We start from the raw sequence: 245,060 nt of genomic DNA, 5'->3' as shown, positions 1-245,060 counted from the left end.
GGCCTTTCTTGGGAGGCTCATGCTGCAACTGAGAAGAGGCAGGGCCTGTGCGCCCCGGGATGATCCTGACCTGCCCTGGTTGGGAACATCCATTCATTCTTGGGACAAGATGTGGCATGGTAGAAGAAGCATTAGACTAGGATTTAGAGTATTTAAGCTCAAATATACACTCCACCAGTCATCCACTAAGAAATCTTGGCAGGTCCCAGACTTCAAACTAATTTTCTAACTTATGCAAATGGTACAAATGGACAAATAAAATCCCTGCCTTACAGTTTCCTGGGTGGGGGGCCAGGTGGGTGAGTCGGAAGTCCTCGGGCATCACATCCGGCTTTCCTGGGTCCCTGCTCAGGCCCAGTTGTCTGGTTGCTGATGCAGGGGACACAGGTGCCAGGCTCAGAGGCTGGGGAGCACCTGGTTAGTGGGAGCTGGAGGGAATGCGGTTGGCTGTTGGTGGCCAGATGACTTTTCCAGGCAAACAGAAACACTCAGCTGACCACTGGGAGGAGACGGTACGGGGAGGTGGGGCTCGGGTCTCTTATGCCTATCATCGCAGAGAGAAGGGAGCAGAGTGGTTAGGGTAGAGGAGGAAGAATTAGGGAAAGGCTGGAGAGAGGAGCAGACAGCACAGCAAATTCCAAAGAAGCCGTCCGCCTGGCCAGCATGACTCACCACGACCTGCCCTCTCCCAACCTTTCCTGGGACAAATTATCCAACCTCAGGGAACCCCAGTTTCCTCACTGGTCAAATGGTGAGACTAATACCTGCACTGGCAGAGTCATCATGAGGATTAGAGGCACCGGGCACAGCTCAATAAATCCTACATATTCCTATTGGTATTACTGGTTTTCACTGATCCTGACCTATGCAGTGCTAACCTACCCACCCACCAAGTCCTTTATCCATGTTCTGTGTTGCTAAACCATATCTCCTCATTCTACCCTTGTGCATGATGATACCCTAGAGAGAATTTCATTCAGTCAACCGATTTCGTAGGTGGGCATCTGAGCTCCATGGGCAACAGTTGGATGCTATTCTTACATTATCATTTTCTGGCAACCCAATCTAAAGTCACACACAGACACTTCCTAGCACGTCATCATGGTCTAATTATTTGCATTGGATTTGTGTGTGTGGTCTATTTATTTTGCATCTCCTTGCACTTGAATGTCAGCTTTGTGATAGCTGGAAATTTCCTTCTTTATCCTCATGTCTCCAGCATCTAGAACACTGCCGGGCACATAGCAGGGCCACAGAAGTGTCCTAGGAATAAATGGATGGTAATCAATGAATGGTGAGGGGGCATTTTATCGGTTATGGTTGACAGCTTTGTGACCTTGCACAAGCTGTTTTTCTAAGCCTTCGTTTCTTCTGAGGTGAATTGGGGACAATACCTAGAGACACAGCACGAACTCAGGCATCTCCAAGAGGCCTCAGGGAAACGCCTCAAGTTATCAGATTTCTGCAAATTCACCATGGTCTGGCTTTTAGCCTTAAAAATGAAATCTTCTTGGTACCTGAGAATTGAACTGGGGGATGACTCACACCTACTATTCTTACAAGAGACTGATATATAACCCAGACACGATAATTTACTAATTTTTGCTATGAAAAATAGAATTATTAAGAAAAATCAGAGTTCAAATCTGTTTGGCCAGTTTTCTGGAAGCCAAATTATATTCAGAAGGCTTCCAGGGCATTAAGAACGGGAAAAAGGGAAATCACGAGGTGACTGATGTAAATATTTGTTATTTCTGGCATCTGGCTTTGAGAGTTATGCATGTATTTCCAAAATAAGGAGTGGTGGACAGGTGGGGTCTGTGGGTCCGGGCATCCTTATCCTTGAGGGGGCCAATGGGCTATGCTTTTGATACTTTGAGCTTTACTCTTAGGCTTTCATAGTTGATCATCATCCCCTTATGACAGACAGAGCCTGCCTTGGAGCTTGCTAGCTTTAGTTTTCTCTCTGAACATATTTTTCCATCCTCTTCTGGTTTGCTGAGGACTCCCTCCCTGATTCTAGGTGGTTATAGAAGAGTTGTCAGTTAGATTGCACTTCCCTTTGCCCTCCCCCCTGCCCATCACTTCCGGGTTGAGCATATGAGCAACTCAGCCTCCCAGGCCACCATGGTGACTCGGGGATATACACGTGACCTGAGGAGGGCAATCAGCATCTTCAAGAGGTTGACATCTGGACGTTGGGAGGTGGTAGATGTTTTGTAAATCTGACTACCACAATAACCCCTCCCATCCCACATGCCCCTTTGTGATGTGACTTAGGTGCCTCTCATCGAGAAGTGGAGTCTATTTCCCCTCCCTTTGAATTTGGGCTACTTCCATGACTTGGTTTGATCAGTTGAAGAGATGTTGTCTGGGTCCCAAGCCTCAGACTCTAGAGGTCTTACAGGCTCTGTTCTCATTCCCTTGGAACCCTGTCATTTGAGCAAACCAGGCGGGAACCTCTTTGAGATCGAAACACTTCACGCAGAGAGAGACCGTGTAGAGAGAGAGAGGCCCAAAGATCTCAACTGTTCTAGCCATCCCAGTTGAAGCCCATGATGTGTGAATGGCCATCTGAGACCAAACAGCCTCCAGTTGACACCACCTGACCACAGATGCCTGACTGAATCCAGAGGACACCTCATGGACCCCAAGAACTTGCCTAGCTGACCCACAGAACTGTGAGCAGAAAAATGGCTGATCTTTTAAACCACTGAGTTTTGGAGTGTTCCATTCCATGGCAATAGATAACTGATACATTAGGAAAGAGAAGTAATTTCCCCACTGGGTGGCCAAGCTGAGAAGGTGCAAGCCTGAGGCTACTGGAGGCTGCCATATTGAGGAACTCAAGGAGAGAAAGCCAAGCAGAGATCAGTGGAACCAAGAGATAATGGAGACAGAGTTGGAACCGTGAATGCTATTATTTGAGCCCCTGAATCCAACCAAGATTTAAGCCAGTTGCCTTACTAGACTTTCTAATTATGCAAATAGAAAACTCCCTTCTTTAACTTTTAAGCTAGTATGAGTTAAGATTCTGTCGCCTGCATCTCTAAGAGTCCTAACTGATGGGCATTCATTTTCTGAGTGTGTTCTATGCAATTAGGTTTCAGCCAAATTTCATGGACCTGGTGATTTCTGCTATCTTTAAACTTAGTTCCTATATCTGTCAAAATTCCCTGATTTCAAAAAATTGCCTTATTTACAATTAATTTATTCATTCAGCAGCTCTTTATTTAGCACTTACTGTGTGCAAGGAACTGTGGTAACTGCTGGAGATTTAGCAGATGATATGACATATCCATGGTCTTCAATCTCCAGTCCAGGTTATTTAATTAGAATTGTGTTAAGTTTCAAGAAGGAAAAGAAAAATACGAAAATGTAAACAACCTACCCCATAGTCTTATTGTGAGAACCAAAGGGGATAACATGGGTGAAAACACCTAACATAGTTCCAGCACAAAAATATTTACTTTTATTTTCACTCATGGTATGAAACCATCAGCCCATTTCTGAAATATCTGCTCCCATCACTAAAAATACCTTCATTTAGAGGTTCTTTTCTGCTTCTAGATGTGACGTGGAATGCAGCATTCTCAATTTGCCAATGGTGGGGCAGCGAGTAGCTGAGAAGCGCCTGCTCTAAATTCAAGAGGCAGACAGTCATGGAACTGCTGGAGGTTTGGGCTTCCAACACGCTTCTGAAATACTGCCTTTGTCTTCACCACCCACTCTTCCTGCTGAGAACACAAGTTCTCTTTTTCCTTTGCCTTTATTGCTTCCAAGCTCTAGTTCTTGGCTGAGACAAACTGCAGTCCCCAAATGCTGTGATTTAATGAGAGGAAATTTACTTGACTTAATGTACAAATTTGCCAGGGGAAGTGATTCTGATAAGGATAATTACAGCCACAGCTTAGTGTAAATTACAGCAAATATCTCAAACTGTGAGAAGCTGCCGAGTCCCTGTCACTCAACGTGACCTCCATCCTTTCGGGTTCACTACCAGCTAATGAATGTTCAGCGGAAGTGAAATGAGAAGAAGCCTGATTATAATGGTCTGACCTCCCAGAGTCCCACCATCTATTCAGATAAGAAATAGTGTCAGAATAGGGGGTTTCCTGCCTAAGCCTGTTCAGTCTTAGATGGAAGGTCCCAGGTATAGTTAGGAAGTGGCATCAGTATCACACTCTAGAAATCTGTGATTTTTCACAGTCTAGACCCAAACTACCAACTGGCCTGATCTCCCATTCTCACCCTAATATCCACCGTATTTGGGGCCACACCAACAGTTTGCTATTCTCTGACTATGTCATTTAGTTGTTCATTCCCTTGTTACTGGGCTTTTTGTCTTGACTTCCTCCTCCTCCTCTTCTCAGTCTAATGGAATCCTAATCCTCCTCTGAGATGCAGCTCACATGCTACCACTCAGAAGCATCTGTCCTAATCACCCCAAGCCACAGCCATTCTCGTCTCAGGAGTCCCGTCAATCCTCCTCATATCTTTATCATGGCATTTATTTGTTCAGTAAATATGTAATAAGCACTTACCAGGGACATGAGGTCCTGAGATGAATCACTCATTTTCTTGTGGGATCTTAGAGTCTAGTAGGGAAGACATTCAAGTAAAAAAAAAAAGATCACCACAATTCTAACGCAGTGACAAATCCCTCAATAAAGGTGAACACAGGCTTCTGTGGGAATCAAAAGGAAAGAACCCAGCCAAGAGTGGGAAATCATAGAAAGAGTTCTAGAGGCAGGGGTGCCTCAGCATAGTCTTTAAGGATGAGTAGAAGTTATCCAGGTGAAGAGAAGGCGAAAGACCTTCTATCTGGAGGGACCACTAGCCTTGTGCTGATTATCACTAGGTTGTTTTCCTCAACATCTTCTAAATCTCTTGAAGGAAGAGATTGGTTTCATCCACTTTTGTATCCCCATTACCTAGGAGAGGTGTATAGTGAGTGCTCAACAAATGATTGCAGGATGAATGAACTAGACTTTACTCCAGAGAATGTTAATTCTGTTCTTGTTTGGGGAATGGGCTCTAAGTAGTGCTACATAACTCAGTGAATAATGTGAAGATGTAACCCAAAATAATGGGTCTGCATCAGCTATCTATACATGGTTTAACAAACCATGCAAAAACTTGGCAGTTTAAAGCAACAATAGCTTATTATTTCTTGTGATTCTGTGAATCGGTTGGATGGTTCTTCTGCTAGTTTCTCCTAGACTCACTCAGAGAGCTACATTCAGCTGAGGGGTGGGTCCCTGGATATGGGCTTGGTGGGGACAATGGAGCTAAGTGGAGATCCCTTTATGTGTCTCTCATCCTCAAAGAGGCTAGACTGGGCTTCCTCACATGATGACATTAGCATTCTAAGAGGGGAAGCCCTAGACTACAAGTGTTTATCAGGCTTCTGCTTGTGTCACATTTTCTGATGTCTCAGTGGCCAAAGAAATTTGCATGGCCAAGTCCAGACTCAATGTGGTAGGAGATTACACAAGGGTGTGCTTACCAGGGGGTGTAATTCACCAGGGCCATTAATGCTACAATCCACCACAGGTCAGTGGGTGTCAGCTTGTCACAGTGGAAGGGATTAATATACGGGTATGGTACACCCAGGTAAGGATACATGTCCGAAGCATTGTTCTGGAGACAAGGGGCTGGGGCCAAATTTCTGAGGTCCTGCAGTGCAGTGATGGGAGCACTAAAAGTGCCTGGACTTAGAGTTGGAATAACAGGGTTTGGATCAAATAAAATGAATCCAATAATATTATTTACAGATTATCTCTAGCATCAAAGACAATAATGTGAAAGTATTTTGCAAACTTGAACAGAAGAGAAATTAGTATAGTTAGGCAGAAAACCCAGGTCAGCACCACAGACAGCTCCAACAGAGCGGCTGTAACTAGACAATCCTGGAATGTGAATCCACGGTCCCTTAACCTGGAGGCACCCATGCTCTGGAGAAACAACTTGCTGAGTGTCTAAAGAATTTGATTTGCTTCATATACTCTCATTTGCCTGAGGCTCTTTCCTGTCACAACCTGCATGAATTGAATTTGGGTTTAGTCATGAGTAAGAGAAACCAAAAATAAGAGAAGCTTAAACAAGATAGAAGTTTTGACTCTCACCAGCAAAGGCCACTGCTGTGCAGTTCAGGGCTGTTATGGCAGCTCTGCTCCAGGAAGTCCAGACCCAGAATCCTTACTGCTCACTGCCCTGCACCCTTAGGGTGTGGCCTTCAGCTTCATGGTCTAAGGTGGGTGGCCAGTGCTTCTGTCACTACATCTACTTCCTTTCATTTGCTTCTCCTTCCAACAAAGTCAATTTCTCTGGGCCTACTATGTACCAGAAAGAGACTAGAAGGTGTTCCATGTGTAAAATTAAAAGTCAGTGCTATTGGGATTCTGAGGAGGAGAGGAAGAGAGAAGTTTTTCCAAATGTCTGTGAGGAGAAGCAGCCAAGATGTGTAATCTAAGTAATGGCTAGTCTGGGTTGGGACAGTGTTTGAATCATGTAAAATGAGTCCAGCAATATTTACTTATTTTATTTTATTTTATTTTATTTTTGAGGAAGATTAGCCCTGAGCTAACAACTGCCAATCTTCCTCTTTTTGCTGAGGAAGACTGGCCCTGAGCTAACATCCGTGCCCATCTTCCTCTATTTTATACGTGGGATGCCTCCCACAGCATGGCTCTTGCCAGGCAGTGCCATGTCTGCACCTGGGATCTAAACCGGTGAACCCTGGGCTGCTGAGAAGCAGAATGTGTGAACTTAACCACTGTACCACCGGGCTGGCCCAAGCAATATTCACTTCAAAATGAAAGGTGAATGTAAAAAGATTTTCTTCTCAGATTCCAATGAATCATCTTGTGCACTGAGGACTCATTTCTCACTGTGGAGACAACTGCTCTAGGCTATTTGTAGTAATTTCCTATGGCTGCTGTAACAAATGACCACAAACTTAGCACCTTAAAACAACATAAATTTTGGGGGCTGGCCCAGTGGCGTAGTCGTTAAGTTTGTGCACTCCACTTTGGTGGCCCAGGGTTCACTGGTTGGGATCCTAGTCACAGACCTACACACTGCTCATCAAGCCATGCTGTGGTGGCATCCCACACAGAAGGACTAGAAGGACTTACAACTAGGATATACAACTATGTACTGGGGTTTGGGGGAGAAAAAAAAAGAGGAAGGTTGGCAACAGATGTTAGCTTAGGGCCAATCTTCCTCAACAAAAAGCATAACTTTAAAACAAAAAAACACAAATTTATTGTCTTATGGTTCTGGAGGTCAGAAGTCATAAAACCAATATGTTGGCTGGGTCGCATCCTTTTGGGGTCTGAAGGGAGAATCAGTTTCCTTTCCTTTTCCAGCTTCTAGAGGCAGCCTGTACTCCTTGGTTCATGACTCCTTCCTCCATCTTCAAGGCCAGCAGTGGAGCATCTTCAAATCTGTCTGTCTGTCTTTCTCCCTCTCTCTCCTCTGCTTCTGTCATCACATCTCCTCCTCTGACTCTGACTCTCCCGCCTCCCTCTTATAAGGACTATTGTGATTACATTGGGCTTACCTGAACAATCCATGTTAATTTCCCCGTCTCAAGATCCTTACCTTAATCACACCAGCAAAGTCTCTTTTGCCATGTAAGGTAATACATTCGCAGGTTCTGGGGATAAGTCCCTGGACATCTTTGGGGGCCATTTTTCTGCCTATTACACTACCATTTATTCATTTAACCAATATTTATTGTACACCTACTATGTGCCAGTTACCATGTTAGCTGGATGCAGTGTAGAGTCAAACAGACATGGCTTCTTCCCTCCTGGAGAAGTTCTTCATTTTCTAGATTAGCACCAGCTGATAATCCCCAGAGCAGGTGAACATATGCAATAATATCAGAGAATGTTTCATACGCATAAAACATAGACGGAAACACATTCACTCACTTACATAATCACTTCAGTACAAGTCTCCTTGTGACTGTAAATGTTTAGGATGAAATGCCCACCCTGTGTTCTCTTTTTGAGTGAGCAAACCCTCATTATAAGGAAAACATCCTTAACCCTCAGTGCAAACACCTCTAACTCAGTCTCAGTAGATGATAAAAAGCAGAGATTTTTTTTTTTTTAATTAATGTTATGATAGATTACAACCTTGTGAGATTTCAGTTGTACATTTTTGTTAGTCATGTTGTGGGTACACCACTTCCCCCTCCGTACCCTCCCCCCACCCCCCCTTTTCCCTGGTAACCACCGATCAGATCTCCTTCTCAATATACTAATTTCCACCTATGAGTGGAGTCATATAGAGTTCGTCTTTCTCTGACTGACTTATTTCGCTTAACATAATGCCCTCGAGGTCCATCCACGTTGTTGTGAATGGGCGAATTTCGTCAAAAAGCAGAGATTTTTGTTCCACTAAATCCTGTGCTTCTTGATAATCCCAGCTCCCTAATCTTTCGAGGGTCCATGGGTGACTCTAGCCAGTGCTATAAGAGCAGCAGTCCACCTCTGCTGGGGGAAGCCAAGCATGACCAACATCTGACTTTCCCTGTCCCTCCTTGCTTGCTGGTGATTGGCTGGACAACTGCAGCACATTAGTGGATTGACCAATGAATATCTGGCTAGGGACTAATCTGAGGGCCGCCTTCTGGTGCTGCATTACTTACAAAGTTTCCCACATTGTGGGACTAGCTGGGGTTGAGAATGATAGGCTCATGTGCCATCTCATTCGCAGAGGCCCAGCACCTTGAGTTCCCTTTCCTGTCTGCACTCCAGAGATGGAAGCCAGATCATGGATGATTCTAGCTGTTCCAAGAAGGTATCCTTTGCAAGACTTTCTTCTCCATCTGACACTGTGTTTGTAGCCAGCCATTATCTTTTTCTTCCTGAGTCTCTTCAACAGGAACTTATTCTCTTCCATCATCCTTTTTACTTACTTCTCCCCCAAGGGGGGAGGACTGGTTTTCTTGGATTGGGGAGATAGGGAACTGACATTCATTGGTTCAAGTTTTATGATTGGGTTCAGTATATGGGTTTAAAGCTGTGCGTATTGTCAAAGATAAATTGTACCAGACAGAGTTAAACAGGCAAGAAAAACATTAAGACTATTGCAATAGGGGTTAATACTATTGAATGTGGGGCAGAGATTGAGCTGAACTCAAATATGAGAGGCAGCTGGGGATTTAGAGCCAACAGGCAGGGCGAGGGAGTCACTGGATGGAAATTACTGAGAGGGACTTGGTTAGGTATCAAGAGCGGGGAAAAGAGGAGCTTGACTGGATATCACAGAGCGCGGAGGGATGGGGGAGAGGAACTTGATTAGATGTCAAAAGTTGAAGTATTCTCACTAAACTAGCTTAGCAGGATTCTTGCTAAAACTGAGGTCAGCAGGCCAAGGACAAGGCTTAGTCAAGAAGCGTGCTCAGAAGGGCATGACTAAAGTTCGGCCAAGGAGGGGAATCCTCATCAGTATCACTGTTTTCTCTGCACCTCAGGAATCGATTTGCCACACAACGTACACACACCCTGCTCCTCCATGTGTGAATGTCCTGGCCCCTTGAGTGTGTGTGAGAAACAATGTATGAGTGTGTGGGGCTGGAGGTTGGTGAAAAGCCCGTGGGCCGTGGTGCATACATTCAGCTCAGGGGTTCAATATTAGGAAACACGCCTAAGATGTTTTCTCCAGTACAGCTTCAGCTGGTAACAGAGACAATATTTTGATCAGCATTCCAGAGTGGCAGTTCCTGTTTTTAATTCCCACCAGCGATGCATGGGAGTTCCTTTTGCTCCACATACTTGCCAGTACTTGGTATTGTTCATTCTTTCACTTGTTTTTCTCTGTTATTTGGATTGGGTAATTTCTATTGATCTCTCTGTAAATTCACTGACCTTTTCCTCTGTCATCTCCATTCTACCACTGATGATGTAAGGTTAATTTTGAATTTCAGTTATTGCATTTTTCAAGTCTAAAGTTTCAATTTTTAGAAACGGTTTTCATTCCTTTGCTGAGAACTTCTATCTTTCCATTCATTTCAAGAGTGTTTTCCCTTACTTCATGGAGCATGACTATAAGAGTTACTTTAAAGTAGATATTATATCCGGGTCATTTGGGGGTTGGCCCCTGTTGATTGTTATTTTCATTGAGAGTTGTTGAGGTTTTCCTAGCCCTTCATATGTCAAGTAACTTTGAGTTGTAGCTTGGACAGTTTGAACATTATACTATGACGCTCTATGTCCTATTGAAAATTTCCAGGCAATTTTTTTAAAGCAGGCAACCAATCTGGTTATGCCCAGGCTGCAAGTCCTGACCCACATTCTGTGGACTCTGTTTCCAATTTCAGTTTAGTTTCCAAAGTCTTTGCAGTGCTAATTGTGTCCACCCTGTGTGTGCGACACCCAGGGGCCAGCCTGGGCCCGTGTGGTGGTCTAACTTACAGGCAGTTCTCAAAGGTTTTGCTATATTACTTCCAGTCAGCTTCATGCATGTGGCACTCTGGGGTGAGCCCAGGACTTCACGTGCAGATTTAAGGTGTCACTCTTTTTAGTTGTCTCCTCACTGTGATTTCCTCTACAATCTCCAATTTCCAGTTGTCACCTCTCCTGGTATTTTGGCTGGAAATCTAAGGCTTTCGCCTCCCCATTGTGCTACACTTTCACATCTGGGTTTGCATCTGGGGCAAAACATTGACAGAAAAAAAGGGAGAAAAGAGTAACAGGCAGTCCCTCACACTCTTCAGTCCACAGCGGCCCATTTTGCCAGTTCCTCTCATCAGAGAGAAGAGTTTTTCTTAGATGTTTAGATGTCTGTGTGATCACCATTGCTGCCACCATCCTAGGAGTTCAGCTTCATGACTTGAGCTTGTCTCAGTGCAAAAAATGGGGGGAGTGGCAGTTTACTCTTTTAAGGTGACCCTCCCCGACCCCATGCATTCTTTTCCCCATAGAGTCACCCCTTCTGTCCCTCTGGCCAGATAGGGAGGGTTTCTCTGGGAGCTTTTTCTGTCAGTGCTCATTGTGCAGTTCTGGGAATTGGCCTGTCCTGGAGCATAAGTCAGGAGATACGGGAAGAAAAAATGCAGAAAACTCACTGCCATATTGGTTGTTCTTCGGGTTTTGATTTCCCTCCTCAATATGCCTGCTGTCATTTGTTCTTCAGAGTCTTCGTATATTTGTATCATGTATTCTGTCCTGGGTTTTTTAGTTATAATCAGTGGGAGAAATAGGGTGGAGTGTGCTTATTTCAACCGAGCCAGAATCAGAAGCTGGAAGAGTTACTTTTCTTTCAGTGAAGCTGAAAAGAGGAAACGTCAACTTCCATAGCTTGGGAATGAAAGGATAGGGACAATAGTAAGACTAGGGCCTAATCCCTAATCCCTGGGCAGGAACTGGAACAGGAGGCCTGCTAATTTGAGTAGAGAGTCCTTTAGGGCCATGAACGGGTACAGGACACTATCAGTGGTTAGTACCATTCAGAAAGCACCAGAGCCTGTGCAGCAGGGCCCACGGAGATGTCTGTCCTTCTGACTCACCACTCTCCATCATCTTTCAGCATCTGAAACACAGCTCTTTCCATGGAGATTCACTGCAGTGGATATTAGAGCATGGACAAAGGCTTCGGAATTGATTTAATGGAAAGTGAAAAAAATAGGAGATAAAGGACAAGATAGTTGTAAACTGCGTTTTACGTATTCTGTGATTATAACAGGTTAAATAATGGGCCAGAAATGGACAGAGATGTGTAAAATTTGAAACGATAGTGTCAGAGAAATTGAAGCATACGAAATTATGAGTGTCTTATTATTTTTTAAAAATTTACTTAATGTTGTTCTAACTTTTCAAATGTAGTAACGTACAATTCCAGTCCTATTGCCTGATGGTCATGTCGTTTCCCCTTCCACTTCTGTACTTATTTGGGAAAGCTTTCTTGATTCTCCTCTCTCACCCCAACCTCAGACTAGGTGGCCCTGTTACATGTTCCTATAACGCCATGTCCCCCCGGCCCCGGCACTGATTTCACTTTCTCGTTAATGCTTCTTTGATGTTCACTCTTCTGTGGTGGACACGAGCTAAGGCAGCCAAGGGCAGTGGACTTTTGCTCACTGCTGTATCCCCAGTGCCCACCTCATACCTGGTCCATGGTAGGCACCTAGTAAATATTTAGTGACTAAATACTCAAGTCTGCAAATGAAAGAGAACACTCAAAAGCTCCTATTTCTTTTTATACTTTATTTGGCCTTTTTGGTCTCAGGTACTTCTTGTACTCACATTTCACTTTCTCACCATATTGACAAACACTGTCCAAATTTTTCAGCCAAACCAAAGCTGGATGCTATGGTGTACTGAACTGGCAATCAACCAAAGGAGAAGACCAGTGATGAAAAAATATTCAGTAGGAGAGGAAAATCAGAACTCAGATTTTGGCACGGCTGCCTTTGTCCAGAATGGTCAGAAAAAAACGAAGGGATTCCAGTGGGGTTGCTAGGTCCAGAGCCTTTCCCCTCCCCTCTGGCTCCACTCCTACTGCGACATGCTAAATTCAAACACACAGGTGCTAATTCACATGCCCTTTCATCTACATATGGGCACTTACGTTTGTTTCATTCTGGAGGCAAGTGTAGGGTATCACCCAACCCACAAGGCAGGCATTATCACGGCACGCTGCAAGTTGTTCCAACCCAAACAACCCTAGCACATAAGGGTTGGAAGAGTCCTTAAACATATCTACTCCTAGCAACTTCTTCCAACATTGACACAGATTTCCCTAACAACAACAGTCAAGACAAGCAATCACTCAACCTTTGCTTGAGCACTTTGAGTAATGGAGAACTCACTGTCTGTGATGGTTAATTTTGCGTGTTAACTTGACTGGGTCATGGGTGCAAACAGTGAAAGGGAGTTACTGTGCCGGCTGGGGCGAGTGATCCTAACTACCAAGGGGAAATTGGCTGCTACACCACAATGGCGGGAAGGGAGAGTGTGTCTGGAACACAGGAGATCCCTTTGGGCGTCTCTCAGTATCACCATGCCCTGTGATTAAAGGCAATGGAAAACTACAACAATCTAATTCAGGCAGGCCTACTAATGGCCCAGACCCTTCAAGAATCGTTTCGGTCACTCCACCAGGTAAAGAACCATGACCAGCTGAGGTGCTTGCTGAAGGCAAAAGGAACGCAGAGTGGCTAGTGGAAGAAGGTGTTTATCAACACCAGCTATGACCACATGACCACTTATAGAAATGAGGACTGTAATTGTCCTGAGGATTTCCTCCTTATTTTGTTATGAATACTTTGTTTATCTGTTTGTCTATCTAACAATATCTTTGTTTTCTTTCCTCTTTTATTCCCTTACCATGTAACACAAGATGTGTTGATTTTAGGTCATAAAATTCAAGTTTGTTAATTTTGCATCATAGTACTTAAGTTATGGGATATCAAGGAGAAGAGAACCTCACTCAAGGACTTTATCTCCTTTTGGGGGAAGGGGCTAATATGTTTTCAGTTGTAGGCAGGATAGTTGTATCACGTTAGGTGGAGTTACGACCTCATTATTGTCTTTATTTGAAGATTAAGTATGATTTAAGGAGATGTATATAGGTGCCAAGTCGACAAGGGGTGGACTTGTGACGCTTAATTTTATGTGCCAACTTGACTGGACCATGGGATGTCCAGACAGCTGGTTAAACACCACTTTGGGGCAGGTCTGTGAGGGTTCCTGTGGATGAGATTAGCATTTGAATTTGTAGACTGAGTAAAGCAGATTGCTCTCTGCAATGTGGGTGGGCCTCATCCAACCCGTTGAGGGCCTGAAGAGAAAACTGGCAGAGGAGGGAAGATTTGCCCTCAGCCTGCCCGCTTGAGCTGGGACATCGCTTTTCTTTTGCCCTGCGACTGGAACTTACACCATCAGGCTCCTGGTTCTCAGGCCTTTGGACCTGGACAAGAGCTCACACCACTGGGTCTCCTGATTCTCAGGCCTCCAGCCTTCCTGCATCTCCAGCATGCAGATGGCAGATTGTGGGCCTTCTCAGCCTCCATAATCACATGAGCCAATTCCTCACAACAAATTATACATATTCTTTTCCTCTGGAGAACCACAATACACTATCTTTCGCATAAATCTCCTCCATGATTGGCAAACATGGGGTGCCTCTGTGACATTCCCACTCTTGCACCTGTGGCAGACATCACCAATCAGTCACAATGTGCTTCCTCTCCAAGTCTAGGTTTAGCTTCAGAGCTTAATACTCTTATTCTTAATATTGTTTTTTCAAATGATCAGAGTTTGATTTGCAGTCCCTGGCCCTGCTCCTGGAAAGTGACTTCATACCTCTGCCTCTCCAGGTTTTCCACATATTGACCCGCTCTATGCCTTTTACGACACATCTGATACTCTGATGTGAAGATGTTGTGGGGCTGGAGGTCTTGAGCCCCACGGGCACATAGCCCGGGAAAGGCAGAACCTGGAGGACGGTGGGTTGGTTTCAGGCCCTCCTGAGCCTGAGATCCAAAAGGCAGAGCCAAAGATTGGAAACAGGCATTTATTAGGAGATGGGGGAGTCTCCCCACTGAATTCTGAAACCTTCATCCAGGACCAAAGCCAGGGGTCCACTGAGGCTTCAGGATCCAGGTCAAGGGCAGCTCAAGGCTACTTATGAGAAGGGCTGAGACTAGGGTTCAGCCTGTGAGTTCCAGTCCGTCAGGCCTTCGGTCAAGCCATACTGTTCTCCTTCGAGAAAGCATTCAAATTCTATTTCTCCAATTTCATTTTGAAGCCATAGGCCAAGTCATGAAGAAGGCAGGTGACCTATACAGAAGAATGTTGGGTCTGCCAAAACATGGGGTAATTCTTTCCAGCTTCCTGAAAGCCCAAATGGTTGCAGGGTTAGATTAGCAAAGGCTTATTTTTAAACACTTAAAAATGTTAAATTCAGAGGAAATCTTTGGTTTCCTGAAGCGGTGCGATCATCCATCTACACAACCCCGTTTTTGACGTAGCTGTCCAGGGTGGAGGAGTCCGGTTCAGGCTTCCCAATCATCTTGTCGTCAGTTACAGCTAAGTCGATCTTCTCCTCTGGTGGGAATGCCTTGTTCCTTTTGGCGAATGCCTGGCTGATTTCTGCATAGGTTCTGTTTTTGGTCTCAGGGAGGACGAAATAGAAATAGACAGCACCTGTGAGGCAGATTGCAGCAAAGACCAGGAAACAGTAGGTGTCCAGACTTTTCTGTGGAAAGGCAGAGATAAAAAACATCAAATAGACAGTCACAAACCCGGCTGCAAAATCATTTCTGGATAGATTTTTTTTTTATAGATCCCAATTCATGTATCAATATTCCTGGATAAAACACCACATGTGTGATGCTGCATCCATAGGCAAATGTGCCTTATAAACGTCTAGATAAGATGCTCTCACAGGAGGCAGGAATAAATCAACTTCAAACCCTGGCAAAGATGAGGAAATGGCAGTCTTTATTTTTCTTGAAAACTAGGCATATAAGAATTAATCCTGAAAGCAAAATGTAATACTTGCTGAACATTATCTTAAGTTCATATTTACCATTAACCACATTCTCCTTCTCCCCCACAATATACACTTGAGAAAAGTATGTCAAAAGGGGAGCGAAATTCCCTAGTTCAAAAGAAAATTATGGAGCATAGACTAGGCCAAGATAATACCATTTTTCCTACTACGCAAAAGATACTCACTAACTGACACTCGGATATAGCCGTGTACAAATAAGAGACATGAAAGAAGAGAAACGTAGAATGCAATCACTCTGTTTCATGTGTCCTGATTACGACACCTAATGCCTGGACTAGAATGACTGCCAACTGCACTAGACCTTGAGCTTCTCAGTGACTCAGGCAGCAGCTATGGGGCCTCGCACAGAGCCTGGCAGTTGCTCACTAAATGTTTGTTAAATAGAAGACTTTACGGCTTCCAGTCGTTAGGACTGCGGCTTTTTCACACAACAAATGTCTGTTGATTCAAAGATAAGGTGACCCTGTTTTTGAATGATACTTTACAGGAAGCAATATCTTGACTTCAGTCAATTCCATGCTATTCTTTGATTTGACATTTATTTTTGGAGTATAACATAGTACTTAAGAGCTTGATGTCTGCATCACATCTCAGATCCACCATTCACTGAATCTGAGGCTCTTTGGGCGTCAGTTTCCATAGCGGCAAAATGAGGATAATAATGGTACTTATGGGGTTGTTGGAAGGATTAAGCGGGATACTACCTTTAAAGCCCATAGAACAGTTCTGGATGTAGTAAATGTCCCACACCTGGGAGATCTTAGCTCTGAGGGTAGGTACCTTCCCCTTGTCCACAGATTCCATGAGCAGCACAGAGAAGGCAGAGTGTGGGCTCTGCAGTCAGTTGGGTAAGTTTCAAATCCTGGCTCCATTATTTACATGCTGTGCCAACACTTAAGATGTGCCATTTTGGGACAGAACTTGAATCCACTGATTGAAGTTTCCTCATTTCTGCCACAGTGATACAGACCACATATCGTTTGGGAGATTAAATGAGATATGTCCAACATGGCATTCAATATCCCCATTGCATGCTGAATGGGCATCTGACTTATCAAGTCCCAAAGGGAGCCTCAGAAACTGCTCCTGCTCTGGTCTTCCCCATCTCGGCTGATGGCACCTCCATCCTTCTATTTGCTTAGGCCAACCAAACACTCAGAGGCAGAGCTGGCCCCTCTTTCTCTCTCCCATCCACATCTTATCAATCAGGAAGTCATGTTGGCTGTGTCTTGAAATATATTCTGGATCCTAGTGCTTGTCACCACTTCTACTGCTACCATTTTGGGGCAAGCCACCATCATTTCTTGCTCAGATTATTGCAATAGCTTTTCAACTTATTTCCCTACTTCTCCCCTGCCCCTTAAGATTCTTCTCAAGAGAGAAGCCGGAGTGATCCTGCTAAGCCAAAGGACAGGGCAGGAGCTGTTATTTTTCTTGTGTTACCAGAACCCAAAAGAGTGCTTGACACATAGGAGGCACTCAACAAATGTTTATTGAATGCATGAGTGAACTGAGGCTCAGAGAGGCTCCCTCCCCACCCAGGCTGCACCTGCAGCTGTCTGGGACTTCTCTGCCACCTTCAGGGCTGCCACCTGCTTGGCTTCCTTTCCCAAGACTCGATCAGTGGCACTAGGATTTTTCTCACAATTTCATGGAACTGCGTTAAGAACCCTGTGGCTATTACAGTCATCCTGGGAAAGGACACTTGCCCCCCTCAGGAGTTTCAGGGGGCAAAGGTATGGGGAGGCCAGGTGAGAGGGCCCGCCTCCTGGGCACAGGCTCCTCCCCACTGGCCCCAGATGAAAAGTCCAGCTGGCTCTCCTTCCCCTTCAGTGACCACTCTTATGGAGGGATGGAGCCTGCAGCAGACACACACTCATACAGGTAGAATTCCAGAATTCTAGAATTCCATAATCCTGGAACCGGCTCTGCAGACACGTGCTCCTGAATAAGGGGTGTTGGTGAGGCCGGCTTATGAAGTGAGAGGAGAGAAGGAACTCCTCAAAGTGAGCATCTTTTATAAGTGTGCTCATTCCTGCAATGGGGAAACAGGCCCATTTGGTCCCTCTTTACAGAGGAGGAAATCAAGGTAGAGGGGGTCATGCTGCTTGCCCAGGGTCACACTGCTAGGACGAGCGGGGCTGGAATAGGGTTTGGGCTGGGGGACAGGAAGGGCCAGCCTAATGCTGACAGTGGCACTGATTATTGATCTCTCAGTCAGCTGGGACCGTTGACTGGTTTAACGTTGGCACCAGCCCTGTGGCACTGCTCCTATCTTACAGACGAGGAGACTGAGGGGGGAAGTTGTCAGTCCAGCGCTTTTGGCCCGAGAGGCAAAGCTGATTCAAGTCTGGCAGTCTAAGCCCAGAGCAATGTGTGTCACACTGTGCTCATGGCTCAGAAAGTAAGGACGGGAGAGAGGACAAGGAGACACCTGGCTGAAGAATCAACGGGGGAAAAACCCTCAGGCCACGCCAAGCCCCGATGTTCAAACAGAAGGTCCTGCCAGCGCTGGAGCAGGGCTGAGAGCACTGCATGGATGCAGGGAGCCACATGGCTGGGAGCTGGAATTCACTGTGTGCCTGACAGCCAAGGGACATTTGCTAGTATCTGACCTAAATGATTCCATGCCGGCAATCATGCAACAACCTGGCATTACTGCAAGTACGTGATTGCATATAATCTGGGAAGAGAAATGCACTTATGAAGCACCTCCTGAGTGCCAGCAATATTACAGACATTATCTCATCTGACGCCCACAGCCCACACTGTGATACAGCCATGTTTATTTCCATTAAAAAAAAAAAAAGAAATTGAGGATTAGAGAGGTTCTGAAACAGGTCCAAGGCCACGAAGGGATAAATGAGTCAGGACTCACACTGAAGTCGGCCTGACGGGGAGCTCGCCCTCTCTCCATTATTTATCACGCCTCCCTCGCTGTTGTGTGTGAGCGCTGGGGAGTGAAAGGGTACTGGGATCCTACAGTGTCCCCGCCCGCAGCTGGGAAGTAGGTCTTCTTAACCTCCTCTCCCAGGTGAGGAAATGGAGGTCAGAAGAGGTGAGGGATTGGCCTGCAGTCAGCCAGCTGGTGACGGCTGCCCCTGGATTTGAACCCAGGTCGGCCTGACCCGGAGGTCTCTGTCTCTCTCTGTCTGCCTTCCTTGGGCAACTTCATTAGATGCAATCTGTCCGGCAAAATGCCGGGCACAGAGAATGTCCTTTTTTCCTGTCTCCTCCTTTACCTCAAAACAGCTCAGAATCCGCTTTGTGCCCCGCTGCTCCTGAGAGGTTACTCCACCACGCCTGAGTTACTGCCGGTGTGGGAGGGTCTGTCCGGTGCCCCCTGAGCGAGGAGTTGAGAGGCAGCCTGTCTGCAGTGGGAAGCACGCTGCCGAAGAATCGACAGACCTCCATTCCAGACCCCACTCCACCAAATACCCAGCCCCTCCCGTGACCCCAGGAAGCGCCCACAGCCCGTCTGGGCCTTATTTTCCCTGTTCATAAAACAGACTTAACCACATTCAAGGTTTTCCGTAAAACACTTTCACATTCATAAAGCTTAGTCCATAAGTGAGAAAATCGATAAAGCCGGCTACTTGAAACTCAGAGCGTCTATTCCTCAAAAGGCACCATCAAGAGAGTACAAGAGCCACAGACGGAGGGAAGGTGTTGTGACACACAGCTAAGAATGAATACCCAAATTAACAAGACAACTCTTAGGAGCCCATAAGAAAAAGATGGCCTGACAGATAAAAGGGCGGAGGGGATGAACACACGTTTCACGGAAGAGCAAATACAAATAGCAAACACGCTGATGGAAAGCTGCTCGTTGTTCTTAGCAATTCAGGATAGCACAAGTTAAAACTGTAATGTATACCGTTTCACACCTATCAGGTGAGCAAAAATGTAAAAAGCCCAACGATGCAACACGAAGTGTTGATGAGCAATACGAATTCTCATACCTGTGGGTGACACCGTAAAGAGCTGTAATGACTTTGGAGAACACCTTGGCACTACCGAGTCCAGGGGAAGTTGTGCGTGCTATGACCCAGCAATGACACTCCGGGTACGTATGTTCCAGAGCAATGCCGTTTGAATTGAAATTAATTAAAAGTTCAGTTCCTCAGCTGCACGAGCCACATTTGGGGCGCTCAACAGTCCCGCCCGGCTAGTGGCTTCCTCACTGCACGGTGGACAACCAGCACTCCCGTCGGCACAGAAGCTCTTGCACGCTGTCCTGGGATGTTCACGGTAACACTGTTTGTAGAGCGAGCAAATGGGAAATGACTCACATGCTCACCGGAAGGGGAAGGGATAAATAAATCGGGGTCCACGCAGACAAAGGACTACCACAGAGCAGTGAGAACCAATGGCCCATAGCTACGCATCTCAACACGGATGGCGCTCAAGAAGACATGAAGAGTAAAGAACAAGGCCCAGAAAAATACCTTCACGATGATTTTCTCTATATAAACACAAAAAGCAGACAAAGCGAAACACTAGATTGTTCAGGGGAGCATCAATATGAGTGTGAAACTGTAAAGAAAACCAAGAGAATGATTAGTACAGAATCCTTGCTCTGGTTCCCTGGGGTCAGGGCGAGGCCCCCCGGGCCTTCCAAAGGCTTAGGCTGGCTGAGGAGGTACACTGATTACCTTCCTACTATTTTTATATAGCATGTATTCTATAATTACAAGAATAAAATTATTCTTTTTGTATAGATGATGCATTTCATACTCTTTTGCATATAACGTATTTCATAATTATAATAAAAATTTACATGTGTATATACCATGTATTACAGTATATATGAAAGAGCCTGAAATCAAGCAGGAATTCACTCCTGGTGAACAAGTATTGAATGGAATTTTACCAAGAAGAAAGCTATAAGGCTGGGGGCAAATATAAAACTTCAATTTGAAAAAATCCCCCAGGCCACAGGGCTCACCCTGCAAGTGGTTTAGCTGTGGAACAGTCTAGAGGGCGGAGGCAGGCAGCTGGCCCTCTGATCCCCCAGGACCCCAGAGGGAAGGGAAGTAGGAGAGACAGCCTAGTACCTCATCAGGTGTAGGTGCTGGGCCCTCTCACCCGGCGAACACCCCTTCTCCATCTTACATAAAAGCTATTGGCTAGAGTTACTCTACTTCTCTAAACATACCTTCTGTGTTATTAGAAATGGTCATTAAAATGTTCATATTCTCTGATACAGAGAAAAAAATTTCTTTTGAGAATGCACTATACTGCCAAATAATGCTAAAAATATAAGGCAATTTTGCCAAAGTGCTATTTTTAGGAAAAAGGTCCTTGATATTAAAGAGAAATCTCAGCTTTCTTCTACTCCCGTTTATCAGAATCATGTGAAAACGCAGCAGCTCTTTAAAGCCAGCAACTTCCTCAAATGAGGAGAGCAGACGCACAGCACGTTGCTGGAACGATGCTGTGCGCTTTGACAAAGGAGCGCCTGCATCCCTTTCCAGATCAGCTGCGTAGACGTGCGGGGCACCGGCGCCGCCTGGAAGTCTACCCACAAAAAGCCACGCGCTCCAGAGGTAACAAAATTATAACCCTATGTAATTCTGGGTTAAATTTAGAAGTAGCCATTCAACCGGACTATCAACAGGAGAAAGCGTTCTGAGTTAGAGTGAGTAATCCTTGCAGTAGGGGCCACGCCCCTGGGAGAACTGACCTCGTCGACCTCCTTGCAGCAGGCAGCACACGTTCCCGTCAGCACTGACGATCTCGAACACGGTACCGGGTTATTCACGGTGACGCTTTATACAGCAAGCAAACGAGAAGACTCGGATGCTCACGGAAAGAGCAAGGGTGGCCTCTTCCACGCTCTTGGAGGGAAAGAGGCTCTCTCGCCCTCTCCTTATAAGGCCGCTAGTCCTACTGGATTAAGACCCCATCCTTACGACCTCACTTAACCCTAATTACCCCTAAAAGCCCCATCTCCAAATATGGTCACGTTGGAGACTCAAAAAGTATCCTGTTCTATACTGAGAAAACTCTTTCATCCTCCACGCTAGGTCCAAGCGTGTCTTCTCCGTGAGACCTTTACACGCACAAACCTCTCCTGAGCACGTCCCATGTTTTCGAGTTGGCCGCATCCCAACTGTGATCTCCTTGAGATTGGGGGCACACGTCACTCCTCTCTGGGTCCCAAGAACCCACCACAGTGTCTGGCACAGACTTTCTTTTTTTCTTTTTAAGGTATATTTTTTGGTGAGGAAGATTGGCCCTGAGCTAACATCTGTTGTCAATCTTCCTCTTCGTTTTTTTTCTCCCCAAAGCCCCAGTATGTAGTTGTATATCCTAGTTGCAGGTCATTCTAGTCCCTCTATGTGGGATGCTGTCACACCCTGACTTGATGAGCGGTGTAAGTCCATGCCACCAAAGCAGAGCACGTGAACTTAACCACTTGGCCACGGGCCAGCCCTCAGTCTGTTTTCTTACATGAGTTAACTGTAGCATGTGGAGAACAGCGCCTGGCACCCAGCATTACGTAAGTGTTGGCTCCTCTGCCTGTCTGTGCACAGGGTAGATGACAGCGTTTGAGGCTCGACTATGCCAGCTGAAAACCTGATCGTCACCCGGGACGACTCCTGTCCCCCCAGCGGTCGTGTGGGATCCAGCCACCAAGTCCTGGGCTGTTTCTTTCCTTATACAGGTCCCTAGTCTAGCCTCCCTTGGCACCTCCACTCTGGAAGTCTAGCCCAGGGCTCAGCAAACTTTTTCTACAAAGGGCCATTCGGTCTCTGTCAGGACCACTGGACTCTGCCCTCGCCGTGGGAAGGCAACTGAAGATGACAATACATAAATGAATGTGCATGACGGTGTTCCAATAAAACTTTATTTAAAAACATAATCCAGGTGGTGGGCCAGAGTTTGTTGACCTCTGCCTCACCCAAGGGACCACTGCCTCTCACCTTATTAACTGGTGTCCCCCACCCAGGGGGCCTCTCCTCATTCTGTTCTTCACAGTGCACCTGAAGAGTCTTTCAGAAACAAACCTTGGGGGGCTGGCCCAGGGGCGTAGTGGTTAAGTTTCAGGCAGTCCACTTTCGCGCCCTGGGTGTGGGGATTTGTATCCTGGCCCTGATCTACACCACTGGTCAAGCCATGCTGTGGCAGTGACTCACATACAAGGTAGAGGAGGATTGGCATGGATGTTAGCTTGGGGCCAATCTTCCTCAAGCAAGAAGAAGAAGATTGGCAACAGGTGTTAGCTCAGGGCCAGTCCTACTAACAAAAAAACCCACACAAACCAAAACAACATCCCTTGGTCATGCCAGCCCTCTGCTTAAAACTCCTCAGTCTCCTCCCGTTGCTCTTGGGATGAAGACCAACGTCCTTAGCTTGCCCTGAAAATTGATGAGGTCTCCTCCTCTCCACCAATCCTGCTCCCTGTGCTTCCTTCACATGGGCTCTTCCTCCTTCCCACCTCCCACCATGCTTCCTGCTGACTCAGGGCGTCTGCACTTGCTGTTCCCTCTTTCCCCGACTTTTCACTTCCTCAACTCCTGTCGTCTTTCTGATCTCTGCTCTCGTTCTCCAGGCAGTCTGCCCTGCACCCAGGCCCGGGCCCTCGATCATCATTTCTCCTAGTTCTGTCCACCTTCCTTCCATCTTGCAGAGTTAGGTGTGTGACTGCTTGATCAGTGACGGTCTCCTGCTGGACTGTGCTCTCAGGAGGGCAGCCGGTCATGTCTGGTTTTGCCCATCGCTGTGGCCCGGTGCATGGATGATAGCAGGTGGTCCATGGAGATTTACGGAACAAATGAATCAATCTGTCTCTAAGTTTCCCTCCTGTTATGAACTGCGTTGTGTCCCCCCAAATTGACATGGAGAAGCCCTAATCTCCAATGTGACCATATTTGAAGACGGGGCTTTTAGGAGCTAATTAAGGTTAAATCAGGTCATAAGGATGGTCCTAATCTAACAGGACTAGTGGCCTTCTAAGAAGAGGAAGAGAGAGAGTGTCTTTCCCTCCAAGTGCACACCTCGAGGAAAGGCCACGTGAGGCCACAATGCAAAGGGCCACCTGCAAGCCAGGAAGAGGGCTCACGCCAGCAACCACCCCTGCTGCCATCTTGACCTCGCACTTCCGGCCTCCAGAACTGGGAGAAAATAAATTTCTGTTGTTTAAGCCCCCAGTCTATGACATTTTGTTAGGGCAATCTGAGCAGACCAAAATACCTCTAGCTCCAACAGTCTATCATTTTATTACTGCATAATTGCAAAACCTGGATCTAGGCTGTGAAATAAAGGATATGCGGTTGAAACAGGCAAATTCAAATACTTTGCTATTGGAATGGACAAGTCAAGAAGAAAGGATATTTGAAATGATTAGTCTCTACAACAGACATGTGAGGAGGAGGTGGGCCAGCCTTTGGCCTGGGCTCTCCTGGGAGCACTGCCAATATTCCTAATACTCATGTTCGTCCTCAGCCATATTTGTTGGGGATTCCGGGCCCAATACTGGGCGAAGTTCTCTGTACTCAGAGGAGTTTAGCAGCTTGCCCAGGGCCTCCTGTCTGGTTAGTGTTAGGCTGCAAATCCAAAGTCTATGATCTTAAGCACTTGGCAAACTGGCTCCGGGTGGCCAGGCTTTGGCATTGTGGCGCACCCAGTAAGTTATTACACATACGTCCAGGCAGGTTCCCTAGGCCACAGCTGGCTGATGGTGGGTGGTAAGCTTTCTGGGTCCTCACGTCTGAAAACGCCTTCTCCCCTCTCTTATCCGTGAAGGTACTGATTTCTAATTTCAGAATATTTTCCTCTCAAGACTGAAGACAGTACTCCTTACCCTCCAGGTAGAGTCTCGCTCAGCAGAAGTGTGATGTCATCTGACTGTCATTTCTTTTCAGGTTGTCTGCCTTTTCCCTATGGAACTTCTAGGGTTTTCTTTTTAACTCCAGTGCTCTTAAATTGCACGTCACTGTCTGGAAAGGCATCCTTTGCAGCCGATTTGCAGAGCGTGAGGTGGGCCCGTTCATGCAGAGGACTCGTCTTTCCGCAGGTCTGGGAATTTTGCCTCTATTCCTTCTCTGGCCACTCCTGGTGATGCGCCCTAACCAGTCCCCTGCTCCCTGTGCCCTGGGGCTACTTCCACCTTACTCAGCCGTCCTGTTCTGGATGCGTTTGGGGCCAGATTCCCTCCATCAGTTCACCCCATCCACCCTCTGGAGATGTACTCACAATTATGGGTACAACCATGACACCCCTCCTTGTTTTCTAGCAGGTGGAACATTTCTCTTTATTTTGAGTATATCTAGGATGTGGGTGGATGGGGCGTGCAGGCTGGTGTGTTCACCTGCGTTTCAATAGACACCTGCCCTGAAGGACGAGAGGTGCGGAGGCTGCAGCCGTGTGGGACTCCAGCTGACGGAGGAAGGACTGTCCAGTAGGTGCAAGATGCCTCTCTGAGAACCTGACAAAAAGCTATGAATCCCCTCCTCCACAAAAAGGAGAAGCTCATACGCTTGGCATTTTCAACACTTTTTCTGGCGTGAGGGCATTTCATGATCTTGCTGAAGTTCGCCCATAGGCCCTCTGGTGTCCACAGGCCCCAGGTTATACAACCTGGCTTGGGTGGTAAGTTCCATGATGGCGGGATCCGCGTCATCTGCTCTCCATTGTACCCCCAGCCCTAGACAGTGCCTGGCTCACTGGAAGCATTTTCTTAATAAAGTACGTTGAATGAGCGGACAAATGAACGAAATGAGAGGACTTTTATGGAGATGCATGAGGTACAAAAGGCGGTCCAAGTTAGAGTCTCATGATGTGACAAAAACATAATTTTGCTTAGTTTCCGCCTCCAGGCACAGAACAGGAACACTGGCTCATTGGTGATTCACACCAAAATCCTGGAGGAGTCAGTGCCAGGACCCCTACTTAAGAAGTGACGGGAAGGCAGGTGCCTCACACATGTAAGTCGGATTCTGCAAAGAGCTTTAAAAGGTGAGGCTGCTGCACTTTACCAGCAAAGTAGACTTGAAACATTAGGATGTTTCTGGCGGAAGGTGGAAGAGAGCAGAGATCCTAGTGACAACTTACATCTCCCGTGTGCTCTGTGGCTCCCAAGTCACTGTCATATGTACACTTAAGACTTTGTTGGGGCTGCCCAAGAATCTTTGTGGCAGACACAGCCCCGTGGCTGCCTGGTGACATTTCAACTCAGTATGCCCTGCTGGAAGCCACATTTGACAACTCTGCCCACATCTCTCGCAGCCTCCCCCTCTCCCTGGCAAGGCTGCCCTTCCTCCACCTGTCCTTGGAATGGCGCTGCCATCCTCCCACTCGCCCAAGACCGACACCTGCAACCACCTTTGACGAATTCCTCCCTCTCTGCCTATCTTTGCTACTAAGTCCTGATAACTTTCCCTTGAAACATATTTTTCTTGTAAGACACACAATTTTTTTAAGCAAGATAAAACTTACATGTAATAAGCTGCACAGATCTTAAGTGTCCAGTTCAATGAGTTTGGAGAAAAGTATATCCCTGTGTAACTAACCCCTCTAACGAGATGTAGAACATTTCCCCCACTCCAGAAAGTTCTTTACGCCATTTTCTGGTCAATGCTCTCCCGAACATACAGAGAATTAACCAGTGTTTTGGTTTCTATCATCTTAGCATCCATTTTTCCTGCCTCTACACTAAATCTGGTTCCTACCGGGCAGCCAAAGAGTTCTTTTAAAAGTGCAAAATGGATCATGTTCTAAATCACGCAGTGGCTTCCAACAGTCCTTCAGATGAATCCCGAATGCCTCTCATGCCCTCAGTGCCTTGGGGGCTGTGACCTCAGCCTCCCCGTGCTCCCTCAGAATGACCCGCAATCCTCTCAGTCCCTCGGATGCCTGCTCATGCCCACCCAGGGCTCCTGCCAGCATCTTCCTTCTCCCTTCCGGGCATCACCTCCCTCCGCACCTTACTTCCTCAATCTCAGCTTGAAAGGTCCCTGCACTGGTCAGCCCCATTAGGCCCCCCATTTCACGTCCTGCTGTGAAGCGCAGACTACACCTGTCCCATGATGGGCACGTCTGTTCTTTCTGAAATGTTAGGGCAGAACTCTGCCCCCGCTGTTCACTGCCCGGCCTCCAGGGCCCAGCGTGATGCTGGCGCCGGAAGAGGTCGAGTAAGCGAAAGCCATTCCTTCCTGCCTTCAGACTGAGGAGCATCACCTGGACCGCCCGAGAGGCGAGGGGCAGTGGTTTGCCTTAGATCCCGCCCTCCTAGATCAGCTCTCCCCATCGCTTTGCATAGGCATTTGGGATATGACTCAATATTTTTCACGTTGAAAAGAATCATTTTCTCTTTTCCAGACTTAATTGAACTCAAACGGAATTTTATAACTCTGGTGGAATCAAGCAGACATGCACTGCATGCAATTTTCTCCAAAGCAGGAAATATTGGTGCTAATGGCAGACGTCGAGTCGTGTGCAGGCCTTTACAATGAACCACCCAAGGGACACGCTGATGCTGACCACGGCAAAGGCCCAGAGGAGGAGGCAGCCTGTGACTGAGGGCAGAGACAGAGCATGACACTAATCTCCCCAGGGGTCAGGGCGGCCCACCCCACCCCACCTCATATGTAGGACATTTTGCAGGAGGGGGCAGGGTGGTCGGAGAGAGGGGGAAGGACAGGGAGAAGGCAAGCTTCTAGGGGCAACTTGTCCCGGATGGCTCAGCTAGGACGGGGTGGGTAGGCTTCTGGCACTTTCCATGAATTGCTCTTTCAGTCTTGCCTCCTCTTCCCAAGTGACCCTAGGATGGCATGGCAGGAAGCGACCTTTCCAGTACTAATACAGATCATGACAGCAACCGTTCCTGAATGTCCACGGACAGACATTGAGCTCAAGTCTTGATTTCATTTCCAATTCTTTCGAGATCCCAGCTGCAAAACTGGGGCCAATTCTCTTGTTTCACAGACATGAAAATTACGGCTCAAAGAGCAAGTCAAGTCAGAGGACGTTTGAGCAGCCTGGCCTTCACCTAATTGCTGAGGGCATCGCCAGGACTCAAGGCCAGGTACTCTGACCCCGAAGTCTCCGCGGTTTCTCAGACTGTGTCTCATTTGTATCTGAAATAGTGCCTGACAAATGAGGACAACCAGAACAACAACCAACCACAGCAGCTCCTGTTTATCAAGCTCCTCTGTCCTGGAGACGGGCGAGCGTCTCAGGTCCTGCCCCAGGCGGGGAGGTCCCGGATGCAGAGCCTGAGACAGGGGGTGAGGGCAAGGCGCTTCGTCGGGAGATGATCCATGGCACACTGGTGGGGAGGAACTGAGATGGGGGAAGGGTGGCCAACTGTCCTGGGTTCCCTGGGACCAAGGGGTTTTCTGGGATGTGGGACTTACAGGGACAGTCCTGGGCAAACTGGGATGACCTGGTCACTCTAGACAGGGAAGGTGTTGTGGGCTGAATTGTGCCCCCCAGACGATTTGTTGCAGTCCTAACCCCAGTACCTGTGAATGTGGTATTGTTTGGAAATGGTCCCTGTAGGTGTAATCAAGCTAGCGTGAGGTCATACTGGATTGTGGTGGGCCTTAAATCCAATCGCTGGTGTCCTTATAAAAAGAGACATGGAGAAGCACACACACAGGGAAGGTCAGGTGACGACGAGGCAGAGAGTGCAGCGATGCAGCTATAGGCCGAGGGACACTGAGAGCCACGGCAAGCTGAGAGGAGGCCAGGGAACAGCTCGCTCCCTCACAGCCTGCAGAAGCCTTGCTGACATCTTCATTTTGTCCTTCTAGCTTTCAGAACCCTGAGAGGAGAAGTTTCTACTGTTTTAAGCCACCAAGTTTGTGGGACTTTGTTATGGCAGCTAGGAAACTAAGACCGAAGGGGAAGTGTCCAACTGGGACTCAGTGCTTCTTCTGGGGACCTGCGGGAGACGTGGACCACGCAGCAGAGTTGCCCCCACACACACGAGGAGGGGAAGTTGGCGCATATCCTCCAACTGCACTGGCTGTGGCCACCCCAACACTTCTGCCTGCTCCTCCCACAGGCTGAGGACAAGCCCAACGCAGGGAGGCCCGGGGCTGCCAACGGGCTGTTACAGACACTGTTTGTAGCACTGTCAGCACCGTCTCTAGACGACGGTGAGGCTGAGGGGACATGGGCGGGGCATCAGCGGCATCTGTCACAGAGCCTTTGCTCATTTTAATCCTTATTGCAACCCGAGGAGGGGACAACAGTAATTGCTAGTGCTTCTGTGGCACTGCCGCTGTGCCAGTACTGTCAGCCCTTCACCCGTGTGAACTCCCTCAGCCCTCGTGCAAGCGGCGGGGTGGAGCTCTCCCTGGGTCTGTGCTCAGACAGGGTCAGGGTCTAGCACACAGCCAGTGGAGGGGGCTGCTCCCAGTGCCCTCAGAACCACAACAGCCTCATTCTCCAGGGGTGACGGAGAGTTAAGGATTTCCCTGTGTGAACCTCTCGAGGCTCGGAGAGCTTCAGGAGCCGGCCTGGGGCCCCACTGCCAGTGAGTGTGATACCCTCCAGGTTTGATTCATGCCATTGTCCAGAGCCAAGCAGGCTCCGGTATTTTTTTCTGAGGAGGAAGTCCAGGCTCCTCGCAGTCTCTGTTTGGGATTGCGATACACGTGCCGCTGACACACTTTGGAACGAGTGAAAGGATCAAGATGCTTGAGCAGTTCCATTGGTTGGCTGTTACAGGCTGAATTGTGCCCCTCCCAGATTCGTATGCTGAAGTCCTAACCCCCCTGGACCTCAGAGTGGGACTGTATTTGGAGTTAGGGTCTCTCAAGAGGTAACTAAGGTAAAGTGAGGTCACTAGGGTGGACCCTCATCTGATGTGGCCGGAGTCCTCACAAGAAGAGGAGATTAGGACACAGACATACACAGAAGGAAGACCCTGTGAGGACGCAGGGAGAAGACAGCCATTTGCAAGCAAAAGAGAGAAGGCTCAGAACAAGTCAACCTTGCCAAGGCCTCTATCTCAGACTTCGAGCTACCAGAATTGTGAGGAAACAAATTTCTAAGTCTCCCATGGTGTGGTAGTTTGTTATGACGAACCCAAAATGAATACAATGGCTCTCGATCGTGGCTGCGATGGCTTCCAGAGGGGCTGCAGAATGGAAAGAGCTCATTCATAGAGTCTACAGCAAGCCGAAGCTGCTCCCACAGGAGGGTCCGACAGGGGTGGGAGATGTGAGTCAGAACCTCTAAGTTACTCGTTTCTCTAACACACTCATCAGCGCCAAGGGCAGCCCCGGGAGCCTGGCCCTCTGCCTTGGCAAGCTCCCATCCAGAAAGGAAAGGATTCATCGCTGCCTTCCCTGGCTTGGGTCAGGAGGCTGACATTGCACAAAATCAAAATGTGGCCACTCGACTGGTGTCTCTATCAGCGTGTCCAGCAAGGCCGTTCCGCTCGCATCTATAGTCACACATTCAGCGTTTCCTGAACGGGCCCTGAAAACCCAGGGACCCTGGAGATGCCCCAACTCGCAGGACCTCTGCTTCGAGAGGGAATTTGTTTTAAAAATGCCCCAAAATTTCCTTAAAAATGGGCATAAGGAAATGCTCATAATATCATATCAGGTGAGAAAAGCAAAAAACAAAACTAAAAAATTGGTTCCAATTTTTATAAATATGAAAAATTACATATATTTGGAAGAAAAGAAGGAAGCAGCATCATTAACCCATTAACACATATTTTTGTAGTTTCTACAGTGAACCTGAATCATTTATAATTAGAATTTCCTCATAACTTTACAGGAAAAAAGGAGGAGGAGGCAGAAGAAAGGAAGAGGAGGAGGAGGAGGAAGGAAAAAAAGAGGAAGGAGACAGCTCAGTGACTGTCCCTTCGGAGAACTGCTCTTCTGTTCCAGACTCTTAAAGGGACCCGCTCAGCCAGCTTCAAATACTGGCTGAGTGAATGAACCCTCAGAGCCACACTCCCGAGAAAACGTACATAAAACATCAGGTCTGGGGCTTGGCACAAAACACAAAAAGATGCTCAGCGAAACACTGATATTATTGGGACAATGTCATTACTGTCACGCGGGTGTTACTGGAGTGCTCCAGGGGGCAAGGCTGGGTGGCTGATCTGTCTCCAGTCTCCACCTCCAGCCTTCCCCAGCTGGTCAGTGGGAGAAGCGCCAAGGCTGTTCCTCAGTTACCATGTCCTGAGGCTTCAACTTACTTAGCTATTTTCCTCCCACTCCCTCTCTTTCAGCCCCCGTCCCCACTGCACTCCGACCCCAAGTGCACAGGGTCGAGTTAAGCATATTCCTCACCTCTTGACATACTGTCAGTACTGGACTGTGCAATGTTCCTCTCTTATTTGTATCTGTTCATTTGTTTCTCCTCTTTTAATCTTCAACCTCTACTCTATTCTTTTTGCCCTGCAATGCTCTCACCCCAACTCTGGACAAACTCATGTTTAAGTATTTGATAAATGTTCTTCAATCAACCTATATTTCTTGTCTGTCTGTCTATCTATCTGTCTATCCATCTATCTATCTATCTATCTATCATCTATCTATCTATCTATCTATCTATCTATCTATCTATCTATCTATCTACCTACCTACCTACCTACCTACCTACCTACCTATCTATCTATCTGGATGCATATCTACCTATCTATCCATCTATCTGCCCATCTATCTACATCCATCTACATCTATCTATCTATCTATCTATCTATCTATCTATCATCTTTCTTCTCTTCTTCATCATCATCATCATCTATCATCTGTCTTTGTGAAAATCTGCAGTGCTGTTTTAAATTTATGGAAGTAGTATTGCGCTACAGATGTCACTCTGTGCTTGACTTCCTCAGCACTGGGTTTAGGTTTGTATTCACTGCTGCTGAAGGTGCTTCTCACTGCAGCGCACCTATTTCGCAGTGTGCACCTTCTTGCTCTATGTATGTGTTCCTCAAAGGATGGCTACCAGGTTACCTCTCACTCCTCACTGCCACAAACAGTGCCGTAGTTAGTATTCTTGTGCAGCCCATCTCATGGACCTGGGCAAAAATTTCTCTGGGATATCTAACTAGGGGTGGAATTTGGGGTCATGGGGTATACGGATGCTTAATTTGATTAATTGCCAACAGACTGTTCCACTGGTGCAGGAGGGCTCCCAACTCCCTGCATCTTTGGTAACACGTGGTACTCTGTAAATTTCTAATTTTGATAATTGTGCAAATACACAGAGCTGTGTTATTGTTTTCATTTGCTGTTCTTTGATTTAAACTATTTTACAGCATCTCTTCCTCTGCATGTTACCATTTAGGGTTCTCGTTCTGGGAAGCGCACTGTCTTCTTCTTGACCCACTTTCCTAGCAGGACTCCTGTCTTTTCATTGTTGGCTGACAGGAGCTCCTTGATATTCTAGGCACTAATCCTGATCAATTTAGAGGTTCCCCATGGCTCCTCTCAGTCCTTGTCTGCGGCACCCTTGACCTTGCCGTCCCTCACTGGGTGGAAACCCTTCATTTTGAGATCACTGAATCCATCCCTTCTCTCCTCATCATTTGGCCTTTTAGGGTCTTGTCTTTCCCCAGCCTGGTCATGATGATCCCTTCCTTTTTATCTTCCATTGGATTTTCAGTTTTACTTTCACATTTGATTCTTGGAACCGTGTTAGACATTTTACCTATTCACTGCCCCCTCTTTTTTTTTTAAGTTTGAAAGTTTTTGCTTACACAAGGGTTCGATGGGCGAAAATATTAAAAAACTACTGACCTATAAAATACCCTTTCTATGAATAGGAAGGAAGCAGAGACTCAACATTTTTTTGACGCTGTACTGCTGAACTTTTGAACTGTGAGGCCTGTGTCACACCCGTGGACATCCTTCCTGGGAACAGACTGACAATCAATTAGCACTTCCATGACTTGAGACAACTGAGCAAGGAAGGGAACGAGCTGGCTGAAAGGGGCAGGCTGTAGGCGGAAAGAAGGCCTGGCTATCAAATGGCCCTCACATGGGCCTTCTCTGGCGACTAAAATCCTCGTTTCCCCTCCTGATGACGCCCACGGCCTTGTTTAAACTGCAGAAATCTTTCTGTGGACCAGTCCAGAGGTATCTGTGCCATGAGCTCAACTTTGAAGGCAGCAGTGCTGATCAGCTGATGCTGGACCATATCTGTAGGAGAGGCAGACCATCCTCATGAGCTGCCCTGATGGCAGGGTCATTGTCACCAGCTTAGCTGTCTGCCCAGCGAGGGCTTGCGTCTTGGCCCAGGTGCTGCCTCCTGCAAGCTCCCCCACCCCACTCAGCAAAGTGGATTTACTCTGTGCCTGACTGACCCCTCCCCTTGGCCATCGTCCTAATCCAAGCCTGAGCGCCATTTCTCCTGCAGATGACAGAAAATGCCAGCCCCCAGGTCTCCCTGCCCACAGTCTGCCTTCTCCAATCCAGCCTCCAGGCAGCCAGAAGGGTCTTCCTGAAACACAAATCTGATCACTCATTCCACTGCTTGGCCCCCTTCACTGTTTCCTAAACATCTGCATCGGGGGTTCTCAACTCTGCTGACATGGCAGGATCATCTGGAGCACTTTAAAAAATACTGATAATTCTACCCTCCTCTCTCATTGATTCAGAATCTTGGTGATGGGGGTGGCAGGTCCCAGGCATTAATCACTCACTGATCTTAAACTCCTCAGGTGGATCTCGTGCCCTTCCAGGGCTGAGCACCTCTCATCCACAGGATCAAGTGCAAGTCCCCTAGCGGAGCACTCAAGGTCCAGGGGGGCCCGTCCAACAGTCATGGAACAAACACCAAACACCTAACATTAAAGCCAGACAGGTGATTACTATTTGTAGTTAGCAAGTAATGAGTCAGGACATGAATGTCCAGCCTGTCCCCTGCTCCTAGGCATGTCGGGCTCCTCTGTAATCTGCTGGAGCCCCTCCACCTCCAAGCTGGCACTGCATGACGCCTCCTGTGGCTCTCAGGACCATGCTGTGCTCAGCTGGGGGGTGGGGGGTGGGGCAGTAGTCAGGGACTCAGCAGCACATCTGCCTGGCTTCTGGGTATCCCCTATCATGTGTCCAAGTTCTGCTTCCAAAATGCACCCTTACTTCCTGTAGTCAGCTGCATAACGGCCCCCAAAGATATCCCGGTGCTGATATCCTGTGACCGTCAACTTAGATGGCAAAGAGACTGTGCAGATGTGATGAAGTTAAGATCTTGCAATGGGGAGATTATCCTGGTGGACCTTAGATGCAGTCACAATTGTCCTTAAAAGAGGGAGCAGCGACACAGAAGGTGACGGCCATGTGACCACTGCAGCAATGGGCCCACTGAAGCACGATCTATGCTGCTGGCTCTGCAGACAGAGGAAGAGGGAAGGGGCCAGCAGCCAAGCAAGGCGGGGAAGGCGGCTCTGGAAGCCGAGAAAGGCAAGGAGACGGACGCTCCTCTGGAGCCTCGGCAGGCAGCGTGGCCTCACTCACACATTGCCTTTAGCCCAGGGAGACGGATTTTGAACTTCTGGCCTCCAGAACTGCAGGAGCATAAACTTCCGTGGTTTTCACCCACTCAGTTGGTGGTAGTTTGTTACAGAAGCCCTAGCAACGCATGCACTCCCCACTCCTCAGTTCCGTGGTTCCACCTTGCTGTCTCCAGCCCCCTTAGACCCCGAGGTCCCACTTCCCAAAGCTCATCTGCCAGCCAGCACCTCTGTCATCTCTGCCGTGGCCTGTCCCCTGCTGTGACCCATCCAGTATAATAGTGCTTTTCAAGTATCACACAACTTAGTCTCACAGTAGCCTCTGAGTAGGCTGGCATTATCTTCCACCTCCACATGAGGAACAGAGGTCCGGAGAAATCCAAGGTCACACAGCTTATCAGGAGCAGAGGAGACACTCAGGCCCTCTGACTATAAGCCTGAACCCTCAACCACTGTTTCCACGTTTATTAAGCGCTACAACAGAGCCCGAAACCCATCGCTGTCCTGCTGTGCAGTGAGGTGGAGGATCTACAGGTAACTGGCTTGGCCTCCTCGGTCAGCACCGGAGAAGCACCAGGCCCTTTGCTGGGTCTCTTCCCGGGGGGAGGCGGGAGCCCAGGAGCAGGAGTGACGATAAAGGTCTGCTCTGCAGGCTGCGCAGAACCAACCCGCATCTAAAGCTGGGGAGAGCTGGCCAGCCATCGCCGTTCCATGGGCTTGCTGTGGGATTCCTCGGGTCAGCAAGGGGGACAGATTCTCTCACCCTGATCAGCGGCCTCCACCCTAAATAGCCTACCCCAAATAATTCTGCCCCAAACAATGTGCTTAAGAAATTTCATACAAACAAATCCACAATCATTTAGAGCCCTACAGAGAGTCATTTTCATGGTTGGATTAGCACCTCTCACCCTCTACATGGGAGACACCGGTCAAGATTTGTGACTCTCTTGGGGCCACTGTATAGTGTCGTGGTTAAGAATGCACAGCCTGGAGCTGCATGGGTTCCAATCTCATCTCTACCACTTGTTAGCTGGGCAACCCTGGGTAAGTGACTTAACCTTCCTGTGCATTTGTTTCTCCATCTGTGAAATGGGGCTCTAATGGCACCTACCTCACAAATGAATTACAATAAGTGCATGGAATAGAAGCGGGTAGACAGTGACCCTGGGCCAAGCTCACTCAGAGGGGCCCATGCTCTGGATCACTTCCCTCCTCCGGGCCTCAGTTTTGTGATTTGTAAAATGGAAATAATTGTCCACAGGGCTGTTGGATGAAGAAAACGGATATGACTTGTCTTGGGCTGGGCTCCCCAGAAGCAGATGAGACTGTGCCCCCCGTGTGTACAGCTTATGGAGTGCTGCCCCCTGTGGGGCATCGTACAGCTGAGACATGTGGGGCTGGGCCACATCTGTGACTTGTCCACAGTCATTTAGCGATTAACACACAGGTTCAGGATGCGAGCCGAAGTCCTCTGGTCTCAACGCCATTCTCGCCCAGCACTTGGGGCAAAACGGAAGGGAGTCATGAATATGTGAACACAGGTGTGGCAGGTTGAGTAAGGGCCCCCCACAGATATCAGGTGCTATGCCCTGGGACCTCTAATTGTTACCTTATATGGTAAAGTCGTGGAACGCCCTTCTCCTCCAGTACGGGGCTAAGTTCCACTCACGCTGCAGAGCGGAGCTCCTCGCCTCTCTGAGAGGCCTCCTGGGCCGACTCCTGCGGTTGTGACCACTGCCTCTGCTGAGAGCTGCTACAGTCCTGCGCACACGGTGTTGGAGGACTTCTCCCACTCTGCCTGGCACGACCACCCCTCGGGTTCATGTCTGTCCTCTCTCCCACAGCCCACCACCACCCTGGCTCAGAGCCCTGGAGGGCCGTGCAGGCTGGTCATCAGTGTGTCCCCACACCTCGCACAGTGCTTGGCAGGTTGTACATACTGGAAGGGTTCCTGGAACGAATGAATGAGTGAATATTTGCATTTTGAAATCTAAATGGTTTTTGGCTGGAGGCCCAGACAGACTTGTATTTGACTGTCGGTCCTGCCCTTCCGTAGCTGTGCAATCTTGGCCCCCTCATGACACTCAGTGTAATCTCCTAGTCAATGTGATCAGGTGTGTCCCACATCCCCCTGTGGGTCCCTAGCAGACATTAGCTCCCACCCAGCCATTCACTGGGTCAAGGAAGGCCTTGTGCTACAAAGCTGGACTCAGTGGAGCTCAGTGCCTGGCCTGCACGCTCCGGCCGCCTCGTTTGGGAGACAGAGCAGTTCCCACTCATGGACTCATTGCCTCGGCCCGTACAAGGGAGCGCGCTCTAAGGATGGGATTTGTAACAATGGAATCGCCCCTCCTCCAGCCACAGAGACCCCTGTTTCCAGAAAGTCCAGGCGAAGGCCTGATGGCCGCCTGGCAGAGATGCAGTAAAGGGGTTCCCATGTTCACTGGGGTTCCCTTCCCACACTGAGACCCACCCCGCCCTCGGTTCCTCCTTCTCACAGCCCCTTCTTTCTCAAGTGGTCCCACCAGCTTTCCACGACTGTGCTACTGGCCCAGCGTGTTCCTGCAGGGGGATCTGTGGTTGGAATTGCTCCCTGGTTCCTCCAGACCACCCGCCCAGGTCCCTGATGTGGCTGCAGACATTGCCAGGCAAGGTCAAGGTCAAGGTCAAGGTCAGGTGAGGTGGTCTCTCTTTGACGTGGGAGCAGGAGCCATGTCTCTCTCCAGCTCTAGCCCCGAAATGCCAAAGGCAGTGATGAGCTCTGAGCCTCCCAGGGAATAGATCAGAGCCTGCCTTCCAGGCCTTCCCCAGCCACTCGTCTTTCTTTGCCACCCCTGCGCTTCTCCTTGCATTGTCCCAAACCCAAAATCCAAGCCTGTAAGTAGTGGTGGTCACGCCCCTCCCGTGATACCTGTGCCCCTGACACGTCTGGGAGGAAACAGCTGGTCTGACATTGTAAGACGGGCATGCAGACTTGTGCCATTTGTGCATGGTGGGACCTCAGTTCTGCGGGTGAGTGGCATCCCCCCCAGGCCCTGAGCCCTGAAACTGGGCCGAGCCCTCTCGGGGCTCATTCCCCTGCCCCAGGCCAGGCCCTGAGCGGGCCCAGGGGCTGACTTTCTTTATGAAATCTGGCACATTGGATCACACGTTAGGTTGCACTTTCAACCACAGTGACAGTCTCAGCTCACTTGGGTTCTCCTCCGGGGCCCTCGCAGGAGGGACACTGCAACCACTCAGAGTCCTGGTCCCACTTTGCCCTCAGACACTCCAGCACATCACAGCATGGTGACCCAGGCAGAGCAGTGACCCCAGAAACCTCTCAGGCTCCTGGAGCTTCCAGCCAGTGGGGTGCCCGGCTGGAAGAGCCAGTTAGAATGAAGGTGATCCGCACAACACGTCGTCAAGGCCATCAGAAATCGGGTCATTGTGAAAGGAGTTCGAAACACACAAAAGCCATGTGGATAGAGAAAAGGGCACAAGTCCATGCTGTGACCATGTTCCCCCTCTCGCCAACTACGGGGCCTCGGGCGAGTCTCCCAGCCCACTGAGCCGGACCTTCTGCCTCTGAAGGCAGACCACATGGCCGTCACCAGGAAGGACGCAAACTTTCTGACCCGTCCCCTTCGGGACACATGGCAGTTTGCATTCCCCACAGGTAGGGAATTTGCCTGCTGGTGACACATGTCACTGGCCACGTTCCCCGCACCTGCCACAGGGGCAGCTGTTGCAGAGGGAAGAGGCCCTGGCAGCCAGCATCCCTGAGTTGGGAAGCTCTGGGGCAGAATCTCTAATCCCCCACAGTGAACACCCAGCAGGAGTGAGACATGGTCCTGGGGGTTTAAAGCCACTGAGACTGGGGGGCTGTTTCTTCCTGCAGCAAACCCCAGCCCATCCTGACCCACAGGTGGGGGTAATAAGACCTTCCGTGTAGTGGCACGGCCGCACGTGTGACCTGGCACATAGTGAATGCTCAGTCGGGGTCACTGTGCCCCCACCCTTTCCTTGACAAGTAGTCCAGCTGCGTCGGCTGAGCTAGCATGCATTTCATGGAACTAAGCATAGGCCTGGGCCCAGACACATGAGTCTGAGAAAGCATCTCAGGGAAGACACAGCCTTGCATCTCCATCCGAGAGGAGCTGGGGGTGGGCTGTGATTTGCCAAACAGGCATAACGTGAAGGAAAGGGTCTGACGGATCCCATCTCGGCTGGAGGCCTTTCTGATGTATGTGTGTGTTGTTTGTATTTTTTAAGATAAGCTAACTACTCAAACCCAGTTCAAATGGACTTTTGGGATGGGGTCCCCTTCTGATAACTGAGGGCTCCTTTTGCCCTTGTCAAGGTGAGGATGAGAGACTGGGGCCCAGCCCTGATGCTGTCTATCCCAGTGGGGGCACCTTGGGAAGTCCCTGCATCTCTCAGCTCCAGTCTCCTGGTCCGTGAGAGGCAGAATGAGGGCACCCAGGAGGGCGCGCCTTCCCTGACCGCCCCTTCTAAAGCAGCACGTCCGCCTCTGTCACTTCCCTTTTCAGTTCCAGGACTGAAAAGGAACACAGACTTTTGTTCCCACCCTATCCCCACTGCCTGACACAGTGCCCGGCACGCGGCAGGGACTCAGTAAGTGCGTGCTGACTTAAGGAGCAGGCGAATGAACGGATTGTTTACCTACACAAAAACAACTTGTACCCAATTCCAGAGTTAGCATTTTCCTGTCAATCACTGTCACCCTTGGGACAAGCACCCCATTAGCTGTGGTTATGATGACGACAATGAGGATATTAAACACGTGGCAGGGTCACAGTGTACACTGGAACTCATATGGACTTTGTCTAACACAGCGACAAGCACATTGCAAAAATGAGGAGTAGGTTGTGGGTTGAGATTCTAACCTAGGTTTCCTTGCATACCCGCAGTAACGGGAAGCCCACTCCTTCCGAGGCAGCCCTTAGCATGGAGGGGCAGCTCCTGGAAGGTGCGGGAGGAGAGAGAGAGGATGAAAGGTCTGGGCCAAGCACACTTCCCCCTTGCTTAGGACAACGGCGTGGGTTTGCAGCTGGGAGAGCATCAGCCTCTGCTCTGTGAGCCGCCTGTCACTCAGGGGGCTGCGGATCAGAGGGGCTCCCAGGGGCAGGCGCCCTGTCAGTCATACCTGAATGAACGGGAAGAGCAGCCCGACAGCAAAGTTGGAGAGCCAGTTGACGGTGCCCGCGACGATGAAGGCAGCCGGCCGCTGGGACTGCTGGAAGAACTCGCCAGTGAGGATGAACGGGATGCCGCCTGCGACGAGAGCCAGGGTGTGGAATTAATCCCCCTGAGAGGGCCAGGCTGCCAGCATCCTTCTCCACCTGCCAGGCCTTCGACCCGCCCCCGTGGCAGGGAGCACCTTCCGGGAAGAGCCGGCTTTCCTGCGTGAGTGCCGGCTTCGGGAGTGGGAGCTGGAGCTACAGCCCTTACCTCCTAAAGGGATGAAGATAATTTCTCTGACCTGGCCCATCCAAAGGAGAGATTCATCAACCTCTCAGCTCTCCAAATGCCTTTGAAATCGAGTACTAGGTGTACAACTTTGACTTACGAGGCCACTGACATTTACTGAATATATAGTGTTAAGAATGTTTGTAATTTAATCTTCAGAATAACTGAGTCAGGCAGGAATTGGCTGCCATATTCCCTGGGTGAGAAAACTGAAGCCCAGAGAGGTTATTTGATTTACCCAGGGTCACCCAGCTCATGAGTAGCAGAGCCAGAACTCAGGCTTGGGGCTCTGACCTCCGAATCTCAGCGTTTCTCTGCTAGTCCCTGCTTGAGAGAGGAGGAGAGCCCCTGCCCAGCTGGATGTCCTTTTGTCCTTCTTCTCTCCCCTCAATTGGATGTGCGGTGACCCCAGTCCCTGAGTCGCCCTGGCAGTGGAGCATGTGTTACTCAGTGGAAGCGTCACTGGCATTGGGGCCGGACAATTCTCTATTTTGAGAGGCCGTTTTGTGCATTTGCAGGATGCTTATCACCCCTCGCTTCCTGGTGCCAGAAGTGCTCCTAGTTGCCATGGCGACCCAGACTGCTTCCACAGGTTTCCACATGACCTCCACATACCACACCTGGCTGAGAATCTGAGGTCTGCACCCCCCTCTTCCTGAATGTCCCAATCAATGAGAGTTGAGTTGGGTCCTGGGCCCAGACTCAGGACCTGTGGCTCAGCATGACCACTAGGGTCCTGTATGCAGCCCCATCCCAACCTGAGGCCCTCTTCTGCCCATCACATCTCCTTCCAGGCACTCCACAGACAAGACAGGGCAGGCAGCGGAAGGGAAATCCCTAAGGGACCTTCACCAAACTCTAGGGGACAATGAATGGTTTGGAAACCAGGAGGCTGGAGCCCTTCCTTCCATCGACACTCCATGGTTAACGACTGTGCTAGGGCTCGTCCCACAGTGGTGGATGAGAGTGACAATGTCCCTGCCTTCAAGGGACTCCCTCGTCTGGTAGGAGAGAAAAGATGACTCATTTATTAAAAAAGAAGTGAGTGAATGAATAAATAATTACAACAGGCGATGAGCACTCTGGAGGGAATGCACAGGACAACGGGGGAGGGTCTGTGTGAGTAGGGGTCTGGGGGGGCTCTTTGGGGAGGTGATAGCTGAGATGTGATTTGAAGGAGGAGATGCAGCTTGTGAAGATTTGGGGAAGATCGTGCTGGGTGGAGGGAGGGGAGGGCAGAGGCCCTGAAGGGTGAAAGGGATTGGGTCAAGGTCTAGAGCAGAGGCCAAGCTATCTGGATGCCTGAGGGACGGTTGGGAGGGATGGGGTGAGGTGGCGAAGGTGAGCAGGGCCAGTTAGGTAGTCTGTTGTAGATCAAGAGAGGGGTTTGCTAACGAAGAAAACCAACGAGGGGTTTCAAGCAGGGGTTTATGTGGTCAATTTGCATTTCGCAGACATCACTGTGCTTGCAGAAAGGACTGGAGGGTGTAGGAGTGGATGCAGGAGGCTGTTGGGCAGTGCAAGGAGGAGGCAATGGCCGTCTAGAGCGCCCGGATGGTGGTAGTATGGACGGAAGGAAGGGGCTGAATTCAGAAACTCTCCATCCCACAGAGGCAACGCTTTCATTGTGAGCAGTGCACACAACCCCAACACTCATCAGCAAGTCCACCCAAGCAACCTAAGGTCACAGAGCCAGGACCAGCTCAAGCCTGCGTCTGTCCCCAGCACTCATCGTTATCACCTCACCATGCTGCCAGCAGGCCTAAGACTCCGACACGTCAAAAATGCCTCAGAATGGCGCACCCCCTCACTCCCCACGAGACTGTGAGCCCTCCAGGACAGGCAGCATCTCCATCCGCCTGGCATCTTTGACAGAGTGTAGATACTCGATCAATATTTACGTACTTGAATTAAATGCTCAAAATTTGATTTTGAAGAGATTTGGTATGTTGTTGACCACACAGAAAGTGGACTCTCCATATCTTAAAGCTATCTATCAAAATGTGCGAGAACAACGGTTACACATCGAAATGTGCTAAAACCAGACTGTAGGTCTATAGAGCGTGTGACATTTCATTGTCAGAAAGTGTTTGTGTCACGCACCCATCTGGTCCTGCCTCCAACACCGCTGGGAACCTTGCAGCATCTCCTAGGGGGTCAGCTCACGGCTATTCTGAAGCCTGGATGGGATTGAGGGCTGGGGTTTCACTTCCCTCGACTTCCCTAGGTGTGTTTGGAAGCAGCTGCGGATAACTTCCGGTGCTGGTACCTCAGCCTACGATGGACAGAATGTGGACAAACCTGCCTCCCCGCATGCACACCTCTTTGTTGCTTCAGGGCTGGGACCATGACTTGTTTACTGCTTCTGGCCCCTGCTCCCAGCACAGCACCTGGGACACACATACGAGGCGCTCTGTCAAGGTCTGCAGGATCGATGGAAGAGCGGTCAAGACACCATGGAGTTCAGGGTACATCGACATCAAAGCCCCTGTCTCCTTCCTTCCCTGGGCCTTCAGGCCACCCCCTGAGGGCAAAGATAAGCAACCAAGAGGAGCTTGCACAGCCCCTTGTGCCGAGGGGTTTTCATTCCCATTATCTCCCTTGAAGCTAACAACCAGAACAGGTGGTGAACCATGCTGGGCTGGCACTTGGGCTCTGATGTCAGTAGGAACAGGCTTAAGTCCTGGCTCCAGCAAACCTCGCTAGAGTTCAGGTCTGTCACCTGTGAAGTGATGACAGTAGGGACTTGCTACTGGGGGTGTTTCTGAGGATTAAATGAACTACTGTATGCAAACACTTAGTATAAGTGTGGCACATGAGAGGCAGTCAGTAAGGGTTAGCTACTATAATAATAAGTTAAAACTCCTCTGCATTATTCCCCCCATTTTATAATGAGCTAGTTGAAGCTCAGAGAAGGGGAGTGACATGCCAAAGGTCTCTTAGCCAGGAATGATGATGATGAATGATGATGGTGATGATGATACTTGTGATGATGATGATGATGGCAGAAATGACGATGATGGTGGTAACGATGATAGTAGAGATGATAATGGTGCTGCTGCGGCTGCTGATGGTGGCGATGGTAGCTAAGTGGAAGGCACTGTGAAAAGCACTTTACATACCTTATTTCATTTAATTATCACTGTTTTGTGGCAGTTACTACTATTATTTTTCCCATTTAACATATAAAGAAACCGAGGTCTAAGAAAGTTGAGTAATTTCCTCAAGATCACATGACCAGTGGGATGCCAACTCAAGGCTGGGTGACTCCCAAGGGTGAGTCTTAATTGCTCCATTGCGGTGCAAACGAGTCTAAGACAACATCCTTTAAAACACGTGAAAGAAACTTAGCAGTCTTCATGGTTTCACCCCAACGCTCTCCCAAATCCTGGAGTTCATTTCTCTCTCTTTTGTCTGAAGGCACTGGTGACCTGATTTCCTGAGTCTCTCATGGTCTGTTTCTTTAAATCCAGGGTAAAATGAGAAAGAATGGGTGTTGATATGGAAACAGAATGGATTTCTGGTAGGTCCTAGATTTTTGTTTTGTTTTTCAAAATGAAAATAGTTTTATTATTTATTTCTGATTGTTTGTATCATGAGTAATATTTGCCCATTTTAAACAATTAAAGAAAGCATACATTACAGAAAGGCATAAAAAGCAAACAAAAGTCATCCCTAAACCTTCCATCTGGTATGATCTCCATCTGTATCTGACACTTGGCCTTGACATTGAATGCTGCTATAAAGAAGCCTAGAGCTAGTCTAATATTTCTCCTTTAGGTGATTGGTTTTTTCTACCTAAAGCCCTGAAGAAATCTTTCCTTATCCTTGAAGTTATTAGCTTGACTATTCATTAACTGTGATGGATCAGCTATGTTGCTCTCCCTGTAACAATCTTTCTTGGAACACAGTGTGTTGTTTGAACTATAGATCCACTCTTTTTTTTTTTTTTTGCTGGGAAAGATTTGCCCTGAGCTAACATCTGTTGCCAATCTTTCTCTCGTTTTTTTTTTTCCTCCCCAAACCCCCAGTACTTAGTTGTATATTCTAGTTGTAAGTCCTTCTATTTCTTCTAGGTGAGCCATGACCACAGCATGGCTATTGACAGATGAATGGTGTGGTTCCACAACCAGGATCAGAACCCAGGCCACCGAAGTGGTGACAGTGTTGAAACTTAACCACTAGGCCATCACGGCTGGCTCGAGATCTACTCTTCATTCACTTCCTACATTGTTCTTGAAAATGACTTCTGTTCTATGTGTTGGCTTCTGTACTTCAGAGACACTTATTATCCTTATGTTGGATCAACTTTGTCTCTCTTCTGTATCTATCATCTCTTGAATGACTGTATTCTCTTGTTTTCTGTATAGATTTCGCACGCTCTGGGCAATTTTTCCCTTCTTTCTTTTTTCCCTCCCTTATTTTCTTCCTCCTTTTAGTGCCCCGTGTTAGTGCATTCCCTATGGCCGTTCGTCTACGTCTTTCCTATACATAGAGTGAGCTGCTCCATCCAGATTTCCATGTGCTCCATACGGTAGGTGATTCAACTTCGACACCTTTTCTTCTTATCTTCTTTTGTATTGTCTTGTCTTTCAAGTCCCAGTTTGCAATGGGAACACTGTCTTTCAGTAACTTTTCTATCAAAGATGGGGGTGGGGTGTGAAGGAAGCTGGTTAGGGCTGTGGGCAGCCGTTTCTGGAGGATCTGGGCTCTGCTCTCTCTCCTCTGAGATTTTGTGCAGTGACATGCACCAGCACCCACTCCACGAGGTCAGGAGTATATTCTACTTCTGCGGGCTTCAATTGGTGTCCTCAAATTAGGACAAAGTCTTGGGAGATGAGAAGCCCCAGGGCCTTGGCAAGGGCTGCTGTGCGGAAGGCATCTTTTTAATCTTCCCCCAGGATCGCTGACTCACCTCCTCACTCTATTTCCCCCACAAATCAGGGATGTCAGTGAGAGTTCTTAGGGGTTTCTTTGAATCCCCTTTTCTGGTCAGTGCTGTGGCTGAAGAGTGGAGACAGAATATACTGTAGTAGAATTATCCTTCATTGGCTGCCAGTTTTCAGTTCTGGCATGTTTCCTTGTTTGGTTGCTGCTGGCCATTTTTTTTCCACGTAAAGGTTTGTTTGTTTGTTATTATTGGCTTTTTAAAAGAACTTTTTATTTGTAGCTCATTTTCTTGGGTATTTGTGGGAGGGAGATTCTGGAACAAGGTTATCCATGACCATATTTACCCAAGATCCCTTGGTAATTTGTCTTTTAAAGGTGAGGTATTCCTGTTTCTGGTGGTAGATGTGTAGGTGCTGCTCATCTTAAAACGACACGCTTCAATATAAAGGACAGCTGGAGATACCCCTTCTTGTAAGGGATCTTGACAAGGGAACGCCTTCCTTAAAATTCTCCAGTTTGAGGCCCTCTATTTTGTGGACACTTTTTGTTTACAAAAAGATTTTGCATGCCTTATCTCACTGAATCTTTCTTCACGACCAAAGTATGAGTTACGAATTGTGCCTACAGATTAGGAAACCGAGGCTCTGGAAGATGAAGAGCCTCAGCCGTGTTATGAGTCCCACTTGCAAGAGTTAGGACACTGTTGACTCTTCTGACTCCAAATCCGGCGTTCTTTTGGCTGTGCCTCCGTTCAAAAGGACAGAAGATGGTGACGGATTCGTGCTGCTGTTTCCTCTGTAGCCAACATGCCTCACACGGGGCTCGCTTCATACCACAGTACTCAACTTCGATTGCCTAAGAGCACAATACAGCCTAAACTTTGAAAGTAAGCCCCAAATGGTTACGTCTCTTGGTCAACATATCTCATTATCTTATTTGGTTCTCATTTGTTATTTTATTTGGCTACTTATTCTGGATTCCCCCAGAAGCAGACCCCGACAAGTAGTGTATGGGAGAATTGATCCCAGGACACACTGGTAAGCGTGTGGGTAGCTGAAGGAAGTGAATAAAAGGTGTGTTATCAGCAAGTTACCACTGTGGACCACAAGGGCTTAATCCATTTGGGACCCTTGGGAAACTATACAGAAAACACATCTCAGAGTCATCCGACCTGGGGAGCAAGGGAGCTGGGCATTTATCCGCCAGGCCTGTAGCCATCGGTGGAGGGCTGCTCCTTGGGCAGCACTTCTGGCAGCCATGATAATGGGCCAAGTGGGCTGTGGCTCAGACAGGAAGGTGCACCTGGTGGCAGTTGTAGGTCTGACGGGGACGCAGTGAAAGGGAGCAGCAGGGGGTTTGGGGAGGGGCATATGAGTCTCTGCCACCGTCGTCTGTTCTTTAAGTGTTAGACTTCCCGGTGACCGCTGCGGTAATGGGCCTCTAAGATAAGGTATCTTAGAGCCTACTTTAGTATTTGCCTCAGGAGTGGGAGCATAACACCATGGTTAAGATCATGGGATGGGGTATAACACTATGGTTAGAGCATGGATGGGGTGTAACACTATGGTTAGAGCATGGATGGGGTATAACACTGTGGTTAGAGCATGGATGGGGTGTAACACTATGGTTAGAGCATGGATGGGGTATAACACTGTGGTTAGAGCATGGATGGGGTATAACACTGTGGTCAGAGCATGGGTGGGGTGTAACACTGTGGTCAGAGCATGGATGGGGTGTAACACTGTGGTCAGAGCATGGATGGGGTGTAACACTGTGGTCAGAGCATGGGTGGGGTGTAACACTGCGGTCAGAGCATGATGGGGTGTAACACCATGGTTAATCTGTTCTGTGGCTCAGCTGTTGTCAACAACCAAGCTGTCTGGGACAGCGGCGCCCCCTGGTGTCTACCGCGAGGAACCACCTGACACCTGTTCTCTTCCGGCAACCTCCTTTCTTTCTGCTCAAGGAGATAAACCTGATTTAAATCCCCAGCTACTTCTTCGCTATGTGCCCACAGGAAAGTTATGTCTATGGTCCTCAATTTTCTCATCTATGAAATGAACATAACAATAGTTCCTACCTCAACATTGTTTTGAGGATTAAATGAAACAAGCTTAGCGATGTGAGCCTGGGGGACCCCTCAGACAGCTCTGTTATCTTTGCTCCCCACAAGCTCCCCGGCACCCGGCCTTCAGCCCCTCCCTCCTTTTCTGTTTTCTGACTCCTGCCAGGTACCTGAGTAAAACATCCAATTTTATTTCATTTTTGCATAAAAGAAATAAAAAGCAACTGTCCAAACTTTTCTATAATTCATTTTACTAAAATTCCTCTAAGGGAACAACTATCATCAATTTCAGAAGTCCTTTAAAATGCCTAAAGCCTCTTACTAATCTCCACAAGCATGTCCATATGTTACTTTGTCCTCGAATAAGCACCAGCTTTTAAAAATAGCTTTTAAAAAATTTTAAATTAAATACAATCATTTTGAAGGGGCGCTGTCCGCTCGGAAGCTCCTCACCTCGGAGGACGCCTGTTCAGCCAGACAGGGAAAAGGCAGGTCTGTCCTCTGGTCTCTGAGAGGAGCTTGGACACCCACCTCCCCAGGTCTGTGCTTCCAGCTAGGGAAGGATGGGAGATGGGGCAGGTGGTCCCCAGTGACCCCTTGCAGACGCTCATCCTGTCCTGACTCTCAGTGGGCACCTCTGGCTCCACGGATGAGAAGGTGGGACGCTTGGGTCCTTCTCTAAGCCTCAGTTTCCCCACCTCTAATTCAGGTGAGCTATTTGAAATCTTGGTAAAGCTGGTTATAGCACTTGCTTGGCACACAGTAAATTATCACCATGCTGAGGCGGCTGGGACCTCCAGCTTCAGAGTCAGATAAACCACACTTGCAGCCTGTGTGACCACAGGCAGGTCGTATGGACGGCTCTCAGTGTTCTCGTCTATAGAGAAATGGGAGGGAGGCTTCTCTAGGAGGGGCGTGAGACTCGAGCATGCATTTAACCAGACAGAAGAAGGACGTCCCTTTGCCACCATGAGTCCTTCCATGGGTGGAATCATCATCTTTTTATTTCTTTATTCTTTTGCTCGTTTATCGTGCTCTTTGATGGCAGGTAACTTGGTTCTTTTGCTCGCTGTTGCTTTCCCTGTAGCAAATCGTGTCCCTTAATACACGTTTGGGCTCCATAGACATTTGCTGAATGGATGAATGACTAGGAAACGACGGCAATTACACAGGCCTTTAAGGGTGAGTGGCACTTCATTATGTGGTCAAAGGAGTGCTACACGGGAGCGGGTACCTGCTTGGTGGGAACTCAGGTTGAGACGGGGGAGTGGGGCAGCACAGGCATTGTCTGGAGAAGTTGCTGGGCGGATCCTAGAGTGCCTACACCGCCATGCAGGGTGTTAGGAGTCTGTAGGTGGGAGATGCAGCAGGCCAGCTGAAGGGTTTCAGCAGGAGAGCGCTGCCATCAGATCGGGGATTTGGAGAGTGGTCCCTGATGCGGAGTGGAGCAGGGGTCAGCAGAGGAAGGGTGGGGAGGCGGACAGGGACACTGGCTAGGGGACAGTAATTAAGAACGTGAGAAAAAATAGGAAAAATGTGTGAGAAAAAGCACTTCATGCATCTCAGTGTCATTAACAACCATCCTCTGGGGTCCGCCTTGAAGTTGCACAGGATCCATCACGTGACTCCGTTAAATTCCTCCCAGATTCGGCTTCACCGAAACATAAAGTGATTCCGCTTCTTGACTACCAATCAGGATGATCGACAGACTTCATTCCCATGGCATTTCTCTAATGTGGCCTTTTAAGCAGCATCCTCAGGTCTGAACGTCTCCATCCTAGAGATCCTAGGGGAGAGGCTGTTTCTGAGGAGTCCGGGAGCAAACGAGCCACGTAGAGGCCAAAACGACTCTGCTAATTCTAGTTAAAAACGAGGAGCTGCCACATCCTGCTGAGTGTGGACAGCTAATTCATAGGTAAAAAACGCAATTAAAATCCATCAGGGGAAAGCCACAGGGATGTGTTCCGTTTAACGGGTTGACCACACTCAGAGGACCTGCTCCTAAGCTTGGTCGGCGTCTGCATTTCAATAAAGACAGAGGTCAGGGGTCTTGGTAGTAAGTTCTCACGGCACACTTTGACATTCTTCCTTTGGGATGAGCACTCGGGGGGGTGTTAAAACAGACGAGCCAGGGTGACTGGACAGGGAAGGGTCTTGGGTGTGGGTGCTGCCTGGAATAAGGTCAAGGACCCTGGGGACACAGTGCATTACAGTGACTCGAGGCAGTTGTACCTCAGCCTGGGCGTTGGTTTTCCCATACGTGGAATGAATGGGTTTGTTTATTCATTCAGTGAACACGAATTACTGAGTGTCTGCTTGGGCTGGCGCTGGGCTGGGCAGTGAGGACACAGCCCCGGGCAGCCACGGTCCCTGGTATCCTCAGTCCTGCGGGGTCATGGTGTTCTCTGCTCGTCCCTGGAATGCTGAAGCAGATGCGGTTAGGGCCTGTCCTGATTCCATGGTCCTCCTGTGAGTCTCAGCGCAGCTGGCCCCGCCTGCCTCCAGCACCCGTGCAGAGGGCTTTGTCCGGCTTCTGCAAGCCAGGGGGATGGAGAGTTGACACCTTTTTCCTCCAGGACTGACCACAGGGAGCTGGCGTAAGTACTTCCTCGGGGATGACTCTGAGAGGTGTCCTTCCTCCCATTTTCAGATTCTCTGGCAGGATTCTGCTTGGGTTCCCACGACAGTAACTTGTTCCATTCAGCACCTTCTTATGGCTGCCTTCTCTTTCCACCTCACGTGCCTGCTCCCCTGCCGGGGATTTCTGGAGTCATCCCCTGAATAAGCTGCTTCCTTTGGGCCCTTGTCTTAGGGTCTCTTTCTGGGGAAACCCATCCAAGTTTTTCAAAGTCCTGCTCTGCCCAAGACTGAAGTCCCCAGCAGCCTGTCCTTCTCTGAACTCTTATTGATCTATAATCTAGACTGCAGGGGCATCCAGGGTGACCAACTCGATCCAGCTTAACAAATGGAACGTCCCGCATCTCAGAAATCCCTAGGGCTGTGGTTCATCCCAGTGCTATCTCAACCTGATTACTTCTTGATTGCTTAAAAGGGGTCATTGAGCACATGAGACAGGGGAAAGAGAAGATACCAGGTCGTAAGCATTTTCAGAGAGACTGAATCCATCTACACAAAGAAGGACGGAGCAGAAGGAGAAGAGAGAGCCGGGGAAAGCACAGGGCTTAGAACGAGAGGGAGATCCGGAAGCCCAGAGTGGGCAGGAGCTGAGCTTTGCAGCAACTCAATCCCTTAGCGATGCTGACATCCAGAGAAACAGAAAACGAAGTTTCCAGCAAACTCTGCTGCATGCTGCGAATGGCCTCTTCATGACCGGCTGTGGGAGAATTTAAATTGCTCATTCTTTTTGGATATCGGACTGATATTTCTGTAAATGAGACTCTACCAAGGCTGGCTGATGGCGGGTGGGGGTGGGGTGGGGGGTGGGGTGCATTTTCAGGTTTATCAGTTTTCCTTTGCATTCTCTTCTTTCATTCTCCCAGAAGTCCTGGAGGGTGGCAATGTCATGCCCATTTTATGGATAGGTGGGGAGACCATATGGTTCATTTTCCAAATGTGGACATCTTCAGAGAGTCAGAGGGTCACATCAGGATATCAGGTACAATGAGACTGTCCCAGGCAAACGACCAATGAGGGAATGAGGCCCGGGTCAGAACTCTTAGCTAAGGTCCCACAGCTGGTACGTCAGTGGCAGAGATGGGATTCAAGTCCAGGTCTACTGGACTTTCCATGGAATCTTCTCTGTCAAGGTGCACCTCTTCAATAAGATGATAGCCACCATGTGCTGAGCACCTGCATTATCACCGCCCAGGCAGAGTTATAGTGATGGATTCTAAGGTGCCTATGACTCTTTTGAGGTAGGTGGGATTATCCCCACTTTACAGACGGAGAGACTGAGGCACAGAAAGGTGACTTTCCCAAGGTCATCTGCCTAATATGTGGCAGAGACAGGATTCCTCACACGGTCTCCTCACCACCCCAGCTGTGAGGCCGAGTGAGGGAGCACAGAGAAGGAAGCCCACGCACAGATGATTAAAACAGAAGACCAGAGAGCTCCCGAATAGATCACAGGCCACAAAGTTGAAGCACTCTGTGCCCACAGGACCTCATCGGGCCTTCAGACGTTTTCTGACTTCTCTTGAGAGCCTCTCATATGGTGAGGTGAGCTTATTTTTCTTTTCCAGGTGTCTTCCTCAAAGGTGCACTGCCCACAGCTCTGGCTGCTGCAGGAGATGTTAACGCTGAGATAAAAGCAGCTCCTGGTGGAAGGCAGGGAGCACTCTCTTTGCAGAACGAGTGGCCGGGCTGTGTGTTCATCCCGGGGTTGGCTGTGACAGGCTGAGCCATTTCCGGATCAAAGGGCTGAACCCCTCGGGCTCCACTCAGCCCTGGCTCCTGAGCGTGGGGAGCAGAAACCTTCCTGCTGAGTGGGACGACAGCTGTTCCGCTGGCCCATTTCCACAGCCTGTTCTTTCTGCCACGTGAAGTTCCAGCCTTGTCTCAAAGGGCAAAGCCACTGAGCCCGCAGCAAAGGGGGACAGCCTGCGGCTCCCAACGGCACCTGGCCCGTACCAGGTGGTCTCCTGGCGTGGAATCCCTTCCCTTTCCTTCTCCTCCACCCCTGTCTGCCTGGAAAACTCCTTCTCACCTTTTAAAACTCACCGCACATCACTACCTTTCCTCCCAGGCTTCTGGCTCCTTCCTCTGTGCGCCCACAGCCCCAGCCCCCTGACGGATGCCACCTGTCGTCCCCAAGGATCAATGAACAACAAAGCAACAGGCCTGGCCCAGACGAGGTGCTCAGTGAGGGGGTGTGGAGTGAAGGGAGGCGATGCACGAATCAGTGCCTGAACAAATGCATGAGAGTATCTAGAAAAGAATAAAGGATGGAGCCAATGGCCGAAGGAGCAGTGGGAGGAATAGTAAACGATGAGCCGAAACCCTCCTTCCCCAGCACAGGGCTGGATTTGAACCTGGCCTCAAGCCCCTCACTCGTTTTGCATCTTTAGCAATCATACTGTAAGCCTCCCCCAGCAGAATGTCCCTTCTTGGGCTACGCCCCTCCCAGCTAGGGCTGGACTCCAGGTCAACCTGGCTCCTTTCTATGGGATCCCATCAACAAAGTTCCTTGCATACCTCAAGTGATGGGGAACTCACTCTTTGTGAAAGAAAGAGTCAGGTTATTCAGTGCAGCTCAGATTTGAATCTTGGTCATCCCCCAAGCTGTGGCTCAGAGGTCACCTCCCTGGGAAGTCCTCCTTGAGGGCCGGCCTGTGCACCTGGGGAGCTTCCAGCTGACCCCGAGCTTCCCTCTTGAGCACCGAATTACACACAGGGTCTTTGCACTGCCTGTTCCCTCTGCCTGGATCCCTCTTTTCCAGGTATCTGCATGGCTGCCTCCCTCTCATCTCTCAGGTCTCCGCTCCGTCACCACCTCCCCACAGAGGCCATCCCTGGCCGCCCGGTCCTCCTCTACTCTCCCTCCGCCCATTTTGCACGCCCTTCCTCCAGGGCACTCGTCACTGCCTTACATCCTATTGTGAGGTGTTTCCTGTAAGCCTCCTTGAGGGCAGATACGTTGTCTATTTTGTTCCATGTGCTGCCCCAATTTCTAGAACACTCTCTAGCACTCTCTGGCACAGAGTATAAGAGCTCTATAAATATTGGCAAATGGATGAATGAATGAACCAACCATTTCCCCACTAGATGAGTCTTATTCATGTTTGTATCCCTGGGGCCTAGGGTGGAGCCAGGCGCATAGCAGGTGATTATGAACGATTGCAAACATAAACGCAGCTCTCACATTCTGAGGACAGACCAAATCCCTCTTCTGCCTCAGACTTTCAATAGCTTCCCACTGCACTGAAAATAAAATCTTAAGTCTTACCAAGAAGTTACGAGATCCTCCATCATCAGGCCCCTGCTATCCCTCCGACTTCATCTCTTTCTCTTGCTAACAACACTCCAGCCATGCCTGAACCTTTCAAGCAAGTCCCTGCCTCAGGACCTTTGCACATTCTTCCCCTAGATCCTCCCAGGGCTCTTCCTTCTTAGTATCCAAGTCTTGCCTCCAGTACTAGGTCCTCCCAGAGCCTGCTCCCGTCCACCCTCACTAAAGCAGCCTTTCCCTCCATCACTCCAGCCCCTCAGCCTATTTATTCCTTCTTAGCCCCTGTCACTAACCTTAAAGGATTTATCAGTTTACTGGTCAGGGTTCTGTAACTCTGCATTTGTGGTGGGGCAGCTCGGGGTCTGAGGTCACCTTGAGATGTAAGGTCCAAGAGGAAAGACCACATCGCTGAGTCATTCACCAGGGTCCCTCCTGTGCTGGGTCAACATAGGAACTGCCTGATAAGCACTTTTTTTTTTTTTTTTTAAAGATTTTATTTTTTCCTTTTTCTCCCCAAAGCCCTCCGGTACATAGTTGTGTATTCCTCGTTGTGGGTCCTTCTAGTTGTGGCATGTGGGACGCCGCCTCAGCGTGGTTTGATGAGCAGTGCCATGTCCGCGCCCAGGATTCGAACCAACCAAACACTGGGCCGCCTGCAGCGGAGCGCGCGAACTCAACCACTCGGCCACGGGGCCAGCCCCTGCCTGATAAGCACTTTTAAATGAACAAGTGCACTCCCTGTCAACCTCACTCACCCAGCTCCTCTCACTGTGCTCGACAGTCACGCCCCCAGAGTTGGCAGGTCCCCCGCTGGTCTGTAATTATCAGTCTGAGTGGCTGTCTTCTTAATTAGATTATGAACTCCGCAAGGACGGAAAACGCCTCTGACTCCGTTTCTGCATCCCCAGTATGAGGTGCAGTGGCTGCACGTAATGGGCATTCAAAATCTTTTGTTGAAGGAATTAATTTGGGACATAACTGAGAATAAGTAAAAGAGGGAAAAAATGTGCTGTCGACAGCCAGCATAGACTTTGGAAAATGCCTGCACTGAAGCTCACGCTTTTTTTCTCAAAAAGAGAGGTCCCCCGTAGGCTCTTTCAAGACCTAATTCTAACAAGCCTGGTTCTGAATTTCCAGCCCTGTTTTATTTAACTGGAGAAGTTGGGTGCGCACAGGGGACCCGCAGGGGAGGCAGCACGTCCACGGGACCGGATCCTTCCAGACCGTCTGAGAAATGAGGCTGCACGGCGGGGAGCCTTTCTGTGGGAGGCGGCCCCCGGCTCAGGAAAACAACCCCAACGACGTGCAGTTCGATGCCCTCTCAGAACCAGCTCTCCCCATGAAGGCTCGTTTGATTTGGTGAAGGCTCAAGTCTCCGACCGTGGCCTTGGGAGACGCGGAGCACCTGAGGGGACTCCCCCGCAGACAGGCTTCAACTGACGAGGTGTGAGCCATCGGGGTCAGCTTTCTTAAGCATAGGAGGCTGACCCGCCGTTTAGGGAAATCCTTCTGACAGCCTCCATTTCATCTCTTGAGTGCTTTTAGGAGTCAGCACTTTATTAGCCACTTTACAGGTATTTCTTTTAAACGGACACCAACTCTGCAAGTTATGCATCATTGTCACGTTACAGCCGGACCGGCTCAGAGAGCTGAGCTAGCCTGCCCAAGGTCACACAGCTGTTAAGCGGGGCCCTGACAGATGGAAGAGCACAAAGCCCGCAGTTTCTCGACTACGCCAAGATGCCCAGGGGAAGCATAAAAGGGAGGAAATGCCATTTCATATTCTTGGTTTTCTTCTTCCTTTCATGCAAACTTAGAGCATAAAGGATGTTGTGAGAGAAAAAATAACATGTCCCCAGAGAAGTCCCCATCCTAGTCCCCAGAGCTGTGAACACGCTCCCTTTGCTGGCAAAGGCACTGCGCAGATGGGCCTAAGTTAAGGATCTCATACGTGACACAGTGGACACTTGATAAAAAACACTGTTATTTAGATATGAGGAAAGAGAAGGGGAGGTGAGGAAGAGGAGGAAGACAGACAGACAGACGGACATACACACACACACACACACACACACACACACACACACACACGAGACTGACTTGCCCAAAATCTCACAGTGAGAAAGGGGTGGAGGAGCCAGGTGGGCTTGAGTCGTGAGCCTGTGGTTATTCCAAAACACGAAGTAATGACAGCGGCTCCCAATGAGGGGTGGTTCTGTCACCAGGGGACATTTGGCAATGTCTGGAGACATTTTTGGTCATCCAAACTAAAGGAGCTGCTAACCAGGTGTGTTGCTCAACATGGCGCAATGCACAGGACAGTCTGCACAACCAAGGGTTATCCAGCCCCAAATGCCAACAGTGCCGAGGTTGAGAAACCCTGTTCTAGAATTTTCTCCCACAAGTCATGTAAAGGCATCATTAAATTACCACTTTGCTCATGATCTTGGCAGGCTTTTGAAAAAATCAAATTTCTATAAGACTATTTGTCATTTCCTTCTAGAACTGTGAATTTATAATTTGTGTTGTTACAAAACATATTTAAATCCGCCTTCATAAAGACAGGCAGGCAAGGAAGGAAATGGAACTCACCAAGCACCGTCTGTGTGCCGGGTGCCGTGTGTAACGCTCAACAGTCCTCACTCATGACAACCCTCAAGGTGGAGGCTGTCAGTCTCAAGCTAAGTGACTGTGCAAGGATGTCACAAGCTGTCAGAGGGGTTGCCTGGTCTGACCCCAAGCGGATACCTCTCCCTTAGTGCCATGTGGCAGGGCAAGTTCCCTGCTCCCTTTCTAGGACACGAAGGAGGGAAATGCGTGGGAGCTGGTTCCACAAGTGACACTCTTTGAAGATCTACCGCCACTGGCAACGAGACAGCCCGGGGTCCCTGCAGTAACGCTGGTTTGCAGGAAGCTGGCCCCAGGGCCCATGATTTGCCGTCTTGGCAAACAGAGCGTTTCAAAGCATATGGTTCTTGGATGAAAGGAAATGAGGCATGGCCAGCGCCTCGTCTGGGACCCCTCTGCTCCAGCGACTGATGTCAAGGGAGTGGGGAGGCACGTGTGGCACGGGGGAACGGCCCCAGGCCTTGTTCTGATACTAACTGTTATAGGTGTGGCCAATTACTTACTCTCTGAGCCCCAGCTTGCTCATCTGTAAGATGGGTACACTGATCCAATAGGGTGGTGGGTGTGAAAGTGGCTGGTAAACTCTAAAGACTTGATTATTATTATTGGAGTGGTGTTATTATTACTAAAACAACTACAGCTACTGTTGCTACCATTATGACTTGCCTCAGAGCAGCTCTCTGAGATGTTAGGGGTGCCTCCTCCAGTCTGCTATCCCCACAGCAGCCAAAGCGCTCATTTGAGAGAGAAATCAGATTAAGTCAGACCTCAGATGAAACCCCCAACAGCTACACGAAGCGCGCTTGCAGCCTCCACCCCACCCCGACTTGCCCCCAAGAACTCCCTCCTATTGATTCCTCAAGATCCAGACACTGCGTGTGCTCCTTTTCGATGCCTCCCTGACCCTCTTCAGTGGAGGTGACCACCTCTTACCTTGTATGCACACTGCGATTCGTCAATATTCACATTGCATGGATAATGGGATAATGTTAATGTGGAAGCTTCATCTGGACTCTGGACCAAGAAATGACAGAGGTGGAAACTCCAAAGTTGGCTGCCAGGTCACCACATGCGGTATGCACGGGGAAGGCCAGCAAGGACCGGTTCACAGCTCTCGAGCCCTTCGCGCATTCTGAGATTAGAAATGGGGGAGAAAGTGGAGACGGAGGGAGGATTTGTGTGGCAATGGGGGGTACTGCAGAGTCGTGAGCCCCTCCCTGGCCCACCACAGGAGAGAGGTGGGCTGCTCCTTACTTACCTCATCTCGCAACCCCTGGAGTGTGTGAATATTACTTTATATGGCAAAAGACATGGTGAAGTTAAGGGTCCTGAGAGAGGATGCTTCTCCTGGATTATCAGTGTGGGTCCTAAAGGTGATCACATGTATCCTTAAGAGACAGAGGCAGGATTTCGGGGACAGACACAGGAGAAGGCAATGTGAAGATGGGGCAGAGACTGGAGTGATGTGGCTACGAGTCAAGGAATGCCAGCAGCCACCAGAAGCTTGGAGAGAGGCATGGAACAGACTCTCCCCCAGGGCCTCTGGAGGAGAGTGGCCCGCCAAAACCTTGATTTCAGACCTTGGGTCTCCAGGACCGTGAGAGATACATTTCTGTTGTTTCAAGCCACCAGTTTGTGGTCCTTTGTTACAGCAGCCAAGTAACACTCAGACAGAGAATCACGCTCTCCCCATCTCAGTGGTTGCAAGGAACAATGAAGTGACAATTCCCCTGCCAGCGTCCCGCAGTCATAGCTGGGAGGAAGACGTTGCTGGTGGAAACCACGGAAAAGCCCCAGGAGCTGGGCCCTTGTCACTGGCACCAGGGACTGCAGGACCAGCGTTTCTAAACCTTTCCACGTTTCTGTTGAAAATCCAGGCTCATGCACAGAAACCCCGAAGGGCTTAAATTCTTCCTCTGAACAGTGTTTGCTTAGGATTGCTTTGGAGGGACGATCCTTTCTGGAAAGGCCTTGGCAGAAAATTGTAAAGACCACTGCCATATTTTCCCATCTGTGTTTCAGAAGATAAGCTCACTAATTAACTCTGCCTTAGGCTGTGGGAAAGAGATAAGTGAGAAAGCTAAGCATCTGGAAACGTGTGGGAGAATGGCAGGCAAGATAAGATCTCAGTCGGGTGGATGTGGGTTCAGATCCTCGCTGGGCTGTCTACACTCCGTGTGACGTGGGCAGGGCAGGCTCCCTGGAGCCCAGGCATCCTTACGGATAGGGCATCTCCTTTGCAGGGCGCTGCGAGGATCAGGGTGAATGTGGCAGGGCACCTGGCGCTGAGGACAATATTCGGCTCAGCTTAAGGAAGACAACATTCCTGTTAAAAGCTCTCCTTGGTCTGCTTGAAGCAGCGGAATGGGCACCACACGCTTGGCGAGCAGCCTGCCACCCATCGGTTTGGTGTTAAGTGTTAGATGATGGAAATGTCATTCTCAAAGCCCACCGGCCCTGCGTCTACAGCTGCTGGGGGAAGGCAATATTTTCCGGCCACTTCATCGAGTTTCCTAGGGCTGCTGTAACAAGTCACCCCAAACTAGGAACTTAAACCAACAGAAGTCTCTTCTCCCACAGTTCTGGAGGCCAGAAATCCAGGTGTGGGCAGCGGTAGTTCTCCGGAGGCCGTGAGGGGGGAACCGGCCCACGTCTCTCTCCTAACCTCCGGCGTTGCCGGTCACCCTCGGCGTTCCCTGATTGTGGCCAGGTCACTCCAGGCTCTGCCACCTCCGTCTTCACGTCGCCTTCCCCTCTGCCTGTGTCTCTGGGTCCTCTCCTCGTCTTATAAGCACATCAGTCACTGGATTTAGGACCACCCTAAATCCAGGATGATTTCTTCTTGAGATCCTTAACTAACGACACTACAAAGACGTTCTTTCTCCACAAGGCCACATTCTGAGGTTCTGAGTGGACACACTCTTCGAGGTCACTGTTCACCCCACTACAGTAGCTAAGAGCACAAACACTGCCATCCCACCGACTTCAGGAGCACCTGCTCTGAATGGCTACAGGAGTCATACCCTCCTCGAGGCTCAGCTCCCTTATGGTCAAAACGGGAATAGACTATCGGCCTGGTGGGGCTGGGGTGACGGCTGCGTGGGACAGCTTGAGGGACATACCCAGCACAGACCCTGAAATGCCCGCCAGATGCGCGATGGTTCACACTGTCACCGTCACCTCGACTTTGTGGCCCTGAGGGTCTGTGCAGCAGAAGGGAATGGCCAGTGCTCTGCTTGGCCAGCCCACCTAGGTGCTGGTCTCTAGGCAGCCATGGAGCTCGCCACTAAGCCTGGAGGCTTCCTCAAACGGGGACGTGGTTTGGGCTGGGCTGGCTGCTTAGGAATCATCCAGAAAAAGTGTTAAAATGCCATTCCTGTTGCCTACCCAGAGGCCTGGGCGGGGGGTGGCAGGTATGTTGGACCATGGAAGGGGGTCCTGAAGCACAGCCACTCAGCTGGAGAAGCCCTGATCTGGCTCAGCCCCTCATTTCGCTGATGGGGAAACCGAGACCCAGGAAGGGACAACGACTTGCCCAAATCAGTGCAGATTTTGGCAAAGTCGCAGTGAGATTCCAAGAGCATCCACTGACTGCCTCTCTCGAGCCCCATCCCTCCCTGTGGGTTCCTTGGAGCAGTGGGGTGTGCTGTCTGCTTGTCCTTGCCCCGAATTAGGGCTCAGAGAAGTGACTAATGAAGGTCACATGGTCGGCTAAAGGTCAATTCACCAAAAGACAAAGACATAAAATGCGTGGGGATCAGCAGAGCGTGGGCCGGCAGAGCAAGACTGCCACGTGGACCCACAGACTTGGGAGCGATAATAAATGGGCGTTGTTTAATCCACTAGGTCTGGGGTCTGTGTTACACAGTGATAGCTAGCTGATACAAATTCCTTATCGACCCGTCTGAATTCACTCTTACTAGGCCTTCCCATCTTCCATATTTTACCTCCACTTTAGTCCCCACACTGCAGACACTTTAAAGGCCAGTCTGATAAGGTCACATTGCGGCCTCAAACACTTCAGTGGCTGCCTACCTCCACGAGGACAAAGTCTAGTGACTCCGGCCCGCAGGGGCCGTGATGGTCTGGCGGTGCCTGCCCTGCATCTTGACCTGCCTGCAGCCCTGCTCCTCCCACGTCCCCTCCTCCTGCTGTACTGAGCGTCCTTGGGCCCATGAGCAGGCCGGCTCTCTGACTCCTGTCCCCTCCCCACACGTGCTTCCTCTCCTTTTCAGCTGGCCACCTCCAGGGCCAAATGGCACTGCTGCAAATTAAAAATGTGCCCCTTTGTCAAATAAAAACATCTCATAAATCAGTATGTTCCTGTACAACCTGGACGATCACTCCCCGTGTCCCAGGCCGGCTTAGCCGGGGGAGCCCTCCAGATGCGCAGCAGGCGCAGCCCTGAGGGTGCACATGCGTGCCCACACAGTTGTCTGCTCACCCCAGCCAGGAGGCCAGGGCACACCCTTGCTCCATGCCCTCCCCCCAGAGTGAGGCAAGCAGGCCAGATTTGGAGTCGGGCAGGGGATGGGAATCAGGCCTCTGAGAGTGGGCAAGGGCACACACGTGTGGGTGTGCATGTGCGTGAACCATGGTGTGTGGGCACACTTCCCTGGGTGTGTGCACAGCTGTGTTTGCCTGTGGGTGGATGTCAAGGTCGTGCAGCCCTGTTGTATTAGAACCTGGCTGGGAGGCCTCCAACCTCCACAGGTGCCCATATTCTCATATGCCAGTGTCTGTCTAACAAGGGGATGAGGCATCTTCAGACATGGCCCCTTGTGCAGTGCACACCCTGAGAACCCATACTTGGTGGCACTGCTCTCGCCAGCTCAACATTCAGGAATCTGTTTAACTTTTACCTCCTCTGGGTAACCTGACCCCCTACTCACCTGAATAAGTGTCTGGTCTGTTCTCCCACATGCCCAGGACCTGCCTTATCTCAGTGGCCTATTGTAGATCTTAAAACTCAGGCTCTGGAGTCACACGAACCTGAACTGGAATCCTGACTCCACTGCTCAACAGCTGTGTGACTTTTGGTAAAGCACTTGACTTCTCTGAGCTTCAACTTTCTATCTGCCCTCCTCCCCCAATGACGGTTAATTACTTCCTCTTCTTTTTCCTTCCTTGGGGACTGCCTCTAATCCTGGGCTCTGAGCTCCTGGTTGGGACGTTTCTTATTCCTCTTTGTGCTCCTAGGGAGCAAGGCTCTACTCTTATTGACTTATTGCAGCTATATCTTTATCTACGTCGTGCATTCTCAACTGGGATGAAAATTAGTTCTTCGGGGTGGAAGTGGCGGAAAAAAACCACGAAATATCCCAGTGGTTTGTGGAGCTTCAAACCTCAGTCTTATCTGACACAATCTCGTTTCTTAATATTTAATTTCTCTTGTTAGGGAGGAATTAATTTTAATTAAAATGAGCGTGCCCGGTGCATACTCAGGCCTGAGGGGGTGGTGGCAGCCTCCCGCTGTTCCTATCCCTATCCTCAGGTATCTCCATCTTTTCTATTGACTCTCTCCAGCCTGGCCACATCTCTGGAAATAGGCCATTCCTGCAACTCCCTTTGAAATCCCAGCTGACAGTACCTTCCTGCTGGACTCGACCTGATTCCAAATTCATGCACAGGTTAGAGTCACAGGGTGGTTTAGAAAGGTCATCTCTTCGTTCTCTCCCCAAGGCCCAGGTGGGAATGGATGTGGAGCTGGGGTCTCCTGCTTTAGATGGGGACGACTAAGAATTCACGCCAGCAACACGGGATTCAGTCTCGCTTTCTGTATAAATTCCTCTTAGATGCAGGGATGTGTCCTGAGCAATGACGCTGCAGTTCTTTTTAAACCTGCGATTGTGAGACATTCCCATTTAACTGCCCTTAAACAATTTTTCCAGAATTAGGACCATGCACTGATTTGGTGTCAGGGTACAGCTCTTGATTTATAGCCCTAGTTATTTTAACGTATATATACCCATTTCTTCTACCCTATAATTTCTGCTTGGTCAAGAAGGTTAGAAATTAATTTACTTGTTATTCTGCTTTGCACATAGTTTCTTAACTTCTGAGTTGAAACAAGTCATCTGATTTGACCCCCATCTAAGCTCTGGGCTACTTAATGCCACTGGGTGGAGGCCAGGGCCATGGATAGGGTTCTCTGTCATTCGTTCACTCATTCATTCATTCAACAAGCAGAACTGTCCTGAGTGCCTGCAACTGTCAGGCACTGTGCTGGGCTCATGACTCGGAGACCAGTGTATTGCTGGCAGAGCCTGGCCTCCCGCCCTGACCCCTGGCCTGGCAGTTGAGGCCCTGCTGTCTGCTGACCAACCGCCCCACTGGGGCAGTACAGGCTGGTGAATGGGTTCTCCCAGCAGGCCTGGTGTACCGCCTATCCCATGGCATAGGGTTCGTAGGCAGACACAGCTAGACACAGCGCCAGCCACCATCCCCAGCTGAAAGGCCACGGATCCAACCTTGGAGAGAATTACAGGGATAACACTGAACGATGCTGGACAAATACCAGGCATTCCACAGACATTGGTCTCTTCCTCTTTCTGTCCCCACCTCCTGCAAATCCACGGAGCGACAATCACTCATTTTCAGCTGTCTCCCGCGGGCTCCTGCAGGGCAGGAGTGGATGTTTTCTAGCTCCTTTTCCCTAGACTTGGTGGGTGTGGGGGCAGCATTCTGGTAACACGGAGCAAGCATTTGATTTTGACTCTTTATTTCACTTGACTCTCCTCCTAGGTCTGCTGGGCACGGCCTCAACCCTCTGGGCCTCACCTCTCAGGGCGGGCCCACCATTCTGTGCATTCTGAGAGCCTGGCTGGCATTCCACACTGTCTGTGGGAGGCGGTCCCCCTCAGGGACAACCTTAGCCAGGGGCCAGGCAGTGGAGGGCTCCAGCCCCTTCCTCCACCCCTCAGTTGACCACTGCGGCCAGTGCCTCGAGGGCGCCACAGGGCCAGGCCGTATGAGGACCAAGTGTCCATACTGGACATCTAACCCTGCAGCTGCACCAGGTGGGGGTGGGGACACTGCCTCGTTTGCCCTTTATCTCCAGTCCCTCCCAGAGTCTGGCATTGTGGTATAATAAAAAAAATAAATTTAGTCTTTGTGCCCATTCCTGGCACAGAGCACGGAGCTCCTAAAACCCTTGGAGTTTCCAGGTGATATGAATGTCCCTTGTTGTTCACGATGCGTCCCTTTCCACCACCCGGGTTCATGCCAGCATGGTGACTCGAGGTGCGCCCTCAGATGGTTCCAGGGGAGGCGCTGGCCTCCCTCAGAGGGTTGGAACTTCCAGCGCGACCTCCCAACCTCCAGGGAGGGGCGAGGGGCTGGATGTTGAGGTCCAATGGTGGACTCAATGATGCTACACAACGAAAGCTCCACAGAAACCCTGAAATGGCGGGGCTGGGGGACACACTGAGCGGCTGGGAAGGTGGTACAGCTGGAGAGGGCACGGAAGCTCTGCGCCCATTGCCCCATACCTTGCCCTGTGCATCTCATCCATTTGTCTGCTCTTGAGTTGTACCCTTGATAACAAGCTGAAACCATAAGGAAAGCATGTTCCTAAGCTCTGAGAGTCATTCTAGCCAATTATTAAACCTGAGGGGGATGGGTCTTGGTAGCCCCTGAATTTGTAGTTGGCAGGGCAGAAATGCAGTCACCCGGGGACCCCACTCGTGGCTGGTGTCTGAAGTGGGGGCAGTCTTGTAGGACTGAACCCTTAACTTGTGGGGTCTGTGCTCACTGTGGGTAGATGGTGTCAGAATTTAATTGAATGGCTGGACACCCAGCTGGTGTTAGAGAACTGGAGAACTCGTGTGGAACAGTGACACACTTGGTGTCATCAAAAGCCACACATTTGGTGTCAGAAGTGGTGTCAGTACACCCCACACATCACACAGTGGGGACTCAAGGAGTGTTGAGTGAACGCGTGCAAAATACAACCCTTTACAGAGTGCTAACCAGTTGTCAGGCTCTGGGTTTGGTGCCTGGAATACAGAAGTGGTGGAAACAAGGTCCCCGCTCCTGAAACATCCCCAGATCTTAGGAGAAACTGAGCAACACGGCCACTGTAATACGGGGTGGAGAGGGCGGCCCTGGCAGCAAAGCTACGAGCCATGGGAGCACAGAGGAGGGGTTGTCTAGTTTTAAGGAAGGTTCTGGATCCAGCGTGAGCTGACTTTTTAAAGATGAGAAGCCGTTCCTCAAATGGAAGGAAAAGGTGGTGTCCTAAGCTGGGGAACAGGTGTGCAAAGGCTGGGATCATGCGAGCAGGAGTGGCAATGGGGCAGCTCCATGTGGCTGGAAAGCTGGGAGAATGTGTGCTGTGGGGACGGGGAGAGAGGGGGCAGGCGGGACGGGCAGAGATCCCAGAGGTCCCCTCAAACGTTAGTTCACTCGGGTAGTCTTTCCAGATTAAATCAACGTGATAGAGGAGTTCGTTTTTCAGGCTGGGCACGTGTTCACAGGGCCCAGGGTGCATCCCCCATCAGGATTGCGCTCACCTTCTGGGCACTCGGATCCTAACGTGCACCTTTCTAAGAGCAGGGACGGTACTCCATCTAATTGGACAGACTGTGGTGCCTCTGTCCTTCCCACCGGCACGTAAACTGCGCTTAGACAGCTTCACTCAGCGCCCGGCACATCGTCAGTGCCTACGAAGAGTTCCCAAACTCTAACTGACACGCTTTGGTGATGATCTCCTTTTTGCAAAGAGAAAGCTCTTTTATGGGGCCTCGTTCATTACGTGGCTCTGCCACCGCCCTGGGGTTATGCACACAAATAAAATACATAGCAGGAAACAGCCCTCCCCTGTTTTCTTTCTCTCCCTTCACGTAATTTCAACTCCCTGTCAAGTCCTCTTGCGCTGATTTGCTCGGCCCAGAAGCGGCCTCGGGCAGAGTCACGCTTTCTCTCCCGGGAGGACAGCCTTTTCATTTCATCATGGACGGGCAGCCTCTCAGCCATTTATCCTCCAGCATCTCCGAGCCACACTTTCCCAGGCGGCTCCTCTTAGGATCTGCTCCTTCCTGTCCGCTTAAGGGGTATGAGATGGTTTCGAAACCCAAACGGCAGCTTCCCCAAGACGGGTAATGTCTCTGGGCGGCTTAAGCTGTGTGCGGCCAATGTGAGTTCAAGTGCAGCTTCTAACCCTGTCAATCTCGGCTGCAGCAGTTGCCGGTGAGCAAGGTCCAGCTGTGGGGTGACCACAGGGGTCTGGGGAGCAGAGGGGAGGGACCGACAGCCAATCTGGGACTGGGCAGCTGGAGCAGACATAGCCGGAGAGCTCGGAATCTAACGTGCTGGAAACTCACCAGGCTCCACAACGGGGGGAGGCGTGTTTGTCAACCCTGGGAGTGGAGCCGCATCATCGCAAGGAGGGCGAGGGCTGGGCAAAAAGCACAGCGGGCAAAGCTTTGTGGTTTTGGCCAGGAAAGCCCTTCAGCCTGTGTGGAGATGAGTCCAATTTAGCTTACGTGTGTCAGTGGACAGGGGGAAAGATTTCCCTTGAGACAGGATGTCAACATCATTGTTCTCCCTGGGAAAACAGCTGTCATGGGAAAAGATAACTGGAAAAGTCCTAAAATGACACCATGCAACATAGAGCTTCCCCTCAGGGGCCTGCCCGCATCACAGGGCCCACGTCCAGGGGTCTCTTTGTGGGGTGGCCCGCCCAGGTGACAGGCCCTCGTCCGGGTCCTTGTTTCCTGCAGCCTGTGTTTCCCACTATAGCAGCCCCTGGCTGGTGTCTCTGCCTCTGGTTTGTTCTCTCCCAGCTGCCTCCCAGACCCAGTCTTCTCACTGCAGATCTGCCCTGTGAAGTCCACCCTTAAAACCCCCCCAGCAGACCTGTCTGGAGCTCAGAATAAAATCGCAAATCCTTAACGCAACACCCCAGGGCCCCTGGATCTGCGTCCAGGGCGTCTCTCCGACTTGTCCTCTGCGCCATGTCCCGCCCTGAGCTCTGGGCAGTACTCGTCCCTGGGCTGCACCCCAGAGACTCCAACTGAGCTGGCGTCGGGGGAGGCCTCAACATCAGCCTTGCTGTAGTGCTTGAAGCCAACAGGTGGCTATAATATACTCAGCCAGGGTTGAAAACCTCGCTCCAGCCCAGGGGGTTCTCAAATTTGCCCGCACATTGGAATCACGTGGGAGTGTTAGAAAATGGAGAAGCTGGTCCCACCCCCAGACTGTGACTCAGTTCGCCTTGATACAGCCTGGGCATCAACATTTTTAAAGGCTTCCCAGGTGACTCAGCTGCTCTGGCCCCAGCGGTTTATTTGTGGCCCCTCTGACATTAACTTCTTTTTACATTCTGACGTTTTTGCTGGCTGCTCCTGCTCTGTGGAAATCCTTCTTTCCCTACCTCACAAGCTAGCTCACTCTCTTTTCTCTCAAATATCAGAATTGGGGGATCACAGCAGGGGTCAGCAAACTTCTGTAAAAGGTCAGCTAGAAAATATATTAGGCTTTTCAGGCCACACGTGGTCTGTGTCACACATTCTTCTTTTTTTCTCTTTAAAATGCAAAACCCGTTCTTTGCTTATGGGTCATACGAAACAGGCCATGAGCTAGCTTTGGCCCACAGGTTATAGTTTGCTGACCCCTGGACTATAGAGTTGTCTGTTTTGTTAGGTAGTGAGTTCCCCATCAATGGAAGCCATCAAGTCACAGTTGAAGAAATTCCTGGCAGAGAAACCACAGATGGGACTTAAGATTCCAATGCGTAACTGGACTAGAAAAGGTCTATGTCCTTTTACAAACTTGGGCTGCCTTAGTTCTAATTCATTACAGCTCCTGCGCACATTTCCTCATCTGCTAAATGATTTCTGAGGTCCCCTCCAGCTCTGAAATTGTTTCCATGTTCTGTTGTGCCTCAGTTCATTTTGAAGCTCTGCATGTGTCAGCACGGCCTTCATTTCATTGCTAAGTGCCATGATTTAGGTGTCCGTGAGTTGAAGAGACAAAGATGAACCACCGCTCCTGACTTCTGTGTGCAATTTCTGAAGCAGGAGCAGCTGGAGACCATGCAAATCAAAACGCTCTGAATTCACCTTCAGCCAAGGAGGTCTGACGACTAGACACGAATGGCAAAATTACATCTTTCCGTGTAGACACAAACAGGACTGATTTATGATGATCAGAGTAGACCCAGCCTCGGGAGATAAAAACAGAAGCTTCCCCTCCTGTCCCAAATCCTCTGGGTCAGCTGGCCTTGCAGGTCAATTTCAAAATGGGCCTAATTCCACTCAATTTTTAGCAAACAGCCAATGAGCACTGACCATGTGCACAGATGAGAGCTAAGACTGCAGGTCCTAGAACAAGATGGTGTAGATTCAAAGCCAGCACTTGCCTCTTAGCTGTGTGACTTGGGGAAAATTACTTAATCGATCTGTGCTTTGGTTTTTTCATCTATAAAATGGGAATAAAATTAATCTGGGAAGGAAATGTTTCGCAACTGATCTGTAACTCATCTTCTATCATCTGGGACAGGGAGAGAGGGGAAAAAAATGACCTGGTCCATTCTGCTTGTAAACTTGCTAATCCAACTCATAATTTACTAGCAAAGAGACAAGAGAGAGTCCTAGTGTATAAAATGGTTTTAGTGGGCTATACCTGGTCTACTTAGATTGGAATGCACAGCTCTGGGGATAGCCCACTGGAAAATGGCAGTGTCAGCTATGTGATGATCAAAGTAGAAAATGGAGACTTTCGTGGACAAGATAGTTGCCGTGTGTACGTGACGCCCTGCGTGTTTTTCTTAGAGCCCTCATAAATTCCACCTGGACCACAGTGCGCCCTAGCACGGCAAGGAAGAACCTAGGCTTCAGACTTCACCTGTGTCTTGCAATGCCCAGGATCCTGTGAATTATTAGTAAAGTTTGATTGAGTGAAACCTCTGATTTTTGTGATTTTATTTTGCCAATGACTGTGTTATCTCATATTCACAGTATTTTTATGAGAATTAAAGCACTTAGAACAGAACCTGGCACACAGTAAGTGCTCAATATATGCTACTATTATCAGAGGCCTGGTGTAAGGACCAGATTAGGGACAGAGGGAACATGCTGTGAAAAGCTCAGTGCAGGGCATGGATGTGAATTCCTATCCTTTGCATTGGGGAAAAGAGCACAGGATATTAAAGATCGGAGTTCAAATCTTGACTCCAGCTCTCACTAGCTGTGTCGTGTTAGGGGACCTTGTAACCTCTCTGGGCTTCAGTTTCCTCACTCGTCAATGGGAGCAGTTAATCCTCACTTCAAGACAATTGTGGAGGAGGGGTGATGTGTAAGGCACCCAGTGCAGGATGGTGCCAGGGGAGACCTAAGCCACTGCCTCTGGCATTAACCAAATCACTTTTGGGGTGCCATCCCTTGTCTCCCTCTTAGAAGAGCTCAAGCTGTGAGAGTGCCTGCCCTGGCTGCTTCTCTGAGTTCTCTGGTCATAATTAAACCATCCGCAAGTCCGTGCCTAGAAGGTCTCAAGCCAGCCCTGGGCACTTCGGGGGAAGCTGGTGTTTCAAGCACAGACCCTGCTCAGAGCAGAGCTGGCTAGTTATGATCCACTTCCACAGTATAGAGCTGTTGCTGGTCAGTGGCTGCCCACGAGGGCCTCCATTCCCCAGCCCTCTTTGCATCTAGGTCCGGCCACGTGATTGTCCTCACCATTGGAATACGAGCAGAAGGGATGGTGTTACTCCGGGTCAAGACTCTTAAGAAGCATCCTCCACATTTGTTTTCCCCTTCTGCCTATCTGATGCAGTGGACAAGGAGGTCCCAGGGGCGGCTGGAGCCACAACACAGAAGGAGCCTGGGTCTAGGCCACCACTTACCAGGGACACCGAGGATGCACACACGAGTGAGCAGGTAGTTTCTCCCGTGGTAAGCCATTGCTGTTTTGGGGTGTATTTGCTAGGCAGCTAGCATTGCTCTGACTGACGCACTGTTGTCACCATGACTCAGAATTCCGACTCCACACACGAGACACTCAAAGGACATCGCTCAGGAGTATATTAAGGATCGTCTGTCTTGGTCAGTGGCCTTGGGACTGTTTTTAAGTTAGTAAGGTTGGGTTAGAAGCTATGAGACCGCTTTTTTTTTGGTGCACGATTAAGGAATTGTTAGACCCTATAGTAAATGCACAGTACATTGTCATATGGATGGAAGAGTGGCTGAAGATACATGATGACAAATACACACTCTTCAATTTTGACTTTGAGGTTTAAAAAATCTGGTTCAATTTCTCAAAATCGCTTGAGAAATTGATTTGCATAGAATTAACATTATTTTTGTTCTTTCTCTAATAAAAAATTTTGACATTAGCTTAACTCATCCCTTTACTACACGCCATTGGCTAATGTCACCTGCAGTATTTTCGCTGACACCATGCAACCCAGCTGCCTCCTCCCCAGGAGTTTCAGGGATATGCAGAACAGGGTCCTGCTGTCTCCACCCCCTCTCTCCCCTGAGGCTTCATTTTGAGAACCGTTGCTGCCCGCTCCGGCTCCACTCTTACACCCATTCACAAGAGCACACGTCTTCCCTGCCCAGCTCTTTCCTCAGCTGTTTCATTCAATCTTTAACACACATTTCTGGAGCACTTCATGTCCTCAGCACAGCTCTAGGTTCTCAGGATAAGATTATGAACCACAAACAAGGTCCTTTCATGGAGCTTATTTTCTAGTTGGGCGAGACACATTAAGGTAGACATTAGCAGACTATAGCCCAACAGCCAAATCTGGCCCTCCACTTGCTTTTATAAATAAAGTTTTATTGGAACACAGCCATGTCTATTCATATGTTCATTTACACATTGTCTACATTGTCTATGGCTGTGCTTACACTATCACCACAGAGCCATATAGTTGCAACAGAGGCTGTGTGACCTACAATAATATGTACTGTCTGCCCCTTTACAGGAAAAGTTTGCCAATCCCTGCATTAAACAAATGAGTATGTAGGAAACAGATGAGCCAGTGAGAGGTGCTATGAAGGCAGTAAACCAGGATGATGTGAGAGACAGCATGTGTGTGTGTATACGTGTGTGTCCATATATGTGTACATGTGTGTGCATGTGTGCGTGCTGATTTTACATTAAGTGGTCAGGAGCGGCCTCGCTGGGCAGGTGACATCTGAGATTTCCACAGCAGCCTAGAAGCCCCGTGACAGCAGAACCTGCCTGTCTCTGGGTTTGCTCCCCAACATTCCCAGGCCTAGCACAGGACCACTGGCCTCACGCCTCCAGGGGCACCGATGTGAATGGTGCCTATGGAGTGGGTGGTTTGGGGGCCCTGGAGGACTAAACACAAGTACTCCTTGAATCTGCTTACACTGCATATGTTCTCCTTGTCCGTTCTCCTGTCACTTTGCCACCCCGCCTGGGAGGTGCCGCCTGCTTCCTCCAGCCATCTGACTATCATCACAGCACCGCGTGGGTGTGTATGCACAGACAGGTGCATGCCTGATGCCCTCCGTCGATTATTCCAAGGCCCACTCCATCATCTCATTAACATCCTGATGTCCCACACGGGGACAAATGCTTTTCATCTGTCACAAATGTGATAGGACATGGAACATGATGACCCCACGAAAATCAGCAATGCAAAGGGAGAAACAGAAGTTCCAGTCTACTTGTTCTGATGGAAACTTCGTGCTGCTCCCATCAACACAGAAACCAAAGCAAAGAGGAACCACGGCAACACCTCACAGAGGGATCTGTGGCACTGTCGGGCCTGCCCTGGACCACTTTCTCAGTCCACCACAGCCACCCATGTGGGCCCCTGAGGGCACAGACTCAGAGCCAGGGATGGCAGGGCCCTCAGTCTCATCCATCTTGGCCATTTTACAGATGGGGAAACCGAGGCTCAAGAAGACGAGTGGACTTTCCCACCAACCATGGCTAGGAAATGGCAGAGCTAGGGCTGGAGGTGAGTCCCGGGGAAACTGAGGCTCAGAATACTCCAGAGTCCACACTCGTGCAGAAACATTGTCAGGCGGTGTTCGGGGCTGGAAGTCAGGCAGCTCCATCACTGCTCGCTCTGTGCAAGCCACTTCCCATCTCCACCTTCTCTAGAGCTGTCCCGAGCCTCGAATGAGTTAGTGTGCATCAAGCGCTGGGCTGAGCACAGTACACAGGCAGTGATCACTAAGTCTCAGACACTAAATTATTATTATTATCGTATCTTCCACATTAAACTGTAACGTCTCCGTGGGCACAGACTGTAACACAATTATCTTCGATTCATCCCAAACTACTGTATCTGGCTTACAGCTTTCACAACAGTTAATTGCTGCTGTGCTGTTGATGTTATTAATGCATCTTTGGGTGTGCGCATCACCCACCATCTGCTGGGCGGAAATGAAGGCAGTCACTGCATTTAAATGGGTGTGGAACTCTCTTCCCTCTCCATTCCCAGCGGGCCTCTCCCTCCCTGGGCCCCAAGCTCCCCATCTGGACAACAAGCACCCCCCACCGTGGTGGTGCCGTGAGCCCCTGGGCCAGCCAGAGTGGAAGCAGGGGTGCCTTACCTGGGCCGCTGCAGAAGGAGGCAATGATGGCCAGAATGCACACGATGCTCAGGTAAGGGACCCAGGGGGCGTGGTCCTGTGAGAGGACAGCGACATGGGCAGGTGAGGAGGCAGCAGTGCATCGAGGACCTGGCTTCCCACCCCAGCTCCTCCTCCATTCATCTGTGTCACTTTACAGGTCTGAGCCCAAGTTTCAGTGTCCATAAAATGGGGCTAATGATAGCCCCTAAGCCATTCCATCCGCGTGTTTTACAGATGTGAAGATGAAATGAGATGGTCCCCGGCACACAGTAAGTGGTAAGTAAATACACAACTAACACTGATGGGGTCTTAGTCTGAAGCAGACAAGATGAGCAGTTTTTATAGGCATGATGACATTAAAAAATTTCTCTTCATTATCACTATTATTATGCAAAACACCATATTTCTACAGCTGCCATCCTGACAAGGTATGAGGTGAGTTAGCTCATGTCATTAAATATGCTTGGAGGGGCTGTCACTTGTCTGGCGGGGGTGGATGAGACAGCTTGGTGCTGGGTATGGAAAATGTTTAGGGAATTGTCCCCGCTCTAGCTGACTGGATGGTTGATAATTAGAACATGGTGTCACCAGTGCTGGGACACGGTGAGCACATGTGGAGGTGCCAGGGACCCCAAACCCAGTCTAGAGAGATTCAGGGATGGAAGGAGCCTGCGCTCACCTTCGAAGGCTGAGCCGGAGTCAGTGGAGAGGAAAAGGAAAGGAAAGGAGTTCCAGGAGAGCGTTCTGTGTGGGCAAGGGCGTGAGGTACAGGAACACGGCCCAGGGGTGGCCACAAACACTCAGAGTGGAGGGCAAGCGGAAGGGAGGGGAGAGAGAGAGCGGCCCTTCCCTGTCCAGGTCCATCAGCTCTTGCTGGGAGGGTCTGGGGTTGAGAGGAGAGATGCAGGTTTTTGTACATTGCATGGCTCACTGCTGCACTAAGTCATTCATTTATCCATCCATCCACCCACCCATCCATCCATCCACCCACCCATCCATCCACCCACCCACCCATCCATCCATCCCACCATCCATCCATCCACCCATCCATCCATCCACCCATCCATCCACCCACCCACCCATCCATCCATCCCACCATCCATCCACCCACCCATCCATCCATCCACCCAGCCATCCATCCATCCCACCATCCATCCATCCACCCATCCATCCATCCACGCATCCACCCACCCATCCATCCATCCATCCATCCATTCATTTGGCAGATGGCTCAGAGTTCCCCCTGGATGCCATGCACTGGGCTGAGAGGTGGGGATGCAGAAATGATACAGCCCTGGCCCTCGCTCCCACAGTTCACTGTCTATAGGGAAAGAAAGATGAGTCAACAGTGAAAGTCAATGCTTAGTGATAAGTGATAGTGCAGGGTTGCCCCTCGGGGTCCCTGGGAACAGAGAGGAGGGCGCCTCACTCAGACATGCGGCTATGGGAAGGGTTTCCAGAGGAAGAGGTATGCAACAGGTATCTAGGGCCTGCTGAGTCCAGAAAGCACAGAAGCCAGCTGAGCTCTGGGGGGAGGAAAGGGCCAGGCTCTCTAAGGGGCTGCTTGGGAGCAGGGCGGAGCTCTGAAACCTCGTGCAGCAAGGCCTGGAGGGGGCTCCCATGCTCCAGGCAGCCCTTCCACACACTGACACAAGTTGCAAAAAGATGCCCCAGAACATGGCCCAGTTGCCTTCCTCAGGACCTCTGAGGACTTGGCTCGGTCAGCCCAAGGAGCCTGCAAGGGCGCCTGTGCAGGACACCCGTGGTCTGGCCGTTGGGAAGAAAAGTCTCTGCCAGCACATCACCCACAAGGGAGAGGGTTCCATCTCCCACCCGGTCAGTACGCCCAGCAGTCCCTCCTTTCTGAAGGACGAGCTATGGTCCAGCAGACACGACCAGGCTAGTACTGCCTTTTCTGGAGACGTCTGGCACATTGAGACGCGTGATGTCTAAGGCAGATGATCAAACGGGCAGCTTTCCATTTAGGGATTCATTTTTGAAAACTGCAAAGATTTACTGGCCCTTGAGACCTAGCCTCATGCTCCCTTTAGCGCGGAGTGGGGCTCGAGGTACTGAGTAGGTGCTCAATTAATGCAGGTAGCCCCGAACCGTACGGGTAGCAGAGGGGAGCCCCAAGATCCTGGGCTCTCATCCCAGCTCTGCCATTTACTGGCTGTGCAGCCTTGGGCAGCATATTCATTTATATTGATGCCACACTTTCTCATCTCCATAAAAAGAAAAAGCAGCTCTTTGATAAGAATTAGGTACAGCACTGTCCGACCCCAAACATCGAGCGCTTGTTTGTTCCAGGCACTGTTCCAAGTACTTGAAGTGCATTTTCTCAAGTCCTCACAACACCCCCGGATCTGGGGACAACTGTCCCATTTCAAAGATGGGGCCTGAGGAGCAGAGAGGTTAAGTGACTTGCCAAAGGCTTCACAGCGAGTGAGTGGGAAAGCCAAGATTCACATCCAGGCAGTCTGGCTCCCGAGCCCCTGCTGGTCCCACCAGCCAATGACGTGACAGTCATGCAATTGCCTCATGTGGCAGTGCTAGGCGCTCCATGCGGGAACATGACAGCTGGAAGAGGCGTCTTAGGAGTCGTCTACTGAAATGTCCTCTATTCCATAGATGGGTAAACTGAAGCTCAGAGAGGGGACACATCTTGCCCAATGTCACACAGCTCATTTGTGGCAGTGACAGGACCAGAAGCCAGGTCTCTCGTCTCCCGGTCCAAGGACCCTTTACTAAACCCTCCTCTCCTCCAGGGCGCCCTGCAGCTTCAGCGCTGAGAGGCCCCTTGGGAGCGCCACATTGCAAGCCTTGTCTGTAGAGAGTGTGCACTTCCCAAGCCGGGGGCCCCAGAGTGGTGACACCGGAAGCCAGCTCCACACCGACCTCCCTCTGGGGCCACAGATACATCCACTCACCTGCAGTGTCAGCGTGGCGGTGAGGATCCCAAAGAAGAGGGTCATCAGCCCAAAGCCGCCGATGAGGAGGGGTCTCCGGCCCAGGCGCTCGATGACCAAGCCCTAGGTCAGGGTCAGAGAGAGACGGTCATTATTCACTTCAGCAGCAAGCGGAGGGGGCCGCGGTGCTGGGAACGGCCCTGGTGGGCGGCTAAAGGCAGGCTTTGACCTGGATTCAGCCCCACCACCTTCTCCCCAGCTACAGCCAGGGAGGCAGTGATCTTTATGAGAAAGGAAGAAAGGGCGTGAGAAGAAGGTCACAATTCTTGAGCACCTACTGGGTGTCGATACATTCACTTTTCCTCCTAATCTTCCTCCTTAGGGGGTTGGGCAGGGGGCCTATCTGCCAGGGAGTCTGGAAAAGGAGAGCCTACCTCGGAGCCAGCCTGCCGTGGAAGGCGAGGCTGCCGTTCCTCTAGGCCCCCAGGGCGTGGGCTTCACGGGGACAGGCTCCCGAGGCGCGGGGCGCAGAGGCAGGAGCGGGCAGAGAAGGGTCTGCTTTTCCTGCTCTGCCCGTGCCTGGGAGCGCCAGCTTCATCCTGGGGTGTGACACCAGGAGGCCACGCCACTGCAGCCCCTGAAGCCATGTCCCTTTACTGAGATTGACCGTCTCAGTGTGACCGGCACGGGCCAAGGCCCGGGCACACAGTGACACTCTTACTAGGCAGGATGTTCCAGGATGTTCTGTCCTTTCTTCGGAACGTGCAGAACTTGGATACCCTGCGTCTGCTGAGTTAACCCTTCACTACACATGGGGATAATAACCTTCACCTCGCAAGAGACAGAATTTTGTATTCTGACACATAACAGAATGGATAGAAGGAAACTTTTATTATTTATTCTCCAAAAAAAAAAAAAAAAAATACCTGTATCCCAGCCTCCTGTATATGATTCCACAGCTTCACACATTCTTCCTGTCCTTAGGCCAATCCAGCCCTTTCCATTGGTAAACGCCCTGTTTAAAGCGCCTCCTCCAAGAAGCCCTCCGTCCTGGCCAATCCCACAGGAAGCTCCCTTCAGCAGACAGACACTCGCAAGCAATCTCTCATGGTTACTTTTTTCTTAAAGAAATATGGCATGATTTTTGTAAAACTAATATATGCTCACTGTGAATTCAAGCAGTGCAGAAAAGCACAAGAACCAAATGAAAAGATCTGAGATTGACACGTGTCGCACTGTTCCACTGAGATTACTATGTACCTGTTACTGACTTCAGGGATTTCAGCTTTTTCTTTTTTTATTCTGTTTGTTTTAGTTTCTTCAAAGGCACCCCGAGCGGTGTCAGAGTCAGAAAGAGTGCCCCAAACACAAACCAATGGCGAACCCTTGTCTTACACCGTGATGCCGACTGTCAAGCACTTTCGGGGGATCTGGCTGTTTCGTTTCCCTAAATTCTCTGATGAACCAGTAACCTGAGTCAACGTAAAGCTCCCTGATTTGGAAACCCTCTCTAAAGCTGGTCCAGGGAGATACCAAGGAAACAGCCGTGCAAGAGAGAGAAGAGAGCAATGCCACCCTCTCCATCCTCGTGGGAAGCAGTATCCGTCTGAGGCTCCTTTCTTCCTCCCGCCTCCTTTGAGTCCTGTTCAAGGGCAGCCTGTTGGAAGGGATCCAAGCAAACATGGTGCTTCCTCTCAGTGTTAAATCACGGGTGAGGACGTTAACTCAGGGAGGACAGCTGCCTCTGAGGGCTACTGACGTCAGCCGGGATGGACTGTCAGCCTCTTGATGCTCCCAGGAAAGCCCCCCTGGGGATTCCTGAGCCATGGGGTCATTCATCCAGCCAGTGACCACTTACCCAGCACCTAGTGCCCACCCCACAGTGCTAGGACCTCTGGTGGGATAATTATAGTCAAATATTTTTTTGGTTAGGATTTAAAAATCAACTTTCTTGATGTGTAGTTAGATTCAATAGAAAGCATTCATTTAAATGTACAGTTTGGTGTGTTTTGACAAATTTATAGACCCATAAAACCATGACCCCATCAAGTTATAGAACATTTCTATCACTCCAAAGTCTCCTTGAGCCCCTTTCCCCAGCCCCAAGCAACTACTGACACCCTTCCGTCACCATAGACTAGATTTGTCTAGATAAGATTGGAGTTCCATACTGGAGATCACTATGCTTTGAGAGTCATCCCTTTTTGAGATCTCATCACCATTTGAGATCAATGGTTCATTCCTTTTTAGTGCTTAGCAATAGTCCATTGAATGGATATACCACAATCTGTTTCTCCATTCATCAGCTGATGGACATTTGGGCTGTTGCCAATTTGGGCTCTTACGAATAAAGCTGTTGTGAACATCAGTGTTCAAATCTCTGTGTACATGTGTGCTTTGATTTCTCTTGGGTGAAACTTATGAGAAGAATGGCTGTTATAGTAAAAATTTTATAAGAAACTGTCAAACTGTTTTCCAAAGGGTTGTACCGTGTTCAGTCCCCACCAGCAGCATGTGAGAGTTCCAGCTGCTCCACATCTTCATCAATGCTTGGTATTATCAGTCACTTTAACGTTAATCTCCCTTATGGTGAATAGTAGTATTGCTTTGTGGCTTTTAGTTTTAACTTCCCTGATGACTAACGGTGTTGGGCATCTTCTCATTTGTTTGTTGACTTTTTTGAGATCTTCTTTTGGAAAGGGACTTTTCAAGGCTTTTGCTCCTTTTCAAGTGGGTTGTTGGTCTCCTTATTGTTGAGTTCTAAGAGTTCTTTACATATTCTGGATTCAAGTCCCCTGTGAGATGTGTACTTTGTGAATATTCCCCAGTCTGTAGCTTGCCTTTCCATTTCCTTAACAATGTCTTCTAAATAGTCACAGATTTTCATTTCAATGAAATCCAATTGACGAATTTTAAAAAATGGTTCACACTTTTTGTGTCCCATCTGAGAAATCTTTGTTCACCCCAAGGTTGCAAAGACATCCTCCTATGTCCCCTTCTAGAAGTTTTTATAATTTTAGCTTCTATGTTTCAGTCTATGGTCCATTGGAGTTAATTTTTGTGTATGAAATGAGATAGCATTGTCTTTTATTTTTCCCATGTGAATGTCTGGTTCTTATAGCTCCATGTTGTAAAGACTACTTTTCCCCACAACTTACTGTGGCACCTTTTGTCTTTGTGAACTCTACTCTGTTCCATTGATCTGTACCGCTATCTTTAAGCCAAAACCATGCTGTCTTGATTACTGTGTAGTGCACATTGTTATAACACTTACTATGTACCAGGCACGGTTCTAGACGCTTTACATATGTTCATAATTTAACCCTCATAACATCTGTATGGGGTAATGCTATTATCATCCCGTTACATCCAGAAATTGAGGCTCAGAGAGGGGTAGCAGTCTGCCCAAGGTCGCACAGTGGCAGAGCCAGCATTCAAATCCAGGCAGCCTGGTTCCAGAGTCTTGCTCTTACTCCTGCACTTCCCTGACTCTCCTCACTGTCAGTGAGACAAGTGCACAAACAGATTTACCAAGAGGATATACACACTGTCCTGGAGCTTTCCTCCTTCCTGTGTGTGAGGCCCCGGCACTGGGGTACAGGGGAGACAACGACAGGAGTCCTCGCCCTTGGGGAGTGTTGGGGATTCAATTGTGTCCTCCCCAAAGAAGATACGTCAGAGTCCTAAGCCCCTGTACCCCAGGATGTGACTTTATTTGGAAATGGGGTCTTTACAGAGGTACTCGAGTTCAAACGAGGCCATCAGGGTGGGCCCTGATCCAACAGGACTGGTGTCCTTATAAAATGGGGACATTTGGACACGGCAGGTGTGCACAGGGGTAGAATGCCCGTGAAGACGGAGGCAGATGTCAGGGTGATGCTTCTATAAGCGAGAGCAACAAAGATGCCAGCAAAGGCCCAGAGGCTGGGAGTGAGGCAGGAAACAGATTGTCCCTCAGGGCCTCAGAAGGAATCCGCCCTCGGACAGCTTGCTCCCGGCCCTCTCCCTCCAGAATGGTGAAACGGTAAACTGCAGTGTGCCAGCCACGCCATCTGCGATACTCTGCCAGGCAGCCCAGCAAACCAACGCAGGGAGCTCGCGCCTGATGGAGTCTGTGAAATGACTGAACCCAGGGAGAGAGAAGGAAGACGCGCGGGGAGGGAAAAGAGTCTAAAATTCCATTTATTTCAAATGTGACTCAATCAAAGCTTCCACCTTTGACTTAATGTGCCTTTACAGCATTTTACATGTGTTACTTTATATGAATTTTATGGGTCCATCTCCATCTATGTCGTGTTCAATGTTTAAATCCATGTACACAGGGCAGGGAGCACCCAGCGCTCCACAGAATTCCCAACACTTCAGGGGCGCAGAGCCCTGTAAGAGTTCATCCCCACAAGATCAGGGAAGGCACCCTGCTCTTTCTGTCCTATTCCAACTGGGGCCTCTCCTCGTTCTGCTGATTCCCATGAACTCGCCTGGCTTGACTGGCTGCTCATGAGCATGTGGGCCATGCGGGCTGACTGTGTGCAGGGCTCCAGAAGGAGGAAGCGCTGTGGGCGGGGGCTCAGCCTCCCTCGGAACATCAGACGTGGCTGCCCCTGGGCACAGGGCATGGCGCCTAGCCAAAGGCAGGGGGCTCTGTGTAGCTGGCAGATGCTCCTGCCCTCCACCAGCTTTAATTGAGTCTTACTCAATTAGTAGCTACGCACTGGCTGCTTGTTATGGGCCAGTGCCTGGCCTAGCAGAACAAGGAAGATCAGGGTCTGCAGAGATACAGTATGATATCTGCCACTGTCATTTCTTTAAACCTACTGTGTGTGTGTGTGCGTCTCTCTCTCTCTCTCTCTCTCTCTCACACACACACACACACACACAATCTGAACGCTGCTGCAAGATGCCACCCAGCTTGGGGCCAGCACCCTGGAATCCCAAACGGCTGCCCTTGATCTTGACACTTAGGGGATGGTGGGGTCTTTGAGAAGCCCTTGCCACACCAGCAATTAGTGCCTCTCCAGGCGGAAGCTGGATTACTGCCAAAGCTTCAGCTATAGAAGGATGGGAGAAAGGAACTTGAATGCTCTCATTATGGCTCTCTCGGCAGAGAAAAGCAAGCAAAGGCAGATGGCAGGAGAACGTCCTATTTCGGCATGACTTCTAACTGCTTGTACTTCTGTTTTAAACATCCAAGCGCGAGTCTTTGCTTTCACAAGTCTCTGTCTGAAAAGCAGAGACCTCGGAAAGCTGTGGTTATCTGCAAGTTAATGGAGTTTTAAAGTCTGTATTCAGAAGACAGGGTCTCAGGAACAATTTTCTACTTGGAATAGGCACTCTCTAAACTTAAAATTGAAAACTGTTTATTGAAACATAAACTTTGTCCAGAAATGTCTGTTTAAAAGATGAACGTGTGAGAGACTTGTATATCTGTTTGGGCCAAAGGTATAAGAAATGAAAAAAGTTATTTTCTAAATGATTATCATTCCAAGGTGGTCCATGATGCCCAGGTATAACAAATTAAATGGTCTTGAGACATTTCAACAAAAGTGCAAAATCAGACATGGACGGGGCCAGCCAGAACAGAAGGAAAGGTGCCAGGAGCCCAGGCTTTTCCAAGTTCTCAAGTCCTGGGGAAAATTTTTCCTTTTGGGTTGCTTTAGAATTGGCTTGAAGCCATAGCTTCTGTAGCTTCTAAGGGTAATACGCCCCCCACTCTCCTGCCCCTCTTGAGAAGGAAAAGGTGGTTTTTAAGAGGTTTATGATCATAAGTCTAAACCATTCTCGATTTGGGGCAGGTGGAAAAAAATTCAGCTCTTAAAGAAAAGGAGTTGAGAAAGCTGGGTGGCCAGCTGACAGGAATCAGTGCTCCAACATCAGGAGCACGGAGTGGAGGGAGCCTGGTGGCAGAGGGGAGAGGGTGGTGGGAGCAGCTGCCGTCTCCACCTGACCCCCAGGGGCCATGTCCCCACCTTCCTTTGATGGCAGCAGCTGGGGGGACCAGCCGAGGCACAGGGGAGCCAAGGAAGCCACCAGAGATGAAGAGGAAATCAGGAGACATTTGGAGGGAAATAAAGCATTGGGAGCACAGCACAGGAGCCCGAGGGCGGGCCTCAGGGGACGGACGTGTGGTGCATCCTTGGCCAAACTCAGAAATAGAACCACAGGATCAAAAGGTGTTTTCAGAGTTGAAACTGGAAAGCCACATGTAAAAGAATGAAAACTGACCATTCTTTTTCACCATTCACCAAAATAAACTCAAAATGGATCAAAGACGTAAAGGTGAGACCTGAAACCATAAAGCTTCTAGAAGAAAACATAGGCAGTACACTCTTTGACATCAGTATTACAAGGATCTTTTCAGACACCATGTCTTCTCAGAGAAGGGAAACAATAGAAAGAATAAATAAATGGGACTTCATCAGACTAAAGAGCTTCTTCAAGGCAAAGGAAAACAGGATTGAAACAAAAAAACAACCCACTAACTGGGAAAAAATATTTGCAAGTCATACATCTGACAAAGGGTTAATATCCATAATATATAAAGAACTCACACAACCCAACAACAAAAAATCAAACAACCCAATCAAAAAATGGGCTGGAGACATGAACAGACATTTCTCTAAAGAAGATATACTGATGGCCAATAGGCACATGAAAAGATGCTCATCATCGCTGATCATCAGGGAAATGCAAATCAAAACTACACTAAGATATCACCTTACACCCATTAGAATGACAAAAATAACCAAAACAAATAGTAACAAATGTTGGAGAGGTTGTGGAGAAAAAGGAACCCTCATACGTTGTTGGTGGGAATGCAAACTGGTGCAGCCACGATGGAAAACAGTATGGAGATTTCTCAAAAAATTAAAAATAGAACTACCATACGACCCAGCTATCCCACTACTGGGTATCTATCCAAAGAGCTTGAAGTCAGCAATTCCAAAAGTCCCATGCACCCCTATGTTCATTGCAGCATTATTTACAATAGCCAAGACATGGAAGCAACCTAAGTGCCCATCAACTGATGAGTAGATAAAGAAGATATGATATATATATACAATGGAATACTACTCAGCCGTAAAAAAGAACAAAATCTTCCCATTCGCAACAACATGGATGGACCCTGAGGGAATTATGTTAAGTGAAATAAGCCAGATAGAGAAGGACAATCTCTGTATGACTCCACTCATATGAGGAATTTAAACATGCAGACAGAGAGAACAGATTTGTGGCTACTGGGGGAAAGGTGGGATGGGGGGGTGGGTAAAAAGGTGAAGGGGTGCACCTACAACACGACTGACAAACAATAATGTACAACTGAAATTTCACAGGATTGAATCTATCATTAACTCAATAAAAATTAAATTAAAAAAAAAAAGGTATTTTCAGAGTTGAGGGTGGGTGGGAACAGGGCCTCCAGGGAAATGGGCTTCCAGGGAGAAACCGCCTGTCGGCTGGGGGTGTGGGGCCTGCCTCTGCGTCCCCCCTCCCTACCCCCCTCCCATAAGGATGAGCCCTCAGAACCAGGACAGTCCTTATCTCTCTGCACGCTTCCGACCAAGATAATGGATTACACAAGCGCTTCTCTAAGGACCATGTTAGCACCCAAGAGGAAAAGCTGCTTAGTCTGAATCGTAATTTCTCAGCTCTGGTGGGTGTTGCCGGCTTGGACGGAGCCCCTGGCAGCCGTTCACGCCCCACCCCCCAAGAGCTTGGGGCCCAAGGGAGAAACCTGGTGCCACTTTTGCTTGATGTGGTTCCCTCCCTCCGCGAAGTTCCTGTAAGCTTTGTCAGACAAACTGGGGACTTCCTCTAACACGTGAGTGGAGGTGGGGGGTTGTTTCTTCCAGCGACTCTGCGGCCCATAGAAATGCGGCAGAATCGGTATTTATCAACGGGAAGGTTTCCCGGGCGGAGGAGGATTCGCTGCGCTCGGTGGTCTGATGCCAGCGTCAGAGCACACGCGGTCCGATGAGTCCCTGGGGAAATCGGCCTCTTTTCGAGGCTCCTAACCGTCTCCCTGTGTCTACCCTGTCCTCCCCCCTGACACCTATTCTCTTTACAGTGGCCGGAGGGATCTGTTTTACACCTGACACGGACTCTGCTTTCCACACCCTGGGCCCAGCCCTCCAGCCCCGCCCGCCCCCCACGACCGGCCTCCCCGTGGTCCCTCAAACCGCTGCGCATGCTCTTGCCTGTGTGGGGCCTGCTCTGGACATCCTCTGTTCACCTCTCCAGAGCCACCCTGTGCCCTGCTCTGTGTCCTGGAGGAGGACCCAGAGGACCAGATCAACAGGCCCCATTGCACTCTGCCTCTGGGTGGTGTCAGCAAACGAGGCCCCAGTAAGAAGTCAGAAGGAGGAAAGAAGAGAATGGACTGGGGTGTGGGTCCCCTGGCTGCCCCCCTACAGGCACATATGGCTGGCTGTGTCCCTCTACTGAAGGTCCCCGCTCCTGATGGGTGGCCTACCCACGCTACAGACCCACCCACGCCTGTGTTCCTCTGCCTTCTGACTACTCACTTTCGCCGTGCCTCTCTCTCCTGCTGGGACCTGGCTGATGCAGGCCTTCCTTCTAGCTGCTCCCTCGCCCAAAACGTTCTTCTGGTCATCTGGGTAGACAACTCCCTCATCCCTTGGGCCTGACCACAATATTTAACACAGCGACCCGCCCCACCTCTCGATCCCCCTTTCTCTGCTTCTCTGATCCTCAGAGCATCCTTCACCGTCTAACCCACCACACTGTTCCCTCGCTCATGTTACTGTTCACTGTCCCGCCACGAGGAGCCTGCCTTCTCCTGGGCAGGGACTTTGTCTCCTTTCTCCCCTGCTGCATCCCACACACCTAGTGCCGTGCCCGGCACAGAGCAGGGGACCAGCCAGCACTTGCTGAGTGTTGAAGGAATAAACACTCCGGCCCCAGTTTCACCTTCTACGTTTTGGGGAGGCAGCCGGGCATCTTCAGATTTTTCCATAACATATGTTGGGTTCTCTCCTGGAAGATTAGTAACCAATAATAATTGTATTAGTTTGCTAGGGCTGCATAGCACAAACTAGTGGCTTTCTTATTTCAATTTCGAATTTCTCAATTCAAATTTCAATAGAAATTTCTTCCCTCACAATTCTGGAGGCCAGAAGTCTGGGATGAAGGTGTTGCCAGGGCCATGCTCGCTCTGAAGGCGCAGGGAAGCACCTGCTCCAGGCATCTCTCCCAGCTTCCGGGAGTCCTAGGCTTTTGCAGCACACCTTCAGAATTCCCATGGTGTTCTCTCTGGGCGCATGTCTGCATGTGTCCCCTTTGTATCAGGCCATCAGTCATGCTGGGTTAGCAGTCCACTCCACTCCAGGATGACCTCATCTTAACTAATTACATCCGCAATGACCCTGTCTCCAAATCAGGCCATGTTCTGAGGTGATGGGGGTGAGAACATCAACATATGAATGTCGTGGGGACACAATTCAGCCCATAACAGTAATTAACATTGAGTACCAGCTCTGTGTGAAGCCCTGTGCATTACTGCACAATTCTCAGGATCACACCTGTTGAAGTATCGATCAGTCATTATCCCCACTTTTCCTAAGACAAAATGGGGGCTCAGAAAGGTTAAGTAACTGGCCTGAGGTCACCCAGCTAGTCAGCGCAGGGCCAGGAGACCACAGAGCCCACACAGTCCACCATTCTGCCTCATTGCCTCTTCCACTCTCTCCCGTAACACGTGACCGATGCAGGGGCTCGAGATGCGGCCGTGAACTCTCAAGCCTTTGATTCTGAAATTGTGGACTCCACTGGGAAGCAGAGGCGACTGGAGGTGGCAGAAACCATGGGATTTTTTTACTTCAACTCTAGGCATAGTCGCTTCCTGACAGCTACAAAAACTCACTGCGAGGAGGAAGGAGCGAGAGTGACGTGAATTCCGTTTCCCCTGATTTGGAAAAGCACAGAGTCTCTGCTCCTCGACGGAATAAGCCTCGTGCTCCACAAGCCGCTGCCCCACGTGGCCCAGATGCTCAGGCTCCCACGGCCCGAATGACCCTCAGTGGAAGTTCACTCCTCAGAGAGTTAATGCTGCACCAAGAAAATCAACTTGGAAAACCAGCTGTTCTGCAAGGTGGCAATTATTGACGGCCGCCCATGCTGACGAGCAATGCTGTGAGCCAAAATGACCTGCAGAACAAATGAAAAAACGTGCCTTTCCCCTCTCCATTTTATGAGGCCCCAAAGCCATTTTAACAGACTGTCAAAATAGGCTTCTCGGTAAGAAGAAAGGAAAAAGTTGGAAAGTCCTTTTTGACAGGCAATTACCTCGCAGAGTTGGGTGAAACAGTATCTATATTTTTGGAAACAAGGTAACAGAAGCTTTGTAAAGGCCAGGGATTTACTGAACACTGACCCCGGCAGGAAGGGCACAGGCACCTTCATGCACTCTGAGTTTCGTTTCCACTATACTGGAAGGTAGTGAATTGGCTTCCTGAGGCTGCTGTAATAGATTACCACAAATTTACTGGCTTAAAGAAACACATATTTATTCTCCCACAGTTCTGGAGGCCAGAAGTCTAAAATTGGTCTCATGAGCAAAAGTCAGTTGTTGGCAGGGCTGTGTTCCTGCTGGAAGCTGCAGGAGGGAATCCATCCGCCTTTACCAGCGTCTGGAGGCTGCCTGCATTCCTGGGCTTGTGGCCCCGTCCCCCGTCTTCAAATCCAACAATTGCCTCCCTCCAGCCTCTGCTTCGGTCAGTACATCTCCTTCTCTGACTCTCTCTTGTGATTTTTCTTGGGCCACCCGGATAATCCAGGATAACCTCCCCATCTCAGGAACCTTAACTGACTCATGTCTGCAAAGCCCCTTTTACCATATGAGGTAACAGTTTCATCCTGCCAGGAATTAGGCCACGGACATTTTGGAGGGCCAGTATTCTGCCTACCACAGGTGGGCATGGTTTTGTCCATTTTACAGACAAGCAAATAAATTCAGAGATGTTGGACAATTTTCCCAAGACCCCTCAGCTGGTAAATGGGTGACTAGGATTTGAGTTCAGAGCCACCAGGCTCTAACGCCAAAACTCTTTCTCCCCCAGCACGTTGTTCCACTCCCAGTCTCATGTTGAATCAACATCATGGTTTTCCAGGGATTGGGGTAAATGCTACCATTTTAAGGACTGTTTCCAATGGACTCTTCTGCATCCCAGCTCTTTGAGAAGATACACTAGGAAGGAGAGCAGGTGACCAGGGACCATGCCCACAGTGTGCCAGGGGCCGGGGACAGGCTGTCCAATGCACTTCACTTCCCTTCACCTGCCTAATTCCTGCTGGCCCTTTAGCTCTTGGCTTCCTGGGCTCCTCCTCCAGGAAGCCCTCTCAGAAGAGCTCATCCCAGGGTTGTACACGGTACACGTCTGTTTCCGAGTCTGTCTTTCTCTCTAGACCATGGCAACGTCACTGGTGACCTCCAGCATGAGCATGATGTGGGTGCCCAAGAGTTGCTTGTGGAACGGAGGAAGGCATGAATGAGTGGATCCACCGCCAGACTAGGAAGCCCGCACTCCCCCGCGGTGGGCCCACATGGGGATTCCCGCCCCTCTGGAATGTACATGATCCCAATGACCGTGATCCACCATGATCCCGACCTGAAGGAGCAGCAGGCAGACTCCGCAGAGGCTGTGACCCTGGTCCTGATTTAGAAGGCCCTCTTAGAGGGCACAGTCACTGACTCCCCTTCCTGGGGTCAGCACTTCCAAGAAACACTTTGTCAAATATTGTCAGCTTTTAATGAAGATAGTCTGCCAGGCAGAGAGAGGAGGCCGGGGGTCGGGGCTCCTGGAGTTGGGGAGGCCGAGGTTAGAAGCGCCACCGCTCCCTCTGCCTGCTCCTCTTCCGAAGGGGGACGATGACCGACCCCTCAGGAGTGGGGTGAGCCTTCATGACACCCATGTCAAGCACTCAGGGTCTTGGGGAGCAGTGGGGGCTCCCCCACTTCCTCAGGCTCTGACTCCACTGGCTGTGTGTCCTGGGCAAGTCACTTCTCTGGGACTTACCTCAACTGTAAAAGACTGTGGAATAAATCCTCTGAAATCGTGCTCTCTGCCAGGACACCCGCACAGTCCCACAGCCTAACTTACAATGGCGGTCAGCGGACCCCACCAGTGGAGGAAGGACAGTCCACAGCCAGCGAGAGCACAGCCCTTGCCGGGCACTGCTCACATCACAAAATGTGTCCTCACTCGTTCAACCCTCACCCTGCAGCAGTGGTCTCCTTATTACAGCAACAGGGAAATCGAGTCACAGGGCTGTTGAGTAATTTACCCCTGGCCACCCGGCTCAAAGGGGACGGAGCTGGGATCAGAATCCAGGCCGTGCAGCTCAGCTGTCCAGGCTCTGAGCCGAGATGCTCAACAAGCCCCACCTCGCAGACAACAGTCAAGGACACCGCTGGGCAGCCAAGTTTTGAAGAAGGATAGTGTGAATTCAGAGAGCCGAGGACCTGCGTACTTTTCCGTATGTATGTTACACTTTAATAAAAAATTTACTGAAATGACAAATAAGGAAAGGGAAAATAATTCTGACATAAAGTTATGCTAACCAAAGCAGGATGAAAATGAGTACATGGAATAGGATTCTTGCTGTGAAAGAATAAAACATACATGTACGCAGAGCAAAGACAAAGGGAGCTTTGGCCAAACTTCCCCGAGTAGCATGATCCGGGAATTTCTTCTTCGTTTCTTTCTACTTTTCTGAATGTTACAAATTTACCCTAATGAGCTCATGTTGATTTCTTATAACAACAAAAAAAATACTTTACCAAAAAACAAACTCTGTAATTTTCCCATCATTTTCATGCCACGCCGACTCTGCCTTTCTGTTGATCAATGCAAAACAACTAATCACGACTGGATAGGGTCTGCACCTTGAGACAAGAATTTTGTGAAATCTCCAGATGGTGAACCATTGACATATTTTCCCTCTGACAAGAAACACTGCAGCGGAAGGGGAAGGAGACAACGTCGGTCCCCCGCATGTTTTATGGCATCCATTTTTAAAAGCGTCTTGTTAGCAGACCCCATTAAGAGCAAGGAGTGACATAAAGCGTTCTGTTGAAAATGGGTCAGAAAAGCCACTGGAAGCCTCTGCGGGTTTGCACCAGTATCCATCCTGTTAGTACAAAGCAGCGAGCAAGAGCGGAAAGAAATGAGCCCATCCCTCAAGGTCAGGGAACGCTACTCTGACCCAACCCTCTTCTCTTTCCTTTGGAAAAGAACCCCATCGTGTACTTTGTACCCAAAATGTGAGGCACAGACTGCACACCCACAAGGTAGAAGAGACATGAACATCCCATCAAGAGAGAAACTGAAGCTCAGAGAGGTTGAGAGCATTGTCCAACATCACACAGCCAACAAGTTCCAGAGCCAAGATTCAAATCCAGTTTGGTCTGATTCCAAAACTGTGCAATTTCTGCTAGATTCTGAAGTCCCCTAACTCCCCCGCCCCAAATGTTTATTTTGCATATTGGAGGTCGAGAAGGAGGGATGAGCTCCATGTCTTCTTTTGGACATTTTTGCTTATTGTTAAAGTCACGCTGTCTATCACACCGATCAACTGGAACGTCCTTTCTCCTTTGCTTTGTCTTGCAAACTCCTACATGGGGTTTGGGGTGGGAAGATGACAGCTAGTGGTTCTGAAACGGTTTTAAAGTCATGTCAACAGACATTAGGCTCATGGGGACTCTGATCTGCACTCCCGGGGGATGCGGCCCCCCGCACAGGGTGCTCATCACATTGCATCATTTGTGACTAGGGGAGAGTTCAAAGGAGGGACCCAGCTGTTAAAAGGAAGACACAGGGAAGTAAAATATAAATAAGAATATGCTCTAGATGGGTGAAACGTCAGTGATGGACTTCACGATAAACTCCTAAAATTCAGACGCCTGCCCAGTGATGGAGGGCAGGCTCCTTTAAAGGCGAGCCTGTTTGTTGCCTGTGCGTCCGTGTGTCACCCCACTGCCGCCCCCCACCTCCCCTGTGCTGTTGACCCCCCTGCGATGTTCTCAGGAACGACACTCAGTTTACTCACAGAGAAGACCGCGGCCAAAATCTCGATGCCGCCCGTGCTCAGGGTGATGTACGGGATCTTTTCCGGAGGGATCCCAGCTTTTCCAAAGATACTGTTGGTGTAGAACCAGATCTATAACGCAGGAAAGGAAGAGAAGGAGGAGGGTCAGGAAAAGGCATCCATTTCCTAAACTAAATTCAGGTACAAGGTGGTCTCTGAGAGTCACTGCTAAATCCGCGGTCGCAAGGTGGAGCTGTGTGGCGTGGCCCACTACTTGTTTTCTCCCTTCTCCCACATTTTCCCGTTCTTCATTACTAATAAAACTCCTACAGTACTGGGAGTGACGTGTGCTCTGCAAAATGTGGCAATGAAATACAAACAGAAGTGGTGGTGGGGCTTCCACAAAGTCTCCTTAAAACGAGCTCTTCATCAAGAAGGTGTGATCCCATTTTTCTACCCTTTCTGCTGTCTGCTGTCAGGATGGTGAATGTGATGGCTGGAGCTTCAGCAGCTCTCTTGGATCACTAGGTGACCACAAGACAGCACTGCTGCTGACACCCATGGTAACTCTGTGAGAATTAGAAAAGGTCCCTGCTCCACAAGACACTTTGTCATCCACTGGAAAACTGCCATAATAAATCTACAATGGATACAATGTGCATGATGCTCTTGAGAGTTGTGCAATGCACAACCTGCATGATATACAGAGAGCACCTGCTGTAGGATGGAAGCCACCTGCTCAGAAGCTGGAACAGGCAGTTAGAAGAAGCCTGTATTCTTACTCACTAGAGTGATTCTTTAATTTATTATCCAAACCTGGGCACTTTCAAGAGTGTTAATAATTATTCCAGGACAACAGGACTAAACAGGGACTGCCCTGGACCAAGCAGGAAGTGTGGCCCTGGGGCTGCTCTGCCAGCCTCCCAGTTCCCCTCACGGGAGAGAGAAAACTATTTTCATTTAGGTCACTGTTGAAATCCCTGCCACATGAGGCCAAACCTGACCCTAACAGCCACTCGCAGGGCATCACCATCACGGCTGTGGAGTCCTGAGCCCCGGCTCCATCCAGGTCTGGCTGCAGGGCCTCCGTTCACCCCACCTGCTGGGATTCCTTGTCCTCTGGTGTCGGGACCTGGGTAAGAACTGCCACTGCTCATTATTTACTTAAAGTCTTGGATCAATAGGCTGGACACAAATCACTTGTTTTCTTGCAATCCCAGCCATTTCCTCAGAAAGCAAGAGCTTGCTGAATGATAGGAAAGCATGCTGTTCTTATATATGTAGTCTGACGGGAGACCCACTGCCTCGAAGGGCCTCGGAAGCATCATAAACGGGTCATTATTACGCGGAAACGTCCGAGCTCGCGGCTCGTGCCCGTGGGCTGACTGTGGCTGGGAGCGCTCTTCCCACGTGGCTCTTACTGCCTTTCAGGAGAAAGCTCTTGTGTCTACAAATTTGTCTTGTCACCAGCATTTGTCAGCAAAGTTTGTCCTGCGCTGGGGGAGAACATCTAATCTAGGACCTCCTTGGATCTACAGGTGATTTATTTTGTAGGGAGGCGAGTAATTATTTGTAAAGTGATGGGCGTCCTACAGACTCCAGCGCGACGGCTGCTGGGACGGCTCCGAGCCCGCGCGCACCGACGCGGCTGTCGGCAAACACGGGTTTTACCGTCCACACACAGCAAAGGCCCTCCTGTCCTGCGTCTGCCTCTCACCTGAGTGAGCTGAGAAAATAGAATCTTAGACTCCATCTTTGCTGTCGCATCCAGAGAGTAAAGCAGTGGCTTCTGATAAATTCATTGATTCCTACAGCTCTCAGGGCTGTGACAGAAGCTAAAATTATTCCAAAAAGCCTCAGTCTGAACTCAATTTGTTTATATATGTATATATAATAATATATATTTTATATATAAAATATATATTATTTTTGCTTATGTATTATTTAATATAATATATAATTATTTAATATAATATTATTATATATATGTTTATTATATATAATATATAAATATATATATTATTTAATATAATATATATATTTTGCTTATATATTTTTTTTGCTTGAGGAAGATTTGCCCTGAGCTAACATCTGTGCCAATCTTCCTCTATTTTGTATGTGGGATGCCACCACAGCATGGCTGACGAGTGGAGGAGGTCCACACCTGGGATCAGCACCCCCAGACCTGGGCCACCCAAGCGGAGTGCACTTAACCACTAGGCCATCGGGCCAGCCCCATAATCTGCCCCCTTTTGAAGGTAATTGTGGTCCCCAGCACATCTTCAGGGATGGATCAGAGGAGCTTAAATGCCTTTCTTAATCTTCATCCCAATTCATTGATTCCAATAGCCCAGGGTCTCTGCAGGCCCTTTCCATGGCCCAGGCTGCCCAGCCGCCACCTGTGCACACGTGGCCCTGACGTCTGTGTTATGCCCAGCCTCGGTGCGGAGCCCCACGCCCTGACCTGCTCATGTTCCAGAGGCTTCACAGCCTCTGCTCCTCCCCTGGAAGCTGCACTCCGGCTTCAAGCGTGGTGCTCCCTCCCAGTTCCTCGCATCCCCTCCACCCCTCTTCCTCCCTGCTTTCAATTCTCTCCGTAGCAAGGCTGCCTTGGGCACACCTGAAGGGTTTAAAGGTTAGTGAAGAGTCATCGAGCCTAAAATTACACGCTCCTCAGGGATAGTTATGAAAGCAGCTCTGCAGTCATCTCACACTTAAAAGCATTTACCCAGCCGTGGGCAGAAATTGGCCCTTCAGACCCTCTCCCCGAGTCCAGAGCTTGCAGGGAGGACCTGCTGGGCTGGCCCTGTCCCCAGGGGGAAGGCCTGTCCATCACACAAACTGCCAGTCTCATTCTCTTGCCTCTGTGAAGCCATTTCCGACTCCCGGCATCATCGTACAGAGCAGGAAGGCAACCGCCTCGGCCTCTGCTCCCGCTGAGGTTTATTAGATGCGGCAGTTTGAGGGCGGCGGACAGCCGAAGCACCAGGAAATCTGGAGTGTGTCCCGCGGGGCCCTGGCCATGGAGCGTGCTCTGCGTTGACCTTGTCCGAGACACAACGGGGCTCTCGACCGTCTCCTCCCCCGGAGGCGGAGGATGGAGAGGAAGGAGCAGCAGTTCTGGAGGGCTGCCCACCCGACCCCACCCCACCCCCAGCACTGCCTCTCGTGAGCTGGGGGCCTGTGACTTATCGGCTTTGAGCATCCGTTCTCTAAAAGAAAGCGAGACTACTCTGTCTCTCAGGGTTGTTGTAAAAATTTTTCAAATGATGAGGTAAAACATCCTTTATACAGCTGGTGCATAATGAACGGTGAGTGTCATTCTAGAAGATTTCCCTCTCTCTGCGGAGACGCGGATGCTCCTTGGTAAAGAACACGGACAGTCGCGCACGGGCCGGGGAGGAAGCGCGTCTGCATTAGCTTCTCAGAGGCCGGCTCCTCCTTCTAGGGTGGGCCTTGAGGGACCTGCAGCGGGCAGCTGGGAGGGGGGCAAGGGAGAGGGTTTGGGCCTTCTCCACTCCCCGCCTCTAACGCCCTGAAGCCCTCGTTCTCAGCTCACCACACAGTGCTTTGGAGACAAAGCATAAAGTGCATAACCGTTTTCCACCCTCAGCAGCTTGCGAAGGTGCCACTGCCGGAGGGTCAGCGAGACCACATGCAGCCGGTAACGCCCCAGCGGTGGGGACCTGGCTGTCGGCCTCCTGGGCCTGGCTCTTCCCACTGCCGCACAGGCTGGGCTGCGGCTGTGAGCCCAGCACACCGACCTGAGATTCCTCTTCTCTCCGTTGCTCCACCTCGCGTCCCATACATGCCCATGGCCTTGACTGCACGGCCTTCGACTGAGAAATGCCTTCCAAACTCTCTCTGGCTGAGCTTCAGGAGCAACAGAACACCTGATCTCCCTTTGCCCAGAACCAGGTGACAGGGACAGAGAGTATGACTTGGTACCCGCTTGCAGGATGTGGTGAGCAGCACAGTGGTTCCCCCAAAGACGTCCACGGCCTCACCCCAGGAACCCATGAAAGCACTGCATTACATGGCAGCAGGGACTTTGGGCAAGTCAAGGGTCTTGAGATCGGCAGGTATCCTGGGTTACCCAGGTGAGCTAGAAATGTAATCACAGGGGTCCTTATAGGAGGCAGGTAGGAGGGTCAGGGGTCAGAGGTCAGAGAGAGAAGATGTAAGGATGGAAGCGGAGGTCAGAGGGAGAGGGGGAGTTGTAAACACAGAGGTGGTGCCCACAAACGGACGGTGGGGCACAGGCCCTATTCTGAAGTATAGAAGACAGGAAAGCTTATCATTTATTAAACACTGTGTCCCAGGAAATGTGCCCACGCTTCCTCCACTGTCAGGCGGGGACCTGCTTTCCCTTCACTTCCTGTTGCCATTTGGGGAACACGCCTCTCTCTCAGCCCAAGGGACAAGGGACCACATAAGGGATAAGGGATAAGGCCTTCGGAAGGAGGAGCTTTGTGTGCTCACTGGCGCCCCTGCTGGGCTCTCTGTGCACCTGCCTCCCGCAGGAAGCTCGTGTCCCCTCTGCTCTCTCCATGCAGGGAGGGACCTGCCCGGGGCGGGTGGGCCTTGGGTCCCTTCCTTCTGTTGCGGCTGGGTCTGGGACGGCGCCTCAAATCTGGGAGTGCAGAATTAACCACAATTTCTGAAGTCACATCCTCTAATCCAGGCCCACTCAGCATACAGCTGACATTTTTCTCTCCGCCTATCTGATTCCTGTGTCCATCTCTAACCTGCTCTGAATTTCAGAGGAGAGGAAAGGGAGCTCACATATCGTACCTCCCCAGACCCATCACCTACATGACCTAATTTCATCCTCACCACAGCCCAGTGAGGTCGATATCGTTGCCCCCATTTAACAGACGAGAAAACGGAGGCTGGGCCAGGTGAGGGCTGGGATGTCAGCTCAGGTCACTCCAGTCCTTTCTGCTGCCTCTGGGGGAGAGGGCATCTGATTTCCCTCCTAAGATGGAATGAGGCGGGTGTTAAATCGGGTGGAGTCACTCTGGGAGGTGGATGGAGCAGAGGGCATCAGGGGAAAGGAAAATGATGGACCCCTGAAGAAGAGCAAGACCTTCTCCCCTGAGGGAGGGGCCCCACGCTTCTGACAGCGCCTCAAAGCCTGCACCCTGGTCCTCGGCGGAGCGGCCTCATCCACCACCCCAAGCACACGTCACCCCTCATTCTCATCAGGCCTCGCTTCGACCCGGCAACGGAGGTGCAGGGTGAGCTGACTCTCCCTGCCTTGCTCAGCGGGACCAGCGGAGGCCTCGATTCAGCGGCATGCCCCCCCCAAACCAGGACCCACAAACCACTCGGGGGCCCTCTTCAGGGCTAGCTGGGCTTGTGACTCAGCCCCTAACGTGGCTGATTTCCCAGGTCAGGCAACTTCAAATCTAAAGTCCCCTTTTTGTGAGCTGCTATTGTTTGGAAAGGTGGGAGGCTGTGAGAGGACAGAACAGGTGGTCTCCTGGCTGTCGCCACTAGTGGTGAAGACCTGGACTCGGGCCTCAGCCTCCCGACCTCGCCTCACATCCTGAAAGTGAGCATGAAGAGCTGGATGGCGGATCCAGGGTGCCCGACTCTTGGTGCTCCATGAAGGGCTCCCTTCTCTGCCCCTTGCTCTTTGATGTCATGAAAATCCAGAAAGATAGAAAGTAAGCCCGCAAATGTTGAGTGAGAAAATCCCAGCTTTTAACAACTTTTCTAGGCGTGCTGGATTCCTCGGTCTTTCTGCTCCTCTCATAGGTAAGAACACAGCCACACCCTGCACAGCCCTTCCCCTCTGTACCCCACTCCTTGCCTCCTTTGAGTCATGTCCCCATTTTACGTCTTAGTGATTGAGGTCAGAGGGTTAAGTGCCAGAGGGTTACATGGGTGGGAGGTTGGAGGACGTGGGCTGGACCCCAGGCCGCCTTGTGGTCCCAGGGCAGCCCTCTTTCTACAAGATGATAGCTAAGATTATCCAGCACCACCTATGTGGCTGGCGCTGTGCTGAGAGCTTTAGACGCATCCTTTCATCCACCCTCACCACCATCATATGAGGTGGGTACCACCTCACTGCTGGGGAAACTGAGGCACGGAGCCGTTATGGCAACTTGCCCCGTAACTCGCAAGTTCAATGCTGGGAGTTGAACACACACAGCTGACTCCAGGACTTGTGCTCCGGACCACGACTCTAGGGCGGCCACACGGACGGTCTCCATTCAGCATCCTCTCCATCCGCGAGGACACAGCAGGTTCCTTCAGTGAGATGTCTTGGTTATTAGGGAAACAGAACATTTTTAGTTCTTCATTTGAGTTAGGAAGTGATTTGGGGAGGAACTTCAAAACGAAAGCTATCTATAATGCTTCCGAACTTGCGATTAGAAGTTTTGTGCAAAACACGATTTGGGCTGCAGAATTCCTAACAATGGTTTGACAGATGAGATGGATCTTCATGCAGTTCCAGGCCAGCAAAGGGGGAAGGTGTCATGTTCTGCCACAAGCCTGTCTAAGGTTTTCTTGTCTCCCCCCAACCCTTCCGTTCAACTGTCTATGGAGTGGTCTGCTAGGCGCTGGGGTTCAGTGGGAACAATATGCACGTCCTCATCCTCATAGCCCAGGTCTAGCAGGGAAGGGAGGCGTCACGCGACAACTAGTAAAGGACTCGAGGGACACACCAGCGACCCAGGGACGCTGTGATGCTGGTGCACCCAGCACGTGGACAAAAACTGGCAGCAGACAAACGCGTCTGAGCATCCATAACAGACGTTCCCAGGCCCACACGGCTCACTCACAGCCTGCACCCTGCTCCACTCTTGTTTGATAGCTATTTCTAACAAGCTTGGGTGTCTTGGTTCCCAACCAAGACTGCATGTCTGAGCAGCCGAGTTTGAAAATGTGTGGCATCGAGGGAGAAGAAAACAATGCTGATCACGGCAAGCGGGGAGGGAGATCGAGCACAAGCCCGGAAGTTACCATCTGTGAACTAGTCCATGCACATAGCTTCACATAGTCCAGCTGTGCAAACTGAGTATTAGTATCATCCCCATTTTTCATAACAGGAGACTGAGGCCCAGAGAAGTCAGGATGATTGGCTTCCTCTGTTCAGAAGGAAAGAATCCAGGGGAAGGAAGGGCAGTCTGAAGTCAGTAAGTACCACCATAATTCCAGAAGATTCAGGAAGGTTCAAGAAAACTGTGCTTCCCTGTACAGGCTTTGACAATTGGTACTGATCCAATTATCAACCCCAGGACTGGTAGAAACAGCGCTTCCCTACCCGCTTGTTCTTCTCACTTCCTACTCCTTCTTTCCTCAAACGTCCAGGGGCCTGCCATGTGTCCTGCACGGCTCTGGGAGCTACAGACACAGGGCCATGAGACGGGGCCTGCATTCCTGAGGATGGTCAGTGAGGGGAGCAGCATCCGGGGTGTGGGAGCCGCTGTGGCCCAGGGAAGGGACGGACTCTGCGACGAGCAAGCTCCTGCTCGCGGGGGAGAGATTGAACGTTTGCGTGAAAGCCCTGTTTTCATGCAGAGGACAAAGTGCTCAAGAGGAAGGCAGCTGGGTCGATCAGTCATTTTAAGTGACAGGTCTAATTTTAGAGAAGGGAATTTGAAAGCTATTGTCAGAAGAGGAAGAAAACAATCCAACACTGAAAATGAATTTAGAAACAACCAAATATTGTTAAATCCAACTTAAGTTGATTTCTAAAGTATGTGAAAACCACTCATTGACGCTTCAGCCAAAACTCACGGAGCAATATGTGATGTGTGTTTAATACAGTGATTCTCAACCCAGGGCAAGCTGGCGTGCCTAGAGACGCTTTTCGCTGTCACAACTGGCGGGGTGGGCTATGTCATCTAGTGGGGGGAGGCCAGGGATGCTGCAAAACATCCTACAGTGCACAGGACGGCCCCCAGGACAGAGAAGTTTCCAGCCCCAAATGAGCATGATGCTGAGCCTGAAAAACACTGGTTTGGGACAAGGCACCTGAGTCTTAGAGATGGGCTGGCCAAGCCCAGCAGGGCACCTGGTGCCAGGGGGTGTGGGTCTGACAGCACAGGCACCGCTTGCTCTGACCTTGAGGAAGTCCTTGGCCCTCAGAAGCCTCAGTTTCTTCATCTAGAAAATGGGGACAGCACCACCTACCCTGCAGGACATTTGGGGCCAGAAGAAGGTGGTGCATGGCGAGATGCCTAGCAAATTTACAACTGTCTCAAACTATAGGCCATGTACCCCAAAATAATTTCTGGTAAAACCGAGGCCACAAAGCAAGTTTTAAAGCTTTTCACCTGTGTCAGACAGCTCTCTTGCGTGGTCTCATGAATTATTTGGATTAAAAGGCGGTGGTGCAGAGGTAGAGCCTGGACTGAACCACGGGACAGCTGCACTGTGATGCTGGCATTTGCCACAACCAGTGTTTGTCCCTTCCTGTGTAAAACAGAAAACATAAGACGTGTCCCATTGGCTCCCTAGGGATAGCCAGGGGATACAGCCCAGTGACACACATGGGGATGCTCTGAGGGGGTGTTGGGGGAACCTCCCAGCTTGGGGCTTAAGCATCCAGACCTCCTGGCCAAATGGCTGGGGCTCAAATCCCTTTTCCACCATTCCTAGCTGTGTGACCTTGGGCAAGTCTCTCAAGGTCTCTGTGCCTAGCCATGGTGCCTGATTCATAGGGCTGCCATGGGGACAGATCCTGGCTCAAGCTAAGCCCTAAATAAGTGTGTGCTTGATTATTATTACAGCCGAGGAGACAGAGGCTGGCTGAGGGAAAGCGACTGGCCCAGGTTTCTCACTGAACATCTGCGGTCACGGCGAGACAGGAAGCCAGGCCTCCGGATCTTGTTCCAGAGCCTTTTGCTCTGTGTCAAGTTAAGCACGCCAAGCTGGAAGTACTACTCCTTTAAGTACTCTTGACTTAAAGATTAAAAATAATCCTCAACAAACTAAGAATAGAAAGAAATTACCTCAACATAATAAAGGCCACACATGATAAGCCCACAGCTAACATCATACTCAACGGGGAAAAACTAAAAGCTTTTCCTCTAAGATCAGGAACAGGGGAAAGCTACTCCGTGTTCATGAACAGGAAGACTTCATACGGTTAGAAGGTCCGTACTATCCACAGCAATCTACGGATTCAAGGCCATCCCGACCAAAGTCCCAGTGGCCTATTTTACAGACATGGAAAACAAATCCTACAATTCATATGGAACCACAAAAGACAATGCATGGCCAAAATAATCTTGAGAAAGAACAAAACTGGAGGCATCACACTTCCTGATTTCAAAATATATCACAAAACTCCAGTAATTAAAACAGCATGGTACTCACATAAAGACAGACATCTAGACCAATGGAACAGAACAGAGAGCCCAGAAATAAACCCAGACATGTGTGGTCAACAGATCTCCAACAAGGGGGCCAAGAATACTCAGTGGGGAAGGGACTGTCTCTTTGACAAATGGCTGGGAAAACTGGATATCCACATACAAAATAATGAAACTGGACCCTTTTCTTCACTCAAAATGGATTAAAGACTTCAGCATAAGACCCGGAACTATAGGGCCCGGCCCAGTGGCGCAGTGGTTAAGTGCACATGTTCCGCTTCGGTGGCCCAGGGTTCGCTGGTTCGGATCCCAGGTGTGGACATGGCACCGCTTGGCAAGCCATGCTGTGGTAGGCGTCCCACATATAAAGTAGAGGAAGATGGGCACGGATGTTAGCTCAGGGCCAGTCTTCCTTAGCGAAAAGAGGAGGATTGGCAGTGGATGTTAGCTCAGGGTAATCTTCCTCAAAAAAATAAAAGACCTGGAACTATAAAACTCCTAGAAGAAAATATAGGGGGAGAGCTTCATGACGCTGGTCTTGGCAATGATTTTTTGGATATAGCACTAAAAGCAAAAATATACAAGTGGGACTACATCAAACTACAAAGCTTCTGCACAGCTAAGGAAATAACCAACAGAGAGCAGAGGCAACCTACAGAATGGAGAAAACATTTAGCAAACCACATATCTGATAAGGGGTTAATATACAAGGAACTCCTTCATCTCAATAGCAAACAACAACAAAACAAAATCTCCACATAACCCCATTAAAAAATGGGCAAAGGACCTGAATAGACATTTCTCCAGAGGAGACATACAAACAATCAACAGGTACATGAAAAGCTGCTCAGCATCACTCATCATCAGAGAAATGCAAATCAAAACCACCACATGACATCACCTCGCACCTGTTAGGATGGCTGTTATTAAAAAAACTTTAAAAAGGTAAGTGTTGGTGAGGATGTAGAGAAATGGGAACCCTTGCACACTGTTGGTGGGAATGCAAACTGGTGCAGCCACTATGCAAAACAGTGTGGAGGGTCCTCAAGAAACGAAAAATAGAAATACCATATGACCCAGCAACTCCACTTTTGGGTATTTATCCAAAAGAGTTGAAAGCAGGATGTTGAACAGATATCCGCACTCCCACGTTCACTGCAGCACTATTCACAACAGCCGAGACGTGGAAGGAACCTAAGCATTCGTCGATGGATGAATGGATAAAGAAAATGTGATACATACATACCACGGAATATTATTCAGCCTTAAAAAGACAGAAATCCTGCAAGACGTGACAAACATGGATGAACCTGGAGGACAGTGTGCTAAGCAAAGTGAGCCAGTCACAGAAGGACAAACACTGCATGACTCCACTTAGGTGAGGAATCTAAAATGGTCCAACTCAGAGAAGCAGAGAGGAGAATGGTGGCTGCCGGGGGCTGGGAGAGGGGAAGAAATTGCTGCTAATCGACAGGCGTAAAGTTTCAGTTCAGTAAGATGATGGGCTCCTGAGCTCTGCTGTGCAGCGTCGTACCTATAGTCAACACTACTGCATTGTGCACTTAAACCTTTGTTAAAAGGGTGGCTCTCACACTAGATGTTCTCACAACAATAAAGCAAAGAGAGCGATAAAAAGCACTCGACACTAGGAGGCAGAACACTGAAGCTGCAGTCTCACCGTGGCTGGCTCTGGGGGCAGACGAGATGCTTTTTTTCCATCATAACACTTATGCATCCGGGCTTACGGACACGCCCTGGTGGAATTTATAAAGTTATACAGGGTATGCAGATGGGAAAATTATGTCTCAAAGGAGGAGCACATTCTGTTTAGAAATGTCATGGTTCTCAATCTAAATGCCTCACTAAATACAGGTTCCATATGTGGCTTCTACGACTCCAAGCGTGGGCTTGGAGAAGCGCATACTTCTCTCTCTGCTCTCTCAGAACAGGGAGGGCGGCTTCCAGATGGTCCAGCACGACCTGGCTCCTGTAAAGGGGGGGAAACAGCAGGACTTGCCCGAGGCCACGCTGTTGACCCAGGGGCCTCCTCACTCTTTTTTTGTTTTGTTTTTGAGGAAGATTAGCCCTGAGCTAACTGCTGCCAATCCTCCTCTTTTTGCTGAGAAAGACTGGCCCTGAGCTCACATCCGTGCCCATCTTCCTCTACTTTATACGTGGGACGCCTACCACAGCATGGCTTTCGTCAAGTGATGCCATGTCGGCACCTGGGATCCGAACCGGTGAACCCCGGGCCGCCGAGAAGCAGAATGTGCCAACTTAACCGCTGCACCACCGGGCTGGCCCTGCCTCCTGACTCTTTGGCCTTCAAACAGACCAAGGGACAGGCAAAACCAAGGAGCAAGATGAGCTCATTCCATCCCAAGGTCTCTGGAAACAGGACCAAAAGTTGTTGGAATGAGGCAGAACACCTGGTGTACCCTTCCGTGCTGTCATCCTTCTCTGTCGGACGGAAATGCTCCCTTTGACATCACCTCCCCCACACCCCCAGACCGCCCACCGAAGGTTCATGCTCGTTCAGCGTAAATAGACACAGGGGTTCAGTGTGTCTGGGACTCTTCAGAGGTCCCCTCTCCCTCCCTCTGGGCCCAGCTACACTTCTCCTGAGCTACGTAAGTGACCTCAGAAGGCGTTTGGACGCTTCAGTGTGAAAATGTCCTCTACGCACCCCTGCCAAGTGGCTGGCCAGCAGCTTGCACACCTTCATGAATGGGGAACTTACCACCCCTGGAGGCAACCCACTGTTTTCCAGAACCAACAATAACGATGATGATAACGATCCCAGGCCCGCCTCCCTGTTCCTCCAATCTCTGGATTCTCCCTTCTGGAGCCCTCGAGAGAGAACAGGAGCTGTACCCGTCTAGGGTTTGGGGGACCTCATGGGCGACCTACCCCGACTTCCCTGCCCACATCAGCTCAGGCCCCAAGAAACTTTTTCTTTAAAGCTTTAAGAATTTCTCAGGCCAAAGTCATGCGCTGAAGCCAGCCCAGCCAAGAGTACTTGTATTTAAATCATCTCACTTACAACTTCCTAATAGCCATTTTATGAAGAAATGTGACAGTTAGGTATTTCCGGGGGTAGGTAATTCTAACGACAGGCAGCATGGATTAAGGGATGTGCTGGCAGCTGCACTGAACACTGGCCTGGATTGTTCCTTTCAGTGTCATCCCACTGCACAGACGAGGAGATGAGGGCCAGACTGTGTGGGTGCCCAGTGGCACAGAGCCGGTGGGGGTGGCGGAGCAGGGATAGGGACCTGGGCATCCAGGCGCTGAACCCACCCCCCCAACGCCCCCGTCAGGTTCCTCCCCTGTGAGGGGCGCTCACCGCATTGAGACCGCAGAGCTGGTAGCAGGCCATGGTGATGACCACGGTGCCGACCTGCCAGCGGACGAAGGGACTCATGAGCAGCTCCAGCACGGACACCAGGCGGACATTCCTCTGCACGCGCCTCTCCGCCAGGACCTCCTCCAGCTCTCGGGAGACGTCCTCCTTGCCCAGGAATGTCCGGAAGGCTGCCAACGGAGACAAGCGTTGACTTTCAGCAGGGATCAGGATGTGTCTGAGGCTGGGCCCCGCAGGGACGGTCCCTCCACCCAGACACACACCTTGTCAGGGATGGAGCTGGCAGGGGCCTTTGAGACCAGGGAGTCCCAAGCCCTTGTTTAAAAATAGGAAAATAGGGGCCCAGAGAGATGCAATGACTTGCCCAAGGTCACCTAGTTGGCTAGGAGAAGAGTGAGGCGAGAGCCAGGGTCTCCAGCTTGCCCCACAGCAAAGCAGAGCATGCCCAGGGTTCAAATCCCACCTCTACCACCGGGCGTATGAACAGGCCCCCCACCCCCATATTAGTCTTCTGGAATCATTCCTGCCTCACGCGGCTGCTGTAGTCACTGGATCATATAATACACACTAAACCCTGGCTCCGAGCTTTGCACACAGGAGGTGCTCTTTCGATGAGTACTTCGTGAGCACCTCCTGTTTGCCTGGCCCTGTGCGCTCATCCTCGTCGGAAGTGTCCACTCAGCGGTCAGATCGCCACTCGGCCAGGATGCCCGGGAGCCAACTCTGTCATCGGAAGGAGCATTGAACTGAATGAGCCCCAGGGCCCTTTTCACGTGCCTCTCTGAAATACAGAAACCTCGCAGGAAATATTCCCAGAGCTCATCTTCCCAGGGCTCAAACTCACCCTGTGACTTACGCCTTTTCCGGGCCGAACACTGCAAATGTCCTGCCTCAGTGCACCTGCGCTTTTCACCAAGACCTTAACTGTGTAAACCTCCACGGACACAGGCGCGAAGTCCCACGGACTGATTGGACCCCTGAGATCATAATCGTCAGACGGCGGGAGACCCTTTAGAATGTGGATTAAGTTATGCAGCGCTCTGCTATTCATCCACCAACAGAGAAACATGGCTGCTGTGACGGGTCCTGTGGACAGTCCATTCCCGACACAGTGGGCGTCATCCCTAAAAACACCGCACCACAGGACGTGTGAAATTGCTCTTTTTAAGTAGCAAAAAAAAAAAAAAAGAAAAAAAGAAAAAGCCATTAAACTTGCTCCAGATTCTCCAAGAAGCAAGGCCACGAAGGCTCTGGGTGTTATTTCCTGTGGTATACTGAAAACTGCTTCAAATGTCTCTTTTGTAAGCTATGATTTAATACTTTTCCTAGCATTTGTTAAGGATAAATGGGAGAAGTAGCTGAACGAGTAACATTTCCACATCATGCACTAAATCAAAGCATTTCTAATACTTTCTCAAAATTCAAAATGCAACATTCATGTGACAAAGTAATCCTAGAGTTTTAGGGCAGGAAAACATTTCTCTCTCCTCCCTGACATACATGCCTTCCATATGAAATAAGGAGAACTTTATAACCTGCTTTTTTTAGTACCCTTTTTACCTTGGCTGCCAGGAAGCTCTCAGCCAAATTAAATGCTCAGCTCTCAAAAGAGTTTCCTAGAACAAAAATCTCTCTTCTTTCTCTTAAAAGTTGTGATCTCTTTCTTTTTTAAAAGCATCAATTTAATTTCCTGTTATATGTGTTCATAAAAATAGTTTGTCTCTACTTGCCCCACCCCCCTTCTTATAAGGTTCCTGTGACTGGATGAGGACGCGTACCTTGTGTGACTAGCATGGCAGACACAGAGATGCCCCACTCAGGTCCCCTTCAGGAAAGGACTCACTGCTTGGCTATGAGCAGTGTAGACAGCTGGCAGCCTCCAGCTCTTAGTTTCGTGGGCATCCACCTCAACTTGGAAGGCCAGGTGATGCTGTTCTCATAGTGGCTCCCAGCCCACGAGTGCACCCGGTGGTGGGACAGGGCCCAGGCGTCTCTGCCCAGTGGGTGCTCCTGTGATGCATGGGCACTGGGCCTGCAGACGCTTTGCCACATGGCGCTGAGGTCTGACGCTCCCCTGCCTGGTCCAGCTTCTGCACCCTTTCTCCCCGCGTGTTACTCCCCAGCAGAATTGCTGTCCCCGGACCCTTCTCAGCACCTGCTTCCTGGAGAAGCCGACCTGCAACAGCTAATCCCTTGACAGGGTGAAACAATCGATTGCCTTAGCTCCGTTTTCAGTTTTTGAAGCGCCGGGCTGCTTCCGGGCACGTTACCTTCCCCTGGGCGGTCGCAATAGCCCCAGCTGCTCTCCTGGGTCCCGTCTCCCCACGCCCTGCAGAGCACCTGCACACACATGTTCTCCACGCTGCGGGCTCCACCACACGCCTCACCATTTCATTTTTTTTTTTTTAAGATTGGCACCTGAGCTAACAACTATTGCCAATCTTTTTTTTTCTTGTTCTGCTTTATCTCCCCAAATACCCCCAGTACATAGTTGTATATCTTAGTTGTAGGTCCTTCTAGTTGTGGCATGTTAACCGTTTCATTTTTAAAAGGCCGCTGGGCTCTCCACTGTACACAGGATGAAGCCCAGCCTCCGCTTTCCTTCAGCTCCCCCTCCTGCCCCTTCCGTCTGTGCATGCCTCTTTCTTGGATGTGCAAACTGCTCGTCTCTCCTGTACACACTGTGCTTTCTCGGCTCTCTGCATTTGGCCATGCTGTTCCCTCTGCCGAGAATGTTCTTCCCACCTTCCCTCCCTAACCAGCTCTCCTCCTCCCTCCCCGATGCTGGGCTTCCCTGGGCTCTTGGTGCCCTGAGTCCCCTCGCAGCACTTTCTCCCTGCACTGTCGTTGGCACCCCCTCTGTCCACTCGCGGTGAGCACCTGAGGGCCACCTCCCGGGGCCGGAGGACAGGTGCCGGGTTAGTGCCTGCTGATCGGAGCCGAGCCCACCCAGCTGGCCAAGCCGCGCCCTGCTGTGCGGCAGGTACTGACAGCTCGGTGGACAGCTCCGCGTGGCGGGGCGCCCCGTGCCTCGGAGGATGGTCAGCAGCCTCCCCGGCCTCCGCCCCCGAGATGCCTGAAGCACCCCCTCAGCTGTGACAACCAGCAGCATCTCCAGCATTATCTACGACAGCCAAAACCTGGAAGCAACATGAGTGTCCAGGACGGACAAGCGGATAAAGGAAACGTGTCTCTGTGCAAGGCAGTGTCACTCAGCCACCAACAGAAGGAAGTCCTGCCTCTCGAGACAACATGGCTGGACCCGGAGGGCGTTCAGCTGAGGGAAGGAAGTCAGACAGAGACCCATACTGTATGATCCTGCTCATATGTGGAACCTAAAAAAACCCAAACCCACCCCAAACCGAACTGGTAGATACAGAAAACAGATGAGTGGTCGCCGGAAGCAGGGGGTGGCGCTGGGCAAAGGGGCAAAGGGGGCCAAAACGTACAACGTCCAGCTATAAAACACATAAGTCCTGGGACATCATGTACAGGCTGGTGACGACAGTTAACAACACTGTAGCGTGTATCTGAAAGCTGCTAAGAGAGTGGCTCTCAAGAGTTCTCACCATGAGAAAAAAAATTGTAATTCTGTGTGGTGATGGATGTTAATTAGACTTATGGCGGTGAGGGGGTGTTTCAGGCTGACAGAAGTCAAGACAGAAAGTCACCTCACACACCCTGACCCTCAGGAGAAACAAGACACATGGGTATATTTGCTCCTTTCCTCTTTCTGGAATATTCTTTTGACTTTCTGCACCTGGCTACCCTACTTGTTCTTTGAGTCTAAGCTCAGACACACCTCCTCCAGGAAGCCTTCCCTGATTCTTTCTTGGCCAGAAGTCATAGGAGGAGCAGGCCAAGGAAGGCCTGGAGTGCCTGCGGGCATTGAAGGCCCTGCCGCAGGTCTCATCTCATCCCCAAGCCCCACTGATTCCGCCTTCCTGATCTCTAGTGCCACGTGCTCCTCTGGGGCCCCAGGTCCAGTCTCACTTCAGGCCTCAGCGTCGCCCCACTGGGCTCCCTGCCCTAGTCTCCATCCTCCCAGGTGACCATCCTCCTGCACTCAGGCCTTCGCTGTCCCGCCCCTGCCAGCAGGACCCGGCCCAAAATTCTATCTGCCTTGCAGAGCCCTCTGCCCACCACCCCTGCTTCTCCCGAGCCTGCTCCTCCCACCTGTCCCGCTGCTGCCGCAGAGGACGCCTCCCAAGACGTGCCTCTGTGCCTTGCACATGCTGTTCCTTCTGCCCACAATGCCCCGCCACTTCGTGGCCTGTGGAACATTCTTCCCTCAGGGCCCGCTCGGCAGCCACGCCTTCCGGAAGCCTCCCCAGGCCCGGTCACGGCTGAGCCCCTTCTCATTCCGGCACTTTCACTCCCGGCTGTGATGACCGTCCACACACCTGCCAAGACTCCTCCTAGGGACGCCCCCCGAGCAGGGGCTACTGAAGGGACGCCGTGATGCAGACGGAAGGCCATGGAGCCAGAGCAGCCTGGGCTTCACACCCACGCCTGCCTCTGCTGTGTGACCCCAGGCAGGTTACTGCGTCTCTCTGAGCTGCACTTCCATGAAACGGAAATCAAAAACCTCCCTCTGGGGCTGTTTCGGGGAATAAAAACAAGGTATGTAAAGTGCTTGGTACGTAAGCGGTGTTCAACAAACAAGGATTATTATTACTGCTGTTGTCTTATTTCTTCTCTGTAGAGCCTGACACGGAGGGTGTATGCAACGGACGCGTTCTGCCTGAAGAGCAAAAATGGAGACTCTGGGGTGACCGGGAAGGAGGAGCATTTTGTGAACACTGAAGTGGGGGCTGTGCCTGCGCGGACAGACACGGAGAGAGATGACCGAGTGTCGACAGAATTAAACCAGTGGAGGGACCAGTATCCCAGTGGCCTCCCCAGCTGTTCTGAGTGCAGCAAGGTTGACAAGTGACAGGCTCCCTGTGGCCCTCAGCCACCCCTGCCCCCCAGCAGAGCAGCAGCGACAAACCGATGCAGCTGGGGGCACCGGCACACGGGCTGCGAGGGGATGGGCATGTGCTCACGTGCCTCCCGTGGGGCCTGCACAGGCTGCATCCTGGGCCGGGGCCCTCCCGGCTGCAGGTCCCCCAGGTGTCCCCGATCCCAGGAGGAGCTCCCCTGATCCAGATGGCCCCCGGGCACCTGGCAGGGCATGGAAAGGGGCGGGGCCCAGGAAGGGGCGGGAAGCCGGCCTTGTGTGGGTCATCTCAATGCCCTCTTTGCTCTGGAGGCCACAGGGCTGCTGCCAAGTGGAGAGGAGGCTTCAAATCCTCCTCTGCCTCCAGGCTGGCCTGAGGCCTGGCCTCCACCGCAGTCCTGGGTGCCTGGGGGGATTTGGTTCGGCCCTGCTGGTTGGCTGGCAACTGAATTTCAGGTACTCCAGGCTGATGGTCAATTCCAGCAAGTTCCAGGGAACACACAGCCCTTGGGGACAAGGCACAGGCCTTTCAAAGGGACAGCCTCAGGGCTGGTTGACAAATCACAGCCCCCTTCCGGCCCATTCTCGGGACAGCATTTACTGAGCTCTACTGTGCTCCAGGCACTGTGCTCGGACTCAGGGCCAGAGGACAAAAACTGCAGACCCTGTCATCACACAGCCACATCACATTTCCTAAAGTGCATTTTGAGGCATTCCAATCCCAGGGGAGGCTCCATGGAAATAAGATTCTTTGGTCAAAGAAGTTTAGTATCGGTGCACGCTCTGTCTCTTTACACTAGAACAGTAAAGGTTCTGATAAGTCCTGCAGCAAAGACACCTGTTTCATTCTCTTTCGCTCCATCTTTCCTAAATGTATTCGCTGGACCACCTACTGACAACCTGCACGAATCCATCAGGACATGTCACTGGAACTGCGTGTGGTATGTGTCACAGAGGAGCGGATCCAAGAGAGGTGATTCCACGGGGCGCATAAAGCAGAGAGTGGAGGCAAATATCACTGGGTTACTGGCCATCCTTGTCCTTTAGGAGGCCCCTTGGTAGGCAGAATAATGGCCTCCCACATAAGGCCACGTTCTAAGCCCCAGAGCCTGGGGATGTGTGGCTTACATGGCTGAAGGGCCCCTGAGGCTGTGACTCGGTTAAGGACCCCGAGATGGGGACGTGATCCTGGATTCTCTGGGTGCGCCCCGTGTAACCACAGGGCCCTTATAAGAGGGAGGCAGGAGGTCCTGGTTGGAGAAGATGTGAGGATGGAAACAGAGGCTGCAGGCGCCTCTGGGAGCTGGAGAAGCAGGAAGCGTTCTCCCCTGGAGCCGCCAGAAAAATACAGCCCTGCGGCACCTGGGTTTCGCCCAGGGAGACCCGTTTTGGAGCTCTGCCTTCTGGGACTGTAAGATAGTTAGTCTGTGTTGTTTTAAGCCACTAGGTTTGTGGTAATTTGTTAGAACAGCCACAGGAAACTCATACAGAGGCGCTGAAATCAGACAGCTGTTGGTTTAATGCCCCCTCGCTTTCCATATGATGGAGGAAGAGCATTTGATCTCGCAGACCATAGGCTCTCACCTGTAAGGTGGGGCTGAGGTCACCTGTGTCTCCAGGTTGTCATGACAGCCACCTGGGCCCACGTATGCAGAGCACCAGCCCCGAGCCTGGATCCCCGTGGATGCAACGCTCATACTGTCCTCTTTCAGGGACCAGTAACCCGCTGGGAGACTAGCAGCCATGAGTGAAACCAGCATCATGAAAAACCTAAGGGCAAATGTGGGGCGTGTCTGCCCAGCGCTGCCCGAGGGCTGGCAGCGAGGGTGGAAGGGACGGGGTGGAAAACTCAGACTGGGCAGCCCCAAGCCTCATGTTTGAGCTCACAGCGCTAGGGGCAGGCTGGTGGGCCTGGAGCCCCTGCTACGCCGGGTCCTGGCTGTGTGATTATGGATGAGTGCCTCAGCCTCTCTGTGCCCCTGTCCTCACCTCTAGCAGCGATGACACTAATGCCTGCCTCACAGATTGCATGAGGGCCAGGTAGTGAGCATACACCTGGAGAGGTGTGGGGCCGGCAAAGTGCTGAGCAGGTGTGCATGTCGGCTGGGGAGCCTGCCAGGGTGGTGCCTGGCTGCCAGGCAAGGGCCTTCTGGGGCGCCGGCTCCCTCGAAGTGCCAGGATGGAGGACAGAGCTCCTCGGGCATCTCCTTCTGCCTATGCAGTCATGGCCGCCTGGGGCTGGGCTCAGAGGGATTCTGAGGTTGTCCTCTCCGCCGGTGGGGAAGGGTGTGGATGCTGGGTTGGGCTGAGCCCAGCGGGCAGGGTGGCGGCTCACATGCCCCATGTTAGCTGGGCCTGAGTGGACAACGCAGGCCACCAGCCTCCACGGGACGGGTCTGGGAGACCTTTCATGGCCGGAAGCAGGACAGCCCCGGGATTCGGAAGCGGCCGGTGTGCTGATCAGGGAAACGGTGGCGGGGCTGGGGGCCGTGTGATGCCACGTGCTTCCTCTTGGTCACATCTCGGGCTGAGCGGCGGCACTGTGCCAGCCCACGGCGCACACGCTCGACAGAGAATAAAGAAGAGCAGGTGCTCTTGACCGGGTCCGGATCCCAGCCCTGACGTTTCCGGATCAATGATGCAGGAACTGGAGGTTGCGCCTGTGCCTGGCCAGCTCAGAGGGAGGACTGAGGCCCGGTCGCAGGCTCCTGCAGGCCCCCCAAAGCCACAGAACGCCCACCCCACGGGGAACACGCGCGGCACAGAGGAAAGGGCACGGCCGTGCAGACACGCTGGACTGGGCTCACGTCCGGTCTGCCGCCATCAGCTGTGGGACCTTGGCGGGTCTCTGCAGCCTCCCGCACCTGCATTTCTCAGGTTCCAGAGGGGTCCGTGTGACGATCTGGTGCGACAGCACCTGCGGAGTTCCCCCGCCCCGTGACCGGCTATGTGATCATGTGATATGGCGGCGAAGAGCCTGGCATGGGGGCCACACTGCCCGGCTTCCAATCCCCTCTCCACCACCTCTCACCTAGTCTGACCCCAGGCCAGTTACTTCATGGTTCTCTGCCTCAGTTTCCCCATGTGTAAGATGGACATACAGCGTTGGGCTGCCAGCAGTATTAAATGTCACGCACACGAGGTCCTTAGAACAGTACTGGCTCTTAATGAGCAATGAGCACAGTAAATCTGTTACCTATCACAGTAGTACCTGCTACAGCCCCCACCCCTGTATTCTATTTTTCCTTCCTTTTATCTTTAGCCCGACAGTGGGTACAAAACGCTGCAGCCTTCTGTTGTAGGTCGAATTGTGTCCCCATAAACACGTTGCGATCCTAACCCGGTACCTGTGAGTGTGACCTTATTGGGAAGCGGGGTCTTTGCAGACGGAATTAAGACGTCAGTTAAGATGAGGTCACACTGGAGGCGGGTGGGCCCTGAATGCAATATGACTGGTGTCCCTATAAGAAGAGGAGAGAGCCACAGAGACACACACACACAGGGGGAGGACGGCCATGTGAAGATGGAGGCAGAGATGGGAGAGACGCCGCTGCGGGCCCAGGAGCTCCGAGGACGGCCGGCCGCACAGAAGCTGGGAGAGAAGGCGGGTCCCGCTGACACCCTGACTTTGGCCCCACGGCCTCCAGAACTGTGAAGTGTGTGAAGGCTCCCAGCTCATGGTCCTTTGTTACGGCAGCAAGTACATTTTATCACCTCCTTTAGCATTATCACCTCCTGCCAGAGCAAAGCGCAGAACAACCTGCAGACGCCTTCCTTCTCGTGGCCTGGAGAGCCCCTGTGGCTAGGTGCGAGAGGGACCTTATGTGGAGCCCGGGGTGATGGCCCCCTGTGGTCACGTGCCGGGAGCAGCGCCAGCTCCTCTCTCCTGCACAGCACAGGCCTCGGAGCTTCTGAAAATAGGAGGTTTCATCAAAGCATTCATTTTCAACCGCTATTGGGATTCATGTTTGAGTTTGTTGGGATTTTAACTTAGTTTTCGTGTCTTTTTATTACTGACAGCAGTAGGATCCAAAGTGGGGGACCTAAGAAGAGGTGTAGTTGAAAATATTGGGACTCCTGTTTGTAGTTTTATAACATTTCATTATGGACCCACCCTGGAGCCCTCACAGGGCCCCCGGGACGTGGAGGGGGGCTCCAGCAGTGGAGGAGCTGACAGCTGCCCTTAATCTCTCTTTGCTTTCGGCGTAGATTGATACGTTGGTTTACTTGTGCAATTATCAGTTAGGGGATCTGGGAATGGCAGTATTTGGTTTTAATTGAATTAACCCTGAGAAATGTACAGGCAGTTTATAAAGAATCCTTCAAAGAGACCGGGGATGAAAGATATTACAAACAGTGGCAGCACAAAGACGGGAGAACACAGCTGCCCCCTCCTCCGTGCCCCAGCCCGTCGACAGCCGCAGTGGCTGCTGACAATAAGCTGCCTAGCAGAGGTTTTAAAAGGCAAGACATAAGTAATCCATCTCTTCAAGCTAAGGTGACACGTTAACAAGAGGGAGAAAGTAGCAACTTCTTGAAAGAAATTGTTCTAAGGGAAGAGACGAGTGGAAAGGTTTCCATCACTGCGTGACTTGGAAGCCAAAGTACATACCCAGGTCGCCAGTTCAAACTCTCTCATCTGCACATTTAAAAAAACCTTACAAACTGTTTAAAAAATATTCCTGTTTAAAAATATTCCAAATGAAGAGTTTCAGTGGGTTTTGCTAAACTATGGTTGTTAAAATATAAAAAGGCAACATCTGATTATTTTGTAAAAACAATGGATTGACACTGGGGAGGGTGGAAATTTACTAGTTGCATTTCCACCTCCACGAGACATTTCCTTCCTAGAGGATGGGATTCAAGACGAACGCCAGATGCCTGAGTGCAGCCAGACTGTTGCCTTCTTCCATTTGGATCTATTTCCAGCGGTGAGGTTCTTTTTGAGCTATCATCACCATTAAGGTCAACACTGAAATGACACTGGTTAGTGCTCTCTGAGGGTTACTCTCTGCTGGACACGGTTCCATGTGCTCCATCTGCCTTTACTGATTTAACTCACATATAAGCATGCTCTGAAGTGGACAGTATTCCCATTTTTCAGGAGAGAAGAGGAAAGAAACTTTCCATGGTCAGGAGAACTAGGATCCCTAAGTGCAGAGCCTGAGACAAGGATTGAGTGCAGGAGGTTGACATGAATAATGGTTGCAGAAAGTGGGTGTGAGGGGTGGGGAGAGTGAGGCAGGGGAAGAGGAGGCCATACAAGGCATGTCACTGAGGAGCCTTCTAGGAACAAAGGGGGTCAGTTCTGCTGGACTTCTGAGCAGCACACGGAACATCTCCCAGAATTGCCCCCCAGGGGAGCATGGGCAATTATCTGCCAGCTCCTGCCCCAGGGACATTAACTCCTGCACCTCAGGCCTGGCCACCCAGGTAATTTGTGCTCTTCTTAAGGGCAAGTGTTACAACAGTTTGGGAAAAGCTTGTGTGGTCAACTCAACTCTGGCGTGAATTCACTTGAAGATACTTTCTTCTCGCCTTAGTAAAAGCCAGACCCCTTGTAACTAGGTAATGTACTTTAGCTACTAGCACAAAAGAGAAAACAGAGTCAGCCAATAAGGGCCATTATTGGGGCCCACTTCTGTCCACCTGGATGTGACCTTGCCTTCTGGATGTTTCCAGCCATCTCTGGACTGTGGAGCAGCCCCTTAATCCAGCTCAGGCCACTGAGGCAGTTGCCCAGAGCATCCGTGGGTGAGGGGCATTGACATTCCCTAAGGCACTAAGGCATCATTAGAAATGTGCTGAGATGCAGGGAGTTGATTTCAGCAGAATGCAGTTGACAATCCTCACAGGGTGGGAGTGAGAGTGCCAGGGGGTGTTCGGGAGTGGGAAACGAAGCCATTCCCATTAACTTCAGCGCTTTCATTTAGCTCATTATCAGAGCTCACTCAGCTTCACCTCTAAATAAGCATCAAGTGGCTGTTTAAATAGCAACACTTGGAAGGAATCATGAGTCAGCCTCCAGACACCGCGAACACCTCAGTCTGGCTGGTCCCAGCCAAGAGGTCCTCCAGCTGCTTTCCTTACACACGGTGGCCGAGCCTGCCGGTGGCCAGATGCTCTTACTCATTCTCCCCGCCTCCTTAGGAGCAGGCCCTGACTTTCCGTGGCAAAGTGCTCTAACCGACTACGTTTCTCAGCCTCCTCGGCAATTAGGGGAGGCCACGTGGTCATGCTCTGACCAAAGAGACACGGCATAAGTGCGTGAACCTTCAAGGAGACTTTTTAAAGTGGAAGGGCAAGTAATCCCTTCTCACCCTCCTCCTTCTGGCTGGAATACAGATATGATGGCAGCCACTTTGGACCATGAGGCAACCTTCCGAAGATGGCAGACGGAGAGATGAAGGGCACGGGGTCCCTGACAACCTGAAGACTCGTAACAGCCTTAGACCGTTTGACAACATTTTCTTATGTGATAACAGAAATAAACTTATATCTTGTTTAAGACGCCATCATTTGGCTTTTCTATCATAAGGTGGCTGACCTTAATCCTGATATGCACACCCTTCTCTACAAAAACAGACAGACCTCTCCTGATCGTGATGGCAGCCAATAATGGGAAGTCTCCTTTTTCTATTTAGGCCAGGATTCTAGCTAGTAACTGGCTTCTGAATGCTACAGGAACATACTCCCTCCCATCCACAAAACAACAACAACCAAAAGCATTGCTTTTTGCTTGTCTGGGGACTATAGCCGGGGCCCTCTGCCTAGTCTATCTGCCTGATTGGGGTTCCGGCAGCAAAGACCAATACAGATGACAGAGGAGGGGAGACAGGGCACGCCCAGGGAAGGAGCATCAAGAGGTATCGGTCCTTCATGCTGATGTGCATCTACAGCTGTTTTATCTTGCCTGTACCTTTTTCTTGAAGCTATTATCCTAGACTCCCTATAATTCTAGTAGAGACGTCAATCAAACCGTACAGCCGTCCATCCTCCAATTACTCAGAATAAATGCAGACTAGCCAATCAGGGAATTTTAACTCCCAGGACAGTGATGGGTTCAAGGATAGCCACGTGACCCAAGAAGGGCCAATTAGAAGTCTTTCCTTCAGGGACTAAGACGTAGGCTGTGTGAAAGGGAATCTCTTTCTAAAAACAGCGTTTAAAGTTGGAGCTGCTCAGGACTATCTTGGTGCCAAGGGGAGAGAGCCTGTCTAAGAATGAAACCAGTGAAATCGAAGAATGTCTAGGATGTGTCGAGAGAACGACAGTACCTTAATGACTTGGTTTTAGCTCCTGGATCCCACCATGCCTGAAGGAAGGCCAGTCCTTTCACTCCCTATTATTAGGAAGAACACTTATTACTCACTCCTAATAGTGCTTTCCTCCTGGAGCAGCATTACATTAGCATTCACTCCCTCTGTGCCCACCCTGCACTCACTCCTCCCCAGGAGATGAGAAGGGACTTAGCTGGTTGGTAAGCTGGGGAGAGTAATGGCCCACACAACCTAGTTCCTCCCTTTCATTTTGGGATCTGTCTGGCTGGAGGGGCACACAGTCTCTGTTCCTCGTGTTCTAAGTTTCTCAGGGGCAGGCCCTGTCCGGGAGCCCATGAGTAGATCGCGAGTTCAGGGCGGGAGGACCATCTTACAAGGCTCTCCTCACCATCAGACCTAAAGCCACTTCTCCAAGAAGTCTTTCTCCACACTGGAAGTAACATTTTTATCCCATCTCCTCCACTTCTGCATCCGTCTCTCAGCTGGCGTCCAACTTGGGCTAGAAAGAGGAGTGTTCATTATTCGAGCCCTCAAACCCAGGGAAAGTGAGTTAAAAGTTTCCCTTTTGCTTATGCGGCTGAGTTTCTGTTTCTTACACTCAAAGGTGTCTTGATCGATATAACTTCCCTGACTCCAATGTCTGATGCAACATCCTATCACATTCCCTGTGCTAATATTTTATTTCTGCTCATTAAACAAATCCCCTTTCTCACAGTGGAGGTTTGGGCTCTTCCCCCCATTTTTAGGTGCTGAGCTTCTGCTCACCTGACAAGAGTGGCTCAAATGAATCAGATCCAGCTGGGACTTAATCCCTGGCCACTCTGAACTGGGGTGGGGAGGGGTGGGAAAGCCGGAAAGGGGCCTGTGGTATGGACTGGCTGCACTGATGGCCCCACTCTCCGCCTCCCTACATCTATGTCCTTTGCTCTGTAACTGCCTCGCCCCACCCACTCTGACTCTGGGCTTGACCATGTGACTGACTTTGGCCAATAGGATGTTAGCAGATCTGAAGCTTGAAAAACTGCTTGTGTTTTCCACTTCTGCTCTGGGGCCTCTGTGATCACCATGAGAATATGCCTGGGCTAGCCTGCTGGAGGATGAAGCATGTGGAACAGAGATGGGCCATCCTGCCTTAACCAGCTGACCAGACACGTGAGAGAGCTTCTGCCGAGACCAGAAGAATTGGAGGCCAAGTCCAACCGAGATGACCAGATTTTTACAGCTGGCCTGTAGACCTGGGAACAATTAGTGCTTCTGTGTCAGGGCAAGGAATTTCGAGGTGGTTGGTTATGAGGCATTATTATAGCGATAACTAACTGCAATGGGGCCCCTTCCCCTCAAATTACAAATAGCCCAGGCAAGGTGTGTCTCCCACAGTGCCCGACAAGGTGCTGGTAACAGAGTGTGGTTCATTTAAGCTCACAGGTTCTAGAACAAGACTGTCAGAGTTCAAATCCCAGGGTTGCCTTTGTCCAGCTTTGTGTCTTTGGTCAAGTTATCCTGTCCTCAGTCTGTCTTCAGATGGGAGTAATAACGTGACCACTGTCCATGGCGGCTGTGAGGATTTAAGGATCTAATACACGTGAGGTGCTTAGATGGGAGAGTTCTCAAAACAGATGAGCTATTAACGAGTGTGTCCAGCTCCCTGAACCAGACCCGCACCCTCGCCTCCTGGAGGGCTGGAACGCTGTTTCGTGCTCCTCTCTTCCCCCATTGCCTGGCAGAAGGCCCAGCACAGTAAATACCCACTGTTTGCTGAATGTCTGCAGCGAAATTAGCACTTTATGAGTACAGATGCAAATTTCAACATTCTCTTTCAACCTAGCCAACATCTTTGTTCTTTTTACAAAGCGTACTTGTAATATTTATCATTTTTTCACAACCGGCCTTCTGCCTCACTCCCCACTGTGCTAGGAAATCAATCTTGTAAGCCTGCTTCACTGTCCTGCATTTACTTGCACTGCCCATTCCAACTGAGCTTAGCTGAAGCGCTTCCCAAAAGCTCTTCCCGAGTGGAGGGGCACCCGGGAGAGGGAGCAGGAGGAATCGCCTTCTTCCAACAATCCGCAGCCCAGCCTCTTTCCAGAACCAGACCCTCTGGCTCTTTCTGAGCCTTCTTTTCGCTCCAGAGCCTCCACCATCTGGCAAGCAGCCTCATTCCCTGAAGACTGATTCCTGGGTTCTGGACGGCTTGCCTCCCCACGGGCTGTGTGGGAAATCCCCCAGGACATTACCCACTGGGCTCCCTCTGTGCATGAGGGTGGTGGGAGGGAAACCGCTCTTGCATCCCAATCCTTCTGTCACTTACTGGCTGTGAGCTGGGGGAGCGGTCACTAACCAGGATACCCCGCCCCCCCCACCCGTGGTCTTCTGCGGCAGTATGGGCTCAAGTCCTTCCCCCACCCCTACCTCATGCAAACTTTGTGCATACGGGTGCTCTATTGAAGAAAGCTCTATCGAAGAAAGATCTGAGGTTTCCATCACATTTTTAAAGGCCTCTAGAAAGCAAAAACCACATAACCACAGCCTTGGGCAAGTCACTTCACCCCTGTAAGCCTCAGTTTCTTCACCCAAAAAAATGAAACAATGAAAATGCTCTCTGGTTTCACTTTATAGAAATGTTGTAAACAAGAAAATGGATCCAAACCATAAACTGCTAGACAAATAGAGGCAACGATTAATATTTCATTATGTTATTTTTTAACTCAGAAAGTACTTAGCTTGTGTGGATTTTAAGAGATGTTGCACAAATTATATTAAAGACTATATATTATTCTCAATTTTTTTTCGTGGATGTGGACATTAGTAAAACTTAGATTACTGGAAAGGACACGGATAGAAAAGAGACAGAGTCCTCAGTAATAGTAACAGCAGACAATACTATGAACCTTACACGCATCATCTAATTTAATCCTTACAACGTGCCCATGGGTGGGGGTTTACATCATTTCCTTTTTACAGATGAGGATTCCAAAGCTCAGAAAGGTTAAAAGAATGGCTCCAGGTCAGACGGCAGAGGGGGATGTCAAGGGCGGTTCTGGTTACTCTAAACCCCTCACGCTTAACCACGGTGCTGCCGACTGTGTCTCTTTTATGAAAAGAATGGGAATGCTGTTGTTCATTCTACATTGTCTCCCTCTAGACAAAGTGATTTTGCCTCTCCTGGGTTCTGCAGAAATGCTTCTGATTCTGAATACAGGGCCTTGCGTCTGACCCAGCGCTTCAGCATTTGGGGAATTTAAGGAAATGTACCTAAGGTGACTCCCAAGCCCCACCATGGGCCTCATGTCTCTCCTGTAAAACGGGTCTACTTCTGTCTCCCTCGGGGGCCGCTGGGGACGTTCTGGTGGGCCACAGAGCAGAGGCACCGGTCCAGTGCCGGTGTGATATTTGTGCTCATTCTCTGCTTGTATATTTCCTTTCCTTTCCTTTCGTGGGAATGTTAAGACAGGAGAACTGGTCAGTGAAGAGAGACAGAGTGGAGAGAGGCCTGCGACAGACTTGAACCACTAAGAGATCTGCGTTCACATCCTCTCTGCAGCGGGGACCAGTGGAAAGGCAGCAGTGGAAAGACACCACACAGCACTGAGTACACCTGGCTCTTATCCTGCTCTGTCCTGGCTTTTCCAGGCTACCTGTGTGACCCATGTCCCCTCCCTGGGCCACCTGTAGCAGGCTGTTGGGAAGATGAAATGGTATAGGGCGTCTTAGGGCACCCAGCACAGCGCCTGCAGAGAGGGACGGCCGCAGGTCTCCCCACGCCGGGCGGCAGTGACCCCAGGAAGAGGCTGGAACTGGTGGGAAAGACAGAGGCCCCTACCTTGCTCGGCTGCCACCTGGTCATGCTTCTCAAGGAGCAGGTAGCGCGGGCTCTCGGGGAGAAAGGGCAAGCTCACCAGCTGGACCACGGCGGGGACAGCAATCACTCCAAACAGGTACGGCCAGGTGCTCTCCTGAAGGGAGAAGAGGAGGCCAGTGAGTAGACATGGCCTTTGGTCATTATGCTGGGGCTGGGCCACAGGGCCAAGCAGCTTTGGCTCTTTGCAGAAGGGCCCTCTGCTCTGTGGTCCACACGGACCAGCCCAGTGTGTCTGGCATTCTCCACGCAAGAGGTTGGTGAATCCACCTGGGAGGCAGTGACCTGAGAAGGAGGAGTTCGGGGGGCCAAGGAGTGGCAGACCCCATCACCCCTGGGGCGTTACTGCGAGCCTGAGGGGCTCCACTCTTTCCTGTTTGTGTGGCCTCGGAAACCATCCTCATGGCCCCTCAGAGTCACCTCTTCACCTGTGGGATGGTGACAATCTCAGCCGCCGCTCAAGCTGTTGTGAGAGTGGATCAGATAGTGCTCTGACTGTGGGGCCTGGCACACAGTAGGTACACAGAGGAAATTACGGCTCAGGTTGGTGCCACCACCTAGATGCGTCTGAGGCTGCGACACCCGACCCGTCCTGCTCCTGTGAGCGTACAGACAAGAAGGGCGGTGGCTGGAGATGTCCCAGTTCCCTACAGAAATGGGGGGGTGGGAGCCGGTAGTATAGCCCACCCTTGAGGTAGGAGAGCTTTTCATTTTCCAGGCGGCTGTGAAAGGCAAGCAGGGCCCCACAATGTGCTTATTCAAGAGGCATCTGAGTGGCTTCCCACAGCACCATTCAGCTCTAATGCAGCTTAAATGCAGCACGGAGCCCTGACACTGTGTCCATCAAGGCGGCATTCTTCCCCACCTGCTTTTTTTTAACCCAGGTTTACAAATAAACTCTCGCTGTGCCTCTCAAGAAAAAAGATTATCAACGCGAGGCAGTTCTGATGGGGAAAAGGATGAAAAGCAAAATGCTTAGTGCCAAGGTCTTGACATGTTTTATTTCCTAAGAAAATAAAAGGAGACAGCCAAGGAGAAAATAAGACACATTCAGACCTGAAAAGACTTCACACAATGGGCGATGGTCCAGTGGGCTTCAGGTGGGGATCCCACAGGAATGTGTCTAAAGAACCCTTGAGGGCCACACTGGCAGCGCTCTCAGGGTCAGTCTCTGTGTCTCTCCTACAGCTGTTCTCTTGGAGGCGGACTCCCCCCCGTGGCGCTCTCCCAAGGCTCCCTCCCTCCTGGGCTCCTTGATGACAGAGGCCCAGGTACGTTCTCAGGTCACATGAGGGTAGAGGAGGCAGGGACCCCTGAAGCAGAGCAGGGGAGTGGCTTGTCAAAGCATAAGAGCCCTCTGGTTTGTCCACGTCCTGATTTTCAATTCTACTCCCCTTTCTGTATATAATAGCAATTTATATGCACAGAACTCTTCTGATTTCACCAGCCAGCACAGTTCTGTAACCACAGGCCCCCAGGACCAGTTCAACTGACCCCATCTTATCAACAGAGTAATTAAGGTCGTCTTTCAGGAACTGAGAGCTCCGCCTTGTCCAGTTCAGGCCATTTGAGACCACCAACTGGGCCAGCACAAATACCCAGTAAGTGACCTTTTTGACATCAAAGGGCTGAAAACTCCACCCTCAGGTCATACTAAAGCCATCATTTTGTGAACATGTGTCCTATGAAGAGCCACAAGGCTTGACTATGTTCGCACAGGCCATCGATGACCTCACTTCTCCTCACTGCCAATCACCCATCGTCACACTTCAGACAGCCCTGCCCTTCATCCCATAAATTTTGCCCCAAGCCCTGGATCGCAGAGATAGATCTGAGAGCTGATGCCTCCTGTCTCCCTGTAGATCAATCTAGCAATAAAGCTGTTTTCTTTTCCTAAAAGCTGATGCTATAATAATGGTTTTCTTAATGTGCATAGGGTAGGAGAACCTCAATTTCGTGTGGTAACAGTCCCTCCACTGCCCTGTGAGGCCAATGCCAGCTTTTCACGTTGGAGGAGACCTCTATGTCAGAGACCAGGAGAGGAGACGGAAGGTGGATCAGTGGTTGCCCGAGGCCAGAGGGAGTGGGGAGTGACTGCTAATGGGTGTGGGTTTCTTTTCCTAGGTGATGAAAATATTCTGGAATTAGAAAGAGGGGATGTTTGCACAACTTTTTGAATATACTAAAAACCACTTTAAAAGGACGAATTTCATGGTACGTGAATTATATCTCAATTTTTAAAAAAGATCATGGAATCAAAAAAATCACATACATATACATGGAATTTTCACTACAACTTTTTTGGTGTGTGTATGTTGTTGTTTATTTTGTTTTCACTTAGAGCTTGGCTTGTCAAAATTCACAATAGAGGAGTCGTTTTAAATGGAGTCGGAGCTGCCTTTCCAGAGAAACTGCCCGGCCGTCTTGAACCCGGCTGGGCTGAACCTCTGGACTGGGCCAGAACGGCAATTGTTTATAAGCAATTGTGTGAGAAGTCAGCAGGAGAATGGACATCCTGATCACAAAGACTGAGGATGATGGGCTTTCCGAAGACAGAATCAACTGTCAATCAACGTTCAGCCAAGACTAGCTCTCTGCCTCTAACACTAATTAGCATTCTCTCTGATACAACCTCCCTTCTTTGCCTTTAAAAGACCCTGACTTTTACTCCCTAGCGGGACGCTATTTGGATTTCTGAATCTGTGCTCCCCGAATTACAATTCTTTGATTCCAAATCAACACCTTGCCTCTTAATCTGGTTTCTGTTTTTGCAGGTTGACAGGCTGCTGCCTCGGTAAGAATAAAAACAGAAAGCTGAGAAAAAAGACAAGGGAATCAACACAATTAAGCTCCTGCTATGTGCCAGGCACGGTGTGAGCTCATTGCATCATTGTCTCGTTCAACCTCCCAGCAGCCGGGAGAGGCTGGTGCTATTTTTGCACATTAGATACGTGGAGACGGACATGCTTGTGCTAAGGCCTCCCAGCCAGGAGCCGCACAGGCAGGAATGAAGCCCAAGCTTTTCCCACAGCATCACAACAAAGGGGCATGTCCCAGGGGTGGCATCCTAGGAGCTGCCACTGGGTGGAAGGAGGAGATGAGCTGGAAGGGCACTCCTGGAATAGGAACAGCACACACAGATGTGCAGAGGCATGATCCACCCACGCTCATTGAGGAGCAACAACTGTAGCAGGATTGTGGGACCAGGGGATGCTGGAGACGGCGGAGCTGAGGCTGGAGTCTCAGATGGAGGCTGGGTCGTGGGTGCTTCACTGTTATTCTGTGGCACAGGGACCTGGCTCTGAGGACAACCAGGGGCCTTAGAAGCATCCACACACTTAACTGAGATGGACACCCTCTATTTCCTTGAATCTACAGGTCAGCATTTCTGGAATCGTGCAGTCAGCGAGTATACTGGATGGATTCCTATTATTACTGAGAAGCCGAGCCTGTGGTACAGCCTGTGACCCGTGGCATCTTAAATACAAGGACATGTGCAATCTTCCCTAAGGGTGATCACTTGGGTGGCTGTGGTCTGGTCTCCACCTCTGGAGAAAACAGATGCTACTGACCCATGGGTCGGTGACCCCTGGTTTGAGATGTTGACAGTGTCTGGGCTGGAGGAGGAGAATGGCAGGAATGTCCTGAGAAGAGTTTGGGCCTCAGTTTTCTCATCTGTAAAATGGGGGTGATGCCTAATCACTGGCTGTCGGGAGGGTTCAATGAGTCACGAGATGCACGAAATGCTCAGCATTGGCCCCCACCCACTGTGCGCCTTTAACAGGAGAGAGTGCTGTTTACTATCAAGCACGGCGTGAGGCACGTTACACAGACTGCCTCCTCAAATCCTCACCACAGCCCTCTGAGGTAGAGCCCGTTATTATGCCCATTTTACAGAAATATTCACTGTAGCACAGAGAGGTTAAATAGCTCATTGAGGCCACAATTCCATCAGAGGCAAAGGACTGAACACCGGTCTTGGATCCCAGAACCCGAGTTCTGATCCATCACAGGTGCCTCAGTGACCAGGGAGGGGCCATGAGGCCGCAGACCCCGGGGCATCCAACCGTCTTCCATCTGCTTCGGGCCAAAGAGTCCTCTGTGGCCCCTGACGGTGTCCCGGGGCAGTTGGTCCCAGCCTGGAGCTGAGGACTCAGCATTTTGCCTTACGCTTGTGACTTCTCGCCGTCTGAGGGCACATGGTAGCTATTCAATAAACATCTGATGGAGAAACGAACATGCATGGGAGGGGGCTTTCTTACACACAGACCCCTGCCCTCTGCAGGGGACAGCCCCTAACCTTCATTTTCAGGAGCTGTTCAAACAAGAAGGCATGTTTTAAAAAACATATATTATTCCCCTAACACAGGACCACGAGGGGCCACCAGAAGTTAATCCCAGAGGAGTCTTTGTGCCGCCAGCGAGAGCTGATGTGTTCAGTGAAGCACAAGGTGAGAGTTCTGGCAGACGCTTATTTTAGTCGGGAGGAGGGACCAATGGATAGTCTTGTCTGCCGAGATGATCTTTAACTCCCTCTCAGGTCAGGTGAGTGGGTCTTGCAATAACCCGATTATCTCGCTTTTCAATCTGCAAGGTTTCCTTTTTTAACACAGTCTTGTCTTTGAGGTCGTACTTCCCCCAAGCGATAGACGACTTCAGGCCTTTCCCTAAATAGCGTCCTCCTGGACTGTGATGAGACAGTGAAAAATCTTAAGTAGAGTTGGAACCATTGATCTTACCCTAAGTGAGGTCCTTATTAAGGACATCACAGCATGCCCTCAGCCTCCCAGACCAGTGGAGAGGGAAGGTGACGCTGGCTGGTCACTCATGCCACCAACGTGCCACTGACGCTCTGTGGTGCTGGAGGCGAGAAGGGGAAGACAGAGACCTCCCTCACATGGCGATTTGGGAGGTGATATGGGATATATTTCTCCATTTGTCTTCACACTAAGGCACTAATTATAATAACGGCTAACATTTATCAGGCTCTCCATGTGCCGAGCTCCATGCTCGGTGCTTTTGAAACATAATTGCTACAGCGTGCTAAATACGCACAGTTCATGATGTCGCCAAAATACAGCCATGGTTCCTGTCTCCTGCTTACCTTTAAAATTTAACCAGGGGGGTGTTCTTCCCCCCATCCCAGGGGCTCAGTCTTAGGGGATAGATAGTCCTGGTTTCAATTTTGACATCAGAATGGCCAGCCCAAAATAATAACCAAAATTAACCCGACTGAATGACAAATTTCCTGAATCCCAGTCCGAACCCGCTTCGGGCTGAGTCTGCGGTGGAACGAATCGGGGCGGGTGGGGGGTAAATGGTTGCTTCTCATGTCTATTCCTCTCCTTCCTACCCCCAACTTCTCCCCCCGCTTCTAGCCAGTGTCTGACCCTCCTGGGTCCAAGCTGGGCCTGGAGGAGTGGTAAGGAACTAGGTTGGGTCTCTAGGGCCGACAGATGTTTACAGCTGATATTTTTTCCTCGTGAGCACCGTCACAGGAGCTCTGGAGAGTTCCATCCCTGAGACCACCCTCTCCTCTGAAGTTTCCCTGATCCAGGAGTTTGCATTCCTTTTTCTCTGCAGCCCTGAGGAACCCAGGGTCAAGGCTACAGTGTATTGTTGTGAAAGTTGCACTCAGTACCCCAAGGGTCCTGAAATCCACTCACCCTGATCTCCAAGATGAGGGCCCATGGGGCTGCCATATTAATTATGTTTTATATTTTCTGTATTTTTTGATGCTTTGGCATCTTGGGGCCTTACTGATCCTGGAGAGGCTGCCTCTGCCAGGACTAGCTACGTCCTAGGATGACAGACCACTTGCGTGAGAGCATGCCTCTAACATGCAAACTGACCAGCGGGAGCCACACTCCGACCACCCCCTTTATCTGACTCTCACACACCACGCCAGGATTTCTCCTGCACTGTCAGCCCAGCGTCAAGTACCAGACAACTAGAGCCAGCCCCTGTAGCCCAGAGCCCATCCCAAATTATTCAAACTATGTAGTCCTAAACTTGTTCAAGCTTGCCTACCCTGCCTCGCCATTCCGCCTCGCAGAAACCACAAGAAAGGCCCTGGGCCATGTTTGCCCTCTCCTTCTGCCTTCTGACAGACACTGGTGCTTCCTCGTGTGGCCCTGCATGGGAACGGGGTACCCCCTCCACATGGGAACTGTGAACCGTAAACTTCTTTCAAAGGCAGCGTCTCCGTGACTGTCACCTTACCATACCTGATTAAAACCAAATCCCAGGTCATTTTAGAACAGCGGGCCACCCCTCTCCCCGAGGCAAGGTACCCCATAGGTTCTTGCTGAAGGTGATCACTTACTTCTTTCTGAAGTCCCCCCAATCCCTTGCCTTCCAGGACACCCCTTTCCTGGTTCCCCTCCACCTTCTTGGGACACCTGCCCGGGGTTTTGAGCCCAGCCCTCCTTCTGTTCATTGCTCTTCTCAAATGCTTCCCCAGGGCAGTGCTTCTTACAATTGGCTGCACAGTGGAATCACTTGGAAGTTTTGAAAACTACTGATGTCCATGGTCTCCTACACTAGGAGTTTGTGGGTTAATTGGCCTGGGGATGCCACGTGGGCGCTGGGTACTTCAAGTTCTCCAGGTGGCTCCAGTGGCAACCACCTGAGAGTCACTGTCCCAGGGCCTTCTCTCCACCTGCAGTGGACAGTGAGTGGTGCATGCCCAGAAGTGACGGGCTCATCTTCCAGCTGCCAGGAGTTTTGTGGCTGTGGGACTGAAGCTGGGTCTCCCCAGAAGCGCCCTTGAAGGATGCCTTCTCTACACGGCTACCAACCCCTCCCTAGGAGCCACCTGCATCCAATGGCTGGCTGATGTGGGGGCACAAAGGCCAGCCTCTCTTCCTCTGTCTGAAAATTGGGCAACTTGATAGGCCCTCCAGGTCCAGAGCTCCCGCAGGCTCGGCTGAGACCTTGTGACTGAGGGCAGCTCACTCCCTCTGCTGAGCCACGCTTCCTTCACTCCCTGGCGGGTGTTGATGTGAGCGCACTCCCTAGTCAGCCTCCTGCCCACACATCTCCATCTCAGGGTCTCTTTCTGGGGAAGCCAACCTAAGACACATCTGTGGGGCCACGACTCCAAATCTCCACGTCCAGCCCACACCTCTCACCGGGACCTGTAACTCCCATTTCCAGTTGCCTAGTGGACAGCTCCACTGGTAGCCCTGGGTTCCATAGTCCCAACACAGTGTCTTACCTCCCAGCCCATCCACGCCGATCTCTTGATCACACTTGGGGCCATCGCCACCTCTCCAGTAACCAATTCAGACACCTAGGAGTCCCCTCCATTCCCCCATAACTCACAGCCTTCCCACCACCAGCCGGCTGCTGTACTCCCTCATAAGGTCCTCCTGGCTCTGTTTCTTAACCCTTTCTCCTGTGCGTCTCCTCCCTTCCTTCCTTGCTAGCATTTGCCCTAGGGGAAGACCTTACCATGATTTGCCCAGATTCTTGCAACAGCATCTTAACTGTCTCCAAATCATCTTTCATTCCTTCCCATTCCCCTCACAGCCTCAGAGTGATCCTTCTAGAATGGGAATTTGATGTTCAAAGTTACTTCTCTAATACCTTTCAGCGGCTGCCTGTTGTCCTCACTCTCAGCCTGAAATACAAGGCCCTGTCTTCTTAGAACCCTGCCACGACTCCAGCTTTGCCGCTGGCTACACACCAGCTCCCTGTGCCCCTGTCCTGGTCCTGCCGATCTGTGAGCATGTTTGAATCTACCATGCTAATGTCATGATGCTATGCTTTTGCGTATGCTCTTTCCTCTCCCAGAAATGCCTGCTCTTATCTACAGAAAATCTATTTATCCTTCCAATTTCAGCATTCCCTCCTACAGATGACTTCTCTACCTGGTACAGAATCCCATTAAAGCACTTGTTACCTGTGTCACAATGTATTCTCTATGGGTGTGTCTCTCCGACTAGACGGAGCTCTTCAGGGCCACTTCAGGGCCACCCCCTGCCGTGTTGTTATGTTTCTGCCCAGTGCCTGGCACATGGCAGGTGTTCAGTAAGCGCTTGTTGATGGAATGCATGTTGGGTAAGATGAATGGCACAGGTAAGTGATGCTGCTAGAGATGGAGACTCCTGAAATAACAGACACTCCTGCTTTTAAAGTACTTTATTTAATGCTAAAACTTCCCTACGTGATATCTCATTAAAAGGCTAAAATACCATAAGTAATATTCCCCATGAGGTGTTATTATAATTTCCAGTCTATAGAAGAGAAAAATGAGACCCGGAAAGGTGAAGTAACTCAGGCAAGGTCACATGAGAAAGTGGGGGACAGGTGAACAAGAGCCCGGCTCTTCTGATTCCCGCTCTTTCCTGAGATCACACGGTTCTCGGAGCAAAGCAGTACCGCGTCACCTCCCCTCGTGGCAGCTGCTAGCTGAATAGAGAATTTATAAGCAGGTTATATTAGCTGATCCAGTCCTGCTCCTCCATAGCAAGTTCCATACAGAACTCATCAGTGATCACTGGAGCTCAGCCCCAATGGCTCATGCTATTAGCCAAACACGTGAGGTCGCCATCAAGGGAAGGCGCAGGCGCATGCGTCAGCCGCTCCACACAGGAGAAACGTGGAGGCCTGGGCTCGCCTTCAGAAGGGAGGCTTTGGGAAATGTCTGAATGCCCCTCACCTGTTTACGGGCTGGGTCTCACAAGGGAAACAGCTCTGGCCAATAAATGTTCCTGACACCACTGAACCTGTTATTGCTGGAATCACCTTCAAGGGAGGGACCCTGCTGGCCACAGCTTGACAGAGCCCAGGGGTGCACCGCCTTACCGACATGTCAGTCTGTCACCATCTCCTCTCTACGTCTTGCAGAAATCAATACCACCTGACCCTACAGTGTACAATCCAGCTGCTAAGATGGCTCAATTCATCGCAGCAAATGTGTTGTTCTAGAATTGCCATTTTGGGTATGTATTCATGGTTGGATTCTATTCCAACAACAACAATAACAAGGACCTAAGAACACAGGCTTTATGATTACCCTTCATTTCCCATGTTAGAAACAATACTGACATCATAACACTCGCTTCTCGGAAAGGTGTCCTGAGTACCAGGGGTGAGGGAAGCACCCACATGGGACCCAGAGCTGCCTTTGAGGAAATGCCAGTGCCCCCCATTCCTACACCATTTCCCTGCTTTTCCAAGGGTTTGGGTGTCCTCTGCCTCACTCGGTTCTCAAGCAATCTTATGGGAAAGTAAGGTCGGAAGCTGTTATTCCCGTTTTACAGATAAGGAAATTGAGGCTGGAGAAGTGGAGAGACCAGTTGAAAATCCTGCAGCAAAATCTTCCATAAAATCAAGTTTGTCCCTTCCTCACTTTAGAGAGAGAAGCCATGCAATCATTAAAGGCTGCCTTCCTGCCAAGTGCCTCCCCTGGCCAACCTACAGTGACAGGCTGGCATCGGGCACGTTCAAACCTGCTAAGTGCTTCACACATGGTAACTCAGTTTCATCCTCACAGTACTCTTGCCTTCATGCCCATTGTACAGCTGAGGAAACCGAGGCATGAAGGAGTTAAGTAATGCATTCACAGTCACGCATCTTATAAATGGCAGAGCTGGGACTAGCCACAGGCAGCATGATGCTCAGCTCTGTGCTCTCAACCCCTACTCCAACCTCATACACAGACAGGTCACCCCTTAGCTGCCCTTTGTTCAGGCCCATCCAATTTCCTAAGGATACATCTATAGAGATTGCTCTTCTTTCCTGGCAAATTAGCTAACCACCATTCTTTTCTAAATAACGTTCCCTGGACTTGAAGCCCGTTATTAATCCCTTTGTCAGCCTACAGAGTTCTAGCTGAATCACCCTGGTTTCTGGGTCCCATTGTTCAGAACTGTTCACACCACGGCTCTGTCTGCCACCTCCTTCTACAACCCTCATTGTGGATTATCTGCCGTCAGATCAGTGTCCTCCAAATGGAATTCAAGAAAGGAAGACAAAACAAGTGTGGTTTGTTCTAAGGCTCATAAAAGCACAAGGATGCTCACGTGAACTGGACTTTCCGATCGATGGCCTCAATACTGGGAATATGTAGAGTGTGAGGCTTGATTATCAGTGGCGAGGGACCAGCCCTGGTTACCAAGAAGCTCTGTGACCTTGGATGTCAGTCCCTGCCTTTCACAGCCCTACTCAGCTCTGGAATTAGACCCACGTTCAAGTTCTGGCTCTTCTACTTACTAGCTATGGGGCCTTGAGCAAATTACTTATTCTCTCTGGGACCACGGATGTCTCACCTAGAAAACGAGAACAGTAATTAACACTTCGTTTGCAGGGCTGCTGTGAGGTTGACGGAGGTGATATCCTGAGCACGGGCTGGGTACATGGCTGGGAGCCAATAGATGTTGGTTCTTTTTTCTCTTTTTTGATGAACAAGTGGTCCTGAGCCAACATAAGTGGCCTGGCCTAATCAAAGAGGGGGTCTGAGGTTATATCTGTTGCCCATGAGCCTGCAACTTGGTGTCTGGGTTGAGTGTATGGAACTCACACCTCGGCCCTGAGCAGGAAGTCTAGGAGTTGAAGAACCAGCATACTCACTCTCAGGGACGCCCCGCCCCCATCTGACTTCATCAGCCACTGCCCCTCCTCCTTGGATGCTCTCTCGCCCTTGAGGTTTCTGTCCAGCTGTCTGGTGCTCCTGCTCTGGACACAGACACTCCTGGTGGCCCTTTGCTTAACCCGCCGAGAACAAGCAGGGCCCCCCTCCCTCTTGGGGCGTGGTCTCCCCATCTGTAAGATGCTAGGCTGTACCTAATTCTGTGCTCCCATCCCCTCCGCCTCTAAGGGCCCTTAAATCTTGGCACACGTGGGGTGTGATACCAATATCTTGTTTCCTTAACTCATTAACACTGTCATTCATTCAATCTGTGGACATTTGCAGAAGGACAGGGCAAGTGTGAGGACAGTAACAGCAGGGCGGAGCAGCAGGTGGGGGAGCCTGGCATGGAGCCCGAGCTGAGTTCTAGTTTTTTCCAATGAATCTCTGCCGTCAGCTTTCTCGGGTCCGACACACCCCCTTTTCATAAAGCTGTGGACCAGCGCGTCCCAGCCCACCGGGCACCTGTTGCCCTCGATGAGCAGAGGCCCCACTGATATTGTCATTGCTTATCAAGAGGGTCTTTTGCAGAACCTCACTTTTTCTCCTCGTCTTTGAAAGACCTTATGTGTCAGGAGGAGACTGAAGCCGAAGAGAGCACAGAGAGCTCAAACCCAGGACCATTTTCTGGTACTGCTTTTTGTCCTCAGCCACTCCTCACACAGGTGTCCCTCCTTCCAGGCTGTGTGCGATTCAAGGGAGCAGGTGAGTGGGTGTGCACAGGTAGGGGCCTGAGGGCAGGTGGAGGCTCCCAGCCAGCATCAGCATAGCCTGTGCCCAGGAGTCTAGGGAGAGGCCACATCTTATCATGGAAAGAAACCACCAGAAAAGGGCTCACCCTCTAGCTTCCAGGTGCTCCACGTGGCCACCACTGTAGCATCAGCTCCTTCCCCGGGGTCCTTCCCATCCCCAGTAGTTTCAAGCTCTCTCAAAGAACTCCTGTTCTCTGATACCTCTGAGCCTTTACACATGCTGTTCCCTCTGCCCAGAAGACCTTTGACTTCCTCTGGCCTGCCTGGCAAACTCTTACTTCTTCCTTTAAAACCAGCTCAGATGTCACCTCCTGTGGAGCCTGCCCTGACCCACAGGCAGTTAAAGGACCCCCCTCATTGATGCTCCATTGGCACATGCCTCTATTACAGTCGTTTTTGTGTGTGTATGTGAGAGGAAGATTGGCCCTCGGCTAACATCTGTATCAATCTTCCTCTACCTTTTGTGGGATGCCACCACAGCATGGCTTGACCAGCTGTGCTAGGTCCACGCCTGGGATCCAAACCTGCAAACCCTGGGCTGTACAAAGCAGAGCACACGAAATTAACCACTACACCACCAGGCTGGCCCCCTATTACAGCCCTTCTAACATGGCGTTGGGTAAATGTTTTTTGTGCCTGCTTCACACTCTGGAGTCCAGCTTGGTCAAGAAACCGGTCCCATGGGAGATCACTGGCCAGCAGTGAATGCAGCGTCAACGGCATGTGAGAGCATCTGCAGAGCTGAGGTCTAGGGCGTTGGTGTGGGGGATGCAGTCTCAGACTGGGGAGTCTGGCTGTCCTGAGCCACACACCCTGAATCCCCTGGGAAGGTGGTGGGTGTAATGACAGAGGACACAAACTCTGCAGCCAGGACACCTGCATTCTCCTCTTAGCTCCGCTGCTCATTGGCAAAGTACCCTTGGGTAAGTTACTTAAATTCTCTATGCCTCAGTTTGCTCATCTGCAAAATGTGTATGATGCCATGTAATTGTACTTACTCAATAAGATTGTTGTGATTAAATGGGTCAATACGTGGACAGTGCTTGGAATGTGTCTGTGATGGAGTTAGTGCTATTTGAATGTTTGATACTATCTCTATTAACATCATTATGTCACTCATTAGTGGCATGTCTTAGAGCAAGTCACTTCCCTCTGGCCTCCATGTCCTCATCAGTCCAATGAGGAGATTGGACCAGGCCAGCTCTGTTGTTCCTTCTAGACATATCAGATTCCCAATAAATATTTTGAGTAACACCACGGCATAAATTTTGAAGCAACAGATTCCCTGTGTTTTTTCTTTTAATGAGTGAGGATAGGATCTGGAGTTTGGGTAATGGGCCATTCCTTAGGTGACATTTCCCAAACCTAAGCTCTTCAACTTGAAAACATAATGTTTACATCAAGGAAAGCATGGTTTAAAATGTGTGCATTTCCTAGAACAAGTAAAAGTTTTAAGATTATGCATATTCCCAGGGAAATACAGCCATGCTGCCCCGTTCATCTGGCGGCTTCTCTCTCGGAGAAGCAAGCAGGGAATTGGAGCCCAGACCACCTCCTACCCTCAGTCACGGCCAGACAGGCTCAACGTCTGTCTCCTACTTTTATTTCTTCCCATAGCCAGTTGTTCCAGCACCATTTATTGAAAAGGTCACTCTGTCCACCTTGAATCACCTTGACACCTTGGTTGGAAATCCATTGGCCATATATGTTTAGATCTCTCTGTTCTGTTCCATTGATCTATTTTCTATTGTTTTGCCATACCACACTGTTCTGATCACTGTGGTTTTATAGTGAGTCTTAAATCCAGGTGGTACAAGACCTCCAACATTGTTCTTCCTTTTCAAAATTGCTTTGACTATTCTAGGACCTTTTATCTTCATAGAAATTTTAGAATCAGCTCATCTGTTTTACACGAAAAAACAAAAGGCTGAACGGATTTTGATTGGGATTGCATAGGAATCATTGACGACCGTGAGGTGAACTGACATTTTAACAACAGTAAGTCTTCAAGGCCATGATAGTGACATAAGAAAATCTCTCAGAATGAAAGGAGACAACTCAGAAGACTGACAGGGATTACCCAGAGCTCTGCACAGTGAAAGAGACCCACACTGAAGGATACAATTGTAAAATTCCAAAACAAGAGATAAAAAGAAGATTGTAAAAGCTCCCGGAAGTAAACAATAGTTTACTTAGAGGTGAGCAGAAATAAGAAAGGCATCAGATTTCTCATCACACTGCCAGATACTAAAGGACAGTGGAGGAACGCCTTCGAAATTCTGAGGAAAATTATCCTCATCCAGCAGTTCTCTATCCAACCTCACCATCTATTGGGTGTAAGTGTAGGATAAAGCCATTTTCAGACATGGAAAGTCTCAAAAGATTTGCCTTCCCTGGATGTTTTCTTAGGAAAGTACCAAAGACAATGAGTCAGCAGAACAAGAAAATAAACCAAAAAGAGGAAGACATGGGGCCCAGGGAAGAATGGACCCTGCCCAGGAGAGAGACATGACAGACCCAGGGGGACAGCTCTGGACCGGGACTAGAAACAACTGGTTTACATTAAAATAATCTAAAAATAGAATTGATAGAACATCTGTGATATAGTTCAGCATTTTTCAAATTTATTGCCAAGTGTCTAGTGTTAGAGCATTTGGAAAAACTCAACTCTGGGTACACAGAAAACTAAGCAAGTGAGAAATAAGAACAAAAGAATTATCAACTCCAGGAAAAACAAAAAGTTGCATGAGAAAAGAAAGTACAAAAAGTAATCAGGGTATATAGTCATAATAATATAAATATTAACCACTGAATTAATAAAAAAAAACTGTGCTGTAACTGCAGTGGTATGATGAGAAAGGTGAAGAGAGGGATAGTGGGGTAACTATGCTTTGACCTCAACTATTACCATAGGACATCAATGAAAAAGTCTAAAACCAGTGAATCTACAAGTAGTGTCATAACCAATTATTTAGCTATAGATATACAGATATGGCTTTATTATAAGGAACTGGCTCCAATTATCTTCAAATATGGAGGAATTGCCAAATCACAGCTGAAAGAGTTGCAAAGGCTGGAGGGGGTGGAGCCGTGGACCTCTGTTATTCACTGTAAGCCTTTTAGTACTACTGGATTTTTTTTTTTTAACTATTTGCATGCAATGCTTTGACTAAAATAATCTAAAATTTGTTTTAAATCAAATATGAAGTTCAGATCTGAATAATTTTTATTCAAGGCACTTTTCTGGAGTTTCACTCACCCTGCCCCTCGCCTCATGCCCCGAGATTCCAAGTGGTGACTCCCTGGTCTATGCACTCAGCAACATTTGCTGTCATTCACCCTCGCAACCAGAACTGGTCTGGGGCTGAGAAACCCGAATGTTCTGACTCTCGGGGCGGGGCTGAGTCACATCCCGGGCGGGTCTAAGAGCTGGAAGGGGGTGTGTGGGGGGAGTGGGTGATGACGGATCATTTCTTTCAAATCATTGTCATTTTCAACACAGAGCCCTCCTGGGCAGGGACCCAGGCGAACCGGGTGACATTCTCCCCTCAGCATTCAAAGCACAGAAAGGAACCGTTCCCAGTGGGTGCTGGTGGGGAAGCTCAGAGGTCAAGGTACATGTGAGAGGAGTCTTATTGTTCCAGATACACATTAGGACTAGGAATCTGCCAGAAGCAACATCTGCCTCATTCAATTACGGAAGCGCAGCGTCTGGGTCTGCATCTCCCCGGGGCCCTGCGCCTACCCACGCCTCTCAGACTCCATTAACCCGCACAGACTGCCACTGAAGAAACAAAAGGGCCCTTCAGCCTGGAAAACAAGCTCTGCCTTCTCTCGCCCCAGGTAGCGCCCTCCATCCAATTAAGCTCATAAAAGAGGCTGCGGGCCCCCTGATGAAATGCTGCTTCAGCCCGTCAACAATGCCAGTGACAGCCGCTCCACACGGGGCAGGGCAGGGACAGACAGGTGGATCTGGGGGGAAAGGTGGGTCCGGCCCCAGTGGGCCCACAGTCAGGGTGAAGTCAGAGAGGAGCACGAAGAAAGGGCACGTCGATGTTACCCTATCAGACAGAAGGCACGAGAAACGTCTATTATGAGAACTTAACCGAGTGAGCGAAAACTTTTGCGGGAGCATCAGGCCAAGCTCGAGTGGTGTTTGGCTTCTATTTTCAGAAGGGCTGTTCCACTACACTCCTCTGCTGGAGTGTGGAGCGTTTGAGTTGGGTCTTTCTTGAACGCTAAGGGATGTGGACTGAGGGGTGAAGAGAGAATCAACGATGTCGGGTGAGGCAATGGCAGGATTACCGGATGGTGGGAGAGCAGGAGGGGTGGTTAGGAAAGTCTGGGCAGTTGAACGGTGCTGGAGGTTTGAGGCATTAGAATTGGAGATTGGGCCCAAATTCAGGGGCCTTGAATGCCAGACCAAGGAACTGGGGCTTCATGTGGCAGACACAGGAGCCATGGCAAGGCAGATGGCAACTATTTATAGAATTCAGGGACAAGCACTTTCATACACAGCATCTCTTCTAGTGATTACACACTAACTCCATGGAGGATGTACTATTGTGCCCATTTTACAGATACAGAAACTGAGACTCAGAGAATTGAAGTAACTTGTCCCATCTACACAGCTGTGAAGCAGCAGAGGCAGGAAATTTCCAACTTTCTGACTTCCAAGTCGCAGCATTTGCCACCCTGCATCCCACCCTCCCGGGGAGGGGCTTGGGGTGACCCGGCTGAAGCCCTGTCATAGGAAGTGGGGTGGGCAGAGGTGACTGAAATGACAGGGGCATGGAGGGGTGGGGTGAATGTGACCCCGGCTGACCTGTCCTCCTCCTCATCTCTTGTCGTTGCCTCCCTGGGGCTTTTATTGAGCCACTCTGTTTCCAAATGTGCCTAACTCTCTCTCAATCTTATTGTTTACTTTTTTCTTTGTTTTTTGGTGAGGAAGATTAGCCCTGAGCTAACATCTGTGCCAATCTTCCTCTGTTTCATATGTGGGACACCACCACAGCATGGCTTGACAAGCAGTGTGTAGGTCCGAGTCCAGGATCCGAACCCAGGAAACCCCGGGCCGTGGAAGCAGAGTGTGCAAACCTAACCCCTATGCCACTGGGCCAGCCCCTAAATCTTCTTATTTTCACTTTTTTGCACTGGCTGTTTGCTCTGCCTGGAATGGTATTTCGCTTCCCTCCCACCTCATTACTTACTTGTCCCCTAGCCCTTCGGGTGGACACAACCTTCTCCAGAAAGGCTTCCCTGGCCCTCCCCTGCTGTGTTAGGGCTGTCCCCATGGTCCTTCCAGCCCCGGGCTTACTCGGACATGGGCCACCACTGTCCGAGATCCCATCTATCTGCCCCTCTAGCAATGAGCTCCTTGCAGGTGGGACTTTGACTGACTCATCTCTGTGGGGTCTGGCCCATCGGGGATGCTCAATGAATGTTGGTTGATTTGAGCAAAATGAGTTGATTGGAATTATATGGAGATAACAGGTAGAGATGATGGGTGCAAGTCCTCAGCGGTGGTCCAGAGGCGGGGTAGGAGGGCCTGAATTTAGGGGCAGTCAGTGGGGGGCAGGGAGGCTGCATGAGATGGAGATGGAGGTGGATGGGCAGCACCAGCAGGGAGCAGGAAGACGACAGTTTAGGTAAGGATCTCTGGGGGGGGGGGGGGAGGATCCTTCCCCAGGGACCTGTCTCAGCCCTGGAGGCCTCCCCGCTCCTTCCTGCTTTGTTCTGCTTCACAGCTTCACGGCATTCACCACCGTCCGACCTCATATATTAGTCTCTGATCTGTGTCTTCCACTACAATGCAAGGTTCAGGAGGGCAGGGATCCTTGTCTGTTTTCTTCACTGCTGGATAGAGCCCAGAACAGTGCCAGGCACACAGGAGGCGCTCAATAAATGTTTGCCGAATGAATGAATACATCACCAGTGGGCAAACTGGTCCAAACAGGGGCTTGGGCTCCTGCCCACTGCAGACAGTAGGGGGCGCCTGATCACAACACAAATCTGGACGCAGCATCCCTGAGCTCCCCAAATGTTGTGCCCTGGTTCTGGGGCAGTGGCTCCCCATAAAGTGGGAGTCCTGGGCCGCACTGCTTTAGTTACAGACAGGCAGGGTGATATCAACAGCGGTCTGAGCTAGACTGCGCAGGCTGAGTCCTGGCTGGGACCCCTACTACTGTGTGGCCTCGGTTTGCTCATCTGCCACTTGGTATGATAATAGCAATCACGTCCTGTAGGATTGTTGTGTGCTGTGGGGCTCACATCAGACAACACTGGTGAAGAGCTCAGCACAGCTCCCGACACAGGGAAACCCCTCCGGAAACGGGGGAGGAGCTTTTACCCATTTATTCAATAGTATCTTCTGCGTGTCTTCTAGGTGGTGGGCACACACCATGCTCAGAGGATGGGAGGTGAGTTGGATACTCCTGTCCTCAGGGAGAGGAAAGGAAGGACCAAGCACTGTGCCAGGGGGTCTCACATACGATAATGTATTAGTAACACCTACCCCTCCCCAGGTCCACACCATGTCCAAGATCATGAGGCAGACAGTTCCTGGAGGAGTTTCCCCACTCAGTCTCCATCTTCTAACCTGTCAAATGGGGGGATAAGAGAACCAATTTCCCAGGTGGGGGCACGGGTCAGGTGACATGACATGGAGAAAGCCCACGGCTCGGCAAACTCTGGTCCTCCTGCCCCACCTCCCATCTCCCCAGCTGTGTGACCAAAGCCTCATCCCCATTCTCCAAATGGGGACACTGGGGCTGAGAGACGCTAAGTGACTGCATGAGACAGTCAGGCCAATCAAAGATCAGGATGGGACTGAGCTAGCGATCTTGGCAGGTTGCTCAGCTTCCGAGGTCTCCTCACTTCTCTCCCGGTAAGGCTCCCCTCCCCCCAGGTGACAGTGGGGACTGCATGAGATAGCTCAGGACCTGTGCCCAAGAGATAGTGGCCACTACGCAGAACAGTGGACGGGGCTGGGCCTGGAGGCCAGGAGCTGAGGGCACGCTCCTCCTCTGCAGCCCAGACAGGCCTCAGGGGCTGCCTGTCTCTGAGACTTGGCCCTCCTCATCTGAGAAATGGGTCTAACGATGTCACCATCCCCGGAGAGGATGAGCCGTTGCACAAGGAGCCCTGGAGGCTGCATATATCACCCACTTGCACATCTGTACAGCGATATGCAGCTCACAGAGCATTTCAGATCCATCTTACTGTCTTTCCGATGGCCCCATGAGGTGGGGATGAGGACAAAATGGCCAACACCTGGAGGTGGTGCCTTTGCTTTTTCAGAAGCATTTGTTGAAGGGAACGTGTTATAACCAGACCACCCACACAGGCAGAGCTGGCCACGGGCAGGGAGCATTTTGTTACAAGCACTTCTGCTGAGCTGGGTTCTGCCCAAGAAAGGCCAAGGCTGGAATGGCAACAGTGGGGATTCTAGCAGTGAGTTCGAATCTCAGCTCTGCCACTTGCTACCTGCGTGACTTGAGCACGTTTGTTAACTGACCTGTGCCTCAGTGTTCTCATCTGTGAAGTGGGGATGATATCGATGGTAACTAATTCACAGGGTCGCTGCACAGATTCCATGAGTTAGCACGCTGAACGAGCTTAGAACAGAGCCTGACCCACAGTGCATGTGAAGTATCAGACTTGGGGCCCAGTCTGATGATGCACGACCCTGCTCTCTGCCTGACCTTTGCTGAATTATTCTGCCTTCAAGGCTTCGCTCCGAGGCAATACCAGCCTGGCTGCCGGGGCCACAGGAGTTACCGGGCAGCAGCCCCATGACCAAGCCACTTCCAGAGCCACCCACCTTTCCCTCTATGGGGCTCAGCAAATTCTCTCTCTTCCGACCCCCACTCCAGGCCACCTGCTCGTAGGGCAGCTGAACCAATCGTCTTCCCCTGAGGCTGTCTTCAAGATAGGACAGCAAAGTTCAGCAAGTTTCAAAGGTCTTCTTTAACATTCCAGATGACATGGCTTCAAGAACTACTATATTTATCTTCGTAGCCCTTCAGTCTTCCTTGCTTGCAGACCAAGATCAGCTGAGCTGACCAAGTGTCTGAAGTGCCCCAGCCCAGGGGGACACGGTCACCACCAAGCACCAGCCACCAAGCCAGCAGCTCAAGCAGACGGGAGCTCCGGAGCGACGTTAATGCAAGCCCCTCCTTTCAGTGCTGAGGAGCTTGGGGTCAGGAGAGCTGACTCCCCCGAAGTCACAGCATCATCTTCATCATCCGAGGTCAAGGAAACTTTTTGCATTTCTTCCACATTTAGGGAGCATCTAAACATCACAGACCCCAATGTCAGATCTATGATGGTACAAAGATGAGACCTCTCACCCCGTTCCTGGGAAAGACCAGCAGGTGAATGACCACTCGACTCCGAAACAGAGCAAAGCAAGTCTCTGAGAGGACAGTGTTGTTTGGGGAAGACTGAGGTGGCAGCAACGAACTCTGATGGCTCACAGCACAGAGGGGACGCAGGTCGAGCATCCGGCACACACCTTGCACAGGGTGAAGTTGAACAGAGTAATATTTAGAGGTGATTCCTCTGTGCTAGCCGTTGTCCTAAGAACTGTACAAGTGAGCTGTGCACACTTATCCCCATCTACCAACAAAGATACTGAGGCACAGATAGGTTAAGTAACCTGCCCAGGTCACAGAGCTAGTAAGTGGTAGAGCTGGGATCCAAACGCAGCCATCAGTCCTGGAGTCCTCGCTCTGAATCACGCTCCTGGGAGTTCTCAAACTTAAACGGGAGTCAGATCCACCGGAGGGCTTGTTAAAACAGATTGCTGCGCCTCACCCCAGAGTCTCAGAGGCACAGGAACTGTCAGGGCAGGGACCACACTGTGAGGATCCTGCACGGCAACACAGTGACTACAGCTGTGACGGGTCCCTAAATAAACCCTCAAGATTGCGATTTCCAGACATCAGCTCTAACCCCTGACCAACAGCACAGCCCTTCCCAACAGAACGTTATTCTTTTTCCTACTGTCACAGAGGAAGACCAGTAATTACAGCCGAGAGAGGAAGCTAACAGGACGGACATGGCCCCATCTGAAGAGCGTGAATTACCTAAAAGAGAAGATTCAGAGCTCTATTGTCATTTGAAGGAGTTTGGACGTCAGCCTGAGAGGAACTCAGAGTGGCAGGAAGAATGCAGAGGTGACAGTCTCTAATTTTCTTTCTTCTTATTTCCCATCAAAGGGACTTCATCGTGTGGCTGCTCCCGACACATCTGAACGTTTTCTCCAGCTGCGGAAAACACCTGGGTCACGCCTCAAAATGAGATTCTTCATTTCAGAGAGAAAGGTGTGATTTCTAAGTCCCTGGAGAATAAAGACGACTCTCATCCGGTGAGAGTGGTGTTGGGCTGTTTGGGGATGCAATCACTTTAAAATGAATGAATAGGTTCCTTTTTATATTCTTATAAAAATCAAGCATTCTTTTCTTCCTGGGCTCAAATGAAGTCCAGAGAGTTCTAGATCAAATGCTCACAGAAAAGAAGTGCTTTCTGGCACTCAGGGGCCAGGTCCACAGAGAAAAATAGCAGCCTGAGAAGGACTGGCCTGCCTCCTTCCTGTGTCAGGACCCTCAACTCGGGGCTGCCTCCCCACGCCCCCCACCAGCCAGGCAGGATGCTGGTCCTACTGCAAAGAGGGCACACACTTCAGAGCCAGGAAGCTCAGCCTCCACAGTCACCAGGGGTAATGATTAAACCTCTCTGAGGCTGAGCCTTTAATCTGTAAAATAGAAAGCAATAATACTTATTTCCAAGTACTGCTACACGAATTAAATGAGATTTTGGCTGACATCAATTTAGCACCAGCTCCAGGCACCGGGTGAAATGCTTGATATATATTTCCCTCTTCAAGCCTTACAAAAGCCCCATGAAACAGGTGCCAATGTAACCCCATTGAATAGGTAAGAAAACAGGCTCAGAGAGGTTCAGTCACTTACTCCAAGTCCCACAGCACGTGGGCGGCGGTGCTGGGATGCAGACCAGGCTGTCAGCAGCAAAACCCAAACACCCACTGCGCTCCACTGTGCCACAGCTGGGCCGCTCCGCCCTTCCCTCTGGAGTTCATTCTTTACAGAGCCGCATTTTGTCACCTCTTTTTAAGCTCCTGGGGAATTTTTCTGGTATGAGGGCCCATGTATTTGGTAGATTAGCAATAATGATTGTGATCATTTTGTAATGCCAGGTCGGTATGTTATAATGTGCTAAGAAAGAGCGACCGCCCTTCAGCAAACACAGAATATTTATAAAAGTTGATCACAAACTGGTCACAGAGTAGCCTTAATGTGTCCCCAAAGGAGAAGTTTACAGATTACTTTCTCCTACGACAAAACAAAACTGGCAGTGACTGACAACAACGAAGTCACATCCACTTGGGAACTGAAAAAATTGTTCTAAATAACTAACTGTCGGGAATACAGAATCAAATGACAAACTATTTAGAACATTGAGAAAGTAGCCTATTAAAATTTGAGGAATGTTGGCAAATCTATGTTCAGAGAAAAAATGTATGAATAATAATGACAAAGCAGAAACGAATAAAATTGGAAAGCAATAAAATAGATAACAGACTTTAGTCTTTCAAATAACAAAATTAGAGACAACCATTTGGAAATTTTATTTTTAAAAAGAGTGAAATCAAGTAAATAAAATTAAGACGAGAGAGGATACAAAGAATAGACATGGAGGACACGAAAACTCATACAGTTGTATGCATATTTGCAAACATATTTGAAAGTCTGAATGAAATAAGTGAGTATTGAAAAGACAAAAATTAGCAAAACTGACTCAAAAGCAAAAGATCAGATTGTTAATTAAAGAAGAAACTGATAAAATTTCCTCAAAGAATCTCTTCCTGAAAAGACTAGGTTGAAATGGTTTTACTAGCAAGGTCTTTTGATACTTTAATTACCAGCTAATGTTACATAATCTGTTCTAGAATGAGTAAAAGATAAATAAAAACATGAGTTCAACATTGAAAACTACAGACAAATCTCATCTATAGATATAAGTATATAAATTCTAAACAGGATAATGATGAATCAAATTTAACAACATATCAAAAGAACACTCCACAATGACCAAGAAAGATGTAACCCAGGAAGGTAAGGATGCTTTAAGACAAGACACTCCAATAATACAACATATCCAATAATTGATTGTCAGGTAACAAAAAAGCACCAATAGCCTAATAAAAATCTGGAGATATTTTACATATTGCTGATAGTTTATAAAAACTAAGAGAGATAATTCCTTACCAAGATAAATAATATCCATTTCAAATTAATAATAATTAACATACTTAATAGTGAAAGGCAATAGGTATTCCCAAGAAATCAGGAAAAAACAAAGATGCCTACTACAGTCAATATTGTTAACATATCCTGGCCAATGCAATAAGACATGAAAGTCAGTAGAAGGAAATAAGAGGTATAACTATGAGAAAGGAGGGGACAAAATTATCACTTTTTGCAGATGCTATCAATAATCCTTCATTTGAATCATCTAGGTAAACAAACAAACAAACAAAAACCATTAGAAAGCAAAAGAGAGTTCCAGGTTATCATATACAATCAGTAACTTTCCTGTATTTTGTTAGAAAACATAATGGAAAAAAATTCTAATAGCAGCAACAAGATAGGAAATATCTGGGGACCGGCCTCACGGTCGAGTGGTTAAGTTCGTGTGCTCTGCTTCAGTGGCCCAGGGTTTCACCAGTTCAGATCCTAGGTGCGGACATGGCACCACTCATCAAGCCATGCTGAGGTGGCGTCCCACATGCCACAACCAGAAGAACCTACAACTAGAATATACAACTAGGTACTGGGGGGCTTTGGGAAGAAGAAGAAGAAAAAAAAAAAGGAAAGAAGACTGGCAATAGATGTTAGCTCAGGTGCCAGTCTTTTAAAAACAACAAAAATATCTAAGTAATTAACAAGAAAATTACAGTTTCTATTTCTTAGTTGGAAATACAACAGCAATAGAAACCAAGGGCTACAAAGGAGAGCCCAAATGAAGAGGAAGGCGTGACAGGCTTCCCAATGGAAACAATGAATGATGAAAAACAATCTCAGTTGGGTTCAAATTAATGAATCAGTTCAACACACTTGCAATAACCATTTCAATGACATTTCTGTTTGTGTTGGAAAATGAGGAAATAGTTTTCAAGTTCCCACAGGAGAATAAACAAGTGAATGTTTCCGGCACAGTTTTGAAAATAAAGACTAGTGAGGACAGTATTAAACATGTAATCAAGTGACAATAACAACAACAACGCAGTGTGGGCACTAGGATAGAAATAGAAGGAACCAAGTGAATGGTTCAGGGCAGAAACTCATGAATAGTATGAATTTAATGTGTGGTTAGGAAACCTCAAAAATCAATGGGGGAAATGTTGTTTGGATTAATGAATAGTTTAGGAAAAGTGGTAACAGAGGTCGGGAAAAAATTTAAAGGCTTCAACCATATTCTAAAATAACCCAAAAGATTTTAAGAATTAAATGTAAAAACTGATATCATAAACAACCCACAAACACATACAGAGGATTCATCGTACTCCTGAAAGGGGAAGAGATTTCTAAGCTAAAAATCAGTGCAAGAAATTTCAAAGGAAAAGAAAGACTTAGCTACATAAAAATATTTTTTATAATTCACACATTGAAAATAAAAAGGAAATGAAAAGTAAAAAAATGGCCATAAAAATATTTGCTCCAAATATATCAAAGGGTTAATATCCTTAATAGCAAAAGAGGTTGTAAAAATTACTAAGAGAATCATTAACATCCCAATGACACATGAGGAAAGTACATGAATAGAGAGATGTTTACAGAAGAAATACTTGAAAACTGACTGACTTATTGTGATGGGCTCAGTAACGGTCGTCTAGAAGATATCCAGGTCCCTGGAACCTGTGATTAAATTATGTGGCAAAAAAAAGATTCTGCAGGTGAGGACCTCCAGATGCAGAGATTATCCTGGGTTATCTGGGTGGGCGCTAAGGGCTCTCACAGGTGTCCTTATCAGAGGAGACCAAGGGAAATCCTACCCCAGAGAGAAGAGGAGAAGGCAGTGTGACCACAGAGGCCGAGACTGGAGCAATGCGGCCGCAAGCCGCAAGTGTTTATCCAGAAATGGTGAGATACAGACATTTTAATGTTTTTATTTCCTAAATTCTCCCAAATTGTGTACAATGGGTATGGATGCATCATAATCATAAAAATCAAACAAGTAAGTAAATAGGAAGGAGTTTAAGATTTACAAGAGAGGTTTGTCTCAATATTGTGCATGTTGGTGAAAATTCAGAAGCAGCAAAGGCATTCAACAACGGTCAATATTACAGTGCAGCTCTCTGACGGAATATGACGCTAACCCAAACATTTATTTACACTATTTTAAAAATAGGTGTCTGCAAAGAATCTTTACTGATATGGAGAAATGGTTTTGATGAGACGGTAAGTCATCTTTTAAAAGCAAAACACGAGGCTACACACAGTACTCTCTCTACCGCATAACAGATATATAGAAATGCAGAGAGAAACGGCCCAAAATATTAAAAGTGGCCACCCCCCCAACATGGCAGAATTTCAAGTGGCTTTACTTCCTTTTCTATATTTTCTAAATGTTCTAAGCTGAGCACTAAATATTTCTATCGAGGAACAAAACGGACAGAAGTTGGATGTGAAGTCTGCCCTGTTAGGACCTTGAAGAACTCCGACTCCTGCTTCTTCCCTGGGTGCTACCTGCTGAAAATGGCCATTCTCCCACCTGGGGAATCATTCAGTTCTGACCTCAAGTCATTCCCCTGTCTTCTCACACTTCTGCCTTCAATTTTCACCTAAGTTCTTTTCTTCTTCATCACTTCAGGAGAGATAGCTAATTATTATGGTTTTAAAAATATCCTTTGGAAACATAAAATGTCACCTCAGGGGCCCGCCCGGTGGCATAGTGGTTAAGTTCATGCGCTCTGCTTCGGCGGCCAGGGGGTTCACGGGTTTGGATCCTGGGAACGGATCTACACACTGCTAATCAAGCCATGCTGTGGTGCCATCCCACATACAAAATAGAGAAAGACTGGCACAGATGTTAACTCATGGCCAATCTTCCTCACCAGAAAAAAAGTCACACTGGGGGCCGGCCAAGTAGTTAAGTTCACGCACTCTGCTTCAGCGGCCCAGGGTTTCACTGGTTTGGATCCTGGGCGTGGACATGGCACCACTCATCAGGCCATGCTGAGGCGGCGTCCCACACAGCACAACCAGAGGCACTCACAACCAGAATATACAACTATGTACTGGGGAGCTTTGGGGAGAAGAAGGAAAAAAAAAAAAAAAATTGGCAACAGATGTCAGCGCAGGTGCCAATCTTGAAAAAAAAAAAAAAGTCACACAAATGTTCAACCCCACAATGCTTTACAATGTGTGTTTGATTAAATTCACGGCACCAGCGTTAAATCCTACATTTCTTTCCCTCTCCCTTCTGGGAGCCTGTTCTCAGAGCCTCTGCATTTCAAAGCCGTGGCCTGCACTGAAGCCCAGCTTCTCTCTCTCTAATTTTTTCAGAAGCTCAGTTGTGTCTGTCTTTGAAGGTAAATGAGAAATACAATTAAAATAGAGAAAAGGAAATTCCGACACTTAGTGAAATAACTGTGGCTCTTACTTGGCCAGAATATCACCAATCCCCCAAGAGAAGAATGAAAATTTCCCATTTGCCGTTCTTCCCTGGACCAGAAGCCCAGCATGGAACATGGATTTGAAAAATAGGCATCTATTGAGTTACACATCCTCCTAAGCAGCTCCAAGACTATCTGGAAAATTCCAGTCTGAATGGGAAAAGACAGCCTCTGGGGACCAACAGCACATGGTCGTGGTTGGCTTGGGGCCAGAAGGCGGGCATGGGCGCTGGGCCCCTTGGCCAGCATCAAGCTTTGAGCCCACTGCTGCAAGGAACAAGGACCGCTGCCCAGGAATCCAGGGTCCTCAAACAGGCTCTGCCTCAAGTTGCTCTGCGACCCGGGCAGTTCATTTCAGTGACCTTGCCATCTACACTCCTGCAAAGCTTCTTCTCCTCCAGGGCTCCCTGTCTTAGCATCTGGCACCTGCCAGATGCCGTCCTTGACTCCTCCTCCCTCAGACACCGCATCCCATCGCTCACTAAGCAGCCTCATCCACCTGTCTCCACGCCCGCCCCCATCACTCTAAACCAAGCCCCCAGCGTCTCTCGACTGGACCAGCACAGCTGCTCTGGGCTTCTCTGGCATCCAATCCTTTCTCCCTGTGGCAGCCCGAGTCTCTTTGAAAGTACACATCTTATCTGCTGTCGCCTTGCTCCACCTGTCAACGATTTCTCCTTGCTCTTGCATAAAGATAAACCTTCACAGGCACGCACACTCCCCATCAGGGTGTACGAGAGTGGCCCACAGGCTGGACCCAGCCCACAGATGGGAGGGGTTTTGTTGGTTTGTTCTTTTAGAGGTTAACTTGTTTCCAGTATTTAGAAATCAGGAAGTATGACATAAAAATCTGGATTTCTAACTTCTCTTGAAAAGCAGAAAATCTGTCAGTCCTGGCCCAAGATCTGTCATGGGAACAGTAGGTGGTGCCCTCATTGGACAGGGGATGTCCCCCCAGTTGACACAGGCCCCACCGAGCCCGTCAGCTTGCCCACCCTTCACTTACTCACTTACAACACAGGTGTGGCCCTCCTGCCCCACGCGATGTGGCCCGCTACCTCTCCAGGGCACCACACTCCCCATCTCAGAGCTCCAGCCCCTGCGGTTTCTGCCTCTGAGCAAATGCCGGGGCCTTCACTTAACCTGTTCCCTCTGCCTGCAACGCCTCTCCCCCCCAGTCCTGGCCTGGCTACACCCTATCCATCCTGGAAGCGTGAGTCTAAATGTCACTTCTGCAGGACACCATCCCTGGCCCCCGGCTCTAGGATGGAGCTCTACCCTTCCCCATCACAATGGTCATCGCTGGCCAGCTGCCTTCCCTATGAGCCCCCCAAGGGCGGGGAGAAGTCTGATCTCCTTGGTACATGCTCACCAGCCACCAGCCCAGCACCTAGCACAGAGCAGGAGCTTTCTAAATACTTGCTGAATGAGTGAATAAACTGGAAACCTCTGGGTTTAGTGTACATACGCTTCCATGACATGATCCACTGGAGGGAAAAGATGCAGAAGCAAAGAGAAATAATAGTACAGTCCAGGCTCGTGTACAAGCTGTCTGTCCTGGGGACATGCTGAATAGTGTCACTGTTTGCCAGAGATGTTTCCTGGAAGAAGCCACGCTGGAGTGGAGCTTGGGGATTTAGGACTTGTGAGCACGCCTGCCACTGAGGAGGACACTGGCTCACAGAGGTGGGGTGACCTGCCCAAGGTTACACAGTCCATGCAGACTGTGAACATCAGAAGGGTGTGGAATATACCCAGTTCATGGACATGCTCAAAACTGTAGCACCAGCATCCAACTGAGTCGTCAGCAAATGTGCTGAATGAGTGAATGAAGAGCGAAGACAAGTTCAAGAAAGACCTGGGGACCTGTAATGGACTGAATATTTATGTCCCCCCCCCCAAATTCATATGTTGAAATCTTAACCCTCAAGGTGATGGCATGAAGGGGTGGGGCTTTGGGGAGGCTATTAGGTCATGAGCATGGAGCCCTCGAGAATGGGATTAGCGCCTTTATATGAAGAGACAGGGAAGAGAGGATGTCTCTCTCCCCTATTTGAGGACGCAGAGAGAAGGCGGCCATCGACAAGGCAGGCAGAGGGCCCTCACCAGAACCTCACCGTGATGGCGCCCTGACCTCAGACTTCCAGAACCATGAGGAATAGATTTTGTTCATAAGACACCCAGTGTACAGTATTTGTTATAGGCGCCCCAACAGACTAAGACAGGACCCAAGTAGCAGAAAGGACCTCAAGCTGACTTACAAAAGAGGAGCGTGAGGAGTGACGAGGGATTGGAGAGTCTCCCAAAGGAGGAAAAGCTTAGCCTTATTGGGGCTGATATTCATTTATTTTACTCCTGGAGGACACCAGTACTATTCCTTGACTTTAAAATACATTTTTATGTTTAAAGAACAGAAGCTGTAATTGTCATATCGTTTTTATTGTCACACGCATAATGCTCAATTTTAGAATTTTAAAATATCTTTAAAAACGAAGAGCAAAAATTTCTTTAATGTGGGACTTCATTGTGCTATGGGAGACCGTCTCCAATACACTCACAGTAGTGACAGAAATTGTCGTGCATGTGACAATCACAGATGTAAAGTGTGAGTTGCTTCTGCTTTTGCAAAGGAGAAAAAAAATTGTAGTCATAATAAGCCAAAAAGGCCGATAATAAAAGATCAGAAGCAGATGCCTCTGAGGTGACCTGGCCCAGCTGGAATATAAAAAGTCATGCACAACACTATAGAATTACATACTTTCAAACGATGGTAAACCTTGCGTTACGCGTATTTTACCACAATAAAAAGTGTTAGCAAAACATTCAAAAAACATTTTTTTTAAGTGATAAATGCCAACCAGCTCCCATTGTTCCACCATCACGTGTCCACCACGCCTGATTCCTCAGCTTATAAACCTTTGTGGATGAAGGCAGGAGCTGGCTCAGGGTCAGGAAGGCTCAGGCACAAAGGGGCCCTGTGTCCTCCTCACCGAGGCTCTCACCATGATATTGTGATTTATGATAAGAAACAAGTATTTGGTCTTTGTCCTATTTCTGGCACAGAGCCCCTAAAACTCTTGGAATGTCCTAAGAGATAGGAATGATAAACTGATAAACGTGTCTCGATATTCACAGCAAACCCCTTTGAACCACACCTGAGTTTCTGTTAACGAGGTGACTTTTGGAAAGCACCTAAGGATGGAGCCTGGCTGCCAGGGGAACCAGTCCTGTGATTCGAGGGGCTGGAACCTTCAGTCCCCCGCTACCTCCAGGGAGGGAGAGCGGTGGAGACACATCCCGTACGTGGGTCTGAAAGCAGACCGACCCTTGTTCTGATCTCGGCTCCAACGCTTTTTTTACTGGTTGGTTCTATACCTCAGCTCGCTCTGCTTCCATTTCCACAGCTACAGGTACGAGCTGCTCACAAAGCAGCTGTGAGGATTTGATGACATCACAAGTAAGTATTTTACACAAGCACCGTCCGATGGGCGCCTCTGTTCCGCTGCTTTCTGCTGCTGCCTCCTCCTGCTGGGGTTCAGCCCACAGGGCAGGGCTGTCAGCTGTACTCTGTTCCAGGGCCCGAACTGGCGGGCACTGGACCCTCATTAGAAGTTTACTCTCCTCCTTCCCTCCTGGCCTTCTTGTGTAGGTAGGAAGGGAATGCTTCTGCATCCTTGGGAGGCATCCTAGCCATTCTCCTCCCCTCATCCTCATCGGATAATCAGGCAGAAAGCCCTGTGGACTCAATCCACCCCCTCTCTCCCCAGGGCAACTGCCTCAGTCCCCTCCCTCCTTTCCTTATCAGGAACACCAACAGCAGCCGTCTCCCATGGGGTCCTCTCCTCTCTTGTTACTCTTCCCACCCTAGTCTACAACACAGCCCCCTCACCCCCTCCAAAGCCACCTTCTAACTCAGATCTAGCCATGTCACTCCCCTGCTCTAGTGTTGCCCGGGGCTCCCTATCCCCCAGGACGATGTCAGTGAATAGGGCCCTGATCTCTCAAGCCCCAGCGCTTGCTCTTCCCTCAGCCCCCAGCCACTCCCAGTTCTTTCACAGGCCTGCTCCCACCCCAGGGCCTTTCCTTTAGTTATTCCCTCTCTCTGCAATGTCTTCTCTCCAAACCCATCATCACCTGCCTAACTCCTGTTCACCCTTCAGGGCTCAGATTAGAGGCCACCTCCTCTGGGAAGCCTTCTCTGATCCCACCCTACCCCATCCCAACCTGGGTGAGGCATTCCTCTGTGTCAAGGCCACACAGCAAGCAAATTGTTGAACTGGGATTCAAAGTCAGAAACTTCCTGCTTCCAAAACAGGAAGCCCAAAACAGCAGACTGTGCAACTACATATTTACATAGGAAAGAAAGACTCAGGAGTGAGGTAGAGCTAAGCAACCATCTCAGAAATATGCCCAAAATATAGTCAATGAGAGCAGCAAGTTGCAGAACAACGTGTGCGGCATGACTGCACTTTAAAAACGATATATGTTTATACAGGTTTCTCTAAGCAAAGAAAAAAGCCTAAATGAATACTAACCTAGCAGTTAACAAGATATGGGGTGGGTGGATTTGAACATTCTGTAAGGTTTGAATTTGTTATGTATTCTTTTTATTCTAAAAAAAAAATCAAACCCAATCAAAAGAACACAACAACAACTTCTCTCCAATCATAAGGGAAAGGCTAGCATGCTCAGGGAGTCCAAGACACAGGGACAAGGCTTTGGAGGAAGGGCTCACCTCGGGCTACCCTTTATCCTGCAAGGGACATGGGGAGCTGTGATGGTGACATGAAACGAGAAGGGCCATGGCTGGCCGGGAAGCCACTCTTACCTTTCCCAGCAGCTCAGGCAGGCCCAGGACCTGCCCGGTGAACACACCAACACAGATGAAGATGGCAGTCACCTGGCCCAGGGAGCCGCGGATTTCCTTGGGCGAGATCTCGCTCAGGTACATGGGGAGTGCACTGAGGGCGATGCCTACGAAGGAAGCATGGCGGCAGTGAGAGAGATGACTTCTCCAAGGGAGGACCACCCTGGTCAGTGAGAGAGATCTCTTCCTAAGGGAAGGCTGGTCGCAGCACCTCCCTCTGCTTTGCGCTTGACGCAAATAGCACTGTAGCCACGTAGTACCAGTCCCAGCACTCTGCACCAACTGCCAGCGCTTCTGTATGCACTTTTCATTTAATCCGTAAAGTCTGGCTAGAAGGTGGATTTCATAGGAGAGAAAATAGCTGATGGTGATACTGGTGGTGGTGATAGTGGTAGTGATGGTGATGGTGGTGGTGATGGTGATGGTGATGGTGGTGGTGGTGGTGATGGTGGTAGTGATGGTAATGGTGGTAGTGATGGTGATGGTGGTAGTGACGGTGATGGTGATGGTGGTGGTGGTGGTGGTGGTGATGGTGGTGGTGATGGTGATGGTGATGGTGATGGTGGTAGTGATGGTGATGGTGGTAGTGATGGTGATGGTGGTGGTGGTGGTGATGGTGGTAGTGATGGTGATGGTGGTAGTGATGGTGATGGTGGTAGTGATGGTGATGGTGATGGTGGTGGTGGTGATGGTGGTAGTGATGGTGATGGTGATGGTGGTGGTGGTGGTGATGGTGGTAGTGATGGTGATGGTGATGGTGATGGTGATGGTGGTAGTGATGGTGATGGTGATGGTGGTGGTGATGGTGGTAGTGATGGTGATGGTGGTGGTGGTGGTGATGGTGGTAGTGATGGATGGTGGTGGTGATGGTGATGGTGGTAGTGATGGTGATGGTGATGGTGGTGGTGGTGGTGATGGTGGTAGTGATGGTGATGGTGGTGGTGATGGTGATGGTGGTAGTGATGGTGATGGTGATGGTGGTAGTGATGGTGATGGTGATGGTGGTAGTGATGGTGATGGTGATGGTGATGGTGGTAGTGATGGTGATGGTGATGGTGGTGGTGATGGTGATGGTGGTAGTGATGGTGATGGTGATGGTGGTGGTGATGGTGATGGTGGTAGTTGTGATGTTGGTGATGGTGGTGCTGGTGGTGCTGGTTAGAATGATGATGGTGATGATGGAGATGGTGGTGGTGGTGGTGGTGGTGGTAATAATAATAGCCAACACACATAGTCCTTACCAAGTAACAGGGGTCGTCCCTCTTCACGTACATTAACATATTTACCTTTCATAATAACTCTCTGAAGTAAGTGTACTATTATCATTCCCATTCTAAATATGAGGAAACTGAAGCACAGAGAGGTTGAGTAACTTTCCCAAATCACCAAGTAACATCCAGAGATGCCCAAAGAGATTATTTTGCCTAATAGTTCAGGTCTCTGATTCTAGAACTTGAACTCTTCCCACCAGCTAACAGCACCTCTTTACATAAATCATGGGACTCAGTTTTGAGATACCCTTATACACATTTTATAGCATTTTACAGACTAGGTCACCCACATATCACCTTATCACCTCTGAGATAAATTTACATGGTCAGAGGCTTATGACTGATATGTCTATTCAAAAAAGTAATAGTTATAAATACATCTCGCAAAATACAATACACTACACACACAGAGGGTCTGTTAGTAAAAATAGCAGGAAGCTTGTCAGTTTCAAGAAACTTTCTTTCCCACCCATCCCTGAGCAGGGTTCTTCCTAAGACACTTTATAGACCTGCAGATGTCTACAAACGCACTTAAGCATCCCAGGCAGATGTGGCTTGTTTAGAGCATAGACCGCAAGCTCTGGAGTCACACTGCTCCCAGGCTGTAATGCCTGCAGCTTACAAGCTGTGAGGCCTTGAGTGGGGAGCTTCTCTCAGCCTCAGTTTCTCTATCCACAAGATGGGATAAGAACTGAGTCCACCTTCATTGCTGTGGGAGTTAAATCAGACACGTTCAGTGCATCGCTCATCGTAAAGTAAGAGCCGGACAAATTTGTCTTATTCTTAGCACTCATTCTTATTGTCTTCTAATTTTTCACCAGATGGTGAGGAATCTAAAATCTCTCTCCTGCCCTGGCCTCCCAAGGCCTCTGGCACAGTTCCCGACACACTTCAGGCACCAATCAATGTGCTTCAAGTTCAGCTGAATTCATCCCACTGCCGGCATTCAGGGAGGCCCTTCCTAAAAAAAACACTAGCGAAGGGAACCTGCAGCCCGATTGATGAGCTGATGATCCCGTTCACGGCCTCGCGGGCAGGACAACTTTCCCCCTTCGCCACTCAAGGCAAACACGAGCCAGGGGCAAAGAGACGGGAATTATCCACAAAGTCACAACATAAACCTGATGAGATCTGAATTTTTATCCTAAACACGCATATTGGGCTGGCCACCGATCAACGTAGGACATTGATGCTCAGGGGGCAGGGCCACAGAGGCAGAAGCAGACAAGGATTCAAGTCGCAGAGCCCTCGTCTCTGCACTGGGAGACCTGGATCGAGTGAATCCCTCCACTTACTCATTACAAAATAAGGGTAGTAATCACGGTCTGTTCCTGTTGGGGTGGGAATGCAATCACCGCACGTAAGGCTCCCAGCTCACGTGTGGTCACTGGATAGACAATTAAAAACAGGTGGTTTCCTTACCCTGACACTCCTCCTACCCCCGGGGATAATTGTCATCGTCTCACAAAAAGCTAATAAGGAAATGACAGCCAGCAGGAAAGAGGCTCGCGGGTAGTGGGGAAGGGCATGGAGCTACAGTTGAGATAGTAATAATTCCTCCTCCGTATGGGGGCCGGGCACGCACTGAAGCGACGTGAAACACTTAGCAGCGTGCCCAGTATACAGTAAGCTGTCAATAAATAGTGACTGTTCTTACTTGGCCGTTGTGAAATGACATGGAAAAATGAGACGCTTGCGGCTAAACCAGTGGTGAATGAGGAGATAGCCACAGCGTGGCAAACTCATCTTGGTTTGCCGGGGACCGTCCTGGTTTTAGCACTGAAAGTCCTGTGTCCCAGGCAAACCAGGATAGTTCCCTAGGCCCATGGTGCTGCACCAAGCATCCCACACACCTGAGTGGCCTCTCTGGACATATGACAGCATCTCCTGTCACTCTTCCCCCAGGTGCCCCAGCCTTAGGGTTTACCGAACACTCCAGGCTCATTCTGCTCGTAGGATATCCGCCTTTGCAAGGCTGTCACTCTCTGGATATTTATTTAATCCAGGCTGCAGAAAGGGTGAGGTCAGTAGAGTCATCAGTGGTTGGGAGTTGCAGACCCCTGGCAGCCTGGGACTCAGTTCTAATCATGGTCTAAGGAAACAGGCCCCAGAGGTTAGTCTGATGGGGGCTGCAGACTCCAAGAGGTGAGCAGAGAGCACCATGGCCTGGCTCTCTCTAAAACATCAACGGTCCCAGTCTACAGAGCACTTCACACCTTCCAGAACACCTTCCCCTTCCACAGGCTCTGTGTTCTGAGCGGATGCAAGGAGCAAGCGGGGGTCTCCCTCACGCAGAGCTAGCCTGACGTCCAGATTCCTCCTGGCATCCAATTCCTGCAGCAGCATTTCGGCTCATGAAAAGCAGAAGGGACCGAAGGAAAGTATTCTCTAGGGACAATCAGAGAGGCTGAAGAAATACTCTATGGACAACCATAAATTTGCATTTTTCTACTGGGGTGCAGCAAAATTTGAGTCCAGCCCAAAATTTGCGTCATGTTTTAAAATATGACACATTTTAAAACTGCACCAATAATACATGCACAGTTTGATGAATCATCACAAAGTGCACACACCTGTGCAATCCCCACCTAAGTCAAGGACTAACCTACAATACCAGCACCCCAGTGGGCCCCAGTTCCTGCACGTCCTCAGAATCACTGTCCCCTCCCTCCACCCCAGAGGGCACCACCAGCCTGACTGCCATCACGATAGATTAGCAAATGGATCAGAGAATATCTATTTCTTTTATGCCTCACCTCTTTTGCTGATATTATGTTTGTGAAATGAGCCCATGGTGCAGCGTGCAGCTGTGATTTGTTCATTTTCATTGCTGTCTAGTATTCCATCATGTAAGTCTACCACAGCTCATCCATCCTACTCTTGACGGACACTTCAGTGCTTTCAGTTCGGGGTTGATACTAATAATGCCTCACAAGCATTCTTGTACAAGTCTTTTGGTGCACATGCATGGAAGTTGTATAGAAATACATATATTGCAGTCATAATGTAGGCAAGTTCAGTTTTACGAGATAAAGCCAATTTCCCCAACTTACCATACTAACTTATACCTTTATAAAAGATGTATGAAATACCCTTTGCTCCACATATTTGCCAATATTTGACATTATCAGTCCTTTTAATTTTAGCCATTGTGGTTTCAATTTGCATTTCCTTAACTACGAATGCGATTTTATTTACCCGTTGGCCATGTTGTGTAGACGCCTGTTCAATCTCTAAGTCATTTCTGTAAGAGGTTGTCTGCCTTTTCTTATTGATTTGTGAAAGTTTCTTACTGTATTTTGGATATGAGCCCTTTGTCATTTCATTCATTGCAAAGATTTTCTTGCTCTCTATGGCTTGTCTTTTCATTAACGGTATTTTTTTTTTAATGAACCAAAGTCCTTTATTTTAATGTAGTCCAACTTATCAATTCTTTTACTTTAGTGCTTTTTCTAATTTGTTTAAGAACATTTTCCCTATCCGAAGATGGTGAAAATATGATTCTGTGTTATCTTCCAGAGTATTTATTGTTTTGCCTCTCATATCGAGAGCTACAATCCACCTGGGGTGAAGCAGTGTTCAGATTTCTTTTTTTGTGTGTGAGGAAGATTGGCCCTGAGCTAACATCCACTACCAATCCTCCTCTTTTTGCCTGAGGAAGATTGGCCCTGAGCTAACATCTGTGGAAATCTTCCTCTCTTTTCTATGTGGGATGCCGCCCCAGCAAGGCCTGATGAGCAGTGTGTAGGTCTGTGCCTGGGATCTGAACCTGCAAATCCTGGGTCACTGAAATGGAGTACATGAACTTAACTTATACCACTGGGCCGGCCCCCAGATTTCATTTTTGATGGAATTAAAATGTCAGAGTGTCGATACAAATGCAGCATTTGCCATCCTGGACTGTGCTTTCTGTACTCCATCCCTCAGATAATTGCCCAAAGAGAAGCAGCAGCAGAACAACACAGATAGCAACTCCTGAACAGTAAGTTTTGTTTTACGTAAACAGCCACGTTGTAGAAATAATAACCTAAGCTGTAATTGTAGAAATTTCATATGACCATACACATAAGCAAAAAGGGATTCTTTTCACAGTTGCTGATACTATTACTTTCCTTCCTAATTACCCCAGGAATCCATGTTTCCAGAAGGACGCAGCACATAGAAACATTCCATTTTTAAAAACTTCACATAAAATTTTCCTGGCACAAAAACAAAGGTGCATATGGACATTCTGCTCGATTCTTGGAGTCTGCAGCCCCCCTCAGACAAGCCATTAGGGCCCGTTCTCACAGAGCACTGTTAAAACCAAGTACCAGCCAGCCCGGGGTCTGCAACTCCCAACCAGTGGCGACCCCGACTGACCCGACACCATTTATTGAAAAGCCTCCTTCCCTCAGCTCTCCAGCTACACCTCTGTCACAGATTACGAGTCCATACATGCACGGGTCAGCTTCAGAAGTCTCCGTTCTATTCCACTGATCTATTTTCTATCTTTGCACCAATCTACGCTGTCTAAATTGCTGTAGCTTTATAACGACTGTTGATATCCAGTAGATTCAGTTCTCCCATTTTTCTTCTTCTGGAAGATTATCTCATGAATTCTGAGCACTTTGCATATCCAATAAATTTTAGAAGCAGCCTGCAATTTCCACTTTACAAAACCTGCTTGGATTTGATTGGGCTTGCACTGCATCTATAGATCAATACAGAGAAAATTCACATTTTTATAATATTATGAACATGGAATACCTTCCATTTATTTGTCTCCTTTAATTTCTCTTTATAACGTTTTATAGATTTTTGTGTAGGGGTATTGCACATTTCTCATTAGACTTATTCTTAGGTATTTAATGGTTTTTATAATATTTTAAATGGTGTAGCTTGTAAATCTCATTTTCTATATGAGAATACAATTGCTTTTAGTGTATTAACCTTATTTATAGAAATAAAATTGCATTTAGGATTAGGATTATTTGTTCTGAAGTTTATTTATAGATTCCGTTAGATGTTTTATAGATTCATGTCATCTCTAGAAGATGACAGTTTTAGTTCCTCTTTTCCAAAACTCATATCTTACATTCAAAGAAATTTTTGTTTGCTTTGTTGCATTAGCAAGGTTCTCTAGTAAGGATGTTGACTCAGAGTGGTGACGGCATGTAGCCTCTTTTGCTCCTGAACTCAGAGAAAAACCTGTTAACATCTTAGTATTGAGCATGATGATTGCTGTGGGTTTTTTTTTTTTTTTTGAGGAAGATTAGCCCTGAGCTAACTACTGCCAATCCTCCTCTTTTTGCTGAGGAAGACTGGCCCTGAGCTAACGTCCATGACCATCTTCCTCTACTTTATATGTGGGATGCCTACCACAGCACGGCTTGCCAAGCGGTGCCGTGTCCACACCCGGGATCCGAACTGGAGAACCCCGGGCCGCCGAGAAGTGGAACTTGTGAACTTAACCACTGCGCCACCGGGCCGGCCCCAACTGTGGGTTTTTGTACATAATCTTTATCAGTTTAAGAAAATTTCCTTCTATTCCTAGTTGGCTAGGAGTGGCTTTAAAATTTTCTTTTTACCATAAACAGATACTGAATATTATCAAATGACTTTTCTGCATATATCAAAATAGTAATATGATTTGGTCTTAAAATGTATTCTGTAAATACGGTAAGTTACCTTTATTGACTTTCAAACAATCCAATCTACCATTGCCAGAATAACCCAGCAAGGTCTTGACACATTATCTTTTTATGTTATATTTATTGTTGGAATTGTTTGCTAATTCTTTGTTTAGGATTTTCGTGTCTATGTTCCTTAATGATATTGACCTGTAATCTTCCTTTCTTGTAAAGTTCTTATTAGGATATGATATCAGGGATATGCTCATCTTATAAAATGAGTTGGGAAGCGTCCTGTCTGGAAATGTTTGTATGGGAATTGGCATTAGTCTTTCTTAAAGAAGCCAAGTGGGCCTTGAATTTCCTTTGTTGAAAGGTTTTAAATTACATGGTCAACTTATTTAGCAGAATAGAACTATTCAGATGTTCTATTTTTTCTTATGTCAGTATTGGTAAGTTTTTTCTTTCTAGGCATTTATACATTTCATCTAAATTTTTCAGATATATTACATAAATGTGTTCATGATTCAATCTATTTTTACATCTCTATTGTGATTTCTTTGTTGTCCCACTGGTTACGCAGAAATATACATTGGTTACTTGGAAGTACACATTGCTTACATCTTAATTTCCAAACATACGAGGATGTTCTACTTACATTTTTATAATTAGTTTCTAACCTAATTCTATTGTAGTCAGGGGACATAGGCTAATTTCAAGTCTTTGAAATGTGTTGAGACTTGTTTTATGGCTCATATGGTCAATTTTTGTAAATGGCCCACGTGTGCTAAAAAGGAATGCGTGTTTCAGTCTTGAGATTTGATGCTCCGTGTATGTTAATTAGTTCATATTTGTTAATTGCGTTGCTCATATCTTCTGTATACTACTGATGTTTTGTCCACTTGTTCTATCAGTTACTGAGAGATTGGTCCTCATTATGAAACGTCTCTCATTGTCTCTAGTAATCTTTCTTGCCCTAAAATCGACTTGGCCTATTGTTAGTACTGCTGTACCAGCTTTATGGGCTGGTGTTTGCTATTATTTTACTGTCAACCCTTCTATGGCCTGATGTCTAAGATGTGTCTCATACAAGCAGCATATAGGTATTTGTTTTATCCAATCTGACCATTTTTATCCTTTAACTGGAGTATTGAGTATATTTACACTTGCGGTAATTCTCATATCCTTGTCTTTAAATATAACATCTTACTATTTGTTCTTATATGTCTCACTGTTCTATATCCTATTTTCCCTCCTGTCTCGCCTTCTTTTGGATTAAGTATTTTTATTGTGTCTTTGCTTGTTATATATTATTTTCTCTTCTTTCAATTGCCATAGAGATCATTTCACACATCTGTGTCTTATTGAAATCTAATATAAATTAGTACTTTTCGCATTTCTCAGACAATGCAAGGACTTTAATTCAGCTTAATTCCATTTACTGTCTTCCTGATGTATATGCTATTTCAGTTGTGTATTTTAATTTTCTCTCTCTCTCTTCATATACACACGTGAAATCTCACCACTCATTGTTTCCTATATTAAACATATATATATATACAATATCCACTTAGATTTACCCAATCGTTTACCCTTATGTTGTTCATCATTATTTTCTGGATCCTCAAGCTTCCATCAAGAACATTTTCCTTTTGTCAAAAAACACTACTTAGCATCGCTTTCGTGCAAGTGTGCTGGTGATAAATTTTTTTAGCTTTTGCTTGACTGAAAAAAATGTCTTCATTTCACCTTTATTTTTGAGTGAGATTTTCACCAGGTGGAGAATTCTAGGTTGGCAGTTATCTTCTTTTGGCTTTTTGAAAATTTCATTTTGCTGGCTTTTGTCTTCCTTTGTTGTGGTTGAAAAGTCAGCTGTCCATTTTATTCTTATTTATTTGGAGGCAATACTCCAAATAAATTCTGTTTTTTAGAATGGCTTTTTGCCCTTGGTTGTCAGCAGCTTTACTAAGCCGTGCAGAAGTGTGGTTTTCTTTGTTTTTATCCTAGTTGGGGTCCACAGTTCTTCTTGAACTTCATATCTTCCATCAGTCTCAAAAAAAATGCAGCCATTATTTCACAAAAATTCCTTTTTCTCTATTCTCTGTCTCCTCTTTTCCTGATCCTCCAATTTACATATGTTAGGCGTTGATACAATTCCCTAGACATTTCTTACCCTCCCTTCAGTGTTTTCTATGCTTCAGTTTGGATATTTTCTTCTGACCTTTGATGATTTAGTTTCCTGATTCTCCTTGCAGTTGTGCGTAATCTGCTGGTAAAACCACCCATTACGTTCTTAGTTTCAGTTTTTGCATTTTCTAGTTCCATAATTTTGATTTGGTAAACCAAAATATAGTTTCCATTTCTCTGCCAACATTTCTGACCTTCTCTCTTGATTATTTGAACATATTAAGCATAATTTTCATAAAGACTGTGTCTGATGTTATTTTCAGAATCACTATCAGTCTGTTTCTTTTTTCTGTCATTTCTCTTGGTTTTCTCCTTGCATGCCTGGTTACTTTTGATTGAATGCCACAGTGTATAAAGACATCACAGACATAATTTGAGGTTCTGGATGTCTGCCTCTGGCAGGGTGACAGGCTAGAGGCATTAGCAATCCCAGCTCACCACAATTCAGCCAGTCACTGAAATAATCTGAAGATTGGATCTATCTCTGGTTCTCCTTGCTCCTGGGGTGTAGCCCTGCAGTGACTAGTAACCCACTCCTTGGCAGGATTGCAACTCCAGTTCCTTGCAGTCAGCCCCATGAATCGGTTGAAAGCCTAATAAGCATCCCAGGTTCCCGGCCGTCATTCTGGGATTGGAAGATGTCTCCAGAGGGAAAGTCACCCCAAATGCAGGGCTCACCAATCTGGGTTTCACCCCTTTTCTGTACTGTGGTCCTATTAGCGCTCTCTACTTCGGTAGCTGCTGCATATCTTTAAACAGACACTTTTTCTAACTGTTTCCTAAAGCAGAACTCTCATTGTATCCATATCTAAACTTTCCGTGTCCTTATCGTGAAGGATCCTCTCTTTCCATTTATTTACCATTCCACAAATATTTATTGAGTGTATACAGTGGTGGTCACTATTAGACACCAAGGCAACAGCACTGAAGGAAACGGATAAAATCCTTGCTGCCGAGTCGTTTGCATCCTGGGAAGGGAAGGTGTTGGAGGGGGCTGAACGGGAGCATGAAGAACGTGCACATCCTAGACGGTGACTCCTGCTCTGGAGAAAGACAGAGCGGAGGAGGAGGCGCCGGGATGCCGGGGGTGGGGAGATCTGCAATGACAGAGGTGGTCAGCGAGCCCTCACTGTGCTGACATCTGGGCAGTGTCCTGAGGGGGTGAGCGAAGTAGCCTCAGGGATGTCTCAGAGAAGACTGATCCAGGGAGAGAGAACAGCATGTGCAAACTCCCTGAGGCAGAGCATGACCGGTGTGTTGAAGGCCAGCATGTCTGCAGTGGGCTGAGCGAGGAAAGTGATGGAGAGAAGTCAGAGAGGGAACAGGGATGGAGACCACTTCGGGCCTGATAGGCGACGGCAGGTTTTTATTTCTTCTCACACATATTTATTTAACTTTTTTTTTATTGAGTTATTGATAGGTTACAATCTTGTGAAATTTCAGTTGTACATTAATGTTTGTCAGTCATGTTGTAGGTGCACCACTTCACCCTTTGTGCCCGCCCCCCACCCCACCTTTCCCCTGGTATCCACTAAACTGTTCTTAGTCCATAATTTTAAATTCCTCATGTGAGTGGAGTCATACACAGATTATCCTTCACTAGCTGGCTTATTTCACTTAACATAATTCCCTCAAGGGCCGTCCATGTTATTGCAAATGGAATGATTTTGTTCTGTTTTGCAGCTGAGTAGTATTCCATTGTATATATGGACCACATCTTCTTTATCCATTCGTCTGTTGATGGGTACTTAGGTTGCTTCCATGTCTTGGCTATTGTAAATAATGCTGCAATGAACATTGGGGTGCATGGGACTTTTGGGATTGCTGACTTCAAGCTCTTTGGATAAATACCCAGTAGTGGGATGGCTGGATCGCATGGTAGTTCTATTTTTAATTTTTTGAGGAATCTCCATACTGTTTTCCATCGTGGCTGCACCAGTTTGCATTCCCACCACCAGTGTATGAGGGTTCCTTTTTCTCCGCAACCTCTCCAACATTTGTTGCTATTAGTTTTAGATATTTTTGTCATTCTAACGGGTGTAAGGTGACATCTTAGTGTAGTTTTGATTTGCATTTCCCTGATGATCAGCGATGATGAGCATCTTTTCATGTGCCTATTGGCCATCAGTATATCTTCTTTGGAGAAATGTCTGTTCATGTCTCCAGCCCATTTTTTGATTGGGTTGTTTGATGTTTTGTTGTTGGATTGTGAGAGTTCTTTATAAATTATGGATATTAAGCCTTTGTCAGATATATGACTTGCAACTATTTTTTCCCAGTTAGTGGGTTGTTTTTTTGTTTCAATCCTGTTTTCATTTGCCTTGAAGAAGCTCTTTAGTCTGACAAAGTCCCATTTGTATTTAACTTTTTTTTTAATGACTCCATTTAAACAAAAGTAAGGAACAATCATTGTACAGGAAAAACAGAGACGAGAAAAAGTCTTGGAAAGGGTGCAGGAATGCCTGAAGCACAGGGCGCCCTGACCCCCAGATCTCCCTCGTTCCTCTAAACCTCGCACTTTAGGAAAAGTGTGGCGGCAGGCATACCCGGCTCCACCTCGGCCCGCGACATCCAAACTCAGAGCTTGGGCAAGGTTCTCCACGAGGCTCCATCTGCTCACGTGCAAATGCAGCCAAGAGCTCTGACTCCAGGGGCTGCGCTATTGAAAGGAGCACACGCACACGGACACGCACAGCCACCCATCTCTATGGTACCCGAATATTGTCAGGTAGGCATCATTATCTCTACTTTACACAAGAGGAAACTGAAGCTCAGAGTGGTAGTGAGGTTTTCCTTAGGTCACCCAGCCAGTAAGTGGCAGGGCTAGGACCAGAATCCATTTCTTCTGAACATCTTACCCTCTCCTTGTCATGTTAAAATCTGATTCAAATCATAATAATAAATTAAAAATACTGTGTGTTTTTATTAGTTTCCTACGGCTGCTGCAACACATAACCACGAACTAGTGACTCAAAACAACGCAAATTTATTATCATACAGTTCTGCGAATCAGAGGTCCAAAATGGGACTTGCTGGGCTAAAGTCAAGGTGTTGGCAGGCTGTGATCCTTCTGGAAGCTCTAGGAGAGAATCCGTTTTCTTGCCTTTTCCAGCTTCTAGAGGCTGCCTGCATTCCTTGGCTCATGACCCCCTTCCATCTTCAATGCCAGCGATTGCATTACTCCAGTCTCTGCGTTCATCATCGCATCTCCTTCCCTGACTGACTCTCCTCCTCCCGCTTTCACTTATAAGGATCCCTGTGATCTCACTGGACCCACCTGGATAATCCAGGCTAATCTCCCCATCTTTAGATTCTTAATCACATCTACAAAGTCCCTTTGCCATGGAAACCAACATAGTTAGCTAACAGGGGTTAGGATGTGGACATCTGTAATGGCAGGAGGCAGAATACTGATGAATAAATAATTTGCTTGTGAGAGTAGCACACACCCCTGCTGGGAGCCTGCTGGGGGAAGTGGTTGGGTAAGTCTTGATACACGTGGGCTGACCCCACCAGACAGGAGGGTCAACGTTTCTGCCCCACATTTTATTTCTAAACTTCCTATTCTGTGATGTTGTTTAACGAGTGAACAATAAAGCTATGTGGCATGTGAGGTCCAGAAGTGTCAAGAATAGTCATGGTAACAGCTCTAAGGTGAGTATAAAAAGGAGTCAAAGCAGATTGTTAGAGCTGGTGGAAACCTCAGTAGAATCCAATTCTCCTTATTTTCTAGATGGCATTACTGAGGCCCAGAGAGGTAAAATGATGGTCCTGAGGTCACCTGGCAAGTCAGTGGTAGAACTTTAAGTCATATCCTTGGCCCTGATTTCATGTCCTTTCCACGCCATGTGCCTCTCTAAATGTTGCTACTTGAATTGGTCCAACAGAGAGCTCCTGATGCAGCAGGCGTGGACTTGTCTATTGGAGAGCTCCGGATGCAGCAGGCGTGGACTTGTCTACTGGAGAGCTCCGGATGCAGCAGGTGTGGACTTGTCTACTGGAGCTCCTGATGCAGCAGGCGTGGACTTGTCTATTGGAGAGCTCCGGATGCAGCAGGTGTGGACTTGTCTACTGGAGCTCCTGATGCAGCAGGCGTGGACTTGTCTATTGGAGAGCTCCGGATGCAGCAGGCGTGGACTTGTCTATTGGAGAGCTCCTGATGCAGCAGGCGTGGACTTGTCTATTGGAGAGCTCCAGATGCAGCAGGTGTGGACTTGCATCTTTGGGAGTGTGGGCAGCACTGGGAAGCCTTGGCAGGGACCTGTCCAACACAACCTTCCGCAAACACAAAACACCTCTGCACTCTTTTACTCTGACATTACAATCTTCATGGATTTTGCCTGCAACACCACGCTGCATCCTGTTTGTTCCAATGTAAAAATAATGTGTTTATTTGTTCACGCCTTCAGGAAGGTGTCCAGTATTTCTACTCTGGTTCCAAATACTTCATGAGAACCCGAGTTGAGCAGCACAGCCTTCTAAAAATCCTCCATGCTTATCATTTCGCTTTAAATTATTTATTACGAGCAGGGCAGCCAATTCATCTCATGACCAGCAATTTTCCCTTCTTCCTGACCAATTGCCTTAATCACCTTAAATGCCCTCAAATTCCTGCCTCTGCTTTAAGAGAGTTTGGTGAGAGTAAATGACATGAGCCTCCACATCTCGGCCCAACTCCATCTGGCCACATTCCAGAAGTCAGAAGGAGTCACTGTTTTTCCTCCCCTCCTTGTTCTTACTTTTTTTTTCTCTTTTTGAAAAGCTCATAGGACAAGGGGTCTAAAAGATGTTTGTCTTGAATATGTGGTTTTGTAGAAATGGCATCTCTGTTTGAATCCAGCTTATTTTTAATTAGGAAATTCAGAGAGCAACTAGTTATGTGTAATAAGTGTCACCTCCCCTAGAAGAGCTAAACAGTCAAAGCAACAGGCTAAACGGGTAAAATACAAAACTGCCGGAAAGAGAGACTCTCGGTGGCCTCTGTTAAGAAAGGACTTTCAAGGTCATCTGCTCCAGTCTCACCCACTCTTTCTCCCCAGCAGGCAGGGTCTTTGAAACCATACCATCTTGGTCCAAAGCTGGATCCCCACCTTATTAGCTGAGAGTAAAAGAATAACCACAACAATAATAGTAATGGTACGACCTCTGGCATCGGGGGAAGGTCCTAAATGCCTGGAACGTATGACGTGCTTCAGACACAGTCTGTCAGGGAATTTTTACATACCCAACGGGGGGGGCTTCCAATTAAGGCCCTTTGCCAGATGGGGCAAGACAGTGAGGAAGACTGCTGCTATGTGCCCCCAATTTGTTCACTCTCCCTGAGTCCACATCCTTGGGGGGTTAGACTCCTCTGACACTCACTCTGCACCTGGCCATGGGACTTAATTTGGCCAATGGGACACTAGCAAATGTGTCACAGGCAGAGACTTGACAAGAGTTTGCACGTTGGGACCTGCCCCTCTTCTTGCTCACTGGAACCCCAAGAATTCCACGTGAAGAAGCCCGGGTCACCCTCTCAGAGGCAGAGACCATGTGGAGCAGAGGTGAGCTGGCCCTGCTGGGACCTGCTGAGACCAACCCACCTGCCAACAACCAAACACGTGCAGGAGACCATCCAAAGTCATCCAGCCACTGACCAGCCTGCAGCCCACCACAGACATATGGGAGAGTCTGGTGGAGATGGATAGAGCTGGCCCAGATGAGAACCACCCACCAACCCACAGAACTGTAAGCTCGGCAAAATGGTTACTGCTTTAACCCATTATGTTTTGGGGTGTTTTTTTTTTTATGCAGCAAAACCTAACTGATACAGACAAGGTAATGAAATTAACCTGGGTAAGCAGCAGAACCCAGGCAGTCTGAATCCATAGCCCTCGGCTTTAACCACTTTACTGTCACACATCTCAGAGCCTCGCTGTTCTCGTATGTAAAATGACAACAAAATAACAGCCTTTCAGCGTCAGTAGGACATCAACGGAGATGAAACATATGCACATCATTGGTCAATTATAAAACACTACATGAACATCAGACATTATTCTCACCAATTAGCACTCTGTCTATAGGCACCTCCCTTCTGAATACCAAGACTGAGGAGTCATTTCATGCTGAGCTGGGTTATCACAAAGTCCTGAATTATTTCCCACCAGCACAGCGATGAAGTTGAGTGAGGTCTCTTCCTCCTTGACCTTTTTTTCGGGCCCCTCCCTCTCCCGCTCACCTCTCCCTTTGCCGTTCAGCTCACTCATAAAGCCTGGTGCCCTCAGCTTGTGAGAGATCCACAAGGAAGGGAATTAGCCTTTAACAAGCACGTACTGGGTTCCAGCAGCACTAGGCAGTTCATATTTTATAAACTTTACAGTTTGTATGTGGCTTCGCGGCAGCCTTGGCACAGCCCTTCAAAGTAGGTATTGTTATCTCCACTTCACAAATGGGGACACTCAGGCTCCCGGTCACCAAGTAACTCGTCAAAAGTCAGTAACTAGCAAACGGCAAAGCAGGGGTTCAAACCCGGGAATTTCTAACCCTAAAGCTTGTGACCTGTCCACAAATGCCTAAAACTAATACTTCACAGACTTGCGTATTTAGAAAGCAAGCAAGTTTGTTTTGATGATGTATTTTGAGTCTCTGACTCTCACATCCCACAGCCAGAATCTGGCCACATCTCACCACGTCCACTGCCGCCATCTTGTCCCAGCCACGGCCACCTCTCCGGGACAGCTGGTCCCCTGACTCCACTCCTGCCCTCGCCTTACACTCTCCTGTCTGCAGAAGCAGGAGGAATCCTACTGAAACACAAACCAGCACATGCCACGTTCCTCTCAACCCTCCCCTGGCTTCCCATCACACTCAGCACAAAGCCACAGTCCTCGTGAGGCCTATAAAATCTACCCGATGTGATCTGACGGGCCCCTCTTCAACCTCGTCTGCATCCACTCTCCTCCGGCTCACAAGCTCGAGCCACACTGGCGGCTCCTCACCCTTCCATGAACGTGCCAAGCACGCTTCTGCCTCAGGGCCATTGCACTCCTCTCTGCCAGGAACCCAATTCCTCTGGTACTCACTTCTTTCTCGCCCTCGGTTCATTCTGGTCTCTGCTCACACGTGTCCTCCTCCAAGCAGTCTGCCCTGACTGGCCTATCTAAAACGGCCCTCGCTGTCCTCTTGCCCTGCTTCATTTTCCTCCTGAGGCTTGGCTATGTATCTGTCCACCCACTAGAATGTAAGCTCAAGAGGTAGGGACTTGGGGGTTGTGTTCACCACTGTGTCCCCAGTGTGCATAACACCAGGCACAGCAGGTGCTCCATAAATGCTTGGCGAATAAATGAAAGAACGAACGAGTCAGAGGCCTACACAAGAAACATAACCCTTATAAAAACCCCCTGGAAACCACAGATAACCTTGGAATGTGAATTTTATAGTGAAGACCATGCAGGTCTTTGGAGCTGACTTGGGTCTTTCCCAGTCACTCTTCCTCAGTTAGGAGCCAGAGCATCACGAGTGGTCATCCCATGGGATGGCCCCACTTGATGCAGGGGTCCTGCATCCTTGGTCTTGGCCAACTCAATACCAGTAGGGGCCCAGTCACATGACAACTCCTAACACTCCTCACATTTTGAAACACCCCCAGGACTGTGTTACTGCCCCCTCCCACCACAGGAAGTCTCACCTCCATCCACGCCCATGATGAAGCGACCCACGATGAGCATTTCAAAGGTGCCTGCCTGGAGGGAACAGGCCATGAGCAATGCAGCGGAAATCGCAAACCCATTGTTGACCAGCAAAGTGTACTTCCTGGAAGAAAAGGAGAGGCTTGATGAGGACACCACACCACGAGGCTGTCACGGGCCTGTCCGTCCCAGGAGCAGGGGTCAGGCCCTTCAGAAGGGTCAGCAGAGCAAGATACAAGCACAGTGCAAAGAGCACTGGCCTAAGGGTCAGGAGCAGGGTCCAGACCCCCACTGTCCCCCCACTGTCACATTTGGCTATGTGACCCTGAGGAAGGCACTTCCTTCTGGGTTTACCACTGGGGTTGATTAGGTCACCTCCAAAGGTACTGTCAGCCCTGACAGTCTATGAATTCCCTGTTGCAGTATTTTATTTCATTGATTGTAACACTTTCATTTAAAATTTCTGAAGTTAAGATGTGTCTTACAATCCATGAGTCAGGGTCCAGGCAGGAAAATGGAAACCACTCTGGTTATTTTAACAGAGAGAATTTAACATAGGGAATTGGTTAAGCAGGTATGGGAGGAGTGAGATGTCTAAAAGGGGGACCTCTGAAGAGGGAGTGCTGCCAGTATGGTGCTAAAACCTCGGGGCCTCGGAAGGGAGACCCCAAGAGCTGGCTCAGGACTTCCAGGGTGGGCACTGGCTCCCTAGGATTGTTCCCTCCAGGGCACCAGGAGTCTAGTTCTGAGGAGTGGACACAAGCTGGGAACTGGAATCAACTGCCAAAGTCACCGCTGGGACTGGGAGGGAATTCAGGCAAAACAAGAGGTCCAAACTCCTTGTCCCTCTTCCCCCAGTCCCCCCTAGTGGCAAAGGGCAGATGAAGTGTGCAGGTTCCAGCCCCTGCCTCACAGGGCAGAGCACAGACGGGGAATTGTGGAGCTGAGAGACAACAGCTTGGTGACCAGCACAGCATCCTAGGACTTGAGTGGGCAAGGGTTTTTCTTTCCTTCTTTCTCAGTGGTTCACATCACAAAGCTTCTTACACCCAGTGGCATCTTTGATTTGATGAACGACAGCACTGAGTGTGAGGCTGAACTGACCCCCTCAATCAAGGTCCGCCGATTCCTATGGCAGTAATTACTCTGAATTACTCTGTGCCAGGACTACTCTCACTGTTTATGAACAAATCCCTAGGACCTCATGGTTGAGAAGCAGGCCTTGCTCAGGGGCCTGGGGGCCTGCGCTCCCACACCAGCTCTATCTTCCATAAGCCAGATGACTGGTACTTTCTCGCTCTGTGTTTTCCTTCCCCCATCTGCCAAATGATCATGACAACTCACATTTATGGAACTCCTGCCATATGACAGATGCCACTCTGAGTACTTGACATGAGTAGCTCATTTACTGCTCAAAATGACCCCATGAGGTGGGTATTACCATTATCCTTGTTTCATAGATAAGTTAACCAGGACACAGACAAATTAGAAGCTTGTTTTAGGTCATACAACCAGTGAGTCCAGGAGCTGAGGAAACATCTCAGCCTCTTGCTGGGTAAGTTTTTCCCTAAAGACTCAATGAGTTAACAGATCTTAAATTGTTTTATAAATGGAAAGGAGCTATGGATTTGAAAGGGGACTTTGTTATTACTTTTAGGAGTTAGATTTCCTAACTTCCAGGCCAGAGCTCTTCCGACTATTTCTGCCTGATCTCAAGATTCCCGTTAAATTTTTTTCCCTGTCCTACATCTTCTTGGAGAATCTCCAAGTTAATGACTGTTGCAGCTCAATGATGATGGTACAAAGACTGCCCAGTGCAACATCTCCTGTAACAGCAAACGACTGAAACAACCCTAGCACCCTTTAACAAGGAACTATTAAATAAATTATGATACACCTATATAGTGGTACATTATGCAGACATGAAAACAGACGTAGCTTTCTATATTCTGATACAGAAAGATCTCCCAGATATACTGGTAAGTGCAAAGAACAAGGTAGAGAACTTTGTGTAGCATATACAACAATTTGTGTGATAAAGAAATATATGTGTGTGTGTTTGTGTGCAGAGATCGGCACAAACCTTGGAAATGATACACAAAACGCTGATAACACTGCTTGCCTCCAGGAAGGGATCTGACCGGCCAGAGGACAGAAATGAAAAGGAAACTTCTGACTTTACATTCATTTGGTCCTTCCCGAAGTTAAGCTACATGACTGTATTAATTCTTAAAAAAAAATCCCACCTTCCAAAAAATAATTTAAATGAACGTCTTGATGGGAAAAAAATAATGATTTAGCAGAGACTTAAAACAAAAATTCCAATGTGGGCTAACTTCCCTTATTCCGAGGCAGACTCCAGATTCCGCAGATTCTCACAGACTCAGATTCAATAAAGATGAGCCTGAAGGTACTAATCTCTGTTATTGGTGGAACCTCAAAGTATGAAGACCATACCCTGCTCCCTGATGGCCTTTTCCCGTGGTCCTCTGAGCAACTGACGGGTCAGTCTTACGAGAAAGCAGGGCAATGGTGGGAAGGAGTGGTGGGGAGACCCAGACCTCACTGAGGAGCTTTCACTCGCATATCCACCAGGAAATATTTAGGGAGTGCTAGACAGCAGGTAGACCACCAGGAATATGAGCCATCTCTGTCTTCACCCTCATGGGCTTTACAATCTAGTTAGGGACACTGACGTCAAATAAATCGTCACACAAAAGTCATTTAGCATTTAGCACAATTTGTGGCTTCTAGAAGTAAAGATGTAGAGGCTATAAGAGCGTATAACTGGGCACTGTGCCTGTCATTTGCCTATCGGTCCTCTGATCCCTTCTCCTTTCTCTGCCCTGCTGTTTCGAAGGAAACTACACTTCCCAGCCTTCCCTGTTTCCAGCTTCCTGGTAGGACTGGCCAATGAGAGGCTTGATGTTAGTCTTGAGGGAGGGGAAGGGAGAAGCAGAGTATTTCCCTCCCTCTCCCTGTGCTCCTGTTGCAGGTGTGTCTCCTCCACTGCCACAGCCTTCTCTCTGTAGTCCCAGCAACCTGCCCCCCTGTACCGTGTGGCCCTGGCTTTTGGACCCCAGTAACGCCACCTCTCCCTTTTGACCTTCCATCCCACAGGTTGTAGCAGCTTGTCTGTAAAGCTGCCTTCTCACGACAAGCCAAAATATTCTCCCTGTAGCTCCATCTATAGGTCCCAGTTCTACCTCTCACTGACAAATCCCTGTTGGTGTAGAGTCCGGTATAAGAGGAGTTTGTGGAGAGGCTGTAGGTGGGGTGAGGCGGGAGAGGAATCCTGTGGCCAGATTCGTAGGGTTGTTGGATGTTGGACAAAACAATATATTCTATAATTGTAGACAGTGAGCAACAAAAAGCTTGGTTAGAAGTCAGGCCTCAAGTCCTATTCGTATACACTTTCTCCACTTCCTTACTACCGTTAAACTGGACATTGGATGCTAGGATGATATTAATGATAATCATAAAAATTGCAGTACTCAGTGGTTCTCAGCCTGGTTGCTCATCAGATTCACCAACAGCTCATAAAACTAGAGATTCTTGGGTCCATCCCTAGAGAATCCCAATCCTTGGTGCAGACTCGGTGAGATCCCTTTGGTACAGCACTAGAAAGAGCACGGCTTTTACAGAAATTACCTCCTTTCATCTTTAATACCCGTAGCTGCCAGTGTTCGTGAAGTTGTCATTTCACAGAGGAGGAGGCAGACGCTCTTACCAGGTGAGGACCACCTCATCTCCCACCACTAAATTCACCCGCCTCCCTGTGTTTGGGTGAAGTTGCCCCAATGTAAGGCGCATCAATGAGGTCCCTGCTTGGACAGCCCAGCCACACGCTAACGGAACAACTGTGGGCAGGTTTCTTATGCTCTCTGAGCCTTGGTCAACTCTACCTGTAAAGTGGCTATAATAACGTCTATCTTGTAAGACTCCTGTGAGAATCAAATGATTTACATAAAGTGCTTAGAATGGCACCTGGAATTGATTTGGATCCCCAGGAAATTAAAAAAGAAATAAAATTACACCCATGGTGATAGCGAACATTCACTGAGGGCTCACTCTGTGCCGGCACGGTTCGAAGTGCTTTATACTCACTGGACACCCTATGAGTTAGGTTAGCTCATTACCTTATTTCCTCCAGGAGACAACAGATGTAGACGTTAAGTTCGTGGCCAAGGTCACATGCTATTTAATGGGAGACCTAGCATTCCAGTAACCACAATACTAAGCTACCTGCAATGGTGGCCACCATGTTCACTCATAGCCATTCATTCTCTCCATAATCATTCATTCATTCATTCAACCGACATTCCTTCACTCAACATATGTTTGAGTGTGGACTGGATGCTGAACAGCATTCTAGGTTCTGGCATACAGCCATGAGCATGACAAAGTCCCTGCTCCTCTGCTCTTCTCAATAAACAAGGAAAAAGAAAACATCTGTAGTATGTCAGATGGCGACAGATGCTGTAGAGGAAACTGAAGCAGGGAATGGGGTGTAATTTTACACACAGTGGCCGGAGAGGGCCTCCCTGAGAAGGTGACACAGACTTGAATGACAGTAGATGAGCCATATGGATATCGGGGAGCAGCGATCCTGGCAGAGAGGTACATAGAGCCAGACATGGCCTATTCCACCAACACCAGTGATGCCAGAGTGGCTGGAGGCACTGGAGGGCCAGAGAGCAAGCAGCAGAAGGTGAAGGTGGGGGGAAGAGGCAGGGGAGCTCGCAGAGGATCTTGTATGCCACCATGGCAACCGGGTTTCTACCCTGAGATGGGCAGCCGCTGGAATATTCCAAGGAGGGGAAAGGCATGGCCTGACTTATATTTTAACAAGTCCACTCAGTCCTCTGTGTTGACCACGGACTGTAGGGGTAAGTGTGGAAACAAGGAGACTGACTGGGAAGCTACTGCAAGAGCTCAGGTAAGTGCCGATAGAGCTGTGGACCCGGATGGTAGCAGTGGAGGTGGTGAGATGTGGTCAGATCCCAGTGTGTTTTGAAGCCATTTGATGGGATCCGTTGAGGGAGTGGACTGAGGTGGAGAGAATGAGAGGAGCCAAGGACGTGGCCAAGGGCTCCTGTCTGAGCTCCGGCACTGAACCCAACGGTGTATTCTGTGCTCTGCAGGGAACGTTAAAATCGCATTCAAGCCTGACTTGAAACATTGGCAACCAGGGTTGCACACCCTCCACGCAAGTTCATCATATTAATATATTCCTTCCCAAAATAACCTCCAGCCTGACAACAACCCAGTGAGGATGGAAACCTTATTTGCAAATAATTCGCAAAGCTGACTCACTAGGGTTGAGAGACGGGGTTTAATCATTGTCTCTGCTTTTTCCCAGGGATGAACATGGCAACAGAAACAAGGGGGATCAGCACCATGGTTTCTGAGAGCAGAGCTCCAGCACCCCCTTGGAAATCCACCAGGGACACTGGATTCCTTGTTCTGAGCTTTTCCAGTGGTGTAGTATCTTCCCTGTGCAACCCAGAAGATCATAGGCTCTCGGCAGAAGGGGCCAAACGCGGGGAAGAGGGATAGGGTGATGAGGACAGCGGAGACCATGTCCTTTGAGAAATGGTCAAAGGCACTGGGGACATTTAGCCTGGACAAGAGAAGGCTCAGGGAAAGGGTGAGAGCTGCCTGCGACTATTTTATGCTTTAATGTGATACACAGGACCAGGATCAATTAGTGGAAGATACGGGGAATACTACCCAGTTTGGATTTACAAAGTACTTTTCGTTGAGGCCTAGTAAAATGGGGAAGCTCTGGAAATACGGCGGCCACCACACATCCTTCCAGCAATTCTTTAGACCGACCAAGTCTATAAGCCAAGATGGTACATTGCTTCTATCATCTGTCACCTTCCTTGTGTCCATCCATTTCTGCTTATCCAGCGTGAATTCCTTGTCCATCATTTTAAACATTCGAACACCCTCAATTCCTGGACTAAACCGCCTTCATTATATGTGCCTGGCAGAACCCCAACCCTGATTAGATCCTGGCTTGTCTTGCGCATGCACCACTCAGCTCAGCTTGGCTGGAGAAAAACACACCACTGTGTTGATTGGTCTCACTTGAAATTCATGACCACCAATCTCAAGGGGTCTTTAGGGCTCCCTAGCAACCATTCTATAGTTTCCTGGTTTGTTCAGTCTCCGGCTCTCCTCAAGGACTATTTCATACATCTTCTCTCTCTTCAAATCCCTTTGTCCTCTTTCTCAGCTGATGGCCTTGCTTTCTACTCCACCGAGAAAGCAGAAGCAATCAGAAGAGATCCTTCCAGTCTGAAGATACGTGTTCCCTCCACATGTGTCAATCTGCCTCCACTCTGCCTTCCCTCTTGCTCCTACGGACAGACTTTCCCCACTCCTAGCTGAGGCCCATCCCTCCCATTACCTACTTGTTCCCCACACTCTCACCTGCTCAAGGACATTGCTTCAGCAAGTTTCACCTCTTGCTCCTGACTGTCAGTTTTTCCCTCTCTGGCGGAACATCTCATTAACATGCTGGTGTAGCTCCCATCTTAAAAGAAAACAAAAAAATTCTCCTGATCCTACACCTGCCACGCCATTATCTCTGCTCGCCTTTAGAGTAAAACTCCTCAGAAATAGCCATCTACACTCATTGTCTCCAGTTTTTCTCTCCTTCTCTTAAACACACTCCAATGATTGTCTCCCCTACTGTGCCCTTGAAATGGCTCTTGTCCAGGAAACCAGAGACTTCCATGTTGCTAAACCCACCAACCAGAGCTCAGCCCTTGTCTTCATTTCTCAGCAGTGTTGGCCATGGTTGATCACCACCTCCTTCTTTCACTCACCTTCCAGATCTCACTCAATGGTGGATCTGCTCCAACCATGTTGGCTGATCCTTAGCATCTTCCCAACCCTCTGATTATTGGAGGGCTCCCTCTCCCCTGAGCTCTAGACCCATAAAGCTAACTGCCTACTCGACATCTCCACTAGGAGGCCTAACAGACAGTTCAAACCTAATATACCTAAAGCCGAGCTCCTAATATGCCCCTCCTCCTTCCCCGAGAACCCTGTTCTTCCCAAGGGCTTCCCTACCTCAAAATACAATACGATCCATGGGTTGCTCAGGCCCCAAATTTCTCTCTCTCACTTCCCACATAATCCATCAGTAAGGCCTGTTTTTTTTACTTCCAAAACATGTCCAGAATTCAAACAAATTCTCACTACTTCTCGCTGTGTCTTGTAACACACCTGGTGCAAACCATGTCATCTCTGGGTTATTGCTAGATGTTCCTAAGCAGCCTCCCCGGCTCCACGGATAACAGCAAGCCTTTCTAACGTAAGTCAGATCTGTTCTTAACACTCCAGTAACCTTCCATCTTGCTCAGGGTCAAAGCAAAAATCCCAACCCTGCCCACCAGGTCCTCAGGATCTGACCCCAGTGATCTCTACCTCACTCTGATTTCACTTTCTACCCATTGACTCAGCCCCAACCACACTGACTTCTGTCTTATCTTCTAAGAAGTTGAGTCCGTTCCTCCCCCAGGACCTTTGCACTTGCTCTTCCCTCTGCCTGGAGAGCTGTTACCCCAGGGACTTCATCAACTTTGCTCACTCCTGAGTCCTTGGCATATAGCAAGTGCTTGATCAGGTGTCCTAGCTGGTATCTCTCTGCCTCTCAGATCTCTGTTCCCATCCCCTAATCTGTGTGTATGGCTGATGGAGGCTCCTAGCTGAACCTTCTCCAGAAGACTGCCCTCCCTAGAAGACAGATCCGCCTCCACCAGGGCAGCCTGAAGCCAATAACTGACGAGTGGTAGGAGGCCGGTGCAGACCCCTGCCTCAGACAGGATAGCTCTGTGGTGGGATTCATGCTTCAGACTCCCCGTGGACCAGCCAAGGGCAGCCTGGACCTGAGAGCACCACGTGGGGTGGCTCTTTCCCCTTTTCTCTCTTCTTCCCTCACCTTAAAGGGGACGCTTGAAGAGCCGTCCCTCAACAACACACGCATATCCCAAGCCTGGTCTCAGGCTCTGCTTCTGGGGGACCCCACTTCCTAAGACCACTCCAGCCTGAAAGAAGAGAGGGTCAGCAACCAGCGTATGCGTTCTACTGTGGACTGAACTGTGTCCCCAGATTCATATGTTGAAGCCCTAGCCCAGTGTGGCTGTATTTGGAGATAGGGCATTTAAGGAGGTGATAAAGGGTAAATGATGGCATAAGGGTGGGGCCCTAATCCAATAGGACTCGTGTCCTTACGAGAAGAAGGAGGGACACCAGGAGTGTCTTCATAGAGAGAAGCCGTGTGAGGACACAGGGAGAAGATGGCCATCTGCCAGCCAAGGAGAGAGGCCTCAGGAGCAACCAACCCTACTGACACCTTGATCTTGGTCTTCCAGCCTCCAGAACTGTAAGAGAAGAAATTTCTGCTGTTCAAGCCACCCAGTCTGTAGGAACTTTGTTATGGCGGCCCCAGCTGCCTAATACACGCTTGCCACATGCACTGTGGGCTCCTCCAGCAGACATCTAGAGAACTAACATTCTTTCCTACTTTAAAATAAAGACACATTTTAAAAGACTGAACTAGAAAAAGATGAGGAGAAAAATAATACTTTCGAGAACCTGCTATTTGACTGGCATGATGTACAGGACACTGGTTGTTGGTGCTTGTTCAATATCCATCCCCCTTCTAATGAGGGTCCCTCGAACCTCCTCCAAGAAACACTCCTGCCCTCACTCACAGTGTGGGGGCTGGGGGTGGTCACGTCTGCCCCCACCGTGGCTCCAGGAATGGCACATGGTACCGTAATGTGAAAGTGCATTAGGATGTTCCTTATCAGGATTTCTCAGCTTTGGCACTATTAACACTTGGGGCCGGAACATTTTTTTGTTGTGGGAGGCTGTCCTGTGCATTGTAGGATGTTTAAACACATCCTTCGCCTCTACTAGATACCAGTAGTACCCTTTGTTGGGACAACCAGAAATGTCTCCAGATATTGTCAAATGTCCCCTGATGGGGCAAAACTGGCCCTGGCTGAGAAGCCCTGAGGGCATGCAACCTCACTCAAGAAAATGAGATCGAGGCCTGGGACTTGAACTAGAACCAATGGAAGAAGAAGTTCACGCTGGGGATGCTGAGCAAGAACAATGTCATCGTGAGCTGCTGGGGCCATCTTGCTCCCACATGGGGAGATGCCCTGAGCATGACGCCAACACAGAGCAAGGCAGAGCCGAGAGACGGAGAAGACAGATTGCATTACAATATCATACAAGCTATTGGATTCAACTGAGTTATATTTTAGTTATGTGAGCCAATTAATTCCCTTTTGGGCCTAAGCCAGTTTGATTTGGATTCCCGTCACAGGCATTCAAAGAGCCTTCCAAGTGACAGGAGACATTCTGTAAATATTCCCTCATTCAACCCCGTAGCTGCTTCTCAGGTGGGTTTGCTTATCTGAGCTTTACGGATTCAAAAATGAAGGCCCGTGCCAGCTGCCTCTTCCTGGATCTCTACTTCCCATCCACAGCGCTTCCCGCAGTCATAATGACTCGCGGGATGAATCGTTCAGGGCCTGCCCGCCTGCCAGAGCATCAGCCCTGGGCAGCAGGCGTTGCGCTCTTGTTTGTCACTGGCGGCCAAGCGCCAAAAACAGCGCCTGGCTCCGGGGAGGTGCTTGAAAATGTTTGCTGAATGGCTGGACATGGTTACATGGTTTGGCCTAGAATCTGACCCAGGATCTCATTTCAAAGCCCATGTGAGTGTCCCTCCCTGTAGTTTCTTACATAATTTCTCTGCTTTGCCCCAAAGGGAAGAACTAGATCCAATGGGAGGTGTAAAGAGGCCAATTTCAGTGAAATTTAAATGACAAATTCATAATTGGCTCTGCCAAGCAATGGAATGAGCCAGCTCAGGAAGAGCTAGTGATGACGGTGATGGGGATGACAACGATGATGCTCGTGAACTGAAGTTGGGTGCTGACTCTGAGTCAGTCTCTGAGATGAGCACTTTATATTCACCATCTCAGTTAATCTTCATGACAACCCTCAGACATGGCCACTACTTTACCCGCATTTTACTGTGAACTAGGTGAAGCTCAGAGAGCTCGTGTAACTCACACATGGCCCCATGAATGGCGAGCATCAGAATCCAGAGTCAAAGTTGGGCCTGCAGCCAGCGTCCATGCACCAACATAGTCACCGTCCTGTCTCATGAGGGTTCTGTCACTAGAGCCATGTAAGCAGATGATAGGTGACCCCAAACGAGGGGTGGGGATTCAACCAGAATTCTCTATGGCCAGAATTCTGCAAGCCAGAGACTCTAGGAGACGAAGAACCTACATCCCTGAGACCAGATAATGGGGGTGGCTCATCTCCAGAGAAGGTTGCTGGCCCCTTCTGCTCCCCTGTCCTCACCCCTCTCCCAGATCACAGAGGAGTCCAACATGTCCCAGCCAGGATCAGCCCCACAGCTAGATGTGCCAGTGACCAGGCCCATCTGACTCCGAGGACTGTCTGCTCTACCCAAACTTTCCTTCCAGTCACACGTTTGAGCCCCTTGCATTGGACCCCAGCCCAGCCTCACACATTGAGCCCAGCCTCCATTTCCCCCTGAAAAGCCGCCATGGGAGATGAACAACGAGACCCCAGGAAGCAATTGCCATCACACCATGCGATGGGAAGAGCGCAGGCTTGTGGTCAAACAGTCCTGGGTCTGAAATTCAGGTCAACTGCATTCTTTGCAGCCTTGGGCAAGTTGCTGGGCCTCTCAAGGCCTCAGATTCATCATTTGTTAAACAGGGACAATGATACCAACGAGAGTTGCAACTAGTAAATGATACATCATATGTCAAGCAGGGTATGTAGCCCAAGGTGAATAAACGGTAGCCTTCTTTAATTTTTGCTCCTTTTCCTCCCAACAGAGTTACTACTATTCAAGCTGAGACTTCACCCCAATTCAACTTTTACTCCAATAATGATGAAAAAAGGAATTGGCCACTGCTTGGGGCATAAGCACCACACCTTTTGGTCTAATCTCTCTCGTCCTAGGACTACTCGAAAATTCAGTATGTTTCAATGCATTTTCTCTTTTGCTTTCCTTTTGCTATTTTTTTTTCCAAAGATTTTATTTTTTTTGCCTTTTTCTCCCCAAAGCCCCCCGGTACATAGTTGTATATTCTTCATTGTGGGTCCTTCTAGTTGTGGCATGTGGGACGCTGCCTCAGCGTGGTTTGATGAGCAGTGCCATGTCCGCGCCCAGGATTCGAACCAATGAAACACTGGGCCGCCTGCAGCGGAGCACGCGAACTTAACCACTCGGCCACAGGGCCAGCCCCTTTCATTTTGCTTTTTTGCTGCCATGTTGTTGAGGGTAGTAAAGCCACTTTTATTGCCTTCATTTCACACGTGAGAAAAGCGCTGGCTGAGAGGTGAGGTGACAAAGTCCCAAGGCCCAAAGCGCTTGCTGGGCCATGGCATCCTGACCCCGATTCCAGCGCGCCTCTCCCCCTACCACGTGCTGGGGTTCAGAGCCTTCTGATAGGGCAGCCTTGGGTACAGGTGCCATGGCCAATGTAAGGCAGGTACACCTCACAGGCCACAGAACCTAAGGCCAGGGTGACTCCCTCTAACTGCAGAGCCCGGATTGGGCCAGAGGGTGAGCAACAATGCCTCAGAGACCCTGGCCAGTGGTGCCAAGCTGGGGCAGCCAGATACTTCCTGTTGTCAAACGGTCATGGCTTTTACAGCTCCGCTGCCAGCAGGGCCCTGACTAGATCTAACTAACTAGTGGAAAGATCATGGGGCTTCGGCTGACACGTGTTGGTTCCAACCCGAGCTCAGGCACCGTGTGAGCTGGCTGAGTTTGGCAGATGCCCTAACCTCTCTCAACTCCCATTCTCCATCTGTAGACCCCACAGAGTAGAGAGAATTAAACAAGAGAGTGTCTGTGAGTGCCTGGAGCATGGGGGACCTTAGAAAAGGGCAGCTTTCACAGCATTATGCAATAGATGTGCTTCCCTGGTACTGAGTTCCCATTAGGCGCCGCCCTGGAAGTGGCCTTGGGGATAAGGAAAATATCACCACCTCGCCTACCTCACTGGGGTACCACAGACCCTCGTGAATACCACATGGATGTTTTCAGGATGGCTTCCTGCCCCAGCCTTCAGAAAGCCTGCTCTGAAACACCATCAGTTCTAATTTGCTCCTTGTTTGGGATGTGAGGCCAGCTGTAAAGAAATCGGTAGCACCTTTCTTAACAGTGTGTCTGTAGCCCCAAGGTCTGGGGGGATTTCCTAGGGTCTGTTGAATCTCCTGTCCAATTCAAGTCAGTGCAATATGGAGATCTGTTGAACACCCACTATGTATGGAAGTCAAGGTGATGAGGAGGATGGTAAATAATATGGTAAATAATAATAGCTTTTATTTATTGAGCTAGTGCTAATGGGCCATACTCCTTCCTTCATTTTCTCTAGCCTTTAGAACGTTCCTGGCAAGGTAGGAAGAATTGTCTCCATTTTACAGATGAGGAAACTGAAGTTCAAGTACATTAAGTGACTTGGCCAAGGGCACACAGCTAGGAGGGAAAGACTCATGATTCAAGTTCAGACATGAATGCCACAGAGACTCTGCTTTTTCCACTAAAACCTCAGTATCTCCCAGAGGTTATGAGCAAGGATATAAAGAAAACATTTGGGGGAACTTATTGATAAATCAATCTGATCTGAGATGAGTCTATGCCAAAAATAAGCAAGGAATGAACCTCACGAGGTAAAGTGGATCTGATTGGAGAGAAAACAAATGGGAAATTTCAACACAAAGTTTTTGATACTCACTGCAGCCATATTTGTAATGTAAGAGACTGGAAATAACCTAAATGTCTATCAAAAGGGAAATGGTTAAATAAATTATCATCCAGTCATATAATGGAAGACTGTCGAAGCACCTGATTTTTTAAAGAGCAGAGCCCTATGTATTTACATGGAACAATCTCTAAGACACGGTGCTGACTGCTCCACTTGCCCCTACACTCAGATCCACCTCCTCCCTCCCTCCCCTGCTCCATGCCCAGGGACCTGGACCTCCTGGACTGCTTCAGTAAGGCTCCTGGTTTTTCTGGCTTCCACGTGGGTTTGACCAATGAGAGGAGCCAGCAGCAGATTGGGAGTGGGAAGAGAGAGAAGCTAGGGTGTTTCCTCCATGTTCCTTGCCTGTTTGGAATATAGGGTTCCGACGTAGCCCTTTCCCTCTGCAACCTCAGCTCCTGCTCATCAGCCCACCGTCCACGGCTTCACTTTGCCTTGACCTCTAGTGCCCCATTTCCTCCCCTTGCCCTTCTGGCATTAAAATGTCTCCAGTTGAACCATCTGGATGGAATTCTGTTGCCTGCTGGGATCCTGACTATGATACAGACATATTATGAACATTATGGAGGAGGTCCCCACACAGAGTTGGCCCCCACTGACCTTCCAAGAACTCTTCCAATCAGCTTCACTATTAACGTCCCCACGAGTCCACCAATGGCGAATATGGACACGGTCACAGACCAGAGCAGAGTCAGAGTGTCCGGGTCTGTCGGATGGCCATGCCTTCTCTCCCACGACTCATTGTAAAAGGCCTTGATGTACTGAAAACAAACAACAAACCATGTTAGTCCTTCTGTTCCATTCTGCGGCGTGAAGCCAGCCAGCAGAGAAACAAAATAGTTTTTATAGAGCACTTTCTTCATGCCAGGCACTTCGCTAAGTTCCATCTGAGCTTTATGTCATTGAACGCTTCTAACAAATTTTGTGGATGGGGGCCATTTTTACCTCATTTTGCAGTTAGGGAAACTGAAGCTCTGAGAGACAAAGTGACTTGCTCAGTGAAGTGGCAAAACTGGGAGACTGTTTAAGCACTTGATTTTCTAAAAAGCAGAGCCATATGTATTTATGTGGAACAAACTCAGATCCAACTCCGAACATGGGATAACCATTATAGCCAGTCTTCTCCAACTTTGGTGCACAGCAGTCACCTAGGAAATGTGTTAAAAATGCACACACCAAACGTAAGAGAAAATATTTGCCATCTTGGGTAGACAAAGATACAATACACACACACAAAAACCCACTAACCATAAAAGAATAATAAAGAAACACGCACAAAAAGAATAAGAACAACATTTGGATTTCATCAAAATTAAAGTGTTCTGCTCTTCAGAAGACACCATCAAAAAATGAAAAGACAAGCCACAGACTGCACTAACATATTTGCAACACATATAACTACAAAGGACTTGTACGCACAATATATAAAGAACTCCTCAATAAGAAGAAGATAAACAACCCAATTAAAAATGAACGAAAGACTTGAACAGACTCCAAAGAAAATTCACATGATCAGTAAGCTAATGACATGATGTTCAACATCGTTAGTCAACAGGGAAACACAAATTAAAACCACAATGAGATACCCACTTCACACTCGCCAGATCTCCACTGCTGTCAATTCTGATTCAGGGGGTTTGAGATGGGGACAAGGCGATTCTGATGTGCACCAAAGACTGAGGTCATGGCACTAAGCTCCCCAAGAGAATTCCATCCCCAAGATGCTCAGTTATCCACCGCCCCCAATATGGGCCCACAGATCTCTCCATAGCCAGCATAGGACGTTGCAGAAGAATCATAAGTTCAGGTCGCACAGATTTGGGCTTGAATCTCAGCATCGTGATTTGCTAATGATTTAAGCCAGCTGAACCTTGGCTTCCTCATCTGCAAAATGGGAATGATGACACTGACACTGCATGATGTTGTGAGAGTCAAACAGGAGCTTGGAGCGGTGCCCAGCACTTGGGTAGAGCTCACACAATCCCCAGGAGGCTAAAATTAACACATCTGCTAAGGTTAAGTAGTGATCGATCGGCAGGTTAATGGGGGGAGTTGAATTTGTCCAGCCATCTTGGAAAACAGTTTGGCATCATCTAGTAAAGTTGACGATGTCCCTAACCTAGGACCCAGAAACTTCCATTTCTAAAAAATTCCTCTAAAAAACTCTTTCCCATCTGCACTAGGATATATCTACCCAAATGTCCGTGGCAGCATTGCTCATTACAGCCCCAAACGGGAAACAACTCAGATGCCCACTGAGAGTAGAGGGAAAAGCACGTGCCAAGACTACACCGCAGAAGAAAGCTCGGCATGTCCACAGAAGTGAAGGAGGCCAGTGGCGTGGGACGGGACCAGTAAGAGAAAGAACGGGCCGCATGGAGTTGGAAGAGCAGGAAAGGGCGGGTCACATGGGGCCTGAGAGGTCATGGTAACGAGTTTGCTTGTTATTCGGATTTTTCAGATGCAGTAGGAAACCACTGGAGAGATTTAAGCAGAGGGGGGACATGTGTGGTTCGCCTTTTCACAAGACCCCTCTGGCTTCCGCGTGGCGAGGGCATTAGAGGGCAGCTGGAGAGCAGGCTGGCACCCTGCTGAGAGCCACTCCAGCAGTCCAAGATCACGGTGGCCTGGACCAAGCAGTGGAGACGAGCGGAGGAGATGGATTTGAGATGTTCTGAGAGTAGACGGGACAGGACTAACTGGGTCACTGGCTCCAGGTTTGGGGAGCGGGCGTGTTGGGGATGGCAAAAGAGGAACACAGCAGACGGCCAGGTTTCTGGCTTAAGCAAACAGGCTGATGGAGGAGATGAGGAAAGGAGGGTAGCACCCTGTCTCTGCGAGGTATTTACCCTCTTCCCATTTTCTCTCTCCTTCTGGCTCCATAACTACCTTGCTCATAGTAAGGAGTGAGGCCAGAATATATTATCGACAACTAGCACTATTCCTAATGATGATGAAGTTTCCATGCCTTAATATACAAGACGTTCTGATCTGTCATCATCCACTGATTCACTCAACAAACATGTGCTGAGTACTGGGACCTGAGCTGGACACAGACATAAACCAGACACGGCTCGGGATCCCGAAGATCGTCTAGTCCACTGGAGCTGATAATGTGTTGTACTGTTTAAGGATGCTTTTAGCTGCAAGCAACAGGATATCCCAACTCAAAACAGCTATGCAACAAGGACACTTATTAGCTTATATAGATACAAACTCACAGGAGGGGTGAGCTTCAGGACTGTTCATCTGGTGTCTCAGTAGCATGGTAAAGAATCCAGGTGCTTCCTGTTGTTTCACTCTGCTTTCCACAGTTTTGCCCTCATCCTAAGGCAGCATCCACTCATACCTGTAGGATGGCTCCTACTGGCAGTTTTGGCCACATGCTTTTCCACTCATGTAAGACTGGGAGAGTAGTCCTGGCTCTTAGAGATCTCATGATGTCAAGAAGAACTTTCCCAGAAGCCTCTAGAAAACCTCTCTTTATGTCCTATTGGCCATGGTTGGGCATAGGCACCTTAAGTAATTCAATCATTGGAGAGTGCGATAGTACCGTCACCTGGGCCTCTGGCCCTGAACTCCGTTTCTTATCTTCTCCTCCTTACCTTAGTAAACAGCACCACCATTCTCCAGTTTCTCAGCCAAAACCCATGAATTCATCATTAACTCCTGCCGTCGATCCATGCCCCTCAATTAAGCCATTCTGACTCATCCCTACCCTTTATAGGTTGAATTGTGTCCCCCAAAATTCATATGTTAAAGTCCTAACCCCCACTACCTCAGAATGTGACCTTATTTGGAGATAGGGTCTTTCCAGAGGTAATCAAGTTAAAATGAGGTCATTAGGATGGAAAATCCTTAATCCTTAATCCAATACGGCTGCCGTCCTTATAAAAAGGGGAAATTTGGACACAGAGACATGCATAGAGGGAACATGATGTGAAGAGACACAGGCAGAGAAGGCAACCGTCTACAAGCCAGGGAGAGGAGCCTGGAGGAGATCCCCCCTCACAGCCGTCAGAGGGAACCAACCCTGCCGACACCGTGATCTTGGACTTCTGGCCTCCAGAACTGTGAGAGAAGAAATTCCTATTGTTCAAGCCACCAACTCTGTGGTACTTTCTTGTGGCATCCTTAGCAAATTAATACTCTGCCCTACCTCCAAAATACTTCTCACCACGTCCACCTGTCAACCCCGTCCAGGCCACCCTCCCCTCTCACTGGGACTCCGTAACAGCCGACTGTCAGACTCACCAAGGTGCTCCGTGCAGCCCCTCTGAGTGGGTACCGTGCTGTCAGTGGCTGCACGTTAAGCTAACATTGACCACTCAGTTTTCGTGTACTCCAGTGGCCATCTGTCATCATTTTGGCTACTCAGCATCAATCCCCCTTCCCATTTGGGAGAGCTTCTTGTCTCATGAGCCCCGTGGGAAACAGAGCCCACTCATCACTACAGAGGTTGACAATGCCAGACACCTGCTCTCCCAGCATCCTCTGCAACTAGGGACTGGACGTGTGACTAAGGCTCAACCAATCAGAGCCTGGACTTTGTATGACTGTGTGAGGCTAAGAAATGGGGCTGGAGCTCCGGCAGGATTGGGTTTGGGGGCAGCGGCTGTGGGAGCTGCGGCGTCCTACGCCAACAGTGCAGTAGACAGCAGTGGTGACTGCAGGGGACCCTCCAGGACCTGCTCTGGGTGTGCTGTGGGGTGTGCAGAGCTTCTGAGCCTGGCTCGCCAGCCTGCCCAGCAACCCTGCCAGCCGCTCACTATTTCTTCAACAATTTCTTTTTCAGCTTCAATCAGACAAAATTGTTGTTATTGTTTACAACTACTGAAACGCTACCAAAACATATAAATTATCTCATTTTATCCTCACGACAACCCTCGTGGGAGACACCCTCATTACAGATGAGGGAACCGAGAGTTACATAACTTGCCCACCGACACGTGGCTAATCTGTGGTGGAGGGAGATTGCGCAGTGTCTGCCTGACTTCAGAGCCCATCGCAACAACCCGTTAATGGACTCCTCATCTCACGCTGATGGCACGAAAGTTAAGCAGCTAAGTCCAATAGGACATTTATTGACTTAGAGGTCAATACCAATTAGGCCCTTGTTATGGGCTAGACACTCTGTCAGGCCCTGCAAGTGCCACAGCGACAAGCCTCAGGAGCACAGAGTGTAGGAGCAGAAACAGTGAGACAGTTGCTGAGCCAAAGGGATGGCGGGGCCACAGGAAGGCACGGGTGCAGGATGCCCGAGGGCTAGAGCAAGTATTTACAGCACTGAGACCCTTCTGAGAAGACGGCAGAAGGAATGCGTATCCAGAACTTCAAAGGCACCCCTCCTGCCACCCAATAATCAGGAGACCCCCGGGCAGAAAGGGTCATCCTTGGATGTGACCGTGGCCCCCACTGCAGTCCTGCACTGATTCAGGCAACGGTGGCCTTGCCAAGACCCACTCCAGACAGCCTCTCATCACCATGCTTGCAGCCACGACCAGTTTCCAGGAACTAAAGTATAGAAACCAAAAGGCTGCTGTTTGGGGACATTTTCTCTTTTCTCTTCTAGCCATTCAGGAGCCCGGTGAGAGACGGGGTGCCCTCCTATCGTGCATGCTAGGCATTTCTTTGGGAGCCTCTGCAGAGATTCCTTATTTCGATTTTGGGAAGCTGGAGGAGGGAAGCCTGGCAGAGAGGGGAGCAGGCTGAGACTCGCAGCATGGCCCGTGCCCCTGCAGAAACACGCTCCTCACACGGCCCCCGAAAGCTCATTTCAGAGTGACGCCTTTTGCGGTTAACTGTTTGTCTCCTTCAGGTGTGAATTCAGCAAAGGCCTCCACGAAAGGCAGCCTGAAGGCCCCTGGGACAGCAGCAGCCAGATGATGAAGGCCGTTCAGCTAATTATTTGCATAAACCCTCAGTGAGTTTGAGATTTGTGGCTCTAATAAATGAGAACACCGACTTGTAGTGCGGGATATAGAACAAGTACTTCAATGACTGTGTTTCAAATTGGGTTTCTGCTGTGGGTCAGTCAGCACATAATAATACAAAAGGTAACCCAGACATCATATTTACAGCATGCCATGCACTATTCTAAGACCTGGACACACGTGAGCTCACGTCAGCCCCCCACAACCCTCTGAGTCAGGGACTGTGTTTCACCTTCTCTTTCAAGCAGATGAGGAACCTGGGGCACAGAGCTGTCAGGGGCTTTCCCAAGGTCACACCACTCCCAAGGACTCAAACCCAGGCAGCTGGGCTTCAGAGCCCATCTCTTAACCACTCTTCTATTCCTACTCTTAGTGTAGAAACTATAAAACTGATTGTATCCACACCTTGGTTGCATGTTGAAAAGCTGGATTAGGGAAGAAGAGACACGGAATGAAGATTGGTTGACTGCTAAGCATCGACCAGACACATCTGTATCCCGCGTCTCAGCTAACCCGTGCAGCCAGCCGGTGAAGTTTCCTTAAGAGCAGAGAACTCTGGAGTTGAGAAATGCATCTGGAAGCCATTCAGAATGTTGTGGAACTCCAGAGCCTGCTCACGATGACAGTGTCTGTGCTCTCCTCTTCCTGGCCACACTGCCAGGTCACATTTCTCAGTGCCTTGCATCAGGGTGGGGTCACACGACTACTTCAGACCAAGGCAGTGTGCGCAGAAGTGATGTGTGTCACCTCCACGGAGGGATTCAGCCTTTGCGTGCCTTCTCCTCACTCACTCCCTTTTCTTTCAGGCTGGTCATTCACAGGGGAACCAGCAGAGCCCTCCGAAGCCCTAAGGAAGGGTGGAGCCACTCAGCTGAAGGAGCCCGGGCCCCTGAGCGACTGCACGGAGCAGAGCACCCCCACTCACCTGCTCTGGATGGCGACAGGAATGGAAGACGAACTCGCACTGTGTTAAGGCCCTGACATATAGGGGCTGTTGGTTATAGCAGCTCATTGACCCTAACGCAGTCAACCTGCCTGCAGAGCCCCTGCCATGGCAATCTCTGCGACACAAGGCTGCCTGGAGGAGGAAAGACTGAGGCGAAGTCAGGAAGGGTAAGCAGGCTTGGAGAGACAGGCCTCCAATTAGACGTTTCCTTTTATTTTGGGGGGAACTTGTAAGACTCCATTTGAAAAAAGTATTCTGCAATACAATATAGTTTTAAGATCACTGTGCCAGCCAGTCTCTAGCCCATCTCATTCATGGATTCCTCATTTCACTTTTCTACTGGGCCTGCTTCCAAGAGGCCCATTCTTGTGTCCTTCTATCTGGCTCCACAAACCTGCTTCCTTACCACCAGGGGCTCAATGGTTAAGGGCCCTCAGAATCCACTTTATTCAACTCTCATCTCTGCCACTTCTCTGCTGGGTGATCTTGAGTAAGTTACTTAACCTCTCTGTGCCCCAGGTTTCTCACCTGTTAAATCATTTCCCTCCTTAAAGAGTTACTGTGAGGATTTAATCTGAGAATGAATATAAAGCCCCGTGCTGGGTCCACAAGGAGCACACCATAAAAATCAGAAACTGGAGTGGCCGGCAGCGGTGTTGATATCATTATTTCTGCTCGGTAAAATAAGGGGCCTAGCCTCGTTTATTTCTCACGTCTAGGAATCCATGAATAGTTTATCACTATGTCCCCAGCCAACAACTCAGAGGTCAAGCTTCTGGCCATAAATTGAACTATGCAATTCCCGGCCAGAAGACCTGGCTTAGAGCCTGCAAATGATGACAGGAAATTGCCAGACAATGGGAGGCCACTTACCTTGTAGCCTGTTTTACAATATTAATGCTCCTTACTGATTCACAGAAAGCCTGTCATAAATTCTCCTAAATTTGTTCTCAGGAGTGCTGTAAAATATATATAAACAGAACGCTTTTGTGGAGGGCCCGAGTGCACGTACCATTCGAGGCACACCACAGCAGGTCATGCCCACAGCTGCTCAGGGATTTGCAAAGACCGCCCACACTGCTGAAGACACAGGCACAGCGAGCAAGATACGGAAGTCCTTACAAACCAGGCTCTTTGAAGGAAGGACCACAGAGGGACAAAATTCCACAAGCCCAGCAGTGCCACCTAATGTCACCTGGATACCGGAGAGAAGGCTTCCGGTGCAGAAAAAGTTAACACATCCAGCCTGAAACTGCCTGCTTGCAAGCCTGGCCCCGGGCTGGCATCGGGGAACTTGGATTTCGAGAGGATTCCCACCATTCCCAGAATTGACAGGCGTGGCTCACGGAGCCTAGGCTGTGCCAAGAGTGTGGTTTATGCTGCACACCTGCTTTCCTTCTGGGAGTGAGGAATTGTGCACATGCTGAGCAGAACGTGCCCATGAGGCCAGCCTCTAATAAAAACCCTGAACTCTGAGTCTCTGATGAGCTTCCCCGGTGGCCCACACTTCACGTGTTGTCCTACTTCTTGCTGGGGGAACTAAGCACATCCCGTGTGACTCCACTGGGAGAGGATTCTGGAAGCGTGTGCCCGGTTTCCTCTGGACTTTGCCCCACGCACCTTGTCTCTTTGCTGATTTTCCTTCGTATCCTTTCACTGTAAGCAATCGCAGCCGTGGGCAGGACTACACGCCAAGTCTTATGAGTCCTCCGAGTGAACTGTCAAAACTGGAGGTGGTCTTGGGGACCCCAACACACCTCTCAGGACCTAAGGAAAAGGTCCAGCAGCCACTTTGACTTGACATTTATCTGCATGTTTGCGGTGGCTTTCTCCTCCCCGCTGCCTGAGTCCCCTGGAGGAGAGTGGCTAACTGGGCAGGAAAGAAGCCTCTGTACTTCTAGACACCTGAGAATATTCTGCTCCCATGGCGGGCTTTCAGAGTGAAAACCGAACGCGATGAGAAAGGATGCATCCATCGCAAGCAATTGTCAGGCAAGGAAGACTTCCAGAGCTTTCTGGGCTCCCCGCTCAACCAGCTTTGCAATGAGGGGGCGTGGCCTGACCCTCGGGTTTAATTATACAGAACATGAAGGATGGAAGATCCATTTTCTACTTGGCCCCAGGCAGAAGCAGAGAAGTGTGTGCCCTCCCAAATAGCCTTCTTATTCTACAAAAATTAATCCTTAGCCTCTCTCCTGCTGGAACATTCTTCTGGGAGACTGCATAGCTGTGTTTGGGGAGGCGGGGCGGGGGGGGGGAGGGGGGGCGCCTTCATGCAGACCTGTGACATTTCCCTCTCCTTCCAGCATGGCCTCCGCTCGGCTGGAATGAAAAAGGCGAGTGTTTTCATTCTGTTCAAATTACTTATGGCTGCCAAAAACCAGTCTTGAAGCTACAGGGGCTGTCAAAGGGCATCTGATCCGATCCAGTTCAGCAAGATGGTTCTGACTACTGATTCTGGAATGACTTACTTTGTAGAACAGGAGTTAGGACCCCAGCTTGCAGGTGGGGCTGCTGGAAGGATTAAACAAGGGTGTGGAGTCCCCAGAATGATGCCGGCATGGAGCAGGTGCTCGAAAATCTCGACGTCTCTCTGCCGTGGGTCAGAATCAGAATGTTCCCAGGCCCACCAGCAGCCCTGCTCCAACAGGCTCCCTCCGGGTTTTCCCGACTGCCCGCCCTGGGGGGCCTGCGGGCCTCTGCTGGCTGTCTGACTACAGCACAGAGGGGCCCCAGCTCTCTCAGCAGAGCTTCCATTCCCCCAGCCCTAACGGGACCACGGTCCTTTCCCCTCTACATCCAACAGAGGCATCTTTCCCAGAGGAAGTTTATGACATAAGAAAATTCTGAATCAAAGATGCGGGCTTCCTGGCTCCAATAAGCTGGGGAGCCTAGGGGAGGGAGCAGGCAGGGGTGGCACCCACTGTCTGGAACACACAGACCCAAGTCCCCCAGGCCTGGAAAGGCCCCCCTTCTCCTGTTAGCCAGCAGCTCTGCCAGCTCTGATTAAAACCAAACCAAAGCAAACGATGACTCACAGCTCCCAATTTAAACAAGGCAGCAGCACCTTACACCACAGAAAAATGGGAAACGACCTAAGAGGACCTCAAAGGGAAGATGGGACACCCACATGATGCACAATTCACAGCCATTAGAAATCCTGGGGATGGAGAATTTTCAATAACCCATGAAAATGTTCACAATATAAACACTAACCCCCCCAAAAAAGACGCTCTTTGGAAAAAAGAGTAGATTTAGACAAAGTCTTAAAAGTGGCCTCTGGGTGGGGCCAAGGTTGTGACTGTCTTGTTCAGACACAGGATGCCATCCACTGGCCCAGCGGCCGTGGGCCAGTTACTCAGTGTCTCTCCTCCTGGGTTCCTCTCTTTGCAGAAGGGGATTATCCCCACAATATCTGCCATGCGGGATTCATAGTGGTCGTTTTAGTATTTAGTCTGCCTGTTCTGTTTGCTTTCTCTAATAGAAGCCTGTTTTGCTTTTATATGTAGTGAGACAAGGTGAGGCAAAAGGAAGAGAGAAGAAAGAAAAGAGCAAGAGAGAAAGACTCTGAGGTTCAAAAACCAAAGGCAGTCACGTTCCACGCTCAAATTAACCAGAGACACTCATTTCATCAAAGTAATTACCACCTGTTTCTGACAGGAGGCACAGGTTTCTCCTGTGACCTCGGCCCTCTGCCGCCGAGACGCCCAGCCCCACTGCGCCGCCGTCAACCTGTCCAGCGCCCGCGTCTTTCACAGGATCTTTACACAACATCCTTCTCAGTTTTCCTGAGAACCAGCCTCAGGCCACACCGGGGTGCCCTGCCACATGCCACGTGCCCTTGCTTCTCTGAGAACGTCAGGGCTCCCAGAACAGTCGCTAAAACCGCAGCTTGGGGTGGGATGAAGCGAAGGACCAGCACTCACTCGTTCCTGGGCCCTCTGTTCACTGGTTCATTTGAGCAGCTTCTAATGTCTGAGGCTAACTGGGGTGGCTCTGCTCTTGCAGAGAGATCATGATTTAAGTCTTTATCGCCACTTGTTTACTTTCCCTTACAGAAGGAGCAGGGAGAGGAAAATGATGGAATATTTCATCTCTGCTGGGAAATTCATGGGAAGTCAAATGAATTGTTCTGCAGAAGCCTGGGTTTAAATACTAAGACCAAACGTCACCAATCAGAAATCCCTGGAAAGGCGAGTAGTTCATTATGAAAGCCAAACCACTCACTATTATTTTTGTGGATGCTGGTTTTGCTTCAAAATCCGAATTGATAGGAGTGAGGCAGTTAGACCCAAAAGTTCTCATCCATTCTTTCTCTCCCAGTCCGCCCTTCTCTCATTCACTAATTCATTTAACAAATTTTTTTTAGTATTTTCATGTTTTGAACATACATTTGTATAATATACATTGCATATATACAATATACAGTTGTATAATTAAGAATTTGGCTGGCCTTTCTCCCTGGTTCTTGGAAGGTAGCCTCTAAACTCTTGGAATTTCCTGAGTGATCAGAATGTTTTTGTTATTCATGGTGGGGGGGCCTCTCAGACCCCACCTAATGGTTTATAGAAATGAGATAACTCAGGTTGGGGGCGGCCATGCTAGGAAGACCAACCATGTGGTTAGAGGGTTAGGGCTGGGAGCCAGGTGACATTAGCCCTACCTCCAAGGAGGGGAGGCAGACTGGAGATTGATCTGCTCAGTCATGCCCAAATAATGAAACCGCAATAATAACTCTGAATGCCAAAGCTCGGGTGACCTTCCCTGGTGGACAGTGCTCTGTGCGTTGTGACACATCGATGTGCTGGGGGGTGCATTGCATCCCGACTCCCTGCAGGGCGATCACCAAAAGTTTCCTGTCTGGAACCCCCACCCCAACCTCACTCTATGTGTCTCTTCTTTTGCCTGGTTCTGATTTGTATCCTTTCTGCAAAAATAAAACTGTAGTTGCAAGTATAGTGCTTTCCTGAGTTCTGCGAGTTATTCTAGCAAATTATCAAACCTCAGGGCGTAGTGGGAACCCCCAAATCTGCAACCAGTTGGTCAGAGTTGTGGGCGGCCCTGGGATCCCTGAGCTTGCAGCGGTCGTCTGAGGCAAGGGCAGTCTGTAGAGGGCTATGCTCTTAACCTGTGAATTTGGCCCACCTCTGGGTAGTCAGAACCTAAAGGCAGCGCCTAAAGGCATCGCAAATCTTTACGCCAGGCCCTCTGCTGGGCGCCGGGGAAACAAATGACCAAGATTTGGAATGACAGTGCCCTGCAGAATCCTGTCTGCTGTACCTTTTGCTAAACCTCCAAGCACTTGCCTGCACTATAGGCCAGGAACCGGGCAAACAGGAGCCAGTGTTCACTCTCCATGCCTGGAATCAGCCCTAAACCATCCCTCCCACCCACCTTCCATCTGTTCTCCCAGATACAGCATTCTCTGTTTGCTTCCTAATTCCTATTTTCCCTCATGCCTCCTATTCAACACATTCATTTAGCTCAACTTTGGTCCTTTTTGGTGACTCTTCTGAATGTCCACCCCAGTGGTCATCCTGCTGGAGGCTGGCCACTCTCTCAGGCCCCTTGCAGCATGCCCGTGGGCTCATCCTGCAGCCACAGGCCCTGCATGAGTCTCGGGCAGGAATGTATTCAGGCCCGCCACTCCTCACCAGATGCTCCTTGTGATTGGTCATGCTTGAGCCCCATCCCCTTTGGGACCGTCCTTGTCTTTGCAGGTCCCCTTTGGACCAGAGCCTGGCCTCCATACTGTCTACTCAGGCTCAGACCTTGCCTTTCTTTAGAACACTGCTTCCAGAATCTTCCTGTAGACTCTTTGGACAACACCCATGAACAAGAGTTTTGACTCATGCTATGTGGTGACACATGACCTCGCCCAAGCTGCACCAGCGGTGCCTGCCCAAGGATGGGCACCCCCCTCAGCTCCTGGAGAACAGCCCCAGGATCCCAGAAACCACGGCCCCGCCAAGCCTGTGAGGTCTCCATCCAGCCCTCCCTGCCCTCTCAGGTGGGAGCCAGACACTGGGGTCCCTCAAGAACCAAGAGGACCTCTCCCACTACAACTCTGCCAGCCCCAGATTATCGTAGCAGCAGTAATGAAGCAGATCCCAGGCAAGCGACATTGTCCTGCTAAAGGTCAAGTCTTAAAATGGCATAAATCTAAGGCCATTTGCCAGATTTCAGATTAGCATCTTTACTTGCATTCATGACTGCTTGAAAATTCAAGCAATTACGTTAGATTTGATTGGTATGTAAATTAACCCCGAATTTTGCACAGCCTTTTACAAGGACATCAGAATGCTTTAGATAGACAGATAAGTAGGTAGGTAGGTAGGTAGATAGACAGTACCAGGCCAGTTAGAATTAGTCATTGGAAACAGAAAAGACAAAGGCTCAGACACACAGCAATAAATGAACAAAAGAGCAAAAAATATTGGGAAATGTACCATCTGTAGGAAAATTCACTGCTTGTGGATTAACTGTTCATAATGCCAGCCAGCTCTCTGCCAGGAGGTCCTAACCACACCAGGCGGCCACAGGACACCTTTCCTAGAACCTCTAGCACAGAGGTTAGCAAACAGCGGCCCAGCCAGTGGGCTAAATCTGGCCCACTGCCTGTTTTTGTAAATAAAGTTTTATTGGCACACAGTCTTGCCCATTCATTGACATATTGTTTATGACTGCTGTCTCACTACAAAGGCAGAATTGAGTAGTTGGGACAAAGACCTTATGGTCTACAAAACCCAAAAGCTCCAGCGGATCAGCTTGGTGGAGCAGAAAGAAGGTACACTTTAGCACGAGATGGACCTGAGTTCAAGTCCCCATCTGTGTGACTGTGGTATGGGCAGCACTAGAATTTTTACATAGGACAGACTCACAGCTGAAAATTTGGTTGGGGACAAGGAGGCCTAAGGGACTTGCCTTGGAACTGCATTTGCACACAAAGAACTTTTTTAAAAATCTTAAATGTATCCATTTACTCATTTAGCAAATATTTATTATAAATGCTTCCTGTTATCGGTGCTGGCACCACAGAAGCAAGAAAACCATGAAGTCTGTGTCTTCATGGGGCTTAAATTATAAAATGAGGGGAAGGATAGATAAGAAGCAAATAAATATATAATCTCTCAGGCAGTGCTAAATACTATAAACAGAAATAAGCTTAAGAGGCCACTGAGTGATGGAAGGTGCTATTTTGGTTGGGCTGGTCAGGGAAGACCTCTCTGAAGAGGGGACAATTGAGCAGAGGCGAGAGGGAATCGAAGGAGAGAGCAGAGGACTATCTGGGGAAGAGCGTTTCAGGCAGAGGGAACAGCAAGTACGAGGGCCCTGGGGTGCCAGCGTTTGAGGAGCAGCAGTGGGGGCGGGAGGCCGAGCGGATGGAAATGAGAGAGTGAGGGGGAAAGCGCTGGTGAGGACAGCAGCGCGGCCACTAGGTGCCAGATGCCCTGGGCTTGTAGGCCGTGGCGGTATGGGTTGTTTTCCAGGGCGATGGGCAGCCGTGGGGAGTTCTAGCAGAGGCACAATACACTGCCTTACTTTGTAAAGGATGCCCCTGGCCTTTGGGTGAAAATAAACTGTAGGAGCCAGAGTAGAAACAAGAAAACCAGTCAGAAGACCCCACAGTGGGCCAGACTAGACACTGACTCGGTGGTGGCTGCTGGGGTCGTGGTGATGTGACCAGAGCACCACCACAGCACAGAAACCCTCAAGATTCAATGGCCAAAGACAGTAAAGATTTCTTTCTAGCTCATGCCACACCTAGTGCACATCAGACAGTTCTCTGCTATCTTGTACCTATGCCATCTGGGGGAAGAGAGAACTAAAGAACCTTCTGGAATATCTTCCAGAGCCAGGCCTCAAGCGGCTTATAATCACTTCTGCTCACAGCCCCTCGGCCAAAGTGGGTCGAGGACCCTGCATGGACGCACAGGACACACGGGAGTTCTCCTCCGGATGCGGCAGGACCCGGAGTCAGATTCCACGGGTTCTTTGAAAGCAGGGTGGACAACATGGACATTCACTTAGAGCGACCATGTTGAGAAGAAAACAGTGGAAATTTAGGGAGCGAATGCTAAAGGGCCCCCAACCCGTCCCAGGAACTTGGACACATTAACTCCCCTGGCCTCAGCTTCCCCGTCTAGGAAACGGGTTAGTTATGGGTCCCTCACAGAATCGCAAAGAGGATTAAATCCGACGCCCTACAAACCATCCCTGACATGAGCAAGCACTACCCGTGCCCACAGGGGAGTTATTTTCGTTATCGGCGTTCCAGAAAGTTTCCAGATATCTGAGGAGAGAGAAGCCCCGTTGTCAGGTTGCCGCTGGGGGGCACTCAGGGCCAATGTCGGCTGCCGCACGGGTTGTTCAAACAGTGAAGTTCTGCCTCGGCCAGTGGTCCCTCTGTGCTCCTGCCACCACCTGGATCCTGACGATCCCACCACTCAAGAGCTGAAGCTGCCCCGGGCCCTGCATCACTGCTAAGCCAGCCGCCCTTCCCATGGGTCGGTGTCCACCTGTGGCTTATCTTCATCAGCACCCTCCCACAGCAGCCTCTTCCCGCCATCTCTTCCCGGTCTCCTGGACCCTGAGGCTGCCTCGCTCACCCATCCCTACGCTCACTGCAAGGGGAAAAGAATTCTGAGTGATCACTACACACCTGGCTGAGCTCCTCCAACATCAGGCCGCCTTTATTTCTCACGGCCACTTCACAAGGCACTGGTTACTACCCGTCTGCAGAGGCGCCCGTGTGGGATTTGCATGGAGGCTCCAGCTCGAGGCGGTTTCCACCCTGGGAGGGCCTCCCCCGCCGAGACTTGGCCCTCAGTCCCCCTCCGGTGCTCGTAGGCTGGCCAGAGCTGGCTTGTGCTCCTGTTCTGGCCCCTGAGACCCTCCTCGAGCTGGCCCTGGAGCCCCTTTCCACCCTTTGGACCCCACAATCTAGACCATTCCCAGAAAGGCCCCTGCTCTCTCTCAAGCCCCAGCAAGGGCCCCTGACCTTCCCAGGTAGAATCAAGTCCTTCCACAGGCCTGTGTTTGTATCTCTGCACAACATGTCCTGGACATGTGTCACTGCTGCTGGTCTGGGACAGGGACCTGTGTCCTGTTCATCTCTCTACTCCAGCACCTACCCACATGACACAAGCAAGGGGAACACACAGAGCAGGCCACTGAGGATGTACTGCCTATTTAGCCCTCTCTGTTTCTAAGGAGCAACATGAGTCAAACACAAAGCATTAGGGCCTGTGACACACCTTCAGGCAAAGCACGAAACGGGGCTCCAAGCCTGCCGGTCTGCTTCAAGACTTGCTATAAAGCTCCGGCAGTCAAGAAAGTGCAGCACTGGTGAAAGAAGAGACAACTAGATCAACGGAATGGAACAGAGAGCCCAGAAATAGGCGCACATAAATATAGTCAACTGATCCTTAACAAAAGCACAAAGGCAATATAAATAATGGCGCAAAGATTAGTCTTTTAAACAAATGGTGCTGGAATAATAGTCATCCACATGCAAAAAAAAAGAGAGAGAATCCAGACCCAGATCTTATACCCGTCATAAAAATTAACTCAAAATGGATCACAGACATAAATGTAAAACACAAAACTATGAAACGCCTAAAAGATAACACAGGAGAATATCTAGAGGACCTTGGGCATGGCGGTGACTTTTTAGATATAATACTGAAGGCACGACCCATGAAAGAAATAATCGATAAGTTGGACTTCATTAAAATTAAAAACTTCTGCTCTGTGAAAGACAACATCAAGAGAATCAGAAGTCAAGCCACAGATTGGGAGAAAATATTTGCAAAAAACACAGCTGATAAAAGGCCGTGATCCAAAATATACAAAGAACTCCTAAAACTCACCAATAAGAACATGAACAATCTGATTTAAAAGCGGGCAAAAGAACATGGAAGCAACCTAAGTGCCCATCAACAGATGAATGAATAAAGAAGATGTGGTATATATATACAATGCAATACTACTCAGCTGCAAAACAGAACAAAATCGTCCCATTTGCAACAACATGGATGGACCTTGAGGGAATTATGTTAAGTGAAATAAGCCAGCTAGAGAAGGATAATCTCTGTATGACTCCACTCATATGAGGAATTTAAAAATGTGGACAAAGAGAACAGGTTAGTGGATACCAGGGGAAAGGTGGGGTGGGGGTCGGGCACAAAGGGTCAAGGGGTGCACCTACAACATGACTGACAAACATTAATGTACAACTGAAATTTCACAAGATTGTAACTTATCATTAACTCAATAAAAAAAAAATGGGCAAAAGACCTAACAGACACCTCACTAGAGAAGATATACGGATGGCAAGTAAGTATTTGAAAATATATTCAACATCACATGTCATTAGGGAATTGCAAATTAAAACAAGATACCACTACACACCTATCAGCACGTCCAAAATCCCAAACACTGACCACATCGAATGCTGGCAAGGCTGTGGAGCAGCAGGAGCTCTCCCTCACTGCTGGAGGGAATGCAAGACGCTACAGCCTCTCAGGAAGACAGTCTGTCAGTTTCTTACAAAACTAAACAGCTCTTCCCATCCGACCCAGCAATCAGGCTCCTTGGTACTCACCCAAATGAACTGTATGTCCACACAAAAACCTGCACATGTGTTTATAGAAACTTTATTCATAATTGCCAAAACTTAGATGCACTCAAGAGGTCCTTCAGTAGGTGAGTGGCTAAGTAAACTCTGGTCATCCAGACAATGGAATATTATTCAGCGTTAAAACAAATGAGGAAGGCCGGCCCCATGGCCGAGTGGTTAAGTTCACTCGCTCTGCTTTGGCCGCCTGGGGTTCATCAGTTTGGATCCCGGGCACAGACCTACACACCACTCATCAAGCCATGCTGTGGCAGCATCCCACATAGAAGAACTAGAATGACCTACGACTAGAATATACACCTAGGTACTGGGGCTTTGGGGAGAAAAAAACAAACAAACAAACAAAACCAAATGAGCTTTGAAGCTATGAAAAAACACTTTAATGCATATGACTAAGTGAAAGAGGACCATGATTCCAACTATGTGACATTCTGGAAAAAGCAGAACTATGGAGACAGTAAAAAGGTCAGTGGTTGCTGGGGGTCAGTGGGGAGGGAGGGACGAACAGGTGGAGCACAGAGGATTTTTAGGGCAGTGGAACTATTTTGAAAGATACTGCAGTGGTGCATACATGTCATTACACATTTGCCAAAACTCATAGAATACACAACTCCAAGAGCGAACCCTAATGTTAACTGCGGACTTTGGGTGTTAACATTTGTCAAGGTAGGTTCATCGATTACGACAAAAATACCACTCTGGTGCAGGACATTGATAGTGGGGGAGGCTGTGCATGTATGAGGACAAATGGTATATGGGAATTCTCTGTACTTTCTGCTCAATTTTGCTGTGAACTACTCTAAAAAATAAAACGTTTCTATGCATAAGGTCCCTCCGTGGCTCCTCTGTGCTCCCCGGCCTGAAATAAGACCCTCAGGATCAGCCCGGGACCTCCAGAGGCCCCCTCCTCTGCCTACACTCTCCCAGGACACCCACACTCCAGCCATAAGGAACTGACCTCCCACAGTGCCATCACCGTCTATTTTTGTATCTCCCAGCCACCCTCAAGGGCGGGGGCTGGTCTCACTCCCTCTGTCCCTCCTCTCTCCCCAGTGTCCAGCGAAGGTCTGGCCAGGAAGGGGCCTGGGAAGGTGCAGAATCGGGTACCATCCCGGGCCAGCCGGTAACACCTGAAGCTTTCCGCGTCGCCGCAGCGCCCTCTGCCGGGGGCATCGGAGGCCGCGGGCACTCACCGGAGCCGGGGCGTTCACCACCGAGAGGTTGTACCCGTAGAGGAAGGAGGAGCCGAAGGCGCCCACGAGCGAGGCCACGATGAGCGAGCAGGACCAGTCCTGGGAAGGGAGAGGACAGCACGTCAGACCCGGCCCCCGGGCGCAGAGCCAAGGCCCCGCGGGACGCATCTGGAGGCCGTCCCGGGAACCCCAGGGCAGCCCCACCACCGGCCTCCTCGCCCGGCTGCGCAAGGATCCTTCAGACGCAGACCTGACATCCTTAGCAGGGGCTCTGTAAACTGCTACTCATTTATTTTAGTCGAATTTGCCCAGTTTCTGACCCATATGGGAGCAAAATCAAAGCTCGCCTACGTTGCCAACAGTAGCAGCTGGCACTTCGGAAGAGCTACGGGCCAGGCGTTGTTCTGAGCGCTTTCTGCGTATTACCTCATGGAATGCTCGGATCAGGGCTATTTTATCCGGATTTTACAGGTGAGGAAACAAAGGCACAGGGCTGTCCCTAGTGCTGTCTGGCATGGGGGGCTGGAGCCCAGGTGGGCTGGCTCCAGCACTCGGTAGTCACCACTGCACCACACTGCCTCTCCCCCGCTGCCTCTTCACCTGGAAGCAGTTGTCCTGAGGCTGCCGACAGCCACACTACCACACACACACACACTCACACACACACACGCTCACACACCTATGAAGATACTGTTCCCTGCTGGGGTATCAATCTACAGGCCAGTATGAGCACCTCTGGACAAGGACCTACAGACAGAGAGAGACACAGCTTGACCAGGAGAACAAGGCATTTACCTCCATGTAATCCTGTCCTGTGGCTCCATCCAAGGATGGCCACAGCCACAAAGAGACCTGGAGCAGAAACATCTGGGCCCCTTGGCAAAGGCTGACCAGCTGGCAGGAGCTAGAGGAGGAAAGCCTACTTTCCTAGGCTGGCCAGGGAAATGTGGGCCGCTCTCCAGATGGAGGGGACCCAGTGCTCTTGGAAGGCATTCTTTCTCTGCCATCATTTAATGTGTGTGTCTGTGTGTGTGTGTGTGTGTGTGTGTGTGCTCCAGGTACCAGGCCCTAACAGAGCTCTGGGGGTACAGCAGGAAACAAGAGAGATGAGTCCACAGCTCAGGGAACTGTGTCAGTCAATACTGTTTGGAAGGGGAAGCAGGACCCAATAGCCAATTCCATGCCCCACCCAGCTCCGTAGCCTTCTCCAGCATGGGCTCCAGGCCAGACGGCTCCACCACACAGCTGGGGGAGCCTGAGCTGGTGTCTTGACCTTTCTGGGTCTCAGCTTGTGCAGCTGTGCAACAGGATGTAAATAGTAGCCCCGGCTGCAGAAGTTGTTGAGAAGTCAGTATGATGCTGGATGAGGATGTTCAGAGTGTTGCATCCCGGTGCCAAGTGTTCAGAGAGGGTGTTTACTCTTTGTTTTCTCTTTCCACTCCCTCTGCCTAGCCATACAGAATGGCCGTTGCCTAAGTTTCATGCCAAGGTCTCTCTTGACATGGCCCGAGTGACTATTGTCTACCTGAAATGCTCCCTTCTAGACACTTCTGTTATCTAAGACCCATTGCCAGCGTCTCCTCCGAAAGCTCCACCTCCTCGTTTTTACGTTTAACTCTTTGATTCAACTCCATCTGACCTCCAGGTCTGTCTCTTCCGACTGTGTAACCCTTGGGCCAGTTACGGAGCTGCTCTGTGAATCTGCCTGCATCTGCAAAACGGGGATGACAGTGGACCCCACCTCGTAGCATATTATGCAGAAGAAAGGAGTTAAACCAGGTAAGGTCCTCGCCTGTCCTGCGGTAGGTGCCCGTGAATGTCAGCAGCAGAGGCTGGACAATGGGTGGGGTCTTACTTTTTGAGGGCGGGGGTCTTCCTTTCAGTAGATGCTGGTGATCGGATGGAGGCGAGAGGAAGGATTTTTAGGCCCTGGGGATGGACGTTGCCACTTGTGAGGCCACAATATTTTTCTGCAGTAAGAGGAGCCTGAGCTGAATGGGATTCATTCATGGAACAGAATCACATTTTGGACAGAATGCCCGTTCTCCACCGCCTTTTGTCCTCAAACTCATCCTCCAGGTCTTAGATGTCACTCCTCCTGATACTGGGAGTGAGTGAGGCCTCCCCTCACTCCCAGCCCCATCATTCTTCCCTTGTCCGCATCCATCAGAAGGCAGAGAAGAGCAGGTGGGAGTCATCTCCCTGGAGCCCCCTGCCCCTGCATGGCCTGCCGGTGCCCACCACCTCTCACCTCTGGCCCCAGGGGCAGAGGTGAAACTGGCAGTTAGCCAGTGATGATTAAGTAGCTAGTAACGTTAGTTTTTTCCTTTTTGCAATTACTGATTCTAGCTTTTAGCTGTTTAACCCACCCATCGTTAACTATGCTGCTTAGGCACTATGCTATCTGACTCCCACTAGGCTCCTATAGATAACGTCACCCTGGAGCCTGGGTCACCATGGAAATGGGTGTGTGAGCTGTTTCTCAGGAATTAGAACCCCTTGTCCACTTCAGGCCGGTTGAGACCACCAACTCATCAACCGGGCCCACGCAGATGTCTGATGAGTGACCTTTTGATGTCAAGAGGCTAAAAACTCCACCCTCAGATCATGCTGATGCCGCCATTTGGTGAACATGGGTCCTGTGAAGAGGCATGGAGTCTGACTACACTTGCGCAGATCATCGATTACCTCACCTCTCTCACCTCCAGTCACCTCTCTCCACATTTCAGACCACCTTGCCCCATCCCATAGATATCCCTGAGTCCCTGTTTTCCAGGAAGCGAATGTGAGGCTCATGCTCTCGCTTCCTCACATGGCTGCCTTGTGATTAAACCCTCTCTCTGCTACAATCTCGTTGTCCCAGTGTTTGGCTTTGCGGGCGGCGGGCAAAAATGAACCTGGTGCCGTAACAGAGGGTGCCCGCTGGCAGGGGGCAGGCAGGGAGGAAGGGAGTGCTGCCCAGCCTGTGCGAGGTAGTTCTCTGCTGTGGCCTCATCACATGAGCACCACTACGCTGCCAGAAGATGCTGTCAGCCCAGGAAACTGCGGCTCGAGAGGTGGGATGCCAGAGCTGGGTCACAGGGACCAGGATGCAGGACCCACATGCAGGGGTCCCTGAGCAAAGCCACAGCCTTTCAAGCACAGAGGTCCTGTGGTTGGCACAGAGGCTGGTGATGGTAGTTACCTTTCTTCTGCTCCCGCCCAGTGTCCCGCTGCTCGGGCAGGCACCCTCGGGAGGCCCCGGGCAGCTCGGGCTGCATGGGAGGGGAGCCAAGCTCAGTTCCCAGGAATCCATGCTCTGTTTCCCCGAACGCTGGCCCCGATGGCCCTTGCTGCTGGCGACTGGGCCCCCGCAGAGCCTCCAGCTGGGCTCTGCCGGAGCATCTCCCTGAATGAGGAGCAGAGGGTGGGAACACCCCAACAGGAAATGTGGCAATTTTCTCTCCTCTGAACGGGAAGTTGGGCAATGTTCTCTGTTTTGTTTTCTTTTCCCTGTTCCCAAGTCGTAACAGCAACTGAAGAGTCTTAAAGGGAAACTCGTCTTCTGAGGAATCACCACCCGGGGTGTGGATTTTTCCTTTGGCATCTTTTTATTTTCCCTCTTAACAAGGCCAACGCAGGGAATGGAGCAACTGGCATTACCCCGGGCCAAGTGTCCCAAAGGTCACTGACTTCGCAGAAGAAGCCTGGCAGGGTTCCAGCCCTGACTCCACTGCTTTTTAACTATGTGTCCTCAGGCAAGTCACTTTGCTTCTCTGAGCTACTGGTTCACAAGTGCAAAATGGGAGACTGGTCCCGCCCTGACTGACTGCAGTGTGATTCCGAGGCTGAAATAGAAGACACACGGCCCAGAGCAGCCTGTTGCAGATGGACGTGGGCTGCCCTGAGGCTCTAGAACAAATGAGGAGGCTGTGGGTTTGGAAGAAAAAGAATCTGCCACTCAGTGCTTCCTCTGTCCCGCTCATGCAGCACTGGCTGAGGGAGCACCTCCTACTGCCCGCCCCGGGCTGGCTCAGGGAAGGATTAGGGAGGCAAGACCCCTCATGCTCACTAGCACGTCATGAGAATCAATCGCTGCATGGCCGATTTGCCCCAGATGTCAGAGCGGCACCTTCACTCGTGTCTAGGACAGGCTGCCTCGGCCATTTGCTCCCAGAGGCAGAGAGCAGGTTTGGAGGCTGGCCGGGCAAAGGCGAGTTTGGGGAATGCAGAACGCCTAAGAGGCCAGGGCAGCCCTCCAGTCCACAAAAAAGAGACAAGAAGCCAGCAAACTCGGTTTAATGGAAAGCACACATTGAAATAAAAGGTGTGGAGTATTACAGAAGTGCCGGGAGCGTGGAACGTCAAGTGCACGTTCAAACATCCAGCCCGGAGATGCACAATGGCAGAAAAAATGCTGCTCAAGGGGGAACCAAAACTTGCAGAAGGAAAAGCCAACCCTCTGTAATGAGGCTGGTTACTTACTGAGCACACGCGTCACTCAGTGCAATCACCACTCTGTGTATTAATCATGCATGGATACCTCTCGGAGAGTTGGCTCTTCCTGGAGTTGTTTTTCAGCCAGTGAGCGATTGGCACCCTCACCTCACGGAGCTGTGGTCCAGAGCACATGGAAGCTCTTGATTACGACCTGACGTGCAATGACCGAGGCTTCCCCAGGAAAACATGGAGAAGGTACCGAGCCAACCTGAGGCTGGATCAAGGAAGACTTTCTGGAAGAGGTGATTCCTGAGCAGATTCTTAAACAATGTGTAAACCCAGGGAATATGCGGGCAGAGAAGGGCGTGGGATGGGAGGCTGCTCAGCCTGGGCCTGCAGGCATGGACGCCCTGGGGTATGTGGGGAAACAAAATAATTGAGCGTGGTCGGTTGGGGCCTAACGTGTGGGAGGGGAAGAGACAGCTGCTTCCCCGTGGATTGAGGACCACCCCGTGTGTCCTGATGGGGACTTTATATTCTTCATCTCAAAAGGCGCCAGGACCTAGGCAGTCCACACAAAGGTGCAGCTGGGTGTAAAGTGGGAGGGAGGGTGCTGGGTCCCTGGTGTCTGGGGAGTCCCTGGGCTGAGAAGGCTTCCAAGGTCAAAAAGCATTAAGGGCCCTGCCAGCCAAGCTCAGCATGTCAACAGGCCACACTGGCCCGAGGCCCAGCGGTGTACCCTGCGTGTGGGCGTGGGGCCCTGTGGAGCTGCCCCTGCCCACCTCTGCTGCCTCAACTTCCCTGACCCAAAGTCCTGCTGAATTTGAGCTCTGAGGGCAGAAGCCAGAGGGGCTGCTCCTGGGCCTGCCCAGCACCAGGGGCTCTGCCAGAACCCGGGACTGGACCCAAGTCACTAGAGCATGAGAAACTTGCAGGGCACACTCCCTTTCTCTCTGGTGGCCTGGAGGCGGAACTTGGCCTGAAGAGTTCCTCTTATTGGTGGAGCCAGGTGTCTGTAAATCCTCTCCCCAGGCTGCCAACAAACTGGCTCAGGGGTGAGCAGCGACTTGCCCAGAGTCACACAGCTGAGAGTAGAACCCAGCTGTCCTGGCTCAAGTTCCAGGCCAGTGCTCTGGCTATTTAGAAAGCCCGGCCATCAAATTAACTGCACTTTCTTCCTTCAGGCAGATGCGTGATCTCCAGTCCCCAGTGGTGTCCCCAGGGCTTCCTAAGGTGACAAGATACACAGCTTGACTCTCTGAAAGCCTCGGCAAAGGTGATGGGAGCTGTCCCTTCACTTCGCCACAGCTCAGCGTTGCAAAACCCAGACGCTGGCGCCATGCTGCCTGGGTGTGGGTCTCTGCCCAGCCGCTTACAACCTGTGAGCTCTTGGGCAAGTTATTCGGCCTCTCTGGGCACAGCGTCCCCATCTGATTAGTGGGCATGATAACAGCACCACCGCCTCACAGACTTGTTGAGAAGATTCAATGAGTTTATACATGAAAAACGCATAGAACCCTGGAAACCAGGACAGCACCGGCATATGGCAAGCGTATGATGAATATTCATTATTTTTCTTCAAATCACCTTGTTCCCAGATAATGTGCTATTTTTTGACCCAAATACTTTCATCCTTTTCTAAATAAATGCCATCGGGAGGACTCTGTGTAGAAAGATTTGCTCCCCTCGGGAAGACACTGTCCTCAGCAGTAAAAGGAGAGGTCTGGGGCCAGGTTGATGTCATGGGACAATTGCTAAGGCCCATGCCAGTGCTCAAGTTCTGGCCCTCTGTGAAGAACGTGGTGTGGTGTGGCTCTGTGAACCAGAGGGCAGCTGGCCAGGGCTCCCCGTTACCCAAAGCACCCTCCTACCTTTGTTGCACAGTACATGTCTACACCTCTTTGCCCTTGGCCAAGTGTTCACACCCAAGATATCACCAATCCCCCCAGCAGCTCTATGAGGGGCCCACTAGGCTGATGTTACGGGGAAGAACTGAAGTTCAAGGAGAGGTGGACTTGTCCGTCTCCAAGTCCAGCGCCATCCCCCCATTCCACATGGCCTGTGGCCCATGCTCTCAGGCAGATTGTAAGAAAATTAGCTCTATCAAGGACGTGGTCATAAACAAACATTCCTAGGGTGCTGGGGCCTTTCACCTGTTCTGATACTCATTCCTCATGCAGACACCCACTCATCGGCATCCATCAAGTGAGAGCCTCCTCCTGCAGGTTCTCCTGGCCCTTGCTCAGGCTCTTCCCTCTGGCTCCCTACAACAACTTTGCCCGTCGTTCAGTACTCAGCTCTCCCCCGCTGAGCCCCCAGAATCCTCCCTGGACCTCTCTCTGCCCCGCTCCTGTGTGCCACGTGCTGCTCACAGCTGCGCCCGCTCTGATCGCTTTCTTGCAAGCGTCTGCCCTCGTGTGTGCCTTCCCCTCTGGAGAGGAGCTCGCCGAGGGCAGGGACTGTGTGTGTCTGTTATGAGGTGAACTGTGCCCCCCAACATCCATATGTTGAAGCTTTACCCCTGATACCTCCAAATGTGACTGCATTTGGAGATAGGGCCTTTAAAGAGGAGATTAAAGTAAAATGAGATCACGAGGAGATCCTAACCCAGTATGGCTGGAGTCCTCATAGGAAGCGGACATTAGGACACAGACACACACAGATGCGAAGTCACAGCGAGAAGACAGCCGTCTACAAGCCAAGGAGAGATGCCTCAGAAGAAACCAACTCTGCCGACACCTTGATCTTGGACTTCTAACTTCCAGGACTGTGAGATAATAAATTCCTGTTGTCTGTGGTGCTTTTCACGGCAGCCGAGCAGACTCACACCGTGTCCTGAGCATCTCTGCTTTCCCAGGGCCTTCCTCCCCACTGGCTCAGGGAGGGGCCCGGTAGATCCTTCTGGCACTGAACTCAAACTGTCCTCTGGATGATTTGCTGAGGCTAGAAATTTGGCTTGAACAAGATGAAAATTTTCTGCCAGGAAAGGGTAGGAAAAAAGGGGAGTTTCTGTCGAGTATCATTTAAGCAGAAGGTTTGAGATGACTACACCTCTTTCTTCATCAGACCGAATGCCTGGACGGTGGAGCCTTGACTTAAGCTAATATAGACACCAAGAAGGATATACAGGGAATCGCTCTCTATTTAACATGATTCCGCCGTGTCCCCGGATGACCTGAGGCAGGTGGCTTGGCCTCCCTGAAACTCCATTCCCACCTGTGAGATGGGGATAATGAAGCTCAGCCTGCTAATTTCAGATGTCCCTGGCAATTTAGTGGATACACTTGTGTTGCTCTTTGTCCTGATAAATAAAGGTTAATTACAAATATGGACATATCTTCTTCTGAGTCCTGGTTGCTTCCATACCCATCACAGGAGACAAGGCATAGAGGGGCCAGGGTTCCAGACCAGTTGCACCTGCAATTGGCTATGTAGCCTTGATGAGTGGCTTCAGCCTTCTCTGAGCCTCAGTTCCCTGCCTGTAAAATGAGGGAAGTGATGCCTTCACCATGGTGTGGCCAAGAGAACCAAATGAGAGACCCATGTAAAGGTCCAGCACAGAGCGGGTGCTGTCTGGCTATTGATTTTTTAATTTGGCTTAAAGGGAGGGTTCAAGGAGTCCCAAGGGGGGAGAGAGTGTTTGTAAGTGCTGAGGACTTCCAGGAGGAGGGGGCACCTGAACTGGGCCTTGTGGTGGGGTGGAGGATGGGTCTCAGTGTATCCTTAAGGATGATGACATCATTACCTTCAATATCAATGTCCCCTCCTGAAAATGACCTTTGGTATGGAGACATCACCCCCCTGTCCAGAAGGTCACCAGCAGATAGTATTATCAACAAAGTACAGTGCCATCAGTGGCCTGCGCCTCATCGCACACACTTTCCGACTTCACGGCTCCTTCCCACATAACTGTGCTCCCAGCCTCTGCTCACTCTCCTCCGCCTGACCTCACCTTCACCCCCACTTCCCAGGAGGGACCGCCCTGGCGTATAAGGGAGAGACAAGGAATCCAGGACTGACCGATTTCTTTTTCACCAAATCGCTTTCTTGGCTATCTGCTGGGTCCTTTTCACTGAGCTGCATGGTTTCTTTTTCAGATTTTGGGCTGGGCTTCTTTGTTCCTGAGAAAAAAGGAGGAAGTCATTAGACACCTGATGTCGCAGATGGGTAACTCAGGGGAGGTGGCCCCGAACAGGTGAGGGGCCCTGACGAGGACACCAGGATGGGGGACCCCGGCTCCCCCTGGAGACCTGGGCACCTCCTTCCTCTACTCTGGCCTCAGTTTCTCTATTGTGAGATGGTTGGGTTGGACTACATCTGTTTCCCACACTTGCTGCATTGCTTATTAAATACAGGCCCCTTTCCAGAAGATTCTCATCAGAAAGTCATTCTTAGGGTGGGGGTACATCTTGGAAACACTAGAGTTTCTGTCCCCAAGATGTGAAAATAAAAGCAAAAGCAGTACAAATTAAAATGAAGCACTAATGTCCCCATCAATCTGGAAACTATTACCAAAATTGTAAGCAGAGTCAATGGTGTGACAGAAGGAGAAAACTGTACAGCTTTTCTGCAGTTTGGAAATATGTTTCTAGAGCCATAAAAATATTTAGGCCCAACTACTCCATTTATAAATGGCTCCATTTATAAACTCCATTTATAAGAAGTTAGCTGAAAGCAGTAATAAAAATGCACAGAAAGATTTAAGCCTGAGATTGTCATTACAGCATTTTTCATGTTAGAAAAACAGTATTCACAATAGGAAAGAATATCTTACCAGAAAGTGTAGATAAATTATGGTACATCCGTATGATGGAAACTCATGCAGTGCTTAAAGACTTACATTAAAGGGGGACATTTAATGTCATGGGAAAATGTTTAGAATTCTTACTTGACAAAAAGAGGAAGACATATAAAAAATATATATTAGTCAGCATTAAAAATAGATGTACTTCTATGGGCCGGCCCTGTGGCCTAGTGGTTAATTTCAGTGCACTCCACTTTGCGGCCCAGGTTCGGTTCCCAGGCATGGGCCTACACGATTATCGGCAGCCATGCTGTGGCAGTGACCCTCATACAAAATAGAGGAAGATTGGCACAGATGTTAGCTCAGGGTGAATCTTCCTCAGGAAAAAGAAAGGTGTACTTATAGAGTCACAGGATTAAACAATTTATGTACTTAAACTATGCCTATGTGTTTTTTAAATTTAAAATTAAATTTAAAATAAAATGTTTATATATTATTTATTCAACAATTCTTTATTAAGCTCCTAGTGTCTAGGTTAAGAGGAGGCAATCCTGAGCAAGACGGCACTTGCCCCGCCCTCGTGGAGCTTATGTTCTAGGAGAAGAGACAATTGAGGCAGAGTGTGCAGACTGCGTACAGGTACAGGTGTACAGGTGAGCGGGCTGGCCCAGTGCAGGATGGGAGAGCAGTGGGGAGGGGCCGTGGAGATGAGCAGAGGACAGTCACATGCTTATGTGCACAGAAAATAGATTGCCTGGAAGCAGCGACACAGAACAGCAGTTACCATTTGACTGTGGCATTTCAGCCACCTTTCATCTGATACGTTTGCCTGTAGTTCTCCAATTTTGTAGACTAAGAAAAAAAAATTTTACAACTAGAAAAACAAGTTTTTAAAATTACTTTAAACAAATTTTTTTTGAAGAAGTAAGCCCTTACGTTCTCAAGTAGACCTAAAAACATTCAATTCTGGAAGAATACATAGTTTTGTAACATGATGGCTCTGAGGTGCAGAAGTCATTTGAGCTGGCCTGACAAGAAGACTGGGGAGCTGCTGTGGCCAACACTTGAGTGGGACATTCAAGGCCCGCCACTGAGAGACCCCACCTGTCTCGTCCCAGCACACACCCAGGGACACTCCAGCACGCTGGACCTCTGTTTTCAGGCCTCTCTTGCTGTTTCTTGGGCTGTTCCCTTGGCCTAGAATGCTTTCCCTCCTTCCCCTGTCTCACCCTCCAGGCCCACCTCCTCTGCCCATCTGTCTGTTCCTTCTGGAAAATCTGAATCACTTCCTCCTGTGCACGTACCCTAGCATGTCCCATTAGCCCTAGCAGGAAGAAAACTGTACAGGCTGACCCTTCTCTTGTCTGTGTCCTCACGAGTGACTGAGACCTCCTCCCAATGGTTCATGTTACGTGTTGACTTGGCAAGGCCATGGCGCTCAGTTGTTTGGTTGAACACCTAGAGAACAGGCTAGATGTTGCTGGTGGGTTTGATATACAATTAAGATTTACAATCAGTTGACTTTAAGTAAAGCAGTGACACTCCATAATGGGAGTGGGCCTCATTCAGTCAGTTGAAGGCCTTAAGCGCAAAGACTGAGGTACCTTGAAGAGGAAGGAATTTGGCCTCAAGAGAGAAACATAGAAATTCGGTCCGAGTTTCCAGACTTCAGACCAAGACTGCAACATCAACTCTTACGGGAATTTCTAGCCTGCTGGCTCACCATATGGGTTTTGAGCTTGCCAGCCCCCACAATCGCATGAGCCAACTCCTTAGAATTTCTCTCTCTCCCTCACTTTCTATCTATATCTACATCTATGTCTATATTTATATCTACACATATCTATTATATAGTTATACATCCTACTGGTTCTGTTCCTCTGGAGAACTCTGAGTGTATTCACTTTCTGAGGAGAACTCTGAGGAGTGTATTCACTCCTCACACTTGGGGGCCACAGCTGATCCATCTCTGTGTCCACAGAATCTGACAGAGTGCCTGGCCCGAGAGGTGTATAGAAAACGGAATGGGTGGGGTGGGCAGGAAAAGAGGAGTGAGAATGGGATCAGATGGGACAGGATGGGAGAGAGGAGGCCAGAATGACGGTATCCATGGCCACCACTTGCCCACTTCCAGGGGCTGCATTCCCATTCTAGTTTATGTGAATGGCTGTCACCATACAACTCCAGAGAGAGTCATTCACACAGATGACACTGTAAATGTCCCCCTGCAGTTATGCAACATGCTGGCCCTACGGATCCCTAAGGATGAAGATGGGCTCCAAACCATCAGGCAAGAGCCAGGATTTGAAAGGACATGAGCAGAGTGGAAGGAGCAAGGCTATTGGAGTCAGAAACTTGGGTCCTAATCCTGGGTTTTGCAGTTGTGAGCGAGGACAAGTTACTTAACTTCTGGGTCTGTTTCCTCATCAGTCAGTTAATGATGGTCATGATCCTCTCAGATCACGATTGTTAGATAAGGGAGAATGTATATAAAAGGACTTGGGAGATGCCTGGCAAGTCCCTGGTGTGTAATTAATGGCAACTATCATTCCCTGAGCTGGAGAAGACTCAGAAGGTAACAGATGTTGGGGTGGCAGGAAATGGAGAGTTCTGTTTAAGTGTGGAGCTCAAGATGTTTGTGTGACATCCAAGTGCAAATACCAATGGGGCATTTGGAAATGAGAGTGGTGTTTGAGAAGCGGTCTGAGCTCAGGATAAATTAATGGTAATAAAACCATGGGATTAGGTAAGACCACCCAGGGAGAAAGCATAGAGGGAGAAGATTCCTAGGGAACTCCAACACAGAAAGAGCAGACAGGGGATTAAAATGGCAATGGAGACTGAGTTGGAGAAAACAGAGAGAGCAAGCTGTTAGCAATGGCAAGACAAGAACTTTCAGAGGAAGTGAGTGGTCAGCTGTGTTGAATATGGCTCACGGGTCAAGTAAGAGGAATGAAGAGTGTCCACAACATGTGGCCACATGGAGGCCATTGGTAAGTGTAATGAGAGCGATTTAAGTTGAGTGGTTGGGGAGAGCCTGGAATGTCTGGAAGAGCAGAACACTGGCAGAGGGGAGGAGCAGAGAAGAGAGCAGGCGGTGGGGTGTGGATCAAAGGACGGAATGTAGGAAAAGGATGACTAGGACTGCAGATACGGAAGTGGAGAAATGAGAGACTTCTGTCGAATGGCATCTGTACCCCTCAGTGAAGCACAAGGCCAAGCAATCAACTGAAGGGGAAGAAGGGTGGCGTGTGGAGGTTTGCGAAGCTGTGAAATAGTCACTAGGGACATCCGGGGAACAGCCTTAAAAACCAAGCCTGGTCAGGTAGCAGGATGGTGTGCAAGGTCCCTTCATGGCTCAGTACTGGAGAAGGAAGATGGTGGGTCTTGCTAGCTTTGGGTGTTCATGAGGGAGGGACAGAGGGTGACTGACAGGCATGACAAGGCAGTTACAGGAGAATGTCAAGCTTTCACTGGGGGCTCAGATGGGGGAACAACTGAGAGAAGACATGATTCAAGCTGTGGTCCAAGGGTGACTTTTGTTAGGACGTACCTTGCCCATCCAAAGCTGGAACCACTGGAAATCAAGGTCAGAGCAGATGAAGAACAGTCACAAATGTGGAGGAAGCCGTGGGCACAGAAATGGGTGGGAGGAGAAGAGAAGGCAACAACAGGACGTAAAGAAATCATAGTGTGCGTTAAGTATCTTCGTGTGCCATAATTAAGGTGGGGTGGGGTGAAGAGCGGCCTCAGCAGATCCCAATGACAGGCTGAGTAAATCCTCCGTGTTGCAAGGTGAGGGGAGGTGTGCCATAGGTCAAGGACAGGGAGAGACTTGTGCCTTCCTCCCAGAAAACATGTTGCCAAAGGGGAACATTGCTGGCACCAGGAGGATGTGTGGGTGGTGGGCTCTGCTTCCTCTGGGGCCACAACCAACTCTGATCTTCTACTCCCTGGCCAAGAAGGACAAGGATTGCTAAGTCAATAGGGACCCACTGCCCAGGGGAGCTATCTGCAGCAGAGGTCTGAGATTGTGCACCTCACTCTACAGAGACCACCACAGAGCTGACAATGACCTCATCATCCCTGAGACATCACATCATGGTGGGAGGCTGCCCGCCTTGCAGTGCAAGGCTGAGTGCAGACAGCTTGCACCCCAGGCAGCAGGACCAGTGGGTTCAAATCCAGCTCTGAGCTGCCAGCCATGTCAGAAATAAAGCAAGCAGGGCTCGGAGAAGAATCTTTACCTTACCAATCTGTCACAGAGGTCGGACAGAACCCAGAAGCCTGAAGTCAAACCATCACTGATAAATGTGTGTTGGGTGAAAGGACAAAAGCAGAGACAAGGCCCCAGCATGCATCAGTGCATCACAAAAGGGTGGCTCACAGCCAAGGTGGCCTTCTTGTCCCAAACCAGGCTCCTGCAAGCTCGAGGCCCCTTCCTGGAAGTGCCCAGGGTCGCTGCCCTGTGCTCTGTCCACCCTGCTGAGCGAGGCCCAGAGGTTCCAACAGCCGCTGCTGACAGCTCGGGACACGGAACGCCACACACTCCCTGGTCCCCGAGTTCTCAGTCTGATTACCACTTGGCTGTGACTTTCTTCTTAATTTTCAGGGTTAATTCTCTGCTGACTTTGGCATGGAGCTAAAGTAACCGTAAAACAAGATATTGAAAAGGAATGTAGAAAATAGAGCAGCTTTAAATCAAAGAGAGAGAAGAGAGAAAGAAAGGAAGAGAGGGAGGGTTGAGGACAGTTACCAGATTACCAGCCTTTGGAATAATAACCGTGGCCATAATCACTCATAATCAGTTTCATTTTTGTGTTAACATTCCTCAGACACCACATTAAGCACTTTATGTGCATTTTCTCACCTAATCTTCACCAAGTTGATTTTTAAATCCCTCAGTTTTCAAATCCCGTGTTCCAGCTGTTCTGTAAGAGCCTCAGTAATTCTTGAAATCATCCCGGAAGCCAAGCCAAGCCAAGCCTGTGAACGTAACTTACCAGTTTCCTGGAGCTTCCCTCCCAGTTTGCTAGAGCCGACTGAAGATGCTTCATGGATAGATCAGCTCCTGATATAATCAAATAGAAATCTGGGAAATTGTGAAAGAAAACAGCGTTAATGATTACACAGCATCTAGCTGCTACTGTAAACATTCTGTAATGAGTAATAAATGATTAACAGTGAATTATTGATGGCCAGCTCAACGTATTAAAAATGTGCCCAGCCGTAGGTCAGTGAGTTCTGGACGGGGAGTCAAAGGCAGAGGTGTCCTGGCAAAGCCACTGCTGAGTAACGGATTAACCATCCTGGGTGTCTGCTCCCTTCCCGCTATCATGAGGATGTGACCAGGACCAGACCCACCTGCCTGGACTGGGAGGAGGGTCAGGTGAAATAACACGCTGGAGTTGTGAAGCAGGACACAAAGGAATGCAGGCTGATGGAGTCCTAAGCCAGGAGGAGCAGGACGAGGAGTTAACTCTTGCCTCTCGCTACTCTGCCAATGAAGGAGTAAAATCAGCCCATGGAGAAATACAGGAGAGCCGTCAACTGGGAAATGCTGCCTCCATGGCCACTGCCATTGTTGGTATTTTATGAACGCCACGTTGTCCTCCTGACCTGTCTCTCTACCTTGAAGGTGATGCTCACATGCTAATCCCATTCTCTCCTCCAGACCCTGAGATAACTGAGGGCTGGTGTGGCAGAGAGATGTGAGGGAAAGAGATGAGGGACCCAAGAGTGCAGCTGGGCAGCCCGGGCCAGAGCCAAGCTCAGCCCAGGGCACCAAAAACCCCTGACCAGTTCACAGAGAGAGGTGAGGGTGTGGGAAGTGAGGGATGGTTCTGGGGTGGAGCACAGAAAGATGGGCGCCCAGGAGACCCACCCACCATGGGAAAGGGATGCTGTGCCTGGCTCAGGCTCTTCTCGGAAAACTGGAAACGCCCATCCAATTTCCTTGACATTGATTCAGAGCAACCAGGAAAACTTTTTCCATTTCCGCAGTGCCTTGATGTTGACAAAGGGGTGGCCTGGAGAGCAGAAAGAAATCACCTGATCCCTGGAAGACAGCCACCAAGGTGTCTTTATCAACCAACCTCCGATGTCTGACACAACCTGCAGATGACATTTCTATGCCCGGGAGACTTTAGAAGTGCTTAAGGAAATGCAAACACACCAAGACGGAGGCTGCCTCTGAGCCACTGGATTGCTTTTCAAGCCTTTCAAATCTTCCACCGTTATCCAGCTGATCCCCAGCCCCTCTTTTCCCCAAGCAGTCACCCAGTCTCTCTCTCGACGTCTTTTTAGCTACAACAGATCTTTCTCTGGTGCCAGGATTATTCAACCACTGGCTTAGCAGCATCTAGATAGACAGTATAATATGAGGAGATTTGATGTCAGACCTCAAATCCTAGCTGCAGCCATGTTCCACTGGACAAGTGACCTCTCTGCAAAGCGAGGATGAGGGAGTGCTCATCTCAAGGTCATGTTGTGCAGCTCAAATGAGATGCTGCCCTTGGAACTGGCTGCTGTGTAGCAAGCACCCAGCAAATATTTGCTGTTGCTAATATCGTTGGGAAATCTCTTTATTGATAATTATTTTCATTCCTGTTTATTTATTCTTTTTAAATGTTTTTGGAGCTCCTACTATGTGGCCAACATAGTGCTAGATACTGAAAGGACTGCCAAGAAGGGCACCCCTTTCACTTCTACCTGGTAATGAAACCGAGAAGGAAGGAGTTAAACATATTCCTAGAGCAAAACCTTTGAGATAAATTTTGCTACATGCAGCTGTGCATATTCAGCATAATCAACCGTTGTTTAAGACTAATCAGTCTTTCTGGAGCTCCTTAGTATACGAGTGAGCTGTCTTTCCCGGGAAGTCAAAGTCCAGACATCAAGATTCAGCCTCACAAGGCTGCGGATGAAAACTAACCAGAAAAATCCAGACATTCAAGGGAAAAGAAATTCAGTCTTCAAGGCCAGACACAGGCTGGTGGGAAGGCACCAACCCACAAGGCCACGTGCTCCCCCACCCCTACCTAAAAGCCCAGATAAAAACCCCTACCTTTTTCCCTTCTAGGAGGTGGATCTGAGTTCTAACTCCCATCTCCTCATCTGGCTGCCTTTTAATACCCAACCTCTTTCCTCACCACAAGCCTGGTGTTTCTAGTTTTTTGGCCCTCCCGTGTGGCAAGTAAACAAACTTGTGTTTATGATCGCTAACAGTAATTCACAATCTAGTCAGAAGGATGAGCCAATGTAAGGGACGTACATTCAGTCAGCACCTACTGTGTGCCAGGCACTGGTTATATATAGCCTCATTTAATCCTCAGAGCAGCCACTGAAGTTTTGTCGTTTCTATTTTATGGCTGAGCATACTGGGGCTCCAGAGGTCACCCGACTTGCCCAAGCACCACAGCTAGTGGATGAGAATACAGGTTTAAGGCAAGACCACCTGCTCTGCCTGCCCCAACCTCTATTGACACTGCTCTGTAGGAAAGCCCCTCACCATAGAGTGAGCCTCAGGCCTTGATGTCAGACGCGTTTCTCTTTTTCCTTTTCGGTAGCCAAGCATCCAAACAGACTTCTCACTTTAGAGGATCTCCCAAGTTTGTGGGTCTTTTGGGCACATCCTTCTCCTCTTCTCAAGGATTTCCCTCCAGCAATTATCCCATTTCTCTTCAGCATCATCAATTTCTCCCTCTCTATTAGATTATTCCAAGCTATGCACAAAAATTTCTTAATATCGCCAATTAAAAAACAAAAACAAAACTAAGAAGTGTTGGCAAGGAGGTGGAGAAATGGGAGCCCGCATCCCTTGCTAGTGGGAATGTAAACTGGTTTAGCCACTGGGGGAAATAGGTTGGCGGTTTCTCAAAAAGTAAACAGAGAATTACCATATGACCCAGCAATTCCATTCCTGGGCACATACCCAAGATGACTGAAAACCGGTGTTCAAATGAAAACCTGTACATGAAAGCTCACAGCAGTGCTATTCACAATAGCCAAAGGTGGAAACAGTCCAAATGTCCATCAACCAATGACCGGATGCACAACTGTGGTCCATCCATACGATGGAATATTATTCAGCCATAAAAAGGAATGAAGTTCTGAGAAATGTTACAATGTGGAAGAACCCCGAACCCATTATGCTAAGCGAAAAAAGCCAGACAGAAAAGGTCACACGTTCTATGATTCCATTTAAGTGAAATGTCTAGAACAGGCAAATCCATAGAGGCAGAAAGCAGATTAGTGGTTACCTGGGCTGGGGGAGGGCGTGAATGGGGAGCAACTATGTAATGGATACGATGTTTGCTTTTGGGGTGATGAAAATGCTTTGGAACTAGGAGGAGACGGTGGTTGCACAGCGCTGTGAATATACTAAGTGCCGCTGAATTGTTCGCTTTAAAACGGTTAATTTTATTTCAAGTGAATTTCACCTCAATTAAAAAAACAACTTCCTTTGACCCCATGACCTCTGTTATCATCCCATTTCCTTGCTCTTTGTTATAGCAAAACTCTCCCAAAGAGAATTCACTGTCTCCACCTTGCATCTTCATTCCTCAGCTCATGCCAATAGGGTTTTCGACCCACCACACCACTCAAGTTGCTCTTACTGAGGACATCAACGACCCAAAGTCAATAGTCAGTCTCCTGTAACCTCCCAGCAGCTTCGATGAAGTTGACCACTCCTCTTCCTCCTGGGTCCTTCTGGAAACTTCCTCTTCCCATCTTCCAGCCAACACGCTGGCCTGGTTTTCCCTCAGCCTCCCTGGCCACTCATTCTTAGTCAGCTTGGCTGTTGCCCCTCGCCTACCAGACCTCCCAGGTGGAGCGTCCCAGGACTCAGCCCGAAGCCCTCGTCTCTGCTGTGCATGCTTTCTCCTTGGGTGACTTCACCCAGACTCGGAGCCTTAAAACCATCGATATGCTGCTGACACTCCCAAATCTCTCTCTGGGGCTTGAACCTTTCCCTGGAGATCCAGACTCACCTGTCCACCCACTGGGACAGTGTCCTCACTCCACTTAGAAGCTTCTCAAACATAGCAGGTCCCAAACTGAACTTCCGACAGCCCTGCCCGTATCCCCTCTTTCCTCAGGTCTCCCCTTATTCCAGGCCCCCCTCCCAGTGTCTCAGGCCAAACAGTAAAGACTCCTTCCTTCCCCTGGATTCCCTCCTAGTGGCTGTCCAGGTCATCAAAACCCTCATCAGTTCTGCTGTCAATTATATCTGGGGCAGACGACGTCGTCTCTCACCTGGGAGATGGCCACAGCCTCCTGGCAGCTGTCCCTTCTCATCCCCGACTCCCCAGACATAAAATGCAACCCTCATCATTAATCCACCCCCATAAGCTCCATCGACCCCACCCTGATTTACTTTTGGAATGGCACCAGTCACCACCGGATGAACGTTTACCTGTTGGTTGATGTGTGTCCTCCAGCTAGAATATGCAGCCCGGAGAGCTGAGATTTGGTTGTCATGCCGGTCACTCTCTCTGCCTCCCCAACTCCAGTCCCCACCTTCTCTGCCTGGCTCTTGCCCTGGGAGGCTGGCCCTGAAGGACCGCATCGGCTGACTCCCTTGCAACTGGCCCTTGGCCCAAGAAAGGCACTGGCAAGAGATCAGGGGGTGGAAAGAGAAAGAGCTGGGAGTGTTTCTTCCTTGCTACCTCCCTGCTCTAATTCAGCAGCTCCGGCAACAGCTGCATCCTCCCCAACCACCGCTCCCTGCAGGCAGCCGTCCTCCATGGCTCCAGCCCTCCCTGGGCTCCCCAGACAGCACTTCCCTCCCCTTGCCCTCGGTGCTGGCAGTAAGGGCTCCTTGCTGTCACAGGGAGCCTGGCCATCCCCTCTGTAAGTCATCACACACACCATCTGGGATGGATTCTGTTTCCTCCTGAAACCCTAGCCCAGCCAGCACCTAGGATAGAACGCACTGGAACAGAGTGGGTGCGCAATTAACATTTTTAATTAATTAATTAGCAGAAGAAGGAATAGAAGGAAATCAATATGCTACTTAAAGGAATGAATAGATCAAAGAAGGGAGCAAACTGTCTTTTGTCTTTGAAGTGAAGAATGAATTAAGCCAAGGAGTTAACTTTCATGGAAGCATAAAGGGGAAAGAATGTCAACAAAATCCATTGGTTAATTTGAATTGTGTGCTCAACAGAGTTCTCAATCTGTCTCCTCTATTGGCTTTTACTTTGAAGGTTAAGAGTACAGGACCTTCCTTCCAGCCAGTGGATGAAGTCTCTGAGATCCCCTTGACCTTGGAGCCCCCCGCTGCCGGCCCCACCTTCCGGGCCTGGCTGCACGTGCTCTGAGGTTGTGTGTGGAGCGTTCAGGCTTACCCTCTGCCCGCAGCGGCACAGGCTGTGCCCTGCTCAGGGAAGGTCCCCAGGGCCCGCGCCCCTGCACTAAGGAGAGGGAACGCCGAGGGGCTTCTCCAACAAGAGGGGACCTCCCTCACTAAGCAGGAGCACCAGCCGTGAGCATCAGCTCCTCTGGTCTCCCTGGTTCGCCCTGCTTCTAGCCTGCAAGTCAGGTCTGTGGCTTCGCAACAGCCCCAAGGGTGGAGAACCAGCATGAATTTGGAGGCAAGACCCGCAAGTATCTCAGCCTTCTAAAGGCTTGGGCCAGAGCACGGCAGAAAAAAACAAAACAGCAAATCCAAGTGCCGCTGGGCCAAGACGTTACAGGGAGCTGGGAGAGGAGGCTCTGCGGCTGCCGCCCCTTTCCTTGTCTCTGTTTCCCAAGCAGCAGCTGCCGGGGATGGCGGAGCAGAGGCACTGCCTCCGTGGCATTGGGTGAGGAGGGCAGTGTCTCCAATGAAGTCAGGGGAAGCCAAGTTCTCTCTCTGGGGAGAGGGCAAAGGGGCAGAGCAAGGGAGGAGCAGAGTCAAGACTGACCACCCGCTGACGTCAGTGTTTTGCCCAGGCTAGCCAGGCTGGATCACCCTGTTGAAGTTTGACAGACCTGAATGAGCTCCTGGGGCTGTAAACATCCCAGCCGCTGTGCTGGGGGCTCATTCTACCCTGAGAAGCAGCCACAGGCGAGGCTACATGTGGACACCTATTTGCTACATTTTGCCAGGTAACGTCTCCTCTGGGGAAGAAATCCATCCATCCATCCATTTGCTTACTTATTCATTTATTCAACAAAGTCTTCCTGAGGACTTACTAACGGCCAGGCCCTTTGTTAGTTGCTGGGGATACAGAAATGAATCAGGTAAAGTGCCTCCTGGAAGGAGCTCACACTTGTAGAAGGGAGACAACCAGGTAACGGAGAACTGTAACAGTGGAGAACGTGTTACTTCATTCATTCGACAAACGTTTACTGAGTGTGTACTGCAGTCCAGGCACTGTTCCAGGCACTGGGGATGGAGCAATGAAAACACAGGCAACAATGCCTGTCCTCAGGGAGCTTACGTTCTAAGGAGGGAGACAGATCACAAACAAACCACATAAGTAAATGATACAGTGTATCAGAATGTGATAAGTGCTATGGAAAAAACACAAAGAAGGAGACTGGGAGTGCTGGCATGGTGATGGTGGGGCAGAGTGAATTTTAAAAAGATGGTTCTGGAAGGCCTCACTGGAAAGGTGACATCTCAGCAAAGACTAGAAGGAAGAGAGAGGTTGAGCCACGTGGAGAACTGGGCTGTGTGTTACAATCATCAAAGACCCAAGAGGCTAAGCGCCCGGCAGCCCAGAGGGAGAGCTGTCTGGGGGTGCAGGCAAGGAGACGTCCAGCAGAAGGACAGCTGAGGGATAAGGGCCAAAAGGGCGAGGGGCTACCTCACTGCAGAGTGAGTGGGTGAGGAGAGTGATGGGAGATCTTTCCAGAGAGGTAAGGGGACAAGAAGATGGGACCAGCCTAGTTGCTTGGACTGGATCCCGTCGGCGAGGGGTTTGCTTTGCGTGGTGGGCTGGCAGAGTGAGTGAGAGATTAAGATGCTGCTACAAGACCACCGGGGCTCAAACCCCAGCTCCACCACTGGCTCTGTGACCCTGACCAAGTCATTTAACTGCTCTGAGCCTCGGTGTCTTCCCTATCTGTAAAATGGGAGGATTCACAGAGCCCACCTCATAGGATCAGCGACTTAGAACTGTGTCTGCGTTATGTGTTCCTCCGAAAGGGTGTGGAAGGCGGCCTGGAGTGGGGGCTGGGCCAGAATGGTGGCCTGGAGGCTCATTCGAGATCTTGAGAATGAGAGCTTACAAGACCCTTGATCACAAATCCCAGAGCAGGACGTCTGCAGGTAGAGACGATTATCCCTTCATTGGATGCACGGTTCCTAAGCCCTGGCCATCTTCCAGGCAACATGCCAGAGATACAGATGTGGTTCTGGCCTCTTGGGTTTGCAATCTGGCTGTGAGGGCACAGACACCAACATGCACCATGCAGGGCAGGCTTCATAGGGTGTGTGGGGTCAAGGGGCGAAGCTTGACCCTTGAGAAACCTAGAATGCCAGAGAGGGTGGCAACAGCAAGATGCAGGTCATTGCTACCACTTGGAGAGTTTCTTAAAAACATACATTTCTGGCCCCGACCAAGACTCACTGATTCTAAAAATCCAGAGGGAAGTTCTGATAAGCTATAACTTTAATGGCTCCCAGGTAATTCTAACTATCAGCAAAATTGGCAAATGCTGATCCAACACGTCTCTCTCCTTCTGCAGACAAGCAGCATGAGGTCCAGAGATTTGCCCAAGGATGCACAAGCAGCACGTCCCAGAGGCAGGCCTGGAAACTGGAGCCCTTGCTTCCATCTGCATTCCTAACAAATTTCCTAGAGCTTCCTAACAAAGCCCTGCAAACTGGGGAGCTTACAACAGCAGAAATGTATCCTCTTGTAGTTCTACAGGCCAGAAGTCTGAGACCAAGTGCTGGCAAGGCCACGCTCTCCTGAGGGCTCTGGGGAGAATCTGTTCGACGCCTCTCTCTCAGCTTCCAAGGATTTACTGGCAAGCCTTGGGGCTCTCTGGCTTGCAGCTGCATCGCTCCGATCTCTGTCTCCGTCCTCACATGCACTTCTCCCTGTGTGTCCTCTTCTTATAAAGACATCAGTCATATTCACTTAGGGCCCACCCTACTCCAGGATGACTTTATCTTAACTAATTACATCTGCAATGACCTTATGTCCAAATAAGGTCAGTTCTGAGATACTGGGAGTTAGGACCTCAGCATATCTTTTGGAGAGACACAATTCAACGCACAACACCATCCAAGGCTTATCTGTTCCTCTCACTGACATATTTAGTTGTTATGGCCCGCTTAATTTCAGGAAGATTTGAGGGCACTGACACTAAAATGAAACAGTTAAAAGGGCTAATATAATAAGAAATAATGAATAAGTAATGCCAAAGAACCACAAAATGGAGGCAGGACCATCACAGTAACAGACACTTTGGTGAGAGATGGTTTGCAGCCAGCAAGGACTCAGTTTCACTCTGAGTGTCTGGACTCCTGACTGCCCACGGGAACACCTCACACCGGCAGTTATCTATACAGGAGTGTGGCTGGGGTGACCAGAAAGGACCCCTTCAAGCAAAGCTAGCCTTAGTGATGTGGGAGTGTGTCATGCGGGCCTTCCAAACTTGTAGATATTACTCCCCAAGCTTGGTTCACAGGTTGTTGTGGAAAACCGATGAGATGATGCAAATTAAATAATAACTGGAATAAACAACATTTTTATAAGGCTTTGCAAAATGCTTTCACATTTATTATCAGAGATCATCCTCCCTAGAATTTTGTGTAGTGGGTCCACCCACGCATTATACTCACGATGAGAAGACTGAGGCGCAGAAGGTAACTCAAGGTCACGGTGAGTTGTAAATGAGTCACAACTAAGCTAGATTCCTGGGTCTCAGCCCAGGCTTCTCCCCACTGCCTCTCCCATGACAGCGAGGCTTTAACGCCCCCCACAGCTCTTCCTGTCTTCAGTTTTCAAAGTCATCTCAACCAATCCAACAATCAATCAATCAGTAAGTCTAGTAAATGGCTATATTTAATAAAATGATTATTTATTTTGGTTATTACTTAATTTACATTATCTCATCTGTTTTCAACAACAATCTGTGAAACAGCCTTGACAAGTATTACTGCAAGGCTGGAATAAAGTCAAGAGCCGCCAACATCCCAGCCAAGTGGGGTTCTATTGAATGAAACCCTGAGACAGGATGCTTGAAGGAACGGAGGTCCCCCTCAGCCTCCATTATAAGCTTCAACCTCCTCTCCAGCATGGCTTCCTTCCAGCTAAGAGAGACAACCACTTCCTAGAGAGTTCTCAAGCTAGAATACATTGGACTGAATCGAATTGAAAGGATCCTTTTAAAGGCATTGAAGACAGCCACTAAGGTGAATCAGCTGGGTTCTGTAGCTAAGCTAGAGTTTGGTACAGTAGCAAAGATGGAAATCAATATGTATTAAGTTCGTCCTATAACAAGCAACAGCTTGTCATTATTAGGAGCCCCTCAAATAAACTATTGCATTTCATCCCCCTAATCATCCTGCAAGAATCCATTTTTGAGATGAATACACTGAGACTCAGGTTAAGTGGCTTGCCTGCTGTCAAACCATCCTGCTGCCTCTCTGTGTAGACTTCTGCCAGGGGCGTCACTCAGGGTGCCCAGGTTTTCCTCCCCGTTCAACCACTCTGCAGGCACCAAGAACCCACGTGACCAGGCTGTGGGCACAGTGGGGAGTAAGTAGGTATGGAATTCTCCAGATGTTCAGACATGTGCTTTCTGGGCAGCAAATATTGGAGGTTCCAGATGAGGGGAGTTACTCACCATCCTGCAATCTGTCTGAACATGAAGCTCCCCGCAAGTTACGGCCCAGGAAACACTCTTGCCACACACACCCTCAAACCATGTTCCCAGATGGGGCATTCGTCCTGCCTCTCTGTCTCCTTCCTGTCCTAGGGAACCAGGTTGGACACACTCAGAGAAGCCTCATCTCCCGCCTTGAGCACAGAGCTTCCCCCTAAAGAGCCCCCAGCGCACCCAGAATTGCAGCCTGTCTGCCCCTCGCTGCCCTGGGGTGAAGCTTGGCTCAACACCTCCCAGGTGTCAAAGCGTGATTGACTGACATTGGCTGGTCAGCATCCTCCCTGTCTCCACTGTGAGGCAGACCACGGAATGTCTCCCTTCCTCCCGAGCACACCCTTGACCTTTATAAATGGGTGGCTCCTAAATGCCTTCTGAAGGACCAGAGCCAGGTTGGCTAATAAGAACATGGATTTTCCAAGCACAGCCCTGGAATTCTGATTTAATGGATCTAGGATGGGTCAGGGCATCTGAAGTTGAACAAGCACCGACCCCACCACCCTCAGATGGTCCAGATGCGCAGCCTTCAAGCAAGCCATCAGCTTATGAGTGTCTCCCAAACTTCAGCCTTAGTTCGCCACATTGATGATATGGTACTTTAAGTAGAGTTATTTATATTTTTTATCCAGCTTTGCCCTAGGCCAGTAGTTCTCACCCTGGTTGTTCATTAATGCTGCTTGGAGAGTGTTATATAAAATCCTAAAGCCAGGCCCCCTCTCTGGGCTGGAGCATTTGAAAGCTCGCTGGGCAACTGCGAGGTGTGGCCACGGTTGAGGACCACTTCCTTAAGTAATGATGTGCATGAAATCAAACAGATACTAAAATATACGCATAAACACTAAAACGAAAGCTTGCTCACCCACAAACCACCAAAAAGCGCCCTGGGCTCCACGCTTTGAGGAACCCTGGACTAGATGGGACTGTCCTCCCAGTCTGTCAGGTCCCCATCTAGAAAAAGACAGAATTCTCTTCAATGAGTCTCTGGTACACACTGGAGCCTACCAGGCCACTTCACAGGAGTGACCTCGTGATCCCCCAGGGCAACCTGCCACAGGAGGTCATTACCATCCCTATTTTCCAGATTTGGAAACTGAGCCTTAGAGGTTCCCAAATGCTGACTCTTTCAGAACCAGGAAGTTAGCTGCAGAGAATGCAACTCCAGCTGCCCAACTGTCAACGCCACACTTTTCCTATCACGTCAGGGCCAGAGAAGTGAGCAGCCCCGCCTTCCAGTGGGGTTGGGGTGAGGGGCGGCGAGAGTCTCCGTGTGTGCTGGGGTGTAATGTTGGCTGAGAAGAGCCTTTCTTTCCAAAGGGTCAGCATGGGGATCAAGTGTGCTTGGATGAACACATCCCTCTGCGAGCAGTCTGGTCTTACCCCACTCACTCCTGTCATTAACTCCCTCTGGTCTCGTCTAAGATTAGAAAAAAGGAATAAAGTTTCACTACCATCAGAGGAGCCAAGCTTTAATCAGCGTTATAAACATCAGACTTGTCATTATTCAGTCGTTTGTGTGGCTAACAGGCTGGTCCACGACCTTTAATTCCTGGAAAAGTCTAATTGCATGAAAGCTGAGCACAGTTTGAAAACAGGCTGCATTGTTTACTGATCCAACCTAATTAGCTTCAAATTTCCCGAGCAGCTAAAGAGCAATGAGACGCATTGTGTGTTCTCCACAGCGAGTGAGGAGGCCTCTGCTCCCGGACAGCCCCAGACAGCTTGGCATTTGGAGGCTGACCCTTCGAGGAGGTTTCAAAGCATCATCGTGAGGGACACAGTCAGATGCCAGGAGGGAGTCCCCAAATTTATTTTACTTCTGAAGACAACAATGAACGCTTCTGGTTATGAAATCCTAGAATATCAGTCCTAGCAATGCAGGGTCCAGAGGAAGCACGTTGCAGAATTTCATTTTAGAAATGAGGACACAGAGGCCAGCCCGGTGGCACAGCGGTTAAGTGCGCACATTCCTCTTCAGTGGCCCGGGGTTCGCTGGTTTGGATCCCAGGTGCGGACATGGCACCACGTGGCAAGCCATGCTGTGGTAGGCATCCCACATATAAAGTAGAGGAAGATGGGCACGGGTGTTAGCTCAGGGCCAGTCTTCCTCAGAAAAAAGAGGAGGATCGGCAGATGTTAGCTCAGGGCTAATCTTCCTCAGGAAAAAAAAAAAGGAAAGAAATGAGGACACAAAAGACTCAGAGCAACGGGGCTGGTTATTATCATCTTGGCCCCACCTCTTACCCTCTTGGCCTCACTTCCTAGAACACTGCTGGCATGGGGATTTCTGAGGTGCGAGGCCCTGCAGCACTGAGAGGTGACATGTTGTGCAGCGTCCTTGGTACCCGGGCTGGGCTCTTTCTGCTGTGCTATCAAGATCGCTGGTCTTTGAGCCCCCAGGCCCTGTGCACCACCTCTCTCCAGGGATTCAGCACGGGACAGACCTAAGCCCTCTTTCCCACGCCCGCTGCCCCTGCCCCCCTGGCCTGCCCGCCTGCCTGGCGAGGACGCCCCGGGCCGTGGCCCACTCTCATCCCCGGCCCGCTCCCACCCTCCTGGGGAACGTGAGCTGGCGGGAGCTCCGCCCTGGGTCAGCCGGCAGGTGTCCCAGCCGCCGCACTCCTGGCTGCTTGGCCCTGAGCCACTATTGCGTCTTCCCAAACTTCAGCGTTGGCATCTGTGAAATGGGAGCCGCAACAGCGAACCCACCTGACGGCCGGCTGGGAGGGTGAAGGGTCCTCAGGAAGGCTCGTTCTGTGACTGCCTGGACAGTCTCCTGGGACAACACTGCGGATAAACGTCAGCTGTTGCTATTAAACCAGAGCTCACAAGTAATCCAATCCTTTCCACACTCACAATTTTTGTAACGAAGAAAAGAAACGTCGCCTCACAGTTATGAGCAGAGATGAGTTAGGGAAGCTTGGGTCCCACCGCTTGCAAACTGCGTGAACTTGCACAGGTTTCCTCAAATCTGAGATTTAGCTGCCTCATTTGTAAAATTGAAAACGCAGTACCGAACTCACTTGGTGTCAAGATTAAAAGAGATAATGGAGTAGATCTTCAAAGTTCTCGTCACAAGAAAAAAACTGTAACCATCTGAGGGGAGAGACGTTAACTAAACTTATTGTGGCAATCATTTCACAGTAAATACATATATCAAATCATTCTGCTGTACATAAAACGAATACAATGCTTTATATCAATTTTATCTCAATAAAAGAAAAAGAAGGCACTTACTGAGTGCCCGCTACTTGCTCAGTGGCTGTCACAGCATCTACACAAAGGAGGCACTCAATAAATATAACTGGAATGAATGCATGATTCAATGAATGAATAAACGAAGATTACGAATGTGAAAAGGAACCAGCCCCTTACCGCAGAGATGACAGCCTGAGAAGCGAGACCCGCCAGCCATACTCTAAGGCAAGGATCAGTTCTAAGGAGGAAATGCAAAGTGCCAAGACAGCACATAAAGAAATGATGAAATGCACACGCTAAGACTAAGAGGGGCTTAGTCACGCAGGCCGGACAGGGATCCACTGCCAGAGCAGAAGAGAACGAAGGAAAGTCACGTTCCTAACGGCAGGAAAAAAAACACGTAGTGACTTGATTTCAGCTACTCAGCACCTCTCCTCCTTCTTTTGCAAGAAGGAAGAGCTACACAAATCTCATCTCCACCCTCCCCAACCACGGGGTCAAAAAAAAGAGAGAGAGAGAGAATGTACGAAAAAGAGAGAGAGAGAATGTATGAAAATGTCACCGCACGGTGCTGACGCCGAGTACAAACAAATCCATGAACAAGTTCCTCACTTCACCCTTCCTCTGCACACATACATCTCCACGTTCTCTGAAAATCCACCCTTGGCGCCCTGTGGCTACGTCCCCAGCTCTATGTTGTCTCCCTAAACCTTTACCACCACCTGTCAGTCCCGTATGTGTCTATTTACTTGTGGGGTGTGTGTGATGCATTTTAAAAAATGAGGCCAGATGAGCGCGTGCAGCCAGACCAAGGAGCGAATAGTTCCTCCATCCCTTGGATTCTTCCCTGAGAATAGACTTCAATAAAGGAGCTACTGGGTCAAAACGCCACGCACAGTTATAGTCTCCTGCTGTCTGTATGTTTCACATCAGCGTTTCCCACGACGATGTGGAGGGTGTCTCCTTCACATCCAGACAGAGCCTGGGGTGACAAGCAAAGAGTCCTGAGCTTTATTCCCTGGTCCTGCAATCACGATCAAACACCCCTTCACAGAACCAGAGAGGAGGGAATGCTCTAGAGCAGGGCTGACAAACCCTGTAAAGGTTTTCTGTAAGGGACCAGATGGTTTCCAGCTTCACTAGCCAGATAATCGGAAGCTACTCCTCAGTTCTGCCATTGGAGCGTGAAAGCGGCCAGAGATATGTAACATGCACACGGATGAGTGTGGCTGTGTTACAATAAAACTTTATTTATAAAGACAGGCGGTGGGCCGGATTTGGCCTGTGGGTCACGGATGAGTGTGGCTGTGTTACAATAAAACTTTATTTATAAAGACAGGCGGTGGGCCGGATTTGGCCTGTGGGTCATGGTTTGTTGCCCCCTGCTCTAGAGTGTTCGTATGGATTCACTAAATCTCGGACTTAATGCTTAGTATAGAAATGGGTAGAATGGCCCTCAGCACAGCTCTTAGCAGAATTGAACTTTCCCCAGACAGTGTAAGTGCCGCACACACTGAGCCGTGCCCACCAGAGCGCCCTCATCCTCCTGCAACAAGAGCTTTTGGGAAGCATGAGCGGCAGGTGGGCAGATGCGTGAGTGAATGAATGGATGACTGTCTGTCGGTGATGAATAGCAGAGGGCACGGCGCAGGAGGGAACTGGAGTCGTGCAAAGTCCGTTTCCGCGAAACCCTCAGTTTCCTATGAAGAAGACACTTCCTCCTCCTTCACCTCTATCTCCACGAATAATACCACCAAATGCTCCCTGCTGCTCAAGCTAGGTAACAGCTAGTTAAACTGTCATCATCCTTCTCCTGGACCCCCACATTCAGGTGATTCTGTCTCAGAAGGTGTCTCTGACTGGGTTCTCTCCATTCCCGCTGCCATTCTCCTGGGCCACCTGGACATCAGCCTGTTGACCAGTTTCCCCATCACCGGTCACAGCCTCCCATCCAATTCTCTAACAGCATCCTCTGGGGTAACCTTTCTCAAAGGCATACAGCATCCTCACTTCTCTGCTCAAAACCCTTCAGTGGCTCCCAGCTGCTTCTAGATTAAGCCTCTACTTAAAGAGAGGAGGAAGCAGGAAAATAAGGCAAGAAGGGAGGGAGACAGAAGGGCAAGCATTTACGAGGTCATGTTCCGGGACAGCACTGTGCCAGCAGCATCACTAAAGCGTCTCATTCTCTGGCCCGCCCCCACCCCCAGCCTCTGCACCCGCCTCCTTTCTGACCGTGCCCTGCAGACACAGGCCCCCAGACAGAGAACTCGGCCTTCTTCCCACATTTCTCCCCCTGCGTGCTGTGTTCACCCTGCAGGCAGGGGTGCCCCTTGCCCACTCTTTCCACCTGACTGACTCCTACTCATGGTTAGAATTTGCCTACGATCCACACTTTTCTATGCAGCCTTCCAGGACAGCTTCAGGCAGAGTTCATGGTCCCCCCTCTGGAGTCCAGAATGCAGAATTCTGGTGCCTGGGGCCAGGCTCAGAGTGGAGTTGAGTGAATAAAGGGCAATCTATTTTGGAGAACTGATACTGATCAGGATTCAACAGTAATTATCTGTTCGTTTGCGTGGCTCTTCAAAGTTAATCCTCGAGCAAGCCCATCAGGACCAAATGCCAAGCGAAGAAATCGAGAGGAAACCATGCTTCACTGAACTGTTAGGTCACCTGCTTTCCAGGCTGCCTGCTCACTTCCCTAGGGAGAAAAGCGACCTTTAAACCTCTCTGTGCAAGTGCTTTCTATGTGTTCTTTCATTCACTCCAGGATACAACAGTGCTGTCATTCCCATTTGACTCCGAGAAGTCAAGTAACTTGCCTGAAGTCACACAGCCAGGAATTGGCACTGACTGCCCTCAGTCTTTTCCCACACCAGGCTGCGCCCGCCGACACAAGAGAGACGGAAGTGCAGTTGCTGTGCTCTCCCCATCGGTGCAGTAGCAACTGCAGAGCCACACTCCTCTTCTGAATTTCACAGGGCAGTGGAGGTCTCCTAGACCAGACACTTGCTGTTGGTTTTCTGACCCTTTAGAGATTCTCAGGTTGGAAGAGCCTGGAGAGGGAGAGCATGATCTCTAGCATCACAGCCCCTGGGCTCGATTGCACTGTGTTGGTTTGGAGCCTTCTGAAAGCATTTTAACCGACAGGCTTCCTGACACACAGTATCCCGTGGCTGCTGGCCTAGCCACAGACAATCTCAGCTCCATACGTCCCTTCCAGTGGTGAAGACTCCAAGTCGTCCTACCCTGAGGGGGAGGGAGCTGAAGTCCCTCCTCCAAGGCAACGCTGGCAGCGTGAAATCTTAACTTCATGGACACAGGTTTTCAAGCCGGATACTTTGTGTGCTGGAGAATGGAAGCACCGCCCACGCTGTCTCCCTGTGGGGGTGTCAGCCCTTCTCTGCTTCTCACTGTGACTTTGGTTATTGACTTTCGTAGGTCAAGGCAAAAATCAACAAACCCAGTGCTTCCCCGGTATTTGGTGAAACACCCGGCAGGGTTTTTTACTAGAACCGAAAACCAGACTAATTGTTCTAAATACAGTCCATTTTTTTTGCTTGGAAGCAGAAAGAGACACGCAATGAGACCTGGCTGATGCGGCATGCTGGGGAAGGGAGGCAGTCCAGAGGACTGCAGAATCTGCAGATGTCTGACTGACTTTGAATAAAAACCACTAGTGACATGCCATTTCCTTTTTGGCAAGATGAGAGTCCTCCCTTCATAAACATCAGTAAGGAAATGATTGTGATGAATAGGCCCTGTGGTTTACAACAGGCGTATCCATCTTACTCAGTGGGTGCAGCCAAAGTGCTTGGGAAATAAACCGATGATTATAAACCACACATGAAAAAGTCAGGAAGGTAACAGACATTTCTCCAAAGATGATATACAGATGGCCAATAGGCACATGAAAAGATGTTCAACATCGCTAATCATTAAGGAAATGGAAATCAAAACTACACTAGGATATCATCTTATATCTGTTAAAATGGCTATAATCACCAAAACAAAAAACAACAAATGTTGGGGAGATTGTGGAGAAAAGGGAACTCTCATACACTGCCGGTAGGAATGCAAACTGGTGCAGCTGCTGTGGAAAGCAGTACAGAGATTTCTCAAAAAACTAAAAATAGAAATACCTTATGATCCAGCTATCCCACTACTGGGTATTTATCCAAAGAACTTGAAATCAACAATTCAAAGAGACTTATGCACTCCTATGTTCACTGCAGCATTCTTCACAATAGCCAAGATGTGGAAGCAACCCAAGTGCCCATCGACTGATGAATGGATAAAGAAGATATGGTGTATATATACAATGGAATGCTAGTCAGCCATAAAAAAAGACAAAATCGTCCCATTCACAACAACATGGATGGACCTTGAGGGTATTATGTTAAGTGAAATAAGCCAGACAGAGAAAGACAAACACTATATGATTTCACTCGTATGTGGTACATAAACAAACACATCACAAAGAAAACAGTTCAGTGGTTACCAGGGGGAAGGGGGTTGGGGGGTGGGCACAAAGGGTGAAGAGGAGCACTTATGTGGTCACAGACAGATGATAACGTACAACTGAAATTTCACAATGTTGTAAGCTACTATGACCTCAATAAAAACGAAAAAAAAGTCAGGAAGGAAACACGAAAAAATGTTCACAGTAGTTTCCAGAAATGTGTTGGTTCTGTTTCCCTCTGCTTTTCTAATCTTTTCAGTTTTCCTAATCATGAAAACATATTATTTTGAAGTAGAAATTAAACTTTATTTTAAAACAAGTGCTTACAATGATTTGCAGCTTTCAAATGATCTTCCAATTCAACACAAAGCAGCTTCCGCTCTATTTGCTGGCCAAGCCTTTGGAAATCATGTGCATAGTTTTATTTGACATCATGTGCGCAGACAGGCTTTATGATATATATATTTAAAAACTTTTATTTAATTAAATACTTTCAATACTAAATAATTAAATACTTTATTTAAAAATAGGCACACGTTTTTATGAGATAGCTATATAAAAAGACACATTCCAGCTCAGTCTTTGGGCAGGAATATCCCAAGTCCAGATGGGGAGTTTTCGGTGACGAAAGCTCACTGTCAGTGCTGTGGCATGTTTTCACATCTCAATAATTATTAACAGATTCCATGTTGCTGGCTCCCACAGGCGTGTTTAATTTATGGCTCGGAAGACTCTTGAACTCCTGGCTTGCATCATCATTTGTCTTTTGAACTATTTCAAATAGGGAAATGTTGATATCTCAGAATCTTCCAGTTCAAAGTGGTTCCACTTTGATGATGGGCATGCTTCTTTCCCTCAAACAGTATCTTTTCATACAGACTCTTATTTAATTTTCAGAGCAACATGGTGAGCTATGACATTCAGGGTTTACGCTTTTATGAGTTGAATTGTGTCTCCCGAGAAAGATAGATGGAAGCCCTAACCCCTGGTACCTATGAACGCGACCTTATTTGGAAATGAGGTCTTTGCAGATGTAATCGCATTAAAATGAGGTCATTAGGGTGGGCCCTAATCCAGTAGGACAGGCGTCCTTACAAGAAGTAGAGACAGACACGCACAGAGAGAAGGCGTGTGACAATAGAGGCAGAGGTTGGAGTGATGCAGCCACAAGCCAAGGGACGCCAAGGATTGCCAGCCACCACCAGAAGCTGAAGAGGCAGGAAGGATGCTACACAGAGTCTCTATCCAGAGGGAGCGTGGCCCTGCTGGCACCTTGATCTCAGACTCCAGCTTCCAGAACTGTGAGAGAATAACTTTCTGTTGTTGGTGGTACTTTGCTATGGCAGCCCTGGGACACTGATCCAGTACTCTTTCAGCTTGACCATTTCCGACTATTCTTGTCCCTTTGTCACTTTAGCTTCTCCCAAGGTCACCACCCCTCACTTTTCTCCATAGTCTCTTCATCTAAGTCAGATTCCAGCTTTTAACTTATCGTCCATACCAATATCCTAAACGTTCTCCTCCCCTTCCTTCTTCACACCTCTCGGCCAGACCCCCAAGCCTGGGTGGTCGTAACTCTACACTTTCTCTTCTGCCGGGTGGACAGGCCAGCACAGCTGGTGGGTTCCATTGCACACACGTGGCACCGTGCTCAGAAGGAGGCCATGCTGCTGGCATCTCACTCTCCACAAAGTGTTTTCCAAGCCTCCTTTATTTTTCTTCATCCTCTACCCTCCGCATCTACTCCTGGCTCTCAGCAGGTGGCCGTCACGGATGCTATTGATGTCGCACCAAAGGCCCCTTGTTAGCCAGCGCACCCATCCTCCAGCTGCGGTGAGAGTTGCTGATAAAATCTCACCGCTGCTCCTTTCTCTACAGAACTTTCCTCAGGTGACAGGAGCACCTTGCCTGGCAGGACACCAACCCCCAGACTCAGCCAGTGACTATCTGATACAGGGTACAAACAGCAGGCCTCCTTGCCTTCAGGTGGAATAGCAAGTGGATGGAGGAATGATTCCTTCATTTAACCCCCCAAAGAGTTCACGGCCAATTACTCAAGTAACCATACATGAGAGGAAATTAGCAATCAGGCATTTCAAGGGCTGTTACAGGGTCTGGGGTGACACTGATATCCAGGGACCCAAAACATCATCATGGCCCCCCATTAGCATAATCCATTCGGGAATCAGGTAGTCAATATAGTTCTGGCCCAGGTATGTCGCACTGTGGTGCACTGAGTCAACAACCCACCCTGTGGTGATTTCCCTGGTTCATTAACGTTTTTAGGAGAGACACACTGAGTCACTGGAATAACTCTCACACTGGCTTTCTGACCTGCAGAGTAAGAGTTATTGTATAACAAAGGCCAATCTGAAGCCCCAGAACGTCCCTCCTGCCAAGACAGTAAATGAGAAACAATACTACATCCCAGGGGGAACGGCAGAGATCAGTGCCGCCCTCAGAGTCTTGGAGCTTCCAGGAGCGTGATCCCCATCATATCCCCATTTGATTCACAGTCTGACCCTACAAAAACCACATGGAGCACAGCAGGAGACCCCAGAACTGTAGAAACTTAACCCAGTAGTAGCCTCACCTGCAGCTGCTGCCCGATGTGGCATGTTTTCGAGCGCAGATTGTCACACTCTAGGGATGTGAAACGCAGCTGTCAACTGGCAACTGGATTGTTTCCCATGCTGATCAGAAAGGAGGATCAGAGCAGTTCAGCTTCACGTGGGACAAACACGGTACGCATTCACAGTCTTGCTCCAGTGCGCACACACTCTTTTGCTCTCTATCATGATGTGGTCTGAAGGGACTTGGGCATCTGGACATCCTACAGGACATAGTTACATTTACCATGTTGATGGCATTGTGTTATATACACTTGAAACGCATGAAGCAGTAATGTTCTGCTTGCCTTGGTACAGCATCTTCATTCCAGAAGGTGGGAGATAAAGCTTACAGTGATGCAGGGGCCTGGCACGTCCGTGAAGCTCTTAGGGGTTCACTGGTCTAGGGCATGCCAGTCTATCCCCCACTCCCTCTTAAAAAGAAGTACAACTTATGACAGGCCTCTCCAGGCTTGAGAGGCGCATAGTCCACACTTAGGGATAAGACCTCTATTTGTTTACCAGATGTGGAAGGTTCGCGTGGGACCCAAAGGAGGGAGGGGCGGTGCAGCAGGCCCAGGCTGAGGCATAAGCAGCCTTGACCCTGGGCCGAATCGCCCGGCAGACCCCACAGAACCACGGGCATCTGTGGAGAAAGATGGCAGACAGAACTTCTGGCAGGCCCCAGGAGGGGAGTCACAGTGCAGGCCACCAAGAGTCTAGAGCAAGGCCATGCCATCTGCAGCAGAGAACTGCACACTGTTTGAAACCAGCTGCTGGTATGCTGCTGGGCCCTGGGAGAAAGTGGGCGTCTGAACATGAGACATCAATGCCACTCATGACCTTGGCATTTTCTAAGGTTGGGCAGGGCCTGCAGGAAGTGGTACATACGGGAGTGAAGGGCCAGAAAACACAAGCAAACTGCATGAACAGGGGGCCCATACCCCAGGGTACCTGCCTCTGTTGCACTGATGCTTCTCTCTTAGCTGATGCTTCTCCCCTCAGTTGATGCTTCTCCCTCAGCTGATGCTTCTCCCTCAGCTCATATCCTTCGCCTGGTGGGGAATCCCCTTTGACCAGCTGTCTTAGTCTGCTCAGGCTGCCATAACAGAAGGACATAGATGGGGGGCCTTAACAACAGAAATTTGTTTTCTCACAGCTCTGGAGGCTGGAAAGTCCAGGACCAAGTTTCCAGTAGGGTTTAGTCTTTGGTGAGAGCTCTCTTCCTGGCTTGCAGATGCTGCCTTCTCTCTGTATCTTTGCATGGTGGAAAGAGAGAAGGGGCAAGCTCCGTGGTGCCTCTTTTTACGAGGACACCAGTCCCATCAGATTAGGCCCTTACCCTCATGACCTCATTTAACCTTAATTACTTCCACAAAGGCCCTACCTCCAGAAACAGTGACAGTGGGGTTAGAACTCTAACACACGAATCTGGAGCGACACAAACATTCAGTCCTTAAACCAGCTGACAGAGAAGGAGAGTAATCTGAGTGGGAAGCATGGATGGATCAGCTGGGTGTGGGTGCAAGCCAGAAACAGCCTACTGCCGAACTGCAGACCACTCAGAGGTGGCCTGAAACACACGGTTGGAGGAAGTCCTCCACGGCCAGAGCTTCAGGGGTGCCTCCAGCCATCCTCTTTGTGGCCCGAAGCAGAGGCACAGGGCACAGCACACACGGCTCTTTCTAGGCTGGCCCCAGCCTGACTCTCTGGCGTCATGTCTGCTGGCTCTCCACCACGCTACACACGCTGTTTCCTCACCCTTCTCTAAACATTACAGATCTTTTCCCAAGCTGTCCCTCTGCCTAGACACTTTCTCCCACTCGGAGAACGTTTATTCATCCTTCAAGACTCAATTCCAACGTCCTTTCCTCACCCTGCCCACACTTACAGAATTGGCGGGTCTCCCTCTGCTCGCCTGGCGTCGTCTACCCAATGTAAATCCTGGCGCTGTCATGCAGTGCTGCAATTCACCACAAACGCCGTTCCCTACCAGGTCACAAGGCATCCACAGGCTGACAGCTGTCAAATTTATCTGTCCGACCCAGAATGCTCCCCCAAGCTCCAGGCCCGCATATCCAACTGCACACCTGACATACATTATCACCTGGGTGACTCACAGACCCTTGAGTTTCTCCCTCAAACTCTCCCCCATCCTTGGCCCCATAAGTGCCCCGATGTCTCAGTAAGTAGCCCCACCAGCTTCCTTGGTTAGCTAGAAACTTCAGCAGTATTCTTGATTCCCTCTGCTTCCTTTTCAACCTCTTCGAAGCGTCAGCAACTCTTACTGGTTCTAGATCCAAACTGTCTCCCACCTCCATCTCCTCTCTCTCTGGCTGCCACCTGGCTCTCAGCACCTCCCTTGGAGGATCGTCTCTCGATGGCATCCTGCAGCACAGGGAGGACCCTCTGAGTGTCTGCCAGGCCCTCCCTTCATTCCCCATCCAGCCCCTCCTTTGTGTCCTTCCTAGCACTTGTCACTCTTCACAATCATTCTGTCTGCTGACATGGTGTTTGCTGCCTTCCCCAGGAGGGCGAAAACCTACGTGTGTCTTGTTCACAGACACACCCTAGCAGCCTGCACGGTGTCTGACTCATAGAAGGTGCTCAATAAAAGCTTAGTGACTTGGTGATGAAGGTGTCATTGAAGGCAGGCTGAGCTGTTCCTGGAGCAGGTTCTTGCGCAACATGCAGACACGGACAGTACCAGCTTCCACCGTGGAATCAAGCACTTTTAGCCCGTGTTTCCAAACCAGGGTTAACAAAGTCAAACACAATCACAGTAAGTGCAGCGCCAGAGGGCAGAGGAAGGAAAGGCAACCCACTGGGTGAGGAGCCCACACCTCTCCCTTCTGCACTGGCTTGAAGTCACTGGCGGCACTTTCCTCCTGGAAACTGGAGCAGTGCTGCGAGCAGAGCCGAGGTCCTCAGCCAGGAAATTACATCCTGATTTCTTGTGTGCAAATCGTCTACTCTGGAGCCCCAGGGAGGATGGGCAGGGGGAACTCGCCCTGTCACCCCATCTAGTTGACGTCTGACAACATTTAATTAAGGACATCTCCTCAGCACCATCCACCTTCGCTCCCACAATGCTTCATTTTCACCCCTTTTCTTTTTCCATTTAAGTGCTCATGTGTAAAAATGGAAGAGGGCCTACTTCTTGGGGAAAAAGTTGAGAGGGCTCCAGAGAACCATGGTTCCATTTCTAAGGTCAGTGATAACGTTGGTCCTTGCTGTCTGCTGATGCTCTGTGTCTGCGGGAAACCACACTGCATTCCTTGCCTGGGTTTTGGTGGTGCAGGAAGGCAGGAAGACAGAGAAACAAAGAAATACAGTTTTAGAGTCTTGACCTCTCTTATCTGGCATTATTTTCTCCCAATTCTGATTTTTAACGTTTTGTTTAAAAGCCCATTTTGTTCTTTGAAGAGTTAAGTTAAAAAAGAAGACAGCTTTATTATAAAAAGCAGCTGCATCAGCTGAAACCCATGTGGGAGACTTGCCAAGTGGACATCATCTGGTTCTCTTCCTGTTTTCGTAGAGAAGAAATAAGGGAACTGAGGCGGGTGACTCAAGTCCATCGTCTGTGGTCATAAGAACTCGGTCCAAAGCCAGCTGTCCTCAGCCCCCGCGTTCCTGGGCCTTCAACGGGAAGGGAGGTCAGGGTTCTTGAGTGACTGCTATGTGCTGGACAAAGCGCTCATCTGAGCTTATTTCACTGAGTCCTCAATCGCCCTGCAAGGGCACCATGGAGAGCCCACAGCTGGGAAGGAGAGCTTGAGTGACGTGCCAAGGGCACATAGCAAGGGCTGAGACGAGGTGAGATTCGAACTCAGATCTGTCTGGTTCCAAAGCCTGGCGGCTCTCCCTCATGTCCTTCCTCCCCGATTCAAGCACCTACATGCTCACATCTGCTCTGCCTGTGAAGGCCCGTGGCTCAATTTTCCAGGCCCCTTGTCAGTGTGCTGAGCTCAGCTCATTTGCCGGGGCCCAGGGTCTCAGCCCACCCTCTGCTCTTTCCTCTTAAAATGTAGTCAGCCCTCCAACATCCACTCCTTGGGGGTCCTCCAGCCATCCCAAAGGGCCTATGCACCAAACACAGCATCCCAGGTTTGTTCTGGGGCATTTGCATTGATCCCTAGAAGGAAGAGACATGTAATTCAACGGTAATGAAACTTTAATGACAATAACTTATTGATTTCTTTGCAGATGTTATACCTCATAATAACCCTAGAAGGGGAATGCTATTTTTATCCAGACTTTACAATGAGAAAACTGAGGCCCAGAGCAGTTCAATGATCCTTCCAAAATGCAATGAGCAGTGAGCAGAGCAGAAGCCAAACCAGGCCAACAGCTCCACCTCACTGCACAGACTCCCAAAGTTCGAATGCCTAGAAGTATGGGCCCCAAATTCAGACAGCCAGGGTTTATATTCCAGATGTGTGACCTTGGGAAAGTTACTTAACCTCTCTAGTTTTCCGTTCCTTCATCTGTAAAGTGGAGATGCTAAACATCCTTCCTGCTTCACAGGGTCCCCATGAGGATTAACTGACACAGACATGTAAAGCCCTTAGAATAGTGCCTGATACGTGGGCTTCATAGATGTTAGCTGGTATTTTTCTTCTAAGAATTTTTGTTGCATGAAGCATCATAGGGGCTGGGGTAAGAATCTTAAGTGAAGTCAGAATTCTAGAAGGTCAAACTGACGCCTTCAGCCCACTCTCGCCAGACCCGTTTTTTTTCTGTAATGCCTCTTTTCTCTTGCTTTGATCTAGAAATGAAGAAGGGAGGAGTACAGAATGGAAGGAACAGCAATAGTGATGGGAAAGAAGGATTTCTCCAGTTCCACCTCTTCTTTCTCGTCATGAAGTGGGTGGAACTGCAATGTGGGTCTCAGCCTTGCTGTTTATAAGCGGCATGATCTTAATCCAGTTACTTAATCTCACGAGTTCCAGTTTATTCTTCTGGAAGATGAGGAGAACAGTATCAGCTTCACTGGACTGATGGAAAATTGACTCTAACGACCTATGGAGAGCACTCCCCAAAGATGGTGGCCCAGAGGCCTGCAGCCATCCACCAGCACAGTGGCGAGCCTTCACTCACGTGACCCCTTGGCCCTGGCTGAGAGTTTGTTTGGGCTCACAGACCCAGGAGCAGAATTATTGGAGCCTACATAATGAGTGTACTTAATTGAGAAAGTTTGCATCTCAATGTTCTCCCAGGCACGTTCCCACCTCCAATGGGGTCGGTCTCCACGCCCACATCCCCAACAACATTGGGCGTCACCTGCTGAAACGGTGTTGACATTAGAACTGGGATGACTGTGCCCCACCCAGAGGGCCTGTGCCTCACACACGAGGGCCTCGACTTGGCGAGTGAATCACTCGGCTCTCCCGGGGCAGCCCGGCTAACAGGGTGTTGGTTTCATCTGCACGTCTCTGGGAATTAGCTTCAGTGGACTCTCTTCAAAGACTTGCCCCAGCTTCCTGTTTCCGTGTCTGTGATCTGCCCATTAATTTCCTTTGCCACTGCTCCATTGCGCTTCCTGTCTTTCTTGGTGATTTTCAGAAGTTGCTTGTGCATTGTAGACATAATCCCACGTCAGTTTCAGATATTACAAATGCTTTCTTCCCATTTACCATCCATGAACTCGTCCTCGGTGTCCTTTCATCCAGTAGACATCCTCCATTCTGACATGATCTAATTCATCAGCTCACTGAATGGATCCAGCTCCTCTGAATGGATTTCAGCTTGTCAGGATGCCTCTCATCAGAGAAGCCCCCAGAATGGAACAGAACATTCCGGATGTGGTCTGAGCAGTAAAGTGCGACTCCGTGTGACTGAACCTGGAATCTAACCGCAGAGCCGCCTCGCCATTGATCTGCATCACACACCAACTTGTGAGTTTCCATCCACCATTTCAGACTGTTGAGATCATGTTGGATTTTCATCCTGAAACTGCACAGAATTGTGTCATCACAAAACGTTAACAATCATCCATGTTGTGTTTTGGTTGACGTCTTTGACAGGTCGAGACGAAGGACAGCACATGCCACTCCGTACCTTTCAGAGATCATATGATGCATGACAACAGTACCCTTACTTGCTGAGTGACCTTGAGCAAGTAATTCAACTTCTTTGAGCCTCCACTCTAGTATGGCAATGATAGCAGCACCTATGTCATCGGCTGCCTTGAGTAGCAAATGAGTTAATCCATGGAAAGCCGCTAGAACAGTGCCTCACATGTTAAAAGTGTGATAAAAGTGTTTGCTATGATTGTTGGTATTATCGTAGTGTCACCTCTATAGTGTTAGGAGATATTGAAATGGAGTCTCAAAGAGTTTAAATAACTCGTCCCAATCATACTGCTGGTGACAGCAGAGCCAGGGCGGCATGCTCCTTCCTCGGACCCCACAGCCCATGCCACTTCCATTATGAGATGTCTAGGTGAGCTGAAATCTGCTTCTCTACCTGTCCCTCACTCGGCTTTGCTCTTGGTGTCTAAGGGCACAGAGAATCAAGGCTACCTCTGTTCCCCACCACAGGCATGCGAGCATTTGAAGAGAGTGCTCATGAACCCCTGCCCCAAATGACCTCTCCTCCAAGCCACGTGATCCTTTCCTTTAAAGAAGCCTTCTGGCCAAAGAGAAGTCACTGTTTCTCACACCCAGACACATTCTCCCTCCAGTCTTTGCCATCGGTGTCAGTCAGTGGTGCAGAGACAGGCCCACAGTGGCTCAGGCCAAGAGTCTAACCCTGCTCCATCGCTCACTACTTCTGTCACCTGACATTTAATCTGTCCCATGGGCTCTGCTGCTAAAACGGATCCCACAGCTGCCCATTCCCATCGCTCCACCCTGAGCCGTCACCATCTTGCCCGCATCGCTGAGGCGCCCCCCCAACGGCTCTCCGTGCCTCACCCTTTCCACCCTGCAATCCAGTTGCCCTCAACAGTAAGATTGATCCTTTTAAATGTCAATCAGATCATGCTGTTACCCTTCCTAAAACCCTCCAGTAGGGGCTGGCCCCGTGGCTGAGTGGTTAAGTCTGTGCGCTCCGCTGCAGGCGGCCCAGTGCTTCGTTGGTTCGAATCCTGGGCACGGACATGGCACTGCTCATCAAACCACGCTGAGGCAGCGTCCCACATGCTACAACTAGAAGGACCCACAACGAAGAATATACAACTATGTACTGGGGGGCTTTGGGGAGAAAAAGGAAAAAATAAAATCTTTAAAAAAAATAAAAAATAAAAAAAAAAAATAAAACCCTCCAGTGGTTTCCCATTTTCCTTAGAATTAAACTCAAACCACTTAGCCTACAATATTCCGATGATCTGACCCCCACGGTTGTCATCAACGTCACCTCCCTCTGCTCTTCTCCTTTCACTTTCTCCAGCACCCCGGCTTCTCCCAGTTCCCTGAACATATATCCCATGGAACCAGCCATAAATTACAAGGCCTAAGTGGACATTCACACGCACCTCCAACCACGTGTCGCCCAGCCTGCTCCTGCACCTTCGGTCACACGTGTTTGTCACCCTGAGGTTGAGGCACAGTCATCTCAACACAACCCTCCCTCTCTGTTTGTCTTTGTCTTTAACATCATCCTGGAAACATGCTCTGGGATATAAGACACACAAGAGAGCAGAACCTCTGGGGTTTTTAAAAGACATTTAACTTGTTCAAACATGTTTTTATATCATCCAACTGGATTCACACAACCGCCTGAATTGTTTCAACATCCCCACTGACAGACAAAGGAACTGAAGTGTCATTTATTTGTTTATTATCTAATTCACTTTTGCCAGTTATTCATAAACTCTTTAATAGACCCTTCCTGAGGGTGTCTGCAATTGGTGTTGTGTTGAGAACATCACATACATTACTGCTACCCCTGGATGCAGCCCAATTGCTCAGAAGTTAAAAGGCGAAGTCACACACATCTTAAAATCAGTACAATAAGATCATTCTTGGCAGAGAGAAGACCAGAACTCTGTCGTCCGATCCCTCCCCACTGGGCCCCCGGGGAGTTTATCGGATTGCTCCCGAGGTTTAAAACAACCGCAATCCGTGCAGCCACAAACACTAGACAGCTACTCACCACCTCGGGCGCCGCGCTCAGACTTGGTGCCAGAACTCCCTCTGCGAGAGCTTCAGAGTGCAAGGCCGCTTAGGAACGTACTCAAGCTCCGCCTCCTGCCCGTGAAGTTCCCATTGGCTGGACTCCGGGTCCTGCCTCCAAGGCCTCACCGGTCTCTCGGGAACTTCCCTGAAGCTTCTTGGCCTTTTCAGTAATGTTACCCCGGACCCCGACTTGTTTTCCCAGTCCTGTTCGGTTCGCCTTGCTTCTTCAGGGCTCCTTCCTAATTTGAATGCAGTCCTCCCCCTTCCACCGGGTGTGAGGTAATTTCCTTGGTGACTAAGAGTTTCCCCGTCCTGACCCGGGGTTTTTCAACCTCGGCACTGCCGCATTTAAACCGGGTAACTCTGCGTTGTTTGCAGCATCCCCGCCCCCTCTGCCCGCTCGATGCCGGTAGCAACCTCGCACCCCCTTCCCATTCCCTCACTACCCCCCCCCCCCATCATGACGACCAAAAATGTCTCCAGACACTGCTAAATCCGGGACAAAATCACCCCAGGGTTATTTCTCTTTGGGGGCCGGGGTGGGAAGGTGAGGTGCGTGTACTTTTATTTTGTTAAATTGTTTGATTGAGGTCGCATTGGTTTATAACCTTGTGTAATTTCAGGTGTGCATTATTACAGATCCGTTTCTGTATGGACTGCATCATGCCCACCACCACTAGTCTGGTTTCATCCATCACCATACATATGTCTCCTTTTACTCCTTTCCCCTATCCCCCACCCCCTTCCTCTCTGGTAACTGCTACTCTGGTCTCTTTATCGGTCTTAGCAGGGCGTCTTTTTGTCTTTTCCAATGCCGTGTTTACTCAGGCAAGGGAAACAAAAGAAAAAATAAACAAATGGGACTACATCAGACTAAAAAGCTTCTGCAAGGCAAAGGAAACCAGCAACAAAACGGAAAGACAACCCACCAACTGGGAGAAAATATTTGCAAATCATATGTCTGACAAGGGGTTAACTTCCAAAATATATAAGGAACTCATACAATTCAACAACAACAACAAAAAACAACCCAATCAAAAACTGGGCGAGGATATGAACAGACATTTTTCCAAAGAAGGTACACAGATGGCCAACAGGCACATGAAAAGATCTTCAATATCCTTAATTATTAGGGAAATGCAAATCAAAACTACAATGAGATATCACCTTACACCTGTCAGAATGGCTAAAATTACCAAGACGAAAAATAACAAATGTTGGAGAGGATGTGGTTAGAAGGGAACCCTTATACACTGCTGGTGGGAGTGCAAACTGGTGCAGCCACTGTGGAAAACAGTATGGAGATTTCTTAAAAGATTAAAAATAGAAATACCATACGATCCAGCTATCCCACTACTGGATATTTATCCAAAGAACAGGAAATCAACAATTCAGAGAGATCTGTGCACCCCTATGTTCAGTGCAGCATTATTCACAATAGCCAAGACGTGGAAGCAACCTAAGTGCTCACTGACAGATGAGTGAATAAAAAAGATGTGGTATATATACCCAATGGAATACCTCCTGGCCATAAAACAAAGACAAAATTGTCCCGTTTGCAACAACCTGGATGGACCTTGAGGGTATTATGTTAAGCAAAGTAAGCCAGACAGAGAAAGACAAACACCATATGATTTCACTCATATGTGGAAGATAAACACACCCTAAGGTTATTTCTATCTCTGCACCCCTATTTCAGTTAGACCAAGTGATCTGTATTATTCTCCCCTAGACTGAAAATTCTGTGCTTCTATATCCTTCATTGTCTAGTCATGGTTTTCCAAAGAAGAATGGATGCTTTATGTATGATTTTCTTGAACAAGAGGCCAATTTTGATTATGGCTGTGTGTTACGATTCTCCAGAAAAACAGAACCAATAGGATTTGTAGGGGTGTGTGTGTGTGTGTGTGTGTGTGTGTGTTTGTGTGTGGAGATAGAGAGAACAGAGAGAGAGAGAGAGATCTATTTTAAGGAATTGGCTCATGTGATTTGTGGAGGGGCAAGTCCAAAATCTGCTGGGCAGGTCAGCAGGCTGGAGGCCCAGGGAAGACCGGCAGTCCGAGCCCAAAGGTCGTCTGCTACAGAGTTCCTTCCTGCTCGGGGGAGGACAGTCTTTTTTCTCTTAAAGCTTTCAGGGGCCAGCGTGGTGCTGCAGCAGTTAAATGTTCACCTTCCACTTCGGCGGCCTAGGGTTTGCCAGCAGTTCAGATCCCGGGTGTGGACAGGGCACTGCTTGGCAAGCCATGCTGTGGTAGGCGTCTCACAAATAAAGTAGAGGAAGATGGGCACGGGTGTTAGCTCAGGGCCAGTCTTCCTCAGCAAAAAGAGGAAGATTGGCAGCAGTTAGCTCAGGGCTAATCTTCCTCAAAAAAAAAAATTTCAAAAAAAGCTTTCAACTGGTTGGATGAGGCCCACCCACATTACAGAGGGCAATCTACTTTACTCAAGGTCTACTGATTTAAGTGTTAATCTCATGCAAAAAACACCTTCACAGAAACATCCAGAACAGTGTTTAACCATATATCTGGGCACTGTGGCCCAGCCAAGTTGGCACATAAAATTAACCATCATAGGCAGCAATGGATGAGTTAATTTATGAGAAAGAGAGGGAGCATGAACTTGAGCTCATCTGGAATTTGGTGCCAGGCCGCCATGATTATTGCCTAAAATGTCAATGTTCTAGATGCCATAATGGGGCCACTGGTGGTTCTCAGCCCTGGCCATTACATTCATCTGGGGAGCTTTGAAAAGATACTGATGTCAGAGCCACCCTCAGAGAGTCAAATCCGTTTGGTCTGCGGTGGGGCTTGGGCCTCAACATGCTGTTCGAGATCCTCAGATGTTCCTAACGTGCCGCCGGGGTCGAGAACCTCTGGGCTGAGTGATGTCTGATCCTCCCCCAGGACGGACCAGCAGAGACGAGCACAGGCTCTGCAGCGAGGCAGGCTGGACTGGGGTCCCCCTCCCTTCGAGTGATTATGGGGTGCCAGAACAGCCATTTACCTCCATGAGGCTGTTAGTTTAGTCAAAAGATGCTTAGAAGGCACTCAGCACAGCCCTGGGAGGGAGGAGACACAGCATACATCAGTATATGTCAGTATATGCCTGCTCCCACCACCCAGCTTGGTATTAACAACCTGGGGGTCCCTGTCCTGTCATTTTTATTTAAGTTCTTGTTAAACTATAATAATAATTATGCTTTGTCTAGCATGTATTGAGCTTTGAGACAGACACTGTGCCAAAGGCAGATATTATCTTACCTAATTCTCACAGTAATCCTATGAGGAAGATCCTTTGGTGGTCCCAGGTTACAAATGAGGAAACTGAGGCCCAGAGAGGTTAAGCAACTTTCTCAAGGCAGATGCTGGCAGTCTGAGATTTGTCTGACTCTGAAGTTTCAAGCTTTTTAAGGAACTTGCTCCAGGAGACATAAATCAGGGTTATGGCCCATGGGGAAGGAGGAAACAAAAATGGCATAGTTTCCAGATGGCACCATTGTGTACCTAGAAAACCTAGGAAAATAGAAATAAAAATTCTTAGAATGAATGTGAAAGTTTAGCAAAGACTTGGTGCATGCCCAAAAGTCAGTAATGTTGCTGGTGAATAGCAACAGTCAGCGGACATTATATTTAAAAATAAAGAGCTCATTTGCAATAGAAACAAAAACATGAAATACCTAGAAGTAAATCTGGTGAGAAAAGTGAGGTGTGTAAATGAATTCAAGTATCATACTTCATTAAGGGCCTTAAACAAGGGTCGACCTTTGGAGAGATGGCCTGTGCACATGGGAGATATTGTAAAAACGTCAAGTTTTTGAAAATTAGCTACAGGTTAAAACAATTCCTTGGGCTGGCCCCGTGGCCGACTGGTTATGTTTGCATGCTCTGCTTCGGCGGCCCAGGGTTTCACCCGTTTGGATTCCAGGCGCAGACATGGCCCTGTTTGTCGGGCCGTGTTGGGGTGGCATCATACATGCCACAACTAGAAGGACCCACAACTAAAATATACAACTATGTACTGGGGGGATTTGGGGAGAAAAAGCAAAAAAAAAAAAAAAGATTGACAGCAGTTAGCTCAGGTGCCAATCTTTAAAAAAAAAAAAAAAAACAGAAGAATTCGTTTCTTTTTTCAAGTCAAAATTAGGCATTGCTGGACCGGACTGGTGGTACAGTGGTTAAGCTGACGCATTCCACCTCTCAGCAGCGGGGTTGGCCAGTTCGGATCCCGGGTACGGACATGGCACTGCTTGGCAAAAGCCATGCTGTGGTAGGCGTCCCATGTATAAAGTAGAGGAAGATAGGCATGTGTTAGCTCAGGGCCAGTCTTCCTCAGCAAAAAGAGGAGGATCAGCAGTAGTTAGCTCAGAGCTAATCTTCCTAAAAAAAAAAAAATTAGGCGTTGCAGTAATTTCTAAATGATTCAAAAATGTCAAGGTGCAATCTCTAGGATGCCTTCTGAGTTCCTGGCGACTTCATTATCTCAGAAGTAAAGAGTCAGTCCTGAGCACTTGAGTTGGTTCTGGATTTCATTTCAGAGCTTGCCACCTAAGGCAGTGAGATCTTTGCCTGGCTGCACATGGGCACACTCAGATCTGAAGTAATTTATTCAAAAAAATTGTATCACAGTTTTTGAACTTTTAAATTGTGAAACATATCATAGGTTTAGAAATCTCTATAAAATATTTACATGTATTTATGCATACCTATATGTATACATAATATGTATGTACACTAACGTATAGCTATGTAATTTATATATACAATTTAACGAATAATTTAATGAACACTCATGGAACCACCAGGGGCAGACAGGCTCTTAAGAAGGCCCCATGATCAGCTTTCATGTGCTTGCGTGATTCCTCCTGTTGAGTGTGGCAGAATCTGTGACCTGCTTCTAGACACATAGAATATGGCAAAAGTGAGGGGATATATGTGATTGCACATGTGTGATTACATGACATGAGACTGAAGCATCTGGTACATGCAGCTGGGAGCTTCCCTATGGAGAGGGCCACGTGGCCAGGAACTGAGGGCAGAGCTCCGGTCCACAGCTACCCAGAAACCGAGGCCTGCAGTCCAGCAGGCTGCCGGAAACTGAAGCTGCCAACAGCCATGTGAGCTTGGGAGCAGTTCCTTTTCCAGTAGAGCCTCAGAGGAGACCACAGCCCCAACCAACACCTTGATTATAGTCTTGCAGAGGACACAGCTGAGCTGTGCCTGGACTCCTGACCCACAGAAACTGTGAGATAATAAACATATTTTTTTAAGTAGTCAAGTTTTGGATAATGCTGTTATTCACCAATAAATAACTAATGTGCCACCATCCAAGTGAAGCCACAGAATATTGCCAATACCTTAGAATCCCCCTCGTGCCTTTCCTAATTCCATCTCCTTCCCTCCTCCCCCCAAGGAAGCACTATCCTCATCTTGGTTTTGATCATTGCTATGCTATTTTTTTTTTTTTTTGTAGATTTACCATCTATGTAAGTACCACTAAACAGGATATGGTTGGTTTTGAAAATATGAGTAGCAAATACACACCTAACTCTGTAATAGTAATTTAAAAAAAGGTCAGTGAGGTAATGTTTAACCTGACAAAGTAAATTTGAAATTGATCTTGAAGAATACACAGAAAATAAAGACAAAATATCTTGAAAAAGAAAAGTAACAAGGTGGATTCTCCTATTAGATATTAGAAGCTATTGTAAAGCTAGAATAATCAAACAATGCGGTGCCACTGAAGAGTGGATTGAGGATGAGACAGGATAAATATACCAGAAATGACCCTACTGAGTTTAAAAAGTTGTATAAATTAGAGGTGACATAACAAACAGTGGTTTACAAAAAAGAGACTTTTCAACGAATTAGCAATTGAAAAATATCGAGTTGGATCCTTGCCTCATGTTGTGCTTGCGTGCTTGTGTCTGCACAAACACGTGCAGACACACACACACTCCTTATAAATTGACGTACAGGTAAAAAGTGAAACCACAACAGAACAGAAAATACAGGTGAATATTCCTTAGTAATAAGTTTTTCAAGGTTTCTAAGCTTAAAAGCAATGAAAAATCGTGAAGAAATTTATGGATAAGATTTGATTACAGAGAAACTTAGCTCATTTTATCAGAAGTCAACCTAAACAAAGTTAGAAGATAAAGAATAGTCCATGAAACTTAGTTACAACAAACATGAAACAGTATCAGCTTCTTTATTTATCTATCTCAAGAGCTCACAGGGACACTCCAAAGACTAAGAAATTCATATAGGGAAAAGAGAAAGTAATAAACATATTAAATTCAAATATATTAGCATTTTATTTATTTATTTTAATGGACACAATTTCTTTTATTCAGGTGCAGAACATTATCAGTGAACAACCTCCATTCTAGAGGGGAATGAGAGAGGAAGTCAGTAGTTGACCCGACCTTTGCAAGGCTGGAATGAGACAGGCCCTCGCTCACTGTTGAGAGGAATGCAAATTAACAGAATGGTTTTAGAGAGCAGTTTCGCAAAATTGTTCGTAGGTCTTAAAAGTGTGCATAGTTTTTGTTCTAGTTATTCCATGTTTACTAATCTATCCCAAGGCAATCATCCTAAATGCTGGGGTTGATGTTAAAGCATGTTCATTAAGGCATTTGCACTGGCCAAAATGGAAACACAGTAAATATTAGGGGAATGGTTAAATGAATTATGGTGTATCCATCCCCTTGTTGGACAAAATGCAGATATTTAAGATGATGTTTATGTATCACTTTTTACGACAGATACATTCTTATGGCCATAAGTTAAACAAAAACAAGGCTGGAATCCTGTAGTAGACTCTTCCACCAAAGCCACAGCACTTGGTCAGCACTTGGTTGGACAGATCGGGGTCAAATCTCAGCTGCGCCACGTACTGGCCATGTACCTTTGTGAAGCTGCTGAATCCTTTTGAGACTCAGTTTTGCTCATTGGTTTGTTTCAAGGATCCAATGAAATCACATCAACAAAATAGCCCTGCATATTCTAGACGCTTAACAAACGTCACCTGCCTCTTTTTGTTAATAATGCTGAACATGGGGATTATGAAACATGGACATAAGAGGACAGAATCAAAAATCATGTACAGACTGATTATAAGTTTGAAATATGTATTTATCCACTAAGAGTTAGAAGAGTGAAAACAATTGGTTTTAGTTTTCAATTTTTAAAGACAAGTGGAAAAGAGTCGCC

The 245,060-nt window shown here is 49.2% G+C and overlaps 1 protein-coding gene and 1 long non-coding RNA gene across 15 annotated transcripts; one reads left to right on the top strand and one right to left on the bottom strand.

The window, feature by feature from the left end:
• Window positions 1-12,209: 12,209 nt before the first annotated feature.
• On the bottom strand, window positions 12,210-238,193 carry SLC2A9 (solute carrier family 2 member 9). Of its 14 annotated transcripts, XR_011538320.1 has the most exons (16): window positions 237,827-238,101; window positions 210,526-210,666; window positions 209,641-209,729; window positions 203,914-204,014; window positions 195,475-195,573; window positions 177,364-177,524; window positions 163,912-164,036; window positions 147,134-147,279; window positions 116,181-116,313; window positions 100,121-100,308; window positions 87,464-87,574; window positions 73,421-73,522; window positions 70,470-70,545; window positions 55,867-56,065; window positions 39,120-39,247; window positions 12,210-15,219 (listed from the first exon to the last, which is right to left on the bottom strand). XR_011538320.1 is itself a non-coding variant. In XM_070613244.1 (15 exons), exons 4-15 carry the CDS (start codon window positions 203,974-203,976, stop codon window positions 14,968-14,970), a joined length of 1,584 nt encoding a protein of 527 aa, XP_070469345.1. In that variant the 5' UTR covers window positions 203,977-204,014; window positions 209,641-209,729; window positions 229,714-229,953; window positions 237,827-238,101; the 3' UTR covers window positions 12,210-14,967. The 14 variants fall into 14 exon arrangements, 10 of the variants coding, with proteins under 10 accessions (XP_070469345.1, XP_070469346.1, XP_070469348.1 ...); XR_011538319.1 differs by lacking the exon at window positions 210,526-210,666 and having other exon boundaries at window positions 237,827-238,113; XR_011538321.1 differs by lacking the exon at window positions 210,526-210,666 and having other exon boundaries at window positions 209,508-209,729; window positions 237,827-238,099.
• Window positions 195,535-203,229, top strand: LOC139082384 (uncharacterized). The gene is made up of 4 exons (XR_011538322.1): window positions 195,535-195,945; window positions 197,120-197,253; window positions 198,978-200,195; window positions 201,078-203,229. It is a non-coding gene; the product is annotated as an uncharacterized lncRNA (long non-coding RNA).
• Window positions 238,194-245,060: the final 6,867 nt, after the last annotated feature.

This window comes from Equus przewalskii, chromosome 3 (assembly GCF_037783145.1).
Source record: "Equus przewalskii isolate Varuska chromosome 3, EquPr2, whole genome shotgun sequence".
Classification (NCBI taxonomy): Eukaryota; Metazoa; Chordata; class Mammalia; order Perissodactyla; family Equidae; genus Equus; species Equus przewalskii.
The sequence above is the reverse complement of the archived record's forward strand: the minus strand, read 5'-3'. Positions and strand labels throughout refer to the sequence as shown.

Bases quoted from the DNA above. Each gene is read 5' to 3' on its own strand.
- SLC2A9 (XM_070613241.1), bottom strand. From the start codon at position 198,769: ATGGATTCCTGGGAACTGAGCTTGGCTCCCCTCCCATGCAGCCCGAGC. The intron at 100,309-116,180 runs GTAGGGGCCTCT...CTCCGTTGGCAG, and splicing joins CCAGGTGGCAGCCGAGCAAG to CCTTCCGGACATTCCTGGGC. The intron at 73,523-87,463 runs GTGAGTAAACTG...ACCCTGACCTAG, and splicing joins TTTTGGCCGCGGTCTTCTCT to GGCTTGGTCATCGAGCGCCT.